This window comes from Leopardus geoffroyi, chromosome E1 (genome assembly GCF_018350155.1).
Source record: "Leopardus geoffroyi isolate Oge1 chromosome E1, O.geoffroyi_Oge1_pat1.0, whole genome shotgun sequence".
NCBI lineage: Eukaryota > Metazoa > Chordata > Mammalia > Carnivora > Felidae > Leopardus > Leopardus geoffroyi.
In genome coordinates this window covers 6,628,434-6,916,160 of record NC_059330.1, presented here as the reverse complement: position 1 = coordinate 6,916,160, position 287,727 = coordinate 6,628,434, and the positions used below count along the sequence as shown (strand labels likewise).

The 287,727-nt window shown below is 48.1% G+C and overlaps 2 protein-coding genes across 9 annotated transcripts; one reads left to right on the top strand and one right to left on the bottom strand.

Annotated features, from left to right (window-relative positions):
* Window positions 1-68,110: 68,110 nt before the first annotated feature.
* ELAC2 (elaC ribonuclease Z 2) lies at window positions 68,111-91,367 on the top strand. Of its 3 annotated transcripts, XM_045487413.1 has the most exons (24): window positions 68,111-68,411; window positions 68,991-69,041; window positions 69,168-69,238; window positions 69,914-69,978; window positions 71,059-71,116; window positions 72,294-72,362; window positions 73,725-73,829; window positions 74,727-74,785; window positions 78,262-78,320; window positions 78,409-78,481; window positions 79,035-79,147; window positions 80,739-80,834; window positions 81,620-81,758; window positions 81,840-81,925; window positions 83,572-83,690; window positions 85,036-85,132; window positions 86,682-86,820; window positions 87,198-87,236; window positions 87,358-87,467; window positions 88,630-88,729; window positions 88,799-88,919; window positions 89,027-89,105; window positions 89,642-89,786; window positions 90,285-91,367. In XM_045487413.1, exons 1-24 carry the CDS (start codon window positions 68,179-68,181, stop codon window positions 90,519-90,521), a joined length of 2,463 nt encoding a protein of 820 aa, XP_045343369.1. In that variant the 5' UTR covers window positions 68,111-68,178; the 3' UTR covers window positions 90,522-91,367. The 3 variants fall into 3 exon arrangements, with proteins under 3 accessions (XP_045343369.1, XP_045343368.1, XP_045343371.1); XM_045487412.1 differs by having other exon boundaries at window positions 68,113-68,411; window positions 81,620-81,925; XM_045487415.1 differs by lacking the exon at window positions 73,725-73,829 and having other exon boundaries at window positions 68,114-68,411.
* On the bottom strand, window positions 91,336-274,372 carry ARHGAP44 (Rho GTPase activating protein 44). 6 transcript variants are annotated; one of them, XR_006714690.1, is made up of 23 exons: window positions 273,956-274,372; window positions 173,673-173,712; window positions 172,931-173,035; window positions 159,472-159,548; window positions 152,246-152,357; window positions 148,442-148,518; window positions 140,305-140,422; window positions 132,178-132,246; window positions 129,509-129,590; window positions 128,730-128,857; window positions 123,805-123,916; window positions 123,307-123,388; window positions 120,689-120,769; window positions 117,148-117,261; window positions 116,472-116,563; window positions 114,273-114,453; window positions 103,872-103,889; window positions 102,897-103,139; window positions 99,242-99,399; window positions 96,600-96,980; window positions 94,676-94,726; window positions 93,136-93,198; window positions 92,648-92,802 (listed from the first exon to the last, which is right to left on the bottom strand). XR_006714690.1 is itself a non-coding variant. In XM_045487418.1 (22 exons), exons 1-21 carry the CDS (start codon window positions 274,006-274,008, stop codon window positions 94,719-94,721), a joined length of 2,331 nt encoding a protein of 776 aa, XP_045343374.1. In that variant the 5' UTR covers window positions 274,009-274,372; the 3' UTR covers window positions 92,648-92,802; window positions 94,676-94,718. The 6 variants fall into 6 exon arrangements, 5 of the variants coding, with proteins under 5 accessions (XP_045343372.1, XP_045343373.1, XP_045343375.1 ...); XM_045487418.1 differs by lacking the exon at window positions 93,136-93,198; XM_045487416.1 differs by lacking the exons at window positions 93,136-93,198; window positions 94,676-94,726 and having other exon boundaries at window positions 91,336-92,802; window positions 273,956-274,371.
* Window positions 274,373-287,727: the final 13,355 nt, after the last annotated feature.

Here is a 287,727-nt window from a genome sequence, read left to right as displayed (position 1 = left end):
CCCTAAATTCTACAGCTGAAACTAATATTACCCAGTATGTTAACCGTACTGGAATTTATATAAAATCTTGAAAAGGGGGACAGGTAAACAAAAGAACAGGAAGGGAAAACCACGAGTTTCAACGAATTTCCAGAAGATGTAGGAGAGGTTTAAGAGTGTTGACAGGTGGACGTGGCAGCGAGGGGCAGCAGTGAGGGATTAGAAAGAAGGGGGGCTCCCTAAGTGGAAGGGTCATATAAAATGTGAAACCAGGAACCGGGGAGGGGGGTGGCGAGAGGTTCATGCTTGGAGGGTCTGTTGGCACCAGCAGGCCCCAAACCCCACATGCAGAGGGTCTTTGGGCAGCTCATGTTTATCCCCTGGGCAAAACAAATCCTGAACATCTCTTTTTCTAAAGAAACCAAAAGTCCTTGTCAAAAATATTAAATGTAGTCGAAAGCGTCTTTAGAAACATCGGTGTTTAAAATTCCTTTCAGCACCCAAAATCTGCCTCCCTGCCCTGGCAGGGGATGCTAGAATTGCAAATCCCTCAAAAGGGGATTGGATTTTAAGCAAACCCACGTGCATTGTCGGAAATCAGCTCTGTGTGAGTTGGCCTGTTATCCCCAGTCTGGGTCTAAGCTGTTGCTACTTCAAATTCAGGCCAGTCCAGGTATCTGACACAATTTTATACATATATATATATGGATATAATTTGTTTATTTTGAGAGAGAGACAGCATGAGTGGGGGAGGGGCAGAGAGAAAGGGAGAGAGAGAATCCCCAGCAGGCTCCGCACTGTCCGCGTGGAACCCAGTGCGGGGCTCGAACCCACAAAACCGTGAGACTGTGACCTGAGCCGAAACCAAGAGCTGGACGCTGCACCGACTGAGCCACCCAGGCGCCCCGAGGCGTCTTGACACAATTGGGAGGCTGCCGGCCAGAAGTGGATTTTCATGAAGCCTCGGGAGGGTTCTAGGGAGAATTGAGGGGAATTGTGTCCAGGAGACCGTGTGACCCGGTGACAAGGACTTCCAGATGAGAGGACAGAAGTCACTGTGAGTACAGTTCAGTCACTGCTGTTTCCAGTCCAGACTCACGTCTTTAGAGAGAAACTGAAATGTTCAGGCTCTATTTTCACCGAAAACTCCCAACAACCCTGGTGTGGCAGTGGCTGTGGGATCCAGGGGAACCCACAGGGAGCACCCCGCCGAGGAAGCAGTGCTGGGAAGATGCAGAACAGCAGAAGGAAGCAAGCATCTGGGGGATGTCTCCCGGTGCCTGGAGGAGCCCTGTTGATGAGCGCACCCTACAGACCCCCAGGAATAGCTTCCAATGCTACAGATGGGGGCAAAACCCAGCACACAGAGGTTATGACTCAAACTATGTGACACGTGAAACAAAATGGAGTTGCTGACGTCAAGGAGTTTTAAAAGGGAGCCAGGAGGCCATTCAGGAGGTGGGTCTGATGCGTGTCTTCGCCAGGTGGAACCATGAACTTCTGAAACTGGGCCAAACCTAGAACATTCCAAGGACTCCACAGGACCGTCTGCAGCTTGGTGCAGTGGCAGACTTTGGCTTAGTGATCGTTTTAGCACCTGTTAACCAAGAAGGCCACTAGGCTGCAAAGTGACCGGAAGCATGCATTTGGGGTCCGAGGGAGTGCGGCCCAGGAGACCCAGGGAAACAGAACGCACGCTCCAGACGAGCAGGCTTACAGAGGCCAAAACCACAAGGTCGCAGAAGTTGTTTAGAAGGAATTATGACTGGTGCTGACAGAGTTAAGCGGAGTATCTAATACACGATTGGCCGTTTAGCTAACGGGTGTGGTGTTCTCTCTACTTAGACCCAAAGCAGAAGGATGTGTTCCAGGAGGTGGACCGGGTGCAACTGACAAGTTGCAGTTGACAAAAGGCCACGGCGTTCAAAAGCTGAAGCAGGAGACGTGCACGAGCCTCCTTCCTCAGGGTCCTCCCCCACCCTGTTCTGGATGGTTCTCCCGAGACGCTTAATGCACTTCGGAATCTTCCTTCACATAACCAATCGTGTTTAGCCAAGATTAGGCTTCTGCCACCAACCAATCAAAATTATCTGTGAACACGTAAACAGGCATTCCCTTTTATTTATAAAAACCCTTCACTTGGGTCGCTACCCAAATCTGTGCCCACCAAACACGTGCCTTCGCCTTGTTTCACTTCCGCCTCTTTTCTCCATCTGCCACTAATAGCAATCATCAATCGATATTGCATGTAAAGAACAAAGACGAAAAACCTGCCCAAGGCAATTTCCAGCAAAATTATCTATAATCAGGGCACCTGGCTGGCTCCGTAGGCGGAGCACGCAACTCTTGATCTCAGAGTTGTGAGTTCAAACCCCCTGTTGGGTGTAGAGGTTATTTTTTTTTTTTTTAATTTTTTGGGGGCACCTGGGTGGCTCAGTCAGTTAAGTGGCCGACTTCGGCTCAAGTCATGATCTCACAGTTTGTGAATTCAAGCCCCGCATTGGGCTTTTTGCTGTCAGCGGAGCCTACTTCAGATTCTGTGTCTCCCTCTCTCTCTCTGCCACTCCCTGCCCGCCCCCCACCAGCTCACTCTCTCAAAAATAAAACATTAAAATATTTTTTAAAGATTAAAAATTTCTTTTCAATCTTTAAAAAATTTATAATCATGCAAAAAGAATTTTAATAGCCCCAAGGAGTTTTCTTGTTATTGAAGAGGTTAGTTCTGTTAAGAAGATAACTTTGAAGGGGCACCTGGCGGGCTCCGTGTGAAGCATGTAATTGTTGATCTCAGGGGTGTGAATTCGAGCCTCACGCGGAGTGTAGACATTACTTAAAAATTTGTTGTTGTTTTTCTAAGCTTCTATTTATTTCTTTTTGAGGGCGAGCGCAAACACGGGAGGGGCAGGGAGAGGGGTACAGAGGATCCGAAGTGGGCTCTGGGCAGGCAGCAGAGAGCCTGACGTGGGGCTCGAACTCATGAACTTGCGAGATCACAACCTGAGCTAAAGGCAGATGCTTAACCGACTGAGCCACCCAGATGTCCCCTAAAAGAACTTTGCAGAATTCAAGTCTGTGAACCCTGTAAATCTATTCCAAATACAAGAAAATGTTACATGCCTTTGCAAAATAAATATTTGCTGCTTGTTTGTTAATGATAAATAATTTTCATGCCTTCATTGCCTTACTTATCATCTCTATAACCCCCTCCTAAAGTGGGCAGTCAGGTGTCCTGGTGAAGAATCAGGATAAGAAGCCCGTTTCTGCAGAGTGAACTTGGAGCTTCCGGGTTTTTTGTTTTTTGTTTTTTTTTTTGTCATCAGGGCCTCATTTGTAAAATGAAGGTAAAAATACTCCCTTCATCAAAGGGTTGCTAAGAGGAATAAATGAATTAGTACAAGGTAACACTTAGCTCTGGGTGCACCTAAATGGTCAATAAATGTTACCAACATTCTTAGCATCAGAGAAGTCACCACTGATAAGTAGTTTAGGGGCGATCCAGCCCCTTTATTTATTTTTTTAATGTTTATTTAATTTTGAGAGACAGAGCCAGAGCAGGAGTGTGGGCGGGGCAGAGAGAGAGATGGAGACACAGAATCCGAAGCAGTCTTCAGGCTCCGAACTGTCAGCACAGAGCCTGGATGTGGGGCTCGAACCTGCCCATCTCAAGATCATGACCCAAAGTGAAGTCAGAGGCTTAACTGACTGAGCCACTCAAGCGCCCCTCCAGCCCCTTTAACTACCAGCTGAGGAATCTAAATTTCAAAGAACTGTTCCCATCCAGAGCCTGGGCTTCCAATCAAGTTTGCTCTCCTACTTAACTGAGACTCTTATTGAGGCAAGGTATACAGGTAAACCAGAAAGCAAGAGTTGTTTATTTTACAAGTACTTTATTATTTTTTATTTAATCTCTACACCCAACATGGGGCTTGAACTCACGAGACCCCGAGGTCAAGAGTCGAGTATTTAAAGGCTATCTTGAAAGAATTCCATGGTGATGGTTTAAAATGTTATTCTCTTAGGAAACAGGAGACAGACAAACCTCTTCATCTGGTCTGTGGGGAGCTGACTTAGAAACTAGAAGGGCAGGGGGTTTTATGTGGCCTCTGAATGTTCTAAGCCCCCTGCAGGCCTGGGTTTCCCACAGCCTGAGAATCATCTCTTCTGACAGATAGTGCTGTTTCCTTTATGTTTATTTATTCTTTTAATGTTTATTTTTGAGAGAGACAGAGACAGACTATGAGCAGGGGAGGAGCAGAGAGAAAGGGAGACAGAATGCAGAGAGGGCTCCAGGCTCTGAGCTGTCAGCACAGAGCCCGATGTGGGGCTTAAACTCACAAATCACAAGATCGTGACCTGAGCTGAAGTCGGACGCTTAACCGAGTGAGCCACCCAGGTGCCCCTTTGTGTATATTTTTTTGAGAGAGAGGGAGACACAGAATCTGAAGCCAAATCCAGGCTCAGAGCTGTCAGAACAGAGCCCAACGCGGGGCTCAAACTCACCAACCTGGAGATCACATGTAACCTGAGCCAAAGTCGTACTGCTTAACCGACTGAGCCACCTGGGTGCCCCAATAGTGCCATTTCCTGGAGACCCTGATTAAAGTACTGAAGAGCCTACCCGACATCACATGCCTCACCCAGAAGCTAAGTAAACACCTGTAATTTGTTAACAAAATAATGAATGTAACTACCTAAGTTTATAATTTACTCTTTTCAAAAATTAGAGCAAACCCCAGATTATGCTGGTATAAATACTGGTGGTTTTCTGCTGTGCTTTTTCCAGCTGGAGAAAAGGGGAAGCATTACAGCTAACCCGACAAGTTTCTTCCGTCCTTCCTTCAGTCCATCTGCCTGTCCGTCCATCCTTCCTCTCTTTCTTCCTTTTCCCTTTGCATCCTCTCTCCACATAGGAACAAGAGTGATCTTAAAATGTAAATCAGATTGGAACACTCCCTCTGTTTAAAATTCTGCAGCGGCTTCCTATTCACTTGGAATAACAGTTCTTTTTCTTTTTTTTTTTTTTTTTAAGTTTATTTATTTATTTTGGGAGAGCAAGTGAACAGGGGTGGGGCAGAGAGAGAAAGGGAGAGAATCCCACCCAGGCTCCACACTGCCAGCACAAAGCCCCATGCGCGGTTCGAACCCGCAAAGCTGTGAGATCCTGACCTGAGCTGAAACCAAGCATCAGATGCTTAACCAACTGAGCCACCCGGTTCCGCCCTTCACCATGACCCTGCCTTTTGTGGCTCCCCTTTATCTACTCTCTCTCTCCAGTGGTATCCCTGCCCGCTGTCTACCCGCCCAGCAGGCTCAGCCCCATTGCTTGCTCACTTCCTGAACTCAACTCCCTTTCCCACCTGTGGAAATAAACGAAGAACAATCAAATAAGAAGCAAAGGCTATTTATTCAGTGCTCACACTTGCAGACGGCTACTTGCTTTACATGAAGCTCTCTTTCTCCATCATTCAAGACTTGTTCTTTTTCATCTTTCTCATCTCAGACTACACGTTACCTTCTCAGGCCTCCTCAGGCCACCCTATCCAAACTACACCCTTTATTTTACTCTCCACCTTGTCCCCATACTGTTACCATTTTCTCTGTAAGACATGCCAACATTTGTAGTTCTGTCCGTTGTTTATTTTCTTGATATTTTACCCTGATTAGAATTGAAAATGTGCCAGATGATGGGACACCTGGGTGGCTCAGTCAGTTAAGCGGCCCACTTTGGCTCAGGTCATGATCTCACAGTTCATGGGTTCGAGCCCCGCCATTGGGCTCTGTGCTGACAGCTCAGAGCCTGGAGCCTCCTTCAGATTCTATGTCTCCCTCTCACTCTCTGCCCCTCCTCCACTTGTGCTCTGTCTCTCTCTCAAAAATAAACAAGTATTAAAACAAATTAAAAAACAACAACAATAAATAAAGTATGCCAGATCAGAAAATATGCCACCCCAACATATACCAATTTGGTATATGGATCAGGTTGAGCTGAAGGCAGTCTGAATCAACAGCTGTAGGAAGGGTTCCTACCTTCTTAAACGTAGTCCCTGTGGGGCCTGAGAAACTTACAAAAGACAGACTAACAGAAAATGTTATTAAACATTTGTTATTAAACACATAATGATTATTAATATTTCCCTGCAGGAATTTACAGGAAACAAATTCAACGAAGTGGTTATGCTCAGGGACTCATACCCTTTTTTTCCCCAACATGTTTTTATTTATATTTATTATACTGGGTTATTGATTTTTGGGTTTTTTTTTTTTTTTAATGTTTATTTCTGAGAGAGAAGGGGTGCAGGTAGGGACAGAGAGAATGGGAGAAAGAGAATCCCAAGCCGGCTCCGTGGTGACAGTGCAGAGCCTGACTTGAGGCTCAAACTCATGAACGGTGAGATCATGCCCTGAGCCAAAATCAAGAGTTGGCTGCTTAACTGACTTAGCCACCTAGGGTGCCCCAGGTTGTTGGTTCTTGACGTGTCAACAGGAAATAAGATGCTTGATCATGTCCTGGTAAGATAGCCATGAGCTGAGCTGATAGTCCGAGCTGAAGGAGTTATATTGACATCGTTACCAAAACCCAAGTGGGGCTGTTCACCACTCAAAAGCCAATCCTGGAGAGATGAGCCAAGTGTTAGTGGGAAAGGAAAAGTTGCAGCAACCTGGGGAGATGGCAAACTGATATCCAAACACTCTCTCTGAGGTTCTGAGTTAGGAGGTTTTTTCTTTTCAGTGTTTATTTTTGAGAGAGACAGGATTCGAAACGGGCTCCGCACTGACAGCAACAAGCCCGACACAGGGCTCGAACTCATGAACAGTGAGATCATGACCTGGGTCAACGTCGGACACTTAACTGACTGAGCCACCCAGGCGCCCTAGGAGCAAGGTTTCTAAAGGGGAAATTCATGGTGGGAGGTCACATGCATATCGATGAAAGGGTCAGCAAAACTTAAAATTATTCAGGAGGAAAGTTGAGCTTATGTATTGAGCAAACACATGTGTAACTTATACCCCGTGTTCACTTTGGGATGGAGACTGAACACCTGAACGAGGCAAAATCCAGTCCCTGATGTCAGGAGGCTACCTTAGGAAAAGGAGGAAGGGGCCAAGTGCATTCTCCAAGAGCTGGTGTGATTTGGCTGGGGTCTTGAGCTCCTTATCTCTGCTAAGGAATGCAGAGCCCTGCTTTTTCATAGGCTGGAACCATATCATTTGACCTTGAGTCCAGGCTTATGCAGAAACAGCAGATTTGTTAGTGGGGTCTGAAAAGACCACAATAGCTGATTAGGGAGAAACAGTTCTCTGACAAATAAGCTTTAATTTTTGTTAACATTTATTTATTTCTGAGACAGAGACAGAGACAGAGTGTGAGTGGGGGAGGGGCAGAGAGCGAGGGAGACACAGAATCCGAAGCAGGCTCCAGGCCCTGAGCTGTTAGCACGGAGCCCAACGCAGGGTTCAAACTCATGATTTGTGAGATCATGACCTGAGCCGAAGTCAGACACTTAACTGAGCCAGCCAGGCACCCCTAACAAATAAGCTTTAAGTGTTTTGCTAGTTTCAACTTCATTAACCCTAGGGGGCCTGGTTTCAATTCCCCCTGAGTTATGATCATTCCTCAGTCTTGAGGAATGGGGATGATGACCAACCGCTCTGGCTATTTCCTTATCTCCTCGTGTAAATTTTGGGTAAAGAGCCCTTCTTACAAATCTTAGCTGTAAGCAAAATTCCTTTGATGATTAACATTCCTGTGTGCAGGGCTAAGCAGAAGTTTCTAACCTATAGGTCACAGTAGCAAGGGAAATAGAAGCAATACTGAGTTAAACACACTGAGTTTCTTCCCTACTACATTATCAGCTAGCTAGCATTCGGGAGGAATAAGGCTTCGGGGATCTTTCACCAGAGGCTAAGAAGATGCATAGAGAGGGAGTTGGGGTGGTAACTTCTTTTTTTTTTTTTTTTTTTTAATGTTTATTTAATTTTGAGAGAGAGAGAGGGAGACACTGAATCTGAAGCAGGGTCCAGGCTCTAAGCTGTCAGCACAGAGCCTGAAGCAGGGCTCGAACCCTTGAACCATGAGATCATGACCTGAGCCAAAGTTGGACGCTCAACCAACTGAGCCACCCAGGTGCCCCTAGGATGGTACCTCTTACCATGCTAGGAAACGGAGGAAAGGATGCCACTGACATCAGAATGACCATCTCAAGGTACAAAAGGGCACCTGAGGTAAAGAGGTCCCCCTCTACAGCTCACATGCTCAGACTGCTAACATCCGGGTTTCAAATTTATCACTACTGTTGCTCAAAAGCTCACTGACTGAAATAATAACTGGTCCAGGATTCCTCTTTATTCTTTTACTTGGGAAGCAAGGAATTGGCATGATTGGAGACGGAATATCTTCTGGGCAGTAAAGGGCTAGAAAATCTGATCCTGGACCTCCTCCACGAGACTTCCTACTGGACCGTCCTTACCTGCTTTGATGTGTCCTCTTGCTAGGATACTGGTAGGCGTTCCATGGTGCCTCCCAAAATTCATGTGTTGAAATCTCAACTCCCAGTGCCTTGGAATGTGACCTAGTTGGGAATAGGACCTTTATATAGGTACAGAAGTGAATATGAGACCGTCAGGTTGAGTCCTAATCCAAAACAGCTTGTGTCCTCATAAGGGGAAATTTGGAAGCAGATATGCTCACGGGAAGAAGACCAGGGGTGCCTGGAGACAGAGACTGGGGTGATGCTTCTAAAATCCAGAGAACACCGAAGATTGCCAACCAACCACCAGAAGCTGCGACAGAAGCAAGGAATAGATTCATCCTCATAGTGCTTGGAAGGAACTGGCCCCCCTGACACCTTGATCTTAAACTTCGAGCCTCCAGAACCGTGAGGCAACGAGACAGTCCATTTCTGTTCTTCAAGGCTCCTGCTATGTGGCACTTTCCGACAGCAGCCCTAGCCCACCTAATACAGATACCAAAGCGTGGCCATGGGGTCTCTGAGCCACCAGAGCACAGCCTGGCACCTGGCGAATATCCGCAGAGGTTTGAATGAATGAATGAATGAATGAATGAATGAATGAATCGCTTAGAGAATGGAGGTCCTTTTCTGACCACCACAGAATACCTATAAGTAATTTGTGGAGGATATATGATGTCGCCTCCTTTCCTTTGAGAGACCATCTCTTTCCTACCCACTGTGCTCCCAACAGGATGGCAGTCGTGGTACCCACTGCCCTCCCACAGGGACAACTGTGTGACCCAGGCGGGTCAGTCAGGGAACCACTGGCTCTAGGGATTCATTGAGAGCTGGACCTGTGTCTCAATCTGAGCCAGACTGGTACCCGCTAAGATTTAATTCTCTGCTGGAGCTCAGCAAGAGGGTCTGGTTCTTGTCTTGAGGATCTTAATGTGGGAAAGACGGGCAGTCGGTAGCCACCCAATCCGTAGCCATAGCCATATCCACCCTAAGACAAGGCAACTGGCCAGTGCACACTGGGAAGCATTGTCCAGGGAGAGAGGGCAGGGGAGAGATGGAGAGAAGGTGGATAGAACACTGGGGGCCTCTGGTCTTCATGGGGCCCAGACCAGATCAGCCACTGCTTCCTGCTGGTAAAAGTCAACAAATCCCCTCTTCCGATTAGACTAATTTACGTTCCTGTCACTTGCAGGCAAAAGTGAATCCTGGGAAATTCAATATCAGGGCTTTTAAGAGCAACTGTTCAGTAGGTTGTACCTATCTATGACTGTACCGCTCAGTACATGCCCTCAGAGAAACCCAGTTTACCTAAGCTGCTAACTTCTTTTCTTTCCTTCCAAGTATTTTCATTCCACCTGTGGTTCAAATGACACAGAAGCAACCCCTGGTCCGGTGCCTCGTACTTTTTTCCTACCTTTACTGTCATTTAGCTAACTGTCATTCATGGAGATTCATGCAGATTCGTGGCTGGTGCTAAATGGTTCCAGAAAATGGAAGAAAACCCACTGCCACCCTTCTGTGCCATTCTTTCCATGGAGTAACAGCACCTCTTCCAAATATACATGGAAGAATATTGATTTGAAGATGTCCCCATGTCTCAAAGTGGCACTGTTCAAGGAGGACCCACCCACCCCCACCCAGGGCCATCTCAAGAGGTAGGGTATGTTGGGGGCACCTGGGTGGCTCAGTTGTTAAGCGTCCGACTTCGGCCCAGGTCATGATCTTGCAGTTCATGGGTTTAAGCCCGGCGTTGGGCTCTGTGCTGACAGCTCAGAGTCTGGAACCTGCTTCAGATTCTGTGTCCCTCTCTCTCTGCCCCTCCCCTGCTCATGCACTCTCTCTCTCTCTCTCTCTCTCTCTCTCTCTCAAAAATAAACATTAATTAAAAAAAAAAACATTAAAAAAAGAGAGGGTATGTTGGTATTCTGTGCCCCTATCTCCTGGTCAACCAGGGAAGTTCTTCTCAGAATTACTTTATATATTGGAATATAGTTACTTAATATGAAATGTATTACATTAAAAGAGACTGCTGCAAAAAAAAAAATTGCTTAAGACCGTTTAGGACGGTAGATCCCAAGTAAATATTTATTGCATTAATAAACCAATGGTAGGCACTCAAGAACTGAGGTTAGCATCCCCAGCCCAACATCTGCCCATGCGCCAGCAGACCACTGTGGCAATAGGTGTGACACATGTAGGGATAGAGCAGAGGCTCTGCGCGGTGGTGGCCCAGAGCATGGCGTGCCCAGTGAATCCCAGCTCTGCTAGGGACTAGTTATATGACCTGGGACAACTTAACGCGAGTATCTTGGCTTCCTCAGCTCTCAAATGTGGGATAGAAGTCACGCCTCCTGGTGAGATGATTGTAAAAACACAACTCCTCTAAACATAGCAAGTGTTGGCAACAGTACCAGGCACACACAGAACCTGGGGGAAATCCAGAACGTCCAGGGAGGTGGTGGCCAGCCTCTCCTCCTCCACCAAAAGCCACCTTCCTCCCCCTCCACACACACAGAATGTGCTGGAAGGAGGACAGTAAGACCAGGGCGCTGGGAAAACCAGAGGGAATGTCCATCACATACACATCTGCGATTGTATAGTGTGGGACAGGGTGACTTATTCTTCTGCACACATTTTCCATTAAAAAAGGGGGAGGGGGGAAAGAAAAAAAAAGAAAGAAAAGCTCCGGCCCCATCCAGAGCATCTGTCCCCTGGGTTTTGTGCAGAGAATGGCTAGCAATGACTAATCTAATATCAGAGGTAGCTTGACAGCCAAGGACTTAATTTATGAAGTGTTTAGTACATTCCTGACAAAAATCGGCTCCAAAATATGGACGCGCGTTCATTCATACCTTATGGTTCCCAGCTGCAGGCCTGCAGCCCTAAACGCTGCTCCTTGAGAGGCTGGTGGAGGCTGTGAGTGGATTTCTAGGAACAGCTCTTTCTTCAGACGGGCCAGAGAGCAAGGCTCCCGCCATCGCCCAGGGCTCGGAAGAATGGGGGACACAGCAGCCCCCTGGCTGGGGCAGGAGGAAGCCTGAGGATTGGGTCTTGCCTCTGGGAAGGGGCTCTGAGGCTCACATTCTCTGGAATTCAGCAGCTGACAGTGGAGGGCAAGGGGTCCAGAGGTGATTTATTTCTTCCCCAGTTCGTAGATACAAATGCAAAGACTAGGAATTCACGGGGCGAATTTGTGTAACAAAAGGTGTCAACTCTTTCACCGGAAGGGGGGGAGGAGAAAAAGGTCTGGAAGGCAATTTGGGATGGAGCCTTCTACCGGCTGGGGAAGAGGCGGATTTAGTGGGGAAACGCTAGCTTGAGTTTTACCCAAGTGAAAATAACCATGGAATGTCTGGGGAACGAATGAGTAGATGAATGGATCGTACAAGTTGTTCTTTGCAGGGAGAATGAAGTGCGAAAAGCGTACTCGCCTGGGTTCGGATGAGAATGTATGGATTCTAGGCTTGTGGGTGATGTGCCCCTGTTTCGTGACTTGGGTCAAATTATTTGCTTCCCTAAAGCTCTATTCCCTTCACTATAGAATAGAGCAGTGTATCCTTATGACATCAAAGGGTGGCTGCTGCTGAGCTCAAACAAGGTAATGTGTGTGGAAGCACACGGTCAAGGAGAAAGCCAAGTCCAACCATGAAGGTGGGGGGGGGGGGGGGGGAATGGGATGCAGGAAAACGGCGCCATCCTGTGGCCGTGGGAAGTTCTGTGCCAGCTGATTGCAGAGACAGAAGGGCTCAGGGCACAGAAAACACTGCAAACGCTGATCACTCGGGCCAGGGGAACTCAGGACATTCCCAAAGGCGGTGCCAGGTTCAAATAACGGTGGGCCCTAGACCGAGTTTAAGGAGATGTAAATGAATAGTTTTAATAATGAAATGCAGTCTGGCACAGAGCAAGTGGGCATCTGAAGTATAAAAACTGCGGATAGATGGTGGAAAGTTTGTCGGGTTGTTATTAAATTCCCCCTTTGTTTTTTATCTAGGTGTTTTGAGGGTTTTGTTTTGTTTTGTTTTCCTGACTCCTGATGAAGTACTCTTGTGTCCTATTCCCGCCCCCCCCCCCGCCCCTGCAGAGGTCTTGGTGGTATTTGAGAATTTATGCAAGGATACAAGAAGCATTTAAAACAAGAAAGAAATGGGGCGCTTGGGTGGCTCAGTCGGTTAAGCGTCTGACTTTGGCTCAGGTCATGATCTCACGGTTTGTGGGTTTGAGCCCCGCATCGGGCTCTGTGCTGACAGCTTGGAGCCTGGAGCCTGCTTCAGATTCTGTGTCTCCCTCTCTCTGTGCCCCTCTCTCACTTGTTCTCTCTGTCTCTCAAAAATAAATAAAAATGTTTAAGGAAATTTTTTTTAAAAGAACAGAAAAGAAAAAAGAAAGAAAATGTCTTAGTTTGGATTCCACCTACATAGAGCCTGAGACAAGGATTTGGGTGTAAGTTATCTGAGAGGTGATTCCAAGAGGCTCCATGAGAATGTGGGGGGAGTGTGACTGGGAAGGAAGAAAAGTCAAATACTTGATTGAGTGTGTGGTCATGGTGAGTAACCAGGTCTCTATCCTCTTGGGGACCTTGGGGACCTTTTATAAGCTGTGCAAAAGGTCCCTCAGAATTGTCCCTTCAAGAGGCAAGAAGGTTGGGCTCCCTAGCTCCTAGAGCAATTTTTCCCTGCTTCAGTGACTGTCCTAAGAGTTCACTCCTTGGTGCTTCTGCTCAGCTCCAGCGCAGGCTAAGAACACTCCAGATAAAACCCAAAGGCAGACAGAGGTGTGGTTACTTGCAGAGTGTGTTTAGGTCTCTGGGCAGGGCGGCAACAGTCTATCACACAAAGAAAAGAATCTGGGGGGAATAGTCTTAGAGTATCAGTGGCCTGGAGAACCTTATACCAACAGCTGAGCCCATCTGCGATTTCAATGGTTCTTCTCTAGGACGTGGAATTTTGAACTAGGAGCTGTGGTTTGAAATACCCAATAGGTGAGGCTTTCCCCACTTTCAGCCAAGGATATCCTGTATCAGAATCACCTGGAAGGTACCTATAAAGAAGCAATATTCCTGGGCCCACCCCAGTCTTAACCCAAACAGGATGTGGGAGATGAGGCGTGTACATTCACAACAAACACTCCAAGTGATCCTGAAAGCCACGACTTTACCATCTTTAGTCAGCTCCCCCTAAACCTCCAGGGGCTCAGCCGTCACCTGGAGTGTCCTCACAGCCGTGGAAGATGGTGTTTGTCCAGAGGCACAACCTCTGTCTGGGACTTAACCCTCGCCAGGAAGCCGGCCAAGGAAGCCACATCCTCCGGGTGGCCCAGGGCACCTTCCACCAGACAGGTGATGATGCCCAGAAACTCTGTTCACACAGCGCCTTCTGACTTAGCACATCCCTCTCAGGGTCTGCCTTCCACTTTGCGGACCTTGGTCCCTACTCTGCCCCATCCATGATCTGCTTCCTTTATCCATCTACCCTGGCTTGGCAGGGAAGAGGCCATAGAGATACCCCCCCAGTGGGGAAGGACTTACACCATGTGAAGCAAACACCTGTGATTGGAGGCATTTCAGAGCCCAGAACTCTTTGGGGTTAAAGTCCACCCTCTGGGGCACCTGGGTGGCTCAGTCAGTTGAGCGGCCAACTTCGGCTCAGGTCACGATCTCGCGGTCCGTGAGTTCGAGCCCTGTGTCGGGCTCTGTGCTGACAGCTCGGAGCCTGGAGCCTGTTTCAAATTCTGTGTCTCCCTCTCTCTCTGCCCCTCCCCTGTTCATGCTCTGTCTCTCTCTCAAAAATAAATAAACATTAAAAAAATAATAATAAAGTCCACCCTCCTGTTCAACGGGTGCTAAATAAATGCTTGGAGAATAAATGCATGAGTCCCTCTGCATTTTCTGTCTTATTCTCTCTTCCTCCTCCTCTCCCCACACTCTCTACCTCGCCTCCCCCATTTCTATAGCATCCTGTTTGGGGACTCTCCCTTTCTCTCTCTTATTCTTTGTATGGCTCTACTATAGAATTCGATGATCAATTGGTGTGTTAGTCTCATTCAATGTAATTTTATCTTTCCTTAATTTACAAAGTATACAAGACATTTACAAAGACATTCACAAAGTACATAAGACATTTTATTTATCTGGAACAAGTCTACTTTGCGGTCTTAGTTCCGGAAGTGTTTTCTTTTTAATACATGAAATTCTCAATATATTTTCCCCCAGTCACTGGACATTAGTAGGAAAAAAACGTTTCTGATTCTGCTACTATGTGAACACACACACACACACACACATCAAAATGTGTCAAGGGTAGTACCGATCTGGGTTTCAGGTTAAGAAACATGAACTCTTGGTCTACCAACCTGTTTTTGTTTTCGTCGTTCACTCCGATTTCACGTTTAACTGAAGATGATTAAGTCAAGAGATCAGATCGAAGGGATTTTTGTCCCAACCCAGAAGAAACTGATGTTGGTTTTAAATTATGTGGGAAGGCAGTGCGGTGGGGGCATACATAAGGATGAAGCTTTATTCCACATTACAAGCTTAATCTCCTCTGATAGGGACCCCGCACCACGAGGGGAGAATTATCCTTTACTCACGAGGTACCGCTGGCCTGGAGTTTGATTTAAGAATGGAACATCATTTTAGAACCGTCTGTTTACAGCCCTTTTTACATAAAAGCCCATAAATTAAGAAGGAGGAAAAGAGGGATCTGGGTGGGGGCGCAAAGGGTGAGTCGCTATGTCTAAAAGGATCAAGGCCTGAGTCTTGGATGATTTACAGCTCGTAAAACAAGAAAAGAACAGAGCAGGGAGGGCTTCAGAAGCCTTGCGGCCCGAGGCCTGGGATGTGAGGCAGCTCGGAGTGAAACCAAGGGACTCTTCAGACTACACACGATTCTTCCAAGTCCATCCTCCTGTTCCAGGGCGAGATCAGCGGGTGCGCCTATTTTAGAGATGGGGAAAACTGAGGTTTGAGAAACTACCTGCCGGAGGTCTCCTTGGCATACATTTACGGGCTAAATCTACAACTTAAAACCACCATTGCTTCAGCAGCTAGGTTATAAGAAGCGGTAAAAGGAACTCCTAGAAGCCGGGAGAGGAAGATGGGGGGCCCTGGGAGGTGATGTGGCCACTTTGAAAGGGGAGGTGAATTTCCCTGGAACAGCTGGAACACCCCGCCCGCCTTTCCCCCCTCCCCCACCCAGGCTTCCTCCCCTCCATGCAGAGGTGGTGGGGAGATGGGGAAGAGGGGTTTTCCTGGACATTCAGGCTTTATCTATTTATTTTTATTATTTTTTTAATGCTTATTTATTTGAGAGAAGAGAGCCCAAGCAGGAAAGGGGCTGGGAGAGAGGAGGACAGAGGATCCGAAGCAGGCTACGTGCTGACAGCAGCCAGCCGGATGCGGGGCTGGAACTCACAACTGTGAGATCATGACCTGAGCCCAAGTCAGACGCTCAACCGACTGAGCCACCCGGGTTGCCCCTGGACAAGCAGGCTTTAAACGTCTATGACACGAGGCCAGAGAACAGGGGACAGATTCATGGCCTGAAGCTTGTCTCTTCTCAATGATCGGGGGGAAAAGGAAGGAGTGTTTTAGTGTCGGTGCAATTGCCCTCATTTTAATGCCAGCCCCTATCTGCTCATTTCAGCCCTCAAAGCCCCCCCCCCCCCCCAAGAACACACACCCGTGCAAGCTCACACTCAGCCATTCACACATCCCGGACACTTTTTTTTTTTTTTTTTAAGTTTATTTATTTTGAGAGAGAGACAGCGTGAGTAGGGGAGGGGCAGAGAGAGAATCCCAAGCAGGCTCCACACAGTCAGCACAGAGCCCAATGTGGGGCTCGAACTCACGGAACTGTGAAATCATGACCTGAGCCCGAACCGAGGGTCAGACGCTCAACCGACTAAGCCACCCAGGCGCCCCAACACTTCCAGGACATTTAAAAGAGGGAAGCGGGGAGACGTAAAATGGCAGTACGGAACTGAGTGTGAGGCCACACTGCCCTCCACGACACTTTGTACAAAGTAGGAAAAGTCACCCTGGGCAGGATCCTGGCTTTGTGGGCGGTACTTTCCAGAGGCCTCTTCCTCTAGGTGAACACAGTCCATGGCAGAGAGCATCAGGTGTCAAGAACAGTGTGGGATGGGGGGCGCCTGGGTGGCTCAGTCAGTTGAGCATCCAACTCTCGATTTTGGCCCAGGACACCGTCCCAGGGTTGGAGGTTTGAGTCCTGTGTCGGGCTCCATGCTGGGTATGGGCCTGCTTGGGATTCTCTCTCTCTCTCTCTCTCTCTCTCTCTCTCAAATAAAAACAAAAAAAAAGAATAGTGTGGGATGAATTTTAACTCACTTCCTCTGCCGGCACCTTATGCAATGTGACCTCACACCTTCATCTAAAGACTTGAGCATAATCCAGTTAACGTGGCCTTGTTCTGCTCAACTTCTTTCTGTCTCCGTTTCCCAAAGGGCCTGGCTGTAACTCGGTCTGAGTATATCCTTGCCTAATGGCAAGACCGCCCTTGAGCTGTCATTCTTAGCATGCCCTAGACCCTCACCGCATGCAGCCGTTGTGGGGGGCGGGGGGGGGGTGTACCACTAAGAAGGAGAGGGGGTTTCCTAACGTTGGAAAGGCATCCTATTTCTGTCTTGCTTCGCCGTGAAATCCTCCAGTGTTTCTCAGGGCTGGAAGTTAAGGTCCACACGTGTACATGTGTGTCCACACTAATGGAGAAGCGAATCATTTCCCTTCTTCGTTCAGCAAATCTGTACTGAATCCCTGATACATAAGCCATGGGTGGTGATAGGCACTGTGGAAGGAATCAAAGAGCACTTTATCTGTGACCCTAGAGCTGACCTCAGGCTTTGTGTGATCCTGGTATGGAGCAGGGAGAGTTCCCATATCCTAAACCCCAGGGCACCGCCTTTCCTGGCATGAACCCCAAACTTGAAATCCAAGGAGTCCCCAGAGCCCCAAGATCCAGGACAGTGGTTCCCTAGGGCAGCTCTGGACTTGATGAAGACTTCTTTGCCAGCCCCCATTTCCCATCCCGTTAATAACATCCCTGGCGTGAGGTCAAGGACGTGGGGGCAGGGTGGAGGAACCCCACAGCTGTGGGAGGATGTGGGAAGGTTTTCTATGAAGCATCAAAACCTTTCCCAAGCCAGAAATAACGCTGTTTTAGGGGCCTTTGCTCTGATGTGGTGACGTGGCTCTGCCTTAGGACAGGGAGAAGCTGTTATTTTCCCCCAAAATTAAATTTAGAGGCATCTCAGGAGCTTCATCCTTCCCCCTCCCCCTTGAGGAAAGCTGGGTTTTGTTCAGATCGAATACACGATGGGAGGGACACCCACGGAGACGCCAGGAATGCTCCTGGTCCCAGTTCAGAAGCCACTTGGCAGGTGCTCCAGCTTCTGAATCACCTTGGGTTTCCTTGGTCCCTGCTCAGCAACCTGAGCCACTCGCCGCCTCCTACCAAGAATCTTGCAAACATTCCAACCCCAATGCTTCAGGAGTCTGTGATTACCTAGTATTTGTGAAACCGACATAGGGTCTTTTGTGCACACAAAGAGAAACAGAGCCCTTGGATCTACAATTCCTAGGCATTTATCCTAAAGAGAGAATCTAACACGTGTGCAAAGCTGTAGGTATAAGAATGTCCACCGCGGTGTTATTTATGGCAGCAAAGAATTGGAAAACCTCAGGACCCAGCAATAAAAGGCTGGTTAACTCAGCATTTCCCAAAATGTGTTCTGTGATATGAATGGGTATGACTGGGGGCGGGGGAGAAGAAGAAGGTTTTGACATTCTCTGGTCACAAATTTTAAAGAAATATCACCTTAAATAAAAAAAGTCACAAAGATTTCTCTAATGTAGATTTTCACTGGCCTTTTAGGCAGCATATATTAAGGACTCAATAAAATCTGGTAAATGGTTGAGCAGAAAATATTTATAGTCAGGGGGAAAAAAGCTGTTTCCTTCTTTTTTTTTTTTTTTTTTTTTTTTTTTTAAGTCATGGAACATTGTGCCTCTCAGTATGGTTTTCATTTATAGAACCTAAAAAGTAGAGGGTATATGTTTATTTCTGTTTTTATTTATTTGCAGCATTTTTTCCAGGAAAAGATTTGACGTGGGTGAGCAGGATTACACCGTAGAAAGTTCCTAGAGGTCCAGGGACCCTGCCTCAGGCGCTCTTCAGATTCAGGACTCTAGGCCTGGAGAAGAGGTAAGCAGCAGAATATATTATCTGTATCCCTGTCCAAAAGCCCCTTCTGTTTCCTATAAAAATGATCTGTTCGGAATGGAAATAAATGTATTTGTTTGGAATCCCAGATCTCAGAATCTTCAACCAGCGCCTACTGACGCTGCAACTTTTCACAGGCGGTACATGCATCCTAACAAGACGAGGGATATTTATGTTATTTATGACTATAAGCCTTCCTTCCTAGGCTCTTCTCCAGAATCGTGTTCTTCTGGTGAGCCGGGCTGGACCACATGTGAGTTAGAAAGACCTCTTTGTGTTCCTGGCCCAAGACTTAAGTCTAAAAGTAAACATAATATATGGCAGAACCAAGAGTTTATAAACATCTTAACAGGCTGGAGCAAAAGACCCCAAGCAAAAAATGTTGTTGGCCACAGTAATGCCGGTTAACATTTATTGAGTGCTTTGGGTATACCAGCATCGTTCCAAGTGGCTTTGTGTGGATTGATTCATGATTCTCACACCAATGCCACCAGGTGAGCACCATAGTTCTTCCCTATTCGACACCTCGGGAACACTAAAACAAAGAGGTGAACACACAAGTGCACACAGCTAATGATAGAACTACGGGGCGCCTGTTGCCTCAGTGGGTTAAGCTTCCGACTTCAACTCAGGTCATAATCTCACCCTTTCTGAGTTCGAGCCCCACATCGGGCTCACTGCTGACAGCGCAGAGCCCGCTTCAGGTCCTTTGTCCTCCCTGTTTCTCTGCCCCTCCCCTGCTCACACACACATACTCACTCTCTCTCTCTCTCTCAATCTCTCTCTCTCTCTCAAAAATAAACATTTTTAAAAAATTAATGATAGAACTAAGATTTGCACCCGGCTCTCTCTCTCTGTCTGCAGAATCCACGCACTTCCCGGGCGCATGATGCCATCTCTTAACTGACTCTTGATTAATAATCTTAAAAAGCGTTTACTAGAAATGTTGTGAATTTATGGTACAAACTGATGAATCTTTATAAAGTGAACACACCTGAGTAGCTATCACCCAGTTCACAAAAGAGAACATTTAGCTAGATAGAGTCTAGAAACCTGCCTGAGTATTGCTTTCTGATAATCCCTATTTTGACCATTATTGCCACAAATTACTTTCGACTGTTTTTGAACTTTATGTATGTGGGATCATAAAGTATATGCTCTTTTTGGTCTGGCTGTCTTCCGCTCATGATCATATCTGTGAGGTTCACCCATGTTTCTCTTCATTTCTGTCTCAAGGAGACAAAATGTTCTTGTACAGCCCATGAGCCAAGAAGGATTTTTATATTTTTAGGGGCTGTAAAAGATTGTTTTATTTTATTTTATTTTATTTTGTTTTGTTTTATTTTATTTCATTTTATTTTATTTTATTTTATTTTATTTTATTTTTAATGTTTATTTATTTTTGAGAGAGAAAGACAGAACACAAGCAGGGGAGGGGCAGAAAGAGAGGGAGACACAGAATCCAAAACAGCCTCCAGGCTCCAAGCTGTCAGCACAGAGCCCGATGCGGGGCTCAAGCCCACAAACCGCGAGATCATGACCTGAACTGAAGTCAGACGCTTAACTGACTGAGCTACCCAGGCTCTCCTGGAAAAGATTTCTAGAGAATAGTATTTGGTGATATGCAAATTGTATGAAATTCATATTTCAGTGTTCGTAAGTAAAGTTCTAGAAACATAGCCAGGCTCATTCATTTATGGGTTGTCTGGACTTCCTTTTACGCTGTAACAGCAGAGATAAGTACTTACGACAGAAACAATAAAGCCTAATATGTTTACTATCTGACCCTGTACAGAAAAAGTTTATCGAACTTTGCTGCAGAATGTTTGTGTCCCCCGAATTCCTATGTTGAAATCCTAATGCCCAATGTGATGCTATTAGGAGGGGGTGCCTTTGGGAAGTGATGAGGTCATGAGGATTGAGCCTTGTGATGGGATTAGTGCCTTTATAAAAGAGGACCCCTTAGAGCTCCCTCATCCTTCCCACCCTGTGAGGTTAGAGTGAAAACATAGACAACTAGGAAGTGAGCCCTCACCAAAGACCAAATCTTCTAGCCCCATGTTCCTGGACTCCCCAGCCTCCAGAACCATAATAAATGGTTAAATGTTTATAAGCCACCTGTCTGTGGTATTTTGTTATAGCAGCCTGAGTATACCAAGACACCTGCTATATAGTGTTGCAAGGTATGAATGAACGATCATTTATTATCTCTTCAAGCATTGATAGGCATCTGGAGTGTTTCCAGTTGGGGGCTATAATAATCGGTGATGTCATGTACTACACTCTTGTACATGTCCTTTGATATATACATGTACACATTTCTATCGCTTTACCTAAATGTGGACATGCTAGGTAAGTGAATAGTTATATGTTCAATTTTATTAGGTACCATCAGTTTTCCAGAGTGAGTGCCCCAATCTACACTGTCATCAGTAACGTATGTGACGACTTTATTATAAATCAGGTGGTTTATAATCAATCATGTGAATCTGTCTCTGAACACTCCATTCCATTTCATTGATCAGTGTGCCTATCCTTACATTAGCAAACCACAGTCTTAATCACTATAACCTTTATAGTGTTGTAAAGTTTAAGGATCTCTATTCTTTTCCGACCTTGGCTGTTCTCAGGCCTTTGCATTTCCACGTAAACTTTAGAATCAGCTTGTCAATTTCCACACAAATAAGACCTGCTGGAATTTTGGTGGGAGTTGCATTAACTATATAGATCAGTTTGGGGGGCACCTGAGTGGCTCAGTCAGTTAAGTGTCCAACTTCAGCCCAGATCCTGATCTCACAGTTCATGAGTTTGAGCTCGGCATCAGGCTCTCTGCTGTCAGTGTGGGGCCTACTTCGGATCCTCTGTCCCCCTCTCTCTCTGCACCTCCCCCCACTTCTGAACCTACTCTTCCTCTGCACCTCCCCACTCATGCTGTCTGTCTCTCTCTCACCTCTCTCAAAAATAAATTAAATAAATAAATAAATAAATAAATAAATAAATAAATAAATGTATAGATAGATCAGTCGGTTTCAAGAAAACAAGATATGGTAACTGCATTGAATCTTCCAATCCATGAACATGGTATTTCCTTCCACTTACTGTCAGTAATTGTGTGTAGACTTCAATGTAGAAATCTTGAATATTTTTCTTTGGGCATTCCTTAGGTATCTGATGTTTTGACAGTCCTTTGAGCCACATTTCTTCTTGAATTCTCCAAATTCCAGACCTCTCTGATCATCCCTATCTAGACCTTTTGCACCATAAATTAGTTTTGCCTGTTTTTGAACTTTTAATAAGTAACAGTATGGATGACCCTCACAGATAACAGTGGTGAATGGAAGAAAGCCAGATCAAAAAGAACATATACTTTGTGTTTCCATTTATATAAAGTTCAAAGCAGCTCTCCTCACTGGCCCTTGACAACCTCTAGAACATCCTTCTCTACAACTTAGCAGTCCACCTCTTCTGAAATGTCCTCCTTGCTTTTCCCACCTTCTAGGATTCTTATTACATTTGGAATCCAGAAAAAAAAAAAATTCCATCTTCTAGTTGAAATTGTCACAGACCTCTCCAATGCTTCAGTACTGCCCCATGGCCCTCAACTAGTGGTACTTATTATTTGTGTTCCTTATTTACTAGTCAATGATTCTCTGCCATTTGGCCTCTTTTGGGAATAATTCACCACCCAACTTTTGATATTTTGTCTCCCCCAAAGTGCCCATTCACTGAAGATAAACATAAATTCTCTTTCCCTTTTAGTATTCTTTGAGTATCTCCAGAGTAATGCGTTCAGAAGGAACGTAACACTAGCTCCTTATTTAATTGAATCCTAAATTCATTTCCCTGTACATGGTTTCACTGGAGATTGATGCGAACCAGTTATTCATTTCCTATTCTTTCTGTAGTTGATTCATGCATGATACACATAATAATTCATGGGTTTAGAATCGTTTAATGCTTTAAAGCTAAACTTTTCAGTGAATTAAGAGAATCATATTTTTTGTTGTCTTCTTTCTTTCTTGTTGATGAAAGGCATAGGCAGCTAGTTTAAAAAGAGACTTTTAAAAAACTACTTTATCATTTAGCCTTTTTTTTTTTTTTAGCTTCTAAAGTCCTGCTGAATGATGCCATAAAGTTATACAAGATGCAAATCCGTTATCCATAATTTTCAGTTGTTGACATGCAGGGCCCCCCTGTGTGTATTAATAAATCAGTTTTCAAAATGCCAAGCAGCATTTTTTTTTTTTTTTTTTTTGGTTTACAAATGACAATAGTGGCCTGTATGACCCAAATAATTTGTTTCCTCAATTGGAAAATCCTTAGATGTAGCCAAGCTGAAGCAGAAATACAGACAGAAGGAAGAGGGAAATGGCCAGATTACGACTGGAACCCATTTTACTCCCACATTGGCTTCCATGAATTGGGATTAGGACAAATGATGAGGGGGGGAAAATTAGAAAGATTGAGCTTTTGACAAAGGGGATTTTGTGGAGAGTCTATCCACAGATCATTTGGGGCTTATGTTTTGTTTAAAAAAAAAAAAAAATCACACCACAACAACCAGCCTGATCCCTCAAAATGCTCCCAGCAGCTGGCTCCTAGAGATAAGGCAGAGGTATTTCACAGTCTAATACTAATCATATTTGAGCATTTCAAGTTAGATTGGACTATACTTTTTTTCTCTCTCTCATAATATTTACTTTTAAGTTCAAAGCAAAAACTTGTTATATATATGAAAGATCCTCTCAAGTCTAAAATACAAAACAGAGAAGCAAGGGTGCAGCACAAGGCAGGGGGTAGGAGTCAGAGAAGGCTCGCGTCTCTCTCCAGCAGAACCTGGTCGTTCATGTTGGGATTCTTATAAATACCCAGGCTCCCCTAGCTGATACCCGCGTGAGTGGCTTCACCCAGGGCTGCCAGACCTCTGGGGTGGGGAAATAAAATGCAAAGACTAGTAGTGTCCTAGGATGTTCTAGGATGTCACAAAGGGGAAGACCCAAGGGGGACGAGACACATTTTGAATCATGGTGATCAGCTTTATTTCTTTGCCCTCCAGCTCACATGCTCCCTTCAGTAAGTAATCCTGTAAGCGTACATACTCTGTACATCATTTCCTCCGACCATCACTGGGAAAGAAACTGTAGTCTATGCTGGAAAGGCTCATTACAATTAGTTTCCTTGTCTTGAAACTGTGTCTTCCCAGTCTTGTTCATGTTATGGGTATCATATGTTTTCCTTCCTGTGCATTAGACTGGGTATAAGTCAATGGCTTCAAGCTAAAAAGAAATTTCCCTCCTTAAATTACGGAAATCAGAGGATGAAAAAAACCCTCATCGGCTAATCCACTTTACTGCCACACAGATAAAACTTAATGCCTCTATACCTTCATCCATGGTTTTTCCTTTGGAGTTCTAAAGAGCTTTAACTCCTATTTCCGCTTATTGAGCTCCTGGTTGTTATTCAAGAACCATACCAATCACTATTTTAGTGAAAATTTCCCTCCTAAATTCCTGGGAACAGAACTGTCTTTCTCCATTGTTCTTTCAGCCTTCTTCATATACCACAATTGTGATACGTGGCAAATAATATAATAATTATAAATCAATTCAATGTCCACTCCTACCAGATGGTTAGCACACAGGAGGAGAACTTTTTTCAGGGACATCTATGCCCCCATAACTTCTAGCTATGGATGGCACACGGTGGCTACACATTACAACACTGGATAAGTGGATGGATAAGGTGGATGGATGGGTTGTTGCTTAGATGGAATTAGAGGAAGATTGGTTTTACTGGTTTTCCATTGTTGGCAGGAAATAGAGCGTGATTCCATTTTTTCAATGTTTGCTGATGGTGTTCAAGCAATACCCCCACACTGTTCCTTTTCTGCCCCACACATGGTCGCCCTGATAAAAATGCCTGGGTGTTCTATCCTTTGGGACTGATGAGAAGATCAAACCATGCACAGGAAACTTCACCTGTCTCTACCCCTAACCACCAGTGAATCTCCACACCAGTCCCCTTTCCCTGCTTCCTCAAGTCATTTTTGGACTTGCTTGGGAATTACTCTGAAAACTCCATTACCTGAGTAACAAACTCTCTGTGTCCTTTTGGTATATGAGACATCATTAGTCTTGACATCTGAACCAAATTTTGATGGGGGATCCACCTCGTCTCTTTGGCTATAACCCGCTGTCACAAATTACCACCAAGTGAATAACTTAAAACACAGATTTATTACTGTAGAGTTCTGTGGGTCAGAGGTCCAACATGGGTCTCACTGATTCAAAATCAAGGCATCAGCAGAGACACATCCCTTTCTGGAGGCTGTGGGAGAAAATCCATTTACTTGCCTTTCCCAGTTTCTAGAGTTGGCCCTGATTCCTTGGCTCTCAGTCCTTCCTCCACTTTCAAAGACATCAGTAGAGCATTTCTCTGACCCTGCCTCCATCACCACACCTCTCACCCTCTGACCACAGCTGGGGAAGGCTTTTCACTTTTGAAGACTCATCTGATTAGGGTGGACTCACCCCAATGATCCAGGATAATCTTCTAATTTCAAGGTCTGTACCCTTAATTAATCATATCTGCAAAGTTCATCTTGTCATGTAACAACTGGTTCTGGAGTTTATGGTATGGACATCTTGAGGGTGGGGGTATGCATTACTCTGCTTGCCCAGAGTAAGCTAAAAGATACACATCCAAATACTTGTCAGTCATTTGCTCCAGCTATGAGGTTGACCTTTACAAAAATAAAGCAAAATTGAGACTGGGAGAATCCGGGTCAACAACAACAAAAGCTCAAAGAAACATAACCAATGGTGTGGATATATAGAAAGAGATTTATTATGAGCAATTATCAGGCTTGTGAGATTATGGAGGCTGAGAAGTCCCGCAATCTGTTGTCTGCAAGCTGGAGACCCAGGAAAGCTGGCGGTGTAATTCAGTCCAAGTCCAAGGGGCTGGGGAACCAAGGGAGCTTGTGCTAGAAATCCCAGTCTGAGGGCAGGAGATGATTGATCTCCTAGCTTATCAGTCTGACAGAAAAAGAGAATTCAGCTTTTTCTCCGCCTCTTTTCAGGCCCTCAGTGGATCGTTCAGTGCCCACCCACATTGGGAAGGGCAATCTTCTTTACTCAGTCTGCCAACTCAAATGCTAATCTCTCCTGGAAATACCTTCACGGACACTTCCAGAAATAATGTTTAGCCAAATATTGGGGCCCACCATGAGCCAGTCAAGTTGACACTAAAATTTAAACCATCACAGGTAACATGATGGAGTTGGGTTTTTATGACTGTGTTACTTTTATGAGCCTCTGTTTCCTGTGACCGATATGTCGTGTGAGAGCATTGGAGGGGTTGCGGCCCAGTCTCGCTTGGAAAATTGTTGAGTAATGTTCACATCAAAGGTGCTGCTGGCTTTGGGGGCAACGCGGGCAGCCATGCACGTCTGGTCCATGGGATTCCTACTCGGTGGCAAGCATGGTGTTAGGCAGGTAAATAAGCATCGATTGGCTCTGTTCACCTCAGCGGATCCAAGAGATAAGACATTCTAACATGCCAACTTTACAAACGAAGACACAGATTAGAGAAGTTAATTAAGTAAATTGCCCAAGATTACTCATTTACTAAGTGACAGTTCTGGGATCCGAACCAAGCCCCCTGACTCCAAGGAGGATGCTTTTCCCCACATGGCCACGACATCAGAAGACGTTTTGCGCCCTCCACGGTGCTGGAGAGTGATGAGTGGGTCTGAGCTCCAAGTCTCAGACGGGGTGTGTTACCAAGTGGACCTCACAGGGAGACAGGACGTCAAGGTTCTGCCCCATGCTCTGTCATTTTTATTTGTAAGATCTTGGGTTTCATGCTGCATTAATTTTCTGCAGATGAGGCCCTGGGACCTTCACACACCATTGATTTCAAAGCAGAAGGCCATGGTAGCCAGAATGTTTTAGTTCGTTACCACTCCAGGATTCACCTTCCAGAATAAGATCTCTGCTGTGTACTGAAGGCCCTAAATAGTGTCCTATTTTTTTTATTATTATTTTGTTTAATGCTTATTTTATTTTTGAGAGAGAGAGACAGAGCACCAGCAGGGATGGGGGCAAAGAGAGAGGGAGACACAGAATCCGAAGAAACAGCCTCCAGGTTCTGAGATGTCAGTACAGAGCTTGACGTGGGGCTCGAATTCATGAACGATGAGATCATGACCTGAGCTGAAGTTGGTGCTTAACCAACCTGGGCCACCGAGGTGCCCCAATAGTGTCCTTTTAATTGTGCAATCTCTACTTGTAGAACCTACCAAAAATAAAAGAAAGAAAGAAAGAAAGAAAGAAAGAAAGAAAGAAAGAAAGAAAGAAAGAAAGGAAGGAAGGAAGGAGAGAAAATTGGTTCAGAACAAATCCTCACAGACTTGCAGGGACTCACTGTCTGGTTCAGTAACAGCCAGAAGGTCAACGTGCTGTGTAAGAAAGAGCACCGAGCGGTAAGCCGAAACACCTCCTCTCTATCACTCAGTAGCTGTGTGCCCTTTAGCAAATCTCTTAGACTCTCTGTGCCTTTGTTGCCTCATCTGTAATATGGGGATAATATTTGCTGTGCCTCTTTTTAATATAAAATATAGTACCCTCATCAGTGTGGTAAGAGGTCCACCCAGCCTAGAGACCTGCTGAGAGTCTGAGAAGAGAGAAGAACAAGAACAGAGTGAAAAGTGGGGATACCACACAAGTTCAAAGAAAGTTAATATTGCCTTTGTTTTTACCTAAAGACAGCAGTTTCTTTCAGTTCCTCATTCTTTTTTTTTTTTTTTTTTTTTAATGTTTATTTTTGAGACAGAGAGAGACAGAGTGTGAGCGGGGGAAGGACAGAGAGAGGGAGACACAGAATCTGAAGCAGGCTCCAGGCTCTGAGCTGTCAGCACAGAGCCTGACGCGGGGCTCGAACCCATGAACTGTGAGATCATGACCTGAGCCGAAGTTGGAGGCTTGCTTAACCAACTGAGCTACCAGGTGGCCCCTTTAGTTCCTCATTCTGTCCCCAGTCTTTTCCCAGTGAAAGCTATATTTATTTTTGTTTTGTTTCAGTAAATGTCATGACAATGAATATCACCAGGGCACAATTGTTACCATTCCCTACCCTGGTGGCCTCGTGAAACCCTCCAAAATGTTTAAACCGTAAGGAGCTATAAAAATGTAAGTCATAGGGGCGCCTGGGTGGCCCAGTCGGTTGAGCATCTGACTTCAGCTCAGGTCATGACCTCGGGGTTCGTGAGTTCGAGCCCCACGTCGGGCTCACTGCTCTCAGCCCAGAGCCCACTTCAGATCCTCTGTCCCCCTCTTTCTCTGCCCCTCCCCTGCTCATGCTCTCTCTTTCAAAAATGAATCAACATTTATAAAAAAAAAATATCTGAGTCATGGCCGTTATTATGATGGTGATTGCTATTGTTTTCAATAGCACCATTATTAGAAGCAGAACAACACTGATAGAGTAGAAAGAGGGCTGAGCCAGACACCAAGAAGCCAAGCCCAGCAATGATTGATTGGCAGATCGTGGGCACATCAGCTGACCTCTCTCTGCCAAGTGTTCTCCATCTCCAAGTGGGGAGTCGGACCACATGACGTCTCGTGGTCCCTTTGAGCTCCAGAATTTTAATCCTCAGCATTGAATCATTACTTTTGGCACATGAGGTGGCCCACCTCAAGCGCCGGTTCTCCATCTTGTGGCCTGAATGCCTTTTCCGCCCCGGTTATTTTTAGCTCTGGTGGTCTTTTTGATGGGTTTGCATCCGCAGAGGCACATCCTCGTGGCGGCTGCTGAGCCCGGGCCCCGATGCCTGATTCAAAGAACACGTCGAGCGTGTGCAGATCTCCATAACCACCTTGCTATTGCCCTGAATGCTTGCCTCCGGAAAGGCCAACAGGGTCCCTCCCAGAGAGTGTGTCCAGAGAACGTCAGCATAATAGGCAAACAGGGGAGGGGGGCGGGGGGTTCGAGTTCTGTGCTCTCTGGTACAGCTGAGATTTCCATCCTGCCCCTCCATGAAGCCCTGGGCCAAGGCTGAAGAATGAGTGGAATGATCCCACCTCACTGCCCCCCTCCTCCTCCGTCTCATGTAATCTCTCAAAAGCCCTGGGCAGGTTTATAAACGTGTAGGTGTCATAAAAGTGAATGAGAGACGGAAGGTGCTGGGGGAGAGAGAGAAAGAAGAAAACAGACAACCCGCCTCCACTGTTCCTGGCCACGGCCACCAGACCCAGGCTTTGAGCCCATTTGAAGGGCTCAGTTCCATTTTTCAGGGTTTTCACTGTTACCCACACACACAACGAGCCTAAAATCTGCCTTCAAACTCAGCATAAGTGAAAATGTCCTATAGGGTAGAGCCCTGTGGTTCGCCATTAGAGACGATCTCTCAGGTTGATGCTAATCTTTGCTTTTCATCTTTTGGAGCCAGGCGCTCAGGAAGGTACAATTAGTCTTAATTATATTGTTAATCTATAGCTTTCTGTCTACATGGAGAGACTTGGTACACATAGCTAAAATACCTCACTCAAATTCATTGAGTTAGTTAAAATGTCAGTTAAGAAACCCGAGGTGGGGCACCTGGGTGGCTCAGTTGGTTAAGCGTCCAACTCCTGATTTCGATTCAGGTCATGATCTCACGGTTCGTGGGTTCGAGCCCCTCATAGGGCTCTGTGCTGACAGTGCAGAGCCTGCTGGAGATTCTCTCCCTCTCTGCCATCTCTCTCTCTCTCTCTCACTCATAATAAATAAAATTAAAAAAAAAAAAAAGAAATACTAGGAATTGGGTGAAGGTGGTCAAGATGTATACACATCCAGTTATAAATAAATAAGTTCTGGGCATGTAATGTACGACACGATAGCCATAGTTACCGATACTGCATATTTGGAAGTTTCTAGGATAGCAGATCTTGAAAGGGCTCATCCTAAGGGCGATAAAATTGGTTAACTGTGAAGTGATGATGTTAAGTAAACTCACCATAGTGATCATTTCCCAATATACTCATATCAAATCATTATGTTGCATGCCTTAGACAATGTTAAGGGCACCTGCGTGGCTCAGTCATTGAAGCGTCCAACTTTGGCTCGGGTTTGATCTCATGGTTAATGTGTTCGAGCCCCACATCGGGCTCTCTGCTGTCAGCACAGAGCCTGCTTTGGAGCCTCTGCCCCCCCTCTCTGTGCCCCTCTCCTACTTGCACTCTCTCTCTCTTAAAAAACAATAAACATTTACCAAAGCAACAACAACAACAAAAAACAGCCAAAAAAACCTCACACAATGTTATATGTCAATTGTATCTGAATTAAATGGGAGGGAAGGACTGGAAATAAATAAATAAATAAATAAATAAATAAATAAATAAATGCAAATGTAAAAAACAAAACAAAACAAAAAAACTCCCAAAGATACACTAGAATTACAATACTTCCTTGATTGAACTAGTCTAGCTAATCCCATCCAAAAAAGGAATGTGTCCAGCCTGGGATCATACTCATAAATAAGGCGGTTTGGGGGTGCCTGGGTGGTTCAGTCGGTTAAGCGTCCGACTTCGACTCAGGTCATGATCTCACAGTTCATGGGTTCGAGCCCAGCGTTGGGCTCTGTGCTGACAGCCTGGAGCCTGGAGCCTGCTTCAGATTCTGTGTCTCCCTCTCTCTCTCTGCCCCTCCCCTGTTTACGTGCATCCACTCTCTCTCTCTCCCTCAAAAATAAATAAACATTAAAAAATTAAAAAAAAAAAAAGAATGCTGTTTTACATGTATTGGATTTATGTATATGTCATTTCCATTCGTAAGACTCACCACGCCATCAAAAGCACGGTTTGGCAAGCCTGATCCAAAGCTGAAGGGGCGGGGGACCCTCAGGGTAACAGCCCGGCCCTGCACATGTTGAGACCCTAATTGCTACCTGCTCCCGTGTCTGCTTACTGTTTGAAGCCGTCCCTTTTTGAAAGTCTGGGGCTCCCCCTGCCTCCTCTACTTGCCTACTTTTCACCCCGTGTCCCACAAGCCCTCAGCGTGCCCTGGTGGTAGTTCTGTTCCAAACACATCACTGGGACTTTCAGAAGAACAGGCTTAAGTTTCAGCAGAGGATTCATTTCCAGCTCTCACTAGGCTCCGAATCAAGAATCCGGTATATAAGAACTGAGGATTAGTGCCATTCGAGCTAGGGGATGGGGCGATAACCATGGAATTTTTCAAGAGGCTGATTCGGCATGAAACGCTTTGTGCAGATGTAAACGCTGATCGAATTCACATGGTAATGATCCGACTGGCCACTTCTGTTTGCTTGAATCTTCTCAGGGTGCCTCCGGTTCCAGGCAGGGAGACAGGACCGCCTGCCTGCCGCTTGGCACATGAGAAGCCTCGCTCCCTGGACGGCTCCGGGTACAGCCCGCTTCTCGGTGATGTTAACCAGAGTTGGCTGCTGGGATCTTAGAGGATCAAAAGGAATTTAAAGAAATTGTACATGAGCCCAGAAGAAAGCCCATCAAATCACTTCCTTGTGTCTGTGGGTTCCACCCACTAATAGCCTGCCAGACCCAAATACCTGAGAAGAAAACAGGGTACAGAGAGGAGAAAGAAGGGGAAACTGACCCCAGAGGACAAATGAATCAACCGCCAAATTCTGGATTCACCGGCAAGTAATAGAGGCCAAGGGGGTATCTCCTTCCTGTGTATATCATTCGTGTATGAGTGGAGGGACAAAGTTATATAATCTTCTCGTATTGCACTAACTAGTAATCCTCATCAGTGTTTTTAGAAGTCCACCAGCCTAGAAACCCGCTCCGGAGTGAAGTTCTGGGAGGGAGAGAAAGACAAGGTGGAAAGAGAAAAACAGAGAGACTGAGAAGAAAACAGGGTACCGAGAGGAGAAAGCAGGGGAAACTGACCCCAGAGGACAAATGAATCAACCGCCAAATTCATTTTGTCTCCAGTCTTCTCTTTACTTTTGTTTTGCTCCAGGAACTACCATGGCAATGACTGTTAATACCAAGACACGATGGTTTCCCTTCTTTACTCTGCGGACCTCATTAAGTCATCCAAGAAAAGCTCTCATTTCTGGACTTTGATCAAATCGACTCCGCTCACAAAGCCCACCTCTTGGCAATTCCGCTTCCCTGGAGAAGAACACACTACCAAGTGAGTTGAGCAATCATCTCCAGTGTGCCCCTGTGCCTTTGCGTGAGTTATTCCTACCGATCCCGTGTTTGTTCTCTCTTACCCACCCGGTCTCCAGACTCAGCCCCATGTCAGCTCCCGCCCTCTCCACAGCCCGCCTCCTTCCCATCCCACAAGGGGCTGGCAAGTCCCCTGCTTCCCTTTACAAGCCTGTCTCTATGGTCTCATAACATGTGTGTATTGTTTCGGTAGAATGATCCTTCACATCCGGTTTTCTCAGCTATGCACGACACAAGGGCAAGACCCCCAACTGGTTCACCTTTTGATTACTAGCAACCAGTAAATGATGGTTGAATGAATGATCTTTCACTGGAGGAAGGCCAGTCCCATTCTCTGTCCCATCACAAACCCTGCCCCTGATTCTTTGCTTTCAGTGAGGACAGGTAGTCCATACAGAATGGATGGGGAAAATCATGGTAAAAGCAACAGCACTATAATATATGCATGAGTTCGAGCCCTGCATCGGGCTCTGTGCTGATAGCTCGGAGCCTGGAGCCTGCTTTGGATTCTGTGTCTCCCTCTCTCTCTGACCCTCCCCCGTTCATGCTCTGTCTCTCTCTGTCCCAAAAATAAACATTAAAAAAAATTTTTTTTTTTAATTTTGAAGAAAGAGCTTCACTGCAGGCTCAACCAATGATTGGTAAAGGAGTCGATTGAATGACAGAATAAATGAATGAAAGCAATATGATTGGTTGAAAAAATAATAAAATAAAATACAGTACAACATGATTGAGAACAATTTACAAGATGTTGGGGCAATTTCCCATAACGTCATCGTGTCGTATGTGCTGAATGGGGTACAGATGCTTAATAAACGTTAGTTATCATCACCGTCATCATCATCATCATCATCAACATCGTCATGAAGAGTGCCTGGTATTTCGATTTAGCAACGAATCTATCGCCGTTACAGCCTGATGACCACTATTATGGTTAATATGTGAGGTTCTAGGAGTTCCAGGCAACGGCAATCAGACAACAATAGCCATTGTATGTGCCAGGTACTGGGCTATGTGCTCTACAGGCAAAGTTTTGCTTAATCCTCAGAAGATCCCTGTAAAGTAGGTATCATTATCCCTTTTTATAACCAAGGAATCTGAGCCTCAGAAATTGGGGTAGATTGCAGAAGATTTGAGCAACTAGGTGGTACAGTCGGGATTTACCCCAGGTCTGTCTGTTGCTCTGCAAGAAGAAAAAGAAGGAAACAGTCTAAATATTGACATACATTTCTTGCAAAGAAATGACTATCTCTTTGCAAAGCCCAAGATCTCCAACCCACATAAAATAACATAAGATAGCAAGTAAAGGCTAATTATAAAATAAATGCTCAAACATTTTGCCTTGTCTACAGACCCCCAATATTTGGTTCATAGTAAAGTGCTATCTAAAGATCTCCTTCACAACAATGATAAAAAGATTAAAATATCACATCGTGTGCCCCGGTCCAGAAGATGTGATTTCTCATGTGGCTCCCAGCCCAAATCATCCTGCTCTAGAAGCCACAGCCCCTTTGTTATCTTGAGGACAAAAATTTAACCATATTTTTGGCCAAGTGGGAATGAAACTTGTAAGTAATATTCAGGGTCTATATCAAGAAAACAACTGGGGCGCCTGGGCGGCTCAGTCGGTTGAGCGTCTGACTTCGGCTCAGGTCATGATCTCACAGTCCGTGAGTTCGTGCCCCGCGTCGGGCTCTGTGCTGACAGCCCAAATGGAAGCAGCAGTCATCCCTGAGATGATAGGTGTCTTCTTCGTTTAAATAAATTTGAATGAGTTTTAATATCAGAAGGGGAGTTCTTTGACAACTGAGTAGTGCAGAGTGCTGTGAACTGCTCTGAAAACACAGTTGGCGTGAGGGAGGAGTGGTGATGTGGGTCCCTGGTGGGTGTGCCTGGCCACCCAGACTGAGGCGTACTTAATTGGAGGTCCTGTGTTTTCCCCGAGGGCCCCTCCAGATGTCCCTGCCCCATATCCCTGCTCCCCGGGGACCACCTCCCCAGAGTCATGGCCCTGGGCTTTGGTCAGTGCTACTTGGCCAACAACAGTTTCCTTAACGGATGGGCGGAGAGTAAAGAAAACGTGTGTGAGTGATGGGGAAGGAGGGCTGGAGTTAATAGACGCCACGCCAGCATGGTGGGATCAGCCACCCTGCTCCCATTCGGCTTGGCTTATCTCATCTGCTGTCAGAGCTTTTCATCACATCGTGTGTGCCCCAATCCAGGCAGATTTGCTACTCATTATGGCTCCCAGCCCAGCTCTCCGTCCCAGGAGGCAGGCCCAGGCATGCCTCCAGGATGAAAAATTATTTGAGCTGCTGGGCGTTCGGTGTTCTTAAGAACCCCTCTGGAGTTGAGTGCGAGTGAAGGAGTCGGGGCCAGAACAGTTCTGCCAGATGCCCGTACCTGGGGCTCCCCCCACAACTCTTGAGGGCCGTCACATAACACCCCTTTTGTCTTCACGGAGCTCTGCTTCTCCCCGAGACCAGCGCGGAATAATCGGGCATGAATACAAGCCTCTCCTCTCTGCTGGCTGTTCATTTATCAGTCCCAGGACTCGACTCTGCTGAGTCCAGCCAGCCCACCGCACCCTTCCCACCGTATCAAGAATGGACACATCAAAAGAAAATCCGTCTGGCCCTCAGAAATTAAAGTTTGTTGTCTGATTGCCCAGGAAGCACAGAGCCCCTGTAGATGTCAGGGCCTGTATTTGTGGATATTTGAGAGCAAATAGCAGCGATCCCTTCTATCTGTGGACTGACTATAAAGCACTCTCACGTACCTCTGGATATCCCAATGACCCTGGGAAAGAGATAGAGGGGCCCCGATTTTAGCTCTTCCCGCCCCCCCCCCCCCCCCCCCGCCATGGCCCTGCTGCTCCATTCAGCTGACAGCAGAAACGTCCTAAGGGACCCAAGCCTGTCCACACCCAAGAACATACAAGGGGGATGCTGAAAAGTTGGTCACCCTCTAGCACTGGGCTCAAAATTTGGCCTCACTGCTTACTGATTATGTGACCTTAAGAATTTCCCAGCTTCTGTAAATATCAGTTGCCCCAGCTATAAAATATTGGGGCGCCTGGGTGGCGCAGTCGGTTAAGCGTCCGACTTCAGCCAGGTCACGATCTCGCGGTCCGTGAGTTTGAGCCCCGCGTCAGGCTCTGGGCTGATGGCTCAGAGCCTGGAGCCTGTTTCCGATTCTGTGTCTCCCTCTCTCTCTGCCCCTCCCCCGTTCATGCTCTCTCTCTGTCCCAAAAAAAAATAAATAAACGTTGAAAAAAATATATATATATTGATGCGGAATGGGGGGGGCAGGGAGGTGGGAGCACATGGGTGACTCAGTCAGTTAAGCATCCAACTCTTGATTCTGGCTCAAGTCACGATCTCACAGTCCGCGGGTTCGGGCCCCGCATCAGGCTCAGCGCTGGCAGTGCGGAACCTGCTTGGGATTCTCTCACTCCTGTCTCTCTCTCTCTCTCTCTGCCCCTCCCCCGCTTGCTCTCTCTTTCAAAATAAATAAATAAACTTAAATAAGTAAGTAGGTAAATAAATAAATAAAATGTGGATAAGAAAATCGTTGCCCTCGCGGAGCTGTGAAAATCAATCACGTTACACACTACCTGGTCTACGGTAGCACTCCACAAAGGGAAGCTCTGATCATCAGTCTGGCTTTTACAGATACCTAGGAGAAGAAGCCCCTGGAAAATGGCCTGTCTTCCAGAACAGGCACAGGATCTCTGTACCTTGAACCCCCAAGTCGCTTGCATAAAAGATGGATAAACCCCCCCATAAGAGAAGGACTGAAGTTTGGCCAACGATGAAGGAAATGGTGGGGAAGTTTTTTCTAAGGTCCCCGTCGAGATGGATGGACTGGCCTGAGATCAAGGCTGAGGCCCCGGGATGGGAATGGGACCCAGCGTGCTCAGCGGGGTGTGGGATGCGCAGCGACTGCCCCATCGTAGGGTGCCCTTGGACGGTACCAGCTCTCCTTGGGCTCTTACAGTGAGCCACTCCCTCATCTCTCGGCCTCTGCATGGTGCCCCAAGAACAAGCCTTCAAAACACTCAGTCCCCAAGCTCAGGATTCCTCTTCTTTAATGCAAGCCACTGTTTGCGAAGGCATCCGTCTAGCTGATCTACATCACCCCCCAATGAGACATCAGTGTTCCAGGGAACTGCCGGCAGCTTGGAGCTCCTGCAGCCTGCGGGGCCCTACCAAAGGCTTTTGTCTCTGACCCAGACCCATCCGTCTCCGACACGGGTCTTCTGCCAACATCCGGGAAATAGTGATAGGTTAGCCTAGTAGCTGACGAGTAGGATAAACTCCCAGCACCTTTGTAGTTCTTGGCACGGAAACATTGCCTCTGAAACAAAACTTAGCGTTCTGTCGTGTTCTGTCTTGAGTGGTTTGCTAATCGTGGGATACTGTACTAGGACAAGACCACCAGACTGCCACCAAGCCCATAGCCTCTCCCAAATGAAGCTGTCCCGTGAGATAGGCCAGGGGAACTATCCCCACACTTAGTGACAGCTAATTGGACCCAGAGCTGGCCCTTGGAACTGAATTCAGCCAATTCATGAGCTGGCCAGCAGTCCGGGAAGAAGATAGACACAAAAAGATGAGCTGGGTCCCGTTCACTGCAGCGGGAAACAGGCAGTTAGCAGGGATAGCTGAGCGGAGATATAATTGTAGCAATGACTGAAGCCATAGGAAAGCAGCCTCTAGGAGTGATCAAAACCTATAGGGTAGATAAAGGATATGAAGAATCAAGGGGAAGGAATAAACCAGTTAGCAACTAGACAGGAAGTAGTAGACATGTGCCCGCCAAATTTCAGTTCGTGGTAGAATACAGAGCAAAGACTCACGAGCTCCAGCTAAGGAAGTCTACTGAGGCATCTTAGACGCCAAACCACCATGACTTTCTGCTCTTCTGGAAGCCTCCTTGACTGGGGTTCCATGCTTGTGTCCACTTTTGATAAGCCCCCATTACTTGAGGTGACTGAATTCCCCAGTAGAACAGTCATGCTTGTACCCATCACCTTGCATGGTCATTGTTTGCCCAGTAGAGGCATAGTTTGAGGAAAGCTGGGCTGAAACATTTAGGGGCGCTCCCTTGGGATTAGTGCGTCTTCCAACTAACACTTGCCTGCATGTCTATCCTGAGGCTCCATTGACAGGGGTCCCCCAAGGAACTAGCACACCCTATAAGCCTTCTAGCCTTTTGTATTGGTGGTAAGCCCTGGACAACCCTTAGATGCAAAGTAATATGGCACCCATTTAAAGTGAAAGAAGCATAATATATCTTTGTGAAAACCGGTTTTCTAAAATTTTTTAAAGTTTATTTATTCATTTATTTATTTAGCGAGAGTGAGCAAGCAGGGGAAGTTCAGAGAGAGAGGGAGAGAGAATCCCAAGCAGGCTCTGCACCATCATCCCAGAGCAAGATGCGGGGCTCGAACTCACGAATCGTGAGACCGTGACCTGAGCCAAAACCAAGAGTTGGATGCTTGACCGACTGAGCCACCCAGGTGCCCCTTTGCAAAAATTGTTTTAAGCCAGTGTTAGAATAGAAATGTGGAAATCATTTCATTAAAATTCTAAGACCTTTCAATACTTGTTTTTCAAGTTAACGTAAATTTGTACGTGTGTGTGTACAATTCTATAAGTAAAGATTTGTGTAGACAACGCTACAGGAATGATATAGAATAATTGTGTCCTCTCACAAAACTCCTTCATGCTGCCCCTCTTAGCAAGTTAGACCCTCACTTCAACCCTACCCATTGGCAACAACTGGTCTTTCATCACGTACTTTTGGCTTTTTTGGAATATCATGTAAATAGAATTATATAGCATGTCATTTTTTGAGATTGGCTTCTTTCACTCACCGTGAGGCCTTTTAGTTTTATTTATTTATTTATTTTTAATATTTATTTATTTTGAGAAAGACAAAGAGCAAGCAGGAGAGGGGCAGAAAGAGAGGGAGAGAGGGGGAGAGAGAGAGAGGGTGAGAGAGAATCCCAAGCAGGCTCCATGTTATCAGCACAGAGCCCGATGTGGGGCTTGATCCCATGAACTGTGAGATCATGACCTGAGCAGAAATCAAGTCAGATGCTCACCTGACTGAGCCACCCAGGCACCCCATCATGAGGCCTTTTAAATCCACTCATGCCATTGGGCATAGCGACAGCCTGTTCCTTTTACTGCTGGGTAGAATTATTGATGAATGTTCCATGGTTTGTTAATCCATCTATCTTTCAAGGACAACCTTCCAGGTGCCCGCTGGGCACCTGTTTTCTGCCATCTACGCTGTCCGATCAACTCAAGGAAAAGATTGCCTCGGAGTGTCTGATTTTGGGGGCCACGCTGCCTCCTCCATGGAGCTTTCTCTGTGGTGTTCCTTTGCCCAGACACTGCTATTTCCATAGTGAGGGACCATATACTGTACGTACTATTGCACTTTATGACTGTTTCTTCTCGATTCTGTGTGCGTTCCTGTGTACGGGAACCCTATGATGGCTTCTTCTATTTTCATGTTACTTCTCACCTTGCAGATTTAAAAAAAAAAAAAAAAAGGACAGTATTGACCCCAAATATTAGCAGCATATGACACATGGGTTCAGAGCCACGACAATATTAACTGACTTTTTCTGTTCACGTTCTCTTTTCCCTCATTCCCAAGCTTCTGTCCTACATTTAGCCTTGTACATGACAAACCACATCAGCACGATCTGGTCCAAACCACACGTCACTCCAGGGGAAATTAATAACAGCCTGAAGAAAAATAATAGCATGGCTGAGCAAATAGCTGAGTTTAAAAATAAGTTTTAAGTCATTCCAATTGAGAAAGTCAGTAAACCCACAGGTGAAATCAGACCCAGGAGGAGTCGGTGAGGAATCAGAGCAAATGATTTTGAGATCATTTTCTAGAAATGGGAACAAATGTTCCGGGTCAATCATAGTCCAACTCCGTCCATAATGCAGGTAGCATCTGTTGAATATGAAATCTGCCTTTCAATCACCAAAGAGCACAGTAAACATTTCAGGGCTGATGCCATCCCAGGTTGAGATTTCCATTATTTTCTGGACAGCTCGACCCTTATGAGCTAAGCCATTTGCGAGACATGCAGTGTGCTCTTATCTCAATGTCTCCAAAGCCATAAATTTCTCCATGAAGCCCATTCACTCCCACAAATGAGTTGTCAGGAGGCTTGACAGAGTGTGGGGCAAAGTCAAACTTTAATGGACTGACGCATAATTACAAAACAAAACAAAAACAGTTATACGCATTAAACACACCCACAGATTGACAAGGACCGAGCAAAACTCTTCTCCCAAACCCAAACCAGCTCACCAGCATTTTAATTTAATTTAATTTAATTAGGGTTGAATACTTGGGATTAGTATCAGATTTCTCCTTGCAAGGGATCTAGCTTCTGGAGGAGTGAGTCTGTGGTTTACAGAGTGTCCTTCCCACCCTTCCCCCCAACCCCAGAAAACCCTCCTTATTTTCATTCACATTATGACAAGATGGATGGTAGAGTAATGTTCCATTCAAAAGTAGTGATTGAGACAATCATTGCGTCTGGAGACAAACTACCTGAGTTCAAATCCCAGCTCTGCTACTAACTAGCTAGGTAAACGTGGAGAAGTTACCTACTCTCTCTGGGCCTCAGTTTCCTCAGCCCTACAATAGGGATAATTCTATTTGCCTCATAGGATTGTGGTGAGGTAAGTGAGTTATTCATGTAAGTCACGTAGCTCGGTACCTTCGGTAACTGTTAGCTACGTATCGCCCAGAACTTTCTTTCCTGGTCTTACCATCTTGCATTCAGGTACACCTATGTCTCAAGAGACCACAAAGAACCATGTTCCACTTAAACAAAGTGTCTCATTGATTTCCCAGTCTGCCCCGTGAAGGCTCAAGGACCCGCACCCCCTAGTAAGAACCCCAATGTATAGCAAGAAAAGAACACCGTAGGCGAACGGCAGCCTACTGGGTTTGATGATGTTGGTTTTTTCCAAGATGGCTTCAGAAGTGCCATGGCTAGTTTCCGGTCCTGCCCCCCTCCGGAAACATTCTTCGTCCCGCTGGCCGGATACCAGTGTGCTACAACCCCATTTAACCTGACCTTATGCACACTCTATTTTTTAATTAACCTTGGATCAGCAAAGCAATATCTGTTCTCCAAATACAGTCATATTTTATGCAAGCGGTGACAAGCTAATTAAGTTAATTATTGTAACACCTCTCTGTATAATGAAACTAAGGTTGGATGATTCCAGCTGCTTCTCCTTAAAGTGCATCCCAGCGATGATTAAAAAATAATTAATATTTCACCAAAGACAGGAACAAGAAGTTAATTAAAAGACAGAGGCGCAGTCTTAATGAAACATATCCGATTGTGTTCACCACCGCACTCCACAGCCAAATCCCTCCTCAGAAAGCAGACGAACACCAGTGAACATCAGGCCTTTACTTGAGAGCATGTAGAGATCATTAACATCTCCCACTTGCCCCATCCGGCAAGCATTCTAGAAATTTCTCTTTGCCTTTTAACGAGATAAAGGCCAACTCTTGTATTTACTTGGGCAAAGTGGGTTGGCCGAAATGAAGTCCAAATTTGAACCAGTAATATGACATTTGGGGGGGGGAGGAGCTACTTTGTCAAAACTGTCACTTCTCTGATAGTATCACAGACGTCCCCAGTGGGTCTCACCTCCATGGGAAAGCTCTCACTAGCACCATTTACATCTAGCTGATTGTCCCAGCTTTAAAAGGGAGAGGTTGAATTAAATGTCGTGGTTGAACTCTGACTCCAGCTCCTGGAAATGCTGTCCTTCATGGATCTAAGCTGTCACATGAGAGAGTTTTTGTAAGGTTAAAATGAGGTAGGACGGGTATTATTAAACCTATTTTAGGGGCACCTGAGGGGCTCAGTCGATTAAGCGTCCGACTTCAGCTCAGGTCATGATCTCACAGTTCATGAGTTCGAGCCCCGCGTGGAGCTCTGTGCTGACAGCTCAGAGCCTGAAGCCTGCTTCGGATTCTGTGTCTCCCTCTCTCTCTGTCCCTCCCCCACTCACACTCTGTCTCTCTCTCTCTCTCAAAAAATAAATAAACACTAAAAAAAATTTTTTAAATCCCAACATATATTTTCAACTTAGGACAGCAATCAAAATACGACGAAAAACATTCTTATATATCACATTGCATATTCGAGAATTTGATTTTATGTCAAAATAAGTACTTTTCTGTCTTATAAGAAATTTTGGCTGTAGCAAAATTATATTAAAGTATCTTTGTTTCGGGGTGCCTGGTGGTTCAGTCGGTTAAGCGTCTGACTTTGGCTCAGGTCATGATCTCACAGCTCGTGGGTTCAAGCCCCATGTCAGGCTCTGAGCTGACAGCTCGGAGCCTGGAGCCTGCTTCAGATTCTGTGTCTCCCTCCCTTTCTGCCCCTATCCTGCTCTCTCTCTCTCTCTCTCTCTCTCTCAAAAATAAACATTAAAACAAAAAACACAACCTAATTTATAGACGTGAAATCTCCTACTCTTACAACTTTTCCAGGATTTTGTCGAAGTGACAGTTTCCTCTGAACCTCCAAGTTCACACTGAACTCCAGGTATCCTGATGCCTCATCCAGTGCCTAACCTGCGGTGCCGAGAGCGGTGTATCCAACGAAGTCCCCAGGTTCTTTTCCTAGAAGGAAATCCCTCTGTAGATCTGGTCACAAGATTTGCGAGCCACCCTTGCAGGTAAAGCATCACAGTTATGGGGGGCGGGGGCGGGGGGAGAGGGAGGAGTCTGTCTGCCTGCTTGGCTTAGTTTTGTTTTCCTCTTGCGGGAAGCTCTCCAGCCAAAGGGGAAGCCGCTCTAGGAAGGGCCACGTCCCTGAGAAGCAACTTAATGTAGTCAATCCAGATGGGACTTTGCTCCAGTAACACACCCTGTGGCGCTCATCATTAACACCTCATTTGCAGCAAAGTTTTCATGGTCTTCCTCTCAGGAAGCAATTACACACACATGCACCCCTCCTCGCCTCGAAATTGTATCCTGGCTTGGGTGGCCAGGTGTGGCCGGGGCACTGAGCAAAACCTGGCGGGAGGGGGTCCCTTTCTCATTTATTTGGAACGGGGGATTTCAGGGCTGGTGTCACGTGAAAGCGAAGACATTTTAGAAAGGCCTTCGGTGCCTGGAGAGGGATGGGTGAGAAGGGACGGGGTGGGAGGGGGTGGGGGGGAAGCTGTTAGGTGGGGGAAGCCCAGAGATCTGACTGGGAGTCTATAAATCCTGGGCTGAGCCCGGGAGGATTGGGATGCAAAATAGGATGCATCCTTAAGGGGCTTTCTGCTGCTGTCTCCTAGGGCCGCTTTCCTAGAGAGTCTATGCTATAAAAGGACCATGAACGCAGAGGAACAGGCCTGCAGGCTGCCCTAGGTGCTGAGAAATCACACGCACTTGTCCTGGGGAAGGAAGAGTGCATAGAAAAGAATCTCATGGAGTGCCTGGGTGGCTCCCTCAGTTAAGCCTCCGACTTCGGCTCAGGTCATGATGTCACGGTTCGTGGGCTCGAGCCCCTCGTGGGGCTCTGTGCTGACAGCTCGGAGCCCGGAGCCTGCTTCGGATTCTGTGTCTCCTCTCTCTGTCCCTCCCCGCTTGTGCCCTCTCTCAAAAATAAATAAATAAACATTAAACAAATAGACACACAAACAAACAAGAGAGAAAAAGAATCTCATGTTTGTTTAGAGTCAAGACCAGGCGGGCATCTCCTCGTTGCCTTCCCCACGTGGCGACTTTCCGGTGGTCACAGCCGAGAACCTGGAACGTCTCACTTCTCGTTTATGACACTTCCGGGTGGCTGCTGTCTCATCCGAGCTGCCTACAAATGACACAGACGGCTATTATCATCATCCCCATTTTGCAGATGAAGGAACCGAGGCCCCAAGAAGGGAAGTGGCTTATGGCTAATGTTGCATGGATCCTGAGTGGTTCAAGCATCTCGCTGGAGCCCTAACCTGCAGAGCCCCTCTCCCTTCAGTCACTAACCCCTTCCCCTCAAACCCCCAGAACGCTGCACCCTCAGAGGCAGAATTCAAGACGTTTAGATGCTTCTGGAACCGACACTGCTGCGTAGATTTATGCCATTTATTGGAGGTTAAGATAACTGGATCTATCAGGAGGGAAATTAAGGGGACTTGAGAATACACTTTGCCTTCCTTTCTAAAAGAAACCCAAGCCCTCTCTATTCCCCCTAAGCTGCCCCATATGTCAGCTCTCCCCTTTGTGACATTTTAGACTTCCCCTCCCTGCGGTACATGGGAGGGTCCCAATGGTAAGAGTCAATTCAATAAGCATGTGCCAAGTAGGAGAGACTTTAGGGAAGAGCTTGGGTTCTGGGGTCAAACCCCTGGGGTTCGGAACCCAGCTTCTCCATGCAGTACGTGGAATTTTGAGCAAGCTACCTCACCTCCCTGGTCCTCAGTGTCCTCATTTGTCAAAGGCAGGTGGTGATGGTACCTGCCTCCAAGGGTCATGGTGAGCAGGGGGCCCCGTGCGGATAGATGAGATTAGCACATCAATCTGGCACAGAGTGAGAGCTCAGTGTTGGCTCTTACTATTCAATCTCCACAACAGCATTTGAGTTTTGTAATGTTTACTTATTTATTATTTGAGGGAGAGAACAAGGGGTGGGAGGGGCAGAGAGAGAGGGAGACACGGAATCCGAAGCAGGCTCCAGGCTCCGAGCCATCAGCACAGAGCCCGACGCAGGGCTCGCTTTGAGAACCACGGGTGTGGAGAAAAGAACAGGGTCCGGGAACCCTGAACCCCGGGCTGCCCCTTCGTAGATACATGTGTAGTGATGCACGCGAGCTCACGTTTCTTCTTTGGGGAACGTGGTGGAGGCATGAACGGAAGGAGGGTGCGTGGCTGAGTGGTTCGCTTATAGGAAAGACGGACCTCGCTGTTGGGCCATGCTGGCCCACATACTTGGCCGACCGGGCACGATGTAGCAGAAGCTATGAGGAGACACTGGTCCCAGTTGAGAGGGAGGCTGCAAGGACAAGGTTAAATCTGAGCAGGGTCCTAAAGAGTTGAAAGTCATAGTGATGATAACATAAGTGCTTTGAGCCCTTGAGGAACAAACCCTGGGATATTGAATAAGGGCGTGATTATATCAGCTTTGACCCTTCTGGACCTTGAAACAAAGAGTCATGGCAGGGGCACCTGGGTGGCTCAGTCAGTTACGTGTCCAACTGTTGATGCCTGCTCAGGTCATGATACCACAATGAGATCGAGCCCCACATCGGGCTCCGTGCTGAGCCTGCTTAAAATTCTCTCTCTCTTTCTCCCTCCCTCCTTCTGCCCCTCCACCACTCTCTCTCTCTTTCTCTCAAAATACATTTAAAAAAATAAATTAAATTAAATCAAATGAAAGAGTGATGGCAGGTGGCCAAGAGGCACCCAATTCTCCCCACCCACCATCTACATTATAAAGGCTTCCACGTTCGGTGGCTCCAGGCGACATTGAGATGGGATTTATCGTCTCTGCAGCAAAACACCAGAAACGGTGTGTCAGCCGAAAGCATTTAAAACCACGAGTAACTTCTGTCACCCAAGCTGGTTTGCCGTTGGCACCGTGGTCCATTCGTCTCACTCACTCGTTGCTACAATTCAACACTTCACTCGCTTGCCGTTTGCAAATGTTGATGTAAAATGTGGCAGACGTTTCCTGAACAGACCAAAAATCTGACAACCGGCTCCCAGGAGAGTCATTTGACATTGCTCAACGTCCTTGCCCACAACAGAATCCAGGGTCCCACATTCACACCGACTTTCGGTGGTTACAATCCTCCCCTTCATGGACGTTTGCCTGGATCTCGAAGCCACAGAATATGAAGCGATTTGACATCTGGCAGCTCCTGTCAAAAAAATAAGTAAATAAATAAGTAAAAAGCAAAGTTGCAAGCCGGGAAACATGGGGTGGAAAAGGAGCGGGGGGTGGGGGGGGTTCAGACACACAAGAGAAGGAACCGGGGTGTTGGCTGCATAAATTCTCAGCTTCCAGAGGGAGCCAAGTGAACGCACAGCCTAGAGGTGGTGGTGGTTGGGGGGGGGGGGGGTCCTGACCCTGGGTTGGAGGAGCCATCCGTCTCACCCCTGGAAGGAGCCCAGACATGAAGGGAAGAAATAACCAGCCTCCGTTTTCCGGCAGGTCTTTTGTTTACAGGCATGGTCAGTTTCCCCAAGGATACTTCCCAAAGTGCAGATAAGCGAGAGGCTCTCGGAATGCCTGTCATTTCCAAAATCCTGGATCCCTGTCTGTTTCCTTCACAGCGACCGTAAACCAGATGTCTGCAGGCGGCTACCGGCAGGCTCCTCTGTGTTTCCAGACCCTTCTGGCGCCCTTCCTTCCGCCATCATGGCCCGTCTCCGGTATAACTTCTCCTTCGGTCCTCGGGAAAAGTGAGGCATCTAGGTAAGAACGTTCTGCCTGGTCTGTCCTTGTCTCCTCTCCTTGCCTGTGAACCGCACAACCCACTACATAAAGCAGGAGGCACCAAGCAAAAGCATGCCTGATAGATGCAGGGCTTCCCAAACCCTGACATGCACAGGCATCACTTGGGGCTGTTGTTAAAACACAGATTCTGAGTCGCTGCGTTTGGGGTGGGGCCTGAGCTTCTGCTTTGTGGACGAGCCCTCAGGTGATGCTGATGCTGCTGTTCTGGACACCGTACTTTGAATAACACAGTTATGGAAGACGGGAGGAAATATTGAAAGCAGAGCAGGAGTGCCCCATTATTCTGAGTCACTGGGACGTGGGGGATGGGAGGGGGTGCAGTTAAATTGTATGAATCTCATCTTAGGGATGGTTTAACGCAAATAGAGTCTACTTGTGCGCTGACTGTCCGTGAAATCACGTTCAACCTTCAACGTTCAACGTGGGGGTTCCGACGCTACTTTGTGGCATTCCTTGAATCTATGGGCAGGAGAAAGGCATAATAGGAAATGACTTCTTCACCTGGTGTGGTGGGGTAGAAAGCCCCCAGCTGGTCTTGGGATCAGAAGACTTGGCGTCAATGTCAGCTTGGACCCATTGCTAGTGGGCACTCTAGCAACGCCTTGTCCTGAATTGCATTTTAATACACCACCCCGTTTTATCATCCTTCTTACGCGGATAATAACGGTGCTTACAGCCAAAGAAGATGTTGTATTACCATTACAGCATTCCCATAAAACATGAAGTGATCAAACATCCTGGCTCATTTTCTTAAATATCATACCAGTGAGATTTACACACGTCTGCTTCCTTCAAGCTCGGCCAGCTTTCCAGATGCACTGTCTCCAGGGCTTGGCCCTTCGGAAAAATGGGCTCTTTGGCCCCACGTGAGTTCCTCTCTCATGGCAAGCCCTTAAGGAAATAATTTCGGAAAGCGTCCTGGCCCACACATCCGAGGGTCCCTCTTTGCTTGTGGGAGATGGTCGCATTCTTGGAAATGTTTCGGGAGGACACCACAAAGGGGAACTTGAGGGAGTTAATGTTGGGGACTGGCCCGTCTGAAAGAGAAGCCTGGGGGCGCCTGGGTGGCTCGGTCGGTTAAGCATCCAACTTCAGCTCAGGTCACGATCTCGCGGTCGGTGAGTTCGAGCCCCGCGTCGGGCTCTGTGCTGACCGCTCAGAGCCTGGAGCCTGTTTCAGATTCTGTGTCTCCCTCTCTCTCTGCCCCTCCCCTGTTCATGCTCTGTCTCTCTCTGTCTCAAAAATAAATAAACGTTAAAAAAAAAAAATTTGAAAGAGAAGCCTGTCTTCATGAGGCCGAATTCTGCGCCCAATTTGTATCGCATTGGGATGAGCCATGTTACAGTCCTAAGTCTGTATATTACACAATTACAGAGATGTGATTTTCATTACTAAAGTGCTAGTTGTTATTGTGTTGGCCACGGAGACTCACTCCCTGCAGAGGTTCCTCGAACAGCAGTGCTGCAGCGGCCACTGATGCTGTTACTGTGACCTGAGTTTCCAGATCTCAGGGCCACGTTGGTCCTGTGGGTATAGAATCCTGCTGGGGCTCACCGGAAGTCCTCGTCGGCCCCCTAGATTGTTTCTGATTGGGCTCAGCTTCCGGGGGAAACTGGACTCCTACAAAGCCCAGCCCAAGGAAACAGAATTCTCCCTCCCGGTCATCATTAACCCTTTTCTCGGCAGGCAGCAATTTGCAAATTTAAACCAGATGGGTGACAGTCTTTGCAAGAGGCAGGAAAATGCAATTTTATGGGCTCCACATGGAAAATGAATAAGGGTGTGTTTCATGCATCGGTCGTGTGTTTCAGGAAATGTGTATTGAGTATTAGGTGAAGTTGGAATTAAGCTGGAGGTTCAGACCCAGTGGGGGAAGAGGTCTTCACCCATCCTGGGTAAAGATGACCGACCCCACTGACCATCCTAACAGCCCTTGGGACCAGGATGTTGCCGGGTCAGACTGGGTCGGTCGCAAATCAAAACGTTGCTTGATAGTTAGCAACCACGTATTGTGTGCATTCAGTGCAGAAGGGTCAACGGGCTTCGGACAGGGTTAAGCCCCAGAATTTCAGGACAAGGTCAGAGAACGTCACCTTCTCAAACTGCAGGTAATGAGGAATAGCACCGCATTGGTGCAATCCGCCACCTGCAGGGCTAAGCCGCCTTTTAGCATCGCCCCTTGTAGATGAGACTGGGTGTGTTCCCGAAATCTCCACCGAGAATGGAGACCTGTGAGGTCTTCATAGCTGTTCAAAGAGTGAACTTTAAGGGCCATAAGGCAGTTCTTTTTGTGAAGCACTCAGAAATCAGGGGAGGAGCCTCCCTAGCCACGCCCCTGGCAGATAAGCATCTCAAAATCAAAAAGGGTAATTGATCGACCTTGAAGGAAATAACACCCAGAAACAACAAAGGCCCTTTGATGACGGTGCCCACAACGAACTAATAAATTAAAATTACAGTGGGTGAAACTCGCCTGAATCTGAAGAACAAACCCACACTAATTAAGTCTGAATGTCCCTGGGTAGTTATATAAAACTGAAACCTGAACCCGCGAGGGCCATATTAAAAATCATTCATTCATTCATTCGATGATACATTCCATGAACTTATATAACAGTGTGGCATTTCTGTCCTGGGTATTCTCTTAGGTATTGGAAATGTCCAGTAAATCTCAATGTTCCTACTTCCCCCCCCCCCCCTCCCTTTTGAAGTTTTGTTTATTTAAATAATCACTACACCCAATGCCGGGGCTCGAACTCACAACCCGGGGATTAAGAGTCACATGCTTTTCCAACTAAGTCAGCAAGGCACCCCAGCAATGTTCTTTCTCTGAAGAAGCCTCAAGTAGATTACAGTGTTTTATTTATTTATTTTTATTTTTATTATTTTTTTTAACGTTTACTTATTTTTGAGACAGAGAGAGACAGAGCTTTTTCTAAAATGACTCACAAGACCAAAAACAGCCTTGATAGAAGTTTATTATCAACGATGTAAATGAATAGCCAGAGGAAAGGCACGTACAGTGGAGGGGGGGTGGGGGGGTGGGGACGGGTCCCTATGGCATTGATAAGTGGACCACTCCCACTCTCCCAGTACCTGGATGTGGTTACCAACCTAGCAACTCCCCAAACTTCATTATTCTGAGGGGTTTTGTTTTGTTTTGTTTTGTTTGTTTGTTTGTTTGTTTGTTTTAACCAAGCATGATTGTTTAAATCATTTTCCATTGGTGGGGCGCCTGGCTGGCTCAGTCAGTTAAGCATCTGACTTCAGTTCAGGTCATGATCTCGCAGTTCATGAGTTCGAGCCCCGCGTGGAGCTCTGTGCTGACAGCTCAGAGCCTCTGCTTTGGAGTCTGTGCCTCCCTCTCTCTCTACCCCTCCCCCGCTCTTGCTCTGTCTCTCTCTCTCTCTCTCTCTCAGAAATAAATAAATATTTAAGAAAAAATGTAAATCAATTCCCATTGGCGATTAACTCAGCCTCCAGCCCATCCCCCCCTGCAGGGAGTTCAGAGGGTGGGGCTGCAAGCTGTAACCCTCCTCCCTGTGATTGGTTCCCCCGGCGACCAGCCCCCACCCTGAAGCTATCTGGGGTCCGCCTGAGAGTCACCTCATTAGCATAAACTCAGCAATGGTTGAAGAGGCTCCTTGTGAATAACAAAAGACACTCACTCAGGAAATTTCAAGGATTTTAGGAACTGCTGTGCCAGGAACCAGGGGCAAAGACCAGATCTATTTTACATTATATCACAGTTGCACGTAGTAGGGATTAGTGGTTTTTTTGTTTTTTTGTTTTTTTTGTTTTTTTTTTTTTGTTGTTGGAAGCTTTGTTCGTGGTTGCACATACGCGTGTTTGTATGTGTCCTTCTACAGGATCTTGATAGAAACGGGATTTCTTACCATGGACTGTGGTGAAAATTTGGAAAGTTCTAGCACTGAGACACACGTGACTCCCAGAGGGCCCTGTCAAACCTGAGTCATCCGCCGCCCTGCTCGAGCTTCAGGGGGGCTGCTCGTGAACATTTCTCTGGTTCTTAATCTCCCCTCTCTGGACGTGTGCTTGCCTGGCTCCTCCTACAACGCGTAGGGTTTGGTTCTTATAATGAATCCTGCATTCTATAATGTGTTAAAAAAAATTTTTTTTAATGTTTATTCATTTTTGAGAGAGAGAGAGAGAGAGATCGAGAGCACAAGCGGGGGAGGGGCAGAGAGAGAGGAAGACACAGAATCCGAAGCAGGTTCCAGGCTCCGAGCTGTCAGCACAGAGCCCGACATGGGACTCGAACACACGGACCACGAAATCATGACCAGAGCCAAAGTCAGATGCTTAACTGACTGAGCCACCCAGGCATCCCGCCCACCCCCCCACAACGTGTTTTTAAAGTTTGAAAACACTTTACTAGAAGAATCATATTACACGGTATTTACAATGATTTGTGGCCATGTCTAGAAGTTCCACTAAAACTTGTAAAACAAAGAGGTTCAGAGAAGGAGTGATGTGAACCGTCAGGAAAGGCTCCTTAGAAGCAGTTAACATTGGCAGTGGTCTTGAATAACGAGCAACCCACCACCAGTGTTAATGAGAACATTATTCATGACGCTTGTTAAAAACGATAAGGAAGACTTTATTTAAGGGAGACTATCTCGACACATGTAGGGACCACCTCAGTGGGGGAGAGAGGCTGGACTAACTTGGAACACAACAAGAAAAAGTGGGAATTTATAGCCAAGGAGCGCAGCGGGGGTCAGGGGATGAAAAATTACTAGGAGGAAACATCATCGTATTTGATGTTGATATTTTTCATGCACACAGAGGTCATCTTATACAAGAAATGGCGATCCAGGGCTCCTGGGTGGCTCAGTCGGTTAAGTGTCCGACTTCGGCTCAGGTCATGATCTCACAGTCTGTGGGTTCAAGCTCCGCGTCAGGCTCTGTGCTGACAGCTCAGAGCCTGGATTTGGCTTCAGATTCTGTGTCTCCCTCTCTCTCTGGCCCTCCCCTGCTTGTGTTCTCTCTCTCTCAAAAGTAAATAAACATTTTTTTAATTAAAAAAAAAGAAAAGTTCCTTCAATTTCTCAGACTTCACTCATTCTGCCTATTAAGCAGAAAGGCAGGAGTTCTGGGTCCTGATATTTTTAGGGAATCAGGTCCAATGTCCACACTCCACAGGTGTGGAAACAGAGGCCCAGAAAGATGAAGAGGTGTGCCCCAGGCCATACCTCGTTCTGCCCAGGCAGGGGCAAGAGCAGAGGGGACATTTTGCTTCCCGCACCCCCCCCTCCCCCCCACCCCCCCACCCAGGACTCCTTCCTTCCCCACTCACCTCTGCCTCTGCCATCTCAGGCTGGGACACCCAGGAAGGGCGGGGAGAGGAATCAGCTATGTCCCCCCAGTGTGCTGCCCAGTTTTCTGCAAACCCAGGACCTCCCTGGTGCATGTGTTCTATCCCAGGGTGCTGAGACATCCCTCTTGCCTATTTCCAAGGGGAACGAGGATCAAACCAGCCTTTTCCTTTCTCCCCCTCTGCCCAAACACCTAGCTCAGGGCAGAGAGGTGACAAAGACAAAACTGATTTCCTCTCCTGAAATTCCATTTTCCCAAGACAGGGAGGCACCTGCCCCCCTACCTTACTGCATAGCCCAAGTCTTGGGACAGTTTTCTGTCATCTAGAAAATTCCACCCAACATCTGCTTTGCAGGACCGGCCTTGCTCAGAACTCAAAGCCCTTTCACGTTTATTTTCCCGCTTTTTCCAACAACATCCTCCAAAGGCAGCGAATGGCAAAGATCGATCTTTTAATTTTGCAAGGTGGACAGGGAAAGGTCCAAACAGAAGAGGGGGAAACAGGGAGTCAGAAGAGAGAAGACAGAAGAAGACTGTAGGTCCAGCCTCTGAAAGCCAACCGCTGCTCCAGTCAGGTTCACAGGAAGCCCTAGTCACCCAAGAATGCCGGAAGCTTCCATGAGCAGCACGGATGGGGGTGGGGAGCTGGATCCCCATCACCCCCAGGAGAATTCACAGAGCACCGTGACTCCTGACGACACATGAAATGCTCTTAGCTTGGCATCCATCGCCCAAAGTGATGAGGGCACCATCACTTTGCACGATGGTGCTTTGCTGTGTCAAACAAGTGTCTCAGCAGAAGCTGGGGACCAGAAATGGCAGGTAGACACAGAATCTGAGGTTTCAGAGACTCTTACAATTGAAGGGGTCTTAGCTATTCCTTAGTCAAACTGTAAACGCCATCCCTGTTAAGGAGCACAAAGGACGATGGAGAAGATGTCCCTTAGCACCAATCCATGTGGGTCTTCTGAGCCTCCTCTAGGGCCGTGGCAGATGTGTGGAGAGAAGGGCGCCTGGGTGGCTCAGTCGGTTAAGCCACCTTGATTTCAGTTCAAGTCATGATCTCCCGGTTCGTGGGATCGAGCCCCGCGCGGGGCTCTGCGCTGACATTGTGGATGGATCCTGCTTGGGATTCTCTCTCTCTCTCCCTCTCTCTCTGCTGCTCCCCCACTCGTGCTCCCTCGCTCGCTCAAAGTAAATAAATAAACTTAAAGAAAAAAAAAGAACTGTGGTAGGGAAATGGAGAGAAAGGACACTTCGTTACCCTGGATACCATCTGCCATTGTTAAGACGCGATCACACTCCCTGCTCCCCTTCCTTCAAAGGCCAGCTCGTTGTCTTTTGGCTTCTAAGCAGAAAAGCAAAAAGCCAAGTGTCCAAAATGAACAGTTGCTGCCCAGAATCCTTCAACTGTTTTCAACATAGCAAAGAGTGGAGTTAGGAGACGTTGACATCATGGAGCCGTGTTTGCTTGTGTGTTTGTTTGGTCAGAGTTCTGTGTGTGAAAGCAGGACTCCCAAGAGTTTCTAAGACAGACGGACTGGGGAGGGGCCCGGCTGAGCGCCTTCTGCAAAGGATTCGGAGCCGCTGAGGTTTGAGAACCCCATGCCGCAGCCTCGTCTCCCCCTCCGCTGCCCAAGTTACAGGCTCCTTTGAGGCTCTGACTCAGGCCAGAAGCTCTCCCCGGGAAAAACAGGCCAGCACAGACTTTTGCCTACAATTTCGGGGAAGGGGGGAGAATTGTTCAGAGACCACCGTGAAGCTCATTCTAGAAAAGCCTTAAGGATCCGGATATGCGGCCCGGCCTGCCCGTTCTGCCTATAGGACCGTATATCCTTACTGTCCATTCCAGGACTTTGGATCTGGACCCCAGACAAGGTCACAGTGCTGGTCATATTTCATTTGGTTGGCTGGGACCGACAGCAGGTGCTGGAGCCTGGCTGTCATCACAGACCCCACCAGGGCCTCAAGGACAGAGCCGCCCCGCCCCCCACCCCCAGTTTAACGGCTTTCCAGAAGGGGAAGGAGATGAATGGCCATAGGGTTGGCACTCTAAACCTTGTCCGAATGATATCTTTTTGAGCATCAAAACCCAGATTTAAAAAAAAATTTTTTTTAATGTTTATTTATTTTTGACAGAGAGAGAGCGAGAGAGAGCATGAGTGGGGGAGGGGCAGAGAGAGAGAGGGAGACACAGAATCCCAAGCAGGCTCCGGGCTCTGAGCTGTCAGCACAGAGCCCGCCGCGGGGCTAGAAATCACAGACCGCGAGATCATGACCTGAGCCGAAGTCGGACGCTCAACCCCGACTGAGCCACCCAGGCACCCCAAAACCCAGATTTAAGAAGCGGCGGGGGGGGGGGGGGGGGGAGAAAAATTTGTCCCTTTGGCTCCAAGGAAAAATGAAGGCTGCACCAACCCACTGTCACCACTAGATGGCGGTCATAGAAACAAAGGCTCAAAAAGGCCAGGCGTGCCTAGGGGCCCAGATTTGGCTTCCGCGCATCTCTTGTTTTGGCCTCCGGAGTGTGCATAAATATCTCCTGGGAAACCTCACAGAAAAATCTAGCTTTCCAGACTCGCTTGAAAACCCATCCCAATGCCACGAGGCAGGCCTGCATCTCTCAAAGCATCAGTCCCCAGGAACGGGGACCGTCACTGGGTTTCCTGTTTGCCTTGTCTTCTCCTCGTCCTCCCTGGTCACTGATCCGCTGCACCTGCCTGGCCTCTGCAGGGCCACCCCCCATGGCCCGACACCACCTAAGAGGGTGTCGGGTGAGGTGCACAGGTAGTTTTCAGAAAATTGGCGTTTCAGAGCAGGAAAATGGAAGCTCAGAATTGCCTGTGTATGTTTTTCTGTTCTAATATTTTACCCTTTACTCTGGCTTTTCTGTCTGCACCCCCGTTTCCCCTCCCATACCCCAAGGTGGGTGAGGTGTCCCTGATACGTGCCCTCACAGCACACTGAAGGGCCCTATCATAGGGCTTACCTTATTATGGCCACCCAGAATGTCACTGCCCCTGCCATTCCTACATAAATTCCTGAGTGGGCGTCCACATCCCCGGGGAAGTATTGTTACAGCACCAGACAGCTGGGCCCCACCCCTAAGGGTCTGATTCAGTGGGTCTGGGATGGGGCCTGAGAATCTGCATTTGTACCAAGCGTTTAGGGGGTGCTGATGCTGATGGACTGGGATCCGACGGCGCGTTGAGAATCTCTGCTCTTGGTGAATCTTTTTCAGAATGCCAGCTTCTATAAATACAGATTTTTAACTTTTTAAAAATGTTGTATCTTAGTTTTTGAGAGACAAAGCCCGAGCCGGGGAGGGGCAGAGAGAGAGGGAGACACAGAATCCGAAACAGGCTCTGGGCTCCGAGCTGTCAGCACAGAGCCTGATGTGGTGCTTGAACCCACGAACCATGAGATCATGACTTGAGTCGAAGTCAGACGCTTAAGCGACAGAGCCACCCAGGCACCCCTTAGATTTTTTTATGTTTATTCATTTGAGAGAGAGAGAGAGAGAGAGAGTAGTGCAGAGCCTGCTTGAGCTTCTCTCTCTCCGGCTCTCTGCCCCTCCTCCACTCGTGCTCTCTTTCTCTCTCAAAATAAATAAACAAACCTTAAAAAAATAAGACAGATCAGATCAGGATGATGCCATTTGCCAGATACCTCCCACAGCCCTCCCCAAATCGCATGGTAAAGTAAAAGGGTAGCGAGTATTGGGCCAACATTGCCGATCGAGCAAAGCACTCCTGCCTTCTGAGCCCAGACGGTGGGGCCTCAGAGTCCTTCTTAACACAACACCCAGAGCCGCGACTCTGAACCAATCTGAGCTGGCGCACGAGGTGCAAACCGCTTTGCGCCTGATTCCCTGGAAAGACACGGCTTGAAAGGAGATGCCCTTAAAGGAATCGCCGCCCTTCTTAAATCCTGGACCCGAACGCATCAGGGAAGATGGGCAAATCTTCCACCGTGTTCTGGCAGGAAGCAACTGTTCAGCAAACGGAACATAGAGCATCACCCGAAGGTTCGGTTACCTTTGGGGTTTGGGTCACGGGAAGGCAGTCGGCAAAGGAATTCTGTGGGCAGCTAAGTTAAAGTGAAGCCCCCCTGAGAACAAAGCCCCAGACGGGTAGGAACACTTCCCCCTCCTGCACGGCTCAGCTGCAAAACAGATGGAGGGAAAAATGAGGGTACGCTGCCACCAAGTGGTCACGGCTGGTTACAGGCTGCGGCTAAGGAAGTCCCCCAAGCCGATACCCATCTAACGAGCGGATGCCACGGAGAACAAAAACTGTAATTCTTTTATTTCGGTGTCTTCCAGCAAACGGAAACGCGCGCTCCCGTTTCGGTATAGAAAGCGCTTGGAAAAGTAGCATCCCCACGAAAGAGAGTCGAAATCTTTTAATATCCCAGACCAGAAAGAATGGACGGATTGGGAATTCAACTCAGGCCCCTTGGATCCCATCCAGATGTTCGAGCAGCTGGTCGCACTGAGTCCCCTCCAGTCAATTACTTTTCTTGATGTTTCCAATCAACAGTGCTATATATGTGATGCTATAAAATTTTATATTTAATATTAGCTCATAACTCAGGATCCTAAACCAGATGTTTTGGGCGAGAGAGACATTGATGACTTATCAGTAGATTGAACCCAGGCCAGTGGCTGCTGTGCAGGCATTTTACCAGCTGAGCTGCAAAGCGCAGCCGTTGTCACCCATCTCCCTTCAGGTATGGGGGAGGGGTAGGGAGGGAGAAGGAACATGAATACGGACGGAAAGCCGCATTCGAGAAGATCTTTATGAGGTTTTTTCCCTCTCTTACAAAAACAGAAGCTTGTAGGCGTCTCAAGTAACAACAGTCCGGTATTAGCAGTCCTCTGAACATACGCCCCCAGTTGACTCTCACGAACCAGGTGTGATAATGTCTTTACGTTTCTTTTCTTTTCTTTATGCTAGAGAGAGACAGCGAGCAAGTATGAGCAGGGGAGGGGCAGAGAGAGAGGGAGAGAGAATCCCAAGCTGGCTCCACGCTGCCAGCACAGAGCCCCACACGGGGCTCAATCCCACGACCCTGGGATCGTGACCTGAGCCACAATCAGGAGCCGGATGCTTGACTGACTGAGCCCCCCAGGCGCCCCTGTCTTTACATTTTTAGTGGATTTTTCCTCCTCCAGAGATTCCGCCGTGGCTCTTACCCCCGTCCAAGCAGCAGGGGCCACTCATGGAAGGCAGAACGGGGAGCAGAGAACAAAGAAGCCTTCTGGGCTGTGGTTCCAGGATCCCAAAGGAGAGGAGGCATTCCTGTCCCACCATCCCTCTTGAGAAACGTCCTCCAGTCTGTGGCTACGGGCCCAGAATCACGGATGGGTCCCCAAGAAACAGGTTCCGTGGCTGGCTTCCTGGGTCACAGTCCTGGGGAGGCAACAGAGCCCAGAGAGGGGCCAGGGGGATCCCAAAGGAGATAATCCCTGAAAATCAAGCGCTTAGCAGGCTGTTGGGGATACAGCAGGTGGTTGATGAATTGTGGCCATGACTGTGTTTATCACGGTACTAAGTTACATTTCAGATGCCTCGATGATCACCAAAGCCAAGTGTCCTGTGGGATGCTTCCTCCGCGAGGGACAGTCAGACTGCACAGATGAGTCTCCCCATTTCTAGTTTTCCTCCTCACACCAGACAGGACTACTTTTAATTCAATTTCCTAAAATGAGCCAATCTAAGCCAATATGTGGTTAACTTCCTGTGTCAACTTGGTAAGGCCACAGTGCCCAGATATTTAGCCAGACGTTATTCTAGATATTTCTGTAAAGGTATTTTTTTTTTAATTTTTTTAACGTTTACTTTTGAGACAGAGGGAGACAGAGCATGAATGGGGGAGGGTCAGAGAGAGAAACCGAAATAGGCTCCAGGCTCCGAGCTGTCAGCACAGAGCCTGACGCGGGGCTCACACTCACGGACCGCGAGATCATGACCTGAGCTGAAGTCAGACGCCCAACCTAATGAGCCACCCAGGCGCCCCTCTGTAAACGCATTTTTAAGAAAAGATTAAGATTTAGATCAGTAGGCTTCGAGTAAAGCAGATGACTCTCCAGGATGTGGGTGGGCCGCATCCAATCAGTCGAAGGTCTGCATGGAAAAACACAAACAGACAAACACAAAAACTGAGCATTCCGGAGGAAGAGGGAATTCTGCCAGCAGGAGGCCTTCGGACTCAATTATAATTCTTCTATGTCTCTGGCCCACTGGTTCACCCTGCAGATTTCGAATTTGCCACTTTCCATGATCACGGAAGCCAATTCCTTAAAATAAATCATTCTCTTCCTACACACACACACACACACACACACACACACACACACACACACAGTATTGGTTCTTTGGAGAAGCCTAATACACAGGTGATTCCACAAAATCATCATGGAACCCATGTAAACAGTTTTCCCATAGCCGGGCCACCCTGCTGGACTGAAAGGCAGAATTCCCGCATGTCTTCTGGTGAAATACTAGGAGAGTAAATCTCTCTGAAAGTCAGTTTCTTCACCCACAAAACCAGGAGACTGGATTCTATCAGGAGAGGCCAACAGATCCAGTGTGCGTGCCATCTGTAATCTACGAGTGGTGGCATATCCTGAAACAGTGTTAAGAAGGATCCTGAGGTAGCAGCCGTGGCAAGGGGGGGCCACATGCTAGGATCTCCCGACGGTGTGTGCGGAGTGGGGACCGTGTAGCCACGTGGGGCCCCTCCCCTGTCCTGATGGAGCCTGACCTCTTGGCATTTGCCAGCTTGAATTTGCCCTCTTCACCACATTCTTTCCTTGGGAGGGTCCGTGTTTGACTGGTTTCGATCTGACTCACTGGCGGCTTGTTCCCGGGCCCCCTTTTCTGGCTGTCCCTTCTTCGTTTTGGTTTTTCGGCTCTGGGAGTGTTGCCGTGTCTCCCGGGTGGGCCGGCTCCGGCCACATTTTCTCTGCTGCCTGCTGGAGAGACTCTCCCCCCCCACCAGGAGATCTCAGCGAGCCCCAGGGTTTCAAGGAACATCGGAATGTGAACGGATCCCAATCTTCTGACAACCTTCAACTCTTCTCGAACCCTGGTCACGCATGCGGCGGTCTGCCCTCTGCCATTGGCAACCCACAGGCAGCACCATGCAAATGGAACTCTCCTCTCTCTGCCTTTCACTGTCCTACCAAAGGCAGTACCATCTACGCTTACCCAGGCCAAAGCCTTGGAGCTCCCCCTTGATTCCTGAATCTCCTGGATCCCCCGCTCCACCCCTGCGTCCCGTCAGGATCCAGGATGAGACTCCAGTGCAAAGAGGGAGGGAGGTGGGGAAGGAAGGAGGGAGGAAGAAGGAAAGAGAGAGGGGAGGGGGAGGGGGTAACAGAGAGAAGGATGCGGGGAGAGACGACTACGAATCACTACTTACTTGGTTTCAGTCCTTTACCTCTGCTGCTTCCTATAATCCTTATAGGATTATACAATCCTTCCTATAATCCTTCCTATAATCCTATAATCCCAGGGAGCTGGGTCCAGAGCAGCTACGAAGCTTGCCCCATGTTACCTGGCTGGTCTAGTTCATGCCCAAGACCCGAACTCCGTGGATCCCTGAGGGCACTATGCTGCCTCCATAGATGCCCAGCTTCGCCCTGGGCCACTCCTGACACCCGGGGCCATCAGCAGCCCCCACACCCGACACACCTGTGTTCCCAGCATCCAGGCTCTTGTGTCCACCCCTTCAGGATCCTGCTGTAATGTTTCTCAAACTCCAGCCATGTGAGGAACCCCACTGCCTGGAACAATTACGTCGAAGTCCCTCAGAATGTACCTGACAACCCCAGCGGGGGGCTAAGAATTGAATAGTAAACCCTGGGGGCGCCCGGGGGGCTCATTCGGTCAAGCGCCCGACTCTTGATTTCAGCTCCAGTCGTGCACGATCTCACGGTTCGTGAGTTCCAGCCCCGCGTCAGGCTCTGCGCTGGTCAGCACAGAGCCTGCTTGGAATTTGCTCTCTCCCTCTCTCTCTGCTCCCACTCCATTCATGCTCTGTCTCTCTCTGGCTCTCTCTCTCTCTTTCTCTCTCTCTCTCTCAAAATAGATAAATAAACTGAAATAGTAAATCCCGGCCCCTTTGGAGATGCAGGCTTGTAGGTGGGCAGCCGTTCCTGAGGCCGGTGGTGATTGTGTTATGCACTTCAGAAGAGCTTTGAAAGGAAAAGAGCCATCTGAAGGATTCGTCTGGAAGTCCCAGGTCCCCCAGAGTCAATCAACCACCTCTCAGGGGTCTGGGGACCCCAGCCTGAGTAACCCTGGCCTTCAGCATCATAACGTTAAACCGCCAGGGCTCCTGATCATCTGACTTTTGCTGGCTTCCAGGCACACCTCCTGGTCCTACTTTATCCTGAATTTAGGCTCCAGTGATGGCTGCTGTTTGGAACGCAAAATAGGGAAGTGGGGGGGGGGGGGGAGAGCGGTGATGGAGACGGGGAGTCGGGGACCTGGGTTTGCATTCTGGCTCCGTGCCTTTTGTAAACTCCGGCAGGCTAATCCCTTTCTGCCTCAGTTTTCGCCTCTGTGAAATGGGTATAATGATAATAGCACACGCCCAGCAGGCTCGCTTGTGAATGTGGCATGATTTATGCATTTAAATTCACAGAAGCCTGCCGATCACGGAGTTCGCACTCAGTGAACCGTTTCGGGTCGTTCTTCGGATACACTCCCGTCTTCCATGTCTCCAACCTGCTCCCTCAGCTGGAACAGCTTTCCTCATCCTGCCGTTCCGGAAATCTCCTGTTAACTTCTCACAATGCCACGCGTGGCACGTATTCTGTGAGAAGCCGCCCCGACACCACTGTTTTGTCCCCAGAGCGTCCCATCGTTAACACACCCCCTCAAATCAGTTGTTTAATTGTGTACCGGATAAGACTTCCATCAACAGCGACAAAAATCAGCTGTGCAAAAATAACCCTCTTTCTCTCACCTGCATTTGAGCCGCTATGTGGAGTTAGTGGAAAATTCAGGCCCCACAGTGGCAGGATCCCCCGGGGTTTCCCTGGGGCCAAGTCAGGTTCACGTTCCTCTGCTCAGGCTGCCATAACAAAATACCAAAGGCTGGGGGTGCTCAAACCACAGACACGTGTTTGTCACAGTCACCCTGGTGGCCTCATTACACTTAATTTACCCTCATTAACTTTTTAAGTTTATCCATTTATTTTGAGAGAGACAGAGACAGCACAAGCAGGGGAGGGTCAGGGAGAGAGAGAGAGGATCCCATGCAGGTTCTGAGCTGCCAGCACAGAGCCTGACTCCGGGCTGGAACTCACAAAACCATGAAATCATGACGTGAGCCGAAACCAAGAGTTGGACGCTTAAATGACTGAGTCACCCAGGCGCCCCTTCTCTTATTAACTTAAATACCTAACAAAAAGCCATATCTCCAAATACAGTCACATCCTGAGATTACTCAAGGTTAGGGCCTCAGTGTATGAATTTGGGGGGAACACAATTCAGTCCATAATATGGGGTATAGATTAAGCTGACACATTATTAAGGCAAATGGAGGGGGGGGATCTATGTGATTCCCAGTCATCAGGCCACAGGGATTTGGGATTCTCATCATCTAGGTCAAATGACTCATGTGCCCAGAAGCCCCAGGCAGCCATGTCCCCGCCCCTCCCCCCACCCCCAGGTCTTACAGCCTTCAGGGGACATTAAAGGTAGCTCAGGAGGTGTTTGAAGGGAGAGAGGGGAGACCCAAAAGAAGAGGAAAATATCACGGAACAATGTGCCTTGCTCTGTTGGAAGCATGTAAAATTTACATAGATTGTGGGATGGACAGAAGTATGGGCAGATGATAGATGGTGATAAAGCATGTGTGGCGAATGTCGGTGGCAAGTGTTAACGGTGGGATCAAAGTACTGGGTGGATGGATGGGTGTTCAACGTAGGTTTGAAATCTCAGTATAACTTGGCGGGGCCAAAATCTTATGGTTCACGTTTGCCACAAGCTCTTGGTGAATGAAATATGGTGCCTTCCTTCTTACTGGAAAACACAAAGGGCTTAGCTCTTGGTATAAACCCTAAGGACAGGTAGAGGCTGTGGCCCCAGAGCGCCCCCTCGTGGCCAGGGCGGGCGTCACACGCCTCGGGACAGCTCTGCTGTGACCCGACCCTGCCCTGGGACCAGGTTTCCCCACTCTGACCCTGACAGCTGGAGGCAGAGCCCACAGGGCCGGCAGATTGTAGGAGCCACGCAGACGATGTTTCATTGACCACGTGAGAAAGATCTAGAAGGTGTGCTGATCATCAGAAGTCTTAACTGTTCCGCCCAGTGCCAGCTGAGCTCACCTTCTAGGTAAGTGTTAGGGCTGGCCTCCCTACACCTGAGAATATTCCGATAAAGCCGAGAGAGAGGTGCTTTACAGCCTCTTGCCCCGCCTCTAGGCAAGAGTCTGAATTCCCTCGTTTCAGACTCTGGTTCGGATTTAGCAGCTGGGATCCTACTGAGAGGGGCCCCCAAAGTTCTCCCTTCTAATGTTCAGGGCAGCAGATAAAGGGAGAGCTGGGGTGGGGGTGGGGGTTCTAGGTACAAAGGGGCAGGGGGAGAAGAGGTCAGAGTGAGCTGTTAGGGGCCGAACTGTGCCCCTCAAAATTCATAGGTTGCAACGCCAATCCCCAGGATTTCAAAATGTTTTCAGAGTCTTTAAAGACGTGATTACGTTACAATGAGCCCATGATGGTAGGCTGGTGTCCTTATCAGAAGAAATTTGGAGACCCCCAAGAGAGACACCTCGGGAGAAACCAACCCTTACAACCTTGACCTCGGATGTCCAGCTTCCAGATCGGTGAGAAAATAAGTTTCTGTTCAAGCCCCCCAGTCTGTGGTATTCTGTTATGGTAGCTGGAGTCAATGGACACCAGGCAGGCCCTCTGTGCCCTCAGCTCTTACGGAGAACCCCACACCCCAAGTCTGGGCACTGTGCCTGATGCTGAGGATAGAAAATGAATAAAGCCTAGGAGGCATTAACTGTGGCCGAGCCTGACGCAGGCTAAGCCAGTTGTTTTTGTTTGAGACTCCTGCTGTGTTAAAATCTAGTGCAGAGCTTTTTTGGGGGGTATCTGGGTGGCTCAGTCAGTTAAGCATCCCACTTCGGCTCAGGTCATGATCTCAAGGCTCTTGGGTTCGAGCCCCGTGTGGGGCTCTGGGCTGACGGCTCGGAGATTGGAGCCTGTTTCGGATTCTGTGTGTGTCTCTCCCTCTCTCTCTGCCCCTCCTCTGCTTGCACTCTGTCTTTCAAAAATAAATACTAAAAAAAAAAATTAATCCACAGTATAGACGAGGGATCCGCAAACCACCTCTGTGAAGGGCCACGTCATCAAAGTTCGGGGTCCGTCACTGTCTGTGGTAGGGTCAAAGCAGCCATTGACAACACATAAATAAAGTGTGTGGATATGTTCCAATAAAGCTTTATTTACAAAAACAGATGGTGGGCTGATTTGGCCCCCGGCCTTTTGCTGTTGACCTGTGGTATAGACAGTATAATCTAGTTAGGGCCCACAAGTTTAAAGCTGTACGAAAAGCACCTTCATTCAATCCTGCTACGAATGAACCGAGTAACTTCAGGCAGAAATACTAGCAACATTTAAATCCGAGTCCCTCCCTGAATGAGCCTAGGCCAAACCATCTGAATGTTATTTCTGCCCGAAGGTAAGCTGACTTACTGGTTAAGCCTGCAGGCTTTGAAGTCGGTTGTGTAGACAATAAACAAGCTATCAAGCTTCTGAGCCTATTTCGCCTTCTGTGAAATGGGGGCACAACTGCATCCTAGCAGATTTGTGAGTGGTATTAAATGAAGTAATCCATGCAGAGGCTTAGATTAATAAGCAAAGCCTGGGGTGGGGGGAGGGGTTAGCCCCAGAGAATGTAGCTGGGAGGCTAAGCTACGAAATTCCTGCTTGAACCCTTTCCAAGTTCTTAGTAACAGAGAATAGGTAGGTTGAGAAACTGCTGAGGAATTTATGGGCAATATAAGTTGTCTTTGGAAGTCTCTATGGTTTGTTTCAAAATAACTTGTTTTTTGTTAAAGCTCATTTGTTTTCAGAGGGAGGGGGAGGAAGGGCAGAGAGAGGGAATCCCAAGCAGGCTCCACACTGTCCGTGCAGAGCCCAACTTGGGGCTCGAACTCACAAACGGTGAGGTCATGACTTGAGCCGAAATCAAGAGTTGGACCCGTCACCGACTGAGCCACCCAGGTGCCCCATAACTTAAAAAAAAAAAAAATCTTATGGTGTTGTTCCTAGGGGTCTACACCGGGAACACCTGTTAGACCCCAGAGCCGACAAGAACATCGTTGTCCACATTCCCTTCTGACATTTTCCTCTGCTCTGGGGCCACACCCCCATCCCAGCCCCGAAGACACCAGGTTTCTGAGGGTCTTGGTGGTTAGCCTATGTCTGCACACCAGCGTCTTGGCACAGTATCTAGAACCTAATATAAGCTCCATGCGTTGATTGAGTAAATACGTGAATGAATGTATTGTATGGGGAAGGCCCAGCGGGTGCCTGGGGTTCCCAGATTAGGTGTCCCTTGGTCAGATTACGAGAGCCGTGGGAGCTCAGGATTTGCCTCCGCTTTGCGGGTGCGGAAGTTAAGATTTGTGAGGTACACAAGAGAGATGGTTGGGGTGAGGGGACTCACTCATGGCAACCGTATCTACAAGTGTAGATTCCGGAGACCCAAGTTGTAAGTTACACGTTTATATCTGTCCAGCTACAGAAATACACCTACGCCAGCGTTCGCTGGCCATCTTATTCTGCCCGATGGCCACATCTTCGTGGGTAAGGAGTTCAGTCGCTTCTGGGGAAGCATGGGCTCTTCCGTTCCAAGTGTCTTTGATACTTCTGTCTCCCTTCCCCTCGAGTCTGGGTGGGTCGGATTGTGACTTGCTTTGACCTCTGAGCCTAATCCTTCGGAAGCCCTGACATTCCACTTTCCCCTTCTTGGGAACTGGCCACCACTGTAAAGAAGCTCACCTTGACTGTCCAAGGAGAATGATTTAGGTGTAGAGTCTCCCTGGAGGTGTACCAAGGCCCGAGACAGGTGAGCGAGGCCAATGGTGGACACTTCTCCGACCATTCAGCTACCATGGCAATCAACACAAGGGACAGAGATGAGCCATCCCCGGTGAGCAAAATGGTAAGCGTTACAATGACTGGAGATGGTTTTCAAGGCTCTTGAGTTTTGGGGTAGTTCGCACACCCAGAAGGGCACGCTTTAAAAGAAAAGAGGTTCAATGCGAGAGGAACTCGTTGGATTATATAAATTGCTGGGATTGCTGAATTTGGAAAGCCCTCTGTCCCTGTTGCCCTGATGTCAGGTTCCTTCTACCCTAGCAAATCTGGAGAGACTCTTCTGTCTGACTCTCTGCCTTACCCTTTTGAAAGTACCAGTCAGGGGGGACCTGAGTGCCTCGGTCTGTTAGGCATCCGACTCCGGCTCAGGTCATGATCTCGCGGTTCGTGGGTTCAAGCCCCACATTGGGCTCTGTGCTGACGGCTCGGAGCCTGGAGCCTGTTTCGGATTCTGCGTCTCCCTCTCTCTCTACTTCTTCCCACTGGCACTCTGTCTCTCTCTCTCTCTCTCTCTCTCAAAAATGAAGACATAAAAAAAATTTGGAACATCTTCTTGTTCTAAGATCTTTTTTCAAAGTACCAGTCAGACCATCTCATCTGATAACACCCTTGTGGTCTTGATTGAATTTCGAGCCCTGTTCAACTGCAAGGACATAAATTCATTTAAACGACCGGGTTCTTCCTAACTTCCTGCTATTACTTGCCTTCCATAACCCAGGCCCTATCCTAGGAGCCGATGATACAGCAGAGAATGAGACTGACCAAGCCCTGTTCTCGGGGATCATTCCAATATAACCTCTGATTGGGCAAGTTACCTCGGTCTTCATATATTAGGCATAAACCTACGACCCAGAGCATCATTGCAGAAAGGCATACCATGCCCTGGAAATGACCTGATAGCCAGCTTTCCCTAACTTTTTCACCCATCTCTTGGAATTTTATACAAATAGATGACCAGTAGGGATTCTTCCGATATTTTTAAAGGTATTGGGATTACCTGACAGATATGAGCCTAGGGAACCAGCAAAAGAGAACCAAAATTTACTTTAGTCTGTGGAATTTAACGCTTTCAAAAAAGGATCAAAGTAGTCATCAAAGGAAAAATCAGCATACATTGCACTTGTTAACTTAAAGTTTAATAGTTTATTTTGTCCCCCTTGCCAGGTTTCTTGAGATATAATTGACCTATAATAGTGTGTAACTTTAAGGTGCACAAGATGATGTAAGTATGTATTGCAAAATGATGATCACCATGTAACTAACACCCATCACCTCGCAGTTATCTGTGTGTCTGTGTGTGGTTCTCAGAATTTTTAAGATCTATTCTCTTAGTAACTTTCAAGTATACAGTACTATTTTCTTTAAAGTTTATTCATCTATTTTGAGAGACAGACCGCGCAAGGAGGGGGAGGGTCAGAGAGAGAGAGGGAGACAGAATCCCAAGCAGGCTCCGTGCTGCCCGTGCAGAGCCCGAGACGGGGCTTGAACTCATGAAACTGCGAGATTGTGACCTGAGCCGAAACCAAGAGTCGGACGCTTAACTGACTGAGCCACCTGGGTGCCCCACAGTATTGTTAATTATAGTCACCATGCTGTACATTAGATCCCCAGAACTTACTCATCTTATAACTGAGTCTGTACCCTTTGACTCCCTTCAACCATTTCCTTCACTCCCCCAGCTCCTGGTACCCACCAACCTACTGTTTCTCTGAGTTCAATTCTTTCTAGATTCCATCTATGACGGACATCATACAGTAGGCCTTTCTCTGACGTATTACACTTGGCATAATGCCCTCAAGGTTCACCCATGGTGTTGCAAATCTCTGTTATGACTGATAATGTTTTACATATTATTAATACATATACTACGTATTGTTACATACATATCTTATATGCAAACACATATCTAAATTATATGAAGATGTAAGATATATACGTATATATATCTCACATTTTCTTTATCCATTCATCCACCAACGGACACGCAAGTTGTCTTCACGTCTTGGCTGTTGTGAATAATGCTGCAGTGAACATAGGGGCAGGTATCTCTTCAACACGACGATTTCATTTTCTTTAGACGTGTGCCCCGAAGCGGGATGGCTGGATCCTATGGTTCCATTTTTAATTTTTTAAAGGAACCTCCGTACTGTTTTCCCCCGTAGCTGCACCAATTTAAACCCCCATCGACAGTGCACAAGGAAGGGCTCATTTTACTTCACGTCCTCACCAACACTTGTCTTTTTGATAAAAACCATTCGGACAGGTGTGAGGTGGTGTCTTGTGGATTTGATCTGCCTTTTCCTGACAATTAGTGATGTTTGGCACCTTTTCATGTACTTGTTGGCCATTTTAGGTTTTCCTCAGAAAGAAAAATGATTCCTCTGCCCATTTAAAAAAATTTTTTTATTTGAGAGACAGCACATGCTAGCAGGGAAAAGGGGCAGAGAGGGAGGGAGAGAATCCCAAGTGAATTCTGCTAAGGGGCTTGATCCCACCATCCCTGGGATCATGACCTGACCTGAGCCTAATTGAGCCACACCCAGGTGCCCCTTTGCCCATTTTTAAACTGGATTTTTTTTTTTTTTTTTTTTTTTTTTTTGCTATCGAATTGTAGGCGTTCTTTATGTAGTCTGGATATTAACCCTTTATCAGACACCTGGTTTGCAGATCTTTTCTCTCATTCTATCTGTTGCTTCTTTATTTTGTTGATCGAGTGTTGTTTCTATTTTGCATGAATTTTGGGGATGGTAGCACCATAGTCTTTTCAGAAGTCCAGCCTTCTACAGTAGCAGATCTGCAGTTTTCCTGACCCTCACCAGGAAGGGGACTTCAAGCACAAAATGTATTTTTACACAGTTGTGCCCTAACCTTCCATAGAACCAGCTTCATAATTGCGTGGAGCTCCTGGGTAAATCATCTTGTCCGTTTGAGGGCGCTCCTTGTATCTCTAGTGGCTTTAACTGAGCTCTCTCTCAGGGAGAAATCCTCATTAGCTATGCGAGGGGATAGGAAGTCCTTTTACTGCTTTGCAAAGGGCTGGTCCTGGGACACTTACTCCTGCGAAGTCCCCGCCCAGCATCTCTTTAGCCACCTGTCGTTGGTCCCAATATATTTTGCGTGGGTTGAAGTACTCTAGTTTTTATTTCTGCTGCCATTAACTGAGTGCCTCTTTTGTGCCGGCGCCACTTAAAGTGCTTTCAATATATTATCAGGTGCTTTAATTATAAAAATCTGCGTAGATTGTTATGCCCAGAATTCGTGATCCCCAAAGACCACTAGGGAGCCGAGTCCGATGCAAAAGCAAAAGAGCCTTTATTTGAGCTAGCTAGAGCTCAATCCCCTACCTGCACCGACGCAGCGGTGAGATACCAGGGAGAGAGAGCGAGTTTCAAAAGGACCAAGGTTTTATTGGGGCCTAGGGGCAGTTGGTGAGGTAATGGCTGTGGCCTCAGCCGATTGGCTGGGGAAGGGTCTGAGTCCTGTTAGGCAGGTGAGCTACTCAAGGGGAGGAGGCGTGGTCAAGGTGTAGGACACAGAACAAGATGGAATTGGCCGCGTAGGCCCGCCCTTTCATAGATAACCGTAACTACCCCCACCCCACTTTACAGATAAGCAAACTGAGGCTCAGGCAGGTCGAGATCACCCCATTAACAAACGAACCAAGACTCTCTTGCTCCAGGACTTGTTCTCTTAACCCCTAATGGATTATTCTTGCTTTTCTTCCCCAAAGATAGTAAAACAATCGTTAGGAGGCTGTATTCATTCATGCGAATCACTGGAAATAAAATTAGCGAAGGCGCCTACGCTAACGCTCTCTAGAACTTATCCCTTCACATTTCATCCTAACAACCACCACAACTAAGAACGAACCAAAGTTCCAAGGGCTGACTCGCCTAGCGGGGCACATCACGACCCGTGGAAAAAGGGATCAAGCGCCCCGTGCACCCAACGAAAACTCCTAAGAATCGACTCCTACGCCAGGTGGCTTTTTCCGGCTCTGCGCTACCGGAAGTACCGCCCCAAGCGAAACAGTTTCCGGAAAGAATCGACGCAGGGAAAGCCGGAAAGAGATAGGGGGCGGGGTCGTTCGGGGCGCTCTAGTATGCCCCCACTCTATGGCCGTCCCCAATTGACAAGCCGCGAGGGGCAAGGCTCTTCGCTATTGGACGCGTGGCCTCGCGTAGGTGGGCAGTTCGATGCGCGGCGCTCTGATTGGCTGGGCCCGCCACGCGGGGCGGAGGGGCGGGGCGTGGGGGGCACCAGGAGCCCAGTGACCCGCAGCCTTAGGAGCGCGGGCGGAGGCCGGCGCATGTGGGCTTTTCGCTCGGTGCTGCTGCTGCGGTCCGCGGCCGGGCGCGCCATGTCGCAGGGACCCGCCCGCCGCCAGCGGCCGCCCAAGGACCCGCTGCGGCACCTGCGCACGCGGGAGAAGCGTGGCGCGGCGTGGGAGCCCGGGGGCCCGAACACCGTGTACCTGCAGGTGGTGGCGGCCGGCGGCCGGGACGTGGGCGCGGCGCTCTACGTCTTCTCCGAGTACAACCGGTCAGTGCGCCGCCCCGGAGTCTGGCCGGGCCTAGGCGGCGTCCCCTCGTCGCGCCCCGCCCGCCCTCGGGGCTGCGGTGTCTCCGCGTCACCCGTGGGGAGTTCCGCTGCTGCAGCCGAGCTTGGCCCCTTGGGGGGTGCGGGGGGTCCCAGATGCCCTACACCCCCACGGCCGTGGGGTTCCCGGGGGCCCCTGAGAGCTGCACACTTGGGCAGGAGCGTCCTCTTCCCAACCCTTGGGCCCCGAGCCCCCTCGTGGCACACTTTGGCCTCACGACCTCTCGTGTGCCCCGACACCGGGACCTCATGGTTGGCGTGTGGGGTGGTATCAGGTCTGGTGAGGTGATGGGGGAGAGGACCCATCTCGCTCCAGCACCAGCCTGCTACACAGGCCCCCAGTCCCCTGCTCGCCGCTCCTCTAAGGAGGGTTCGTTCCCAAGCAGCATCTTCACGCCAGAAATGCAGCCCAGGAGCACAACGTGTGTTTTTCTCGAAGCGAACAGTAAAGCATGTAAAACGGTGGCAGAGCTTTTACAGAGTAGCATCTCCTGAATGTCTTGCGTAACGTGTGTCCTGTAGGTATCTCTTCAACTGTGGAGAAGGCGTCCAGCGACTCATGCAGGAGCACAAGTGAGTCCACCGTTTTCTCTTGGGGCGGAGGTGATTGTGGGCCCTGAACGCCGAGGTGACAGACAGGAGTGCTTCTGAAGCAGCACAGAGGGTCCCTGTGTTGCTCAAGTGTTCTGTCTTTCTTAGGTTGAAGGTGGCTCGTTTGGATAACATATTCCTGACCCGAATGCACTGGTGTAATGTGGGGGGGCTGTGTGGTAAGTATATTCTTTCTGAAGTTAGAGGCTGGAGGGAAGTCTGGGATTTTTAGCCTGCCCTGTTCGTTTTTTGTTTGTTTATTTTTGCCCATCTTCTGAGCCCACGGGAGCTGGAGTCTTTTTTCTTTTCTTTTTTTTTTTTAATGCTTATTTTTGAGAGAGACAGAACATGAGCAGGGGAAGGGCAGACACACACACACACACAGAATCAGAAGCAGGCTCCAGGCTCCAAGCTGTCAGCACAGAGCCCGATGCAGGGCTGGAACTCAGAAACCCTGAGATCATGACCTGAGCTGAAGTCGGGCCACCCAGGGGCCCCTGCGCGCTGGAATTCTTTTTATGCTCGCCCCGTCAGCTGCAGCATGAAAAGCTGTGAGTCAGGAGGACAGATTTTAACACGCATGCCGCTTCCCAAGCGTTACCATCCACTTCGTTTATCGAGTTGCTGGACTGGAGAAACGTGCCAGTAAACCGGAGGGTGTGGTGGTGATGGTTACAGTCACCTTACACCCCCGGCAGGCGTCACTGCTGCACGTGGCCCTTGACGACTGAAGCCTGAACGAGGACAAGTAGATAAATAGCTGGTTAAGCGAGGAGTGCGCCCCCTGGTGGCAGCTTCCGGGCACGGTGAGGAGACGGCTGACCTTCCTCCCTTCTTTCCTTCCTTCCTTCCAGGAATGATTCTCACCTTAAAGGAAACCGGGCTCCCAAAGTGTGTGCTTTCGGGACCTCCACAGCTGGTGAGTCTCTCCTGACTAGCTGTCAAGGCCAACCCCTCCTTTTTTAACGTGAGTCGCGAGCCGTTTCCGTTTCTGCAAATTCCCCTGTTGCCCTCCGGAGTTAACTGACGGTAGAGTGAACCCTCCGCCTTTCAAGCTAAAGAGGCTGTGTCACCTTGCACAAGTCGCTGTATCTCCTAGAGCCTCGGTTTCTGCCTCTGTCAGATGGCTGTGATGTTCCGTAAAGTTGCGAAGGGTTCCGCGACGTACGCACGTAAAGCGCTAAGCCAGCTCCTTACGTGTTCGGTAGCAAGTGCGCGCGCACATTTCAGACCCCTTCGTACCTTCCATCGCAGCCCCTTCACGCTGCCGAGAAGTGGTGTGCCCATCGTGATTTCCCAGTTCTTAACATGAAAGGCAGGCAGCCGCCAGGTGCTGTTAATTCTGTCTCCAAAATAGTGCCTCGAATCCATCCATTTGTCTGTCCTCGAGGCCTTCGTGCCGTCTGTCTCCTACCCGTGTTTTCCATGACAGCTTCATACCCATCACATGGTGGGGACGCACCCGTAGGCAAGTCACAGCCCGCACAGTGCCGCCCCGGCAGTATGGCCTGGGAGCCCTGTGGGTCCCGGCTGTGGCCCACCCTTGGCTTCCGTATCCGGGTCCCCACGCTGGGGCTCCGCGGGCCCCTCTTAGCTCTTCCCTGAAGCCCCTTCCCGTCCCAGGGCTTTCCTTCTGAGCCCCCAGAGCCCTGTCGCAAGGACATTTGCTCAGGAGCCTGCCTGACTCTCGGACGGGCCGTACCCCGGCCCCCGCGTCCCACGGGCTTCTTGCAGACCCTCAGCACGGCTGCCACTCCCCGGGGGTTTGTGCTCTGCCTCGGTTTAGTTTTGTCGCCGGATTTTATGTCTCACGAGGCTGGGGAGCGCGTCCCCTGCTCACCGCTGAACCCTTGGCTTCTAGCGTAGAGCGGCCACCGCGTGACTCTTTCTGCAAAGGTGGCTCAGAATACTTACTGGGCTTTTCCGTTGACTTCTCTGCATGCTGCCCGTTGCCGTTTGCGCCGCCGGAACTGCTGCTTTCCTTCTTTCTTTTTTGTAGGAAAAATACCTGGAAGCTATCAAAACATTTTCTGGTCCGCTGAAGGGAATAGATCTGGGTACGTTCCTGCCCCTGACTCGCGATCGGCCATTTCTGCCTTCTGTCTGCCCCAGTCTCTCAAAGGAGAAACCATAACAATTGGACCCAGTGAAACCTTAAAACCCTGTGCTTCATCAACAGGAGATGAATTTTTTAAATCTTGCCTGTTGCGCTTTTCTGCGCGCCCCCTCCTGCCCCCAGGTAGAGGCTAGAGATGCTACTCGGTCCAGCTGGGCTCTGCTGGGAGGCAGGTGGCCTCCTCCTGGGGCCAGTCGGAGCCCACGATGCCAGCAGGGCCCCCGCCCCTGAGGCGGTCCTCGTCCCTGGTTTGTTAACACTCCTCTTCAAACATCATTTGGTTTTTTGTTTTTTTTTTTTGAGGCTTATTTATTTTTGAAAGAGAGCCAGAAAGCACGAGCAGGGCAGGGGCAGAGAGACAGAGAGGGAGACACAGAATCCAAAGCAGGCTCCAGGCTCCAAGCTGTCAGCACAGAGCCTGACTTGGGGCTCTAACTTAACAAACCACGAGATCAGGACCTGAGCCGAAGTCGGACGCCCAGCCCAGCTTCCCCGGGCGCCCCTGATGCTCATCTTCAGTGGAAACACTAACGTCTTATTTCACATCGGATGGTGGTTCTTACAGCTGAGATGATGCATTCCTTTTGGTGTCACGAGGCTGTGTGTTAACATACGCCTTTTAAATTTGAGAATTGTTGGGGTGCCTGGGTGGCTCAGTCGGTTAAGCAGCCGACTTCGGCTCGGGTCATGATTTCACGGTCCGTGAGTTCAAGCCCCGCGTCGGGCTCTGTGCTGACTGCTCAGAGCCCGCAGCCTGTTTCAGATTCTGTGTCTCCCTCTCTCTCTGACCCTCCCCCGTTCATGCTCTGTCTCTCTCTGTCTCAAAAATAAATAAACGTTAAAAAAAAAATTAATTAAAAAAATAAATTTGAGAATTTTTTTTTTTTAAGCAGGTAGTGAGAATACATTTTTTTCATTGAGTGTAGTATTGGCCGATGAAAATACATTGGTGCTTCTTTCTTAAAATTTGTAATTTACTCAGAAATTCTGGTTGTAGTGTAGCTTCCCAGCAGAATCCCAAGGGAAACCATTTGCTCATGGTTGGTGATCTGGAAGGCTCTTTCTCCCCCACTGCCTCTGTCCAGTGCAGTCACTGCCCCGTGGTCTTTTTCATACAGCCGTGCGGCCCCACTCGGCACCCGAATACAAGGATGAGACCATGACAGTTTTCCAGATCCCCATATACAGTGAGTACAAAAGCCCCGTTTCCTGGGAGGAGGGAGGCGTGTAGGTCCCGGGCAAGGAAAGGGGCGTGCGAAAATAGAAAATGCTCGAGTACTGGCTTTGTGTGCCTGGTTTTGTGTTCTCAATACGATCAGGAAATTTAGTGGAAGAATTAAGATGGTTCCTGCCCTTCAGGAGTTTACAACCTTACCAGACACACTGGACTCCTAACGATCGTGATTGTACTTTGGGACATCGTAATCTACACTGTCAGTTTTGCCCGTTTATCGCTTGGGGTTTATTGGCCACAGATGTAAGCACTCCTTTCGTGGTGGGATGCTGGAGGGGTTTGCACTAGGAAGGCGTTGTTTATAAACACTAATACTAATAGAAGTGTTGTGAGTAGTTCAGAAGGTCCCGTGAACCTTCGCGAGTCCCAGGGTCGGACGACGAGGTCTTGACTTAGAGACCGTCCGCCTGTCAGGCCCCGCCACGTGTGTCTTATCTGTGTCTGGCCAGTCACACCCCGGGCCAGGTTTTGCTGATGGCGAGGAGGACGCAGGGCACTAGGGACGTTCCCTTGACAGCGAGGCCTGCCAGGTGCTCAAGGGACACAGAGGACAGACAGCCCCCCGCAGGGGGCCGGGAAGCCCGGCTCTGGCCTGGACACGCAGCTTGCACGGCCCCTGTGTGTGCGGGAGGGAGGTGGGTGTGTGTCTCGAGCAGAGGCAGACATGCTTGGGGCCCAGTGAGATGGCTGGTCGCATCAGAGCCCGCCTTGTCTGGCTCACTCCTGGTCAGATGTCCTCTCTTTCCTGACCCCTCCTGACCCCCCCGGGCCTGATGTGTGTCCCTCTCTATTCCTCCCTTCCTGGCACGTGACCGTTTGCTTTGACGTGAGCTTGTGTGGCCCGAGCTGGCCGGCTGTCCCAGCCCCTAGGGCCGATGAGGAACGTGCAGGGGGGGAGCGGGCGGGCTTCTGCGAGACAGCGGCCCAGCCGGCCTCTTAGCACGGCGAATTGTTTTACTGGCCTGGAGACTTAACTGGCTGCAAAGTCATGGCCCTCCCACGGCGCTGTCACCGCCGGCCTAGGTCTGTTCGCGGAGGGTAGTGCCGGTGCGTGAACCAGCCTGCTGCCTGGCTGCGTTTCAGTCCGCAGACACTGTTGAGTCCCTGCCGTGGTCAGGGCTCTCGGCTGAGCAGACATGGGAAGGGGATCAAAAGGTCCTGCGGCTCAGAGACCCGGGTGGGGAGGCACCCAGTCACTGTCATAGGAGGCAGGCTGTTTAGTGGGCACTCCGGTACCGACCCGTGTGCACAGCGGGCTCCTGGCCGTGAGCTCACCTCCGTGGCGTGGGGTCTGATTGTTTTCCATGCCAACCAGGCGAGCAGAAGCGTGGAGAACGCCAGCCATCTCAGAGTCCAGAAAGACTCAGTCCAGGGCAGTCTTCGGATTCTGGATCCACCGAAAACGAGCATCTTGCAGACGGTAATGCTATTTAAACCCAACAGCATGCGGTCTCGAGAACGCTGGCTTCTTTATCTGCTGCCCCGTCCTGCTGCAGGTTGGAATTGTTTTCGTAAGAAGCCTGTGTGTAAAACGGGAGCTTCTCTGTCAGTGTGGGACTTGGCCCGTGGGCAGAGGGTGAAGGTGGCCGTATGGAGCTCTAGGGCCAGTCCCCGACCCTGGCTGGGCCCCAAACTGTGTTCCGTGCACCCGGAGGAGAGCAGGCTCCGGCAGATGGGTTCGTACGCAGCCTCTCGCAGCCTTCGTTAATGCGAGGTGATCTTTCACGAGTGCACGAAGTGCTCAGCCCACGGGTCCTATCAGTGAGTGGCTCTGCCCCTTTTCCTCCAGAACGACAGGCTGCTGAGAAAGTGAGTCAGAATCCCAGGAGTAGAGGTGTTGGAGGCGTGCGACCACGGCGGGCGAGGCCGATCGTTCCTCTCTCTGCCCTGGTCGGGCCTGCTGCCCCAGAAGGGCCGGCCTGTGTGCCACCCTGGTGTGGATGGCACAGGTGCATCTTCCCTGCAGGCCTTTTACTTTCAAGTTGGTTCGCGTATTCTTACCCTTGTTTATAAAGCACGTTACAGTTTGCTTTTTCTTCTCCACGTCTGGGTACACTGTCATTTTTTGAAACGTTTCACCAGACATTTCTAGTTTTTCCGGTGGGCAGTTTGCATTTTCTGTTTGCTCCGATCTCGGCGCCAGTGCGACGACATCCAGGTCTGCCGCAGAAAGGATACCAGGGTTTTCTTTGACCCTTGTCTCGTACGGTTGTGTCCGTTCCATTTTGCACGAAGCCAGACTTCGGATGACCATCCACCTGGGAGGCCCGAGAAGGTTCACACTGGCCTTGTTCTGACCACATTCGGTTTTCCTCAGGTGTCGGCCAGAGAAAGCGTGGCAGGGACCCGTCCTTGGTCGTAGCCTTTGTCTGTAAGGTAAGCGCCTCCCCGGTGGGCTTTCAAAAGTGAGCGTGCGTGGTGACCTTCCGTCAGCGCTTGTCCTGTGATTCTGAGGTGGCAGCTCCCGAGTCCCCTGTGCCCAGAAGGAGCACAGACCCCTTGTGTCTCCATCTGCCACCTATAATTTTATGTACTTTCAAACGCCCTTCCGGCAATGGAGCCCTTCTGCCTACGTGCTGGTTTGTGTTTGGGAACAGTCAGCCGTCTTGCACTTGAGAAATGTGGCTTTGTGTTCCCGCAAAGGAATCGGGCCTCCTTTCAGACTCCTTTAGCTCTCTTTTAGTTCAGATGGTTTTACCGTAGCTGTTAAACCACTCAAACTAGACTCATTTTAATGCTGGCGAGCACTCACTGAGGCCTGTGTCTGCAAATCTGAAGTTGGTCCGATTCTGTGAAAATTTTATGACAATAGAGTATTTTAAAAACTTGACTAATGGCCTATTTTTAGTAGGGCTTTGCATTAAAGTTTTATTAAGTGTAGCGAACACTTTAATCTGTGGTAAAGCTACATGTGTTGACTTTTTGTGGGCTTTCATTGGTTTTTGAGAAGTAATGTTGATTTTAAAATAGGTTTGTAGGGGCGCCTGGGTGGCGCAGTCGGTTAAGCGTCCAACTTCAGCCAGGTCACGATCTCGCGGTCCCTGAGTTCGAGCCCCGCGTCAGGCTCTGGGCTGATGGCTCAGAGCCTGGAGCCTGTTTCCGATTCTGTGTCTCCCTCTCTCTCTGCCCCTCCCCTGTTCATGCTCTGTCTCTCTCTGTCCCAAAAATAAATAAACGTTGAAAAAAAAAATAAAATAGGTTTGTAATTTTCATCCCAAGTTATAACACCAATCAGGGAAAACACTTCTGGAAGGTCAGTAGTAATCGTTATCAGTTGCAGGATCATTGATTGTATCACTTCTGTCAACCTTATTGAAATAAATTTTTTTTAATGTTTATTTATTTTTGAGAGACAGAGTGCAAGCAGGGAAGGGGCAGAGGGAGAGGCAGACACAGAATCTGAAGCAGGCTCCAGGCTCCGAGCTGTCAGCATAGAGCCCGATGTTGGGGCTCGAACTCACTGAATGCGAGATCATGACCTGAGCTGAAGTCAACTGCTTAATGGACTGAGCCACCCAGGCGCCCTGGTCAATTTATTTAAGTAATAGTAGGTTTTATAAGTTAGGTACTATTGTCGATAGGCTTATTACTTGGGTATCTCTGAGTTTTTAGGCAGTAAAATAATTTTTTTTAATGTTTATTTTTGAGAGAGAGCACTAGCAGAGGAGGGGCAGAGAGAGTGGGAGACACAGAATCCAAAGCAGGCTCCAGGCTCTGAGCTGTCAGCACAGAGCCCGATGTGGGGCTCGAACTCCCAAACCGTGAGTTCATGACCTGAGCCGAAGTTGGATGCTGAGCCACCTATGTGCCCCCAATTTTTAAAGTAGGTTTATACGGTAATCTGTAAATTGTATGAGGTCCTTCCCTCCTTTCTCAGTAGAGACCATGGAGCGTGATGAAGTGTGCCCTGTGTGGTGGGGCCGCCCCCCCACTTGTAAACCTGGCCACTGCTGGGCCGCCGTTCCTGAGGCTGTGGGCTATGGCCCCCCCGGCCCTTGTGTCCCCTCCTTTGTTGTTTGCTGCCCCGTCTGGGCCCTGCTCTCACCGATCAGCCTGTGGGCCCTTATCCCTCCTGGAGCCAATTTGCTGCTTCCCGGCTGAGGCTTTGGACGGCAGCACAGCTGAGCTGGTGCAGGCCGTGGGAGGTCGAAGGCAAGAGGCCCTACGTGTGAGGGCCTGGGACTCGGGCTGTCCTCCGCTAGGAGAGCATGGGCTTCAGACCGCCGTGTGCCAGCGCGGGGCCTCATGGGATTGTGTACTGCTTCTCCGCTGCCTGCCACACACTCCGTGCCCTCAGGTGGGCACATGTCTCTTATGGGCTGAAGTCAGCTTGGAGTAGAGGGAGGGGTTTTGCCTGCCTTAGTCTGCAAGTCCCTGTTAAATGTTAGAGACGTAGTTTCCATCCTGAAGCCCATCAGGGTCTGTGGAGGGAAGGTCACGTTTTCACAGACGATGATGTCTGAAGCCGTCATCTGAGCTCATCATCTTTGTGTTACATGCACTAAAGCTGTAATCCTTCATCTAGGGTAGTGTTTGCCGAGCTAGAAAATTCTAGAATCCCAGTAAGACTCAAGGATCCAAATTGGAGGCTTTGCCCTCAGAGTTACTTCCCTTTTTTTTTTATTTTATTTTATTTTTTTTTTCAACCTTTATTTATTTTTGGGACAGAGAGAGACAGAGCATGAACGGGGGAGGGGCAGAGAGAGAGGGAGACACAGAATCGGAAACAGGCTCCAGGCTCTGAGCCATCAGCCCAGAGCCCGACGCGGGGCTCGAACTCACGGACCGCGAGATCGTGACCTGGCTGAAGTCGGACGCTTAACCGACTGCGCCACCCAGGCGCCCCAGAGTTACTTCCCTTTTAAAGATCTAAGGAAGAAAATGAAAACCAAGTGGAACTTCGTAGTCAAAGATTTATTAAGTTTTTATGCCGTTTCTGACTTTTTATTATTACATACGAAACACGTAGATCCATAGAAGGAACGTACATGTTTTTTAAGTACAGGAGGGTGGCCATCAGGTTTGGGGGCGGGATTTGTTGTTTGTCCTTCCGGCATGGTAAGAGCATGTCGGGCATTTTTCATTACAACTTTTCTCCAGGATGAAAGCAGCTCCCTGTTACGGGTTTGCGAAAACCACAGGGGGGAAGATCACTCCCGCGTTAGTGCCTGTCACTGCCCTCACGGCTCTGGGTCCTGTAGGGATTCGTGCGATCATTTCTGTTAGACAAGGTTCTGGTCACGTCCTGTTAGCTATTAAATGGTAAGTACGGGATGATCAGACAGAAAGGTGTATGTTTCTTCTCAAGGATGCTTGAAGGATACTTTTGATTTGGAAATGGATTGCATTTTATTGATCTGTAACAAGTTAACGTCAGGAAGTAATGTGCTGGGTTTTAAGTCGTTCAGCTTTTAGTCCTAAAGTATTTGAGAATCAGTGACTTCTTCAGGATGTAGCGTGGGATATGGTGTATTTCATTTCAAAGCAATAACCGGACCTGAGTGCTTCATCAAGCGGTAAGAAAGAAACCGAAATTAAAGAGCAAAGCCAGGGGTGCCTGGGCAGCTCAGTGAAGCGTCTGACTTCGGCTCAGGTCATGATCTCGTGGTTCGTGGGTTCGGGCCCCACGTCGGGCTCTGTGCCGACAGCGTGGAGCCTGCTTCGGATCTTCTGTCTCCCTCTGTCTCCACCCCTCCCCTTCTCACGCTCGCTCTCTCAAAAATAAATTAACATTAAAACACACACACACTAAAAGCATAAAACCAGAAAGGTGGTTAAAACCCAAGAGAAGTGGTTAAAGCCGAGCTTCCTCCTCCCTCACTGAGATGACGTCTGCGTTCTGTCTGTGGCAGCTGCACGTGAAGAAAGGAAACTTCCTGGTGCTCAAAGCCAAGGAGCTGGGCCTCCCGGTGTGAGTGTGGCCGGGTGGCCGGGGGGTGGGCGGGGGGCCCGTGTCCCCGCAGCGCCCGGCTCACCCGTGGCTGGCCTCCTCTTTTCAGCGGGACGGCTGCCATCGCCCCCATCATCGCTGCTGTCAAGGACGGGAGGAGCGTCACTTACGAGGGCAGGGAGGTGAGGCGCCCGTTTTCGTGATGTGTCCGCAGTCCCCGTGGGGGCCCGAACGTGGGACAGCCATGCTCTGGCCCGGGCCCCGCAGACAGAGCTCACTTTGAGGGAAGTGTGTCCACGCTGGCCACGTTTGGGTGTAAATGCAGAGCGTCTAGTTAGGGTTGGGGGTCCTCCTCTTCACGGGATGGGTGCTCTCCCTTGTCGGACATACGACAGGCCCCCTGAGGGTGGGCTTGGGGCACGCGGCCCAAAGGACCGCCACCGTGCTCTTAACCAGGGTGTTTTCTCTGGCGTCTGAGAATGTCAGAACCAACGGCCACAAACCCGAGGGAAGCTCGACTGTCCTGCCCGGCTTCATGGCCACTCTGGGTTTGAAGTGCCCTCTCCAAGTCTGCGTACGTGTAGAGGAGCAGCACGAGCGGGAAGGGGGCGGGCGGTGATCCTCCCGCTGGTCCGTGCGTGTTCCGTAGGGATTCTGTGCGGTTGGCAGGTCCCTGCATGTCTGCTGAGCTGGGGCTCTGCCCTCGGAGAGAGTCATCACCCCGCTGTTTTGCAGATTTTGCCTGAAGAGATCTGTACTCCTCCAGATCCCGGCCTTGCTTTTGTTGTGGTGGAGTGTCCGGACGAAGGATTCATTCGGCCCGTCTGCGAGAACGCCACCTTCAAGAGGTGACGAGGGCCGTCGGGGTGGAGGAGGGCGTCTGCCTGGCCCGTGCTTGCCCCTGGCACGGAGCCGCGTCTGGGAAGCCCATGCTCCCAGCTCCAAGTGCCGGGGCCAGGCCCCTGCTGGCAGGATTGACCAAGGGACTGCTAGTCGGCGGGCTTTACGGAGTATGCGAGCGTGTGAGTGAAATTAGGGAAGACTGAGACCCGGAGAGCCCTTGCAGACTAGAAGATCAGCGGTTGCTTAGGGTGCTAAGTCTAGGACACGTTCTAGAATTGTTTTCAGCCCTTTTTTTCTTTTTCTAAAGTTTATTTACGTTTGAGAGACGTAGTGAGCGTGCACATGAGTAGGGAGGGGCAGAGAGAGGGAGAGAGAATCCCAAGCAGGCTCTGTGCTGTCAGCACGGAGCCCTCTGCCGGGCTCGATGCCATGAGCCTGAGCCGAAATCAAGAGTCAGATGCTTAACTGAGCCACCCAGGCGCCCCTGGACTATTTTTAGCTCATAAATTGTTCACTTGCCTGCATTGAATCTGTTGAGGCAGGTCTGATGTGTGTGAGAGTCTTGGTCAGGGGTCTGTGTTAAGGGATGGAACCTTAGTCTGGGAACACCTTTGTTCTGATATTCTGGTGGCCCGGGCTCCGTTGTCTCCTGTCGTGCAAAGATGCGGGACCCGTTTTCAGGTCGGCTGTCATCCCGGGTAGCTTTGCCCCACACGCCCATGCTTTCCTCTTTCTCCCGTCCTTCGTGGTTTCTTCTGTGTGTATTTCTCCTGCTCCTAATTCTGATTTACGTGTTTCACTCAGTCGTTTTATGCTGCTTATCACAACAGACCTTCTGGGGCAGCTCTAACTCTTTCAGGTTAGTGTGAGCTCTTCCTCAGACCTGCTTTTTCTCCTTGGGCGACTCTGGGTACCCGGCTGGCACAGGCTTTGTGTTTCAGTCATGCCGTGGCGGCAAAGCTACTTGGAGTCCCTGTGAGCTGATTGGCGCGTGCGCTGAGGCAGTGCTGTGAGGTTTAAGCACGCGACCCCGTGCTCTGTGTGTGTGTGTGTGTGTTGTCCGTATGTCTGTCTGTGTGCGTGCGCGGAAGGGAAGGATAGGTTAAAAATACTGTGTGAATTTTTTTACGGGAACCGGAAGGAAATGCATCAGCATGTTAGTAAGTGACCCTCTCTCTCTGGACGGCGGAATCACAGACCATTGTAACGGCCCATGCCTGTGCCCTGGGTCTACTGGAAGGCGGGCAGTAAGGTAGAGCCGGAGGTGCTGAGATTTATGGGGGGAGCTGCTGTGCAAGATGGGGGGGCGGAGCAAGAAGAGGCCTGGAGAACCTCTGTCCTGCTCCATAGGTCCGAGCCCCTGTGGCCGGAGGGGATGGGGATTGTCTCCGGCGCCCGTGGGAAGGCCCGGTGGGCAGCCCCCGAGCCAACCAGAGGAGCCAGCTGGCGCCCTCCCTGTGCTCACCCACCGGGAGAGCAAGCCGAGCGCCCCCCGCCTCCCCCCCCCCCCCCCCCACAGCTGCACAGGCACCGTGTGCGAACGTCGTGAGCCTGTATCACTGTCCGAAGCAAAACGCCGCTCTCCCCTCCCCCCAGGTACCAGGGAAATGCCGAGGCCCCCGTGGCGCTGGTGGTTCACATGGCCCCGGAGCGTGTGCTTGCGGACTCCAGGTACCAGCAGTGGATGGAGAGGTAGGACCCTGTGCTGTCTGTCTGTCCTCCCCTCCTTCCCCCAGCAGACACCTGTGCCCCGCGTGGGGGAACATCTGCCACTAGGTGGCGCCGTGCGCACACATCCAGCAGCTAGTGGGGTCCCCGCACACTCCGTGTCCCAGTGAGCACTGCCCGCTCTTGAGGACCCCGTGGCCGAGTCCTAAAGAAGAGACTGGCCAGTGTAGCACAGCAGCCTCAGGTCACTGGACACCCAGCATGTGACAGGCAGTGTGCTGGTGCCTCGCTATTTCATCCCGTCCGGCGAGGTGGCCATCTGCCCACGCTCGGGACCGGGGGAAGAGGGCACTCCACGCCGGCCCAGCCCAGCACCAGGCGGGGCCAAATCAGGTGGTGTCGGAGCTAAGCTCTGAGCGCAGAGTGATGTGGTGGGGTTCCAGCCCCCCAGCCCCCTGTTCGTCCAGGCGCCCCCTCTGCTCCTTCCTGGATAGCCGGTTCGTAGTCACCCTCTGTTCCTGGAGGAGGGCCTGAGCCCTAACACACGTGGTCTGTTTTCCTTTTATGGTGCCTTTTCTTCTACCCTGAACTCCGTTTTGTTTCCCAGTCCCTATGTAGGCGCCCGACGTCTTAGCTTTCTGGTTTCTTCTGGACTCTTTCCAGTCTGCAGAGAGCACTGGACTCCGAGCAGAGCAGTGCGACTTCCTCTCTCTGAGCCCCTCCACCTACCTACGTGCACTGGTGTCGCTGCTGTCCCCGCAGCGGGGTCCCCCCTGCAGGGCACCATGAACACGCCGTCTCTGCCTTAGGTTCGGGCCCGCCGCCCAGCACCTGGTCCTGAACGAGAGCTGCTCGTCCGTCCACAATCTCCGCAGCCACAAGATCCAGACGCAGCTCAGCCTCATCCACCCCGACATCTTCCCCCCACTCGCCACCCCCTGCCGCCAGGTAGTGCCCCACACGGTCCCCCAGCCCGGCCCGGCCCCTCGGCTCGGTTTCTCTCCACGCAGTGGGGTTTGTCTCTTCCAGGAGGAAGTCCCGGCTTCCCGTGTGCCCACCGTCCGGGGCGAGTGCCTCCTCAAGTATCAGCTGCGTCCTCGGAGGGAGTGGCAGAGGTCAGGACGACTCTGAGCTGACGGAAGGGTCTAGAGCGGGAGCGGCAGGCTCTTCTCGTGAAGGGCCAGGTAGTGCATACTGCAGCCTGTGCAGGCCACGTGGCCTGGTCTCGGGCACTGAACTCTGTCCCTGCTGCAGATGAGCCCCGGACGAGCAGTAAATGAACGGGGGCGGCTGCGTCCCAGAGCCAAGTCACCAGGACACGCGGCTCTGGTTTGGGTCGGGGCGGGAGGGTGAGGCCAGCGACGAAGCTTTTGCAAAGTCTTCCCCATGACGACAGGGACACATACGTGTCCCTTGTTTTACCTCAGAGAAGTAACGTGTGTTTGATGGAGAAAATTAGTCACCCGTCGTCTCGTCCCCGAGATGAGAGAAATTGATGGTTAACATTTTGTTTTTAAATTGGAACAAGCGGGGAATGTATCTTTTGAAAAGCGTGTGTGTGGATCTGTGACCTGACATGTCTTTCTTTTCCTGAGTCATTGCATGGTCTTTGGCAACCGGATTTCTAATGGCATTGCAGATGGGGTGTTTGTTCATTTTAGACGTTTCTAGTTTTGTGTTGTTCCCCTGAAGCATCGAGTGTTTTATAGGCAAGCGTCTGAGGGGAACTCTGTTCCATCAGGGGGGTTCGCAGGTGTGGGGTTACTGGGTCGGAGGGCACTCGGTGAACGTTACGTTGCCGGCAGGAAAGCCTCTACCAGTCCAGCCAGTACCGTGGGAAGTGCCTCCCGCCCACACGTCTCTCACGTCCAAGTGAATCCCGAGCGAGTTGAAGCTTCCCGTCCACTGTGTTGTGACTGCACACTGTGTGCTCTTGTGACGAGTGCTCGGGCTTTTTACAGACCGTGCAGTCTTCAGATTTCGGAGCCTGCTGTCAGCGTCTGCACACAAGGCTCATAAAGCTGAGCCCAGCCCGTACCCAGATGCGCCTCATGCCCACGCACGGTGCAAGTCCCGGGCCTCCCGGGTCGGATTCTGGGGAGCCGGGCCCGGCCTCCCTGCATGAGTGCCCGGTCGGGGTGGGGAGCCGCTGACGGAGGCTTGCCCTTCAGCGTGGCGGGACCAGCCACGTCGCATCGCCGGGGCCTCGCGAGAAACGCATCAGTCAAGGCCTGCATTTCCACAGGGTTCTTGGGCTCTGAGGACTTGTTACCACGCGAGCCATTGCTCGTGGGCTGTGCGTGTCCACCAGGGCCGTCTGCTCCTCTCCCCTCCCTTCCTCTGGCTCCCAAGGGATGTCAGGCAACGTCTGGAGATGTTTTTTGTGGTTACAGCCCGGGAGGGCCTGGGGGCTGCCAGTGGCTTCGAGTGGGTGGAGGTCAGGGTGGCGCGCAGGACCCTGCCCCGAAGGTCAGTCGTGCCGGGTTCGTGAGGCTTTGAGCTGAGATGTAGTGAGGGGCTGAAGCTATTCAGAACTTGCTCTGAGACCCCCCCGACCCCCCCCCCCCCCCCCGACTAGGCTGAGAAGGAAGCGTCCACACGTGGAGGATAGGACCGCCCGGGGTCTCAGGCACTTGGCCTTCACTCTTGATGTGAAGGACTTTCTGCGGGTCGCGTCCATAAGTCGATTCCAGACATGCACTCGGGTGTCTGCTTGAGGCCACGCCCGGGCCGGTCGCTTGAGACGCTTTTCTCCCTGCAGGGACGCGGTTATTAACTGCAATCCTGAGGAGTTCATCGCCGAGGCCCTGGAGCTCCCCAACTTCCAGGAAAGCGTGCAGGAATACCGGAAGGCTGTGCGGGACGGCCCAACCCCCGCAGGTGAGCGGAAGACCCCAGAACGGCCTTCCTCTGCTGGCCGCTGGTGTTTTCGGAGCGCTAAGTAGGAGGTCGGCAGGCACCCTCTAACCTGGGCTAGTGACGTCACGTGTGTTCTCTGAGGACACCGGTGCCTGTGCCTGCCGCCTGCCCTCCCGCCAAGACCAGGTGCATCAGAGTGTTTGGTGATGGCACCCGGCCATTCTTTACAAGGCACGTGGCTGTGTGCGGCGGGCCTGGGAGCTCCCGCCGGCCTCTGGAAAGAACTCTGAACCCTGGCCGAGCCGACTCGGGATCCGGTCCTGGCTTTGCTGAGGATCCACAAGAGATTTGGCCACGACGCCCGCCTTGCTGGGTGACACTCGCCATTGTGCCGTCAGCAAGAGCAGTGGGGGGGAGCTTGGTGACCTTTGCTGCAGGAGCTGGTTTTTCTAGGGTGCTTTTCAGCTAATGATAGAAGCGGAGAACGCTGGTCCAGAAAGCAGGTGGGCGTTCATGGGGCCAGATGGCCTTCCACCCAACTGCAGTTTCTGAGGTTTTTGTTTTTGTTTATCTTGGAGAAAGAGCACGAGTGTGCTCTTGGGAGGGGCAGAGAGAAAGGGAGACAGAGGACCCGAAGCGGGCTCTGCGCTGACAGCAGAGGGCCTGATGTGGGGCTGGATCCCATGAACCACAACATCACGACCTGAGCCAGAGTCGGATGCTTGACCCACGGAGCCACACAGGCACCCCGCCCCCGGCTACAGTTTCTGCATGGAAGTTCGCCTGGGCGGGTATAGGGGCTCCTGTCCCCAGAAGTAGCCTTCCCGTCTGTCCGCTTTGGGTTTGTGATTGCATTTTTGGTTTGCGTGTGAAAGATGCATCCGGATCAGGCTCCTGGCCGGGCACGCGGAGCTGGTCAGGCTGGCTGACAAGGGGCCTCGGCTTCGGAACCATCAAGTCTCTCTAGACTCTTGTTCTGGCTCCGCCTCCTCTGGAGAGAGCCTGCGTGCGGTGCGTCCCCTCTGAGCCTGCTTGTGTCCCCTGTAAAGCTCTTGGTGGGAAGAGCTGGATGCCAGGCAGAACCCGCCCCTTGAGGTAAACGATTCACAGCGTAAAGGCCCCTTCCTTTCGTAAAGGACCAGGAGCACTTCTTTCCAAGGAATGGCCGTGGGATTTATTTGCCCTTCCTCCCAGACGGCTATTGACGCCCAAACAGCCAGTGGAGGGGGGCCTCGCCTCCTGAGGCCCTGCCAGGTGGGATCCGCAGCCCCTCCTGGAAAGCGAGACTTAACGCCCCTCGTGGCTGAGTGCCGGCTCACTTTGGACCCACAGAAATGGGCTCTTTCTCGTGTGTGTGTTTCCATAGAGAATGGAAGCCAGTATCCAGAAATCGTCTTCCTCGGGACGGGATCTGCCATCCCGATGAAGATTCGGAACGTCAGCGCCACGCTTGTCAACATAAGGTACTGCGTTCCTGGAGCCCCCTCCCCCCCGGGCGCCGGGCACCGCCCCGACTTCCCAAACAGAACCCCTGCCCTGCCGCCCGGCCCAGGGGCAGATGGGGCGTCCTCTCGGCCAGAGTGCCGGGGAGAGGAGTCGTGGGCACTGATGCGTCTCGTGATTAACCTCAGTAGCTGGCGCTTCCGCGACTCACCAGGCTTTGTCCCCTGCGCTGTTGATGAAAATAGCCGGCCCCGCCGTCTGCCGCGCGCTTTGCTGAGAAACCATCTCGCCGAGTTTTCACGTTAACCCTATGAAACAATGCCCACCCGTTGCCTTGATCGGTAAACCAACGCTCGGAGAGGCTACTAGTTCCCACCGCCGGTCGCGGCAGCTCCGGAGTGTGAGGCGGTGTCTTCATCGCTGCGCCGTGCTGTCCCCGAGCTGGTGACTGCTGGTGCGTGGAGCGGCCGCGGGGCTGGTGCGCCCGTCTCGTGCTCGGCCCCCGGACTCGGTTCTCTTGGGTCGGGCCGGCGTCCTCGCCTGCAGAGAGGTTAACCCGGGCGCCGGGCCGTGTTCGCCGTGCGTCTGCAGATGCGTCCGTGGAGGAAATCAGACTGAGGGGCCGGGCCCCCTTTGAGACCTTGCGTGCTCGTCTCGGATGCCAGCCGTGTCCAGTGCGCACGGCACGTACGAGGCGCGCCCTGACATCAAGCGTGCGCGCATCTGGGACGGATCCGTAGGACCCCGGAAGAGCAGTCAGGCGGCCAGGCCTCCCTCTGGGGGCTGAGAGGCTCCGTGGAAGGGGCTTCTCCCGGAACCCCCCCCCCAGTGGCACTGAGCCTGACGCGACTCGTCCGGAGGTGCTTCCGCAACGCGGTCCCTGCCCAGAAGGTCACGTGTCTGTGTGTCTGGGGCTTCTCCCCGGAGCCTGGCCACAGCGCCCCCTGCCAGACGGCCCCTCCCGGAGGAGGACGAAGGCCTGCGGGAGACTGGCCTCTCCCCGCAGGGCAGAGGCTGAGACGGGCCGTCGGGATGGAAGCACCCGGGGCCCGACTCCGCGAGCGGCTCCCCGGCAGTAGCAGGGCCTCCGCCGGTCACCCCCCTGCGCCGGCGGTCATTGCCTGTCCTGCCCCTGCCGGGCAGGGGGCGGCCCGGGCTGAGGAGGCCAGGACTGCTCGACTGGAAGCACAGCGGGCGGCTGCCCCGCGTGCGCACCCGTGCCCGGCGCTGGTGTGGCCGGGGGGGCCGTTGCCGGGTTCAGCTCCGATAACCCGAGGGGCCTCCTTGCGAGTAGATGCTTTTGTCCTCCCGTTTCACAAGCCGGGCGCCAGCATCCGCGTGGCCCTGGGTACTGTGTGTGTTCAGGGGTTTCCGTGGCCGGTGGTCGCCTCTGTGCGATGAGCTCTGGCGTCCGGAGCTGCCGTGGCGTTGGGCTCGGCCTCTCAGCGCACGAGAGGTGTGGGAAGGCGTGGGAGGGACGCAGCCGCTCGCCCCGCCTCTTCCGGACGTGGGAGCCCTGCGGACCCCAGGGGCCTTCCCCGACCACGTGACCGTCACCCTCGCCCACAGCCCCGACAGGTCCCTCCTCCTGGACTGTGGCGAAGGCACGTTCGGGCAGCTGTGCCGTCACTACGGGGACGAGGTGGACAGGGTCCTGGGCACCCTCGCCGCTGTGTTCGTGTCCCACCTGCACGCGGATCACCACACGGTGAGCGGCGGAGGGCCCCCGGCGGGGGGACCCCGGCGGGGGGCAGGCGCCGCTCTGGCCCGCGCTACCCCCCCTTCCTTTCCTGCTGTGCCCACATGTGCCCAGGGCCTTGGCTCTTCTCTCGCTGGTGCGGTCGCTCCGCTCGGTGCACTGCCTTGGACCAGGTCCCCCGGTCAGCCTTCACCCGGCTTGCCTGCCCCGCGAGCCTGCCCCGAGGGGACCCCAGACCCCTGCCCGGTCCCTGGTCACGCTGCCCACGGATTGTGGCTGATAGGGAGGTGGGAGCGGCTGCAAGAGCAGGACGCCAGAAGCCAGACGAGGCGTGGCGGAGGGGACTCCGGACGTGGCTGACGCGTGTCCCCTTCTCCCCCCGGCAGGGCTTGCTAAATATTCTGCTGCAGAGGGAGCGAGCCCTGGTAAGTGCCGCGCAAACTCTTGTTGTCCTTTGAGTTTGGGTGGCTCACCCCTCAGCCACCTCTCCTGTCACCCTGAGCTCCCGTCCCTGACTTGGCGCCCCCTCGGGTGTCCTTGCCTCAGGCATCCCTGGGAAAGCCGTGTCACCCTCTGCCCGTGGTCGCCCCGACCCAGCTCAGGGCTTGGCTGCAGCAGTACCACCACCAGTGCCAGCGGATCCTGCACCACGTCAGGTGAGCGTCGGCACCTGCCGCCCTCGGCCGCGGCCCTCGCGAGACGCCGGGACCCCGCAGCCTCCCCGGGACTGGGCCCCCGGCGGGGCGGCGGGCGACGGGGTGGGGATGCTTTGACTCCAGGACAGGAACCGTCGACGGTTCCCGCGCTGCATCTCAGCCCAGCCCTCTTTTCGGTTCCGCTCGAGTTCCTAGCTTTCCGCCCGCACTTCTCCATGAAAGCGGCCCAGGGCCCGGCGCCCGAGCAGGGGCGACCCGGGGAGCGAGTCCCTGTGCCCGGGGTCGGTCCCCTCACTGTAGCCTCCGGCGGCCCTCATCCGCGACGTCTCTTACCGCGGCCTCGGGGCTTGGTTTGGCTCTTTTTAAATGACAACTCTCTTCTCTCAGTTACTGATTTAAATACTTTCTTTACAATAACGCTTTTGGGGCTCTCTAGCCAGACACTTGTGCTTTGAATCCCGTTAACGTAACATAATGTAACACCCAGGGGCACCTGGGTGGCCCAGTCGGTTGAGTGACCGGCTCTTGGTTTCTGCTCAGGTCATGATCTCCCTGTTCGTGAGACTAAGCCATGAGTCGGGATCTGTGCTGACAGTGGTAGCCCGCTTGGGATTGTCTCTCTCTCTCTCTCTGCCCCTCCCCCACTTGCCCTCCCTTTCTCTCTCAAAATAAATTTTTTAAAAATGTTTTTATTGGGGCGCCTGGGTGGCGCAGTCGGTTAAGCGTCTGACTTCAGCCAGGTCACGATCTCGTGGTCCGTGAGTTCGAGCCCCGCGTCGGGCTCTGGGCTGATGGCTCAGAGCCTGGAGCCTGTTTCTGATTCTGTGTCTCCCTCTCTCTCTGCCCCTCCCCCGTTCATGCTCTGTCTCTCTCTGTCCCAAAAATAAATAAACGTTGAAAAAAAAAATGTTTTTATTTATTTTTGAGTCAGAGACGGAGCATGAGCAGGGGAGGGGCAGAGAGAGAGGGAGACACAGAATCGGAAGCAGGCTCAGCCCAACACATGGCTTGAACCCACAAACTGCGAGATCATGACCTGAGCCGAAGTCGGACGCTCAACCGACTGAGCCACCCAGGCGCCCCCTCTCTCAAAATAATTTTAAAAACGCATGACATTTTTTTTTTTTCACGCTTGCCGTTAAACTCTTCTGTCTTCTCCCAGCCTGATTCCTGCCAAATGCCTTCAGAAAGGGGCAGAGGTGCCCAGCCCCGAGGTTGAAAGGCTGATTGGTTCGCTGCTGGAAGCGTGTGATCTGGGAGAGGTAAGGGGGCGCCCGCAGGCGGGAGGGTGACGGGGGGCACAGCCGGAGGCCGCTCAGCCGCTCCTTCAGTTTCAGACCTGCCTGGTCCGGCACTGCAAGCATGCTTTCGGCTGCGCGCTGGTCCACACATCCGGCTGGAAGCTGGTCTATTCGGGTGACACCATGCCCTGCGAGGCTCTGGTCCAGATGGGTGAGTGGAGGCGAGTGTGGGCGGGGGAACGGATGGCGGTGTGGACCGGGGACCCAGCGTTTCTCAGGCAGAGGGCTCTGCTCCAGTGTCTGCTGCTTCCTGTCTAGGGAAGGACGCCACCCTCCTGATACACGAGGCCACGCTGGAGGACGGTTTGGAGGAGGAGGCCGTGGAAAAGACGCACAGGTAGGGGAGACTGATGAGCCGCTCCCTTCTCCCCGGGGGCGCTAGGAGCCACCTCGCGTCAGCCCCGAAGGGAACGACTGTGCTCTCCAGGGACCGTGACACGGGGCCAGGCCAGCTGGCTTCCCACTAGGCCGTGGGGGCTTCTGCCCTCATTTCTGCAGCGCCGTCCGGGCAGGGCGCTAGCCGGGGTGGGGATCGGGTATTGCGCGTATGGTGGCAGAAACGGAAGCCACAGCAGGGAGCTGCCCGGGGAAGTGGGGGCCCGCCTGGGTCGTGGGCTGTTGCTGTGACAAGAGTGTGTACCCCAAGCGAGAAGCCCCCTGCCCGTTTGCTGCCCTCAGGACGGGCGCCCTGACGCCAGCCCCGGCTTGGGCTCCGGGGGCGTGTGCGAAGAATCCAGCCGTCAGGAAGAGTTTGTAGGCAGTAGGGGCGCTGACGGAGGAGCCCCCCTCCCCCACCCGGCCTTCCCGGGGCCTGTGTGCGATGGGGGTCTCCCTCCGCTGGGTGCCGTCCTCACGTGCGCCCTCTGTCGGCAGCACCACGTCTCAGGCGATCGGCGTGGGTGTGCGGATGAACGCGGGCTTCACCATGCTCACCCACTTCAGCCAGCGCTACGCCAAGGTCCCCCTCTTCAGCCCCGGCTTCAACGAGAAAGTGGGGATCGCCTTTGACCACATGAAGGTCTGTGCATGTGGGTCTTGCACGGCGGGGCTCCGGGTAGGAGGGGGGTCTGTCCATCCTCCCGCCGTGGCCCGCCCCGGCAGGATGGCAAGGCCGACCTTCTCCGGGGCCTTCGGGCCGGACCGGGGTCTCTGGCCGCTGGAGTCGCTGAGGAGTCAGGCCCGGCCGTCCCCATGGCCGCGTCGTCTGCGCCTCGACACTTGCTGGGGAGTCGGTGTTCTCTCTGGTCAACTGGCCAGGAGGCCAGCCTGGGGCCTCCGGTCCCTCTGAGTGAGGACGGACAGCCTCGCCTTTCCTGACCCCCGTGCGGTTTTGCTCCTTTGGCCACGAGCGGGGCGTCCGTGCCCCTTTCCCTAGAGGGCTTCCTTCTCCCGCGGCCTTGTCCTCCTCCCGCTGGTAGGAAGGCGGGTGGGGGGCGAGCCGGCACCTGCCGCGGCAGAGGGCTCCCTCGGCGCAGCTGACCCTGACGCACGTCCTTGTTCTCCGCTCCCCTCCCAGGTCTGCTTCGGGGACTCCGCCACGGTCTCCAAGCTGATCGCCCCGCTCCAGGCCCTGTTTGCCGGCGACATCGAGGAGATGGAGGGGCGCAGGGAGAAGCGGGGGGTGCGGCTGGCGCGGGCGGCCCTCCTCTCCGGGGAGCAGGTGGGCGGCCCCGAGGACGGGGCGCCCCAGCAGAAACGGGCCCTCCCGGAGCAGCCGCAGAGCCCTCAGAGCAAGAAGGTCAGGGCCCAGTGAAGGCCCAGAGCGACCCCGGACTCGGGAGGCTGGCATTCTCTGCGCGGTGGCCCCGGGTCTGCTCCCCTGGGCGGTCCTCGGCGGGGCGCAGCCCGGCCTTGGGACGTGAGGCTGCTGGATGGAAAAACGGACAGCTGGAATTCGGTACAAGCCAATTTTTAAGGAAGTCACGAAAAATGGCGTGCCCACGCCTGCCCCAGCCGATGCGTTCTATCTGCACACTCCAGGCGAGCCGTGTCCCAGGAACGCTGCGTCGTGGACGTGAGTGTCCGAGTGCCCGAGACTCCAGAAATACCACTTCCAAAGACAGAACCCAGTAAAGATGCCGCGTGGAACCTAAGTGCTTTGCTTCGTCCTCTTAACACCGCTGAGCAGGAGTCTCCCCGCCCTGCACCCAGGGAGACCTGGAAGTCAGCTCCGATGACGGCGAGGACCTCCGGAGCCTGTCCCTAGGGAGTGGCCACCCCTCTGTGCCCTGGATTTTGACAGAAGTCAAGCCATGCCGGCTCAGGAAGACGCGGGTCCTCCCACTGAGGAGACCCCCTCACCACCCTGGAGTCATGAGAAATCCGACGCCAAGTTGGCTCTCTTGCCCTCCTTGTGGGATTTAACAACACTGAGGTTAGTGCTTGGAAACCGAGGGAATTTTCAAAGATGAGTCTGGTATTTATTTGTGTCTTCTCCCTCCCAGGAGAACACACAGATTTGAAAGTGAAACCAAGGATGTAGCCTTGCCCAGCCCTGGTCTCAGGTTTCCTCCCGAGGAGGAATGTTCCCGGCAAGTTGATCGTCAAAACAAGAAGATAGGCCACGCTCAGGGATAATAAATCTATTTTAATAACATTACTTTTGACAACTATTTGTACATGTATTTAAAGGTAACTTTCAACCCCTGGGCTCCGTTACAAATTGGGTACTGAACCGTCCTCGCCAGAAGTGAGCAAAGCTGTTTGTTAGCATCAAAAGTGGCAAAATCCCACCAGCGGGGAGGGTTACTTTACACCGTGTGTGTGTGTGTGGGGGGAAATAAGCATTTGAATTTCTCATTGTACACCTATACATGGGTTTAGTTTGGCTCAAATTCAACAAATATAGATTTCGTATATACAAACATTATATCATGTATAGGTAGATCGCATCGATTTTAAACGGATAAAATCGGAACTTTTGAGTTGCATGCAAGACCCGATGCCGTCTCACCCCCTTAATCCCCAAGTGTGACTGGGCTTCCTGTGTCCTCCGGCGCCGCCCCACTGCTGAGCGCAGCCCGCGGGGCCCAGGGCCCCTGCCTCCTGCCCCGCGTCGCCGAGGGCCACCTTCCCTTCCAGCGTGCTGCTCGGGTTCGCGCGATTATTGCTGTTCCCTGCGGCCTCCGGGAAGGAGAGGCGACCTGCCGGGGTGGGGGTGGGGGGTACGGGGGTAGTTACTGTCGGCGGAGGTTTCTGCGGGGCCGGGGCGCCATCCTCCGCCGTCCAGGCGCCCTCAAGATCAGATTAGAAATTCAGAAGTATAAAACGAGAAGGTAGTGACGGGAGCTTTCGGTCACACGGTAGGGAAAAGCAAAACCCTTAGGAAGGGAAGCAAATTTTGTGTTAAGCCATTGACTTTAAAGCCCACGCGTCAGGGCGGCCGCAGGTTGTACACCGACTGCCTCTCCCATCCCCCGACTTGCGCTGCGGCCGCACGTCGCTGCCACGACTTCTGGATCCCAGAGCCAGTCTGCTGGGGGGGGGGGGGGGGGTGTCCCCTTTAGTCACCGAGGTGACGGGAGGGCGCCCCCCGAGCTGTCAGAGCCTGGGAGGACAACCGCGGGTGGCACCAGGCACCCCAACCCTCCCCGCACCCCCAGCCTGCAGCTGCAAACGACCTTTCTGACGCGCAAGCCCTCGGGGGGGGGGGGGGGGGGGGGGGGGAGGCTGAAAGTGGATCAAAATAGGCACAAAGTCAAAAGGCAAAGATCAAACAAAAGGCCAAAGTCACCACCCCGGTGAACAAACGAACTCTGCACCTACTCCGGCCACGCAGGCCGGAGGGGACAGTTTGGCGCACGACTCCAGCCTCGCTGGCAGTGACCGCACAGCCGCTCGCTCGGCGAGCCCAGGGGGCGCTCCAGGGTGGGTGGTGGGCGGGGCCTGCGCGGGTCAGAGGGCGGTGCTCTCAGACTCCTCCTCCGAGTCCCTCTTCTCCGTCACCGAGTGTCGCCGCGCGTGCTCCAGGGGGCTCAGGCGGAGCGGCGGCCCGAGCTCTACGTGGATGGAGGGGATGTCAAAGTGGACGAGATCTGCAAGGTGGCAGAGAGAGGGGCGGCTGAGGGGCTGGCGGGGGCCTCCCGCCCACCGCAGGGTCGGGGTGGGCCTGGGTTGCTCTGCTCCTGCCCCCGGAGCCTGTGGGAGCAGAGCACCCCGACCCCTTCCGAAACCCATCCCGCGGGGGCGGGGGGGGGGGGCGGTTCACGGAGGAGCCCCCGCAGCTCCCGGGCCGCGCCCCGCTGACGCCCTCCAGCTCCGTTCTCCGAGGGGAGGTGGCTTTCGGGGCGGGGCTCAGGGACCTCAGGCTGTGGGGACAGACCACCCCCCACCCCCCCTCCCACGTCGGCCCCAGGACAGCTGCTCACCTCCCGGTACGTCCTTACTGCGGGCACTGAAAGATCATGCCTTCTGGGAGCCGATCAGGAAGACTGTGCCCGAGGAAACCGGGCTCAGCATGCGGAACTCAGGGCCTCTGCGGGCCCCAAGCCCAGGGGGGTTCCTCAGAGCCGGTAGCTAGGTGCACACGGGAGGTGGTGGACCCAGGGGGTGGCCGGGGGGCGGGGAAGAACCAAGGCCCTGGGGGGGCTCCGCCCCCCCTCACCCCCCTTAGCCAGCTTCCTTTCTGGCCCCACACAGCCTTGCCTTCAACCTGGGCCTGGAGGACAGGGACGTGTTCCTAGAAGGGGTGGCCCTGGGCCAGCCTCCGGGGTGGGGGAGGGAGGAGGGGGGGGCTCTTTAGGGTATTTTTTGAAACCAACATTCAGCCCAAGGACAGACAGACATTCGGACGTACAAACATAGAAGCTCTGGGACAAACGTCCTTCTGTTTGTCACCCCGCCCCCCAAACGGTCCTCAAAGCGTCCTTCCAACCCGTCTTCATCCTACTGAGAGGGGGCCCCAGGCTCAGCTCCCCCTGCCTCCGGGGATGCCTCGTGGCCCTGCCTGGGGACGTCTACCCTGCAGCCTTCTGTCCAGATTCGAAAGCCCGTCCTGTCACCTTGCGGGTGTGGCTGTGGAATCGCAGGCTGGCTGCTGACCCGACTGTTCCCTGAGAGCCCGGAGGGAAGGCAGCCCACTGGCCGGGGGCAGGATGGGGGGGGGGGGGACAGGAGCCCCCACCGACTGCCGGGGAGGGGAGACAGCCTCAGAAGCATCTGTTAGGAGACCCGGGGCGGGGGAGGAGGAGGGCCCAGGACCCTCCCGTGCTGTGCCTGTCCCCAGTCTCCACAGGACCAAGGGCCTGGCAGCTTCCACGGAGGGCTGGCCCCCGGGGGGGAGAGCCGCCCCTTCTTACTGAGACCAGAACAGCGGCTTTCCTCGCTTTTACTTTTGAGCATCTAGTCCCTGTGGGCAGATGAGACCGGGCAGAAACCGGGGGGAACGCTCCCCAAACCCTGAGTTAGGAAGGACCCGGCCGGCCGCAGACACTGGGGCGAACCAGCCCAGGCTGAACCCACCGCGGCGGATTCTTCGGGCCTCGCCGGCTGCGTCGGCCCAGAGGACAAGTTAGAGCCCCCGTGGGAAAGTGGGGGTCCGCCAGGGGGACCTCACGGCCACGGGGACCCCGTCCCCGCAGCACCGGGCGGGACCCTCACGGGACACCCGCCCGAGCCAAGGCCCACGCTGTCACGCCTGCACTCGTAAACCACAGGGAGAGGGCGCCCGGTGCCTGGGGTGGGGGTGGGGGCGGAGAAGGTGGGGGGAGGGGCTAAGCCTGCTTGCGGACTTCCTCCCCGGGACCCAGCGCGAAGCCAGCCAGACCCCACGAGGCCAGCGGTCCCCCGAAAGCCAGAGGGGCTCGCGGGCGTCCCCGAGGCCGGGGAGGGCGCGGAGTGGAGCTGCCATGCGGGCGGGTCGGAGCCACATGCAGAGCCGGGCGCGCCGTGGCCCCGGGGGCCGCTTACCCTGAAATCCCCCTCACGCGCATCCGCAACCGCGGCCCTCCCGTCACACGGCTGCAGGAACACAACGACAGGATTCGGAGAGAGGAATAAACACGATGAGACAAGAACGGGACAAAAAACTACGCCGAGCAGGACAGTCCGTCGGGCCGCGCCCCAAGTGTCACAGAGGAGGCCCGTGCGGACGGACAGGACGACAGCGTGCTGCAAAGAACACGGACACGCCACGGCATGGGGGCCGCCCCTCAGAGCCTTCCACTGCCCACGTTCGGCCCCCGAATTTGTCCTCTGATGGTGTCACCACCCGTCCGTCTCTGTCCAGGGGCAGCCCAAGCTCCTTCCGCTGCTTCCGGCATCAACGACGCCACCCGGCGTCCCTTCCCTGGGGTGGCTGGAGGAGCGGCCCCTCGGGCCGACTCGGGGTGACCTTGAGCTCCTGGGGTCACCCGGGGCCCCTCCCCTGTGGAGGCATCACCGCCGTCAACTACCAGCAGGAGGCGGCACTCCCCGTCGATTTTCAGGGAGGAATTTCCTGTATTTTTTACAAGCCTCGGGGCAGCCGTCAGCGGCTGTACCTCGGACCTTAATCACACCCCAAAATAAAGCCAAACCACCAAAGGCTGCTCCCTGCAACGTTCCAATCTCCCGACACACCCCAACCGCTCGGATCAGACAAGCCCAAGGGCGCTGGACCCCGCAGGCTCGCCCTCCCTCGTGACCCAGGTGGAAAAAAACCTCACTCCTGGGGGGGGGCGGAGAACGGGTAAAACTACCATCCCCGTCGGAAATCGCAGGGACCCTGAGACCTAGGACCCCTGACGCGTGCAGGGTACAGTGTGTGGACGCGGTAGGGGCACAGGTCACGTGTACTTGGGTGTGGTGTGTACGCATGTGTAGGAATCTGGTACGTAATGTGGACGCGGACGTGGGGCATGTGTTTGCGTCTGCGCAGGGTCTGCGTGCTGTGCGCATGAATCCGGGGGATGTGCACGCACGCCCCAAGCAGCCTCGGCTTCTTCTCCTTGGGACGGCACAGGAGAGACACGCCCGGGCCCCGCCGCCCGGCCAGACGCGGCCCGGTTCCAGGCCGAGACACGGCCCGGCGCCCTGCCTGCCTCCCTGACCGAGGAAAATGCTCGAAGGACTTGGGCGGCCGCCGCAGAGAGTCCCTAACGTCACGTGGTCGAGCGCGCCTGGGGAGACGTTTCAAAAATACCCTCTTTCTCCAACCCACAAACGGGTTCTGCTGAATGCGGCATTCGTGATGTCGCGCTTTTACGTTTTCTCTGTTGGGGCGGGGGGCGGGGATAGCTCCATCTTTAATTTTTAAACTTCAAGCAAAACTAAATGGAGCGGTTGTGGGCTCGTCCGACAAGCACCTCAAAGAGCCGGGATGGCGAGGCGGGAATACGCATCTTTCCTGAAACCGACCCTCCCCTGAGCGTGGCTGGAAACGCATTTTTCTAATGAGGCTGATTTCCTTAAGAGGGAAAAACCGCCTCTGGTCCTCGGCCTCTGTTCTCAAGATCGGGGTCTGCAACTGCGCCTGCACGTGGGCTCTGGCCGAGGCAAGCGGCCAGTACACTCACCTGCGCTTACGCGCCGGCTGGTCTGGATCCCAGTCCGGCCCCCACCCTCCCCTGAAGCCCCATCCCGAGGACTCGGTGCTCAGCCCCCAGGTTCCGAACGAACGGAATCCGGAATCGGAACCCTGTGCCGGCAGGGGTTCCACGGGGAGAAATGCCATCGGGCGCGCTTCCCGCGGGACAGTCTGGATCGGCTGACCTCGTGGTGGGGGAGGATGGGGGGGGGGAGGACTCCCCGGGCCCCAGCACAGCTTGTCGACGGACAGTGGCGCCAGTGACCCCGTCCACCGGGCACAGCCGGCTGAGCGCGGAAAAGCATGCGGGCGCCGCGGCTCGGTTACCTGTAGACATGCTCTCCCCGGGGGCCACGCCATCCAGCACGGGGTGCTCCGTGGACTGCGGACTCGGGGCCGGCAGGCTGACCGTAGGAGGCTGAGGGGGCGGCAGCGTGGGTCTCTGTCGGGGCTTGGGGGTCGGCCGAGACTTGGCCGCGGCGCTCGTGAAGCCGGCCGGGGAGGCCAGGGCAGGGGCCGCGGCGGCCGGGGAGAGCTGGCCGGAGGCCAGGGAGTACCCCTGAGGGTAACTCAGTCCGTAGGGCGAGGGGGTGCTCGGGGGCGTGGGGGACAGGCTGAGCGGGGACGGCTGGCCGGCAGACTGGTCAGCCACGGCCCCCGGCTGGCCGAAGGGGACCTTGGGCGGGATGGGTGCCAGCTTCTTGGAAACTGGAAGAGAAAACGCAAGAACACACACACGCGAGGTTGTGACGCGTGCCCGCTGTTGGCCCAGCCTCGCCACCCCCTGGCCCACGTTCCCCCCGCCCTCGCCACCCTGCGCGCAGCCGGTACAGCTTTTAGAGATCCACCCAGAACCGCAAGCTTTCGTGCCTTCCCGTCTGCGCTAGTCTCTCCTCCTCCGCCCTGGATCCCTGCTGTGACGCACACGTGGCCCCAGCCAAGCCCGAGAGCGCGCTGCCCACGCACGGCCAGTGGCCGGCTGCCCAGCGTCCTCTCGTGGCTTTCGAGAGGTGACAGGTGTCCAAAGTGCACTGGGAAGGGGGAGTCTGCGACACGGGGTCCGACAAGGACAATCAGAGCTCACTTGGAGACACAGGGGACCCTGGAGCTGGGCAGGGGGCGGGAGGCGAGCGTCTGGGGACTTTTGGCTGAACCTGCCCACTGGCTCCTGGCTCCTGGCTCCTGGCAGAGCGACCGATGCCCTGGGTCCTCCGGCCGCAGAAGCCCAGCGTCTCTTTCGCCTTCTCTGTCCTTTCCCGGTCCTTCCTCGGAACCCTGTCTACTCGCCTCCGACGTGGTTTTCTCTCGAGAATTGTACCCTCTGGGCAAAGACCACCCAGGCATACTGCCCCAACCCCTCTTTTTATTTACTTGACCGTGCTATGGGATGGCAGATACTTTACAAATTACAGATGAACCGGTAAGAAGGACACAATCCAGCACTTGGATGGCCCCGCTGATGTGCAGACGTTTTGAGAAAGCGATCACTAACTAACGTGGCAGAATCAGGTGAGGGCTGCTGGGGGCAGCGCTGATTCCAGAAGAAACTGCCTTTTAGATGCTCCAGGAGGCACCGAGGACTCTTCTCCCTACCCCCCGCTTCCCACCCCCCACCTTGGAACCAAATCTATTCTAATGTGCTCCCTGGGCTCTGCCGGGGTGTGGAGTGGACAGGGACGGTCTCACCAACCTGGGGTCAGGTCCCTACCTCGTCTTACCCACTGCAGTTTATTTCAACCTCCTCTACACAACGAGCAGGGCAGTCTATCCCGCACAGGGTTGTAGTGGTTACACAGCATCATTCATGGAGAGCAGCAACCAGGAACCGTAACAAAACCACTGCTCAGCTGGACAGCCCCCGCGAGGACAGCCAGTGCTCGCGACGGCGGAGTGGCTACTGCTGGAATGACTCAGGGTGGGTGGCGAGCGGAGACCCTAGGCACCGAGGCTCGAACACAAGCTGGGGGGAGGGGAGTGCCAGGTGACGGCACCATGTCTGTGATGACATTGACCACTCCTTGGTGGCGACGGGACTGGGCCATGACATAAAGCTGGAGGCACGGTGTGAAAAGACGAAGGGAGCTTAAAAACACACAAAAAAGCTTGGGGCGCTGGGGTGGCTCAGTGGCTTGAGTGTCTGACTCTCGGTTTCGGCTCAGGTCACAATCTCACGGTTCGTGGGTTCAAAGCCCCACATCGGGCTCTGTGCTGACAACACAGAGCCTGCTTGGGATTCTCTCTCGCCTTCTCTCTCTCTGTCCCTCCCCTGCTCACACTCCGTCTCTCTCTCAAAAATAAATAAACTTCGAAAACATTTTTTAAAAAATTAAAAAAAAAACAAAAAAGGTTAGGACAAGTCCACATTCCGTGCTGCTCCCCATTTATGAAATGTCCCCACAGAGCAGCTCGTTAGCTTCCGGAAAGTCATTCCAGAGAGAATAACTGGGCCTTTTACAGTACGCTCCACGGAAGATTCTGGGTTGGGCGGCTCATGGGTCCGCTTTCCCAAACAGAAACACGGAAGGTCAGGACTCCTGTGGAAACAGTCCCGATTCCCTCGGGAACCTTCCAGAAACAATCTGTGGAACCTTCCAGAAACGATCCCAGGGGTAGGCAGCTGTGCGCCAGTGTCTCTGGGCTCCTGCTGAAGACGCCACATAGCATCTTAAACGATGGTGGTAGGGCCCGGAAGGGTCCTTGAAGACCCGTGCCATCCTGGGCAATGATGTCTACACAGAGGTCTTAGTGTACGAGAACCGATGCCCTGGGTACACTGTTCAAATGAGTCGAAGAAGGAATAAATATGAAGTGGGCCCTCTCAGAGCTGGTTAACTTCCAAAAGCTCTCATGCCCGGCCCAGGGACTCTCGCTAAGTCCGCGGTTTCTCAATATCCACACCCTCCGAGGGACACGAGCGTCCAGGCAGTGTCCCAGGCCCAAGACCCACGCGAAGGGTGGCGGTGACGTACCTTTCCGAAGAGTGTGAGGGCTCTGGTCTGGGGGTGGCTGGCTGGGGCTGGCGCCTGGCGGGGCCCCTGGCTGGGTCCCCGTACAGGGCGTCCCCTGGCTGGAGCCTGGACTTCCTTTCTGCCCAGATCCAGGAGAAAGCTCCTTGCTTTTCGAAGCGCTGGAATAGAAGCACACAGGATAAGAAAGCCCCTGAACTTGGGCAGGTGCAGCGTCTGCCTGTGGGTCGCAGTCCCGCGTGCTCCTCTGGGCCAGCTCCGGTCTGCCCCACGCCCTTCATAATGCCTTCAGAGATACTCCCGGAGGCCACTGTCCCTTCCTGGGCTCTGGGGGCCCGGGTGCTGCTCCCATCTCCACATCCGTGGCCCCTACTGCCAGCCCCCTCTCCACACCTGTGCCCTCTGTCCACTAGGAGACCATGAGCATCCCCACTCCATCCTGTGATCGACACGGGGGTTCTTGGACACCCTGACATGGGAACACCTAGCTGCTCTTGGTGTTTCTGTGTCCACGGCATAGCAGGGCCAAGAGGGCTTCCCTGGGTCACTGTGTGACATGGGGGCTCCCTGCTGGGCCTTGTGGCCATGGCTCTCCGCTGATTTCCCTGACCTCCACCACAGCCCCAAGCCGAGTAGGGCTTCTGGAACCCATCCTGGGGACGAGTGAGTCCCAGCAGGTGGGAGGGTTAACACAGTCCTTGGCTGTGCTTCCAAATGTGGCCAACTCAAGTCCCAGGCCCCCCGGCTTAGGCGGCGTAAGGGCCAATGGCAGTGAGGGCCTCTGACGTCCCTTGAATTGACAAAGGGACACCTGGGTCACTGTGTCCCAAAGGGGATTCATCCTTCACTGCTGGCTTTCCGCCAGGCATGGTCCTAAGCATCAAGTGCATGTTAAGAGACACCCTGCTCCACGCCACAGAATAGGGACAGCAGATATACGGCCAGCTCATCACTCTGCCCCATCCCCCACTACGCCCTCCAAGGCAGACATTCCTAGTTGATCTCCAGATGTCCCCTCTGCTGGGGTTCCCCACGCAGTGCTCCAGGAGGCCCCTGGCAAACCAGGGTTTAAGCTACCTGCCAGCCGTACAGGTAACCGCCTGGACTCTGATGCCCTCGGGTAGGGTGTGGGGATGGGAACCTCAGTCCTTCACCCTGGCCACCTCTTCCCCACGACAAGAGACAGAGCCTAACTCTATCTAGAGGCCCCAACTATGAGAGCTACAGATATGGCACCCCTTCCCACCGGGGTTCGGTGAGAAGGGCTGGGAGGCAGGGGCCGGGGCTGGGAGAGCAAACGCCAAAGTACAACTGGTTTTCCCCACGTGAAGGAGTGAAGGGAGCACCACGTCCAAGGCCGTGGTAAACTCTCCCCCTTCTCCGGGGGGCATTTCAAACCACACGTGGGTAAGTCCCCTCTCCGCCCCCCAAAAAAGCCATTTCATCCAGAGGGTCTGGAAGGGCAACTCCTTTCTCTGTGCTGTTAACAAAAACAATGAAACCCTCGAGCGCCCTTGGCTCACTCGGGTGAGGCAAGAATCTGTCTTTTATTCTTCCTCAGACCCAACGTCACCAGACACCCAGGCATTCAGGCCAAGTATCTATCCATCCTTCCTTCCCTCTCTACCACCGTTAAAACAGTAGAAGAAAACACAAAAGCAGCAAAGAATCTGCTTCTTGTGGGATTCCAGACTCTTCTTCCTTAAGATTGGTAAGACACCTGCCCATGGAACGTAGGGACCAAGCAGCTCCCACGTCTTTGCCCCGCCCAGCTGATGCACCCCGCCCCCCCCAGAAACAAATCTTTACCTACTTACTAGCCTTGCTGGTTTCTCTCCAGCACAGGTGCAGCTGACCCAGTGGGGAGAGGTGGGGTGTAAGGTGGTTACTAGGAGCGCTACATGGAGAAGGCCCAGGGAAGGGCCTGCTCAAGGACACGTTAGTTCTGGGGACACAGGACTCAGCGAGCTGGGGCGCAAAGGGGGCGGGAAGCAGAGTCTGGGGTCAGAGTTAATGCCAAGCAGATGAGCGGGAGGCCGAGGCTGAGCCTGGCTGGAGAGAGCCGCCAGGCCTGGAGGTTTGGGGGAGGGGGCGTGCTGCGGAGGGGGGTGCACGGAGAGGCTGGAGCAAGCCAGAGGGAGGAGGGGAGGGCCTGACATCCTGGGGAGGCAGCTCCGGGGGGGGGGGGTGGCATGTAACAGGAATCTGGCAACTGGAGGCAACATCATCTGAGCTGCAAATGTCCACAATACAGAAAAAAACAAAAACAAAAACACCAATGGAACACCCGTCTGTACTGGAAAGAATCCATGTGGGGGAGAGAAGAAGAGAGGTAGGAGACAAACAGAAACGCTGGTGCCCAAAGGAAAGCGACAGCTGGTTACCCCGAGAGAAAGGGGCGGTACGATGTATGGCCGTAGAGAGATGAGAATGGCCTCTTGGTTACTCTGATTCAGCGGGTCATGTCCCCTGCCCGTGAGCGACTCTCAAGACCACCCAGCTGTGACATTTTAGGACATCTTCAGAGGCTGGGGGAATCCACCTTTGAGGTGCATTTCCTAGAAATGTTGTTTCTACGCCAAACAGCGTTTAGCACCAAGTGTTGGTTCAGGCTCAGTTGGTTAAGTGCCCGGCTCTCGGTTTCAGCTTGGATCATGATCTCGTGGTTCGTGGGTTTGAGCCCCACATCGGGCTCCATGCTGATAGTGCAGAGCCTGCTTAGGATTCTTTTTCCCTCTCTGCTCCTCCCCTGGTTGCTCTCTCTCTCTCCCTCTCTCAAAACAAATAAAATGAAATAAAATAGAGTAAAATAAAATAAAATAAAGTTTGGCTTCCCGAAGTCTCCAACACAATTTTTCCAGCAGCAGCAGCAGCCATAGGGGAACGCTGTGTCCCCTAACAGAACACAGAGGCATCTGATTTTTCCCAGAACACATGGAAACACCCAGCAAAGCAGTCTTGGGGCATTCCCACTTCTAGGATACCCCTTTCAAGGAAGGGCCAGACGAGGAAGGGCCAAAGTCTCTCTCCCCTGTGACCCCGGGGTGGCCGTTGCTGGGACGGGACTGCCTAAAGAGCACCGATCACACGTTTCCTCCTTGGATGGACACAGTCCTCCATAAATGCTCACTGCACTGGCGGCGCCCTGAGCTGGTCTGCTTTCTCCCCCCCCTGGAAAGAATGGAAGCTCCACGGCTGCACGGGCCACCAGGCCCAGGGAGGCCACCTGACTTCCTCTCCAACTTCCCCGATCTGCGCCCAGGAAACTAGGCAGTGAGAACCGCGCAGAGGAGAGAAAGGGAGAAATACTGAAACTCCCTATTTCGAAACCGGAAGTATTTACAGCCCAGGAAGCAAGCGGACAGGAGAGCGGGAAGCTTCGATCTCTCACGGATTTTAAGAGCTGCCACCTTAGCCGGCTGCTGACGGAGGGAGTGGGGGAGGGGGAGGGAATGCTATTCTTGGGAAGCCTGGGCTCGGTCTGAAAATCCGGGGAGCTGGGAATCAGCAGGTGCCGGCGTGACGCGCGAAGCCAAACACGAAGGCTCAGGCACGGGGAAAGTGACAGCAGCCGGAGGCCCCCCCAGAGCGGGTGCAGCGACCCCCCCGCCCCGCGCAGGCGCGCAGCCAGCCCGGCCCCCCCCCTCCCCCGGCTTACCTGGTGCGCTCCACCCCGGGCTGGAGCCCCAAGCCCGACGGCGAAAGCGAGGGGGCCGCCACCGCCGCCGCCACCGCGGGGCCGTCCGGGGGCTGCTCCGGGAGCGGCGAAGGCAGAGGCGCGGCAGCCAGCTCGGCGGGCGGCGCGGGGGGCTGCATGGTGGGCGGGGCGCAGGACGCCTTCCTGCCGGCCGAGGAGCCTCTTCGGGCCACCCAGGACGTGTCCATGACCCGCACGCCCATGCTGGCGAGGGACACAAAGACAGCCGCTTAGCCGCGCGTGACGGGGATGGGGCTCCCTCCCCCGCGCGGCGGACACATTCAAGCACGTCCGCTGGGAGAACAGCAGCGAAGCCTTAGCGACCCTCCTGGGCGCCCCGGGGAAGCGAGGCCGGGCCGCCGCCGCGCCCCCTGCCGGAGGCTCCGGGGTCCCCCAGCCGCGCGCACCAGCGGCCCCCGGCGCTTCCACCCTCTGCCAAAGCCAGCTGGCCTTAGATCTGCGTGTGGACTCCAAAGCTGTCCCCCAGAGCAGAATGCAGCCTCTCTGGGGGCACTCGCTCCACCCCCACCCCCCCCACAACGAGTGAGAGATGGAGATGAGAAGGGCAGGGAGCAGCATCGCACTAGAACATGGCACTGACCAGCAGGACACATCTAAACGTCCGTCCTTCCTTTTGTCACTTGGGGTCTAGAGCACAGGCCCGAGTCCGGACTCCCGCACTGGCCCCAGGACCCTGGCCCGGCTGCAACCCCTACAGGCCCCAGCCGCTCGTCTCTGCCGCAGGGAAGGGGCTGATCGTGCCTATTGGTCACTCCGGGTTCCGATTTGCTTTTAACCACCGAGCCACAGCTTCCATTAAAGCCGGCCAAGCACCCAAACACGGCACATTCACCCTCTCGCGGAGCTCACTAAGGCATGGCTTGCTTTGTTTTCAGAGATTGAACGTGACCTCGTGGCTACCCGAGAATACCGTACCTTTGGATTTTCCTAAGGCTGCAGGGACAGAAACATACAGATATTAGTGTCAAAAAAACTATGCCTTCCTTTGGACACACAGGTTGCCGGGGTCAGGGTTTGAGAGTGGGGCCTTTACGGTGCCGTGATATGCTTTCAATTGACTTGGCCTCTCTAGTTCGAGCGACTCTTCTGATTGGGCCAAGGTTGTATCCTACCAAGCTCACAGGTGAATAGAGAGAGAATCTGGAGGGCTGATATTGGTGTGGGTAGGAGTACGGGTTGGGGGGAGAGGGTGTCATAAGGGAGAAGAAAGAAATCGGTGGAAATTGCCATCTGCCGGCTTCCAAGTTACATAGTTTAGAAGCCTATTCATTCTGGGGTGCCTGGGTGGCTCAGTCGGTTAAGCGTCTGACTCTTGATTTTGGCTCAGGTCATGATCTCACTTTTTGGGAGTCGAGCCTCCATTGGGCTCTGCGCAGACGGCTCGGAGCCGGCTTGGGATTCTCTCTCTTCCTCTCTCACTCTGCCCCTCCCCCACTCACGCTTTCTGTCTCCCCAAATAAACATTAAAAGAAAAAAAGTTTTAGAAGGCTGTAAGTTCTTTCCGTCGCTCTAGGAGGTAACTGGTACCGTGGTGTGAAGTCAAGACTTTCGCCGTCTAAGCCAAGACCTGATTATTTCCAGTACTAGGGAGACGCAAACATTTGTGCGACGAGAAAACCTTCCAGCCTCCATGTCTGCCATGTATCTGCACAGGGGGGTGTGGGTATGGGGGTGATCTCGTGCTTACTCTGACCCACCCCGGTCAGAAGCACAGACCTATTACCGTGAATTCTGTCCACTCCGAAAGGGCTTTAACTTTAGACACGAGCACCAACATTAAACAAACAAACAAAAGGTTCAAGTTCCTAGACTGGTTGTTGCAGGTGGGATTTGGGTCCTCGAAGGAAACGTGCCTCAGGATGGAGAAGGGTCAGTAAAAGCAGATGATGGGGACACGAGGATGGGGACAGCTTCCTGACACTCGTCCCTCCAGAAGACCCCGGAGGTCTTTTCGCGTCCCGTGTCGTGGTTACTATTTCTCATCTCCCGTGGAGGGTACCTGGGGGACTAGGGGGCTGGATGCCTGGGTCTCTTTCCAGGACCTACTAGTTTTCAAGTCCTATTGGGTCTGAGGAACCCCCCCCCCCAATAAATAAGCACCTTCTCCAGGAGCTCCAGAATCACTCCTGGAGGCCACTCGAAACTCTAGACAAGGTCCAGCTGCATACCCTGGTGTTTAAAGGGGACTGCAGGGGAGAAGCATTAGGCTCCAGAAATTATCAGGATGAAAAGGGCAAAAGGCTTAGTCTCAGCAGAGGAAGGGAAATGACAGGGCTTAGCTGTGGTGGTAGGTGGTAGGTGAGGGTGACATACAGGCAGGATGGTTGCCACAGCGACCAACGGGGGGGGGGCTAAGGATGTCTGTCTGCCCATCACCCCATCTTCTTTACCCTGTGCTCTTTTACTTAGAAGGATCTTTCCAGGGGCCTGTGGGTGGCTCAGTCAGTTAAATGGATGACTTCAGCTCAAGTCACGATCTCAAGGTTTGTGGGTTCAAGTCCCGCGTCGAGCTGTCAGCAACAGAGCCTGGAGCCTGCTTCGGATTCTGTCTCCCTCTCTCTCTGCCCCTCCCCTGCTCATGCTCTGTCTCTCTCTCAAAAGCAAACATAAAAAAAAAAAAAAAAAGATCTTTCCAATTTAGGGGAGGGGGGTGCAGCAGGGCGGGGCATGGGCTTCAGGATCAGGGCTCCTGGGGGATGCCTTCTATTTCCAGGGACATCTTCCAGTATCGGCAACCTCCAATACCAGGCTCCCTGGTGATCTGGTTTGCCAAGGGCAATGGGCTTTAGGGTCTGAATCCCAGCTTTTCTCATTACCGTGTGATATGGGTGAGTTACTTAACGTGTCACGTCCTCTGCTCGTTCTCTGTAAAATGGGAGTGATAATGACCCTCCCCCCTCCTCCTCAGGGGCGTCGAGAACAAGCAGGACACTGTGTACAAACCACGGAGCAGCTACTAAGAAACCAACTAGCAGTGGCCTTGACAATGATGATGCTCTGTCCTTGCAGGTGCCAAGTACAGCCTTTTCTTTCTTAATCTTCATAGAGAACGAAGAAAAGACAGTGAATCCGGCCAGGAGGAGATGGAGATACCATGAAGACCCCATCTGGGTCACGTCACCCGAGTCCACAGGATCTGCCATGAGATCGTTTCCCCCTCCTAACAAAACCCCAAAGATCAGGGTGGGGGGTTCTCTGGTAGGCGTAAGAGGAACAAACAAGGAATACAGTCCCTTTTCCCCAGGCTCTGGAGTCTTCCGGGAACCTGGTGAGGTGGGCCCGTGTGGGCATCAGAGGGCGGGATGCTGAAAGCCTCCTTGGATGACTGTAGGCGTCAGGAATAGAAAAATAAAGAGGGGATCCTCACCTCCCTAAGTCTTACTGCCTAGCCCGGGTCGTCAGGGCAGGAAAGAAGGGAAGAAGAGGGGTCGTCTTGGCTGAAGGGTTCTCTGGGAAGCAAAACCTGTGACGGGCAGCAGGGGACTCGGGCAGAAATGGCCACAACACTCCGCCCCACAGAGGCCTTCCACGTCCCGGGCGGGGGGCTGGGGGGGGACGTCTGGCAACCTTCCTCGGTCCTCGGCCAGTCCATTTTGGCTTTAGTGCATTTTCTCTTGCGGAACCAACCCGAATGCCCACAGCGGGTGGAGCCAAAAAACCATCTCAGGTGTTCTCAGTGAGATGGAACACCATCCACCCAGTGAGTGGAAAGGAAGGGGTTGGTCAGAGTACCTCATGGACGGAGAAGCGTACCCAGGCATGTCACTATCTTAAAAACGGCACGACGTCACTCAAAATTCCAGCCTGTGTGTTAAAAGCAGCTAACGCTGGCCATGTACGGAGGATTGTTCTAAACACTTCATAAGCCAAATTTTATTTAATGCTCAAAGCAACTCTCAGGTGGGTGCCTACTATCATTTCCCCATTTTGCGTATCAAGAAACTGAGGCAGTCAGAGATTTGGTGACCTCCCAAGGTCACGGGGCCAGAATTTGAACTTGGAGAGAGCCTGATCCCAAAGCTCACATGCCGCATGTTCAGAGTATGTAAGGCTTCTTCTTCTCCCACAAGGTGGGTGGACGGAGAGAACGGAAAGGTCAGACCTATAAATGTCTCCTTGGTGCAGGAAAGGAAGTGATGTTCTTGTTTGAAAGCCTGTAACCTGGTAGGCCACACAGGGAAAGCCTAAAAGCCAGAATCTTAAAGATGAAGAGACAAAGGACTGCCTCCATGGGGGGAGGGAAGGAAAAAACCCAAGTCTGAAAGATGGAAAATCCAGCTGCAAGGACACGTCTACAGGGGTGCCTGGGGGGCTCAGTCAGTTGAGCGTCTGACTTCAGCTCGGGTCATGATCTCACGGTTCGTGGGTTGAAGCCCCATGTCGGGCTCTGTGTCGACAGCTCAGAGCCTGGAGCCTGCTTCCGATTCTGGGTCTCTCTCTCTCTCTCTCTCTCTCTCTCTCTCTCTCTCTCTCTGCCCTTCCCCTGCTCATGCTCTGTCTCTCAAAAATAAACATTAAAAAAAAGTAAAAAAAAAAAAAAAAAAAAAAGAATGGGTAGATCGTCACAGGTTAGCTGTTGCTTTTTGCTTTTTTCCCCTCTGCAGGACAGCTAGCTGCCACGCAGCTCCTGAATCCCCGGTCAGGGACAATCCTAGCTGGAGGTATTAACTAATATATGGCTTTGAAGTATTTTAAGTCTATAGAGATCTGGAAGGTTTCGATTTTTGTTCTAAAGATCAGTTGCATTGGGCAAAAGCCGGCCAAGGGAGAGGAGACAAGAGATGCGTCTGTCATCAGATGGGAGGCCCTGGGGAATCTGGGTGGCTCTCCAGGCATCCATGGAAGACTTTCAAGTTCAAGGAATGTTTAAGATACACTTGGGGGCCAGGAAGCAGTGGCAGGGGCCTTGGGGGTCACCACATGGTGAGTGACAGGAAACCTAAAAATCCGAAGACTTACCCTTGCCTATACGCACCTGGGAAGGCCAGACTCGGGTAATTTCCAGTCCCTCCAGGGATGATCCCTTTTTTAAATACCTAACAACAAAGTTTCGTAACCTCCCCCAGTACAAATAAAGGCTGGAGTCATCTGGCCACATTTCTCGGCCCGGGCCTGGGCCAAGGATTTACCTCTCCAAGGTCCATTTGGCCAGTACAAATCCAAAATAGGAGTCAACTTTCCCACTGATACCCAGGATGACTAGGTGAGCTCGTCTGCAGAAGGGTTCAGGTTCTATCGGAAATAAAATGAACACACCAGACAGACATCCATGACACGTCTTTTGGGGTCGCTGCCTTCGCTGTTCATCCTCCCCTTCAGGGTCTATAGAACACCTGATAGCCGCAATTACAGAAGCAAGGCCCTTGGACCACTAGCTGTGATTATCACGCGACCGCCGACTTCGATTTAATGAATTTGGGAAACAAAGCACGCCACAGCGCCCTCAGGAAGATCTGTGACACGTGACAGACTTTAAGAGGTCACACGCTAAACCAACTGGTCTCCGTGTGTTGAATCATGTGTGTTAGGAGTCCATTAGACCCAGACTCCCAAGCCAATACGACCAACAGCGGCACCAGTATTCCAGAAAGCACCATTCTCACATTGCTCTTGGACCTCCTCAATTAAAGACGCCTATCCCGAGCTGAACATCTAGATGAAGGTCCAGGCGGGTGGGACAAGACCCATCAGAGAGTGGCTGTCACACACAGGCTAAGGATGTGTCGCTCACCAAGCTGAGCTCTAAAGGAGATCATGAGCTCTGGTGGAAAGATCCTGGTAGATTTGTGGGCTGCTGATAGAACACCTCTGACGACCAGACCGCCGTGGGACAAGTGAAATGGCGACAGGCACGTCAGGTTTTAAGACTTGAAAGAGGAACCACATGTTGGTCTTCTGAGTCGGAAGAGCCAAGGCCACTGGGATTTCTGTGGACAGACTGCTGTCCCGCTGGGACCCAAGAGGCTAGAACTGAGCAGAGGCAGCGGGACAGATGTGCCACCGGCAGGGTTAAGTGAGGAGAGCGTGAGCCAGAGCCAGAAGGCAGTTAACAGACAGCAGGGAACCCGGTGTGTACGGAATGGGCCGTGTTGGTACCGGTGAGGTCTCTCAAGTATATAACAGGCAGTGGGCTGGGAGAGGAGGCAGAGGGGAGTACAAAGGGGGAGGACCATAGCCATCAGGTAGCGACGTGAGCGAGCAGGGAGGCTCCGCTGTTGACGTCACTTCTCTTCCTGCCTCTGGCCTGTCCACGGGCCTCTCGACCATCCCAGGTGAGTTTGTGCAGACCCTGCCGATGCATGCATCTGACAAATGCTCAGGGCCCCTGGGTCCCTCCTGACTAATGGGCAAGAGAGCGTAGACACCTTGGCCAACTCTTTAGGCAGGAGGGTTCACATAAACTATCTGATAGGACCAGGGTGCATGGGTGGCTCAGTCGGTTAAGCATCCGACTTTGGCTCTGGTCACGATCTCATGGTTCGTGAGTTCGAGCCACGCGTCAGGGCTCTGTGCTGACAGCATGGAGCCTGCTTGGGATTCTCTCGCTCTCCTTCTCTCTCTCTCTCTCTCTCTCTGTCCCTCCCCCTCTTGTGCTCTCTCTTAAAATAAATAAACTTAAAGAAAAATTTTTTTCAATTGTATCATTGCCAAGTTCTTTATTCAGAATGGCAAAATCTTTCTGTGATTCAGTGGTTCTCAGCCCTAGATGCATGTTAGAATCAGCCAGGACACCTTTAAAAAACCACCAATGCCTGAATCCCAGCCCAGGCCAATTAAATCATCCTAGAGGAATGGGGTTGGGGCCTTAGGACAGCGGTATTCTTTTTTTAAAGCACGTTTTAGCTTTTATTGCTAAGAAGCCGCCCTCGAAACAAACCAGCTTATTTATCTGGGTCTCAAATCCACACCTTTGGCAGAGTTTGGCAGGTATGGCTTGTATGTTCTACACGGCACTAGCTGAGATGGTCTGGCTTGGCGAGGACACCTCCCAAGACGATTCCCTTACTGGGTGCTGGCTGTCAGCTCGGTGCTCAGCTGGGGATGAAGGCGGGGTGGGGGTGGGGGTGTTTCACTTCTCTCCAGTGAGAAGAGTGGAGAGTGCTTGGGCTCCAAGAGTGGCTGCTTGGGCTCCCACACGGTGAGCTACTTGGGTTCCAAGAGCGAGTGCTTGGGAGCCCCAGGCACAATCAACAGGGCTCTTTCTGACCCTGTTGAAGTTCTGGTAGATCTCTTCCACCACATTCTGTTAGTTAAGTCATGGACGCCAAATCATCGCCAAAGGGAGCGTGGCTAGATTTCAACCCCCAGTGGAAGGAGAACCAAGCACCTGCCGCCATTTTCACCATGACGCGCCCGGCACGCATTTGCGGCGAAGGGAGGTGTTAGGGCCCTGTGGCTGCTGTAACAAGTACCACAAAGCTGGGAAATGACAGACATCCATTCTCTCGTAGTCCTGGAGGCCAGGAGGCCAGGATCTGTAGGAATGGGCCGAAGCCAAGGTGTCAGCAGGACTGTGCTCCCTCCAGAGGCTCCAGGACAGAGGCCACGTCTTGGCTCTTCCAGTATTTGGTGGCACATACTACTTAGCACGTGGCCACGTCTTTAGATCTCTCTCTGCTCCATTTCTGCATTTTGCCTTCTCTGTGTGCCTATGTCAAATCTTCCGCATTTTAGGACACATGTGATTGCATTGAGGGCCCGCCCTGATAATCCAGAGTGATCCCCTTAGTTCAAGGTCCTCGTTTTAATCACATCTGCAAAGACGCTTTTCCCAATTAAGGTAATGTTTACAGGTTCCGTGGTTCAGGACCTGCTGTCTTTGGGGGGGGGGGGCATTATTCTGCCAACCAGAAAAATGAAAAAGGCTGATGTGAGCTCGTAAATCTGCCTCCAGGTCTTACTAAAGACACTCTGTTTTCTAATGTTTTCTAAGTCATCCTCGATCAGAGGCATCAGGACCAAAGCCTGGAGCTGGGATGGGAGTGAACCACCTTGAATAATGTCTGGGACAAGAGAGCCATCAGCCAGAAACACACTGCTGGCACTGAACGGGAACTCACCATTTCTTCTAAGTATTGGCCAGTTTTTTTCTTTTCTTTTTTTTTTTTTCTTTCTTTCTCTCTCTCTTCTTTCTTCCTTCCTTCCTCTCTTTCTTTCTTGTCTTTCTTTCCTTCCTTTTTCTTTCCTTCTTTCCTTTCTTTCCTTCCTTTTTTTCTTTCTTCTTTCTTTCTTTCCTTCCTTCCTTCCTCCCTTCCTCCCTCCCTCCCTCCCTCTTTCTTTCTTTCTTTTCCTTCCTTCCTTCCTTCCTTCGTTCCTTTCAGTAATGGCGTTATTGACATACAATTGGTGGTTTTGTTTTTTAACTTGACCAAAACGCTTTGACAAAATGAGCTTTAATTTATCACTGTTTCAAGGGGTAGTTTGGAGACTTTAAAATGTGTCTCACACATTTGGGGTGCCTGGGTGGCTCGGTTAAGCGTCCGACTCGATTTTAGCTCAGGTCACGATCTCGCAGTTTGTGAGCTTAAGCCCCGTGTCAGGCTCTGCGCTGACAGCAAAGGGCCTGCTTGGGATTCTCTCTCTTTGTCCCTCCCCTGCTCGTGTACTTTCTCTCTCAAAATAAATGAACATTAAAATAAATAAAAGAAAATAAGTGTCTCATAGATTTTAGGAGCTCAGAAATGGGACGAACGTGGAGAATTCCCCTACTATTACTAAAACAACACAGGGACTCAGCTGATGTAAATTCCTTTCTTCTCCCCCAGAACATTTACTCACAACCTTGGGGTTCTAGTTCTGTTAAAGCCAGTTAAGATCTGATCATCTGTAAGCCCACTGAACCTTAAAACACCCGTGCCAGGACCCCATTACCCTAAGCTGGGAAGCCCTCTGCTTAATTTAATGTTTAATACAATTTTTTAAAATATTTATTTTGAGAGAAAGAGACAGAGCACAAGCAGGGGGAGGGGCAGAGAGCGGGGGAGACACAGAATGCGAAACAGGTTCCAGGCTCTGAGCTGTCAGCACAGAGCCCAACGTGAGGCTCGAACCCACGAACTGCGAGATGGTGACCTGAGCTGAAGTCGGATGCTTAACCGACTGAGCCACCCAGGCGCCCCAATACAAATTTTACGATTCATAAATGTATCCGTTTAGGGTGCCAAGAGTAATTCGCATAGCGCATCCCCTATATCCTAAAAGTAGACGGTGCCAGTCTCTGGCTTTCAGTCAGAATTGTATGCAGAAGGGGCATTTCATTTACAAAGTTCTCGAATGCCAGAATGTCATCAGAGATGAGGCAGTGGCTTAAAATATCATCATTCAAGGGGCACCTGGGTGGCTCAGTCGGTTAAGCACCAGACTTCGGCTCAGGTCGTGATCTCACTGTTCGTGAGTTCAAGCCCCACATCAGGCTCTGTGCTGGCAGCTCAGAGCCTGGAGCCTGCTTCAGATTCTGTGTCTCCCTCTCTCTGCCCCTCCCCCGCTTGCACTCTGTCTCTCTCTCAAAAAAAAAAAAAAAAAACCAACATGAAAAATAAATAAATAAAATATCATTCAAGCTTCTGCAACTTCCTGTGTATTTTGGGGGCCGGTGGACTTTGTCCCAAGATTCCATAGTGGTAACTCTCCCATGGATGGCATCTGGATTGCTTTTCATGGGTGCCTGGAACCAGACAGGGTCTGGCAGGGAGGACAGAGCTGCACAACTCTGATGGAGAAACACTAGGACCCAAGGAGTTCTCCAGAACCCAGACAGGTCCAGAATTCACCCTCCGGGGTATATCCCCTCTGCTCAACGAACTTCACAAAGGAACAGTGGCTTCGCCTGAGATTAAAAACAAAATCTGAGGCACCTGCTAATATGCACTTGTCTGTCTCTTCTCTGTCTCTCTGACTTTCTCTTACAATGCAAAGATCAGATTCTAAGTATGCTCTTTTTTTTTTTTTTTTTTTTTTTTTTATATAGATTTAAGGAATTTCTCCTACTCCCTGCAGCATCTAAGAATTCCCAGTCTTTGTTTCCCCTTTGCTGGAGAACAACCAACCACACAGAGCAGGTAATCAAGACACAAGACACAATGCACAGCAAGAGTCTGGTGGGTAAGGAGGTAAGCAGGGATCCTGGCCCCTTCTGAGCATGCCTCTGTCAATCCCACGACGCAGGTCTAGGTTCCCTCTCTGAAAACAAGAGGGGCGCGTGGTAAGACGTACGCACCCCTACAGTTCCTGGTTTCCAACCTTCCCTCTGCAGCCCTTCAGGCCAGATGCCTTTCAAGCAAGCGGGCCTTTCTGGCTGCCTTGTGATCTGTCGGGGAGACGGAAGTTGTGACTGCTACGCTTCTGTCATCTGAATTTCTGTCATTCCCATCCAACGCTTTACAGTCCTGGTCCGGCTCAAAGGAGCAGTTGCTGCCTTTGATTTCATGGCGGCAACTTTCCGTTCTTAACCGAAGTTTACTTGACTGACTCCCTGGACCAACGATGCAACCCAATCCTTCTCTGAGACATATTTTCGCAGAGGCCCCCGGCTTGCGGCCGTGCGCGGTCCTCGCGGTCGTGGCTGACGCTCACCGCAAATCAGCCGTGCTTGTTAGAAAACACGTTAATGCCCCTTTTATTTGCTTTGGGGATCCTATGAGGCAGCTGCACGTTATGGAAACTGATTTCACAGCAGCGTGGAGGGGGTCATTCCTATGCAAGTGAAGCGGAAGGCATTGATGAGTCTCCCCCGGGGACTGTGGCATCAGGAGGTATAGGCGCCCATCATAAGAGACGGGAAAAAGTCTTAGAAACTGACAGGTGACACACAGATTGCGTCGGGTTGTAGGTTTTACTCTCGGTCTTAGAGAGACTGAGGCTGGAAACGTAAAAGCGTGCGTTCAAGGTGCTGTTCGTGCAGGAACGTTGATGGACAATGCAGGTGAGCAGAGCCATCGTCGAGGAACCGTTTAGGATTTGAGAACTGACATACGCTGATAAATTTGGAGTCAAAACATAAAGCGTGTTCCCATCTTTTAATTTCCCTTGCTGGCCGACTTTTTTTCCTTCTTTTGATGATAACTAATGAGTATCGATCACAACCCTCATTTCAGAAGGTTGCACTTACCTTCGCCCCTAAAGCCAGGGAAGCGAGCCAAGGGACTCAATCTAAACAGCACAGAGGAAAACCTCAAGCAGGAGGCAAAAGCTTGATTGCTACAAATCCCCTAAATTGCTGCCAGAGAGGGCGCCCTGCCTGGCAATCCGGTTCTGTGTTACCTCTCGGCCCCTCCCGGCTCCAACCCCCAACGCTGAGAAAGGCACACTAAGTCATACCCATCCTTTTTGTAAAACTCCAGCATCATATTATCCGTGGCGACGCTGAGGGGCCGGCGGATCTGCTCGGGCTGGCGACGGTCAGTGGGGTCCATGTCTGGGGAGGGCATTGAGCTATAGTTGGCGTTGTGGTTCACGTGTACCGGACTCCCATAATTCCCTGTGATGTTGAACTCTATCTCTGTGGGGAAGAAAGAAATAGGTGTACGTGATCTATGGGTCCGTCACACCCTTCCTGGGCAGGAGAGATATGAGCAGAGATGGGCTCTCATTTACACTTCACCCCTAGAAAACTTTGTCCCGCGGTTCAATGTTAGGTCACCTGTTGATATGAATTCATCTTAACCTAATTCATCACATCAGCAGGTGCACACAACTGCTCACCTCTCACATTAATATGATGGGCACTTAATAAAGCAATTTCTATTTGTGATTTAAAAAGCAACATGGGGCGCCTGGGTAGCTCAGTCAGTTAAGCATCTGGCGTCGGCTCAGGTCATGATCTCACGGTTCATGAGTTCAAGCCCCACCTCGGGCTCTGTGCTGACAGCTCAGAGCCTGGAGCCTGCTTCGGATTCTGGGTCTTATTCTCACTCTGCCCCTCCCTTGTTTGTGTTCTCTCTGTCTCTCAAAAACACAAAAGTGTAAAAAAAGATTAAAAAAAAAAAAAAAACAAACCCAAACTTAAACAAGGAACAGTTGGGGTACTTTCTGAAAAAGACAAAATCATCCATTTCAAACCTCATGGTTAAAAGTGAAACACCAGAGCAGTCTTAATTAAATCAGGAAAAAGGACAATGCCTACAATCACCACTGTTACTTAACGTTGTTGGAGAAGCTGGCCAATGGAATAAGTCAAGAAAATGAAATAAGAGGAAAGATCGTTATTTTTAGTGATGATGATGTCTTTCTGGAAAACCAAAGAGAAAAAATTAGGAAGGACTGGAAGCAGAGATTTCACTAAGGTCACTAAGGTGGTGTTGGTGATCAAGTGACATCAGAAATATCCCAAACTTCCCTTGCCATTTCCTATCTGCAACAGAAATGAATCCACTCATCCACAAACTTATAGTGTTATGCCTTAGACTCCTATTCCCTTCTTTCTTTATGCCGATTTCCCACCCTCACTCAACTTGATGTCATTGACAGAACTCTTAGGACATTAGCAGTTAAGAATCTTCATGGTCAAAACACACAAAACCAAGTCAACACCATCAAACTTCTTCGATGTTGATCATCTGAGTGATTACTGCTGATGGACAGAGCACAGAATTATTAACATTCTATCCTCACAGGAGGTAAACAGTTTACTGTAGCATAGCCAAAAGCACATCCTTAATGTTTACTAAACACAAGGTACAGTGCTCTTTTTTTTTCTTTTGAAAACAAACAGCGAAATTAGTACAGCAACTGCTCCCTCCCGAAAGCCGTTACCTTCAGAGTTATCCCCTTCTGCTGTGCTGCTTTTTGAACATTTATGAAGCATCATCCGAGCGAGCCACATTTACAGCCTAATTTTGAACCGGATCCAAAAAAGAACCTGATTGCCTTTGAGCCTCACCTTTACATTTAGAGGGCAACTCAAAGGACACACAAAAGGAGTAACAAAAAGATGGCACCCAGGGGATCGCCGAGCCCTGGATAAAAATTCACGCGCATCTCAGATCTATGCGGCATCTATAAAAGCAGGCGATCTCGCTTTCCTTTATGCTCCAGCATTTCATAATTCACGGATGTGAAGACACCACGGTGTGGATGTGAGACCAGTAAAATCCACAGACACGGTTAGTGCAGGCAATGGACAGCAATTGTCACTTAGCCAAGGATTAGACAGTAAGACACTGATGTGACTGTCCACACCCTACCTGAGTGTGTGTGTGTGCGCGCGCGTTTGTGTAGGAGGATTAATAACAAACACCTTTGGTTTCAAAAGTTTCGAGGGGCGCCTAGGTGGCTCAGTCGGTTGAGCGTCTGACTTTTGATTTTGGCTCAAGTTGTGACCTCACGGTTGGTGAGTCTGAGGCCCACGTCGGGCTCTGTGCTGACGGTGTGGAGCCCGCTTGGGATTCCGTGTCTCTCTCCACCCCCTCCCCTGCTCACTACGTCTCTCACAAAATAATTAAAAATAAGAATAAAGTCTTGCACCCACAGTAACACTCTGGTTCTTCCCCACCCCCACACCTCAATGCCGCCACCTACCTCCAGGGAAGAACCAGTCTGCATGCTGGATGATGGGTTCGACAATCCCGACAATCTGCAGTGAAACTGTGGTCATCATCTCCGTGATGTTCCTGCCAGCACAGAGCAGAGGGGGGCAGGGCTGGGTCACCGGCCGGGGCGGGGAGCAACGTCTGGCCCCACAGCCCAGGGCCGGAAGCCTGCAGACCTAGGTCTAAGGGTAGGCTTTCTCTTTGCAAGGGCACTTGACCTTTCTGAGCCTCTCCTTCCCTTCCTCAGAACGGGGTAACCACAAAAGGCCTCCTTACAGGAGACGCATCAATGGATAATATACATAAAACTGCCTGCTTTCCAACTCTGCTCTCTTTTATGAGACGGCCCTCTATGCCCCGGGTCCAGATGCTGGGGATGCGCACTCTTCGGAGAGAGTCAGGAAGGCCTGGAACAGCTTGCCTGGCCTGGTGCTGACTCAGATTAGCTCAGAGAAGACCCTCACCGCAGACCCGTAGCTCTGAGACCATCATGGAGAAGGAGCTACAGAATTCTGGGTCTCCTCCTGAGTCTGAAACCTGAGCAGGCCAAGAGAGAAATAGAACTTGGCAAATAAATGAGGCCGATGATATGCTGGGGGCCCCGGTCGTGCCCTCTGCCACCCGCCCCATACCTTACCCGTTCGCGTGTTCTGCCCTATACTCACCCTTCTGCTTGCGGCCACAGCAGGTTGGGGCCTAACACAATTGCCATGTTGCTGGGAGTCATCTTGTTCACATCTTGATATTCTGATAGCTTGGATAAAAATTTGATCAAGTATCTGAAAGGGAGTCACAAGGGCCAGGGTGAACCAGGGCTCAGCCCCAGCCGTGTTCCCCCAGCACAGGGCAGACACTTCTCTCCCCCGCAGCCCATCTTACCGACAGCCAGATCATATACCCCGCCTTATAATGAAGACACATCATGGAAGAGGACACGAGAATACTTTACAGACAGACTCATGTACCAGGACGCGGCTACCTGTCAACATCTACATCACCTAACCCTGGCCAGAGAAATTCCCCATCTTTCCTTTTGACTCCGTTATCTAGTGACCTAAAGTCCCTCTTGTTCTTCAAACCTCAGTCGCCTGCCACCCTCCCCGTGTGCAGAGGTGAGAAGCAAAGTGTCCAGGTGTCACCGCAGGGACCTCCACATGCTAGGGGTGGGATTAACCTCTGGGGGGCTTTCAGAGCTAATGGAAAAAGAAATTAAACATAGGGGCGCCTGGGTGGCTCAGCCGGTTGAACGTCCGACTTCGGCTCAGGCCACGATCTCACGGTTCGTGGGTTCGAACCCTGACTCAGGCTCTGTGCTGATGGCTCAGAGCCTGGAGCCTGCTTCGGATTCTGTGTCTCCCTCTCTCTGCCCCTCCCCTGCTCACGCTCTGTCTGTCTCAAAATAAATAAAAAACACTAAAAAAAATTAAAAAAAAAGAAGTTAAACACAGAATTAGCACACGAGCCAGGCACTCACTCCTAGAGATGTACCCAAGAGAAATACACCCACACATATGCATTTGTGCACAGGTGTGCACAGTATTAAGTCAGCTAAGAAGTGGAGACCACCCAAATGTCCAGCAAGGGGGGACCGGATGAATGAAACGTGGTCTGTCCGTACAATGGAATACTATTCACCCACAAAAAGGAACAGAATACCAACACACGCTACCACATGGATGAACCTTGAGGACACGATGCTATGTGAAAAAAGCCAGACACGAAAGACCGCATGTTGTGCATGTTGCGTGAGCCCACCTAGAGGAAGTTCCCTGAGAGGTACCTCCGCAGAGACAGAGAAGGCAGATTAGCGTTTGCTGGGGGCTGGGTTGGGGGGAGATGGGGAGTGGCTGCTAATGGGAACAGCGGCTGCTAATGGCGGCGATTGAGATGGTCTAAAAACTAGGGGTGATAGCTGTGGGACTCTACAAACACACCAACAACCACGACACTGCACCCACCAAGAGGACACAACGGTATAGGACTTCTATCTCAAGGAACTATTGAAGGAGCCATACGTTAGATTGCTCTTGGGATTTTTTTGTTAACGTTTACTTACTTATTTTGAGAGACAGCGAGAGAGAGAAAGAGAGGGAGGGAGGGAGGGCAGGCACATGTGAGCAGGGGAGGGGCAGAGAGAGACAGGGAGAGAGAGAATCCCGAGCAGGCTCTGTGCTGTCAGTGTTGAGCCTAACATGGGGATCGATCCCACGAACCGTGAGATCATGAGCTGAGCCAAAATCAAGAGTCAGATGCTCAACCGAGCCACCCAGGCGCCCGTGCTTGTTGTAAAATATACATCAAAAATTACCACCTTGATCATTTTCAAGTGTTAAGTACTTTTGCACTGGAAAGCAACCATCACCACCATCCTCCAGACCTTTTGTGGCTTCCAGAAGAGAAACTCGGTCCCCATTGAACGCTAACGTCCCGGCTCCTGTCCCCCTCCCCCAGGCCCTGGCAAACACCCCTTTGCTTTCTGTCCCTGTGAACGTGATGGCTCCAGGTACCACATACATGTGGAATCACACAGTACTGGTCCTTTTGCGTCTGGCTTCTTTCATTTAGCACGAGGTTCTCAAGGTTTATCCATGTAGTAGCACGTGTCAGAATCCCCTTCCTAAAAAGGCTGAATATTGCATTACATGTATATTCTGTTTCTGTTACCCATCGATGGACATTTGGGCTGATTTCACCTCTTGGCTATTACGGATAACGCGGTCATGAACATTAGCGTGCGAGCAACGAGTCCCTGCTTTTGAATAATCCATCGGGCACATACAGATATACCCAGACGTGGAACTATTGGATCGTATGGTAACTCTATGTTTAATTTTTTTAAGGGTCCGCCACACCATTGGCTCTTGGGATTTTTAACAGGAAGGCGGAAATACTCAGGCAGATGGAGACAGGCACTGACGCTGAAAATCTGCATCTGGGGAAGCACTGAGGAGAGGTGACAGGGCCAGGAGAAGTTGCTGGCAAGCCAAAGGGATAAGGAAGCAGAGAGTGTGAAGGTGCAGAAAAGATCCGCAGAGCGGCGGGAAGTGAAATCGAGGCGTAGCAACAGTGAGAGACGTGTGGAAACTAGCTAAGTGCCAGATCACCAGAGGACGTTCTCCGGTCTCCATCTCCGTGCAGACCAGCTCAAGGACACGTCTGCCAACCGGCTTCACGTTTGGTCAGCTTCCCTCAGGTGTACCTGAACACCTACCTTTGCGACAAACCCACAAGATCTTTTTTTTTAATTAAAAAAATTATTTTTAATACAATTTATTGTCAAATTGGCTAACATACAGTGTATAAAGTGTGCTCTTGGCTTTTTTTTTTTTTTTTAATGTTTATTTATTTTTGAGAGAGAGAGAGAGAGAGAGCGGGAGGGGCAGAGAGAGAGGGAGACACAGAATCTGAAGCAGGCTCCAGGCTCTGAGCTGTCAGCACAGAGCCTGATGGGGGGCTCGAATCCACAAACTGTGAGATCGCAACCTGAGCCGAAGTTGGACGCTCAACCGAGCCACCCAGGCGCCCCTTTTTAAATTCTTTAAAGTGTTTATTTTTAACTTACACCAAAGTTAGTTAGCCTATAGTGCAATAATGATTTCAGGAGTAGAATCCAATGATTCATCCCCTACATATCACACCCAATGCTCATCACAAGCGCCCTCCTTAACGCCCCTCCCCTGCTTAGCCCATCCCCCCACCCGATGCCCCACCAGCAACCCTCAGTTTGTTCTCTGTATTTAAGAGTCTCTTATGGCTTGTCCCCTTCCCTGTTTTTTATATTATTTTTGCTCCCCTTCCCTTATGTTCATCTGTTTTGTGTCTTAAATTCCACATATGAGTGAAGTCCTATGATGTTTCTCTTTCTCTGACTGGCTAATTTCGCTTAGCATAATACCCTCTAGTTCCCTCCACGTTGTTGCAACCACAAGATCTTAAAATAGGTTCCGTTAAGCTTTGCTTCTCGCAAATCAAAGAACTGAACTGCCTGAGCCAATGGCCGCCAAAGTCTTAGAGTGCCCTTCATTCTGTGTCTTCATTTGCAAAATGGCAGGGTTGTTTGAGGGTGGAAAGAGAGCCTGTGCATTAACCGTGCCTGGCACCCCATACAAGGCTGTGCATGCTAGTTACCAGGACCATTAGCCGGGAAGCCAAGTGTCTGTGGCCTCAATAACTCTGATCCCGTGTCTCCAGGATCCATCCACTTACCGGATGTTGTTGTGATTGGCCTTGGGCAATTTTTCACAAGCATTCCACAGCGCCTGAAGCCTCTTGTCTTGCTCCTGAATACTGGGAAATAAATGGGAAAGCCACTGGTTGAGCTTGAAGCAATGAAATCTCACTGGCAATCGTATTAACCAGTCATCGTACTATGTGGGTATAAGAAACCAACTATCGGGGCACCTGGGTGGCTCAGTCGGTTAAGCATCCAACTTTGTCTCAGGACGTGATCTCGCGGTTCGTGAGTTCGAGCTCCGTGTCGGGCTCTGTGCTGACAGTGTGGAGCCCGCTTGAGATTCCCTCTCTCTCCCTTGATAGATAGGTATTCTTACTGTATTTTATTTTACTTTATCCTATTTTACTTTATATTTTATTTTATTTTATTTATAAGCCCTCTGAGAATTAAAAGAAATTGCTTCTAGGACTACAGTTTGTATATGCTTCTCCTGAAAATCTACATCAAGGTTTACATGGTGAGGAAGGTCTTTCTGCTCAGAGAATCTTTTCTCCAAAAAAATTAAAAGGGAAAATGTCAGCAGGGTGAGGGCCCAGCTTGACCCCTTGGCCTGGGGCCCAAGGCAGGGAGGTCCTCCCACAGATCGTGACCAAGGCAAGAAAAATGGTTTTCCCTCATTTCAGGCTGAGGAAGAGGTAAGCATTCTGCAAAACACACTTCTACCAGGAAACTGAAGACCAAATGTCCCATTTAGAAACGGAAAGGTTAACAGATCATATCTGGTCGCAAGCTGACCAAAGGCTGGACGAAGAGGGTCGTGTGCAGGGAGGCCGTTAAAGACCCAGCTCCACCCTGCCCGCAATCTGGCGCCCATTACTGAATCTCTATGCAGCCTCACTTTTCCTAATCTGTAAAATGGGCTCATGGGAGTACTTTCTGCCCGGAGTTGGCATGAGTGGTTTAAAGGAGCATCTGTACAAAGTGCTCAACAGAGCGTCTGGTGCGTCTCAAGCCCTCAGTTCAGCATCTGAGGGGAGAGGGCAGACGATGCCAAGACCTGGCTAGAACCTGAAGGCCTGGCTGCCTCCCTTCTCTAGCTCATATGTCATCAAGATCACATGTACAGTCAGGAAATAGAAGGGCCAGTTTCCATCGAAGGATACAGTCTCGCTTATCTTCATCCCTAAGACCACGGGGTGGCCCCAGAGAGGCGGCAAGTACCAGAGATGAGCACTTGGGTTCCTGAACCGGATCCCATTCCGCCATTTATTAGAGGCCAGGGAACCTGCCCTCATACGTCATACACCTGTTCTTCTACTCGACTTCCTCCTCCATCAGCTGGGGAAAACAACAGCACAACCCACTTTCGAAGGGTTACTGTGGCAAATGAGTTAAAAGCGTATCGTGAGCTTATAACAGCAGCGAGCCCCTCGTAAACACGGGACAGAGATATGGCTCGTGATTAATACTGTCACGGAACTCACGCCCACTCTCCACAGCGAGATGTTTACACATGCCAGATACTCGGCCAGGCTTTTCTGATACACAGTCTCTACTCCACCTTGAAAAAAAAAAAAAAAAAAAAAACCAACAAAAAACAAAACCATGGCGCTCTGAAACTTGATTGGAGCCAGCCTTCTAGAACACCACACAGATGAGCCTGGCTTCACCTCTCGGCCAGTGGGTTTTTTTTTCAGGGCCCAAAGAAGCATAAACATACTCCAGTGATCCTTCCGACAGGCTAAGCTGGCTGTGCTTTGAGACTTAACCCACAACTAGAGAGTTCTAGAAATCATGTCTCTTCTCAAGCACCCAGCAGAGGCCAGCCCGCTGACCGGAGATCATGTTTTTATATTAGCAATTTTTTTTTAAGTTTATTTGTTTATTATTGGGGACGGAACAGAGTGAGAGGAGAGAGAATCCCAAGCAGGCTCTGTGCTGTCAGGGTGGAGCCCCATGTGGGGCTCAATCCCACAAACTGTGAGATCATGACCTGAGCCCGAATCAAGAGTTGGACGCTGAATCAACTGATCCTCTGAGGCACCCATATATTAGCTATTAATGAGCTGTTATTAATATAGATGTAACAGTTATAAGAGTCAAGGCTCTGTGACCACTCCTTCGTACTCTTCTCTCCAGAAGGAAGCACTACAATCCAGAAGCTTCTATGCATTTACACTTACATGGAGCACTCCTAAAACTGTACTGCTTTGAGTATGTTGTGCTTTTTTTCCTTTTTAAAACCACAGAACATCATATGTGTCCTCGTTAACTTGTTTTATTTCACTGAAGGGTATGTCTTCCTATCTTTTCATGCTAGCAGTAGCTCGAACAGAGCTTTTAAGCACTGCGGAGTATGTTAACAGGGCAGATACACCATAATTTATTTGGCCATGCCCCACATTCCCCACCAATGAGGCTTTACTAACTTCTAGGCTTTCATTATCCCAAATAACACTGTCGTTGGCATCCTTGTTCATGCCTCTTTGGGCACATATTCGAGCATCTCTCCACGATATATACCAAGACGTGGAGTCGTAAGATCACGGGCTAATAAGCTTTCGTAAGGCATACGTAGGCTTTCATAATTTCAACAGATACTTAAATCAACTCCAACCAACAGCACACTCCAAAAATGTGGCGTACTCACTTGGAAGCCTGAATCCACTCGTCATAGAGTTCAAAGGTCATAAGAGGTTCTGGCAACTCTCGGAGGTAAGATTTCAAAGCTCCTGGACACAAAGACAACATTGGCTAGGAGCCACTTGCCATTGGCACGGACACGTTCTACCAGCCAGCGTCACCCATGTGGGTTACATGTGGGGATGGGTTCCCTGACCCTCATGTGGTTTCCCACGCGCACGGATCGGAGGCTCTGGCATGGCGGTGGGACCTGGGCTTCCAATCACGCTCGCTTCCCCCTTTTATTTCCCACCGACACCTTGTCTTCTCTTGGCACGCTGGGGAGAACTTTCTTCAAGGGGCCCGAGCAACCAGGCTTAAAACCGAGCCTGAGAGGACACATCGAAAGCACGTTGGGAGCCACTGGTTCAAGTGTCATGTGACCACATGCCCTCCACGCTGACCCCTTCCCCGTAAGTCTCTACAGCCCAAGGGAGCACCTTGCTACGGGGAGGTGGGTGCCCACCTGCAATTGCATGGGGGTCTGCTGAGTACTCCTGCACGTCGACCACACAGCAGTCCAGGGCGGCTTTTAGCTTCTTCAACTTGGAGGCAGACGGCGCCACCCGGAAAAGTCCCTGCCGACAGCACAGAGGGTCAGCGCACAGCGCCGTAACTCAAGGGAAGGGCACAAGAGCAAGGTGGACAAACAGGAAGTCTCCCCACTCCCTTCCTCCAAAATCTCCTTGCTGCCTTCTTCCCATCACCATTTTCCAATATGGCGGCTGCCTGCTCTCTGAACGTCTGCTCCTCCTTTAGACATAAGGAACTGTGGAGCAGGAACTGAGCCTCACCCACTATTGCGTCCCCAGTGCCTAGGATGGGGTGACCCGTCATTCTGGTTCGGTAAGTATTTGTCAGGTTAATGAACCCTGGGCACTCCCCAACTTCTTGTTCTTTTGTATTTAAGATACATTTTGGAGAAGGGATGCGTGATCAGACGTGGAGGGCTAGGAAGCTCAACACAAAAAGGTCTATGGAGTGAGTGAGTGTGTGTGTGTGTGTGTGCGTGTGTGTTTTGGGAGACACAGGGCTCTACTTGAGAGACAAAGTCTATGTCCTCAGGGGATGGGCAAACTAGGGATGGTCTGTGAGGGAGCAATGCCTCCTCTGGTCCCTCCGGGTTTCGTTCTTCAAGTTCTGAATCGCTGCCCTGTCTTCCAAGTGAACCGCTGTGCTCTGTTCAAAAGTGAGCCCTGAAGGGGCGCCTGGGTGGCGCAGTCGGTTAAGCGTCCGACTTCAGCCAGGTCACGATCTCGCGGTCCGTGAGTTCGAGCCCCGCGTCGGGCTCTGGGCTGATGGCTCAGAGCCTGGAGCCTGTTTCCGATTCTGTGTCTCCCTCTCTCTCTGCCCCTCCCCCGTTCATGCTCTGTCTCTCTCTGTCCCAAAAATAAATAAACGCTGAAAAAAAAAAAAAAAAGTGAGCCCTGAAGAGAAAGAGAAGAAGACGGGTGTGCGGAGGGGCGATTACAGGTCAGAGTTAGAAGCGAACCCCCAAGTCACGCGTGGGATGAAAAGTTTGGCTTCAGCTTCTCGGCTCCTTACATTCTGTGATGCCACCCCCAGGGGTGAGAAACGGGCTGGCAGAACCGGCCTTTCAACCTTTCGTGGCCATGGTTCAGATCTCCAAGTTTTCTTCGGAAGAAAACGTTCCTGGTCTGAAATACTGAGTTTCTGGCCTGCTGAGATCGCTAACTCCCTTCTAAGTAGATGTCCGAATCTCTTTGGCATGTAGGCAAGGACTCCATACACGTTTGGACTGGTGCATCAATAAGGCTGCTGTGACCAAGAGCAAGCCATAGCATGTGTTAAAGAAATGGGTTGGATCGTCATAAAACCACGCCCCTACTGTGGAGGAAAACCAATAGCATTTGGTGATGGACAACATCAAAGAGAAGGGAGTAGGGTAGTCAAATAGAAGCCTATAGATTTTTTTTTTTTTGGTTCCTTAAAAAAAATTTTTCTTAATGTTTATTTTTGAGAGAAAGAGAGAGAGCATGAGTGGGGGAGGGGCAGAGAGAGAGGGAGACACAGAATCGGAAACAGGCTCCAGGCTCTGAGCCATCAGCCCAGAGCCCGACGCGGGGCTCGAACTCACGGACCGTGAGATCGTGACCTGGCTGAAGTCGGACGCTTAACTGACTGAGCCACCCAGGCGCCCCAAGCCTCTTTTCTTTTAAAGGGTGAGTGGTGGCCATTTATATCACAACAAATGATGTTTTTGTAGTTCCATAATACATTTTATGTTAAGTCCTGTGTTTTTCTTGATCTCTGGTGTGTGTGTTTTTTAAAATCTGTGTCTATCATTGAATTTTCTTGGCATCTGGAGTGTGTTTTGATAATTTGGAAATGTTATACTTCAAGATATGAACAAATTATTTTTACGTTTTGCACATGATATTTTTAAGTTACGGGTTATACAGAACTATTACACATTCCCCATCTTTTAGAGAAACGTCCTGAAACATTACAGATGAAATCACAGAACGGTCTGGGATTGGCTTCAAATTATCCAAGGCAGGCGTTGGGGGGCAGGATCGGAGGGAGAGACAAAACAGGACCGTCCATAAGCTGGGTGATGAGGCTCATTATCTTGTCTTTACGTGTTTCAGGTTTTCCATAATTCCAAGAAGTGATGGGGAGGAAAACAATACAACAACAACCCAGTTTACCTTCCACCGTGAAGCTATGGCTCAGGGACCACACAGACCCCTTCATCTGGTAACCGATAACAGACATGAAAACGGCCAGCACTTAAAACGTGGTTCGTCTGGAATGGCCGGCGTGATAACATGCCTGGCACAGAAGAGGGGACCAACGCGCGTCTGAGCATTCACTGGCTTCCTTGTCTTGTGCAGCCCTCAGTTTGCCGCACGGGACCCAGTGCTCGCTTACAGACTTGCAACTGTTCCGCATTAATCAGGTTTTGAACCAGTAAGTTCGAAAGCCACCACGTCCCCTTTTATACCCTGCTCGGAGATAAATGCCTGGCACGCCCTGAATATCGACTGGCTGGTCAGATCAAAGGAAGATGTTGTTGAGACCTCAAAATAAGCCTACAGAAGAAACCAAACGTGAGGGCTGCCTCCCAGGAAATGGTTTACGCAGCAATAAAACAACAGTCGCCGCTTTCCCATAGACGTCTTCACATGTGGCTCTTAAGAAGCGCTTCCTAACGTCTCTACCAATCATGTTTTCAGGCTCTCTATGAGAGAGTTGTGATCAAAAAGGTTAAAAGGTCTATTTTTGAAATGGGGGAGCTTATAAAGCAGTGAAAATAGGAGGAGGAAGGGAGGAGGGGGAAGAGGAAGGGGGAGAAGGGGGAGGAGGAAGGGGGGAGGAGGGGGAGGAGAAGGAGGAGGAGGAAGATGAGAAGGAGGAGGAGGAAGAGGAGGGGGAGGAGGGGGGAGGAAGATGGAGGAGGGGGAGGAGGGGAGGGAGGAGGAGGAGGAGGGGGAAGAGGAAGGGGGAGGGGGAAGAGGCAGGGGGAGGGGGAAGGGGAGAGTGGGGAGGAGGAAGGATGAGAAGGGGGAGGAGGAGGAAGAGGAGGGAGGAGGAAGAGGAGGGGGGAGGAGGAGGGGGGAGGAGGGGGGGGAGGAGGAAGAGGAGGTGAGAGGAGGCAGAGGAGGAGGGGGGAGGAGAAAGAAGGGGCAGGAGGGGGGAGAAGGAGGAGGAGGGTGGAGGAGGAAGGAGGGGGGAGGAGGGGGGAGGAGGGAGGAGGGGGAGGAGGAAGAAGGAGCAGGAGAGGAGAGGAGGAGGAGCAGAAGGGTGGGAGGAGGGGGGAGGAGGGGGGAGGAGGAAGAAGGAGGAGGAGGGGGAGGAGAAGGAGGAGGAGGGTGGGAGGAGGATGGAGGACAGGGGGAGGAGAAGGAGGGAGAGGAGGGGGGAGGAGGAGGAGGAGGGTGGAGGAGGAAAGAGAGGGGGGAGGAGGGAGGAGGAGGGAGGAGGGGGAGGAGGAAGAAGGAGCAGGAGGGGAGAGGAGGAGCAGAAGGGTGGGAGGAGGGGGGAGGAGGAAGAAGGAGGAGGAGGGGGAGGAGAAGGAGGAGGGTGGGAGGAGGATGGAGGACAGGGGGAGGAGAAGGAGGGAGAGGAGGGGGGAGGAGGAGGAGGGTGGAGGAGGAAGGAGGGGGAGGAGGGGGGAGGAGGGAGGAGGGGGAGGAGAAGGGGGAGGAGGGGAGGGAGAAGGGGGAGGGGGAAGAGGCAGGGGGAGGGGGAAGGGGAGAGTGGGGAGGAGGAAGGATGAGAAGGGGAGGAGGAGGAAGAGGAGGGAGGAGGAAGAAGAAGGAGGAGGAGGGGGGAGGAGGAAGAAGGAGGAGGAGGGGGAGGAGAAGGAGGAGGAGGGTGGAGGAGGAAGGAGAGGGGAGGAGGGGGGAGGAGGGAGGAGGGGGAGGAGGAAGAAGGAGCAGGAGGGGAGAGGAGAAGGAGGAGCAGGAGGGTGGGAGGAGGGGGGAGGAGGAAGAAGGAGGAGGAGGGGGAGGAGGAGGAGGAGGGTGGGAGGAGGATGGAGGACAGGGGGAGGAGAAGGAGGGAGAGGAGGGGGGAGGAGGAGGAGGGGAAGGGGGGAGGAAGAGGAGGAGGGGGAGGAGGAAGAGGAGGTGAGAGGAGGCAGAGGAGGAGGGGGGAGGAGGAAGAAGGGGCAGGAGGGGGGAGAAGGAGGAGGAGGGTGGAGGAGGAAGGCGGGGGGAGGAGGGAGGAGGGGGAGGAGGAAGAAGGAGCAGGAGGGGAGAGGAGAAGGAGGAGCAGGAGGGTGGGAGGAGGGGGAGGAGGGGGGAGGAGGAAGAAGGAGGAGGAGGGGGAGGAGGAAGAAGGGGCAGGAGGGGGGAGGAGGGGGAGGAGGGTGGAGGAGGAAGGAGGGGGGAGGAGGGAGGAGGGGGAGGAAGAAGAAGGAGCAGGAGGGGAGACGAGAAGGAGGAGCAGGAGGGTGGGAGGAGGGGGGAGGAGGGGGAGGAGGGGGGTGGGAGGAGGATGGAGGACAGGGGGAGGAGAAGGAGGAAGAGGAGGGGGGAGGAGGAGGAGGAGGGGAAGGGGGGGAGGAAGAGGAGGAGGGGGAGGAGGAAGGAGGAGGAGGAGGAGGGACCACCAGAGGCAGCACCAGCAGCAGCCGCAGCATGGCCACGTCCTGCTCAATAGGAAGACGGGATCCTGGAGTGTGGCCGGAAGTTCCTCAGGCCAGTGCTATCCACCTCCCACAAGCCTCCCTCCCTCCCTGAAAAGTAAAAGCTTATGGGAGGACGCAGGACCAGTGTGCGTGCTGGGGAGGGAGGGGGCTGCCCCGTATCGTCACACGTCTGTGTGGTTGGGGGCCAGAGAGGAGATCCTGGAGGCTGGGTCACAGGGAGGAAGACCCCTGCTGGGGGGGGGGGGGGGGGGTCGAGCCGCGCCCAGACCCACCTCTTCCTGCATTCCACATTCCAGCAGCATCGTCACACAGGCCTCAATGGGGAAGGCGATCTCCCGGCCGCTGATCATGAGGTGCTCCTCCAAGGGCTTCCCGAAGGAAGGCTTCTCTACCCAGGCCTCTGAGCGGGGCAAGCGAGAGAGGCCAGTGGGCAGTTAGTGAAGGTCACTTGTGCTCGAATACGTCTGCCCTCCGGTCAGATCTTCCTGACCATCAAACACGTGGAGGACCAGTTAGGTCCCCGTTTTTGTGGTTTGGGGATGAGGGAGACAGGACTGGGTGGGGCAGACGGCTGGCTAGCTGTGTCCAGACTGCCCGGCCTGCCTCCATGGGGCACAGCCCCCAACTCGTCGCCTCGTTGTGGGGGCCGTGCGTGTGAGTGCGCCATTAGATCAAGGCACCAGCCTTCGAAGTTCCAGAAGCTCAACCTAATGTGGTTCTGTCGGGGTGCTTGGGTGGCTCAGTCGGTTAAACATCCGACTCTTGATTTCAGCTCAGGTCGTGATCTCAGGTTTGTGGGTTCAAGTCCCACATTAGGCTCTGTGCTGACAGCATGGAGCCTGCCTGGGATTCTCTCTCTCTCTCTCTCTCTCTCTCTCTCTCTCTCTCTCTCTGCCCCTTCCCCCTCTCCCTCGACATAAATACACTTAAAAATTAAAAAAATAAATAAATAGATGTGGCTCTGTTGAGAGAGCGTAAGGGGGCCTGGAAGACAGGGAACAGTCTCGGCTCACAAGGCACTCGGGCTCCCCCACCCCCCCAGCTCACTCACCCTGCTGTGCCTTTATCTGGGGCAGCACAGCCTGCAGGAGCGTCAGGGACTTCCTGTGGTATTCCGCCTGCACTTCTATTAGCTGAGAAGACACAACGACAAGGTTATCGCTCGCGGGAGGGAGGGGCGCACGGGAGGCTGGCCGCGGCGGGGTGCCCTGCGAGGAGGCGCGAGTCCCCTGCTCTCTCATCCACCTAATGTGACGGCTGCAGCATGCTTCCCCCCCGAGCCTCGGCAGCAGAGAACTCGCCAGAAGTGGAAATCTTGGGGAGCCGGAGAACCACGAAGGAACAGGGGGACCACCCCAGGCCGGAAGCCTGACACGGAGAGCTGGCCTCCACGGCGACGGGACCTCGCCTGGCACCCCATCCTCCAAGCAAAAGCAGCAAAGGGAGGAAAGCGATAGGAAAACACAAGTGGGAAACGCACTTAGAGATTTGCCTGGAAATTCCGTTTCCCTGGAAGACCGAGCTGTATGCTAGTCTGTATGGATCTTGGTTTCTGTAAGGTGAGTTTATACAGCTCTTTTTTTTTTTAATTTTTTTAATTTATTTTGAGAGAGAGAGCATGCGAGCGAGCTGGGGAGGGGCACAGAGAGAGAGAGGGAGAGAGAGAATATCCCAAGGAGGCTCTGTGTGGTCAGTGCAGAGCCCAACATGGGGCTCGATCCCATGAACTGTGAGATCATGACCTGAGCCGAAACCAAGAGTCAGTCGCTTACCCGACTGAGCCACCCAGGCACCCCTCTGCAAAATGGGTTTGATATGTAAGTGATCAGAAAACGTGTGGCTTGAGACGCCCGGGTGGTTCAGTCGGGTAAGCGACCGACTCTTGGTTTTGGCTCAGGTCGTGGTCTCATGGTTCGTGAGCTCGAGCGCCGTATGAGGCTCCATGTTGACAGCAGGGAGCCTGCTTCGGATATTCTCTCTCTCTCTCCCCCTCTCCATCTGCCCCTCCCCCACTCACTCTCTCTCTCTCAAAAAACTTAAAAAAAGAAAAAAAAAGAAAACATGTGTGGCTTGAGGTAGCATCCTCTGTGAGTACCTTGGCGGTGAAACGGCTTTGGCTCTCGTGATACAACCCTAAAAATCAAATTCTTTCTATTTGCCCACTTTTGACCATCCCACTGCTAAACCAGCGGCTGAAGTGTCCACAAGGGCAGACAAACCCCAGGGAACAACACCATTTCCGAACCCTCACCCCCCCCACCCCGCCATCGGGTGTGCGTGCGCCAGGGGAAGGGGAGGGAACCGCTCTGTTTAAACGCTTGACGCAGACGGTAGATAACCTTGACCTCTGAGTGAAACCTAAAAAGTAACATGAGTTTAAAAAAAAAAAAAAAACCCGAGCACCAGAATAAATGGTCCATAAGTAGGAAGGAGGCAGTCCAAGGTGGCTTTGGAATGTCAAAAAGGTCATTCATTTAAGAAATTTTAAAATATGACCTCCGTACATACACCCGATGGAATAAACTTGTGAACGTGCTGCTATTTTTAAATAAACCATCCAGGTTGGAAGGAATATGCTTATCAGTGCTTTTTCAGGATGGAAGGGATTCATCTGAATGTCTGGACCACTCGCCGATCACAGCTGCAACCGGCCCTTGCCTCTGCTACTTCGCTTCCATCGTAAACGTTCCAGTCCTCTTCCTTCTCCTCTTTCCCTTCCTTCCTTATCATCCCATCACTTCCTGGATCATTTAAAGTTTGCATCTTATCCCCCAGAGTTAAAGGCAGGCGAGCTTAAACCTGGATTTTTTTTTTTTTAATTTTTTTTTTTTTCAACGTTTATTTATTTTTGGGACAGAGAGAGACAGAGCATGAACGGGGGAGGGGCAGAGAGAGAGGGAGACACAGAATCGGAAACAGGCTCCAGGCTCTGAGCCATCAGCCCAGAGCCCGACGCGGGGCTCGAACTCACGGACCGCGAGATCATGACCTGAGCCGAAGTTGGACGCTTAACCGACTGAGCCACCCAGGCGCCCCTGTTCTGTTTTTGACTTGCCTTGCACTTACCCTGGTAAAGAGCCAGGGTCTTAATTATTTGGACCAGATTATTCAAGTATGGGTGACTCAGACCTGTTTCTTAATCTGCTTTCATCGACGAGAGGCCACCTTAATCATCGTTTACCTACTCGTCATGGTCTTTGGCCAAGATCGAAATGAAAAACAAATATTTGCTGGGGGGTTATCATCTCCTTCCCAAGCTCCCTGTTTATGATAGACCAGGGCGTCTTAACCTTGGCCCGACGGACATTTGGGATGGAGTCACTCTTTGCTGTGGGAGGCTGTCCTGTGCACTGTAAGATGTTCAGCAGCACTCCTGACCCTTAGGTGCACCTCCCCCAATGGTGACAGCCCCAAACGTCTGCAGACATGGCCAGACATCCACTGGAAGAGGGGACAAAATCACCCCTGAGAACCGCTGCTACAGACGACAGAATTGCAATCATCTGCATGGACGGATGGGTTGAGTTTTACTCTTAGGTTTTTAGTGAAATCCATGCAAAGGGAAATCGAAGACAGGATTTATTCACAGACAGAACCATTAAATACCATATTCTTTCCCACAGTGTGTTCCACCATTTGGTTCCACACCCCTTTCCTTCCTGTCTGCACCCTGCCTCTTGGGACCAAATTTTAAGGGCTCTTACCTTTCTGGACCCTTACCGTTTGAAAGTAGTTTGCATAGTCGATTTCTTTGGCCACAAAACTGTACATGTCCGCCGAGAGCTGGTCCTGCGGGAGGGGAAACGCAGCACTGAGGCCAAACATAAAACAATCGAGCAGCTAACGCGTGAGTCTAGACATCACAGGAAGCCTTCACTGCTGAAGGAAGCAGGAGCCTTCACCACTGTGAAATCCCGTTTTTAATAATTCCTGACACATGGCCAAGTTTTCTCATGGGCGTCCCTGTGTCTCCCAACCAGGACTCCAGAGGATGAGTAAATGTGAAAAGAACACCTAGGCCGGTGGTCTCCCCGGGGATTGTAACACGTGAGCCAGAGTCCAGAGTCAGGAAGGCTGGTGTGGGGGAGTGATGTGCAAATCACTTCCACACATCCCCGTGACTGGCACCCCCTCCGAGGACAAGGGGCGCTCCTGCCCTCCCTGAAATGGCCTGCCACTTCCTTTCCCTGATCCCTGAACCGCTCTGCTCTCCTTCATCCTCAACACTGACTGGTTGGTCACCTGCGTCTGGGCGAGAAGTGGAAACACAACAGTTGGGGGGAAGGTGGCTAAGACAGCTGGGCCGGTTCAAAGCAGGGCAGCTGATTCAACATTGGGAAGGGCGCAGGCTCCGCCCACGTCATGCACAAGTCTCGGGGTGTTGACCGTCCTGCACCATCCAGCTCTCCGCGGGATGAGGGGGCAGTGGCCTCTTGCTGGATCGGAGTCTGGGGTGCGTTCTCTTTCGAGAGTGGGTCACTTCCATGGAAACGCCCACAGCAAGGGGGCAGTTAATGGTATGTTTTGGGTAGGACTGCAGACTCCGTCACTGAGCATGTCTGTTAGCCTGTCGTGTCTCTGAACTTGTCTGCCCAAGTCAGGTGGTCTCTAGAGTTCCTCCCGGATCTCTGCAAGAGACAGATCTTTACAAGAGACGCTCAGCTGAGCAGAGAAGAACCTATCACGCGTGAGTTGCGGAAACTATGAGAACAGCTCTAGAAAGCGGATCCAGGCGCTGAATGAAGGAAGGCAAGCCACCACATGCTTCAGGAAGAGGCTGTTTCATGGACTGCCTCCCCCCCTTTCCACCAAGCATTCTGCACCAACCTCACAACCCTCAGCCCCCCTGCCCCCCAGCTGCCAATTAAGCCAGGCTCAGTGAGAGCACTGGAACATGAGCAGGGATCTGTTTCCTTTTCCAGGACCCTGGACAGGCAGACACTGTTGAACTGTTCTTGTACCTACAAGGCACAGAGTTAAAAGGGAAATCTGTTCTTTGGAGAGCTTTAAGCACAGATCAGTCAATGCTACACTTGGTCCAGTTTCAAAGGATGAAGAAAGAGGAAAGAAATGAATTAACATTCTGGGCACCTGGGTGGCTCAGTGGGCTAAGTGTCCCTCTTGGGCTCAGGTCATGATCTCACGATCTGTGAGTTCGAGCCCTCATCGGGCTCTGTGCTGACAGCTCAGAGCCTGGAGCCTGCTTCGGATTCTGTGTCTCCCTCTCTCTCTGCCCCTCCCCCACTCATTCTGTCTCTCTCTCTCTCTCTCTCTCTCTCTCTCAAAAATAAATAAACATTAAAAAGATTTTTTTTTTTAACATTTATTTATTTTTGAGACAGAGAGAGACAGAGCATGAACGGGGGAGGGGCAGAGAGAGAGGGAGACACTGAATCCGAAACAGGCTCCAGGCTCCGAGCAGTCAGCACAGAGCCCGACGCGGGGCTCGAACTCACATACCACGAGATTGTGACCTGAGCCGAAGTCGGACGCTTAACCAACTGAGCCACCCAGGCGCCCCTAAAAAGATTTTTAAAAAGAAATGAATTAACATTCGTGGGGAAGAATCTAGGTGCCAGGCACGACGTCACATGGAGTTCTCACCTAACCATCTTAGGTAAGTGCTGAATTTGGGGGGAGTGGCTACCAAGAAAGAGTTCAAGGATCTCACCTGCCCATCCTCCATGGTCTTAAATGTGCTTTGCAGAGCAGAGGCTTTGTAACTATTTGCTGAATGAGAAATGAAGGTGTGGTAATTTTCCCCAAGGGTAAAATGGGTTCTTTTTTTTTTTAATTTTTTTTTTTTTATTCTTACGTTTCTTTATTTTTGAGAGGCAGAGAGAGACAGAGCACAAGTGGGGAGGGGCAGAGAGAGAAGGAGACAGAATCCAAAGCAGGCTCCAGCCTCTGAGCCCGACGTGGGGCTCGAACACACGAGCTGTGAGATCATGACCTGAGCCGAAGTCGGACGCTTGACCGACTGAGCCACCCAGGCGCCCCCAGGTAAAATGGGTTCTAAGCCTCAGCTCCCCCTCACCAGAGCTCCCCTACAATGAAAGCCTTTGTAGGACTGCTGAAGCCAGCAGTTTCTACAGGAGCCAACTTCATCTGCCATGCCTACGACAGTTTTGATCAGGAGGCATCCATCACCAGCAGCCGTGAGGGAGGTAGGTCAAGGCAGGGAAAAAACAAAGGGTCGAATGATAAAAATGGCTCAGCACACAGAGGAAAGGCAGGGACCCCTTGAAAGACTAAATGGTACACCTTCGATGACTCAGCATTTGAGCTATGCCAAAAGATGATGTTGGAAAAGTCAGGCAGACCATCTGTGGGCGCCCTCAGGAACACGAAAGGATTTCTTAAAGGTATAATCGGATTACCGTCTTACTGAGTTAACAACAGTCCCAAATAAGCCGAGTTGTAAGAAATGAAAGTGAAAACTAAATCCGATTTCCATTTATGTGAATCATGAGCAAATTTCCTTTATAAAGAAAAGAAAAATCAATCATCACCAGAGTTTAACGTATTTTAAAAATCATTTGTTTTCTGCTTTCGCGATGAATCCACACTCGGAAAAAATACAGAGTAAATACCCAAGTTCACCTGCAATCCCACCACACGAGAGAGAGCGCTACAAACACACGTGATGTCTGCTCACATTATACCTATTTTCATCAGTCCCACACTTTCTATGGTTGGTTTACAAAAATGGGACCAGACCATGTTGCAGTTTATTCCCCCCACCCCCTCCAGAGAAACAATCTTTCTAACGGTCCATGACATTTAATGTATGAATGGACCATATATTGAACAGACCAACCAGTCTGTTGCTGGATACTGTGTTTCTAATTTTTCATTACAACACTTGGAAAGCATGTGTTCGTATAGATTTGCACCCGTCTCTTGATTATTTCCTTAGGATAAATTCTGCAGTTTAAAATTAATTCTGGTTTTGTATTTCCTTATAGTTAAATTTATTTAAAAGAATTTCTTTTTAAGTTTTTATTTACATGGGGGGGGGGGGAAGGGAGGGAGGGTGAGAGAGAATTCCAAGCAGGTACCACACTGTCATCACAGAGCCGAATGTGGGGCTTGATCTCATGAACCGTGAGATCATGACCTGAGCCAAAATTAAGAGTTGGACGCTCAACCAACTGAGTCACCCAGGCACCCCGTTCTTATAGTTAAATTAAAAAATATTAGCAAGATTGAGTTGGGATATTAGGGATTTTAGTTAAAAAAAAAAAAAAAAAAAGACACCTAGGCATAGCATAGCATATTCAAACTTCAGAAAATCAAAAACAAAGAAAAAATACTGAAAGAAGCCAGAGGTTAAAAATATTTTAGCAGAACACAAGATAAGAATTACATCTGACCTCTCCTCGGAAAACATGCAAAGCCAGAAGAGGGTAGAGTAAAATATTTAAAGTATGGAGAAGAGGGGGAAAAAAAAAAGCCCACCAACCTAGAAATCCATACACTGCAAAATTACTTTCTTTTTTTTTTTTTTTTTTCAACCTTTATTTATTTTTGGGACAGAGAGAGACAGAGCATGAACGGGGGAGGGGCAGAGAGAGAGGGAGACACAGAATCGGAAACAGGCTCCAGGCTCTGAGCCATCAGCCCAGAGCCCGACGCGGGGCTCGAACTCACGGACGGCGAGATCGTGACCTGGCTGAAGTCGGACGCTTAACCGACTGTGCCACCCAGGCGCCCCGCAAAATTACTTTCAAAAGGGACTTAAAGAGGAGTGCCTGAGTGGCTCAGTTGGTTAAGCGCTCAACTTCAGCTCAGGTCATGATCTCACGGCTCATGAGTTCGAGCCCCACATCGGGCTCTGTGCTGACAGCTCAGAGCCTGGAACCTGCTTCAGATTCTGTCTGTCTGTCTTCCTGTCTCTCTCTTTCTCTGCCCCTCCCCTACTCATGCTCTGTCTCTCTCTCTCTCAAAAATAAGTAAAACATTAAAAAAAAATTTTTTTTAAAGGGATTTGAAGAAATTTAGGGGATTTGTTGCCAGCAGACCTGTCTTATAAGAAATGTGTGAAAAAAAATGTTCTTTAAGACAGAATGAAAAAGATAAAGGTCAGAGACTCAGACGCTCACAAAGAAAGGACGAGCATTAGAGAAGGACTGAGTGAAGATACCATAAAACTTTTATTTTTCTCATGCTTAATCTATGGGATAAATTTGCAAGCAACAATGTACTTACACATATGTGAACGTATCCATGCATTCAGATAAACACACATGATTACACGGTGTATGATTACATGTATACAGTCATATAAACACACTTGTGCTTACGAATGCTTCTGTACAAGTCAGTGGAAGGAACTAGGGGTATTTTCTCACTGAGACATACTTGCACTATATGGGAAATGCTAAGCAGCTGTTCCAAAGTGGACTTGGATGTGTTATAAATATATATTGCAAACTCTTGGGCTCCCACTAAAAACATAAACCCTGAGAAAAGTATAATTAATAGACTGAGAAAGGAGAAAAAGCAAAACCACTTGAAAGGCTAAAGTGAAGCCTCAAAAGGCAGAAACCCTGAGAGCAAAAATAGTAACAGAGAACAAGAGAAACAAATAGAAAACAGGAAGAATTATGGTAGGTATTACCATATTCAACAATCACTTAAACATCAATGGTCTAAACACACCAATTCGAAGATTGTTGGGGCTCAGTCGGTTCAGCCTCTGACTCTTGGATCTTGGCTCAGGTCATGCTCTCACAGTTTGTGGGTTCAAGCCCCGTGTCGGGCTCTTTGCTGACGGCTCGGAGCCTGGAGCCTGCTTCGGATTCTGTGTCTCCCTCTCTCTCTCTGCCCCTCCCCCGTTCACGCTCTAACTCTAGCTCTCAAAAATAAATAAACATTAAAAAAAAAATTTTAACAACATGCTATTAAATAACCCAACTGAAAAATGGACAAAAGACCTGCACAAACACGTCACCAAAGAACATAGACGGATAGCAAGTAAGTGCACGAGAAAATGTTCATCATCTTGTGTCGTTAGGGAAGTACAATTTAGAACAACAAGGAGACACCACTGTACCTCTGCTGAAATGCCCAACATTCAAAACATAGACCGGGCCAAATGCTTTAACCTTGAGGTGGAAGATGCCTGGAATCTTATCCCCGTGCAAGGGAAACATATACATATAAACTATGGCAGACATCAACAAAAGACTAACCGCAGACTGGAAAATGACTTGGGACACAACAGGCAGAAGAAAGTTGAATACCCCGAATATGCGGGGAACATCTATAAACTGGCATTTAAGGAAAGGAGAAATGTTAGTTCAAATGCCAACAACAATAGGCAATTAGAGGGGCACTTAGGTGGCTCAGTCAGTTAAGCGTCTGACTTTGGCCCAGGTCATGATCTCACGGTTCGTGAGTTCGAGCCCCGCGTCAGGCTCTGTGCTGACGGCTCAGGGCCCGGAGCCTGCTTCCGATTCTGTGTCTCCCTATCTCTCTGCCCCTCCGCTGCTCCTGCTGTGTGTGTGTCTCTCTCTCTCTCTCAAAAATAAAGACACATTAAACAAATTTAAAAATAAATAAATATCGGTGAGCAGGGAGACTTGGTCATCCTCTCTGGAAGCAAAAGGGTTGCTGGGCAGGAATGGGGCTTGGGGGGGGGGCAATTACTGGTGCTTTTCTTGATATGTTTTTGTACTTTTTCACTGGTTATGGTAAATTGTATCACTTTTTTAACCTTTGAAGAGGAAACTAACATAGTTTTTGGTAAAAATAGCAATTGTAACAAGGCATGGACCAATGAAGGTACTAAAGTTCTATTCTGATGTAGTTGGACAGTCCTATCCAGCACCCCCTCGACACCACCGTCTCTTGTGTGTTAAGGTATAATTTTGTAAGAAACAAGATTCTTGGGGCGCCTGGGTGGCGCAGTCGGTTAAGCGTCCGACTTCAGCCAGGTCACGATCTCCCGGTCCGTGAGTTCGAGCCCCGCGTCAGGCTCTGGGCTGATGGCTCAGAGCCTGGAGCCTGTTTCCGATTCTGTGTCTCCCTCTCTCTCTGCCCCTCCCCTGTTCATGCTCTATCTCTGTGCCAAAAATAAATAAATAAACGTTGAAAAAAAAATTAAAAAAAAAAAAAAAAGAAACAAGATTCTTTAAAAAAAAGTGTTTTTCTAATGTTTTTATTTATTTTTGAGAGAGAGACAGAGCACAAGCAGGGGAGGGACAGAGAGAGAGAGAGGAGGACAGAGAATCCGAAGCAGGCTCCAGGCTCTGAGCTGTCAGCACAGAGCCTGACGCGTGGCTCCAACTCGTGAACCGTGAGATCGTGACCTGAGCCAAAGTCAGACACTTAACTGACTGAGCCACCCAGGTGCCCCAAGAAACAAGATTCTTACCTAAGGAACACGTTGCCACGTTACGATGGCAAATGAGCTGTACTTAGTCACGAGGAGTCCTGGATCTGATGAAGGGTTTCAAAGTTTTACTTTGCTGGATTCCATAGCACTGCAGCTGGAGAGATCATGAGTCCTTGACAGATTGGCCAGTGCTGCTAACTTCCAGAGAGAAATGCTATCTGACCCTGAACGTCATCTGAATGCAAGGTCAAAGCCACCTGCGCTGTACAAGGAATGCATCCACGGGCCAGCGGACGAGACTAGAAAAGGCCACAAAGATCAGAGATGTCTGCATGCAAAGTGGCTATTCTCCGCTAAAAGGGCAGGAGATAAAGACACCTGGTTCCCAGCATACTTCCAGGAACATGACACGCTTGTTCCCTGGATCTGAACCCAAACGGACCTGAGCGCACGTATACAGACGTGCATAGACTGTTCCCCGGGTCTGAACCCAAACGGACCTGAGCGCACGTATACAGACGTGCATAGACTGTTCCCCGCGTCCGAACCCAAACGGACCTGAGCGCACGTATACAGACGTGCATAGACTGTTCCCCGCGTCCGAACCCAAACGGACCTGAGCGCACGTATACAGACGTGCATAGACTGTTCCCCGCGTCCGAACCCAAACGGACCTGAGCGCACGTATACAGACGTGCATAGACTGTTCCCCGGGTCCGAACCCAAACGGACCTGAGCGCACGTATACAGACGTGCATAGACTGTTCCCCGGTTCTGAACCCAAACGGACCTGAGCGCACGTATACATAAGTGCATAGCCTGTGCCTCGGCTCTGAACCCAAACGGACCGGAACCCAAACGGACCTGAGCGCACGCATACAGATGTGCATAGACACAGAGCTCCATAAACGGCACATTGCCAATTAACGCCTATCAGCTCCAAGGCAACTACTCCTCAGAAGGAGACATTCCTCTCTCTTAAACCAGAGGGAACGTCTCTCGTCCGTGACTATCTCCTCGGTCAGCATTCCAGCGTCATCATTAACTGTGTCCCGGGAGGCGAGAGATGGATAAAAGGGCTCAGGGAGTATTAAAGGGTGAACCAGAAGGTAAACAATTTAATACCAGCAGTGAGTCAAGGTTCGCCTACGGTCTAGATTCTCAACTGTTCTTTCCAGCCCGGAATCCATCCTGTGGGACTCAGGGCGCCCTACAAACGCTTCGCACGGAGGCCAAGGCCATTTCCTCTTTGCCTGCCACGCAGGAACCCTGTTGATAACCCACCACTGCCACCAACCCCACCCCAGTCTAGGTCGCCTCAAAGCCCCAGCTCTTAGGGCTCATTCTGGCTCTGGGGATGCCCGTGGGCAAGCCTGGGGACCAGTTCAGTCCAACCAGACCTCACTCTTAGGGTTTTCCTACAACTCCGGTGAAGAATCAGGGACTCCCTGAGGGCTCCCCCATCTGTCCCGGTGAGGAGGAGCAAAGGTGGGGGGGGCGGGTACCCTGCAAATCTCCACTCGGTTGGCGGCCTCGTCCATCTCTTCCCTGAGGGCGTCAGCTTTGGCACCTGCGGGCTGCAAGCTGCCGGACAAACCTAAAGACTTCGACGTCTGCTGCCACCTGGTGGAAAACAGGACAAAAAGAGGAGAGGTGTGAGACAGGCCGAGCCCTGGGGTATCACGGGGACACCGAGAGAAGAGCTGGTTAGGGACGTTCCCCCGGAGGACCCGGGCGGTAGCTGCTGCCCACAGAGGATCAGCCGCCCCGTTCGGACAAGGGCGGGCATTCCCCAGATTGTCCCCCACGTCCCCTGAACACCAAGGATCACACAGGACCACCACCGGTGCTTCCTCTGAAGCACAGGGCTGGCTGTCCCTTTCTGGCCCCTGACTGTCCTGCGGACTCCGAGTCTGGAGACGCTCACTGACTTGGCTGCAGCCGAAACCGTGGCGAGCTGAGAGCACGGGCAGTTAAGACCAAAGACGAATCTGAAAGCGAAAGCCTCTGCCAGCCAGCACGGAAAGCTTGCTGTCAACATTGAGATGCGGCGCTCACATTTCCTTAAACGTTTCTCTTTTCGCGGACAAGACCTGCCGTCGGAGGCAGGCGCTTGGGGCAGGTTGGGTGGCGAAACTGTTGCTCTGGCGTTATCAGGGAGATACCCACAAAGCAGCCGCCCGGAAGGAAGGCTCCGATGACCCTAGATGGTAGCAGGTGTCGTGGGGTCAGCAGAGGGTTCCTCGTGTGATCAGGACGTCAGAACAGCCAACACCTGTCTGCAACACCTGCCTGAAAATCGGGGTGGGGGGGGGCAGCGAGGGGAAGGGGGCCCTGGTGGGGGTCACTGCCCAGACTGCAGTGCAGCTGTGTTTCAGCGGGGGCTCATGGGGCCCAAGCTGCCAGATGTCTCAATTGCCAAGAGAAGCTGGCAACTGTCACAGGAACCCTCCTGATGAAATATGGCAACAGGTTAAATAGTTTCTCTCTTTTTTTTTTTTAAGTTTATCTATTTATTTTGAGAGAGACAGGGAGAGAGACTCCCAAGCAGGCTCCGCACTGTCAGCACAGAGCCTGATGCGGGTCTCGATCTCACAAACCATGAGATAACGACCTGAGCTGAAAGCAAGACTCAGACGCTTAATCAAATGAGCCAACTCGGCACCCCTAAATACTTTTTATAAAATTTATTTATTTATTTTGAGGGGTGGGGCAAGTGGGGGAGGGACAGAGAGAGAGGGAGAGAGAGAGAAAATCCCAAGCAGGCTCCATACTGTTAGCATGTAGTCTGACGTGGGGCTCGATCTCGCAGACCGTGAGATCACAACCTGAGTGGAAACCAAGAGTTGGATGCTTGACCGGCTGAGCCATCCAGGCGCCCCTAAATAATTTCTCTCAAACACCATATAGGCCAATAGCATACAGACCAAACTGGACGGCCCTGCAGGTACCATTTGGCTCTTACGCCATCCAACATAAAGGCAAAAGATAACGTGACCCTCACTTTGAGAGTCACAATCTCTTCTTACCCTCAGGACATACAGAGGGGTCCAAGGCTGTGACACAAGAAGAGGAAATAATAGTCATCTTTGCTATTAGCAAAATAACAACAACAACAACAACAACAACAACGGATTCTTTATTCCTTAGAGAAATGCATTCACGGGAAAATTACTTAAAAAGGCTTTGGGACGTCAAGCTGGCTTGAAGGTCCAGAGACGGACACACAGGTCTTGGGAACCATTCCTCGCTCAAGGAAAGAATTCAAGGCAAAATTGAAAGGAAATACTCTACTCAAAGATGTTTCAAAATCTAAACTAACAGATAAGGATTAATACAAATTCCTGGGGAATTCTTTCTCATAAAATGGTTTGTCCTACAGAAAGGATACATTTAATAGACATCCGGAGGTTTGTTTAAGCATTTGAAACAAAGTATTAAAGTGTTGTGGATGGGGTGCTTGGGTGGCTCAGTTAAGCGTCTGACTTCAGCTCAGGTCAGGATCTCACGGTTCGTGAGTTCCAGCCCCGCGTTGGGCTCTGTGCTGACAGCTCAGAGCCCGGAGCCTGCTTCAGATTCTGTGTCTCCCTCTCTCTCTGTTCCTCCCCCGATCTCATTCTCTTTCTCAAAAATAAATACAGTGTTTAAAAAATTTAACAAAAAATAACATTTTAAAAATAAAGCGTCGCAGGGCTTTCAAATAAAATAGGAGACTCCATGGATGTAATTTAGATCACTGATAATGAATAGGGTAGATTATGAGATCAAGCTCTGGGGCACCTGGCTCGCTCAGTCAGTGGAGCATGTGGCTCTCGTTCTCAGGGTTGTGAGTTCAAGCCCCACCTTGGGCGTGAGCCTACTTTAAAATATATGTGTGTGTGTGTGTGTGTGTGTGTGTGTGTGTGTGTATAGCTATAACCACCATTTGGCTCATGCTACCTAACGAAAAAATAACTAACCAACATAGGTGTGAAAAAAATAAGTAAACGAAGTGACTGCAGACATGGATTTTTATGGCTTCAAAGATCTGGATTAGATTAAAAAATAAAACAATTGTACTTAAATGGGTGTATTAAAATGAGGACATTTTCCTAGGTTACCTTTCTTTTCTTCCTTATTTCCTTCTATTTTCCCCGTAAATTCTACCCCTTGGCCCACATCCTTGGTAATTTATTTATTTGTTCCTCTGAGTGTGTAATTTTTTTAAATTATTATTATTTTTTTTTTTAGAGAGAGAACTTGTGTGAGCAGGGAAGGGGGGGAGAAAGAGGGGGGGGGAGAGAGAGAGAGATTGAGAGAGAGAGAGAGAGAGAGAGGGAGGGAGGGAGGGAGGAAGGGAAGGAGGGAATCTTAAGCAGGCTCTACACTCAGTGCAGAGATCCTGATGCACGGCTCGAACTCACGAACCGTGAGATCATAACCTGACCCAAGATCAAGAATCAGATGCTCAACCAACTGAGCCAACCAGGCACCCCCCACATCTTGGTAGTTTAAAATCCTACATCTTTCCCCTCCTTTTATAGGGAATTTTATTCGTAATAGATAAATCACCTATTTTGAGATCACAAAGTAGTGATAAGATGTGGAATGAGACTGGAAATGAAGAATAAAACGACAAGGAAAACACAGAAACATGTGTATGGATGGTAATCTGCCGGGAAAAGAGACCTTAACCGTGAATTTCAAGGTACGGTGGTCTTGCCAGCCACCTGCTCTATAAATAAACTCAAGAACTGTCCTGCTTTGTCAACAGAAGAAAACAGGGATTCTTGACCAAGAAGCATGAGCTTTAAAATTTGCAGAGCAGAAAGGTCTGCTGTGACACCATCGTTCGCTGGGAAAGATGTCATCACTATACAATCTGGGAGGGGGGGTGGACACAGAATATCGGCTGGCTTTCATGAAGGCGAGAGGAGAGAAACGGGCCAGAAATAAGGGTATGAGATTTTAGGGATCAGGAGGAGGGTCAAGAGGGCAAATGCAAGAGAAGTTCAAGGCAACCGGAAGTCAAGAGGAAGACTTTTCAGAACGGGAATGTTCCTGTAATGGGACATTTATTATTTCCTCCGGCCAGTCTCCTCCTTTCCTGCGTCACTGTCATCCTCTTGCTTTGTGAGGCCCTGCCCCACTCCTGCTCCGATGTGTGGGCCCCAGGGAGCAGCCAGTTTGGCATGGCCCTCACCGTGAGCGGTCCAGATGAGGGTCCCTGATGCAAACCAACCTCGTGCCCCCACCCGTCATCACTGTGACCAACTGACAGGCCAAGAAAGTGGCATGTAAGCAAAGTCCGGACAAACGAGCCTCTCCTTTGTACTTCTAGAACTAGAACGAAAGGGTCAAGGGTCATGCTGAAGAGACATGAGCCTAGAGGACCATGAAGACAATGGACGGAAGAGGCCCGTATGTGGAGAGAAGCAGAGGTGACAGATGAAGAACAGCTATTGCCCTCCCTTCCAGAGGTACTTAAATCGGCCACAGCTCCAGAATGCACTTCTAATTAGCCACTTCCTTACTTCCATGAGCTACTCAGGATCCTTCCCCAAACTCTCCTGCTTTATTTATATTAGTTTATCTGCTTCTGAAGAAGGCAGGTGTCTTAATCTGCTCAGGATGCCATGATAATATGCCACACACCTGGGAGCTTGAACAACAGGAATTGGTTTTCTCATAGTTCTGAAGACTGCAAGTCCCAGGTCAAGGCTCTGGCAAGGTTTGGGTTTGGGGAGGGCTCTGTTGCTGGTTGGCAGAGAGCTGCCTCCTCACTCCTCAGCACACGGCCCTTCCTCTGAGTGTGGAGAGAGAAAGAAATCTCTCTTCCTCTTCTTATAAGGCCACCAACCCTACTGGATTAAGGCCCTCCCCTTACGACCTGACTTCACCTTAATTACTTCAGAAAGGCCCTATCTCCAAAGACGGTAGGGATTAGTGCTTCGACATATGGATTTGGGGAGGGAAAACACAATTTAGTCCACAGTGGGACCCAGAGGCATCAATTCAGCAGAAATATGACGTGTTCTGGACTCAGAAGGGTTGATATTGAGATACATGCCCAGAAAAAAAATGAGGCAGACTTTGGAAAGGAATGGGGCTCCTTCTGTAACCATTGTCCAACCAAACCTATCACAGAAAAGACATTTGTATAAGATTCAGTTCAATTCAATTCAGTTCAGTTCAATTCAATTCAGTTCAGTTCAATTCAATTCAGTTCCATTCAGTTCAATTCAGTTCAGTTCAGCTCAATTCAGTTCAGTTCAATTCAATTCAGTTCAATTCAGTTCAATTCAATTCAGTTCAATTCAATTCAGTTCAATTCAGTTCAATTCAGTTCAATTCAATTCAGTTCAATTCAATTCGCATCTTTATCCAGCGTAAAGCTTCCTTGAGTTTTTCCTCCATCCTCCTTATCTACAATCTTTTACTCAGCTTTGGTCTTCTCTGAGGATATGAAGGCTTATCGAATTGGCTTTTGAAACAGATAAACCAGATATACTCGGATAGAGGTAAAGACATACCTCGAATTCGAATTAAACACTGGAAAAATGAGGTGGATTTGACACTACTCACCCTAGTTGTAGTAGAATTCAAAGATCTAGTCACAATGATCAAGAGTGTGTGTCCACCTGGGACATGCTGCACAGTGGAGAGCGTAACTCATGAAGGACCAAACAAACAAGACTAAAGAAAGGTCTAATAATCAGAAGAAGGACATCACAAAGAACAGAAGTGCAAACTGACCACACGGGGAGGCTGGGAGGGGTGGAGATCAGGGCAGGGAGAACCCAACCGTTCCAGAAGAGCGGCTGGTGATCTTGCTATTGAACATTTGGTCTTACTCTCACTGCCGCCTCTCGGGATGCAGTCCTCATGTGGGCTGACGAGCCAGGGGTCAGGGAAAAGGCAGAAGTTGGGGGTGGGTTGGCTTCCGAAACAACGAGGGTTGTCAAGGGTCTCAGCTGAAGTTCAGAGGCATAAAGACTTGGATAGGGGAGGTAGAGATTTCCTCCCTGAATCCCAGCATATAAGAGATGATGGGCTGGAAATGTGCAAGAGTTCATTATATGGCAGAGTTCATTAAATCATGGAAGGCAGGTTCCTAATGACGCTTCTCTATGGTTTCAGAATCTCTACGCCACTTGGTGTCACCATCAAAAACACACCATGTGATCAGATGGACCATGACTGCCCACTCAGTCCCCATCTCATAAGGAGAGTGAACAAAAATACGAATGTAGAGACAGCAACTGCGAGCCCCTGATGCTACTAGCATCTGGCCCCCCAACCAGAAGCTCCGTGTTGGAAATTCAGGTTTCCCTTACAGAAGCAGAGAGAAGCCCTCTGAGCTAAGAACCAGGTCCCCACAGAAGGAAATCACTCTACAAACCCAGGAGCAAGGCATCTACCAGTGGGACCAACAGCATGTGTTTCCTCCTCCTGTGTGACTCCCACATGTGGGTCTTGAATGCTGACGTCATGGGAGCATCTGTATGTGACCCAAGCATGTAGTCGTGAGCGATGCCAAATGAATACTCCCCATACAACCTGCTCTGTCTTCCTCCACATAAGCTAAGGAGAGAGCCTCAGGGGGCGCCTGGGTGGCTCTGTTGGTGAAGCGTCCAACTCTTGATTTCGGCTCAGGCCATGATCTCACGGCGCGTGAGATCCAGCCCTGCGTCAGGCTCCGCGCTAACAGTATGGGGCCTTCTTGGGATTCTCTCTCCCTCCCTCTCTCTGCTCCTGCCCTGCTCATGCTCTCTCTCTCTCTCAAAATATATACGTAAACTTTGTGAGGGGCGGGGGGAAGGAGAGAGCCTCAGATCCGGGTCAGAATAGCTCTGACAACCTTTCTGTTGCTCTTCCTTCTTAACAGAAGAAGAGTGTCAGCATCACCACCTTCCGTAGGCAATGGGATTTAACAGCACTGGCTTTGCTTTTGTCCCGGTCACTTTCAGGTGTAGCCAGTACATATACAGCAGGGGCTACCGCGTTTCAGTTTCTGGGAGCGCTCCACAATGTTTCTAACAGATTCATTGGGAAGAAGTGAATCAACTTTTTACCAGATGTGTGGCTCCAGATGCCCCCAAAACCGTTCAGGTGGACTGGGAGTCTGGGAAACACAAAATTAACTAAAGAAATCTTTGTGTCTCTGTTGATATGACCCGTTCTATTTCTGGTCTTGGGGGACTGGCCTACATTTCCTATTGGTCCAGATGCAGAATTCCAGGGTCTGAACCAGTTACGGTAGCTGCCTCCTTTTGTAAAGCAGTTGCAAAGTGTTAAAAAAAAAAAGGGGGGGATAAACGTGATCTCATTGGACACTGAAAACAATCCTCAAGTCAACCCACAAGTGGCGTTATTACCCGTGGGCCGGTGAGGGCACTGGAGTTCGGGGGGCAGGTGGACTGAGTAACCTAACCGGGTGGCCTGGATCTGGGAACCTCACCAGAGATTCCTGGTTCAGGATTCTATATTGCATCTCTCAGCCCAAGCAGATCCGTCTATTTGGGGTTTGTTTTTGTTTCTTTTTCTCAGGAAAATCAAAAAAGAGCTGTGCAGATGATTAAAACTGACCGCCCAAAGGGCCTAGAGTCGAACCAAAATGTGCCTTCCACATTCGTATTCGTGAACCTACATTCCTTCGAGGTGTGAGCTTGGGCGCACACACCAGTGCAAGGATTAGAAAGGTGGATACGCGCCATTGGGACAAAAGGAGGCCAGAGTCAATGGTGGCGTCTCGGAGCCTCTGGAGGTTCCCCTGCTGTAACAGGCGCTTTCTGGGGGCTTCTGAGAGTGCCGGAGGAGAACAGCACAGTGGGAATGGTGCTTCCCTCGTAATAGTCTTGGGTTCAGAACACGGCTACAGAGGGGACAGCTGCACCACTGGCCCCTTCTACCCCAGCCACGCTGCCTTCGTGCTGTACCCTGGATATGGCAGCCTGACTCCCCACCTCAGGACCTCTGCATGTGCTGTTCCTGCTGTCATGAATCCTTCTGCACCCAATCTCTGCATGGCTACCTCCTCGTCATTTGTGTCCCAGATCAAGTGTCACCTCCTCCCAAAAAGCCTCCTCTGTTTTAACGAACCTAATGTTGTTGCCTTCCTTTCTCCATCATTCTCTCTCAAAATTGCACCGTGCTATCTTTTTTTTTTTTTAATTAATTATTTTGAGAGACTGAGACAGAGAGAGTGTGTGCGTGAGCAGGGAGAGGGACAGAGAGAGAATCCCAAGCAGGCTCTGCACCGTCAACACAGAGCCCAACATGGGGCTCGATCTCACGAACTGTGAGATCACGACCCGAGCTGAAACCCAGAGTCGGATGTTTCACCGACCGAGCCCCCCAGGCATCCCAAGTGCTGTCTTCTTTATATGACTCACGGCTGCCCGAAATCACCACGTGTTCACTCCTCATCTAGGGTTTCTGTCTCCCACACTAGACTTCAACCCCCAAGAGAGCAGGGACCCCATGTCTCTGACTCATGACTCTTACCGCCAGTGCCTGGCACGTTGTGAGTGTTCGGAAAAACTTAGTCAATGAAAACATACTCAATATGCAAACCCCTACACGCAAAGCCCTACACGCCACCCCCCCAAATATGATCACTATTCCTTTCAAGAAGCAAAAATGAAAGCGGAGAAACTCTACCTTGTTCGTGACGAATCCATATCCAACACCAACTTTGCTAAATGTTTCCTCTGCTTCTGAATATTTGGGATTTCCACCTGTGGTTACAGAAGATAAGAGACATAGTCAAACTGAAGTTCCAGACAAATTCTTTTCGTTTTTAAAATGTATATATATATTTTTAAATTTTTTAATGTTATTTTGAGAGAGAGAGAGAGAGAGAGAGAGAGAGAGAGAGAGAGAATGAGAATGAACCAGGAGGTGTGGGGCAGAGAGAGAGGGAGACACGGAATCTGAAGCAGGTGCTTCAGGCTCCGAGCTGTCAGCACAGAGCCCGACACGGGGCTCGAACTCACGGACTGCAAGATCATGACCTGAGCTGGAGTTGGATGCTTAACCGACTGAGCCACCCGGGCACCCCAAGTTCCAGATAAATTCTTAAAGAACCACGGACAGCCAGCCATCCAACAAGTGTGGTGGAGGGCTCCCAAGCCTTATTTCCGGATGAAACCTTTGATTCTTGATCCTGAGCTGACCTTTGCTCTTTTTTTCACCGGACACCTGCCAGGCCCCCCATCACCCAGACCCTGTAGGGGTTCTGCTCTGCTCTGCTCACTGATGCCTGGCCTCATTCTTGTTCCTACCTCAGCCAGCAAAAAAAAAAAAAAAGGCTCAATGTCAGCTCTGTCCTCCACACCAGGGTCACAAGTGGAGAGCAAAGCAGAAAGAGTAGACACACAGACCTAATTCAAAACAGACAGCAGGCGGATGACGGAGACGAGTCTCAGGAGACCTGAGATCCGATGAGGAATGCAATCAGGACATATTTTTATAGAAATTCAGCAAGACGTTTTTCCAAAATAAAGACCAAATAAACACAGCCATGGCTTTGCTCGGCTACAGCAAGTTCTTCCATAGTGGGTGTATGTGGATGCTCTTTTTTCTATTTTTATTTCTAAAAAAAATGACTTCTCTCAACATCCCGGGGTGTGGGATTTGGGGTCCAGGCTTAGCCAAAGTGGGGCAGGAAGTGAGAATTTCGAAGGGAAAATTGGCTGTACATTGAAACCAGCATCATCTCAGGCTATGGTTTTTATAGAGAAGGAAGAAATGGGAAGAAGATCTTCTGAGCAGGGATGACTGACGTATGGGGGCTAACAACTGCTGGCAGGTAAGAGAAGATGTGGCCCTGGGCTCCCAGAGTCATCACTGCCCCCAGAAGCAAAGTTGGAGGGTCACAGGGACATCTGGGTGGTGTTAAGTGAGCCTCAGCATCCAGGTCAAACACATCTCTTGGGTTTCAGTCAGGCTTTGCCTGGGACCCCAAACCACCTCTATGAAGAGAGAAGGGCCTCTCACGCACGCTGTTGGTTGAGCAATGGCCTCTAACCGGATGGTATCTGAGAAGTCTAGAGCTGATCTCTGTCAAACCACCATATATAGGATTTTCTCCTTGAATACTTTTAGGCAGCCAAGTATTTATTTGCCCATACATTCTGTCACAGAAATTGCATCGGGAGATGTGGAGGTGCTGGGGGCAGTCCGGGAAGGAAACCAGACGTGATCTGGAGCAATGCTAATCCAATATGGTAGCCTCTAGCTCCTGGTGGCTACATCATTTTAAATTCTCAGGAACACAACAATAGCCAAACTGTGGAAAGAGCCTAAATGTCCATCAACTGATGAATGGATAAAGAAATTGTGGTTTATATACACAATGGAATACTACGTGGCAATGAGAAAAAATGAAATCTGGCCTTTTGTAGCAACGTGGATGGAACTGGAGAGTGTTATGCTAAGTGAAGTAAGTCATACAGAGAAAGACAGATACCATAGGTTTTCACTCTTACGTGGATCCTGAGAAACTTAACAGAAGACCATGGGGGAGGGGAAGGAAAAAAAAAAAAAAAGGTTAGAGAGGGAGGGAGCCAAAACATAAGAGACTCTTAAAAACTGAGAACAAACTGAGGGTTGATGGGGGCTGGGGGGGGGAGGTGAGGGTGGGTGATGGGCATTGAGGAGGGCACCTGTTGGGATGAGCACTGGGTGTTGTAAGGAAACCAATGTGACAATAAATTTCATCTTTAAAAAAAAATTAAAAGAAATTCTCAGGAGCAAAAATTAAACAAAATTAAAAATTGAATTCCTCAGTCACACTAACCACATTTCAAGAGCTCAATGGCCATGGGTGGCTACTGGAGAACAAACTGTGCAGATGTAAAGCATTTACATCACTGTAAGCAGCCGGACAGGATGGTACCCAGGGAGGTTTTATAGGACCAACTAGAGGCAATCGGGGGGAGGTCCGGGGTTCAAGGCAAATAAAACCCCCAAGCGTTTCCTTTCTTACTTGACACACAATTTTACTTGGTGGAAGCCAGCAAAATCGTCACAGAGACCTCAAGGTGTCTTTGTAATAAAATCGTTTTTATTTAGTACTCTTTAAAATCCAGGGATGAAGGAGATTAAGAGCACACTATTAATGTTTGTTTATTTTTGAGAGAGACAAAGTATGAATGGAGGAGGGGCCGAGAGAGAGGGGGAGACACAGAATCTGAAGTGGGATCCAGGCCCTGAGCTGTCAGCACAGAGCCCGACACGGGGTTTGAACCCACGAACTGCGAGTTCACGACCTAAGGTAAAGTCAGACGCTCAACCGACTGAGCCACCCAGGCATCCCAAAGGCACACCTATTGTGAGGCGCGCTGAGTAACGTACAGAATTGTTGACTCAGTATGTTGTACAGCTGAGGCTAATATAACACTGTGTTGTTAAGCACACTGGAATTCATGCAAATAAACTAAACTAAAATGAATAAAATAAAATAAAAAAATAAATAAAAATAAAAAAATAACATAAATGAATAAAATAAATAAAATAAAAATAAGATAAATAAAATAAACTAATAATAAAAAGAAAAAAATTAAATGAATAAAATAAAAATAATAAAATAAAATAAATGAATAAAATAAAATGAATAAAGTAAAATAAAATGAATAAAATAAAATAAAAAGTAAATGAATAAAACAAAATAAAAAATAAGATAATAAAACAAAAAATAAATAAAACAAAATAATAAATAAAATAAAATGAGTAAAATAAAATAAAATAAAATAAATTAAAATAACAATAAATGAACAAAATAAATAAAAGTAAAATAAAAATAAAATAATAAGATAAATAAACTAATAATATAAAAGAAAAAATAAAATGAGTGAAATAAAAATAAAATAAAATGAATAAAATAAAATGAATAAAATAAGTAAAATAAAATAAAATAAAAATAAAAGTAAATGAATAAAACAAAATAAAAAATAGAATAAAATAAAACGAAAATAAAATAAAATTAAAATAAATTAAAATAAAATAAATGAATAAAATAATAAAATAAAATAAATAAAATAAAAATAAGGTAAATAAAGTAATAAAAGAAAAAATAAAATGAATAAAATAAGTACAATAAAATAAAATAAATGAATAAAATGAATAAAGTACAATAAAAATAATCAAATCAAATCAAATAAATCCATGTACACATAACCTGTGAGCCCCTACAGAGTCTCCGTCTGAGGAAGGGCTGCCTTCATTTCAGTGAAGACTAGAGATGGGTGGAGGGCAGGGACAGTATAGCAGTGTAGACCCTGGTGGGGAAGGAGGTGCAGTGCCAGCTTTACTCCCTTCCCCAGCGGAACGCCAACAGAGACAGAGCTGACAAACAGTGGACGGGGCTGTCATACCAGGGAATCCTGACCACGCGGACAGGCAGCAATCATCCGTGGTGAAAAACAGTCTCACAGCGAGGGTGGCCTCATCCCCGCTGCTTACCTCGGCCAGCAAAAACAGGGGCTCAATCACATCTCTCTCCACCTGCAACTCAAAGTGGATCAGCTCCTGAGCCAGCTTGTCCTCGGTCTCTCCACAGAGTTTCAGCATCTTCCTGCAACAGGAGGGGGAAGCCAGGCTGAAAACCCCAGAAGGCAAGAGGTCACCTGCAACCACCATCCTTGGCTCAAGGCTGGGTAAGCTTTCAGGGGATGGTGTTCCTACACTGGCTGGTTCCCCTGCTACAACACTGACCAACGTGCTCCGTTCATTTGCATTTCTGAAATTTTCAGGTTTTTTTTTTTTTTTTTAACATTTATTTTTTGGGAAGGGGCAAGCGGGAGAGGGGCAGAGAGAGAGGGACAGGGGATCCAAAGAGGGGTCTGCGCTGACGGGCTGACAGCAGTGAGCCCGATATGAGGCTTGAACTCACGAATCATGAGCTCATGAAATCATGACCTGAGCCGAAGTCGGACGCTCAACCGACTGAGCCACCTAGGCGCCCCTGAAATTTTCAGTTTTTTTAAATGATGCTAAGTACCTACTGTGTGTCTGGAGTAAAGGGAACATGTAGGGAAATATAAGAGAGGTGTGGGGAGCACAGACTCATGCATGCTGAATGCACACTCCTCTAAGACCCAGATGCTTCTATCTGCCCGGAGCACTGGAAAACTAGCTATAACTGATACACGAACAAACCAACATCTTTAAACACATTCCAAAAGCTTCAATTGCAAGAGGCTCTTAGAGACAGAAAACCCCTTCTCTTAAGCCGTGACAACTTACCTTTGTAGAGAATGAACAATTATCCAGTGGAAAGTTGGAATGGAAAAACCGTTACAAAAGTGTGTTCGTAATGAGCAAATAACAGAAGACCTGAATGAGTAGAAAGCTATATACCATATTCCTAGATGAGACGATACGTTATTTCAAGGATGTTAATGCCCCCTGAATGGGTATACAGACAGTCCTCCTTTTGCGTGGTACCGTGCTAACTGAAACTCACGCAGTTTTTACAAATCAATAAAAGTATAAGAAGAGACCACTGTTATTTTTCAGTTAGTATGTATCTATGTTTCCTGTTATGTTTACACTTTGATGACACTTAAGCGGTCACATACATGATACCAACGCCTCACCTGAACGACAAGTTCACATCAGGGGGCGCCTGGGTGGCTCTGTTGATTAAGCATCTGACTTAGGCTCAGGTCATGATCTCAAGGTTCATGGGTTTGAGCCCCATGTGGGGCTCTGTCCTGATGGCTCAGAGCCTGGAGCCTGCTTCGGATTCTGTCTCCCTCTCTCTCTCTGCCCCTCCCCCACTCACACTGTCTCTGTCTCTCTGTGTCTCTCTCAAAAATAAACATTAAGAAAAAGAAACAAGTTCACAGCAATGGTTTTAGGCTGAACCTATCTGCTGCTTGCTTTTTTCATGCATCATCATCTTTGGGGCTTATGTGTCTCGATATCCACAGAATTAAGTCATTCTGGTGTATGCACTTTCACTCCACCATTTATTAACCCTTCCCATAATCAACACGGCCATTCCGTCCAGAGCTGCAGGACATATGTGCACGGTCTCTGTTTGCATGTGAGAATTTTTCTGTGCAAAGGAGAGGAGATACACATCCCCGTAACCTTACTAGATACCTGCTCTTTAAAGTGAGAATGCTAACTTCTCGGGGCGCCTGGGTGGCGCAGTCGGTTAAGCGTCCAACTTCAGTCAGGTCACGATCTCGCGGTCCGTGAGTTCGAGCCCCGCGTCGGGCTCTGGGCTGATGGCTCAGAGCCTGGAGCCTGTTTCCGATTCTGTGTCTCCCTCTCTCTCTGCCCCTCCCCCGTTCATGCTGTCTCTCTCTGTCCCAAAAATAAATAAACGTTGAAAAAAAAAAAAAAAAGAGAATGAGAACTTCTCAACAGTGCAAATAGGAGTTCCCAACGCTCCACGCTCTCTCCAACCCTTGGTACCAGTAAGGCATTTAATTTCTGCCAAACTGGTGGGTGCAAAACATTACCCCATCCTGGCTTTAATTCGCATTCCTTGGCTCCTGGAGAGACTGAAGATCTTTCCGTGTTTGGGGCCATTCAGGATTTCCTGTTCCACGATGTTCTTGTTCATGTTGATTATTTGTGTACCCGGATCTGTTTATTTCACTTTATTTGTAGGAGTTCCTTATATATACTTAAAAATACGTGTGTGGAGGCAGTGTGGATTCACATTCTATTTCCTATCTGCTGCAAATGGCAACTTCCAGGTCGTGGGCTTAGGATCATTGTTTTCTTCTTCTAATGGTGTCTTTGACGTAATTTGTCTGTTACTTACCTCCATGCTCCTGATGCTACTTTGTTGTTGTTGTTGTTGAATTGTAACCACTGGCTATTGACTGCCAACTGCGGAAAGTGAAAATTTAGCTACCTTTACACCTGACCTCCCTGCACGTATTTAGAGACCTTTAGTATTTGCACTATATTTTTGACCCCACGTGTTTGATTCAGAGTCGTATATTGCGATCACTGGTCTTTGCTGTGTATGCGTCCTCTCTGTGGAGTTAATAATCGCCTTGTTTCGGTTTGCGTGTTTATTTCTCTATAGACCTGATCGAACCCCAAACCCTCCACCATGAACTACTTTCTCTCTTAAGAAACTGAATCACGGGGCGCCTGGGTGGCGCAGTTGGTTAAGCGTCCGACTTCAGCCAGGTCACGATCTCGCGGTCCGTGAGTTCGAGCCCCGCGTCGGGCTCTGGGCTGATGGCTCAGAGCCTGGAGCCTGTTTCCGATTCTGTGTCTCCCTCTCTCTCTGCCCCTCCCCCGTTCATGCTCTGTCTCTCTCTGTCCCAAAAATAAATAAACGTTGAAAAAAAAAAATTAAAAAAAAAAAAAAAAAAAAAGAAACTGAATCACGCTGGATGTGAATGAATTTCAACTTCTCGAATTCTTCTCTCCCGGACCCGCGTCAACCTGGATTGAGTTTTCCTTCAATCCTTGGGCATGGCCATCTTCCCGCATACTTTCTTCCCCATTTCCTGGGATTCTCCCTCCCTCTGTCCTGTGCTGGACAGACCTTATTTCCCACGTCCTCTGTCTATACCTCATTCTCGGTCACTCCCTCACTGTCGAGCACGTCTTGCTGAAGCAGCTTGAGAGAGTGTGTGGGAAGTCAATTTTTTAAAAAAAATTTTAATGTTTATTCATTTTTAAGAGAGAGAGAGAGAGAGACAGAGACAGAGCATGAGCAGGGGAGGAGCAGAGACAGAGGGAGACACAGAATCTGAAGTGGGATCCAGGCTCTGAGCTGTCAGCACAGAGCCTGATGTGGGGCTCGAACCCATGAACCGTGAGATCATGACCTGAGTCGAAGTCGGACGCTCAACCGACTGAGCCACCCAGGCGCCCCGCTCCCCCCTTTTTTTTTTAAGTTGACACCCTGGGCTGTTGTGTGGTTTTTTTTTAAGTACTTTTTTTTTCATTGAGATATAACTGACAAACATCCTTTTATTTCACGGACGCATTATTTTCTCTGATCACATGACAACGTTACGTGAAGCATTTTCCTGAAAGTATCTCCTCCTGACATGGTATCTATTTCTCCCCAGTTACATTCCCTGCCCCCATCCCCAATTGTTTTGGTATATAGGTTTCAGGTCAGACTTCCCTCCAATGTCTGGAGATCTGGGACGCCTGTCTATATTTAAGAGTGGAGACTCGGGGGCGCCTGGGTGGCTCAGTTGGTTAAGCGTCCAACTTCAGCTCAGGTCATGATCTCGTGGTTTGTGAGTTCAAGCCCCACATCAGGCTCCGTGCTGACAGCTTGGAGCCTGCTTCAGATTCTTTGTCTCCCTTGCTCTCTGCCCCTCCCCTGCTCACGCTCTGTCTCTCTCTCTCAAAAATAAACACACACACACACAAAAAAAAAGAGTGGAGACTCAAAGCTGGGAGTACGTGAAGAAAGCCTATTGGCTTCGAGATTGTCTGTAGGATGGTCGAGCCGGGTCATATTAATTGGGGCAGTGACCCCTCCAATATCTTTGATCTTTAGTCCATTCCTGTTGGGCCGGTCACATTTGCCAGGCTCTTGTTACTTTCCTGCCTAGAGAGCACGGGCCTGGGGAGGCTTGCAGAGGTCAGGGGGAAGAGACATGAAGAGTCTCAGCATCCAGATGTGTCAGTCACTTTAACGCCTGAGACCCTTACATGGTGCCCACGGTCTGGGGACACTCTACTTTACCCCCTCCAGAGAACAAAGCTGCAGACTCTTCTGCTGGGGTTGGGCACAAGGGGATGAGAGTCTCCCAGGGCTGTGGATAAGGGCTGCATGTGAACCATCCAAGTGGTACCCGACTAGCTCTTCATGCGCATGCCTAACTGCAATCCCTCGCCATTCTGGAGGTCCCGAGGGCCAGCAGCCCTGAACCAGTGAGTATTTCGGGACGTAAGGGATGTGGCTCTCTGCAGAGCCTACTTCTGGCTCTGGAGTCCCCTTTCTGACACCCGCTAATACCGGGTCAGTTACCGGTACCATCCAGAACCTTCTAAACCTAGAAGGTTAGTTGGCTTTCGCCAGCTCTTGTTTTCTTTCCTGGTTTTCAGGCCTTTCCGGGTTTATTAGATGGTTGTGCTCAGTCTGTCATGTTTACCTGGGTGTCCCTCATCACCTGACCTTCAATCTACCCGTGTCACTGTTTTGGGCAAGTCTCTGAAACGGCGTGGGTGTCTTATCCACCTGCGACTCTCCAGATTATGAGCAGTCGAGGTTATTTCGTCCTTTACAACTAGAGATACAGACCCAGTAAATGCTCTCAATTTCACCTGCTGTTTGCCCTTTATTACGCTTTTCTCTTGGCCCATGCTGCTTGTGTAGCCCCTCCTAGGGGGTGTTTTCTATTTTATCGGTTTCCCTTTACATCCTTTCACTAGTTTACAGGTTTTCCATTCTATTCCCTGTGTGGTGGCTCATTTTTCCAACATGCACACTATACACGGAAATGTGATACCTTTAAGAAAACACTTCTTAACGTTTATTTTTGAGAGAGAGCAGAGCGCAAGCAGGGAAGGGGCAGAGAGAGAGAGGGAGGCACAGGATCCGAAGCAGGCTCCAGGCTCCGAGATGTCAGCACAGAGCCCGATGACGGGCTCAAACTCACGAGCCGTGAGATCATGACCGGAGCCGAAGCTGGATGCCTAACCGACTGAGCCCCCCAGGCCCTCCTCCCCCTGCTTTTTAAAATTCCCGGGGCGCCTGGGTGGCGCAGTTGGTTAAGCGTCCGACTTCAGCCAGGTCACGATCTCGCGGTCCGTGAGTTCGAGCCCCGCGTCGGGCTCTGGGCTGATGGCTCAGAGCCTGGAGCCTGTTTCCGATTCTGTGTCTCCCTCTCTCTCTGCCCCTCCCCCGTTCATGCTCTGTCTCTCTCTGTCCCAAAAATAAACAAACGTTGAAAAAAAAAAATTAAAATTCCCTATGTTGTACCTTTCATCTCTGTGACTGGTTTCCTAACTGGAAGCCTGGCCCTCGCACCCCTCCCCTCTGGGCAACCATGAGTGTGTTCTCTATATTTATAGGTCTGTTTCTGCTTCGTTTGTTTGTTTTTGAGTCCACACGTAAATGAAATCATATAGTATTTGTCTTTCTCGGTCTGATTTATTTCACTTAGCATAAAACCCTCTAGGTCCATCCATGATCACAAGCGGCAACATTTTACTCTTTTTTACGGCTTAGTAATATTCCATCATATATAAATACACACACACACACACACACACACACACACACACACACACACACACCACTTGGGCTGCTTCCGAATCCTTGCTATAGTACATAATGCTACAACACACACAGGAGTGCATATACGCTTGTGAATTCGGGTTTTTGTTTTCTTTGGGTAAATACCCAATAGCACGACTACTGGGCCGTAGAGTAGCTCTATTTCTAATTTTTGGAGGGACCTCCATCCTGTTTTCCAAAGTGGCTCCACTTGTCTGCATTCCCACCCACAGCGCACAAGGCTTCTTTCCCCGCCCCCTCCCATGCATCCTCGCCAATAGCTCGCCTCACGTTTTTTTTTTTTTTTTTAATTTTTTTTTTCAACGTTTATTTTTGGGACAGAGAGAGACAGAGCATGAACGGGGGAGGGTCAGAGAGAGAGGGAGACACAGAATCGGAAACAGGCTCCAGGCTCTGAGCCATCATGAGCCATCAGCCCAGAGCCTGACGCGGGGCTCGAACTCACGGACCGTGAGATCGTGACCTGGCTGAAGTCGGACGCTTAACCGACTTCGCCACCCAGGCGCCCCTCGCCTCACGTTTTTAAATTATATTAAGTACGATTTGAATTTTTAAAAGTCTTATTTGGTTTTTCTTTGATTCTATTCTCTCTCTCCCCTTTTTTTTTTTCCATATCACTTGATTCTTTTGTTAAGGACTATTTTGTCTTTACATGTTAATTGACATACATAATATAATCGACGTATAACGGTATATTAGCTCTAGGTGCACGACACAATGATTCCATATTTGTATATATTGTGAAAAGAGCATAAGAAGTCTAGTTAACATTTGTCACCACACATAGTTCCAAAAACACTTTTCCTTAAAAATATGGAATGTTTCACCCGCCTGTGTGTGTGTTACCCATTTCTGGGGGCCATGCTAACGTCTACTGGTCTGATTTGGGGGTACGTGCTGCTAAAGCCTGCACTGTCCCTAATTTTTCAGCTTCATGTTAAGAACAGTTGCTTCATATCGACATTATGATTTCCTATTTTCCCTCCTATTATCCTACCATTTTTTAGTTCGTAGGGACCCGATTCTCCTGCTGACGGTGCCTGCTGATTCTCCCTCACGACGATTCTATTTTTAGTTTGTTTTCGTTGTGAGCTCCAAATCAGCCAGGGCTGTTCTCGGAATCCTATAATTTTTGACATCTGACATGGAGAGCTTTCCCATTTGCTTCCGCTGGAGCCCTGGGGGTTTCAACTGTCCTTCCACAGTGTCGTGTGCTTAGTATGCTAATTTCCTCCCCCAGGGAAGTTGCCTCACTGCACAGACAAGATGACTTCGATCCCTGGGCTTTTTGCATTTTTCTCACTGGCAAACCCTTTCTTCTTCGCACCCAAGCCCCAGCCAGACTTTCAGGTGTCCTCAGTGCATCCCTGAGAAGTTCTGGTGCCCTTTTCAGGGATGGGGACTTACGCAGATTTGGTACAAACCCACACATGGTGTCACTTACCCGAGAAGCGTGTCATCTCCCAGGATAGCTGACCCCTCCATCAAACACTGAGCCAGTGTTGTCAAAGGCAACTTTTTCTGAAAAGGAGAACAACAACAACGACGACGATGTTGTAATGAAAACCACTCCAACAGTCATCTGCCTACTCTAAAACAGCAGAAAGTCAAATTCCTGCCTCAATACTGTGTTAGTTAAGATACAAACCGACCTTAAAATATGTTTAAAACCTAAACACTCATAGCGTTCAAGGACAGATTAGACACAGACAGGTCAAAACTCAGAAAATCAAAACTGAAATAAAGGTGCCAACTTAGGGGGCGCCTGGATAGCTCGGTCGGTTGAGCGTCTGACTCTGGCTCAGGTCACGATCTCACAGTTGGTGAGTTCAAGCCCCGCGTCGGGCTCTGTGCTGACGGCTCAGAGCCTGGAGCCTGCTTTGGATTCTGTGTTTCCCTCTCTCTCTGACCCTCCCCTGCTCATGATCTGTCTCTTTCTCTCTCTCTCTCAAAAATGAATAAGCATTAAAAAAATTTTTTTAAAAGAGATTTAAAAAAAAATGTGCCAATTTGGAAAATAAGCTTACAGTTTACAGACTGCATTTTATTTCTTATTTATTTATTTTTAATTTTTTTTAACGTTTATTTATTTTTGAGACAGAGAGAGACAGAGCATGAACGGGGGAGGGTCAGAGAAAGAGGGAGACACAGAATCCGAAACAGGCTCCAGGCTCTGAGCGTTCAGCACAGAGCCCGACGCGGGGCTCAAACTCACGGACTGAGTGATCGTGACCTGAGCTGATGTCGGACGCTTAGCTGACTGAGCCACCCAGATGCCCCCAGACTGCATTTTAAAATACAATGAGATAGGGGCGCCTGGGTGGCTCAGTAGGTTAGTCATCCAAGTCTTGATTTCGGCTCACATCACGTCATGGTTGTGAGTTAGAGCCCTGAGTTGGGCTGAGCATTGAGCCAGGAGCCTGCTTGGGATTCTCTCTCTCTGCCCCTCCCTTGCTCGCTTTCTCTAAAAAATGAAAATAAAGTGGAATAACAGCAAGAAAAAAAAAAAAAAGACAAGATTTGAAACTTATGTTAACAATGACTTGAACAATGCTTTAAGTTCCAAAGGTCAGTCTCTCCCGGGAGAAGTACCACAGCTCCATTTTATAAACGAGGCAGCTTATGGTCGAGAGAGAGAGAGAGAGAGAGAGAGAGAGAGAGAAAGGGAGGGAGGGGGAGGGAGAGAGAAAGGTGTTCACATACAGTGACAATGAGAAGAAAGTAACCATAAAAACAAAGGCACCCTGCAAAGAAGACAGAAAATGCCTCTGAACATATGAAAGACGCTTGACGTCATCAGTTATGAAGGAAATCCGCATCAGAGCCGCAAAGAGAGACTACTTATACCCACTAGCATGGCAAGGGCAATAATAACAACCAGAAACAAAGTATCGGTGAGCATGCCGAGCCTTGGTGAACAGGTAGAGAAATGCTGAGCTTCATCAAGCAGGGCTGGTGGAAATGCAAAACGGGGCGGCGCTTCTGGAGCGTGGCAACATTTCAACAAACGACACAAAATTACCATATGGCCTGGTGATTCTACTCAATTCCACTCAGAGTAATTGAAAGCAGATGGTCAAAAGAAACACACCACATGTGCACGCGTGAGAACGGCAGCACGATTCGCAACAGCCGAAAGGCGCAAACAGCTTGATCGTCCACCACCTGATGCAGGGATTGGTAAAAAGCGGTCTAATCAGACAAGGGAATATTATTCAGCCATAAAAAGGAACGAAGCGGTGACATAAGCTGCGGGGGAACCTCGAAAACATTATGCTAAGTAGGGAGAGCAGAAATCAGGACAATGGGGAGTGGTGACGTGTGTGCAGCCATGATACGGGAAGACCTCTCAGAAGGGTGGCATTTAAGATGCAACCCACGTGGGAAAGAGAGTCAGCCATGCCTCAAAGAGACTTAAGAATAGTCCAAGTAGAGGGAACTGCATGCACAAAGGCCCTGAGGTGGGACCAATATGGCTGCCCTAAGGTCCCCACGGAGGCCAGTGCAGCTGGGGCACAGTGAGTGAGTGACAAGGAGTGGGTAGAGCATAAGGCAGAGGCCAGATCGTAGAGGGCCTTCTCCCCCAGAGGCAGGCACCGAGGTCTCATTCTGAGGGCGTCTGATGACCCTCGGAGGATTTAAGAGCGTGATCGGATTAAAATGACTCAATCCACGGGGCTCCTGGGTGGCTCAGTCAGCTGAGCACCTCTTTTTTGTTTTTTTTTAATTTTTTTTTAATGTTATTTTTGAGACAGAGGGAGACAGAACATGAGTTGGGGAGGGGCATAGAGAGAGGGAGACACAGAATCTGAAACAGGCTCCGGGCTCTGAGCTGTCAGCACAGAGCCCGATGTGGGGCTCGAACCCACGAACCATGAGATCATGACCCAAGCCGAAGTCGGACGCTTAACTGACTGAGCCACCCAGGCGCCCTGTGCACCTAACTCTTGATTTTGGCTCAGGTCATGATTCCGGGGTTGTGGGGTCGAGCCCTGAGTTGGGCTCTGCCCTGAACACAGAGCCTCCTTAACATTCTCTCTCTTTCTCTCCCCTGCTTTCTCTCTAAAAACATAAGTTAAAAAATAATTAAACTGAACTACACTAACTCAATCCTGAGACAGACAAATCCAAATGGCTTGTAAGTGGGATCAAGCAGGAAAACAAGTTTTTAGGGCTCCATCCACTTGAATTTACAGATCTGAACACCCCCAGGAAATCTGCAAACTCTAATGTGTCCCCAGGGAAGACACGGGCAGGCAGGTCAACCCCCAAGAGTGATCTGGAAGTTCATGTGGGTCCTGAGGTAAATCCAGGGAGAGAGAGCCCGCGACACCTGTGTGGATAAGGCCTTCCTTGGGTCTAACATGTATCCCTCTCCCTGCGCTTAGACACGTCCATTCCAGTGGGGTCAGACGCCTTCCACGCAGGGGACAAAATCACTACTCGTCACTTCAAATAAAATGGGACATTCTTCTTGGTAAAAACTAGACTGGGCAACTCAGTATTAACACATCCAAACTTAAACATCACCTTCTAGTTGTCCTACAAGGCTGTGGTGTAGAAATTTCAGGAGACTTAAGAAAAGGTGCAGCAAACAATACGTTATGAGGAAATGTATTTCCACATCACCTTTTTTTTTTTTTTAAATTGTGTTTAACATCCATTTATTTTTTGAGAGACAGAGACAGAGCGTGAGTGGGGGAGGGGCAGAGAGAGAGAAAGTCACAGATTCTAAAGCAGGCTCCAAGCTCTGAGCTGTCAGCACAGAGCCCGACGCGGGCTCGAACTCACAGACTGTGAGATCCTGACCTGAGCCGAAGTCGGATGCTTAACCAACAGAGCCACCGGGTGCCCCCCCGCCCCCCCCAATATCACCTTTTATAAAAGTTATTTAAAGCACATTTTTAAAAAGTGTCTAAGGTAGTTAGAGAAGAAAAGAGTGAAGCAGGTCTAATATATGCTCACAGAGGCACCATGAATCATGGTCTTGTTTGTTTGTTTTTTTTTAATTTTTTTTTTCAATGTTTATTTATTTTTGGGACAGAGAGAGAGCATGAACGGGGGAGGGGCAGAGAGAGAGGGAGACACAGAATCGGAAACAGGCTCCAGGCTCTGAGCCATCAGCCCAGAGCCTGACGCGGGGCTCGAACTCACGGACCGCGAGATCGTGACCTGGCTGAAGTCGGACGCTCAACCGACTGCGCCACCCAGGCGCCCCTGGTTCTTTTTTTTTTTTTTAACATTCATTTATTTTTGAGAGATTGAGAGAGACAGAGCGTGAGTGAGGAAGGGGCAGAGAGAGAGAGAGAGAGAGAGAGACATGAATCTGAAGCAGGCTCCAGGCTCTGAGCCATCAGCACAGAGCCTGATGCAGGGCTCGAACCCACGACCCTGAGATCATGACCTGAGCCAAAGTTGGACGCTCAACCAACTGAGCCACCCAGGAGCCCCTGGTTTTGTTTTTAATCAGGAGTGATTCTGCCCTCTGTTCTCATGGGAGGTTTGGCAATGCACAAAGATACTCTCACTTATCACACATGGCGGACACTTCTGGCGTCTAATGGATAGAGGCCAGGGATTCTGCTCAATATCCTACCACGCACAGGACAGCACCCCCGCCCCTCCGTCGAAATAAAGAATTACTCGGCCCAAAACATCAAGAGTGCTGAGGCTGAGAAACCTGGTTTAAAGAGAAAGGTCTTCAATACATAAAGTCCTAAAATATCCCAATAATCAACCAGCAGAGATGCTCTGTCTTGAATGCAGACAGAACAATCATAGTATCGATCTCTTCTGGTTTGTGTTGAGCACCTCAAGTCCCATGACCCCCGGCTTTAGGGCAGGACCTCAGCTGTTCAGAATCCTTCTTTGAAATGTGACAAGGAAGAAAGCTAAGAGAGACGGTGCCTGTATCAGACTATAGACGACTTTCAATAGCCAGGAGGTTGACATCTGCTGGAGAAACATACCTACTGGCTGATGACTCAAGTTTTTCTAACTATGGACAAAGATTAGTTCAATTAGTCCCATCAGAGGGTCTAAGTGAGCAAGAAACTGTGCCTGTGGGTGGCCAGAGGCACAAGGGTCAAGACCAACATAATAAAAACAGCCACTGATGATCATGAAGCTAACCAGTCTCAGGGAAGGATGGTGGGGACAGCCAAACATCTCTTCTGCAAAATGCAGACTAGAAAAACCAGCCTGAAGCGTAGGACTTTGGGTCCTGCTCTTGTGCGAGGGAAGCAACATAAGTTTCCAGCCATTCCTAGTCACTTAACACCCTCACTAATGCCTCTGAGATGCTTTCAGGTGGCAGAGAGGGTAGTAGTCAGTGACAAAGTATCACACAGTGACAGGGACTCCTGTTTCAATGGCCCTTTCATTCTTAAGATTTTTAACGGGGAGAATGACCTTCCTCTCTCTCTCTCTCTTGTCCTTGGTCATATCTAGCTAGCTAGCTAGCTATTGGAGGAGGTCACAGAGAGGATGTGACTGCTGACTGACCCGTGCACTGGACCCAGGCAATCGGAGGTTCCTCGCCCACTCCCCTGTCCTTGGAACATTCTATCCACCTGCCTCGCTCAACCAGCAAGCTGCCTTAAGGACACAACCCTGGGAGAGTAAAGTAAGGTGCTATTGAGACCATCCGGACAGTCTACGCGACCAAACCCTAGTTGAGGTCTCTATGAACTTTTAAGATTTGGAAAGGGGGAGGGGGGACCTATTGGTCTTATGACCACCCAAGACAAACCACATAAATAAGCTTCCTTATTAAAGCTGCCACCTACTTAACCTGGAGCGGTCTGTCTGCCTCTTCCTTTGGTCTCTGCTCGCCCTCTGTGTACAAGGGCCAGTTTACTGGACTTACAGTAAACTGAACAGGAACAGGAAATACATGGGCATGGCGCATGAAGTCACCAGAAGGGTTACACCAACCAGTGTCCCTTGCATCTGTGACTCTTGCCACCAGAGAGCCAGTGACAGGGACCAGCCTTTTGCGTACCCTTCCACAAAGATTCTAAGTGGATCCGTTATACTCACGTGTGTCTGTTCTTAGTGGCTCTATTTCCCCCCACAAATGTTGGCATACAACATACACCACCCTGAGCCTTGCTCTCTGCTTGGTGTGGAGATACCGTGTGACCCATTTCCCATGGTGACACATACAGCTGGCCCATTCTTTCTTTCTGTTTCTAACGGATACATAGATCACTGAACGAAGACGACAACATTTATTTAAATAAGTTCTCTACTGGGGCACCTGGCTGGCTTAGTCGGTTGAGTGTCCGACTTCAGCTCAGGTCATGATGTCATGGTTCGTGGGTTTGAGCCCCTTGTCGGGCTCTGCGCAGACAGCTCAGAGCCTGGAGCCTGCTTCGGATTCTGTGTCTCCCTCTCTCTCGGCATCTCCCCTACTCTTGTTCCATCTCTCTCTTTCAAAAAATAAATAAACATTACAAAAAACTAAAATAAACGTCCCCCCAATTCTAGAGGACTGGTAGAACCTTAAGAATTAAGGTTAGGGAAGCCACAATGTTCCAGGGTCTGGAAGTCATCAAATCAACTTTCCTGAGATGACTGTTCCCTCTAAAATTATCTCAGGAACAATCAACACACTTTGTAGAATGACTAAGAGACAAAAAGTCTCATCCTAATATCCACTCTGTTTCCCCAACATACACACCCGTACCCTCTAGTCCTGAAAACTGCTGATTCCAAGCCCAGGCAACTCCCGAGTTCACTCCCCAAAAGACACAGCCCAGACGGGCTGCTCAGGGCTCAGTAGTTGTCAATGGTCATTTCAGCTGAACGGTGGGGCCCCAATAATGGCAGTGGGTTACACCTCTTGAATATTTACTTACGTTAAGCACTGTGCTAGGCATTCCTGTGTATTACCTCACTGAGCTCTCAAACAACGCTATTGGGTAGAAATTCGTTACTGTTCTTACCAAATGAAGAAGGCAAGAGATATACAAAGCTAACTGACTTGTCCAAGGTCAGGTATAATCAGGAAACAGCGGACCTGGGCTTCAAGCTCAGGCGGTCAGCTTCCAGAGCTTAAGATCATGATGCTAACTTGCTTCTGGAGAGAAAAGGAAAGATTCAAACTGGCTTGCTGACACATCAGGCAGGTCCTGTGCCTAAAATACTCCTGGGCCATCCATTCATGACACAGATGTATTTTTAGCATTGCCTACCCTGTGGCGGGCCCTGTTCTAGGCATTAAAAATGCGGTCATGATGGATGGGCAAGATCCCTGCTCCCGTGGAACTCATGTATCCGTGGAGGGGAACGATCTTAAGGACTTCAGATAATCATATTACACACGATGAAGGAAATAAAATGAGGTGATGTGATTGGGGGAGGAAGGGAACGAACACATTAGGTGTTGAGAACCCCTGAGCTGAGAATCGAAAAATAAAAAAGTTGCGGGCACGCCCGTGTTCTGCGACAGGTCAGTGCCGTTGGGACAATGATGACAGCGGGCGGGAACAAGAGCTGAGCTCAGAGATGCAGGGGAAGGCGTATCATTAGGGCCCAAGGGTCAGGGTGAGGAGCTCAAATGTTATTCTACAATGGGAATCTTTGGGTGGGACTGAAGCAGGACAGTGGCATTGTCTGATCTCCGTTGTAGACAGTGGATTATAACGGGGATGGGTTTGGAGTGGAGAGTGGGGGACCCGTCGGGAACAGCTATGTTCAGGCCAGAGATGATGCCTGCCTGCATGGACGAGGGTGGCAAATGCTGAAGCACGTGGAAATTGTCTGAAGGAAGACAGTGGGCCCTCCCGAAAGTCTGGGTGTGGAAAGAGAAAAATAAAGGGTAATGTTTAGGAGTCAAGGAGGTGGTTTTCCTGTACCATTCTTGACTGTTCCACCTTCTTTGCTAGATTCTCCTCCAGTGAGGGCTTAAAATGTTGCAGGTCCTGGGGCTCTTGACTCAAGGCCATTTATCTCCTTAAGTGACTCATTATGGAGTCTAGAGTCGCTCGAGCCAGAGAGACCCTGAAAGCCCTCTTTTTTTTTTTTTTTTTTTTAATTTTTTTTTCAACGTTTATTCATTTTTGGGACAGAGAGAGACAGAGCATGAACGGCGGAGGGGCAGAGAGAGAGGGAGACACAGAATCCGAAGCAGGCTCCAGGCTCTGAGCCATCAGCCCAGAGCCCGACGCGGGGCTCGAACCCACGGACCGCGAGATCGTGACCTGGCTGAAGTCGGACGCTTAACCGACTGCGCCACCCAGGCGCCCCAACCCTCTTGACTCTTCAAACCCCCATGTCCATTCAAGACCCGGATGCTCTACATGGTGTATCTACCACATCTGCCAATTTCTCTCCATCTTCCCTGATCCTGGTGTATCTCCCAAAGATCGCCACCATATTTGTCTCTCTTACTTCCACCATAGCCCCTGCCCCACACAACTGGGGCCCCTGACCCATATGCCCCACCATAGCCACCGCCCCATTTTTCACACAACTGCCAATAAATCAGACCATGCTGCTCCTGATTAAAGCACTGGCTCCCCACTGCTCTTAGAGATCAAGTCCAAATCCTTACCATGCCTACACAGTGAGATGGGGTCCCCGCTGTCCCATTTCCTGCCTCTCCCCTTGTCATCATCCACACTCTACGACCCCCTCGTGTTTCTCGAAAATGCCCCTGACTCCTTGCTGTCTCTGAAAACTCTGCACATGTCATTCCCTGTCCTACAGGCACCTTGACCTCTTTTGGTGCCACTACCTTCTGCTGTCTTTAAAGGCCACTTCCTCACAGAAACCCTCTACTATTTAATTCCTAGTGATGCCTAATTACTGACTCCATGGAATGGCTGCTTCCCTGCAAGACCGTGAGCCTCCAGAGAACAGGGATCTTGCTGGGTTTGCTCAGCACGCGGCATTAAGTGTGGCTTCACGTGGCAGACGTGGCCCTTTCCAAGTATTTAGTGATTAAGGTGGAGAAGGACTCCTCCTAACAGTGTGCTTGTTGAATGGGAATGCCCTACAGAAGAAGCACAAGGACGGTGAAAAACCAATCATGTTCATTATACTGACGGTCTCAGAAACCAATGAATTAACCAGCTATTGGCCTGGACTAAAGGAAGCAAAATGGCAGCCTGATTCGTATCTTCTCTAGTCTCCATCCCACATAAGGAATCTGGTTTAGCTCAGTACCCACTGAATAATGCTGCTCGGGTCACTGAGACAGTGCCAACCAAACTCCACTTCTCTGTCTGCTCCCGTGTGACAGCCAGCCCCGGCTTTCAGGTATACAGTAAGGCTGGAGTGTTGGAAACTACGAAACTGCTAAGAACTAATGAGCTTGGGGGCACCTGGGTGGCTCAGTTGGTTGAGCGTCCGACTTCGGCTCAGGTCATGATCTCACGGTCTGTGGGTTCGAGCCCCACGTCGGGCTCTGTGCTGACAGCTCGGAGCCTGGAGCCTGCTTAGGATTCTGTGTCTCCCTTTCTCTCTCTGCCCCTCCCCTACTTGCTCTCGTTCTCTCTCAAAAAACAAAACAAACAAAAAACAAAAAAACCCACAACTAGTGAGCTTGTTTAAAAACAAGCACCAAATAAGGGGGTGCCTGGGTGGCCCAGTCAGTTAAGCGTCCGACTCTTTGTTTCAGCTCAGATCATGATCTCGCAGTCGTGGGATCAAGCCCTGCGTCAGGCTCTGTGCTGACAGCATGGAGCCTTCTTGGGATTTCCTCTCTCTTTGCCCCTCCCCCGCTCTCCCAAAATAAATGAGCATTAAAAAAAAAAAAAAAGTGACCAGTAGCAACAAACTGCCATGGGCTCCAATAAAAACCTGTGCACCTTCTGGGATAAAGTCCCTTCCCATCCTGAGACTCTAGGACTCCACCTCTCATTTCCGCTGGCCTTATTCCCCGAGGACCATCTCTTGACCCTCTCTCTCCCTCTCCCTCTCTTTTTACAGAAGTATAGATGACAGACGACGTTACATTAGTTTCAGATGCATAATGTAGTGATTCGACAACCCTATACCCATGCACGTTATCTATGCACACTGTCACTGTTGTATGATATTACCACACCACTGACTATTCCCCAGGCTGTCATCCCTGTGACTTATTCATCCCATAACTGGAAGCCTGGACCTCCCTCTCCCCTCCACCCCTTTCACCCATCCCCCTACCGCCTACCCTCTGGCTTCCATCAGTCTGTTCTCTGTATTTACATCTCCCTCTCTGAACACCTACCTTCCTCATTTGGTGTTAGCTCATTACTTACTTCACTCCCAATCTTCCCCATTCTCTTCTATTTTTTTTTTTTTTAAGTGTCTCACTTAAAATTTTTTTTAATGTTTTATTTTTTGAGAGACAGAGAGAGACAGAGCGTGAGCAGGGGAGGGGCAGACAGAAAGGGAAACATAGAATCCAAAGTGGGCTCCAGGCTCTGAGCTGTCAGCACAGAGCCTGACATGGGGCTCGAACCCATGAACACAAGATCATGACCTGAGCTAAAGTCAGACGCTCAACTGACTGAACTACCCAGACACCCCACTCTTTAAAAAAAAAATTTTTTTTTAATGTTTTATTTAATTTTTTGAGAGACACAGAGCATGAGCAGGGGAGGGGCAGAGAGAAAGGGAGACACGGTTAAGGTTCTCACTTTTTTTTTTTTTTTAATTTTTTTTTCAATGTTTATTTATTTTTGGGACAGAGAGAGACAGAGCATGAACTGGGGAGGGGCAGAGAGAGAGGGAGACACAGAATCGGAAACAGGCTCCAGGCCCTGAGCCATCAGCCCAGAGCCCGACGTGGGGCTCGAACTCACGGACCGCGAGATCGTGACCTGGCTGAAGTCGGACGCTTAACCGACTGCGCCACCCAGGCGCCCCAAGGTTCTCACTTTTAATCCCTTTTTCTTTTTGCCTGTTCCTTGGATCTTGACATATCTCCTTACCTAATAATCTCAGAGAAATGAGCACATATTTCAGTATGAGGCAATTAATAAGTGCCATGGCTCCTATGAAACCCCTGGATGTGTCACTTCAGAAAAAAACTGGAAAAATGGATTTGAGTCACGGCCTTGGACATTTTTTTCTGGCCGGTCTGAGGCTGTTCAATATTTAAAATAGCTCTTTGACTTTCTTTCCTGCCAGATCATATATTCGGTCCCAGGAGGATGCGAGAAGACTGATCAGCTCAAGAAATCAATGCCCAAATCAGATGCTTGAAATTTATGCTGTGGAATCACTGACCTACACGTATTTGAGCAACACCCCCGTATTGAGCACAGACTTCCTCCAGGTCGACCAGAGGGGTGTCCAATTTGCATAGTGATCACTGTAATCCTCAGGGCCTGACAACAGCCACTGTGTGCCCCCCCCGCCCCCCGCCAACAGCAGCCCCATCACCTGTGTCCCAGCTAGCGAATCATGGCCAGCCATGGCAACACCATTTCTCCCCAACACGTATTCCCCTCCTTAGCCTCCCTTGCAGCTAGGGCAACATAAAATAAATTATTTTGGGAAAGGCTTTTCTCTTCCCCGATAAAAACAAAACAGAAACAAGCATGCAAAGATAGTTCATCTTCTATACCACCCTCACGTGTTCTGCCTCTGATGGGGTTAACATGAAGATGTGATGCCAGGAGCCACAGCAGCCACATTACAACTACTAGGAGGGACAAGAACATCACAGACATGCTGGCCCAAAGCTGATGAATATACCTCGGGACCCACTACCTCAGACATCTCATTAAGTGATAAGTAAGATCCTTTATGCAAAAGTCACAATTAATCAGGGTGTTAACTATGTCTTGTATCTGTTGTAATCTGAGGCTTTGACATCTGGTGCCTTGATGACCCTGGGGGGACCACCTCTGCCAGGGTTAGCCGATTTTTTTTTAAATGTTTATTTTTTGAGAGAGAGAGACAGAGAGAGACAGAGCACAAGTGAGGGAGGGGCAGAGAGAAAGGGAGACACGGAATCTGAAGCAAGCTCCAGGCTCTGGGCTGTCAGCACAGAACCCGACAGGGGCTTGGACTCATGAACAGCAAGATCATGACCTGAGTTTCAGGTCAGACGCTTAATCGACTGAGCCACCCAGGTGCCCCCATTATCATTTTTTTTAATGTTTATTTTTGAGAGAAAGAGAGAGAGAAAGAGAGACAGAGAGAGAGACAGACAGACAGACAGGCAGAGTACAAGCAGGGAAGAGGCAGAGAGAGAGGGAGACACAGATTCCAAAGCAGGCTCCAGGCTCTGAGCCGTCAGCACAGAGCCTGATGCGGGGCTCGAACTCACGAACCTTGAGATCATGACCTCAGCTGAAGTCGGACACTTAACTGACTGAGCCTCCTAGGCGCCCCTGCAGACTCTCCCTTCAGACGGTTCGGGTGCCCCTTGCTAAAACACTGGATACACACAGAATTACTTCCATAGATATTTCCCAAACCCTGTGAACATTGTCTTTCTACCACACATAAGTGATTCCTTCTGGGAATGTTAAGAAAGAAGCCACGAGCACTGGGAAGAAGATGGAATGATTGACAGGGAAGGTTCTAGAATGGCAGCATGAGACAGGATGAAGCATCCGGACACATCGCGTGACAGTCACTCAACATGAGCCCGCTTAAGCTGGGGGTGGGAGGCTCAGGAAGACCCCTGGGAAACAGAGGTCAACAGCAACTGCATGCCAGAGACAGAAACACACCAAGCATGTTGACCATAAACTCAAGGAGGATCAAAACCTCCTAGATGGCAGAGTCCTTGAAATAAAGCCAGTGGAACCTCTAAGAATTTGTTTTAATCTCTGGTGGAGTTGGGGGCGGGGAGGAGGTCAGGAGGGAAGCCAGAGACGACTGGTTCCAGCAAGGACTGTTCAACAGAATCGCAATAGGCAATGCCTCTTGTTACTAACGTAGCTTACCCACAAAGACATTAGGATACCTTCATTCGTCAGGCTCTCTTTCAAGGTTTCATTAACCTTTATTAACCTTTCAGTAGCCTTCCCTTACAGGGAAGGGGTGCCCGGGTGGCTCAGTCGGTTAAGCCTCCAACTCTTGGTTTCGGTTCAGGTTAAGATCTCACGGTTTCAGGAGTTCGAAACCCGCGCCGGGCTCTGTGCTGGCAGCACGGGGCCTGCTTGGGATTCCCTCTTTCTCCCTCTTTCTGCCTCTTCCCCACTCGCACTGTCTCTGTCTCTCTCAAAATAAATACACTTTAAAAATAAACAAATAAGGGGCGCCTGGGTGGCGCAGTCGGTTAAGCGCCCGACTTCAGCCAGGTCACGATCTCGCGGTCCGTGAGTTCGAGCCCCGCATTGGGCTCTGGGCTGATGGCTCGGAGCCTGGAGCCTGTTTCCGATTCTGTGTCTCCCTCTCTCTCTGCCCCTCCCCCGTTCATGCTCTGTCTCTCTCTGTCCCAAAAATAAAAATAAACGTTGAAAAAAAAAATTAAAAAAAAAAAATAAACAAATAAAATGAAGTTTTCATTATAGGGAAAATAATTTTCACAACGGTCTTTGCAGGTGCCCTAGGGGGGATTTTTTTCCATGGGATCCTAAATACTCTGGAGGCACAGGGAGTCTGTAAGTGAGACAAAGCAGAGAGAAGACAGCTTAGAGCTTCCCTAACCGTGGAATCCCAAGCACACCCTGGTTGCTCCCGTCTGGGGAGAACAAAGAGAGGGACAGAGGGACAGGGTCTTGCCTGCTGAGGGTGGGGAAGGATGCCTCGGGCAGGGTTCAAGGGCAGGAAGGGGGTGGGAAGGGGCTGCCACACGGCAGAAACACAGGACACGTCAACCCTCAGACACAGAAATGGCCGTAGAAACACAGCGTAACCAAACACGGCCCCAGGAGCGGGACCCCTGTCCTCCGATGGCCAGGTTTAAGCTGCCGGGGTGGTGCGGTCAGGGCGTGGGGGGTACTTACAGAGCGCTTGTCAGCCTCGGCACCTTGCTGGCCCTGGAGACATGCGGTGAGCTTCTTGTGCGTGCTGTGGGAGACTTGCTTCACCAGCTCCAGGCGTTTCTCCACCTGCACACAGAGCAGTGGGCGGGGTTACCAGGTGAGGGCAAGGTCAGGAGAAGCAGGGCCATCCATCTGGGCAACCGCGGGAGAAGAGCCTACCCCGTGTCTGTGCAGAGACAAGCACTGCTGGGGATTCAACACCCAACGCTGGAGAACCAGAGCTGGGGGGAGGGAGGGACAATCACAGACGAGGAGATTCTGTGACCCCGCAGTGAAATGACAGCCAGGTCTCCTGAAAAGTCTTACCTAAACCGGTATTTAAAGTAATATACAGGGGTGCCTGGGTGGCTCAGTCGGTTGAGCCTCCGACTTTAGCTCAGGTCATGAGTTCGAGCCCTGCATCGGGCTCTGTGCTGATGGCTCAGAGCCTGGAGCCTGCTTTGGATTCTGTGTCTCCCTCTCTTTCTGTCCCTCCCCCGCTCACGCTCTGGCTCTGGCTCTCTCTCTCTCAAAAACCTAAAAAAAAACCCACCTAAATAAACATTAAAAAAAATAAAGTAATATCATAAAGGGAAAGAAGCTGTGTCTAAACAGACTGCATGAGGAGCAGTGTAAGCGGTTTAAACAGGCACTGGGAACGACTCAGTTTTAACGGGAAGATATATTTCATGTCTATATGCTAAGGGGCCTGTGACAACCTTACCTGAAGAAGGTCTTCACTCAGAACTTCAGTCTTTTCTGCCCTAAAGAGAAAATTGAGAAATATATCAGTGAAGGAAAAAAAAAGAAAAAATTAAGAACTCAGTCTCGTACTTATTCCCCACTTCCTCTGCTCATGGTGAGACTAGAAGAACACACATTATTAGTGGACATTTCTAGCAAGAGAAAATACAGACCATACTGGCATTTACTGGGAACCTTAAATACTCTGGCAAGTAAGATCCTCTGAAGACTCCATTACCGTCTCGACCCAGGATGAAGGACAGCAAAACCATTTCTGCTGTTCCAGACATTTTTTTTTTTAAGTAACAGAATTAAACATGTTCCCCAACTTGTACCCCATGGCCTCCCCCAAACAAGCAAGTAAAAGTAACAGAAATCTGACCAGGGATCGATAAACAGCAAACAAGGAGAAAATATGGATTCCTAGTGATAAACTCAAATGCCACCATTCAGATCTGGCAACCAAGCATTAGGCGCCCCTGCCAGAAAGTGGGGGTGGGGGAGCTTGAACCCGAGATGAACACATCTGGAGAAAGAACCTGGACATGGGCCGAAGTGCCCCCAACCTCTTAGCAGCCCCTGCACCACATCAGGGGAGAATGCGAATCTTATATGGCGCAAAGCATTCCTAATTTATTGTCTAGAGAATCTCAGAGATAAGGTTCGGTCAATGATTTCTCTCCCGTGGGCGTGTTCTCTGTCTGTCACCTTGTGTCTCTGGGGGTCACTCTCTCCCTCTCACACGCACACATACAAACTGCAAATTCCCATGAAAACAGATGATCAACACTCAAGGTACAGAGAAAGAAAACACAATATATGGAGAGCCTGAAGAACTTCAACGACCAGAATTGTCAAAGATGGCAACATATGTATGAAATACCGAAGAACTAATGATACACTGAAATATTAGTGCCAGGACTTCCACTCCTGGGGAGACGGAGGGAACACGTTTCACCTATTTCCCGTCGCTAACTAAAAGCAAAACCTTGGGGCTTTCCGTATAAAACAGAAGACTTTGCAAGGCGGACAGAAGGTAGACTGGCTAGTGACCGCCAGACCCAACGAACAGCATGGTGTGAAATATGGGACTTCTGCCTCACATATTCCACACTTGAAGCTGTGAACGGAAATACCAGTGAGGGCAGACATAAAAAGTCCAACAAAAGCCAGGTCCCTGTAGCCCAGGGATCAGGAAGGCGGCAGCCTAGCAAGATAGAAAATGTTCATAGATAATGACTGCTCACTCCAGCCAAATGCTACAGAAGAAAAAACCGTTGTCCTACCCCATCCACACCAGCCAACACTGGGAAGGGCACCTAGCCTTTCACCCTTGCCTGGCGGTAACAAAGCACCCAATCCTCCCCTTCCTCTTGGCCAGTGTAGCACCAGACACGTTTGAGTATGGAGCTGGGACATTTGTCACTGCTCAGCTATAACAATGGAAACCATATGAGCGGTCCACACATCCACCCTCATCTTGTGTTGACAAAGCCTCTGTCTCCTCCTCTGGGAACGTGGTGTAACAGGAGGCCCAGGGGAGTGGAGACTTTCACCATCATCCGGCAGTAACAAAACCACCCTCTGGATGGCAACAATGGAAGCCTAGTGGGGAGCAATAATGAGCCACTCCCAGCCAGGGCGGTATCAGTGAAGGCCTAATGGGGAGCCAGAATTCCCACTCTCACCCAGCAGTAAAGAGAGGCATCACCCTCTTGGGGGTGTGGGAACCAGTGATGGCCAAGGGGGGAACAAGGACTGCTATTTCCACCTGGCAGTAACAAAGCAGAATTCTCCCTTCCCTTGCTAGAATGAGATCAGAGGAAGTCAGCTAAAAGAGAAAGTTTAAATAAAACCCAGAATCTCATCATATAAGACAATAGTCAAGTATCAATAAAAAATTGCTTATCCTATCAAGAACCAGAAAGATCCCAACTTGAATGAAGGCAATCAATGAATGCCAAGAGCAGGATGATGGAGACGTTTGAATTATCTGACAAAGACTTTAAAGCATTCGCCAAGAAAATGCTTTGATAAGCATTTATGAACGTGCTTGAAATGAATAAAAAAAATATAGAAAGTCTCAGAACAGAAGATATAAAAAAGAAGAAAATGAAAATTTTAAAGTTGAAAACTGTAATAATCTAAGTTAAAAATCCTGGTAGATGGGTAGGGGGTGCCTTGATGGCTCACTCGTTTGGGGGTCTGACTTTGGCTCAGGTCAGGATCTCATGTTTTGTGGGTTCGAGCCCCGTGTCGGGCTCTGTGCTGACAGCTCGGAGCCTGGAGCCTGTTTCCAATTCTGTGTCTCCCTCTCTCTCTGTACTCTGTCTCTCTCAAAAATAACCGCCCCCCCCCCCCAAAAAAAAAATCCTGGTGGATGGGTTCAACTGTTGAATGGAGAAAGCAGAGGAAAAATCTGTGAACTGCAAAAAAGCACAAGAGAAATTTCCCAGTCTAAACAACAGAACAAAGATAGAACAAACAACCCAAACCAAAGCATTAGGGACCTGTGGAACTATAGTGGAAGATTAAATGTTTATGTCATCAGAGTCCCAGAAGAGGGAAAAGAAGGGGGCTGAAAAAATACCCAAAGGTATAATGGCTGAAAACTGCCCCAATTTGGCAAAAAATGTAATATTCAAGAAGCTGAGCACATACAAACAGGATAAACACAAGGAAGTCCTCACCAAGACTCATAGTCAAATTTCTGAAAACTAAAGACAAAGAAAGACTCGATAACAGTGAGACAAAAATGATACCTTACTAATGGAGGGGAAACAACTCAAATTACAGAAGATTTCTGATGAGAGACTACAGAGGACAGAGGGATGTGGTACACCATTTTCCAAGTACTGAAAGAAAATAACTGCTAACCTACAATCCTATATCCAATTAAAATATCCTTTAGAAATGGAAAAACATGGGGCGTCTGGGTGGCACAGTCGGTTAAGCGTCCGACTTCAGCCAGGTCACGATCTCGCGGTCTGGGAGTTCGAGCCCCGCGTCGGGCTCTGGGCTGATGGCTCAGAGCCTGGAGCCTGCTTCCAATTCTGTGTCTCCCTCTCTCTCTGCCCCTCCCCCGTTCATGCTCTGTCTCTCTCTGTCTCAAAAATGAATAAAACATTAAAAAAAAAAAATTAAAAAAAAAAAAAGAAATGGAAAAACATCAGGATGTTCTCAGATAAAAGAAAACTAACAAAACGTGTCATCAGCAGGCTCGTCTTAAAGAACTGCTAAGGGAAGTTCTAAACAAAGAAAAAGAAATGGTAAAAGAAATAACCTTCAAGTATCAGGAACGAGAAAAGAACCTGGTGGTCAAAAATAGTAAATAAAATAGTCTTCTTTCTCCCCTTGAGTTTCCTATATTAATGGTTGAAGCGAAAAATTTATAACATTGTGTATATGGCTCTATATGTATGTAAAGGAAATATTTAATACAATTATACTTTATTTGGAAGAGGGTAAAGGGACATAAAGGGAAGTAAAGGTTCTAGATTTCACTGAAACTGGTAAAATAAAGATACTAGTATGCTGTGATAAGCTATGTATATGTAATAACCAGAGCCATGGCTAAAAAAGCTACATAAGAAGATACACTCAAACATGTTATAGAGAAATCAAAATGTAACCTAACCCAGAAGGAAGGACAAAACAAAACAATGAAAAACAGAAAAACCAAACATAAAATAAAAAATAGTGGACGTAAGCCCTAAACCAGCCATACTTATGTTAAATGTAAATGGTGCAAATATACCAGTTAATAGAGATTGGCAGAGTAGGTTAAAAATGTTGTCTAAGAGAATCTCACTTCAAAGGACTATTTTCTTTTTTAACGTTTATTCATTTTTGAAAGACAGAGTGCAAGTAGGGGAGGGGTAGAGAGAAAGACACAGAATCTGAAGCAGGCTCCAGGCTCTGAGCTGTCAGCAGAGTCCCACATGGAGCTCGAACTTGGGAAGGTGAGATCATGACCTGAGTCGAATGAGAATCTCACTTCGAATATAATTATATAAGTAGGTTGAAAGTAAAATTGTAGAAAAATATACTACATAAACATTAGTCAAAAGCAAGCAGGAGTACCCATATTAACATATGAAGTAGGCTTCTAAGACAGAGAAAATGACTAGAGACAGAAAGGAGAATCATATATTCATAAAAGATCAATCGAATAGGAAGACACAGCAATCCCAAGTGCGTATGAACTAAACAACAATACTGCAAAATACGTAAAGCAGAAACTTATAGAACTAAAAGGACCCATAGACAAGTCCACATTCGTAACTGAAGACATCAATACTTCCTCTCTCAATTATTGATAGACCAACTAGATATACAAAATTAGGAAGAGTAAGGACACAATAACTCCATTAACCAATAGATTTTAACTGACATTTATAGAACACTGCATTCAACATCAGCAGACACATACTTTTTCCAGGGCTCATGGGACATATACAACATACAACATCTGGGGTCATAAAACAAACCTCAATTAACTTGAAGTAAATGAAATCATAGACAATGCATTATCCAACCACAGAAGATGTCAAAATAGAAATCAGTAACAGAAAGATAAGAAGAAAATATTGGAAAGTTCAAATACTTGGACACTCAATGAAACACCTCTAAATAATCCATGGGCCAAAGAGAAAGCCTCAAAAGAAATAAATAAAAAATACTGACCTGAATAAAAATGAAAATACCATGTATCAAAATGTTGGATGCAGCCAAAGCAGTGCCAAAGAGGGAAACTGGTAGCACTAAAACCCATACATTAGAAAAAGAAACATTCTCAAATTAAAATATAAGTTCCTACTGCAACACCTATAAAAAGTAAGTTAAAATAAATCCAAAGGAAGGACATCATAAAGATAAGGGCAGAAATGAGTGAATTTAAAACAACAACATAATAATAGAGAAAAATCAATGAAAGAAAGATCTGGTCCTTTAAAAAACTAAGGACAATTGAAATACACTGTAGCATGACTGAAAAGAAAGAAAAAGACAAATCACCAATAGTAGGAGTGAAACAGGAAATATCACTACAGAACACTGTAAATTTCAAAATGTCTTTGAACAATCTTACACATGTAAATTTGACAACTTGTATATGATGGACTAATTATTATTTTTTTTTTTTAATTTTTTTTTTTTCAACGTTTATTCATTTTTGGGACAGAGAGAGACAGAGCATGAACGGGGGAGGGGCAGAGAGAGAGGGAGACACAGAATCGGAAACAGGCTCCAGGCTCTGAGCCATCAGCCCAGAGCCCGACGCGGGGCTCGAACTCACGGACCGCGAGATCGTGACCTGGCTGAAGTCGGACGCTTAACCAACTGCGCCACCCAGGCGCCCCTATGATGGACTAATTATTAAAAAAAAAAAAGTTACTATAATATACCCAATAGGAATAGACAATCTTAATAGTCTGTAACTAGTAGGAATTTGAACTTCTACGATTAACTACCTCCCACCCCGCGAAGTCTTCACAAAATAATTCTACCAAATGTTTAAAGAAGAATTGACACCAATTCTATACAATGTCTTACAGAATATAGAAAAGGAGGGAATACTTCCCAATTCATTTTATGAAGTGAATATTCTTTTGATACCAAAGCTAGACAAAAAACAGTAAAAATAAATAAATAAAATTAAAAGTAAGAGAACTATAGACTAATATTCCCCATGAATATAGATGTCCAAATCCTTAACAAAAGATTACCAAAAGAATTCAATAATATATAAAAATAATTATTTACCATGACCAAGGTGGGTTTGTTCCAGGGATTTGAAAATCAATCAGTGTAATCCATCATCTCAAATACAGACTGAAGAAGAAAAACCAGATCATATCAATAGATGTAGAAAAAGCATATGCAATTCAATTCAAAACCCATTCTTGGTGAAAACTCTCAGAAAGCTAACAATAGAAGGGAATGTCCTCAACTTAAATAACATGTGTAAAACAAAACAAAACAAAACAAAAACAATATCCTACAGTTAATATTATAGTTAGTGGTGAAAGATGAGATGCTTGACTTCCGAAGACCAAGAACAAGGCCAGTATGTCTGTACTTGACATTCATTCAACATAGTGCTACGCGTCTGAGTCAGTGCAGTAAGGCCAGAAAAGTAAACATAAACCAAAGAGATCTGAAAGGAACAAATTAAAATATCCCTATTTACAGATGACATTATTGTCTATGTAGAAAATGCCAAAAAACCTACAGCGTGCGAGCAGGGGAGGGAGGGAGAGAGAACCTTCCGCTCAGCATGGAGCCTGATGCAGAACTTGATCCCACAACCCTGGGATCATGCCCTGAGCTGAAATCAAGAGTCAGATGCTCAATCGACAGAGCCACGCAGGTGCCCCTCCAATGGGAATTTTTTAAGGTGATGGGTTGCCCCGTATACCGTTTGTGCTGGTGGTCACACAAATCCATGTGTGTTAAAACTCAAAGAACCGTAACAAAAATGTGAGGTTTACTTTGTGCAAGTTTTTAAAGTAAAAAAATAATTTCTTAAAAGAAAATCGAGATAATAGACAATAGCAGAAGTCAATGAGGGAGGATGAGGTGAATGAGGGAGGGGAGTTAAGTATTCTCAGCTCCTGGGGGTGCCTAGGTGGCTCAGTTGGTTGAGTGTCTGACTTTGGCTCAGGTCATGATCTCGGGGTTCCTGAGAGTCCACATCCAGCTTTTTGCTGTCTTTGTGGAGCCCCTTTGGATCTTCTGTCCTCTCTCTCTGCCCCTCCCTCACTTGTGCCTGCATGCACCCTCTCTCCCCACCCTCCTCTCTGACCCTCCCAGGTTGGCACTCTCTTTGTCTCTCTCTCAAAAATAAACATTTTTTAAAAAGGCCTAAACACGCCAGTTAAAAACTAAAGATGTTCAGCATAAAAATAAATAATAATAAATAGAATTCACATAGAGCTAGATTTTTAAAAACTAAGAACTGTATCTAAAACATAAACAATCAGGAAGATTAAAGAGAAAAACAGGGGAAAAAATACCAGGCTATTTCTAATTAATATTATAATAATGTTGGCCAAAATAGACTTTGAGGCAAAAAATAAATAAAATACAAAAAAAATAAACCACACAAAAAAACGACATTAAAAGGGAGAGAGGATCGCAATATAATGATAAAAATCTACCTTATCTAGGGGCTATGAGAATTTGAAACTTGGATGTACCTGTTTAGAATCACAAAGTATATAAATCAAAACTGAAAGAACTTCAGGGAAGCCCTAAAAAAATGTACCATAATTGAAATGTCAGCATTTCCCTTTTAATTAATGAGAGGTAAGGCAGAAAAAAAGTTAATCAAGATACAGAGGATTTGAAAAACCTAAGTCAACACGATTTATCTGACAGACATACATGGAACCCTGAATATCATCACTATAGAATATAAATTCTTCTCATGCACACAAGAATTCATTTCCAAAAATTAACCACTTATTAGCCTATAAAGCTCTTCTCGATCAACCCCAAAGAACAGATGCCTTGCAGATGATGTTTTCTGACCCCGGTGCAATTTAGTTTGAAATCATTCACTAAAAAGTTAAAATTAAAAAACAACAACAACAAAACAAGATTTGGAAACTTCAAAACAATTCTAAATAGCTCATAGGTCAAAATGAAGGTATTAGAATTTTTTAAATATTTAGAATTGAAAAACAATTAAAATACTGCATATCAACTTGTCAGCAAAGTGATACTTTAAAAAAAATACAGAAACTTGGGATGCTGGGATGGCTCAGTCAGTCAAGCGTACTACTCTCGATTTCGGCTGAGATCATGATCTCGAGGTCTGTGATACCGTAGAGATGAAAACAATAAATGAAAGTGATGAACAGTTTTATTTGAAAACAGACAAAATGGCCAAATAGAAAAATAAAGCAAGCACAAACTGACTCAAGGATAAATAGGATGCCAGGGGCGCCTGGGTGGCTCAGTCGGTTAAGAGTGCAAATTTGGCTCAGGTCATGATCTCGCTATTCCTGAGTTCAAGCCTCGAGTTGGGCTCTGTGCTGACAGCTCAGAGCCTGGAGCCTGCTTCGGATTCTGTGTCTCCCTCTCTCTCTCTGCCCCTTCTCTACTCACACTCTGTCTCTCTCTCTCTCAAAAATAATAAACATTAAAAAAAAGAATTGGATGCCTGAATAGTCCTATAAACATTTAAAAGACATTAAAGCAGCAATTAAATATCTTTCCACGAGGGAAAAAGAGGACCAAGGTGTTTAGCAAGAAAATTTCCAAGAAATGCTTCTTTCCAAACTTGCACAAACTTCAAAAGAATAAAAAAAGAAGCTACACCCACAGTTCATTCTAAGAGACAAGTATAACGTGTTATAAAAACTACACAAGGATGTGCAAAGAAAATCAATCATAGACTGGTTCTGTATATTAACAATGATACAAATACCCTAAACAAAATTAATTAGCACATTATGAGCAAATCAGATAAATTGCTAGACTGCATGAGTGGCTTTTGTGGGTTTTTAAGACTTTACTTTTGTGGTTTTTTAATGTTTGTTTACTTTTGAGAAAAAGAGAGAAAGAGAGCAAGAGAGTGCACTTGTGAACGGGGGAGGGGCAGAGAGAGGGACACAAAGGATCTGAAGCGGGCTCCAGGCTCTGAGCTATCAGCACAGAACCCAACATGGGGCTCAAACTCACAAACCATGAGATCATGACCTGAGCTGAAGTCGGTCACTTAACTGACTGAGCCACCCAGGCTCTTCTAAGATTTTAAGTAATCTCTATACCCATCGTGGGGCTCGAACTCACAACCCCAAGATCAAGATTTACATGCTCCATTGACTGAGTCAGCTAGTTGTCCCAGGAGTGCTTTAACACTAGAAATCTGCAAGTGTAATTCTTCACGCTGACAGGTTAAATGATAAACCATGACTATCTCCGGCAATGCAGACAAAATATTTAATAAAATTCAATGCCTATTCATGAAAAAATTTTAAAAATGTTAAGGAAAATCCTTATGTTTGTATTTTCAAACATAACTATAAAACATTATTCTTAATGGGAACATGTTAAAAATATTCCCTTTGAAGTCAAGAATAAGACAAAAATGCCCACTATCGCTTTCTACCCAGCTTATAAGTAAGCAACTAAAATAGAAGATTTAAAAACTAAAGAGAAAGAACCTAAACTAATATAACCTACAGAAGTTATAGAAAATAACTGGGGTGCCTGGATGGCTCAGTCAGTTATGCGTCTGACTTCAGCTCAAGTCATGATCTCACAATTCGTGGGTTTGAGCCCCCCAGCAGGCTCTGTGCTGACAGCTTAGATAGAGCCTGGAGCCTGCTTCAGATTCTGTGTCTCCCTCTCTCTTTGCTCCTCCCTGGCTCGTGCTCTGTCTCTCAAAAATAAAAATGTTAAAAAAAAAAATAAGTTATTTAAAATAATCTAAGTTTCCAATGATAGCTGGCTATAAAACCAATATAACAAAATCAATATAGTCAGCAAATACTAAGAAAAACTAATTTTAAAAATCATTTAACATGGAACAAATATAGAATACATTTAATAAGAGACTGGCAATAGCTTATAGAGAAAGAATTAGTAAAAGACATTAAAAAGACAAATGGAGAGACATACTATATTTATGGAAAGGATTAACTTTGTAAAGATATCAGTTCTCTTTATGCCGATGCAACCCTAATAAACAAGTTTCAATATTAACTTAAAACTGTGTTGATGAGCTAAATCTTAAACTTATAAGGAATGCAAGATGTAAGAAAAAACCACGAATATCTGTAGGAAGAATAAGTTGGAGGAACTTCACTACCAGACGCTGAAACTTACTCAAGTCAGAGTAATTAAGATAGTATTGATTCTATCAGTGTTCACACTGAACATGAGAACACAAGACAATGTTGGGGAACAGACTCACACACACAAAATGATAGATAGAGGTGTTATCCCAGACTGTGGAAAAGGGGTGTTATTCAATATGTAGTGCTGGGTCAACTGCATATCCCCCCGCTCCCCGCAAAAAAAGAAAGAAAAGAAAAGAGAGTTCTACCCAACACTATGCATAAACGCTAAGTCCCAACGAATTAAAGACTTAAAAGGCAAGACGTTAAAACTTCTGGGAAAATACATATGGCATATCTTGTATTTCTGACCATGGAATGACACTTTGAGAAAAAAAAGATCAGCCATAAAAGAAAAGAATAATAAATATATTTACATGAAAACTAACTTGTTACAGTAGATGAGAAAAATATCTAAAAAGAAAGTCAGAAAATGGAGAAAGATATATGTAAAAAAGTATGTAACTGCTGAAGTATTAAAATTCAGGTTGTATCAGGAACTCCCAAAAGTCAATTAAAAAAAATAAATAAATCAACTCTACAGTATAACAGGCTGAAGACTGGCACTGCTTAAATGAGAAAATTCTAATGATTAACAAATATATAAAAACACGGCCAACCTCATTAGGAACCAGGACTATGCAAATGAAACCTACAAAGAGATATCATTCTATGTCTACCAGTTTGATGAAAACGCATGTCTGCCAACTCCAAATAGTGATGATACGGAGGAATGAGAATCTCTACAAAGCACTACGGTAAGTATAAATTGTTAACAACATTGTAGAAAACCATGTGTCGTTATCTTGTACATTTAAGACTGAAACTCAGTACCCAAACAAAACATCTTTTAACAAAACAGTACAGAATATTTACTCTCTTTATGTCTGATGCGCTCTAATATTTTCTAGTATGCTCACTAAATCGATTCCATTATCACTAATGAGTTGGAACCTGCGTTCCAAAACAAACACTATCCTACAGAAACCCCTGCACATTTACCAGGAGACATTTATAAAACATTCCTGGCAGGTTTTTGTTTTTGTGAGATTTTTTTTTTTTTTTTGCAAAATAAAAATTAAAAAATGAGGGAAAAAAACTCCATCAAAAAGAGAATAAAGATATACCCAAAATAATACATTACCTAGGAATAAACATAACCAAAGAGGCGAAAGATCTGTACTCTGAAAACTATAAAAAAAGAAAGTGATGAAAGAAATTGCAGGTGACATAAAGAAATGGAAAAACATTCCATGCTCATGGATTGGGAGAACAAATACTGTTTAAATGTCTATACCACCCAAAGCAATCTACACATTTCATGCAATCCCTATCAAAACACCAACAGCAGGGTGTCTGGGTGGCTCAATTGGTTAAGCGTCTAACTCTTGATTTTGGCTCTGGTCATGATCTCATGGTTTGTGGGTTTGAGCCCTGCGTTGGGTTCTGTGCTGACAGCACGACACTGCTTGGGATTCTCTCTCTTTACCCTCCTTCTCACTCTGTCCCTCCCGCGCTCACATGCATGCTCTCTCTCTCAAAATAAACTTAAAATACCAACAGCAAATTGTGCAGGACCACAAAAGTCCTTGAGTAGCTAAAGAAATCTTGAAAAAGAAAAGCTGAAAGCATCACAATTCCAAACTTCAAGTTATATTTCAAAGCTGTAGTAATCAAAACAGTATGGTCCTGGCACAAAAACAGACACATAGGTCAATGGAAGAGAATAGAAAATAACCAGAAAAAACCCACAATTATATGGTCAACTAATCATCGGCAAAGTAGGAAAGAATACTGAACGGAAAAACACACAGTCTCTTCAACAAATGGTGCTGGGAAAACTGGACAGCAACACGCAGAAGAATGGAACAAGTCCACTTTCTTACACCATGCACAAAAACAAATTCGAAATGGAATAAAGACCTAAATGTGAGTCATGAACCATAAAAATCCTAAAGGAGAACACAGGCAATAACTTGTTTGACGTTGGTTGTAGAGACTTCTTTCAAGATATGTCTCCCGAGGCAAAGGACACCAAAGCAAAAATAAACTGTCAGGACTTAATAAAAATAAAAATCTTCTACACAGCGAAGGAAAACAATCAACAAAACTAAAAGGCAACCTGTGGAATGGGAGAAGATATTTGCAAATGACATATCTGTTAGAGTTAGTATCCAAAATATATAAGGAACTTATAAAACTCAACTCCCCAAAAGCAAATAATCCAATTAAAAAATGGGCAGAAGACATGAACAGACATTTCTCCAAAAGCATACAGATGGGCCAAGAGACACAAGAAAAGATGCTCATCATCCCACATCCTCAGGGAAAATACAAATCAAAACCACCATGAGATACCACCTCACACCGGCCAAATGGCTGAAGTCAACACCACAAGAAACAACAGGTGTCGGCAGGATGTGGAGAAAAAGGAACCCTCGCGCACTGTCGGTGGGAAGGCAAAATGGTGCAGCCACTGCAGAAAACAGTAAGGAGCGCCCTCAAAAAGTTAAAGATAGAATGACGTTATCCAGCAATCTAACTACTGGGTGTCAAAGAATACACGAATACTAACTCAAAGGGGAACAATGCCCTCCTATGTTTCTAGCGGCATGATTTGTAACAGCCATGATACGGAAGCAGCCCAGGTGTCTATCGACTGATGAATGGATAAAGAAGTCATATGGAAGATTAGTCAGCCTTAAAAAAGGAATGAAATCATGCCATTTGCCACGAAATGGATGGAGCTAGTATAACACTAAGCGAAATAAGCCGGTCAGTGAAAGACATGTGACTTTGCGCATATGGGGCATTTAAGAAACAAAACAAATGAGCAAAGGGGGAAATAAGAGAGAGAGAAATCAAGAAGCAGACTCTTCATTAAAGAGAAGAAACCGATGGGTCCCAGAGGGGAGGTGGGGAGGGGTTAAATAGGTGATGGGGCGATTAAGGAGTATGCTTATCGAAATGAGTACCAGGTGATGTGCACAAGTGTTGAATCAATATTCTGTGCACCTGAAATTAATATAACACTGTGTGTTAACTAACTGGAATTAAAATTAAAACTTGAGAGAATAAAGAAATTGGGATATAGCCACATAATGACATATCATACAGTAGTAATTAGTGAAATAAAATTTACCCCAAACAAGGGATGATTCTTGGAGGTACAATGTTGAATGGGGGAAATAACTAACAGCAAGATTACTTAAATGATACCATTCACATAGAGCTCAAAACCAAACATCACTCAACAACATATTGTTAAGGGATAAATACAGATGTAGTAAAATGGGAAGAACCCAAGATTGTAATCACAAAATTTCAAGTGGTGGTTCTCTCCAGGAAAACAAGGGACATTGGATTTGGAGGGACACACAGGTGACTTCAGCATAATTGATAGTGATTTGGTTCTAAATTTTTTTGATGTTTATTTTTATTTTTGAGAGAGAGAGAGAGAGAGAGAGCGCACAAGCATAAGCAGGGGATGGGCAGAGAGAGAGGGAGACACAGAATCCGAAGCAGGCTCCAGGCTCCGAGCCATCAGCACAGAGCCCGACGCGGGGCTCGAACTCACGAACCATGAGATCATGACCTGAGCCGAGACCGCACGCTTAACTGAGCCACCCACGCGTCCTGGTCATGATTTGGTTCTAAATTTGTGCAGTAGGTTCATGGCTCTCTTAATGTTTCAGAACATATAAGAATATAGGTAATCTATGTATTAAATAGTAGATAATGAAACAAAATAACAAAAACCAAGCATTAAGTATTAAGCATGTTCTTCTATAAATGATTACCACAATCCCACAAGACTAAAAACAAACAAAAATAATTATGCCCATTGATTCTCTATATTCTGGTTAAAAAATAATAATGCATACACACACACCATATATATCATATACCATATATATAAACCATATATATAACATAGCATATGCCACATATAAACAATATATATAATACACACATAAAATATACATGTTATTATACAGATATACAAATATAAGTTTTATGTATATGAACATTTTCTTTAAACTTTTTACTACTTTTTGCTTGAAAGAAAGAGCTGAGTTTCAGGGCATCTGGACAGCTAGCTATCGCAATTACCCACGTATCAACTACATTAAAACTAAAATAACCAATAAGAAACATTGTACCTACTTGGCTGATAAGAAAGCAACAAACCCTGGTCCTCTGAAGGAAAGTATCTTGTGCTGGAGGCAAATTCTGCTCAAGTCTGCTCTTAAAAATTTGGGGCCAGGCGCACCTGGGTGGCTCAGTCGGTTGAGAGTGACTCTGGCTCAGGTCATGATTTTGTAGTTCATGAGTTTGAGCCCCCCGTCGGGCTCTGTGCTGACCACTCAGAGCCCGGAGCCTGCTTCGGATTCTGTGTCTCCCTCTGTCTCTGCCCCTCCCCTGCTCGTGCTCTGTCTCTATTCTGTCTCTCAAAAATAAATAAACGTTAAATTTTTTTTTTAATTTGGGGCCATAAAAGTTATTTATGACAATCAAAAGCATTTAAGAACATTCTAGAATATGTTTTATTGAAAGACTCATCGATATTGAGTTGGAAGGAGCAAGGAAGGTCACTTAGCCCAATTTTCCACTCCTCTGAGACTTCCATCCATCACTCCAGAAGCATTTCAAGAGAGCATTAAAGACTGACCAATGGAAGGTAATCTTCCAGGAAGGGAGGTGGGCTAACGGGTGATGCTATTTTTAGGAAGCCTGGTATTCTGGGCCTCATCTTTGTAAATGAAAGACAGAACATCATCCATTATCAAGACAATGAACACTACCATTTTCAGGGGATGAGTCACTCCACAGGATGACAAGCACTCTGTAGGTGACATCTGGGTACAAGTTACCTCTTATTTTTTTTACATCAACAGACTACAGCAAAACAGAACCCTGGCAAACTGGTCTAAAAATTGTGCATTGTTCTACTTATGAGCTTCAGGAGAACACCACCACCCACAAAAAATCTTGATTGTCATTGTACGTGAGCTTGCTCGGTCATGGTGGCATTTCTCAAAATGTGTTCCCATGCAAAAAACAGACTCATAAGACACTGAAGAAAAAGGTCCTGTGGACAATTAAGGAAAACATTGAACACTATATTCTCCATTAATGGAGCCTTATTAAAATATTAAAGGTTCTGAGAAGGCCTGCAGTAAATGAAATACTTTAATGTGAGCTAGCCCATCATTTCCCAACTGCATAAAAAATATGAAAATATGCTCACATCATACCAAGTAACCAGTACCTCCTGGTGCCAAATATACTTTAGGAAATGTGGAACAGCCTCTGTCACTCCCTTTCTATTTGCACAGTCCCAGGCTTAGCCCCGTAGGGCTCCGCCCTGAACTACCACCAGATGCTCAGAACTGACGTCTACACCTCCACCACCCTAACCTCTCATTCATCATCCACGCTGTCCTTACACATCCTTCCCCAAATGCCTCCCTGGCTCCCTTTTGCCTGATGCCTACGAGGTGTTCTGAGAAGTGCTCCAGCCATAAGCAATGTGTTACTGTTTCAAAATGTACCCAGGAGAGGGGCACCTGGGAGGCTCAGCTGATTAAGCCTCCCACTCTTATCTTTTTTTTACTGTTTTATTTTTGAGAGAGTGCAAGTGGGGGAGGGACATAGGGAGGGGGACAGAGGATCCGAAGCGGGCTCTGTGCTGACAGCAGGAAGCCTGATGCAGGGGCTTGAACTCATGAACCCAGGAGATCATGACCTGAGCCAACCTCAGACACTCAAGCGACTGAACTACCCAGGCAGGTTCCCCCGAACGTCCGACTCTTGATCTCAGCTCAGGTCTTGATCCCAGGGTCAAAAGAATAAATAAATAAATATAGGGCTGCCTGGGTGGCTCAGTCAGTTTAAGCATCTAACTCTTGATTTAGACTCAGGTCATGATCTCACAGTTCACGGGATGGAGCCCTGCGTCGGGATCTGGGCTGACAGTGCAGAGCCTGCTTGGGATTCCCTCTCTCCCTCTCTCTCTGCCCCTCCCCTGCTTCCTCTCTCTCTCTCAAAAATAAATAAACTTAAAGAAAATAAATTAATTAAAGCAAATAAAATAAAAATAAGATAGATAAAATGAAAATAAAATTAATAAAAATAAAATTAAATTAATAAAGTTAATAGGCAAAATAAATAAAAATAAAATAAATAAAATAAAATACAATAAAATACAATAAAATAAAATAAAATTAATAAAAATAAAATTAAATTAATAAAGTTAATAGGCAAAATAAATAAAAATAAAATAAAATAAAATAAAATAAAATAAAATAAAATCAGGAGGCACAGCAAACCATGCCGGGCCACCCGGGGAAGCATCGAGGCCAGGCAGGGGGCAAAGAGAGTAAAGAGAAAATGTGGGCCATGGCCTTTATTGTGGTTTTCACAGGGGGCAAGGGGAGCCAACTGAGCCAGTGTAGGACTGGAGAGTTGGAATAATTCTGGTGGTGGGCTCAGGGCTATCAGGGTGGTCCCCAGGTAGCCAGTACGTGGCCCTGGGTGATTTCAGGCAGAGCACTGTATATCCTGACTGCAGGAGTCTGCCACGCGAGGTGGGTAGGGTTACAGACTGAGGAGTGGCAGGTCTGTGTATCCAAAATGTGCCTGCAGGCCAGCTGCTTGCTACCTCTAGAAATGAGGGGGGCCTCGGTGGGTCAGCGAGGCTGCAGGTGCCACAGCATCTAGATACAGAAAATAAATCAGGGTGCCCGAGTGGCTCAGGTCATGATCTCAGGGTTCATGGATTTGACCCCCGCTTCGGGCTCTGTGCTGACAGCTCAGAGCCTGGAGCCTGCTTCGGATTCTGTGTCTCCCTCTCTCTCTGTCCCTCCTCTGCTCATGCTTGTCTCTCTCTCTCAAAAATACACATTACAAAAAATTAAAAAAAAAAAAGATTCTGTGTCTCCCTCTGTCTCTGCCCCTCCCCCACTCACGCTCTGTCTCTGTCTCTCAAAAAATTAATAAATGTTAAACAGAGTTTAAGTAAGATAACATTAAAAAAAATACAGAAAATAGAATTAATCCAGGCACTCATTCCTTAAAACAACCTAGAAAGTCTTATTATACCCATTTTTTTAAATGAGAAAATGAGGTTACTGTAAATTGTCACCGCCTTAGTATAACATGCCACAGGGTGGGCCCCAGACCTACAGCAGCGGCATCTCTTTGAAACTTCTTAGAAATATGCATTCTCCAGCACCTGCACAGAAATTCTGGGAGCGAGGTCAGCCAATCTGTGCTTTAAGTAGCCCCCCCCCCCCCCCAGATGATTCTGAAACACGTTGAGAAATACTGGTGTATGAAGAAAATCGAAAATCCCTGCTTGGGAAAACCTCACTCTGACTCCACAGACTGATCTCTTCAAGGCTCTCTAAGCTGCCCCCATCTTCTACCCACCCTGCCCCGCCTTCGGTCGCTCCCCTCCCCTCCCCTGCCAGATGAGATCCAGACTCCAGGCACACCTAAGTTTCCCTTGTTCAAGGACAAGCCCCACGGGGACTCAGCGCCCCCTGCACCAGCACAGTACCCAGACCGTGCAGGTACGGGTGTATCCTATAGCACGGTATTCCTGTGAAGGCTTTCGGCAGCTGAAACGGGGTAAAGGGAAGCAGCACGAATTTACGTGGGAAAAATGTTCCAGCCATTCCCAGACCCAAGAAATAACCTCTCTAGAACTTGTCTCAAACCGTAGGACACATCTTGCCAACAGAGGCACAAAATAAATCGAGAGAGGGGCACCTGGGTGGCTCAGTGCTCAGAGCGTCCGACTTCGACTCAGGTCTCACCGAGAGTTTGAGCCCCGCATCGGGCTTGCTGCCCTCGGCACGGAGCCCCCACTTCGGATCCTCTGGCCCCCCGCCACTCTGCCCCTCGCCAACTTGCGCTCTCTCAAAAATAAATAAAACATGGGGCGCGCCTGGGTGGCTTGGTAGGTTAAGCGTCCGACTTCAGCCAGGTCACGATCTCGCGGTCCGTGAGTTCGAGCCCCGCGTCAGGCTCTGGGCTGATGGCTCAGAGCCTGGAGCCAGTTTCCGATTCTGGGTCTCCCTCTCTCTCTGCCCCTCCCCTGTTCATGCTCTGTCTCTCTCTGTCTCAAAAATAAATAAACGTTTAAAAATAAATAAATAAATAAATAAATAAATAAATAAATAAACATTAAAATAAATAAAAACACATAAATCGACACAAAGCACAGAGGGCCACAGACGGGAGTTCAAAGGTATGGCAGCTTGATGATGAGAAGCTGAGTTCCTGGAAGGGAGCCTGGCGGGGTCACTTTCGCTGCCTGGGGTGCGTGTTGCCTCTGTTAATGGTTTGCTGCAAAACAAAAGCTGGGTGCTACTTTCTTTTTTCACCTTTTTTTTCATAAATGCAAAAGTGATGTTTGGATTTCTTTCAGTTAGCTAAGACAGGTATTCATGGAGGTCTTTTGTAAGAGCAGAGTGGCACAATGAGAATTTTCAAAGAGCAGGGGACGCCTGCACTCTCTAAATGCCTATTAAAAAGAGTGCCTGGGGCGCCCGGTGGGGGGGGGGGGAGGGCTCAGTTGGTTGAGCATCTGACTTCAGCTCAGGTCATGATCTCTTGGTTCGTGGGTTTGAGCCTCAACACTGGGCTCACTGCTGGCAGAGCAGAGCCTGCTTTGGATCCTCTGTCCCCTTCTCTCTCTTTCCCTCCCCGGCTCGTGCTCTCTTTCTCCCTTTCAAAAATAAACAAACATTAAAAAAAAATAATAAAATAAAGTGCAACCTTGATACAATTGGGCACAAATGCTTTTTCTCACTGTCTTGCCCCGTTTTCCTCATTACGGTAGAGGGACCATTCTGTTACATGGTTCTCCTAAAGCCACTATCCACCACTGCCTTCTTTGCTGCCTCCCACCATAGAAGGAAGAAAGTCAATACTGTCCCCAATGTCCCCTGAAATTAGAAGTACCCATCAGACTTGGTCCCAGGTTGCGAGACAAAAGCAGAAGTGTGCTACAGGGTCATCCAGAAAAGCTCTGCTTTCCTGCTAAAAACCAACAGGACACAGCTGTCGAGCTCGTCGCTTCTTCCTGTTTTGAACGCAGACACGATGGCCAGTGCGGTGGCAGCCATTCTGTAACCAAGAAGGAATGGCAAAGAGAAATGACAAGACATCGGTCCTGACATCACTGACTCACTGATCCAGCTACCGTTCCAACTAACCACCACTTACGCACGGACTTATTTCTGACAGAAATAAACTCTGTCCAAAGCCATCCTACATGGATTCTCTGTTACGATAGCTCAATATAATCCTAGCTTACTACGCTGGCAGTGGAGGATCTCATCCTACGAGTAATTTTACCCTGAGTAAAAGTATAATTATTTGTTATTCCTGAAATTGCCCATGGTTCTCTAGTCTAAAAATCTTTAGGGCCATTGTTAACTTTTCCCCAAAGGTCTTCACAGAATACCTAGCTGTACCAGGATACATACCAAAGGAAAAGGGGCTGATGTTGGTGAGAAAGAATTTGACGGGTGGCACTAATAAGCATTGAGGGCTGGGTGGGATCTGTCAGGCAGAAACACGGGAGAAGGTCCAAAACGGCTGAGCAACCCCCAAAGATATTCTCCTAGCAGCAATAAAAGGCTATAATATAGAGGATTTGGGGTGGGGGGCGCCTGGGTGGCTCGAACATCCCACTTTGGCTCAGGTCATGGTCTCACGGTTCGTGGGTTTGAGCCCCGCATTGGGCTCTGTGCTGACAGCTCAGAGCCTGGAGCCTGCTTCAGATTCTGTGTTTCCCTCGTTCTCTGCCCCTCCCCCACTTGTGCGCGCGCGCGCGCGCGCGCACGCGCGCTCTCTCTCTCTCTCTCTCTCTCTCTCAAGAAAAAAACATTAAAAAAAAATAATTTAAAATAGAGGATTAGATTAAGGAGAGGAAAGATCCCCCTTAGGAATTAAGGACCGAGAGAAATGGGGAGAAAACAAGTGACAAAGTTATTCCAAAATTGGGACAAATCTATGTTTTCAAACCAACACGACAGCTGCATTCTGGTGAGGCACAGAGAATGCTTACAGGAAGAACCAAAAAAGCATGATTAACTGGCTTCTTAGGAGACCGTCAGGAAGAAAAAGATACCTATAAACGAAAAATAGAGTAGTGTGCAAAAGAACGGTCAGAACACAGGAAAAACTGCTGACAATAAATTATAATACAAGTTGCCCGGGGAAGAGAGGGGAAGATAGGGGGAAAATAAAAAGGAAAATGGGAAATTTTTATTTTAAGATTTTTTTTCAACGTTTATTTTTTTTGGGACAGAGAGAGACAGAGCATGAACTGGGGAGGGGCAGAGAGAGAGGGAGACACAGAATCGGAAACAGGCTCCAGGCTCTGAGCCATCAGCCCAGAGCCCGACGCGGGGCTCGAACTCACGGACCGCGAGATTGTGACCTGGCTGAAGTCGGACGCTTAACCGACTGCGCCACCCAGGCGCCCCTATTTTAAGATTTTAAGTCAACTCTACACCCAACCTGGGGCTCGAACCCACAACCTTGAGATCAAGAGTTGTATGCTCCACCAACTGAGCCAGCCAGGAGCCCTGAATGAGAAATTATTTTAAAAGAGAGACAGATTTTCCTAGAACTGAAAAGGCACTCAAATCCTTAAACTACAAGGGTCTGAGCTGTGAGGCACAAACTGGAAATGAAGAAGAAATCGTAAAGAGCTGGCAGAGGGGCGCCTGGGTGGCTCAGTCAGTTAAGCGTCCAACTTCGGAGGACCCACTTCAGAAAAATCAGGATTAAGACAGGAGCCCGGTAAGACACGAGAGAGTTAAAGCGGACAGCAGCAGGTGCCAAGTCCAGGATGCCAGCCCTGCAAGAGGCTAAGAAAGCAGTAAATCCACGTCAGAATTCGGTAGCCTCCAACGTGAAGAGAACACTCAAAATAACAGAGGGGACGAGTGAGTTGGAATGTGTGAAAGCGTAGGATTCTCCCATTAGGAAAAAGGAACAAAAGGTAATTCATACAATTCCGGGGGGGGGGGGGGGGAATGCCCAAGAAAGATAGGATTCAAATATGAATCAAAGTACAATGAGGCACGGATTGAAGAACCGATAGAATGTAAGAAAAGAGATGGCTCTATCCCCCCTCTACGTGAACAGGTGTCTCCACAGGGGACCCGAAGAGCAGGAAATGTAACTGATGTAGTATCTGGTTCTGCAATCAACAGCATTTCAGTAAGTAGCCATAATAGAAGCACTTAATTGACTTTTGAACTTGTAGAATCGACCTATGGACAATGCATCCAAGACCTAATGACGAGGAGCCCAGGAGAGAAAGAAACATAGAAAAGGGGGGGAGGGGAGGGGAGGGGAGGGGAGGGAAGGGAAGGGAAGGACAGGACAGTACCAGAAAGAAGCAAACAGTAGATAGAAGCTAGGATTGGAGAGGGAGGGGTGAATTAATGCTCCCTAAAGCCTGTCAAGGGAAACGGGACCATCCGTGGCCGAGAGGCTTGAATAGAGCAAGAAAAATGGTGTTACATGGACTTAAAAATTGGGTACAGAGAGGAACGTGGGTGACAGAATCCAGCAGGCCTGCTCTCCCCGACGGGAAGTAATGGTGTGTAACATGTGTGTATGTGGGTATGAGCCAGAACTATCAATATAAGCCTTTGTTTAGGGATGTAGGAGGCAAACCACCGGAGGAACTAAAAACAGAAGCCATTAAAGGCAATTGCCTCCAGAGAACAGGGCTGAGAGTGGCACCATGGTGGGAGGGCTGGTACCTTTCCATTGTAAGTCCTTCTCTACAACTTGATTTTTTAAAACCGCATTCATCTACTATTATTTGTGTTTTAAGGACCGGGACCCTAGAAAATAGGCATGCCCGTCCACAGAATCATTAAAGGGTATAATTTGGCAATATGCATTAAAAGCCTAAAAATGTAGAAAACCTTCCTCAAAGTTAACTGAAATGGAGGAACTCATCCTAAAGAAACAACGGAAGGTGTGGACAGAGGTTTAACTCTAAGAAAGGTCATCAGGGCAATGTTTATGGAGGTCTACATTTCAACTTCACCCTTTGCTTTTATGGACATAGTGGGGGGGGGGCGGGAAATCTAGATTCCCACCCCCCTCCAAATCCAAAGGGGATTGTTTAAATACATGGACTTCCATGTGAGTATTAAAAATGAGAACAGGGGCTCCTGGGTGGCTCAGTTAGTTAAGCATCCGACCCTTGATTTTGGCTCAGGTCATGATCTCAGGGTTGTAGGATCGAGCCCCACATCGGGGGCAGAGACTGCTTGAGAGTATCTCACTCTCTGCCCCTCCCTGGCTCGCACTCGCTCTATCTCAAATAAAAAAAAAAAAAAAAATCTTTAAATGAGGACATACACCATGGGAATCTACCCCCAAAACCAAGAACACACTGTGCTCAGTGTATATTAGCTAATTTGACAATATATTTTTTAAAAATGACGTATGTTGACATGTAAAGTTCCTGAAGATACACTAAGGGAAAAAGGCTACAAGCCAATGTGTGCAGTAAAAAGTTACAGGTATGGATATGCAGAGGGAAAAAACATCTATGTCAAAATGTTAGTAGTCAGTTCCTCAGCTTTGCCCCTGGTGTTTTCAATCTTCTAACTCCTCTACAATGCACAGAGTAAGTATTATGAAACGGATCACAAAGGTAGTTGCCAGGGGGAAGGGAGTGAAAGGGTGGGCTAGTGTTTCATGGGGGTAGAGGCTCAGTGTTTGCAAGATAAAGGGTGAATGGATGGGGTGAGGATACCACACCAGCGTGAATGGACTTAACGCTGCTGGATTCCGTATTTGAAAATGGCTAAGACGGTAAATTTCACCTTGTGTGTAATTTACCGCAATTAAAAAAATAAAAACTGTTTTAAGGCAGTGAAAGTACATATTACAAAGCTGCATGATATTATAAGGAAGGATACGTATCATTAGACATGTGTCCAAGCCCATGGAATATACAACATCAAGTTGTTTCTAAGGTAAACTATGGACTTTGGGCGATAAGAATGTGTCAATGTAGGTTCATCCTCCATTAAAAAAAAAAAAAAAAAAAAAAGGTACCATTTTGCTGAGTGATGCTGAGAATGGGGGAGGCTATGCCCGTGTGGGGGCAGGGGTTTTGCAGGAAATTCTATGCCTCTCTCTCAGCTTTGTTACAAATCTAAAACTGCTCTAAAAAGAAAAGCCTTTAAAAATTAACATAAATGTATTATAAGAGAGTGAAAACTGGCTTATATGCCACATATGATACATTTATGAACAAATCAAGTTATGAAAAGCATACCTTAATTTTGCAAAGGTTAACCAAACAAATACATTTGTCACAGGAGTTTTAAAAGCACTGCATATATTTCAGATTTTCTCCAAATGATACTTTTTCCCTAGTGCCAAAAAGGGAATTTTCCTGGGGCGCCTGGGTGGCTCAGTCGGTTAAGCGTCCAACTTGAGCTCAGGTCGTGATCTCATGGTTTGTGAGTTCCAGCGCCGCATTACCCTCTGTGCTGACAGCTCAGAGCCTGGAGCCTGCTTTTGTATTCTGTATCTCCCTTTCTCTCTGCCCCTCCCCACTCATGCTCTGTCTCTCTCTCAAAAATAAACAAACATTAAAAAAAAAATTTAAAAAGGGGGAATTTTCCTGCTGCTCCCAAGATATCCAGACGTTATTTTTTTTTTTAGGTTTATTTATGTTGACAGAGAGAGAATGCATGTGCATTGAAGCACAAGCAGGGGAGGGGCAGAGAGAGGGAGAGAATCCCAAGCAGGTGCCATGCTGACAGTTCAGAGCCCCACGCGGGGTTCAATCCCAGAACGGTGCCGCGGAATCACAACCTGAGCCGATATCAAGAGTCGGATGCTCAACCGACTGAGCCACCCTGGCATCCCTCCAGGCATTATTTTTAAATTTTTAATCCAAGCCCTACCAATTCTACGTTACTTCCTTTCAGTCCTTCCAAGAATATCAGCCTTTCCCAAGGGCACTTTTGAGCCCCAAGATTACTACTCCCTTCTCAACAAACAAGACATTTCAACCTCGAATGTCTTAAGCCTTTAAACATGACTGTCTTGTATCCCGTCAATAACTGCATGCTCCATTAGGGTAACAGCATGTATACGATATATAAAGTTACGTACAATTATATATTCTAATATTCTTTAATACTAGTTAACTTTAATAATATATGATATTTATACTTGTATTTTTATGCATCTCAATGAGTTATTTGAAATGTGTTTTTTGATTGCTCAATCTCTCACAATTCATCGTACGTGGACCAGGGTTGCAAAGAATAGGTTTCCCCATGATTTCAGAAGTGGCTTTGGGGTGTGAATACAGCGGCCTTGGTGTTACCTGACCTCTGCATGTGTTACGGACTACAGTGTGTTCCCCCTCCCACGTTCACGTGTTGAAGGTCCTAATCGCCTGTCCCTAAGAGTGTGGGAGTATTGGGGGACAAGGTCTCTACGGAGGTGATAACCTTAAGATCAAGTCACTAGTGGCCCTTATCCAACACGACCCGTGTCCTCATGACAAGAGTTTAGGACGCAGGCACACACAGCAGAAGACCTTGTGAAGACACAGGGAGAAGGTGGCGGCCGTCTGCAAGCCAAGGAGGGAGGCCTCCAAGGAGAACCAGACCTGCAGGCTCTTGGAGCTTAGACGTCCAGGCTCCAGAGTCACGGGGAAAGGACCGTCTGCTGTTTAAGCTCCCAGTCGGTGGCACTTTGTCCCGGCAGCCCCCACTCATCACACATCTTCCACCTGAACCTTCTCTTTGTCACTGTGAATTCCGAGGGTTTGGGGACTTTTGTGGGTTCAAGGGTGGGTTAGAACATGACCTAGGGGCGGCAGAATCGAGTAAACAGCGTGATGGACGCAAATCACTTTACCCTCTGTCAGAGACCACAGCAGTATTCTGCTCTGGTGGCTGACGGAGCGGGGAGTGATGTGGAAACAGGAGAAAGGCTTCCTGAGGGCAAATGGATTCCAAGCCCTCCTTTAGAGCGTTTTTCTTGATACCTGTCATTGCAGAAAGGTTCACTGGGGTGGCATTTAAAGTGTGATTCTCTCTGAAGTTAAGGACAAGACTCAATGTCTTGCCAAGGTCTTTTTCTGGTCTGTGGTTCTGGGCACGGTTTTAAAAATAAACCCATGATCCAGTCCAACGGAAAGTGGCTCACAAGTATAGGTCTCCAAGGTCCAAGCCTGTGACACTGAGGATGGCCAAATATCCCGGGCACAGTTCCTGTGTGATATGCAAGCTTTACCCAGGTTCGGAGACAATTCACTATGGCCAAAACATGGACTTACTCTTCCCTGGCCTCCTGCCCTTGGCATTTTTTGGCAGGCAGGGCTATGGGAGAGCAATGAACCATTATTTTGCTAAGAAGGGGGCTCTTCCCTGACTACCTGCATGGGAAGGGAGAAGAGCCCCCCTTTAGGCAACACGTTGGTGTCCCTGCTTGCCGGGTCCTTCCTCACCCCCTACGACCCCTTCGGGCAACTGCTCTGTTCAATCCTTCTTATAACTATTACCTGTCCTGTTTCCTAGTGGGTGGGAGGTGCCCCTTTTACATCACTCCCCCCACTTCCTATAATCCTACATTCTTTCTCAAGTGTGACCCCATCCCCAAGCCACATGGGAAGGCTTCGAGGTAAAGGTGCAGCCATAAATGACCTTAGGCAGACCAGGGTCCAGGCTGACGTTGTGGGGTGCAGAGCAAGGGTAAGGATGAGGCTCCTGGGTTAGAGTTCACGGAGAAAACTTTTCCAGGCAAAGTGGTCCAAACCTATGTTTGTCCAGGGTCAAGCATATCAAGGTAGATAATGAGATACAGATCTTATCTGCAAGCCGCCTCCCTGATGGAGGGCAACTACCCGGGGGAGGAGAGGAGAACCCCAATTCAATTCATAAAGGAACTTCTGTGTCTGTAAAATGATAATTGAACCCATTTTCCTCAATTAACACATCAGAAGATAATTATGTCCCCTCCACCAACCTGTTTTACTTCCTCACTCTCCTCCCGTGATCTGTGAAAGGAAACATTTAGAACACGTTTTCTTTTCCAATCACCCTCTCCTCTTGTCAGATCCCACCCCTGTTCCCGAGTTCGGTGGAGATTTGACTTTAGGCTACCGTTAGATTCTCCCCTTACCATCTGTCTATTCTGTTGCAAGAATGATGAGTTGACGCGCACTATAGATTCCTGGTAAAAATGATCTCGACGGTTTAGGCTAAGCTGTACACTCATCACAAGATCACTGCTCACCACTCTTTCCTACCCTCTTGTCCTCCAGTGTCTAGAGATCTCTATTGGATTTGCCATTTTGCCAGCCATCTTCCACAGCTAAGTTACATGGATAGTAAACTCTGAGGCCGCCATGCCCTTAACAGGCAAAAAGTTACAACGGGGAGCCTGGATGGCTCAGTCAGCTGAGCGTCCACCTCTTGATTTTGGCTCAGGTCATGATCTCATGGCCATGGGACTGAGCCCCATGTCGGGCTCCATGCCAAGCATGGAACCTACTTGAGATTTTCTCTCTCTCTTGCCTTCTCCCGCTTATGCAAGCACAATCTCTCTCAAATAAATAAATTACATACATACATATAAACTCCAAGGCCTTCGTGTTAATCTTGAAAACGAGTGGTAATTGGACTTGATAAAAGATTTCTGATCACAGCCTTTTTGTCCCAAAGAGTCTACTGACACTGCCCTGTGGTCTTTCTTCTACCTTCTAGAGCTGCTAAGTAGTCGGGTATCAGTTTAATTCTTTTGGTTCTGCCTGTTCAGAGAAGTAAAACTTTCTCTTCATCCACAACATTCCAAAACTCCACCAGAAATGCCTAGACACGTAGCTTGAAATATTCATTGATCCTGTCTGACTTCTCAACTCAGAGAACTGTTCTCCTACTGTTCTTTAACTACTGGTCCTCTTCTTTGTGGTCCCCTTTTCTCCTTTAAGTGTTTATGTTAAGTCTGGGATCTAATCTCCAAGTTTCTTATCTTTTCCCTCAGAGGTTTTTTAGCCTCGAAATGTCTTCATTCTGTGGGATGAGGTATCTGTTACTCTTGACCTTCCAGAACAGTAATTAATGTTCTTGGCAGTGACTATATTTTTAGTACATCGGGGGGGGGGGGGGGGGAGTTTATAATGTGGAAACAATGCTTTAGTTCCATAAAGTCTTTTATTTTTTTGTGGGTTTTGTGTTTGTTTGTTTGTTTGTTTTGTGGGACTTTTGTTTTTTGTTTTTTACACTGTACTCATGTTTCCTCGAGAGGCCATTGCATTAAAGTCCTCTTCTGTGTCTTTATTCAGTTCTATTTCAACAGGAGCTGTTGAAAATTTTTTTTCTTTTTAATTTTTTTTTTTTAATTTTTTTTTCAACGTTTATTTTTTTTTTGGGACAGAGAGAGACAGAGCATGAACGGGGGAGGGGCAGAGAGAGAGGGAGACACAGAATCGGAAACAGGCTCCAGGCTCTGAGCCATCAGCCCAGAGCCCGACGCGGGGCTCGAACTCACTGACCGCGAGATCGTGACCTGGCTGAAGTCGGATGCTTAGCCGACTGCGCCACCCAGGCGCCCCTTCTTTTTAATTTTTAAAAAAAAATTTTTTTTAATTTTTTAAAAAATTAAAAAAAATTTTTTCTTTTTCTTTTTAATTTTTTTAAATGTTTTATTTATTTTTTTTTTTTTTTTTTTTTTTTTTTTAATTTTTTTTTTTTCAACGTTTATTTATTTTTGGGACAGAGAGAGACAGAGCATGAACGGGGGAGGGGCAGAGAGAGAGGGAGACACAGAATCGGAAACAGGCTCCAGGCTCCGAGCCATCAGCCCAGAGCCCGACGCGGGGCTCGAACTCACGGACTGCGAGATCGTGACCTGGCTGAAGTCGGACGCTTAACCGACTGCGCCACCCAGGCGCCCCATGTTTTATTTATTTTTGAGACAGAGAGAGACAGAGCATGAGCAGGGGAGGGGCAGAGAGAGAGGGAGACACAGAATCTGAAACAGGCTGTCAGCCCAGAGCCCACTGCGGGGCTCAAACTCATGAACTACGAGATCATGACCTGAGCCGAAGTCGGACGCTCAACTGACTGAGCCACCCAGGCTCCCCAGGAGCTGTATTTTCTAGTTTAGAGTTTGCGCTCATGACTCCATGTTACCATGACCTCTGAAGTGAGCTTACTGAAGTTTCTCTATGTACTCACAGCTACGTGTTCCCTCGGTACCATTACAGGTTAGGCTACTGGTATTGACTTAGTGGAAAATAGCAAAGGGTGAGAGACACAGCTTCCTGCAAGCTGGGGTGGAAGGGGTGGGGTGAGGTACTATAAGGGAGGATGCAAACATTTCCTAATCACAAGGTCAAGGAATTTAGTCAACCTTCAGTCCTTTCTAAATCTCTTATGGTCAAAAGTATCAAATAGCTCCTGCCAGACAAAGAGCGTTTCCCCTGAAGTTTGAGGAAGGATCAGCGTAAACCATTCTGGCCTCTCAACTCACACCAGTTACAGAAACAAAAACCAAAAACCAAAACAAAACAAAACACCCAAGCCACAAACAGGAAACCGAGGGCAGCACTGCCTCCCATCCCTGGATATCCTAAGTAAGCTCTTGGCTTCAGACACAACCTCTGAAGTTCTGCCACTAACAGCAGATGTAGTTTTCAAAATGGAGGTATTTCCAATCTTGTATGCCCTGCCAGTGCCTTTCCACTGCTCTGTCAGGAGGTGAAATTTATTTCTGCCCTCTAGAATGAAATTGGGGGAGCCTTTATGACCTTCTCCGTAAATAAAACGTGACAGAAATGACATCCCAGGCCAGGGCATAGGGATGCTCAGTCCTATAGCCCCGCCACCATACCGTGAGGAAACCAAAGTCACACAGAGCGGCCTCGTGTGGGTATGTGGCCAACAGCTCCAGCAAAGGTCCCAGTTGATGGCCAGCACATACCTACAGGCAGGAGAGTAAGTGAGCCTTCAGAGGATACCGGCCTCAGCATTTAAACCATTGTGGCCAATGTCAAGTGCAACAGAAATGCGCTATCCCCCTCTGAGCCCTGACCAAATAGCAAATCCAAGTGAAAATAAATGCCATTGTGACTTTAAGCAACTAGTCTGGGGGCGGTTTGTTATACCGCATTAGATAATCAGACTAGCCCTCATTTTATTTGTTCACCACACAATTCCAGAGAAGAAAGGAGGGGGACATGCCTTCAGACCAACTCCTCCCCAGAATCCTCCAGAATTTATACTTTGATGCGGATTTTTCACAGTTTTCGAGGATCTGGGTGTTGTCTCCGGATCTCTGCTTGGTCTCAGGGATGGCTCTGAGAAGATTCTAGATTCTTTGGCACTGCAATGACTGTCAGTGAGACATAAAATGGAAGGAAACTAGCAAAATACAATAGTTTTCTTTGCTAAAAATACACTTAGCAAAAGAAGACATGCTAAATGTTATGTCAGTTCTCAGGCTGAGACTCAAATATCCAGAGTTATCTCAGCGAGGGACACTAGATTTTACAAACTTGGGGGAATTCATTTAACTAGGTCAAGGAATTCTAGAAATGTGGTATAATGGGATTAGCGATCAGAAGTCCTGGTTTTCTCCAGGCTGTTTCAGAGCTGTTCATTCCCCGGCGAAGCTCCTTAGCTTCTCTGGGTCTCATTCCCTCAGTTCCTAAGTGAGGAAACGGGGCTGAAAGGCCTTTCAAAGGATTCTGCCAGCTGGGCCATTCTGCAGACGTTTAATGAATATTCATAATGTAGACACCAAGAACATACTGTCCACCCAACCCCATCATTTCAGAGATGGAAGAACTAATGAGAACCTGAGATGTTAAGAGGCAAGTGAGAGATAAGGATCCAGGGGAGAGGAAGAGACGGAATTCTCACCCCTGGAACAAGGGAAACTCTGCTTGTGGGAGACCAGTCCAGATGTTCCCAACAGAAAGCTGTACCCTGTGATCAGAAGAGCAATGAAAGGGGTGCCTGGGTGGCTCAGTCGGTTGAGCGTCCGACTTCGGCTCAGGTCTTGATCTCGCAGTGGGCGAGTTCGACTCCCGCATCGGGCTCTGTGCTGATGGCTCGGAGCCTGGAGCCTGCTTCGGATTCTGTCTCTCTCTCTCTCTCTCTGCCCCTCCCCCCTGCTCATGTTCTCTCTCTCTGTCAAAAATAAGTAAACATTAAAAAAAAATCTAAAGAAGAGCAATGAAAGAGGGACCTACTCGTGGCCCATTTGTGTGGAGAGACTACCAGAGAGGAGTCGAGGGGCGATGTTTGGGCCCTGGGTGCTAACTCAAAATGTGCACAGGAAAGCAATCTGGAAGCTGTTAAGTGATGATGGCAAGGTCAACTTGTGGGTCTGACCCGATGTGATGAGGCAGTAGGTTCATGCCAGGAAGAGATGGGGGGCGGGGGGGCATCAATCCTCTTACTGGGACTTGGGATGAGCTCTTACATTATTTTCCTGGGACTTTCCTAACAAAGTATCACAGCAGACAAGGGCATCTTCAACAACAGCAAGTTATGGCTTCCCAGTTCTGGAGGCCAGAAAGCTGAAATTACGGGGTCGGCAGGGTGGGCTCCTTCTCGGGGCTGTGAGGAAGGCTCTCTCCTAGCTTCTGGTCACCTCAGACATTCCGGGGCTGCTAGATGGCATTCTCCCTGTGTCTGCACATCGTTTTCCCTCTACGCAGGCATGTCTGACTGCGTCCCAAATCTCCCCCCTGTACAAGGATGCACACACAAGGCACAGAGGATCAAGGCATGCCTGAATGGCATCATCTCAACTGGACCGCATGCAAAGGCTCTGTTTCTAAGTAAGGTCACATCTGGGGTGCCTGGGTGGCTCGGTGGGTTAAGCATCCGACTTTGGCTAAAATCATGATCTCATAGCTCATGAGTTCGAGCCCCACGTCGGGGTCTGTGCTGACAGCTCAGAGCCTGGAGCCTGCTTCGGATTCTGTGTCTCCCTCTCTCTCTCTCTGCCCCTCCCCTGCTTGGTCCCTGTCTCTCTCTGTCTCTCAAAAATAAATAAACATTTGAGGCACCTGGGTGGCTCAGTTGGTTGGGCATCTGACTCCGGCTCAGGTCATGATCTCGCAGTCCGTGAGTTCAAGCCCCATGTCGGGCTCTGTGCTGACAGCTCAGAGCCTGGAGCCTGCCTCACACATTCTGCCTCCTCTCTGTCTGCCCCTCCCCTGCTTGCACTCTGTCTCTCTCTCAAAAATAAAATAAAAACATTAAAAAAAAAAAGAAAAAGAAAGAAACATTAAAAAAAATTTAAATCGGGGTGCCTGGGTGGCGCAGTCGGTTAAGCGTCCGACTTCAGCCAGGTCACGATCTCGCGGTCCGGGAGTTCGAGCCCCGCGTCGGGCTCTGGGCTGATGGCTCAGAGCCTGGAGCCTGTTTCCGATTCTGTGTCTCCCTCTCTCTCTGCCCCTCCCCCGTTCATGCTCTGTCTCTCTCTGTCCCAAAAAAATAAAATAAAACGTTAAAAAAAAAAAATTTTAATCTAAGTAAGGTCATATTCCCAGGTACAGGGTTGGGGCAGGGAGGCGGTCAGGATTTCAACACCTTCTGGGTGGGGCCATGACTCAATCCATAGGACCTCCCTGTCTTTGGTGTTTTGTATTGTTTTATTTTTTTAAGTTTATTTATTTTGGGAGAGACAGACAGAGCAAGCGCTAGAGGGAAAGAGAGAAGCAGAGAGAAAGAATCCCAAGCAGGCTCCACACTGTCAGCACAGAGCCCGACGCGGGGCTCGAACTCATGAAACCGTGAGATCATGACTTGAGCTGAAATCAAGACTCAGATGCTCACCGGCTGACCCACCCAGGCACCCCTTTGATGTTCTTTTTTTTAGTTCCTCCCGGTGTGCCCCTCTCTGCTTCTTCCAAAGTAAAACCCAGAAGGCCAGGAACAGGGGCCTGGTGGGACTATTTTATTTATTTTTTAATTTTTTTAACGTTTATTTATTTTTGAGGAGAGACAGACAGACAGACAGAATCTGAAGTGGGCTCCAGGCTCTGAGCTGTCAGCACAGGGGCCGACGCCGGGCTCGAACTCGTGAACCGCAAGATCATGACATGAGCCGGAATTGGACGCTCACCCGACTGAGCCACCCAGGCACCCCTGGAAGGATTATTTCAGTCTGATCCAAAAGGCCCTACACATACTGGCGGGGTCCCAGCCGATGACTCACCCACCTCGCCAGCAACCGGCTGGCTCTCCCAGTCTACCCTCTCGGGCACCTGTAGAGATGGTGAGTAGGGGGCTCTGCTCGGGGGATCTGGGAGTCCCATCACCACGAACGGAGGGCAGGGCAGGTAAAGGACAAGGAATGAGATACGGCAGCCGTGCACACATTTCCTCTCTTCGGCTGACCCGGGTGTTTTTAGAATCGCAGACTTGGCTGGAAGTTTCCATTCATAAGATCCCTATGCCCACACACTGTGGGCTAATACATAGCCAAAGGCTTACTACAGACTTGGCATCAGACTTACTCCTGTTCCTCCTTCCAGGCTGGAGTAAGCATGGTGTCTCAAAATACAGAGAAGCAAGAATCCACAGGGTCCCAAGCACATGTGGCAACAGGGGTGACAAGGGCAATCAGAGTACACAGTGGCAACCCCCAACCCGCTAATGGCGGCTGAGTGCATTGTGCTTATCAGGGACCCTGGTGCCCCCAAACCGGATCTGCCCAGAAGTGGACACAATCTTTTAGCAACATCTGATGACACGTGCTGAATAAATTTACAAGTTGCCTTTGGTGCAGGGCAGGATATAAACAAATAAATAACAACCACTACAAGTAAAGTTTAGCAGAGAAGGCATCCTGTTATAGGGAAAAAAAAAAAAAAAAAAGGAAAAAAAAGGGTATGAGTCATTTCCTAGAAAAGGCAACTAGGGGTGCCGGTGTGTCTCAGTCGGGTAAGCGTCTGACTTCGGCTCAGGTCATGATCTCACGGTTCGTGGGTTCGAGCCCCGCATCCGGCTCTGTGCTGACAGCTCGGAGCCTGGAGCCTGCTTCTGTGTTTCCCTCTGTCTCTCCCCCTCCCCTGCTTGTACTCTCTCTCTTTCAAAAATAAACATGAAAAGAAAGAAAGAAGGAAAGAAAGAAAGGAAGAAAGAGAAAGAAAGACAAAAGGAAGGAAGGAAGGAAGGAAGGAAGGAAGGAAGGAAGGAAGACAGACAAAAGAAAGGAAGGAAGGAAGAAAGAAAGAAAAGAAAGAAAGAAAGAGCAGCTAGCTCCAAGTTATTCTACCATTATAGAATATCTTTGCCAGGACAGCTGCATCGAAAGGTTGTTTTGTTTTTTCCATCAGCAAGAACATAAGTCCACAGGGACACCTGGGTGGCTCAGTCGGTTAAGTGTCTGACTTCAGCTCAGGTCATGATCTTGTGGTTTGTGAGTTCGAGCCTGGCATCGGGCTCTGTGCGGATAGCTCAGAGCCTGGAGTCTGCTTTGGATTCTGTGTCTCCCTTTCTCTCTGTCGCTTCCCTGCTTATACTCTCTCTCTGTCTCCAAAAATAAATATTAAAAAAAAAAAAAAAAGAATATAAGTCCACTCTTACTAAGGGAAAAAACACTCAAAGAGCAGACACATAACGGCAAGTATCTGTCAGCCACCTGTCTCAGTCCATTTGGGCTGCTCTAACAAAACAGCACACATTTGGGTGGCTTATAAACAACAGAAATTCATTCCTCATGGTTCTGGAGACTGGCAAGTCAAAGACCAAGGCGCCAGCCAATTCGGTGTCTGGGGCGGACCTGCTTCCTGGTTCACAGAGAGCCATCTTCTGGCTGTGTCCCCACCTGGTGGGAGGGGCTAGGGAGCTCCTCTGGGATCTCTTTTATAAGGGCACTGATCCCATTCATGAGGGCTTTGCCCTTATGCCCTAATCACCTCCCAAAGCCCCCTTTCCCCCACCGCGCCCCCCGCCACCTCCAAAGACCATCATGCTGAGGTTAGGATTTAACATGTACATTTGGGAGAGGACACAAATATTTAGTCTATGGCACCATCAACGTACGGGGAGAGGGGCCAACCTACTGTATCTTATCTGGCCTTTCGTCAACTCCAATACCTCCTGGTCCCCAGTGTCCATGCATCTGGCTTTTTGACAAACTATTACTTCCTAACGCTGGAGTCTGAACATTAATAATAAATATTTAATCTGTCCTGAATTGTAGGTTCTCCAAGTCAGCAGTTAATGAACCCAAGTGCTCTATTTAGGGTCTGGCCAACGCAGGCACCAGCAAATGGATGAAACTTCCTTTTCGGATGGGGGCTGGGTTCACATTTAATTAAGCGCCTGAGTCCCATCTAAGGTGACTTTTGGTATTTCAAGATAGTTCATTCCTTGCCCCTTCAAAACGCTAGGGAGCAATACCGAAAATACCACGTAAAACATTCGATCCTTCGGAGGCTTAAGAGGTTATCCTTTTAGACGTCATCAGCCACTCAGGACTTCGCAGGAAGGATTTAATCCGGTCTTTGTAAGAACAAGCTTCCAGGGGAAGGGGCAGGAAGTGGATTATGAGGGGCTGGGAAAAGAGGACACCCCTCTCAGGTTCAGAAATGGTGCTGTCGTTAATTAACAGCATGACACTGAGGTTCAGAAAAGGCAACTTTATATATATATTTATATACATTTATAAATAAATATATATGTGTGTATATATATATATGTATATATATATACATATATATGTGTGTGTGTGTGTGTGTATATATATATATATATGTATATATATAATCTGGCAAGAGATGGGCAAAGGAGATTTTTCTTAAAAAAGGTGTATTCATTATTATACTTCTAATGATAGGTTATATTCAGAATACACATTATAGAAAGTCAATCTCCAAATCTGGGGAAGGCACAGATATCCACAGAAAATGCAGAGAAGGGATCATCTCAGGCAGTGTCCTTACTCATAAAAACCACCAAAAAAGGGGCGCCTGGGTGGCTCAGTCGGTTAAGTGACTGACTTTGGCTCAGGTCACATGGTCTCACGGCTTGTGAGTTCGAGCCCCACGTCAGGCTCTGTGAGGGCAGCTCAGAGCCTGGAGCCTGCTTTGGATTCTGTGTCTCCTTCTCTCTCTGCCCCTCCCCCACTCATTAATTCATTCTCTCTCTCTCTCTCCCCCCTTCCTCCCTCCCTCAAAACTAAATAAACATTAAAAAATAAAATAAAACAAAATAAAACCACCAAAAGAAACATCCATCAAGCCCTCACAAGTACCCTGCGGTGTGTTAAAACGTGACCTTCATGTAACCTTCACAACAACCCCTGAGGTCAGGACTATTAATAACATCATTCTATTGATGGGGAAATTGAGGTTTTGCGAGTTTTACATAACTCGTCCAAGGTCACCAAGCTTAGAGAGGCAGATGATGAACCCACTCTGGGCTCAAAGCTCACTGGCAGAACGTCCACATTATCATAGCTTTTTAAGAACTTCAGAAATGCTGGCAATCCCCAGTGTCTTCCACAGAAACTTCTACTGTGGAAGACAGTGAGAACAGAATGCAAAAATAAACCTCACCTACTTCACAGTTGCTTAAAGCTAGCTTTTGGTATATTGCTATATATAGTCTGACTGCTGTTTAAAAAACAGCAGAAAATCATAGCTCTCAGGGGACCTATGAGGAAACAGAGAGGAAGGAACTTTAGTTGCCATGCCCAAAGTCTTCTGGCCTCATTTACCCTAAAATCTCTGGAAGCAGCCACCCCACAGACAATGCGACAACTCCCATCGCTGTAGCCAGAACTGAGCGGGGGCAGTGGTGGTGATGAAGCTATCAGGACTAAGTAGGTTTTCTTGGGATTTTAAGACAGGAGAGGACAGCTAGCTGCAGCTGGACCTGTCAGGCTTCAATGGTCTTTATGTAGAGAAACTCCCAGAAACAGAAGTGGTGAGGGCAGAGGGCAGGATAACATGGCCAATGTGGCCTCTTGGCTCCCAGTGGCAGCTCATCTCTTGCTGCCATGACACCTAGCTAATCCCCGAACGTGCCTGATGCTGGGGACTTACAATGAACGAACTCCCCTTTCCTGAATGCAGCTTCTGGGTTGTCTTGTTGTGTTTTGCCTTTTGCAATACAGAGCTTTGCCCAGACGTTAACACAAGTAGGTGCTTTTTAACCCACACACCCTACCTCATGCATTTCAAAGCCTTATAGCCACGCTCCATTATTTCTTTTTACTGTTTTAATGTTTATTTTTGAGAGAGAGAGAGAGAGAGAGAGCGAGAGCGCGAGCACGAGGAGGGAGGGGCAGAGGAGGGGGGGGGGGAGACACAGAATCCAAACCAGGCTCCAGGCTCCGAGCTGTCAGCACAGAGCCCAACGTGGGGCTCGAACCCATGAACTGGGGGATGATGACCTGGGCCGAAGTCGGATGCCTAACTGACTGAGCCACCCAGGCGCCCCCATTATTTTTATTCGTGGTTCTGGGTTGTAGCTGTGGCTTTCATTTAGTGCCCAGGCTCTGCTAGATAATTCATCTCACAAGTATCTCTCCAGTCTTCAGCATCAATGGGCCACTTAATTGAGCTTCTGTAGACACACAGACCCCTAATTATAGACAAATTTGAATAAGCAGTCCAAATATGTATGGGAATTTAGAAAATATAAAATCGGATCAGTCAATTGTTTAATCAATGGTGTTGGAACAATTTTATCCATTTGGATGCATTCCATTACTTAGACTACACAGAAAAATAAATATCAACTGGAATAAATAATTCGTTGCAAAAAAAAAAAATGACAAAACCAAGGGCAAAAAAGAAATGAAGGCAATGTTCAATCAGAGTGAGAAAGGTCTTCCTCGGCACGATTCCAAATTCAGAAAGCATGATATAAGAAGGTTTCGTGACACAAATTTCTTAAACTGCTACAGGAGAAGAGACATGACAATAAATGACAAATGACAGACTCGAAGAAAATATTTGCGATATACGAAATAAATGACCGATTCCTCTTTGCAAAGGTTTCCGTGGCATTTATAAAGCACAAGGTGAAATGTGAAAGACCCTTCTCCCTGTCTACCCCTAGCCCGAACCTCTCCTTGGGAGGAATCTGTGAAATCTACCCTTCCTGTCCCTTACCTATATACTATGCACACATACACACATGTGAGCTCAAGGATATACGTTTTCTTTTCTATGTAACTGGGTTCTTACTGTCTGCACTGTTGTGTGACTTGCTGTTTCCCACATAACACGTCCTAGAGACCTTTCTGTGTGTCTACACACATGGTCGACCCAACTTTCATCGGCCGTGTTAAAATTATTTCATCACGTGGTAGAAATAAATCATCAGTATCTCTTTGACCCTTCTCCAATGCACAGACATTTCCAATGCTTCCGGGTTTTCATAGTATCAATGATACTCACCATCACTTGTCTCTTCACCTCTGTGCATAGGTCTCATAATACTGTCAAATGGAGAAAAGGTTACAAATCTATATATGACATTACCCTGATTTAGTTTTAAAGACAACTACACATATACGGACGGAGAAAACCAATGAGAATAAACACACCAAAACTATTGTTAGCGGATACAGCTTGGTAATTGCACGGAGTGACATGTTTCCCTCATACCCTTGGGTTTTTTTTTTTTAATTTTTTCAATGTTTATTTATTATTTTTGAGAGACAGAGAGAGAGCACACGCAGGGAAGGGGCAGAGAGAGGGGGGAGGGAGATACAGAATCTGAAGCAGGAGCCAGGCTCTGAGCTGTCAACGCAGAGCCCAACACGGGGCTCGAACCCGTGAACTGAGAGATCATGACCTGAGCCGAAGTCAGACACTTAACTGACCAAGCCACCCAGGCGTTCCACTTGGGGCTTATAATTTTGTACAATGAACACTATACTTTAATCATCAGGAAAAAAAAAAGTTTTGGTAGGAGTTAATAAATTCTGAATGGTGACATAAAGACATCACTCTCGGTTTGTAACAATGATCTCAATCATTCAGATGCCTCTCCCACTTAACTTCTGGGTTCGCATGCACACTTACACATCTTGTAAGAACCAAGAACCGAAGAGCTCTGATGGAATGTCTGGTATTTGGTGCACCTGTCACCGTAGGAAGTCAAACGTAGGAAGCAAGGCTCCTCCCTCAAGTGGGGATTGAGGAGGCTGTGGTCTTGGGGCAAAGTCAGTGATCAAAGCTGGGGTCCCAGAAAGACCACAAGGGAGGTCCAAGAGTTAGCTGTGGTACCTGAAAAAGGCTCTATAAGCATTCTCGAGACTGGTCCCCTAGGAACCACTGTCCCTCACCCCAAAGGATAATGATTTACCAGGAAGAAGTCCTACTGGGTAAGCTGGTGGAGGCCTTAAAGCTACTATGTCAATCATACAGACATAACTAAATGGACAACATTTAGGGGTTGGTATACTTGTTCCATCAGACTGCCTTCCAACACCGCTCCACCTCTAACCTCGGAACTTCCCTGCCCTCCCTCCCGCTCCTCTAGAAATATCTAGTAGCTTGCCTCCTTGGTCTATCCCAGGCTTTGTAGATAATAGAGCATGCTCACAGCCTGGGACAGTAGCAATGACAACAGGTAATGATGATGCCCTTGCATCCTTGGTCAATGAAGCAAGATGGCGGTCAAGGCATGTAAAACATTGAGCCTGGCAACTGAATGACAGCTTCAGGAGGTGTGGCCTGTCGATGACAGTTTTTACAAAGGTCATCCTGCTGGAGTGTGATGTGGCCAGAGAACAAAAGGCAGGGAAGCCCAGTTGGGGCTTCTCCAAGCAGGCAGGGCCTCATTTGGACAAGGAAATGAGGACTTAGGAGTCCTGAGATTCCAGGCTTACCGAACACCCCTCTGTGCACCGTCCTGGGGTGTCCCATTACCTTCAAATCCCTCCACCGATGCCTGCCTCCCCAACTTCCAGCTCGTTAGCTGCCCCCTACCAGTCCCCCTGCCATTAGCTCCCTAAATTCCCATTCAGGGATGCTGCACGCTTTGGGGAAAGAGAACACTGCGGGTCAGACCGCTACAAACACACGCTGATTCCCGGCTCACAAGGAGCCAGCAGGGCCCAGTCTCCTTGCTTGCTGACGCTGCAAAAGCTGTTTAAAACCTCTGCCTCCGTCCTCCCTTGCCACTCTCCATCTGGACAGGGGCCATCTGGTAAAGGCTCCCGCCTGCCTGCCCACGAGCACCAGGGTACACTGCATTTACTTCTAAATCTAGCCTCTTGCCCTTGCTGCACCCAGAGGAAAAGACACCTTGCCTCCTCCCCACCCTGCCCCTTGACTGACGCCAGGCCATGGGCAGCCCAAGGAGCAGCAGAGGGCAGCATGGCCTGGGGGAGACTGAGACACGATTAGGACAGAGCAGAGGCAATCAGTGGTAAAAGGAGTGAGAAGTCAGGGTTGGGGGGGGGGGTGGCATGAGGGGAGTGGGAATGCATAGGGAATTGGGGTAAGAGGTGGGTGAGAAGCCAGCGGGCAAACCCACAGGGAGAGGAGGGAGGAAGGCAGAGGGTAGCATGTGCTGGCAGTTGATGTCAGGAACCAGGAAATCTGCAGCTACGTAGGAGAACAGGTTTGCAACAAAGTGGCCTCGGTGACAGAGGACACGGAGGAAACGCTTGGCTCACCACCTCTACAGGGAGGATTCTGCAGACAGTGGATTCGGGTAATTAACACCCGACTGCCGCTAGGGGTTCAGGTCAAGCAAAACAATTCCTGACAAGACATCCTTCTCTTGCCCTGCTGTCTTCCCTGCTCCTCCCAGCCCTCCTCACGTGTGTATTTCCGTCTTGCTTCGGCCAAGCTCTTCTCGTGGATGGCTCACCTCTACTTCCTGGGCATTCATTCGGATCCCTTTCCTCCAGTCTATGCTTTGTCCCCTCCCATCCCCTGGTAGATCTGACAGGAGCCCAGCCCTGGGCAATCAATCCACGGCTCATTTTAGATAGACTCTCTGGTGCGTAATACACTGCAACACTCTTTTTTGTTTAAAAACAACAACAACAAAAAAAAACAAAAACAAAACCAAAAACCTACCTGACCAGGGCATCTGGGTGGCTCAGTAGGTTAAGCATCCAACTCTTGATTTCGGTTCAGGTCATGATCTCATGGTTCGTGATGTGGAGCCCCACATCGGGCTCCGTGCTGACAGCACAGAGCCTGCTTAGGATTCTCTCTCTCCCTCCCTCTCTCTCTCTACCCCTCCCCTGCTCACGCTCTCTCTCTCCCTCAAAATAAATAAACATGACAAAAAATTTTTTTAATCTACCTGCCCATGAATCAGTGCCCATTTCTCTCAAAAATGAAAAACATTAGAAGGAAATCAAACAGAATTAAAAAAAAAATAGAGACACATATTACTTATAAATGTATATATAAGTGCATATAAGTGCATTACTTATACATACTTATACTTATAGAAATATAAAAGCAAACGAGACTATAGGCAATAACAGAATCCACCAAAGCTAATACGGATTCTTTGAAACAACATAAAACAGACAAATCGCTCAGAAAAACTAAGAAAAACTGAGTAAAGGCAGAAATGACCAACATTATGAATGAAAAAGAGTTGTTTAAAAGAAATTTCTGGGGGCGCCTGAGTGGCTCAGTGGGTTAAGCGTCTGACTTCAGCTCAGGTCATGATCTCACAGTTCTGGGTTCGAGCCCTGCATCGGGCTCTGTGCTGATGGCTCAGAGCCTGGAGCCTGCTTTGGATTCTGTGTCTCCCTCTCTCTCTGCCCCTCCCCTGCTCATGCTCTCTCTCTTTCTCTCTCTCCCTCAAAAATAAACATTAGAAAAGAAATTAAAAAAAAAAAAAGAAATTTCTGGAAACACATAAATTACTCAACCTGCCAAAAGAAAATCTTCAAAAGCAAAGACTTAGTGGTGAGGTAAATTTAATCACTACCCCCTGCATCATCCCTGCTCCTGAAAACAAAGCGACACAATTCACCCACTTCAGATGGTGTTGCTGGCGAGCTGAACACCCAGTGAAGGCGTGAAGGCGTAGGTAATTGCAATCTTATCTACTCCAACTACTCCCAAGAATGGGGATGGGGGGTGGGGGGGACAGAGGGGCTCCCAACTCATTTCTATGCCCTTGAAACCAGAATCACATAAAGAAAGCGCAGGAAATGGAGAGAAGCTCACCGTGAGGACCACAGATTTCCAGCAAGAGATGCTGCCACTGCACTAAAAGATTTTAGTCCCCTGGGGGCACCTGGGCGACTCAGTCAGTTGAGCGTTGAGCATCCCATTTCAGCTCAGGTCATGAAGACCTCACGGTTCCTGGGTTGGAGTCCTGTGTCGGGCTTTGTGCCGATGGCACAGAGCCTGCTTAGGATTCATTCTCTCTCTCTCTCTCTCTCTCTCTCTCTCTCTCCCCCCTCCCTCCCTCCCTTCCTCTCCCTCTCTCTTCCCCTCTCTCTTCCCCCCTTCCCCGTTTTTTTTCTCTCTCTCTCTCTCTCAAAAATAAATACATAAAAAAGTTATAGTCCCCAACCTCCAACTGACTTAGATGTGGCCATGTCCCCTACTTTGGGTGGACAAGACGTAGTCAAATGCACACACAACTTGATTTCTGGGAAGTTTTCTCCAATAGATGGCATCTATTTACAAAGTCGTTCCCTGCTTCTATTTCGAACATAACGATGACAGCCTAGGTGGGGGAACAGTGAGGAGGAGAGGTCTGTGATGAAACTTGTAGGTCCCTCATGACCAGGGGTAGCCTTCCTACCTGCCAGACTTCTCTGTACATGAAAAACAAGCTTCTACCTTTGTCAAGGCTCCATTTAAAAAAAATTTTTTTAATGTTTATTTATTTTTGAGAGAGAAAGAGCGTGAGTGGGAGAGGAGCAAAGAGAGAGGGAGACACAGAATCCAAAGCAGGCTCCAGGCTCTGAGCTGTCAGCACAGAGCCCGACATGGGGCTCGAACTCACAAACTGTGAGATCATGACCTGAGCTGAAGTTGGATGCTTAACCAACTGAGCCACCCAGATGCCCCAATGTTCCCATTCGTTCACAGTTGTACCATCAAGGACTTTTCTGTTATAAGCAACCCAAGCTAATTCCAATGGCTGGAACTTGGGCCAAGTGAGTGGGAGAGACCCAGAGAGAGGCAACAGCAAAGCTACCAGCCTTGACCATGAGCAAGGAAGAGCCCTGAAGAGGCAGGACCTGAGGAATCCAGGCTTTCTGGTCGCGGTGCTGATAAAGCTGTTCAGTCACATTATGTGGATGTTTGAGCACAGAAACAAGACAGCTGAGAGGGACCCCGTGGGTCATCTCACCCACCCCTCACATGTTACTGCCGGAGCAATTTCCCCCCAAGTTGATACATCAATACAATTCTGATTCCAATTCCTGTGTGTGTGTGTGTGTGTGTGTGTGTGTGCGCGCGCGCGCGCACATGTGTGTCTGGTTTTTCCTGACATCACCAAGCAATTCTCCCCAACACCAGTTGGGGGTCTTACATTTCAACTCAATTCTGATGCTACCTGGAGAGAGCATCAGGTCCCACAGATTAAGTCCCATAAGATGGCACGCCCCCAACTTCAGAGGCCAATTCAAGTCCAAGCTGTCACTTGCGATTCTGACCGACCTGCCGCCTATCTAAGGTTCCCATGAGCCTCTCCTCAGGTTCCATTAATTTGCTAGAGGGACTCACGGAACTTAGAGACATTTTACTTACTGGATTACTGGTTTAAAGGTTGTAACTCAGGGACAACGAGGTAGAAGAGATTCTTAGGACAAAGTCAGGGGAAAAAAAAGCTCAGAGCTCGAATAGTCTGAGTGTATCACCTTCTCAGTGCCTCCAGAAGCTCTGTGAACCCAATCATTTTGGGTTTTTGAGGAGGCTTCACTATACAGGCATGGCTGATTAATCACTGGTCATGGGCAATTGACTCGACCTCCAGCCCTCTCCTCTTCCCAGAGGTCACGGTCAGGGAGGTGGGGGGAGACTGGAAGTTCTGACACTCCAATCACATGATTGGTCGCCCTGGCAACCAGCCCCCATCCTTTGGGGCTTTCAATAAGTCACCTCATTGGGGCACCTGGGTGTTCAGTCAATTGAGCATCTGACTCTTGATTTCGGCTCAGGTCATGATCTCAAGGTTCATGAGTTCAAACCTTGCATCGGGCTCTACACTGGCAGTGCAGAGCCTACTTGGGATTCTCTCTCTCCCTCTCTGTCTGCCCCCCCCAATAAATAAACATTTAAAATAAAATAAAAAGGGGTGCCTGGCTGGCTTAGTTGATTAAGCATCCGACTTCAGCCCAGGTCATGATCCTGTGCTTCGTGGGTTGGACCCCAGCATCAGGCTCTGTGCTAACAGCTCGGACCCTGCAGCCTGCTTCAGATTCTGTGTCTCGTTCTCTCTCTGCCCCTCCCCTGCTTGCACTCTGTCCCCCAGAAATAAGTAAACATTTTAAAAAGTTTAAAAAAAATTTTTTTTTTTCAACGTTTATTTATTTTTGGGACAGAGAGAGACAGAGCATGAACGGGGGAGGGGCAGAGAGAGAGGGAGACACAGAATCAGAAACAGGCTCCAGGCTCTGAGCCATCAGCCCAGAGCCCGACGCGGGGCTCGAACTCACGGACCGCGAGATCGTGACCTGGCTGAAGTCGGACGCTTAACCGACTGCGCCACCCAGGCGCCCCTTTAAAAAGTTTTTAAATAATAAAATAGAAAGATGATCATAAGGTGTTTATCAAAAAAGTCATCTCCTCAACATAAAGTCAGATGTGGTGGAAAAGGGTTTGTGATGAATACCAAAACCTTTGTTGCTCTTGTCACTTGCTAAAATCCAAGGGTTTTAGGAGTTCTATGCCAAACATGGGGACGAAAACCAAATACAGATTTCTCATCACAAATCAAAATATCACAACTGTTCAAGGACAGGGTGGGGAACAAAATCTAGGTCTTCTGGCTTTCATCTAGGTTCCAGACCATCAGTTACATGCACGATTCTCAGTGGTTACAAGATGCTTCTGTATTTAGCCAAACTGTCATTCATTCACTATAAACCTAGGGAGCACCTCCTCTGGATCAGGAAGTGACCCAGGTCTTAGGGACACAGCAGAGCCAACTCTTTGGAGTCTTGGCACTTTGTGGTGACCCAGGTAGATGAGGATCAGTGCTGATGTCTCCAGGCAGACAACAAGGTGGTGGTGAGGCTGGGTATGCTGGGGTGGGGCAGGTGAAGGAAGGTGATACAGTATGGAGCCCATGGGCTCTCTCGCTCTCTCTCTCTCTCTCTCCTTCTCCCCAGGGTGATGTGTAAACCAGCAGATGGTGATCTTTAGAGCCGAGAAAGCCCCTCATGTTCTCCTGACTCTGTCCATGGACACAGGGGCTCAGAGAAAGACAGTTTCACCCACTACATACAACAGGGCAAAGGATCCCTTATGGGCCAATGACACGGAATAAGGCTATTATAATTTCTAAAACATTTTGCTCTGCTCCGTGCCCCTTACTTATTTTAAAGTTAGAGCTCCTTCATCTGTAACACATGCAGTGAAAAGCCACTGGCTACACATAATTTTGTCACTGTGAGAGCCTGACTTCGTCCAGGCTCCTTATCAGCCAGCTCTGGGTTGGGTCTTGGGCCATTTACTCCATTCACCTAGGACTTTATGTCCTCATCCGTAAAATGGAGCTGGCTGGAACACGTTCTTCTGAGTTTTCTCGACTCTAAAATTTGGTCCTTTTACATTTATATTTGATTTATCCCTTGACGAGGCATTACATGTCGGTGACATTCAACCTTGGCAATGCTTCCCAATGTCTACCCTAGCAGGAAAAGGGCATCTGGTGCCTTGAACCGCAGCGTAAGGAAAATCTGAATGCTCTTTTACGGGCAATTCTTTCTCGGTCTTGGAGAAAATGAACATTTCAGTGATAGACAAACTGAATCATCGCAAGATCAGTCACGCAAACGAACGCTTCCTGGACAGCCGTGTCATACTCTGTCATGCACCATCAAATACTGCCTGAGAAAAGGCAAGCAAAGCTATAAATGAAAAAAAAGGTTACATCTCTTTTATAACAAACACCACCCTACTTTTGGATCTGGCGGGGATAAATATTCAAGAAAGCCAACAATTAGCAAATACTGTTTGACTTTATCCTCAGAACCTTTTGGAGTCTGGGTTTGGGCACATGGAGGGCTAAGTGGGGTCAGACACAGCCAAGGTGAAAACACTAGAGACTAATGATAGAAAAAGAACACAAAGCAGAGGGAAAGACTGGGTTACGTGTCTTACGTCAGAAGAGATCAGGTTCCAGGTAGCAACCAGGACTCAAACCAGCATCAGACCGTCAGAATGAGGTTAACAAGCCAAGGTTACAAACAGCACAGAAAGCATCAAGCACCGTCCCACAGACAGACTCACAGATAGGTACAGGGTCAGGCTGGAAAGGCAGGGGACAGAACAGAGAGGAAGGGCACACAGGCAGATTCAATGCTGGGTTATACAGCTCGGTTCACCCCGATGCTTTCAAATAGACTCTGAAAAGTGCATTACACAGAATATGAAAAGCCCACACCCACACATACCCACACACACCCTTCAGGAAAAGATCTCAGACATGAAGACCCTTGAAAGTATTCATTCTAACATAAAAGATGCATTAAGGGGCGCCTGGGTGGCTCAGTCGGTTAAGCATCCGACTTCGGCTCAGGTCATGATCTCACGGTCCGTGAGTTCGAGCCCCGCGTCAGGCTCTGTGCTGACCGCTCAGAGCCTGGAGCCTGTTTCAGATTCTGTGTCTCCCTCTCTCTCTGACCCTCCCCATTCATGCTCTGTCTCTCTCTGTCTCAAAAATAAATAAACATTAAAAAAAATTAAAAAAAAAAGATGCATTAAAAAAGTTTTTAAGTCTGTTCATTTAGGTTGAGAGAGAGAGAGAGAGAAAGAGAGAGAGAAAGCATGAGTTGGGGAGGGGCAGAAAGAAAGAGAAAGAGAGAGAATCCCAAGCAGGCTCTGTGAGGTCAGTACAGAGCCCGACGCAGGGCTCGAACTCATGAACCGTGAGATGATGACCTCAACCCAAACCAAGATTCAGACGCTTAACTGACTGAGCCACCCAGGTGCCCCAAAAGATGCATTGTTAATAATCTCTGCACCTAGATTCTGAATACTCATTTCTGGGCTAGAATCTGCATGCTGAACTCTAGTCATCATTTAATCTGATAAATACACATGTATGTTCTAAGAACATATAACACTGTCCAAAAGAGATGGTCTCTGCCCTCAAGGACCTTAACATCTGGTAGAGATGACGAAGCAAATCAGGAACTGCAGAGGCATGTTAAGTATAGGTTTCATGAACATTTACAGAGAGCTTGGTAACCAATTTCCAGAAGGATCTTCTGATGGGGGTTGGGGGGAAACCTCTAGCTTTGGCATCAATTACAGGAAAACTGTATTAGCAGGAATGCTTGAAGGATACTCATATTTCCTACCCAATCAACCAATTTAATAAAAAGTGCAAAATGACTGGGTTGATGCTGACGTGCTCTAAGCACCACACTGTGTTTCCAGGGAGGAGTAACAAATCCTTTCCAAAGCTTGAAATCTACACCACATATGGCAGTAAAGGAAGTCGCGGAGAGACGGCAACTTGAAAAGTGGCTCTTCTGCCCTTTGATTCAAAGTTATTATTACTATCCTATTCGACAGAAGGATATCCAGGCTCTCCTTCGCAAAAAGCATGAAAGGAGTTACCACATTTTCCACTCTTAGAGTTCGTATCTTCGTATCTTCCATGGCATCCTAGTCTCGTAAGTAGCAGATAATAAGAAACAGACTGCTACTTGTCTTTAGTCAAGATCACATTCTAAGTGATACCCTATACGGCTTGTTTGATCACCTCAATGTCACTCATAGCTATATAATGCACACACATCTGCTATAATGCAGCATGTGTTGCGAAAAACCAGGCAGCATGAAACACAGCACAGTAAAAGTACGGTTCTAGGAAAAATGGGGTTGGGGGGGGGGGCTAGTCTATGCTGTCACCAGAGCATTAGCATAACCAGCAGCAACCCTAAAAAAGACACTAGCAGAGGGGAGCCCGGGTGGCTCAGTTAAGCGTCCGACTTCGGCTCAGGTCATGATCTCATGGTTTGTGAATTCGAGTCCCACCTCGGGCTCTATGCTGACAGCTCAGAGCCTGGACCCTGCTTTGGATTCTGTCTCCCTCTCTCTCTGCCCCTCCCCTGCTCACAAGCGGGGTCTCTTTCTCTCTCTCTCTCAAAAATAAACACTCATTAAAAAAAAATAAAAAAAAAGATACTAGTAGAGTTGCAAAGCATTACCAACCCCAAATTATCATTTAAAAAAAAAATACAGCTCAATTAGGTCTTTACCTTAAACACACACACACACACACACACACACACACACACACACACACACAGTGACGTAGCTTGAAGAAGGGGTAGGGGAGGACTTAGCCCACTAAGTTATGGAGAAAAGAGCTAAATGCACAAAGATCAAGGAGGTCACCCTCTGCCCCACAGTGCTCCCACCCAAGCCCTTCCAAGACAAATCACTTGGCCCAGGCCAGCCAAGGAAAAAGAATGGGTATCATGACTGGCTGCTTACTCCTCTTTGCCTAGGTATGGTCCTGCCGTGTTAGTTTCTCTTGTGTTCAGCTCCAATTACTTGGTATAAGATAATGTTAACATCCTGGGGAAACTGTCTTTGAAACAAAGTGTCTTTTGAAACATTTTGGACGGACAGCTTTCTTCCCTTTACCACTTGTGATCTGTTAGCATTTTTTTTTTTTTTTCAACGTTTATTTATTTCTGGGACAGAGAGAGACAGAGCATGAACGGGGGAGGGGCAGAGAGAGAGGGAGACACAGAATCAGAAACAGGCTCCAGGCTCTGAGCCATCAGCCCAGAGCCCGACGCGGGGCTCGAACTCACGGACCGCGAGATCGTGACCTGGCTGAAGTCGGACGCTTAACCGACTGCGCCACCCAGGCGCCCCAATCTGTTAGCATTTTTATAGTTATGGCCACACATACTTTGTAGCAAATCAGTTTGTACTGTTATCCCTAATTGTTTTACATATAGAGATGCAGATACATAAAGATATAGCTACATATATATAAAGATATACACACACACACACATATATACATATACACACATATAAAGATATAGAGATATGTGCACATCAAGAACTTTATGTATCAAATTAGATCAATCAAACTGGGGTGCATTATACCAAGCTAAAGACAGATTTTAAAAGATGTAGTTTGGGGCAACTGGGTGGCTCAGTCCGTTGAGTGTCTGACTTCGCCTCAGGTCATGATCTCACAGTTCGTGGGTTCGAGCCCTGCGTTGGGCTCTGTGCTGACAGCTTGGAGCCTGGAACCTGCTTCGGATTCTGTGTCTCCCTTTCTCTTTGCCCCTCCCCTGCTCACACTCTGTCTCTACCTCAAAAATAAATAAACATTAAAAAAAAAAAAAGATGTCGTTCGGAAAGAGCTCAGGTACAGTTAACAGCGTATCACTTCAATGATTGTCATCAGCACCGTGTCGCTTAGTGGGTTAACCTGAAACAACCCAAAAGTGCCACAAGAAAGATTTCTCAGCTCCACCGTGGCACCATCAAGGTTTTCCCCTGAATGACGGATCATTTTAAACTGCTTTGCAGCAGGAGTCAACATTGTGAGTGACAGGCAGTCAAAATGAATTTCAACCGCCTCGTGAAAGCAGCTAAGGAAACAAGTAATAAAAGTCTTCCCCAGTTGAAATCACTTTAAGTACGCTGTGGTCTAGTCTTTTCATTAATTCCAATTCTGTCTCTTTCACTCATATATTCAGCTCCAAGAACGGCATTATGAGAGATGCTCTGGCATTTGAAGATGTCTCAGGTTGTCAGGGTAACTAGAGCCACTGCAAAAATAATTTTCATTACTCCTCTTTGAGAGCTGTTGGTCCAGCCTCAGATAATTTTGTTTCAAAAGTGTTCTTCTGTAGGGGACTGGATTGATGCATTGTTACATAGCAATGTAAGGAATGTAAGTGTGAGGAAATACCCCATAGTCATAAAGAAGTTCAATGTATTCACGTGGGCTAGCATATGCAAATATGTATAATACATAGGCACAAATGCAGACAGCATGTATCTATGTTTTTCAAAAGGGGGGAGAGTACACACACACACACACACACACACACACACACACACACACACACAGATGTATCAAACTCAGTGTCCTAAGTACAGTTAAAAGTAGTTAACTGTTGCCTCCAGGAAGGGGGATCTGAGAGTTACAGAGTTGGGGAAATGTTACACTTTTAATTTGCACTATTAAAAAAAAAAAAAAGTTACCACGTATTTGTTTCACAATTTAAAGATAAAAGCAAAGATTTTAATTTCAAGCTAAGTGGATCTAAGTCTGCATTCTTCAGTGTCCTCTTTAAAAAAAAATTTTTTTTTAATGTTTGTTTATTTTTTTTGAGAGAGAGCATAAGAGAGGGAGGGGCAGAGACTGAGACACAGAATCCGAAGCAGGCTCCAGGCTCCGAGCTGTCAGCACAGGAGCCCAAAGTGGGCATTAAACCCACGAACCTCGAGATCATGACCTGAGCTGAAGTCGGACACTTAACTGACTGAGTCACCCAGGCACCCCTCCAGTGTCCTTAAATTGATCTATTTGCTAGCTAAATATGTTCCCTAGAAAACACTCTTCTTCCTGTATCATATCCCTAAAAACAGGGTGGAAAAAAAATGAGTTTGGAAAGAAGGGCAAACGTTTTCACTAATCTATTTTTATTTATTATTTATTTGTATTTTTATTTTTTGAGAGAGAGTATGCACAAGCAAGGGAGGGGAGGAGGGAGGGAGAGGGGAGGGGGGAGAGAGGGGAGAGGGGGAGAGAGAGAGAGAGACAGACAGACAGAATGAGAATCTTAAGCAGGTTCCACGTTCAATAGGGAGCCCCACATGGGGCTTGACCCCAGGACCCCAGGATCATGACCTGAGCTGAATTCAAGAGTTGGACACTCAACTGACTGAGCCTGCCAGGTGCCCCACTAAATCTATGTTGAAATATGTTTTTGCAAATAGGTTTTTTAAAATCCAGGAACCCTGTCTTCCACTTGTTTCTTATGACCCTCTGAAACTTAGATTTTCCCTAACATAGAGGGACGAGCTCATTACTCTACAGAGTAAGCACTCCAGTGACACTTGGTGCATTGAAAGGAGAGCATCTACGAATTACTGAGTTAAGTTGTTTGTGTGCTGGTGGGAGCAGAGAGCCGAAATATCTGTAAGGGCAGCTGTTATTACAGTTACGTTAGGAATAAAAATGTCACAGGGCGCTTGGGTGGCTCCGTTCATTATGTGTCCAACTTTGACTCAGGTCATGATCTCATGGCTTGTGAGTTTGAGCCCCAGGTCAGGCTCGGTGCTGACAGCTCAGAGCCTGGAGCCTGCTTCGGATTCTGTGTCTCCCTCTCTCTCTGCTCCTTCCCCACCCCCCCCACCCCCCCCACTTAAAACTAAACATTAAAAAAAATTGGGGCACCTGAGTGGCTCAGTCAGTTAAGCGTCTGACTTCAGTTCAGGTCATGATCTCACAGTCCGTGAGTTTGAGCCCCGCATCGGGCTCGGTGCTGACGGCTCAGAGCCTAGAGCCTGCTTCAGATTCTGTGTCTCTCTCTCTGCCCCTCCCCCACTCACACTCTGTCTCTCTCTCCTTCAAAAATAAATAAAGATTAAAAAAAATTTTTTCTAAAGGAATAAAAAAATCACAAATGGGGGGATACTTAACCACTTCCGGCCTCTCCAGAGAAGGATAAATATCCTGTGACTCAGCAGGACAGTTCCATGAAGCATTAACCCACCTAATAAACACTTGAGTCAATTATTTCTCAATAGACTGGGGAAAAAGTACTCAGTGAGAGCTTACTATGTGCAAAGGTTTAGAGGCACGGAACATAAAGTGAAGAATAAGACAATGTCCTTGTCCTTATGGGTTTACATTCTAGCAAAGACCCAGGTGATTAAAAAACAAAACAAAACAAATACCCAAGAATGTCATGACCTGACAAATGCCATAAAGAACACGATACTGGTGAATAGGATAAGCCTCAGGACAAAGGGGTGGCAGGGAGGATATTTTTTCAGGTGGCCATCTTCTGGAGACCCTACAGGATTCAGAATTAAAGAGAAGCTCTGAATTCTGAGGACAGAGAGAACTCAGAATGAAGAAGCAAGTCTGAGCCCAGCTCTGTGAAAAGGTGGCCGTCACCTTAGTTTTATTGGATTCTTGGCAAATCTTATAAAAGCATGTATCAATTCTGCTTCTGGGAATGGTGTGGTTATTTCCTATCAGACCAACCTGCCCATCTATAGTTACAGATAACTATAAACCCTTGGCAAAACAGTCTCTTGAAAGATGACCCACAGGCACTGGAGAAGGGGTAAGAGCAAGCAAAATTCGAAAGTTCAACGCTTGAAAGAAGGAAATGGAACCAGGGAAGTTTCTCATTTTATAGTTTTTGCCTAAAGACAGGCCACAACCTACATCACGAAGGGGCAGCTAACACTTGACAGAAATTGTCAGTGCTATTGCCCTGAAGAACCACAGAAAAGTTCAAGGCACCCCAGTAGCTGAAAGGTGCGGGGTGGGGGGGGGTGACAGAATCACAGCGGGGTATCCCCAAATCTGCATTCAAACCTTCCACATTTCTGGCTGACTCCTGAACTATGCATTCATAGAGCAGACTCCAAAGGGCCCAGCTACGACTAAATACACTAAATAGAAATTTCAACTACTGCCCACAGAGGGAAGACAGAATTTTGAGTTTGAATTCAGTCAAGAATGCCTACAAAAAAGTAACCGACGCTCAATGGGAGAATGTAACAGCATCCACAGTTCCTAGACTATGTCGTTCGCAACATCCAGGATAATAATCAAAATTACTGGACCTAAGAAACAGGAAACCACAGCTCCAGAGAAACGTTAAACAATTGAGATTGACCAAGAAGGTAATTGGATGCTGGAATAAGCAGGTAAGAATTTTAAGGAACTATTACAGCCACGTTCAAAGACATAAAAGAAAAAGTCCTTCAAACGAATGAACAGATAGCAAATACCAACAGAACACAAGAGCTGTGGCAGATGGCCATGAGTCTGAAAAGTGCTGGCAGACTGTGATACTGTGGTTTATGATAAGAAATACATATCTTGCCTTCCTCCTAAAACCCATCCTAATCTCCTAAAGGAGGAGAGCAAAGAAGGTGTCTTTTGTCATGTTAATTCGGTGACTTCAGGACCCCATCTCAAAAGGAGGTTGGTTGTCATGGGAACCAACCACGTGATTAGGGGATTGGAACTTTCAGACCTATGCCCCAAAGTCCGGAGAGGGCCAATGGCCAATGATTTAATCAACCTTGCCTATGTAATAAAGCCTCCATAAAAACCCAAAGGGATGGGGTTTTCTTCATTGGCGAATGCATGGAAATTTGAGCAAAGTGTCATACTCAGAGCACAGAAGCTCTGAGCCCTTTCCCACATCCCTTATCTTGTGCATCTCTCCCACCTGGCTGTTCCTGAGTCATTTCCTTTTAGAATAAACCGGTAATCTAGTAAGGAGAATGCTTCTCTGAGTTCTGTGGGCTGCTCTAGCAAATTAATGGAGCCTGAGGAGGGAGGTCATGGGAACCTCCACTCTGTAGCTGGTCTGTCAGAGGTACAGGAGACCATCTGGATGTGTGGCTGTCATCTTAAGTATGGGGCCAGGAGGCAGTCTTGTGGAACTGAGCCCTCCACCTGTGGGATCTGACCCCATCTCCAGGTAGCCGGAGTCAATTAGAATTGAGTTGTAGGACACCCTGCTGCTGTCATTCAAGTTGTGTGTGTGACAGCAGTGTGGGAGGAATGGAGAAACACACCGGAGAAACCAGAGGAGCTCCACAAAGGCAGCAAGGAGCAGGTGGCAAGGCACAGGAAGGCAGGAAGAGACATCAGCGTTAGGAAAAGGTCAGAAGACTTCAAGACCGACCAAGTCCCAGCAGAACCTCCCATCTGCCACACCGGGCAGAAGAGACATTCGGGCAGAAGACACACAGAGTTGCGAGTGCAGAGTCTCAGAGTTGCGAGTGCCCTCTGACCTTCTGCATCTAGGGGTGATGCAGTAATCAGATACCTGGGTGGCCCGTGGGACGGTGTGTGCTCCCTGAAGTGCTAAATGGGCTGTATCTACACAGCACATCACCCTGCGCTGTCACACTCCGAGGGTTTGCTGTACGTCAATTCCCACCTGCTGTTACGTTTGGGACACCTATTTTCCAAAACGTGCTCTGAGGCCTTGGTGTGTTTCTGTTCTCAGGGATGGACATTCAGGGTTTGGTCAGCATCACGTGACACCCACATCGGCTAAGCCAGTGGATCTCGACGTGTGGTGCATGAGCAGACCTGGAAACACGTTACGAATACAATTTTGGGGGTCCGCCTTTAGACCTACTGAATCAAACTGTGGACATAGAAACTGGAGAACGAATGAACACAGAACCAGTGTTCTCAACCCCGGCAGCATATCTGAATCACCTGGGGAATTTTTAAAAACCCCAGTAAGCAGGCTGCAGCTCCTATCAAGAACGTCAAGGGGCGCCTGGGTGGCTCAGTCGGTTGAGCATCCGATTTGGGCTCAGATCATGATCTCAAGGTTCATGAGTTCGAGCCTGGCATCGAGCTCGCTGCTGTCAGCCTATCAGCGCAGAACCCGCTTCCGATTCTCTGTCCCCCTCTCTCTGCCCCTCCCCCGCTTGCGCTCTCCCCAAAATAAATAAATATCAAAAAAAAAAAAAGAGCATCAAAACTTTGGGGATAAGATCTGGGCATCAGTAGCAGCAGCTCCCCGTAGGCTTCTCACCTTCAGCCAACGCTGAACGCCATGGATGCACCACCATCTATAGTCTCTTAACCCCAGAGACCATGCAGAATTATTCTATTTCCCCAGAGTGGTTATGCTGTTTCAAACTTCCTTGGGTTGTTCACTCTAGTCCCTTTACCTTGGATGCTCTTTCTCCAACACGTTCATATAATCGCACCTGTCTGGAAGTTTTGCAAAAGAACAAGTTTTTGAACCTTGTATTTTTTAAGAAGCTTCCCCCCCCATCCCCCAAAATCACATAAACTTCACACCTTTGAAACAAAAAGTGAACGTGCCTCAATGGGCTTCGTTTTACAAATGAAAAAGATGCAGCTCAGATAGACTAAGCGGCATATGCCCAGGATCCCAGGAGCTAAGACAGAGAAATGAAAAGGGCTCAAAGGGTGTCCCTGCAAAGACCCCATTTTGAAGAAGAGCCTAAAAGTCACTGGCGATCCCACTTTCCTAGTGCTGCGTCCTCCCTCTCGAGGTACATTCCCTCTGTCGTGTGCTGGCACCGAGCTCTGCTTTCCTACGGAGGAGCCAGACAGCAGGGGCCCAGAACCCGTCTGTGTGCGGACTGGAAAGGGCACCCCTTCCTCAAGTACACTATTTTAAGGTTACTGGGTATTGCACGGTCTGAAGACTTCCTCCTGGAGGGGGCTCCCGGAGCTCCGGTGGGCAGCGGCCACGGACGAACACATAGACGTGCCCACACTGCTCCACCTACTCACGGGTCCCTCAGCTGCCGGAGGGAGCACACGCCAGCCACCGTGCACACACACGCACGTTGAGGGGACTATGCCAGGTCACAGTCCGTGACAATGAGAAGTGACCAGGGGTCCAGTCAGGTCAGGGTATACTGCGGGCATCAGTGGGTTGACACGGATGGGGCTTCACCTGCAGTTCTATGACTCCGCTAAGAAACCCAGGATTCACCACCTGTGTCCTCTGGAGTCCATTTATGTCCCTGCCGTGAACAGGTATGCCCGCAAGGGCAGCACCTGGGGTTGGCAGAACCCGGAGTCCCCTTCACAGTGGCCCTGAATAGAATCCCTCATCTACCCCAGTCACAACCCACATGCGCCATCCCAGAACCACTTCTTGTTCACCCTACTTTGCTCTCACAGGCTACCCACACTTCGTTCCCAACAGATGGAAGGAGGAGAGGTGCCTGGGATGCAAGGTGGTGCCCCAAGAAACTGGGGGTCAAAGGAAACAACTAAATAACTGCTGGGATGAGTCCCCAACTGGTGACAAACCTAAGTCCCTTCCTTGACCTTGGTTCCCTAGATCAGCAGAGGCCCATCAACGGGCCCGTGGGTCATTGGATGTGCAACGAATTTGCCGTTCTTTTTACGTTGAGGATGTAAAAAGACTCACCCTGTGCACACTTCCGGGCTGAAGAAGTAAGGGGCACTGGCATCAGGCTACACAAAGAGGTTATTAAAACACATCAGATCACACTGGGATACAGAATAAAATGTGTTTATGATTAAACTTTGTGATGACAAAAAAAAAAAAATCACGATACTGAAAATCTGAATCACGGAAGGGATTAAAAGACCACGGTGTAATGACTGCCCCCACAGCAAATGACAAGAAGGCCAAATTTATGCTGCGTTTCCATAAAGAACAATGAAGGTGTGTTTTTGCTAATGCAAACCCAAGAACTGGAATGAGATGTATCTTGAATTTTTGCAATTATTTAGGAAGAAAAAAAATAAAAACAGAAATTTTTTGCCACTGAGAAAATAAATATTTGAGAGTGAACGGTGGTTATGTCTTGTGCTTTTTAGGTGAGTTCTGATCTGGGCCATGGGACGAATAAAAATAAGCATGTTATTTACCCCTACGAGTGAGGGCTTCACCGGTTTTATTTCTGGGTTAACATCTTAACCGTATTTGAAAATAAACATGACCTGTGTGAAGATGAGGTCTAATCTGGAAACAGAAAGAGGAGTCGGGAAGAAAGCAAAACGTAATATCCTTCCAGTGGGAAGTATGGAATTCTCCATTCTTTAACAACCACCAAAAAAACAAAACAAAAAAAAAAAAAAACCAAAAAAACATTTTAAGCCCAGGGAGATTGGTGAAATAAATACCTCTAGTCAATCTTTATAGCCTTCTGCTCATCTGGTTTTAAAGACTCAGAAGTGGACTGTAGTCCAGCCAAGAATCTACAAATAATCCCCGGCAAGTTCAAGCATAGAAATAAAAGGTGTGTGGGACCAAGTCTCAGCGGATTAAACCACTGCACTTAATTTTGTTGAGCAAATTGGATTTCACTGCTACTAGTAAAGCTCATAGGATGTGGTAAAGAAGGACCCAGAAGGTGACTGAGGAGAAAACCCACCCGCTTTTGAGGACTAGGAGGCACTCAAGGAGCACAGGATACACAGAAGCAGGACAGCAGTCCTTAATTTTGAGACAGGAAGATCACCACCTTCATAAAGGTGAGCCCCTGGGAAGAAGTAAGAGGCTCTGGGCCAGACCATGACAAATGGCCAATCTTTAACTGATGACTCAGCTTGTCAACTGCTAAATAAATAGCCTAGCTGCAGATCTTTTCTTTGCTGTGGTCATCCCACTAGTAAAATTTTCATAGAATATAATCAAAGAAGGCTTGGTGGCGAGGGCATAAGGTAAGGAACCTGGTACAGGTAAAACTAGTTTTAAAAGTTGGGGCTGGACTGGCTGTTGGTGGGAACGAAAATTGGTGCAGCCACTCTGGAAAACAGTGTGGAGGTTCCTCAAAAAATTAAAAATAGACCTACCCTATGACCCAGCAATCGCATCCCTAGGTATTTATCCAAAGGATACAAAAATGCTGATTTGAGGGGGCACACACACCCCAATGTTTATAGCAGCACTATCGACAACAGCCAAAGTATGGAAAGAGCCCAAATGTCCATTGACTGATGAATGGATTAAGAAGATATGGTATATATCTACCATGAAATACTACCCGGAGATGAAAAAGAATGAAATCTTGCCATTTGCAACAACGTGGATGGAACCAGAGGGTATTATGCTAAGCGAAATGAGTCAGTCAGAGAAAGATCTCATATGATTTCACTCATATGTGGAATCTGAGAAACTTAACAGATGATCATAGGGGAGGGGAAAGGAAGGAAAAATAAGATACAAACAGAGAGGGAGGCAACCCATAAGAGACTCAAAGTCAACAAAGTCGGGCACTAAGGAGGGCATTCTTCTGGATAGGCACTGGATGTCATATGTACGAGATGAATCACTGGGTTCTATTCCTGAAGCCAAGACTACACCGTAAGTTAACTAACTTGAGAATAAAAAAATAAAAATAAATGAATAAATAATAAAGTAAAAATTAATACCAAAAAAAAAAAAAAAAAACCCCCAAAGACTTGGAGCTGGAACAGAAAGGGAGGGCTTGGGGGGAGGGGTTTCCCAAATCCCCCCTGCACCGAAACCTCCGATTTGGAAGGAGTTCTCCTAGTGAGGCTACCTCACTTCCAATGTCTCCACCCCTCCCCACAAACACAGGACTAATTCACTTTAAAATTTTTTTTTTTTTCAACGTTTATTTATTTTGGGACAGAGAGAGACAGAGCATGAATGGGGGAGGGGCAGAGAGAGAGGGAGACACAGAATCGGAAACAGGCTCCAGGCTCTGAGCCATCAGCCCAGAGCCTGACGCGGGGCTCGAACTCACGGACGGCGAGATCGTGACCTGGCTGAAGTCGGACGCTTAACCGACTGAGCCACCCAGGCGCCCCATAATTCACTTTAAAATACAGAGCGCTAGGGTACTTTCTGAATGCAGAGGCCACTGATTTCAGGTGCAGGAAGGACATAATAGCCAAAGATGAATCTATGCAAAACTCAAGTGGACCCCTTGGAAAACACAAGAAATTGCCAAAGAAAAAAGCGGCAACTGAAATAGTCACACCTTTTCTTAACTTTTGGAGGTATGTTCTTTCAGACTTTCAATACTTAACAGGGATTTTCAACACGACTGTGAACATACATTCCGACACAAACATACTTCTTCCCTCACTTAATAATATTTTCTGGGGAAACACATCTCACCAAGTCTTGAGGTAATTCCAGGCGTTATTCTTAAATACGACATGCAAAAGAATTGTTTTTTTAATAAATTTTTTTCAAATAAAATGTTTATATTTTTTATAAAATGTTACTCAAATGTTTACTATGATGAGCAAATGAACAACAACAAAACACCTCACTGATGTATCAAAGCGAGACAGAAGGGGAGGAACAGAGTAACCTGTTCAAAAGTGTCAAAAGCGGGTATCCAGGGACACCCGGGTGGCTCAATCGGTTAAGCATCCGACTTCAGCTTAGGTCACGATCTTGCAGTTCATGGGTTCGAGCCCTGCATCGGGCTCTGTGCTGATGGCTCAGAGCCTGGAGCCTGCTTCGGATTCTGTGTCTCCCTCTCTCTCTGCCCCTCCTCAGCTTGGACTCTGTCTCTCTCTCTCAAAAATGAGGTATGGACCTTATTTTTAAGGTACCCATAAGGTGATGGACAAGTGGGAAAGTCTGTGAGCAAGAGGAAGATTCGGGAAAAGTGAAAAGGTGAGTTCTGAATGGAGCATGTTAATCATCTTCAACTATGCGATTGTGAACCGGATTTACTCAAACCATCCACAAATAGGGGCACGGCCGTCATAGCACAGTACCATAAACCATTCCCCCCCCCCCGCTCCCACCTTCCAGACACGCCCTCTATATAAAATAAGGTCTTTTTCCAGTTATCACCCATGCTAGTGAGACCATCATCCCATGCACCTCCTCGTACTGTCGACAGACTCAACATCTGCTCTTGCCAAAACCATCTACATTCATCACCTCTACCATATGCCCACATCTATAGGCCTAGTGACCTGATTTTTTTTTTTTTTTAATGCAATTAGCCTCCCATAACTTATGCTTCCTCTTCCCAGGCTCCCTCCTAAAGACCATTGCTTCCTTTTCTAAATTCCTACAAGTCCACTCATTCATTTGTCCCAGCATCTTGCTTGGGATTAGAGTAAGGCCCACCCCCCCCCCCCCCGCAACTATACATTTTTTTAAAGAACTACCCTCTTCTCTTTGGAAGGAAACAAAGGGGTGCCTGGGTGACTCAGTCAGCTGAGCATCTGACTTGGGCTCAGGTCGTGATCTTAGGGTTAGTGGGTTTGAGTCCTGCATCAGGTTCACTGCTGTGAGCCTGTCAGCACAAAGCCTACTTTGGATGCTCTGTCCCCCTCGCCCCCCAAAATAAAACATTTTTTAAAATGTCTAGAAGAAGAAAAAAAAAGGACTAACTAGCATGACTTTGTTCCAACTCTGTGTCTTCAAGCATTTTCTGCCCTTATCAACAAGTTCTTAAAAGTCACCAGTCACTCCCACGTCTGGGTATCTATCCGAAAGAATTTGAAAAAAGGATCTTGAAGGGACTTTTGCACACCCAAGTTCATGGCAGCACCGTGCACGACAGCCAAGAAGTGGGAGCAGCCCAAGTGTCCCTCAACGGATGAACAGATCAACAGAATATGGCGTTTACAGAAACAGAATTTTTATTCAACCTTGAAAAAAAGAAACTCCTGTCACCTGCTCCAACACGGATGGGCTCTGAGGGCATCGCGCGGAGTGAGACGCTAGGCCCAACACAGTGCGACAAATGCTGCTAGTTAGATCCATGCAGACAGAGAGGAGAACGGCGGTTACCCAGAGTGGGCGGGAGAGGGAAATGAAAAGCTGTTCAATGGGACGAGTTCCAGTTCTGCAGGATGAAAATATTCTGCAGATCTCTTGCAGAATAATGTTGGAATGCTTAATTCTCTTGAGCTATAGGCTTAACAACAGTTAAGATGGCGGGGGGCGGCGCCTGGCTGGCTCAGTCGGGAGAGCACAGGACTCCGGGTCGTGAGTTCAAGCCCCATGTTGGGTGTGGAGCCTACGTGTAACAATAAATAAATAAATAAAAATTAAAAAAGGGCTAAGATGTTGAATTACAGGTTTTACAATTAAAAAAAATTTTTTTCTTAATTATTTAAAGAAAATTTACCAGGGTGTCTGGGTGGTTCAGACAGTTAAGCATCCGATTTCGGCTCAAGTCATGATCTCATGGTTTGTGGGTTCGAGCCCTGGGTCGGACTCCATGCTGACAGCTCAGAGCCTGGAGCCTGCTTCAGATTCTGTGTCTCCCACTCTCTCTCTGCCCCTCCCCCGCTCATGCTCGATCGCTCTCTCTCTCTCTTTCAAAAAAAAGTAAACATTAAAAAAAAATTTTTTTAATAAAAGTAAAGAAAAACTTACCAGCCAATGTTTGGCAACCGGACCAGGCCAGGTAACAATGATAGAAATGAGGTAAGTTTCTCTTACAAAATCTGAGGCTTTCCCTTCAAATCACTAAAGGTCATTGTACCCTTTTAAGTCAGAAGATCACTCTTTTCAGGAGATCAGAGCAAAGAGTAATAGAGAAGTCTCATTTTCTCCTTTTTTACTCACCAACACATATCATCCATTCCAAGGAGTCAGCTTAGTCTTTCTCCTCTTCCTCATGAAACTCAGAAACTGACACTTCCTCCTATCTGTCATCCTGTCTGAACATGACCAAAAGGATCCTACACATACACATGTGCCTTTTATTTTTTTCTTGGTCTTAAGGGCTTGAGTAATCCTATACTCGACTGGGCTTTGGGTTGTCAACTAAAATTCATACTGACTAACACCATTGGGCCATTTACACGCTAGTTGAAAATGTTTTCCCCCGGCTTGAGATGTCCTTTCTAAATTAGACTCGTCAAAAGACTGGACCCTGAAGCCACCACAGTTTGTTTGGAATGTTCTCTTTCCTCCGGGTGACACTGAATCTCTTGTCTTATACAAGATTATCTGGGATGAGGAAAAATACATTTGGTTTTTGAAACCAGTCAGGGTGTGGCTAAAATGAACAAATCAGGAGACTATAGATGCTGGCGAGGATGTGGAGAAACGGGAACCCTCTTGCACTATTGGTGGGAATGCAAACACTGGTGCAGCCACTCTGGAAAACAGTATGGAGGTTCCTCAAAAAATTAAAAATAGATCTACCCTATGATCCAGCAATAGCACTGCTAGGAACTTACCCAAGGGATACAGGAGTGCTGATGATAGGGAGGGGCACTTGTACCCCAATGTTTATAGCAGCACTCTCAACAATAGCCAAATTATGGAAATAGCCTAAATGTCCATCAACTGATGAATGGATAAAGAAATTGTGGTTTATATACACAATGGAATACTACATGGCAATGAGAAAGAATGAAATATGGCCTTTGGCAGCAATGTGGATGGAACTGGAGAGTGTTATGCTAAGTGAAGTAAGTCATACAGAGAAAGACAGATACGATAGGTTTTCACTCTTATGTGGATCCTGAGAAACTTAACAGAAGACCATGGGGGAGGGGAAGAAAAAAAAAGGTTAGAGAGGGAGGAAGCCAAAACATAAGAGACTTTTAAAAACTGAGAACAATCTGAGGGTTGATGGGGGGTGGGAGGGAGCGGAGGGTGGGTGAGGGGTATTGAGCAGGGCACCTACTGGGATGAGCACGGGGTGTTGTATGAAAACCAATTTGACAATAAATTTCATATTAAAAATAAATACATAAAGGGACACAAGTAAACAAACAAAAAAAGAAACCGGTGATTAAGATCTGTCCATATCACTTTCCTTGGGTAACAGCAAAGAATGTGGAAATTTAAATAAATGTATAACAATAATTTGGAAATAAAGGAAGAAGGAATAATAGCAGGAGGCAAGCAGGCAGCCGGGCTCTGGCTGCTGAGCTGGGTCACTGGGCGACTTCGAAGATGTTACCCCGAATCTGTAGAAGAAGATGCCACCCTCCACCTCACGAGAGGTGCTGAGCAATGAAAGAAGGGAAGGGATGACGCGAATTCAGGATCACGTCTGGAATACAGTAAGCGCTCGATAAATAATTCCCAAGACAGCCAACAGGAATAAACCTCCAAGAGGGCTCTATGAGATCTGGCAGGTGAATGAAAAACCAAAGACGGCAATGCAACACGTTTCAAGAAAATTAAGTGCAAAGTTAGAAGATGTGTCCCCGGACGAAATCCAGGTTATCCTCACCTCTCTGCTCTCATATATGGGATGATGTCCCTTTAAACCACCTAACCCAACCCCTTTCTGAGAGCGGGCAGTTGCTAAGTGTTGCCGAGGGATACGGGCTAAGCTGGTGCAGAAATTAATCACTGTGTGTAAATGAAGCAAAACACCAGATGAGAGCTGTCTGGAATAGCTCCCTATCAAAACAAAACACAACCCCTCCTCCCCAAATGAACATATCTCACAGATTTTTGTTTGTTTAGCCGTTGAAGGAAAAAAACTTACTGGGCACCTAACCTGACTCCCCCATTTTACAGAAGGGAAGTCTAGAACCCCCAGCAGCACAATGACTTGCCCAAGGTGCCAAAGCAATTAGTGACTAGCTGGACCTAGAAGCCAATCTGACCACACCTTCCTGATGCCTCACGGTCACAGCAGAAAAGGAAGATAACACAGACTGGGGGCGGGGGTGGGGGGAATCCCAGATGGTGACAAGAAGCATGAGGCATTAGATTTCGAACAATCTGAAAGTGTAGATTTAACAATCTGAGAAATCTGTCTTCCCCTGCTTCTCCCCTGAATCTAAAAGGGACACACACAGCTGAGAGGCTGAGCCCAGACTATCAGAGAACCAGGGATGAACACAGGAAGCAGGCGTCTTGTCACCAGCACCGGAGAGCATATGGGATGATCTTCTCAGCAAAACATCGAAAGACAAGAAATAAGTTCCTTGGCCTACGAGAATTTAGCAATCAGCAAAAAGACTCGTGGTTCAGCTCGGCAAGCCTGGGTGGCTCAGGAGGTTACATGTCCAACTTCGGTTCAGGTCATGATCTCAGTTTGTGAGTGTGAGCCCCGCTTTGGGCCCTGTGCTGACAGCTCAGAGCCTGGAGCCTGCTTCGGATTCTGTGTCTCCCTCTCTTTCTGCCCCTCCCCCACTCGTGTTCTGTCTCTCTTAAAAAATAAACACGTATGTAAAAGACTCCTAGCCATTTTTGACAAAGAAGGAAAGCATTTGATTAAATATTTGAGAGAAGATTTCACTCTCCTGGCAACCCAAATGCCCCAGGGCTTCTACAAGCAGTACTTCTTTGCTGCCACACAGTGGTAGAAATGCTAAATTGCAGGGCAAGTTCTTAATTAAAAGCTGTTGTATTTGATTTTATTCACTTATTCTAATATTTACTGAGTGCCAACTATGTTACTCTTTTAGATACCATGATACATCAGTGAACAAAAGACCAAGATTTCTACCTCGGAGGGCCTTACATTACAGTGGGGGATAGAAAAAATTAAACTTAATGTATATGCACAGTACAGAGGTGATGGGTGCCATGGGGAAAAAATAAAGCAGGATACGTAGGGAAGACTGTGAATGCTGAAGCCCTGTGACTGCAGTTTTAAATAGGGCAGGAAAGTAACATTTGAACAAAGATTTACTATAGGTAACAAAAATGCTTGTGGGTATGATGCAGAAAAATATTCAGAGGAGACAAAACACGTAGTGCAAAAGCCTAAGGTGAGAATGTTTGGTGTGATCATAACAAGGAAAAGGTTGGGGCGCCTGGGTGGCGCAGTCGGTTAAGCGTCCGACTTCAGCCAGGTCACGATCTCGCGGTCCGTGAGTTCAAGCCCCGCATCAGGCTCTGGGCTGATGGCTCAGAGCCTGGAGCCTGTTTCCGATTCTGTGTCTCCCTCTCTCTCTGCCCCTCCCCCGTTCATGATCTGTCTCTCTCTGTCCCAAAAATAAATAAACATTGAAAGAAAAAAAACAAAAACAAGGAAAAGGTTATTCTGACCATAGGTGAGTATGATATAACCAAACGATCACCATCAACAATTATAATAAAATTTATTATTTATTATTATAATACATTTATTATAATAAACTCAAAGCACTATGCTTGAGGCTTAAAATGCAGGTTTGGGGGAGAGGCCCAAGGAAGGCTCCTTAGACACTTATGTACATGGGGGTAAATAATTACGCAACACAGCCAGTGCTAAGGGTCAAAGAGTGAAACAGACTATAAATGCTACAGGAAGCCAAAAACAGGGCTGCTGAAAGGCTGGGAGCATCAGAAAGGGTGATGGAAGTACTCTGGTCCTTGGAGGATGAGGGGGAGATAAAAAGAGAAAAAGGAAGTCACTAGATAAAGGACAGCAACAGGAAACATACAGAGAAATAGGCACAACACACCAGCTTTATTAGATAGAAAAACAGTCAAGGTTAGGTTAGACAGGTAGTTTGCACCTGTGAAAATGAATAAAGGAAACCTCATTTAAAATGGGAGTCAGGAAGCCCTGAATTGGGAGCTCTCTTACATCACCACCTGCTACTGTTTGCAGACTTCAGCAGGAAGAAGCCTTTCCCAAAAAGGAGGAAGCTTAAGACCCTGAAAGCAGAAGGAAGAGTTCCTCCTTGCCCAGCAACTCCCAGCCAATGAGAACCATTGCCACCCAGCCAATGAGAACCACCGTGACCCAGCCAGTCATACGTCTCCTACCAGCAATTCTCCCTCTCTTCCAAAGGCCTTTTATCCCAAGCCTGCTTGGAATTTTCTCTCTTCACCCCTCCCCTGCTCCCTCTCTCCCTCTCTCTCAAAAATAAGTAAATGTTTAAAAAAAATATTCAAATCAATATCTGAAAAGTGGTGATGTATATAAAACCAAATAAGACCTAGAGTACAATTCATGTAAATTAAAATACCCAAAAACGACATCACACAGCTTATAAGAACATATAGAGACGAAAGACAATACATTCAAACTCTTTCTACAGAGAAAGAGCAGAGGGGGATTCAATAAATAATAGAAAACAGGCTTCGGCAGACCAAAGATGATATATGCCATGATCAGAAAGGTTAGAGTAACTTAATCCTCTGTATTGAAAGTCCAATAAAGCCAGGAAATAGTTTGGATTATCTGGTATATAGGGAGGACCACCAAATGAGTTCCAAAGTAGTGACTGAGTGTCAGGTGTTGGGGAGAAGAAAGTGTACTCAAGCTAATGCTTAGGAAGATTCGTGTAGCATTGATGGCTACAGCAGGTGAAGTTGGGAGAGTATCGTGGTAGAAACAACCAATAATAAATCTATTTTTATGCACGAGCCCATGAGGGCTTGCTGGAAGAAATGGAAAAATAAAAGCATCCATTTTGAGGGATCCTATTTTCCAGAAAGAATCAAGAGAATCTTGTAATTGAATGGGAACACTGGGGGTGGAAAAGTCAAGGATGACTCCAAGCATGCTTGTCTCGGTGTCTGGCACCAACGACAGAAATAGAAAACTCTGGAGATGGGGCCAGAATAACTTTGGGTTTAGAAACAGAAAATTCAGCACAATGTGCTCCTGTAGCCAAAATGGCCAATAAAACTGAAGAGCACTGGGAAATAAAAATGCAATTATCTCCTCAAATAAAAGTCATGGTCCAGTTACACTGGGGCAAAGTTGGCTCTGGTTACTATACCCAAGAAAATAGGGAAAAGATGCAAAGGGGAAGACCGGAGAAGAGCAAACCAGATAATTAAGTCAAGTGGCTGGTAAGGTTTCCTTACGAGACTCCTTAAGAGCTTGTAAAGAAACAAGCTAAGAGGGACTAAATGAATTATAAAGGAGCAAATTTGTCAAAAATTACAGATATTTCTTGTATCAAAAGTTAGCAACACGATATTTTAGAATGAACGCAGAGAATGACTCCAAAGAATAGTGTGCATGTGGCCATGAAGTGCGTTAAACACATTGGTGTTGGCTGCAGGCAGAAAATCTAGAAATCCAACACTCCTGAATCCATCTAATCAATATTTATTGAGAGCCTTCTACAGATCATACAATGTTGGGCTAAGACAGACATGGTCCCTTTGATGGCTAATTTTATGTCAACTCGGCTAGGCTATGGTACCCAGTTTTGGGTCAAACATCAGTCGAGATGCTGCTGGGAAGGTATTTTTTAGACGTGAATAAAATCTGCATCAGTAGACTTTAAGTAAAGCAGACTACCCTCTGTCTTGGTCCACGTGGGCTGCTTGAACAAAATACCATACACTGGGTGGCCTATAAACAAGAGAAGTTTATTTCTCACAGTTCTGGAGGCTAGAAGTCCAAGAGCAAGGTATCAGCAGATGCCACGTCTGGGGAAGGCCCACTTCCTGGTTCCCAGATGCTGTGTTTTTGCTGTGTCCTCATGTGCCAGGAGAGGAGAGGCATCTCTCTGGGGTCTCTCTTATAAGAGCAATAACCCTGTTCATGATGGCCCCACCATCATCTCCAGTCACTTCCCAGTGATTCCACCTCCAAATGCCATCACATCGGGGAATAGGTTTCAACACATGAATTTTGGGAGAACACAAACATTCAGCTTACAGCACTCTCCATAATGTGGGTAGGCCTCTTCCAATCAGTTAAAGGTCTTTAGAGAAAAGACTGAGGTCCCCTGAGGAAGAATGAAATGTTCTGCCTCCAGACTGCCTTCAGATGTGAGACTGCAACATCAACTATCCCCTGGGTCTCCAGCCTGCTGGCCTGCCCTACAGATTTCGGACTTGTCAGATCCCACAACCACGTGAGCCAGTTTCTTAAAATAAATCTCTCTCTTGTCTACATACATATATATCATTGATTCTGTTTCTCTGCAGAGCTCTGATGGAAACAATCCTTCGTGTCATAAAAAGACACTAATCCAATTACTCTATAGATAAGTATATCTTTGGAAACTAGGGTAAGTCTACAAAAAAGAAATCTGGTTCTACAAGAACATATAATAAGAGAATTTGACCTAAACTGGAGTTGAGTGCTATGGGAAATCTTCACCAAAAATGACACTTCAGCCAAGATTCTGGAACAATAGGAGATGCGTGGGCAACAGTAGTCAGGGTAGCAGAGAGCAGCGCAAGCAGGAGTTAGAGCAGTGCAGAAGCAAAAAGAGGGAGGTAGGGGGCACCTGGGTGGCTCAGTCAGTTGAGCATCCGACTCTAAATTTCAATTTTGACTTAGATCATCATGAGCCCAGGTCATGGGATCAAGCCCTGTGTCAGGCTCTGTGTGGAGCTCTGCCCCTATCCCCTGCTTGGTCTAAAATAAAAAAAAAAAAAAAAAAGGAGGGAGGTAGGAAAGGAGGTTTCAGAGGTACATCAAGTCCAGACTGTGGAGAACCTTATATGGACCTTATAGAAGGTTCCATATGTTCCAAACATATTGAAATTTTTAGTCATTACCTTCAGAGTGATGTCAAAGCACTTAAAAAAAAAATTAGCCTGCATTTTGAAAACTACTAAAGCTACTGTAGAAGAAACAGTGGAAGGAGACCAGAATGCATAATGGTGAATTGGAAAGAAAATGTCGTGCTTAACGTATGAATGTCTGTGTCCCCACAAAATTCTTATGTGGAAATCCTAACTCTCAAAGATGGTAGTATTAGCAGGTGGAGCCTCTGGGAAGTGATCTCGTCCTGAGGGCAGAGCCTTCATGAATGAGATTAATGTTCTTCTAAGAGAGGCTTCAGAGAGGTCCTCAGCCCCTTCTACCATGTGTGGACCAGCAAGATGGTGCCACCTATGAACCAGGAAGAGGGTTCTCACAGGAACCTGACCATACTGGTACCTCCATCTTGGGACTTCCAGCCTCCAGAACTGTAAGAAATAAATTTCTGTTGTTTATACACCACCCAGTCTATGGCATTTTATTATAGTACCCCCAACTACTAAGACAAGTGGAGTCAAGGTATCTGACCAGTCCAACTGGACAGATGGTGATGGAAGACAGTACAACAGGGAAGCTTGTGTAGAAGGTCATGAATTAGGCCTTGGAAGTATTGATTATGAGGTACCTTTGAATATTTCACTGAAGACTTCAAGACCCCAGGACTTCTTTTCTGGATATTAGCCTCATAAGAGGTTTCCACTCTTGCCTCTCTATTGTTTATTCTGCGCACAGCAGGAAGAGTCATCTTGGAAAAATGTCAGTAAAATCTTATTATTCCTTTGCTCACAATTCAAATTCTTTTCCATGGCCTAGAAAGTCTTGTGGATCCACTATTTGCAGTTCGAAGAAGACTTATGAGAAGTAAGTGTGAGTCATCTGCACAGAATGATCACCGAAGCCAAGGGCATGAAGGAAATTGCATAGGGAGAGATTATAGAACGATCTATGAGGAAATCCATTATTTCCTGCAATGGAGACAGATAAGGAGTGGCCAGAAAAACAGGAAGAGCCCCAGCAGAATATGGTATCATTGAAGTCAAGGGGGAGAAAACAGCCTTTCAAGACAAAGTGATCAACAATACCAAATGCTCCTAAAGAAATGAATAATAAAGACTCAAAGATGCCCAATGAATTTAGCAATGTGGAACCTGCTGTCCTTTTGGTACCTTAAAGAGTTCAGGCAGAATGGTTTGGGGAAGGAATAAGGACAGAAGCCAGATAAGGTGGGATATAGAATGCATGTGAGGTGAAGAAGTGGAGGCAATGAACACAAACAAGTCTTTCCAAAAAGTTTGGAGAGGAGAGGGAAGTGGGGGTTGGGGAGTGTCAAGGGAGGTTTGTTGTTGAGATGGAAGGAACCAAACATGTTCAATTGTTGATGGAACCAATTACGTGAAAGAGTGGTTGAATATACAGGAGAGACAAGGGATCCCTGCTGGCATGAGAAGGCTCAGGAGGAGATATGACCCAGAGCACAGATGGAAGCATAGGAAGAAAAGAGAAATAAGGATACTTCCTCCATTAGAACAGGGAGGAAGAGAGAAATGGTTACAGATGTGGGTGGTCTTTGACCTCACAGTGGAAAATAAGGTTCTCCCGTCCATTTAACAGAGCTTCAACTTTCTCTAGGAAGTAGGTGAGCGTGGCCATGAGAGAAAGTGCCAGGAGGCAGACGTTTAAGGCAGTAGAAAAATACTACTGTTTTGTAGAATGAAAACACAAAATTATCTGACAAACGGAAGGAGTCAAAAGCAGTGACGGGGCCCATTTGAGTTGGGTGGTAAAGAACTCACAGTGGTACCAACCTGCTTTGTTGAGTCACTTCCTCCAACAGGAAGAGGAGGGTTCACCTCCTCAGGTGCAAGTACAAAGATCACAGGAAGTACTTCAAGAGGATTTGATGGTCAAGTTGATGAAAACTACTAAGGGAACGTGGGACTCTGAAGATTCATTTTATGATAAAGACTATGATGCCCTCCCAAGAAACAACCTGTGGGTGATGGTCATTGTCAAGAGAGACTGCCAGACAGAACAGTTCTCTAGATTATAGAAGAGATTACAGTGTGTAGATTATACACTAAGTTCTATAGTGTAAGTTCATAGATTTTAGGAAGGCAGATTTCTACTTAAAAGACTGTGTGAATCAAAGGAGATAGAGAGCCAAATCTATCTGTGCAGGGCAGCAGATACTGTTATGAATCAACAGTGGTCCATTCGTTGCAGCTGATGAACCTATATTGACACACCATTAGCATCCAAAGTCCATAGTTTACATTAAGATTCATTCTTGGTGCTGTATATTCTATGAGTTTGGACAAGGGTCCAACTCAATGATGACATATATCCATCATTATAGTAACATACAGCATTCTTTCACTGCCCTAAAAATCCTCTGTGCCCTGCCTATTCATCCCTCCTCCTCCTCCAAATCCCTACCAACCAATGACCTTTTTACTGTCTCCATAGTTTTGCCTTTTCCAGAGCATCCTATAGTTGGAATCGTACACTATGCAGACTTTTCAGATTGGTTTCTTTCACTTTTTGGCTATTCTAATGGTTGTGTAGTGGTATCTTACTGTTCTTTAATTTACATTTCCCTAATGACCTATGGAGTGAAGCATCTTGTCATATGCTCATTTGCCATCTATATATCTACTTTGGTGAGGTGTAAGATCTTTGGTCCCATTCTTTAGCTGGGTTGTTTTCTTATTGTTGAGTTTTAAGAGTTCTTTATATATTTTGGATAACAGTCCTTTATCAAGTGTGTCTTTTGCAAATATTTTCTCCCAGTCTGTGGCTTGTTTTCTCTTTCTCTTGACATCATCAAGACAATAAAAATGGGAACTTGCATTTTTGTCAAAATTAAAAACTTCTGTTCATCGAAGGACATTAAGAGGCTGGAAAAAGCAAACAACTAGTGGAATGCGTTGTTAATAATGTAAACAAAGGACTTCTATCCAAGATATATAAAGGACCCCTACAAATCAATAATGAAGAGACACAGAATCTAAGTATGGGCAAAAGATTATATAGACATTACACATTGTCAGGAGAATTTCTGTAGCACAGAAAATTTTACTTTTCATGAAGCCCAGCTTATCAATTATTTCCTTCATGAATCATGTCTTTAGTTTTATATCTAGGCTTGCCACACTCAAGGTCATCCAGGTTTTCTCTGTTATCTTCTAGTAGTTTTATAGCTTCACCACCTTATTCTTGTGTTCTCATGATAATGGCAGGCACAATAGTTTAATAATCCATTTCCCAGATCATAACGTAAGTCTTAATGAAATAGTCTCCACCTCCCATAATCAGTAACTTTTTTCTTTTATTTTTAGTGGACGTTTTTAAAATGTGTTACAAAATTTTGAGTAGTTACAAAAGAATTATTTAAAACCTGTAAAAGATGGGTAAAAAGCAACAGAATCACAGTCCAGAAACAGACCCACATTTACTGTCAACTGACTGTGACAGACAGATTAGTGTAATACAGTGGGGGGAAGGATGGGCTGTTCAATAAAACGGTGCTAGAGAAACTGGGTACTCATTTGGAAAAGAAGCTAAAATTGATCCCTATGTTAAAATACACTCAAATATTTATTTAAGGTGGATTACAGACCTAAACGTGAAAGGTAAATAATTAGTCTCCAGAAGAAAATACTGAAGAATATTTTATCTCTGGGATAGTCAATGATTTCTTCAATAGGATACAAAACTACTAACTATAAAAGAAAACATGATAACGTGCACTTTGCCAAAATTAAGAACTTCTATTCATCAAAAGACATCAAGAACGTAGAAAAAGAACAGCAACTGGCAGAATGTTAATAATACAATTAACGGGGGCGCCTGGGTGGCGCAGTCGGTTAAGCGTCCGACTTCAGCCAGGTCACGATCTCGCGGTCCGTGAGTTCGAGCCCCGCGTCGGGCTCTGGGCCGATGGCTCAGAGCCTGGAGCCTGTTTCCGATTCTGTGTCTCCCTCTCTCTCTGCCCCTCCCCCGTTCGTGCTGTCTCTCTCTGTCCCAAAAATAAATAAACGTTGAAAAAAAAAATTAAAAAAAAAAAATAATAATAATACAATTAACAAAAGATTTCTATCCAAAATATATAAAGAGACCCCACAAATCAATAAAGAAGAGACACAGAATTCAATTTAAGTATGGGCAAAAGATTATGCTGGCATTTCACAAAAGAAGATATGTGAATGCTCCAATAAGCTCATGAAAAGGTTTTGGCATCTTTTGTTGGCAGGAAAATGCAAATTAAACCCAGAATGGTATTCCTCTACACACCCACTGAGTGACAAAAATCAAAAGGAGCGGCAATACCAAGTGTTGATGCAGGTAACAGCGCAACTGGAATCATATATAACTGGTGGGTATAAAATGATACAAACACTTTGGAAAAATGTTTGACAGTTTTTTTTAATACAATTGACCACCAATTATACTTGTGGGTATGTATCCCAAGAAACAAAGGCATATGTTCCCAAAAAGACTTCTCTAAGAATTTTCAGGGCATATATTTTCAGAAAAGCCAAAAACTGGAAACAATCCAAATGTCTACCAGTAGGTGAATAAATAGACAAATTAGGGGTATATTTGAGCAATGGAATACTAAAAAGGAAGATACATACAACATGGATGAATCTCAAAAACAGTATATTGAAAGAAGCCAGACACAAAAGAAGACCTGTTACAAGATTTACGTGAAGTCCAATTTTTCCAACACCATCTGTTGAAAAGACAATTATTTCTCTATCAAACGGCCTCTGTGTCTTTGCCCAAAATCAATTGACCACGCGTGTGAGTCTTTTTCTGGATTTTTTCTTCTGTTCAACTGATCTAAGTGTATATGTCTTCATCAATACCATAGATGATGATTACAGTAGCTTGATTACAGTAGCTTTACACTAATTATTAAAATTGGGTAGTGTGATCCCTCCAATGATATTCTTTTTCTACACTGTTTTCAATAGACTTATTCGTTTACCTTTCCATTAAAATTTTACAGTTAGACTGTCTCTGTCTACAAAAATATCTTGCTGAAATTTTTATTGGAGTTGCATTAAACCTATAGGTCAATACAGGGAGAACTGACACGACTAGATTGAGTCTGGCAAACTGGAATACAATCATTGTTCTGTAGTTTTCAGCATATAGAGCCTGCATGTTTTGTGGGATTTATCTAAAGTATGTTTTCTAAATTTCATTTCCAATTATTCACTGCAAGTATATAAAAATACAACTGACTTTTGTATGTTCATTTTGCAGCTTGAGACTTTGATAAGTGCACTTATGAGTTGTAAGAGCTTTCTCATAGATTCCTCAGTATTTTACCCATAGGTAATCATGTCATCTACAAATGGGGCAATTTTATTTATTCCTTTCCCATCTGTTTATCCTTTATTTATTTTTCTTGCCTTATTGCACTGACTAGGCTCACTAGTATGAGAATGAATAGAAGTGAAAGAGAACATCTCTGCAATAGTTCAAATCTTAAAAGAAAAGCAAGTGATTTAATATGATATTAGCTGTAGGTTTTCCTTATATACCATTTATCAGATTCAAGTTCCTAATATTTCTAGTTTGAGAATACACTTAACCATGAATAGATTTTAAATTTTGTCATGTACTTTTGCTGTACCAGTTGATATGAGCATTTGTTTTTTTCTTCTGTATTTTAATGGGGGAGATCACCTTGATTTGTGAAAGTTGGACCAATCATATATTCCTGAGATAAAGCCACTTGGTCATAGTGTACTATTCTTTTGATATATATTACTGTATTTCATTTATTGATTTGAGGATTTTTGTATCTACATTGAAGAGGGCTGTGGTCTGTAGTTTTCTTGTAATGTCTCTGGTTTGGTTATCAGTGTAATGCTGAATCTCTCACTAGCTAGGTGGGAAGCATTCTATTTTCTGAAAGAAATTGTGTAGAACTGATGTTATTTCTTTAAATGTTTTGCAGAATTCACCAGTGAAACCATCTGGACCTGCAGTTTTGTTTTTGGAAAGAATTCAATTTCTTTATAGATGTAAGACTATTCCAGTTTATGTGTCTCTTTGGTGAATTTTGGTAATTTGTAGCTTTCAAAGAACTAGTACAGTTTAAGTTGTCCAAAGTATGTGCAGAGTTGTTTTTAATCCTTTTAATAACTTGTCAAGTCTGTAGTTATAGCCTCTCTTTTATTCCTGATAGTGGCCAACTGTGTCTTATTCTTTTTCCTTAGTTTGGTTAGATCAACTTTATTGATCTTTTCTGAGCATCAGCTTTTGGTTTCAGTTATCCTCTCTACTGATATGCTGGTATCTCATTGATTACCATTCACGTCTTTACTACTTCTTTCTGTTTGATTCAGTTTTTATTTTGTTCTTTTTTTTATCTTAAGGTAAGAGCTTAGATTACTGATTAGAGACTGATTAGAGACTCTTCTTTTCTAATGTAAGCATTTAATGCTATTAATGTCCCTCTAAGCTTTAGCTGCATCCCACAGATTTTGATATGTTGTATTTTCATATTCATTCAAAATATTTTTAAATTTCCCACAAAATTTCCTCTTTAGCTTATGGATTGTCTTTAAGGGTATTGTTTAACATTGGAACTTTCTAGTTACCTTTCTGTTACTGTTTCTAGTTGAAATCAATTATGATCAGAGAACATACTTTGTAAGATTTCAAATTTTTTAATATAATATTTATTTTATGACCCAGGTTTGGTTGACCATGGTGTTTCAGGGACACTTGAAAAGAATATGCATCCTCTCGTTAATGGGTGGAGTGCAACAAATATTTATCAGTTAGTTTATAGTGTTACATGGTTCTTCTATAGTCTTGTTAATTTGCTATCTACTAATTCTATCAACTGAGAGTGGAATGTTGAAGTTCCCATGGAACTATGAATTTGTCTCTTTTCAACTCTATCTTTTCAACTCTCTTTTCAACTCTATCACTTCTTGCTGCACATTTTTTTTAATGTTTATTTATTTTTGAGAGAGAGGCAGAGCACAAGCGGGGGAGAGAGCAGAGAGAGAAGCAGAGAGAGAAGGAGACACAGAATATGAAGCAGGCTTCAGGCTCTGAGCTGTCAGCACACAGCCCAACGCGGGGCTCAAACCCACAGACCGTGAGATCATGACCTGAGCCAAAATCAGATGCTTAACCGACTGAGCCACCCAGGCGCCCCATTTTGCTGCACATTTTGAACCTCTATTCTCAGGTGCATACACATTTAGGTTTATTATGTCTTCTTTGAGAAACTGAACCTTTTATCATTAGGTACACTCTTCCTGTATTCCTGTAATTTTCCCTGATCTGAAGTCTACTGCACCTGATATTAATATATTCACTTCTTTCTTTTGAATGGAATGGCCTTGATAAACTCTTATTATTATTTTCAGGGTTTTGGGTTTTCTACATAGACAATCATATCTGAAAATAATTATACTTTAGAGCTTCTTTCCAATTTTCCTGGCTTATTATCATATTCAGAGACTTGTTATGACTTCTTTATTCTTAGAATGGCAGGGACAGACATGTGTCATTGCTACTCTAATATAATCTCTCATCACATTCTACTCAGATTAACTTAAAACTTCCTCCTCTTTTAGACTAAACGCTTATGCAGCAGTTTCAGCAAAGGGCTGTAGGGTTACTTTTATACCTTTTCAATTGGAAAAGGTTGTGCTCCTTGCTCGAATGCACAGCTTTAAGATGAATAAAATAGCAACAATGACAAAGAAAACCTAGCCAACCAAATCTGCCTAAAAATCCTGAGGCTCGGGGCGCCTGGGTGGTGCAGTCGGTTAGGCGTCCGACTTCAGCCAGGTCACGATCTCGCGGTCCGTGAGTTCGAGCCCTGCATCAGGCTCTGGGCTGATGGCTCAGGGCCTGGAGCCTGTTTCCGATTCTGTGTCTCCCTCTCTCTGCCCCTCCCCCGTTCATGCTCTGTCTCTCTCTGTCCCAAAAATGAATAAACGTTGAAAAAAAATTAAAAAAAAAAAAATCCTGAGGCTCAACCAGGTTTGCTTCTATTCTCTTGGCTGGCCTCCTTCATTCTAGGCTGCCCCTTTTCAATCTACCCATACACAGCAGCTAAAGTGCTATTCCAAAACAACCACACTATTAACCTCACTCCTTTTCAACCACCTGCCATCGCTCCTCTTTGTCTAACAGACCACCTCTCACCCAATGGACTCTGCTTCCCCAGCTCCCCAACACGGGTCTCCCCCAGCACCTGACCTTTCATCAAGCTTCACGACACACACTCCCTTCTAAGAAGCCCTCCATTCCCACTTGCTGTGCAAATACAACATCTATTCCCACGTGTGTATGCTGGGTGCCCTTCCTACAGACTGTCTGCTCTTCTCTTTATTTAACTCTGAACTACTCTCGAAGTCTCCCTTTCAAGTTCCACCTCCTCCACGAAGCTTCTCAAGCAACAAGAGGAGAGGAAAGAGAATTTCAGAACGTTGGTGGTGTTATTTGTATCTGGCCTGTGGCCAGTTCGCGACTTGGCAGTGCCTGGATTCAACTGGGTTCTGGTTGCCAAACTCGGGCAAATCTCTTACCTTCTCTTGACTAGTTCACACTCCTATAAAATGGAGTCATGGGGGTGGGGGTGCCTGGGTGGCTCAGTTAAGCGTCCGTTCTTTATTTTTTAATGTTTATTCATTTTTTTGAGGGGGTGGCGGCAGAGAGAGAGGGAGACACAGAATCTGAAGCAGGTTCCAGGCTCCGAGCTGTCAGCACAGAGCCCGACGCGGGGCTCGAACCCTTGAGCTGTGAGATCATGACCTGAGCTGAAGTCCGACACTTAACTGACTGAGCCACCCAGGCGCCCCTAGCTTCAGACTCTTGATTTTGGCTCAGGGTGTGACCCTAGGTCATGGGGGGTCATGATTTCACAATTGTGGGACCGAGCCCCACATCGGGCTCTGTACTGACAGTGTGGAGCCTGCTTGGGATTCTCTCTCTGCTCCCCCCCTCTCTCTCTGCCCTTCCCCTGTTTGTGTGCTGTCTCTTTCTCTCAAAATAAATTTTTAAAAGATTAAAAAAGATTTAAAAAATGGAGTCATAGGGGCTCTAACTGCATGAGTTTACACATTTATTATCGTCTTCGTGATCATTCTATCCTCCCACCCAAAATCTTTCTGACCCTTTAGTCAGCACCTCTTGGCTGCACGCTACATTCTCTTGTTCACTATTCTCGCTGTTTCTACCCCCACCAGGACTATTTCTGCATTTTTCTCAATACTGAACACAATAAACATTTACTGAATATGAGAGGAAATTGCTTATTTCTCTCACAGGATAGGTATAAGGGGGTTTGTTTGCAAGGAAATACAACAGGCACATTCTAAATGCCTCAAGGATAACCACTAAGGGGGCAATGTTTCTCTCTCTTCTATTATATTCCACAGCATCCAAGGAGACAGAGGACAATCAAGAAAGGCAGGATGACAATCTTCTTTAAAAACATCAAAGAACAGACCACAGCAGAGTCCTTTATCCTCATTTCCCATTAAACCAGGAGATGCATAGTAAGGGCAGGTGGGAGGGGTCTTGTGAGAAATGGAACCAGGTTTCCAATGCAGTGGGGGTGGGTGGGGTAGGCAAGGAAGTTGAATGGCTTTCTCACAATGATCTGACCCTGACAAACAGTTAACCATGATTCAGAATATCTACCACTTTAAGATCTGTAGAAAGTAAAGAAGGTTAAAAAAAAAAAAAAGATAAAGAAGAAATCAGAAGTGAAAATATGGAAAGAGCAGGACATAAAGGAACAGAGAAAACAAGAAGGGTACCTGGCTGGAAGAGGGGACCAGACAGAAATGAAGAACCAATTAATACATGCATGTATGCGCACATACTCGTATTTATATTTTGAGCTCCTCTGTCTTTCAGCCCAGCCTCTATATCTGCTCAAGGCACAGAAAAGTTCCAAAACAATCTTGGTGGGTTTATGTACAATGACGGGATTGGCTGTGTGGCTTGGCGTGACCCCCACCACCAAGAGGGGTTGTACCAGAAATCTGAAAGACCCCAATGAGGTTGTGTCCTGTACAAATATTAGGCTTATGAAAAAGAGCATTAAAAGCCAGACCAATACTACCTAGATAATTACTCTTTCAGCCAGCAATAAAAAGACCCAATGCAATCAGGAACCCTGATAGGGAAAACAGCAACCGTTCTTGTGAATATTGCAAAGAAGTTCCCAAACCCTGACCCCAAAGAGCTGAGGTCTTGGGGCTAGGGAGCCATGGACAGGAGTGATGGGAATGAGTGAGTCCCATCCCACAAGGACACCCGTATTCAGCGGGGCCAGGAGAAATGGCAGCTTCTCTGCGGCTTTCTGGGGCACACTTGCCCACGGGCGGGTCTCGGTGGAGGGGAAACCACCTTCCCGCGACTATGCTTTTGTGCCCCCTGAACTGTGACTGATGGTTCCTGGGAGAAATGCGATCTCCCTCTGTCCCCTGTTCCCAAGTTACCAAGGGGCACTGTTGGCAAGTTTTTAACATTCTCCCAAGATGCTGTGTGCATTTACCAGCATGGTGACTATGAGTGTTTGGGAGCCTATCATTTACCATACACTAAAACCTGACGTCGAATACCGCACGCAGGGTTCCTTCCGCATCCTGTTCCTTGCCCTTGTCAGTGTATCATAGAGATGGGTGCATATCGGTGCAATTCGATTTTTTTAAAATATTTATTTGTGAGTGAGAGAGAGAGAGAGAGCATGAGCAGAGGAGGGGCAGGAAGGGAGGGAGAGAGAGAATGAGAGAGAGCAAATCTCAAGCAGGCCCCACACTCAGCATGGCGCCTAATGTGGGGCTCGATCCCACAACCATGAAATCATGACCACAATCAAAGTCAAGAGTCGGATGCTTAACAACTGAGCCACCCAGGCACCCCAAGGCATTTCTATTCAATTCACCTACTGTTCCATCTGTGCCTGTCTCTTACTCTAATGTGAAGAATAAATTCTATATGCATCCAGATTAATATCTTGGATTTGCACGTCCCCTTGGCTGTAGTGCACTTCACTGTCTTAAATGTTCGTTTATATCTTTCCCTCCTTTCCATCCATCAGAATTCCATGCTTCCTTCCAGGGTCCAACTTACATCACCTTTTGCTCCTTGACACCTGATATGCAACTAAAGCCCTAAGTGACTGTCCTATCATTCTGACATTTCATACCATCTTAGGGTATTAGTAAAAAAACAGCCTCTGGGGCACCTGGATGGCTCAGTCAGTTAAGTGTCCAGCTTCAGCTCAGGTCATGATCTCGTGGTTCATGAGTTTGAGCCCCGCATCAGGCTCTGTGCTGACAGCTCAGAGCCTGGAGCCTGCTTCGGATTCTGTGTCTCCTTCTCTCTCTGCCCCTCCCTCCCTCCCTCTCTTTCGCTCTCAAAAATAAACAAACATTTAAAAAAATACAAAAAAAATTAAAAATACAAAAACAACCTCCAACATCTACAGCGTGCTCCTGTCTTAATTTTCCCTACTGGAATACAAGCCCCTTGAGGGCAAGGTTATCGGACGGACTTACCTCTGTCTGCCTCATGACCCCCACACCACTGCACTTGGCACAAAGCAAACAGAAAAAAAAATACTGTTTGTGAGATGGGAAATGTGTGCCTTGTAGGTGGTGTGGGTTGAACTGCCCACACCCTGTCCAGAAGATATGATGAAGTCTTTTTTTAATTTTTTTTAACGTTTTTTTTTTTTTTTTTTTGAGACAGAGAGAGACAGAGCATGAATGGGGGAGGGGCAGAGAGAGAGGGAGACACAGAATCTGAAGCAGGCTCCAGGCTCTGAGCCATCAGCCCAGAGCCCGATGCGGGGCTCGCACTCACGGACCGCGAGATTGTGACCTGAGCTGAAGTCGGATGCTTAACCGACTGAGCCACCCAGGCGCCCCTGATGAAGTCTTAACCACAGGAACCTCAGAACGTGCCCTCATCTAGAAATCAGGTTGTTGCGGGTATAGTTACAATGAAGTTGTACTGGAGTAGGTGGACCTTAGAGCAATATGACTGGTGTCCTTATAAGTAGGAAGAGACACAAAGGGAGAAGGACATGTGGTTACAGAGGCAGAGAATAGAAGGATGGGTCTACCAGCCAAGGATCACCAAGGACTACTGGTACCAGCAGAAGCTAAAAGAAAGCCCTGACACCATTCTCTGATGCCAACCAGATGTCCTACAATTCAATTCCACTCTGATACTAACTACCCAGGGTTGGCACACACTCCACAAGTTAAGGACACAGCACTTCCCAAGACGGCCCCTACCTCACATGCCAGCCACATGTTTTGAGTGTCCCCAAACCATCCATAATCCTGCCCAGCTGTCTACAAATTCAGGGCTTCCCATGACCCTGTCAGGTGTCAAGAAAGCACTATACTTAGGAGTAGAACTTTATGTGTGTGGATTAAGATTCAGCTCAGAACAACCACACAAAAGACACGCACAGGGCAAGGTCTGGGGTGGGCTGGGGAGAAACGTCCAGCTTCCACGAGCTCTCCTCATGGAATCCGGATGCCCTTCCAACACATTGGATGCCCTTCCAATATATTGCCCTTCCCCAACTAGGAAGCTCTATTGGGTTTCAACGCCCAGAGTTTTTACATGGGATTTCATTCTGTAGGCATGAAGCAGTAAGCCATGAGCAGCAGCACTGAACCCTGGCTCCCCTCGCCTCCCTGGAGGTTGGGCTGGCCTCAAGGGCCAACCCTTTAATCATGTGGTTGGTCTTTCTGGTGACTAGCTCCCATCCCAAAGCTGTGTAGGGAGTCACCTCATTAGGATAAGAAAGCATAACTATCACTCAAGAAATTCCAAGGATTTTTGGATCTTTGTGCCAAGAACTAAGGAACCAAGAGGAGATCTTCTTATTACACCACAGCAAGGAACAGATTCTCCCACAGAGCCTTCAGAGAGAGCGTGGCCCTGCCCACACCTTGGTTTTGTCCTCCTGGCCTCTGGAACAGTGAGAGAATCCTGTGGGGTTGTTTTAAGCCACTCGCTTCGTGCTAATGTGTTACAGAAGCTGCAGGAAACTAACACAGTGGGTGGAGAAAGGCTTTCCCCTCCGGGTAACACTCCACCTTAAAACAGGCTCTTCTTACCCCATTTCCAAGCTTCAGTTCTACCCGCCTGCTGCTGATCCCCAGCTCCATCACCCCCCAGACCTCTCTCCCAAGCTCCAGCCCCTCATCCCCGCTGCCTACTGACTCCCACGTGCCTTTCTCCCAGGCTCCTTCTCAGTGACTGGCATCCACATCCACTTTGCCCAAACCCAAACCTCAGCAGCTTTCTCTCCTGCTGCCCCCCCAAGTCCTACCAAGGTCCCCTGACTCAACGCCTTAAATATCTCTGGAAGCTCTGTAGCTCTTGCCTCGTCACGCCCACAGATCTGATCCAGACCCTCAATGTCTCAACTGGATTACCAGCTAGTCTCCTAATCAGCAGTATCATCTCCTAGCTGGTCTCTCGGCACCAGGCTTGCTCCCCTCCATTCAGTTCTCCACTCTGCACCCAGACCGGTCATTCTAAAACCCAAATCTGGGGCGCCTGGGTGGCGCAGTCGGTTAAGCGTCCGACTTCAGCCAGGTCACGATCTCGCGGTCCGTGAGTTCGAGCCCCGCGTCAGGCTCTGGGCTGATGGTTCAGAGCCTGGAGCCTGTTTCCGATTCTGTGTCTCCCTCTCTCTCTGCCCCTCCCCCGTTCATGCTCCGTCTCTCTCTGTCCCAAAAATAAATAAACGTTGAAAAAATAAAAAATAAATAAATAAATAAAACCCAAATCTGACCTTGCGACTCCTCTGTTCAAAGGAGTAACAGCAGTATCTTATACTTACTGAGGGTTCGCTCTGTCCCAGACACGATTTTAAGTACTAGATTGTATTAACTCATTTAAAACAATATCATAGGGGCACCTGCGTGGCTCAGTCGGTTAAGCACCCAACTTTGGCTCAGGTCATGATCTCGTAGTTTGTGGGTTCAAGCCCTGCGTTGGGCTCTGTGCTGACAGCTCAGAGCCTGGAGCCTGCTTTGGATTCTGTGTGTCCCTCTTTCTCTGTCCCTCCCCTGCTCACACACTTTCTCTCTCTCTCAAAACTAAATGAACATTAAAAAAAATAAAAATAAAAATAATCCAAATCTACTGAATCATGTCTTACAAGTAGGGTCACTAGAAAGTTTGCCCAGGTTTATACCTGCCGCTCTGACCCTATGAATTCTGTAATCACTCTCAGGATGTCCTTGTTTGGGCAAGACAGTCATCCTATTTATAAGCCTCATCCCTACTCCCAGGGACATTCCTAACACAGAGAGCTTACTTTTACTTCCTTCAAGGAGCCGCACTCTATATCCCTTGGTGTTGATCCACATCATTTCCACTTTCCTTATCCTAAAAGTGTCTCTCCGTTCAGGTGGCAGCTTGCGGGACTTCCTCCCAAACCCCACTCCAGCCAAATCCAGTTATGTTCTCATTGTTACCATCAACAACTCACTTATCATCCAAGCGAATTGTGATGGCTTATTTGCTCTCCTAGTCCCGCTCATGCTTCTAGCAGAAGATATGGCATATGTCAGGTACAGTGGGCACCAGACTCCCCTTTAGGAAGGAAGAACTTGTTCCCTAACACATCCAGATGACTACCCTCAGCTGTCTACCCCTTGGCATCGCTTTGGTTAAAGGTCTGTCTTCCAGGGAAGGCCCAATTCCAAGGTCTGATCAACACAGAGATGAGCTCAGTTTCTTCTCCCCAACTCAGGACGACTCTGAAGATACACCCAAGCTCCAGCAGGAAACATGGAACCAGCTGAGGCCTTTGCTGGGACATCACAGCTTAACTTCTCTCTCTGCCTAGTCCTCCTCCTTTTTTAAAATTTTCTTTATGTTTATTTTTGAGAGAGAGCACAAGGGGGGAGGAGCAGAGAGAGAGGGAGGCACAGAATCCGAAGCAGGCTCCAGGCTCTGAGCTGTCAACTCAGAGCCCGACATGGGGCTGGAACCCACAAACCACGAGATCATGACCTGAGCCACCCAGGAGCCCCATAGTTCTACTTCCTTTTAGTCCTTTCCATAGGTCCTGATGCTAAGAGCACTTCCTAATAAACATCTGCATGTTATTTTCGGGATCTGGTTCCCAAGGACCCAATCAGTGACAGGTGCTCAATAGACATCTGTTGGATGAATGGTTTCTTCACTAAGTTGTCACATCTTACACCTTCCTCCTGGCATGAATGACTATGCAGTGGCATAGGTATGGGGTCACAGGTAATTACGGGTCATAGGTCTGAGCCATATCTACTCTCTAGTCATAATGAGAGAATCATACTTTCGGATTGAAGGCAATATGCTAGGAACTAATCCTAAAGCCGTGTCATATTTTTGCCAGTGTAATAAAATCTTGGGAGATTGTCAAGGCAAGATTACAAGCCCACAGCTACCCACTGAGCATGGGAAACCTTGATTGTGTGGCAATTAAAAGAAAAAAAAATCCGTCATGACTTCCTGTTTGAGCCATGCCTATAGCCTCATTACCACCACCTTGATGAGGACTGGCCCCCTCTGTTTGTGAAGCACCGTGGACAACAACACAGGGCACAGAGGAGTCAGCCCCGCTCCCTGTAAATAAAAAACCAACAGCAGAAGCAACCAGAGATCAAAGCAGGGTAACAAGAGGGATAAAGGAGGACAAGCACGGCACCGTGGACCCACAAAGGAAGGAGGTCAACACCAGCAGGAGGCGGATCTCAACTGGGCTACAAGAGTGTGAACGAGACAGGGTTGCCTGGGTGGTTCAGTTGGTTGAGCATCTGACTTCGGCTCAGGTCATGATCTCATGGCTCATGGGTTCGAGCCCCACATTGGGCTCTGTGCTGACAGCTTAGAGACTGCAGCCTGTTCGGATTTTGTGTCTCCTTCTCTCTCTGCCCCTCCCCTTGTGCGCTGTCTTGTGCGCTGTCTCCCTCTCAAAAATAAATAGACATTAAAATAAATGAATGAGGGGCGCCTGGGTGGCTCAGTCGGTTGAGCGTCCGGCTTCAGCTCAGGTCATGATCTCACAGTTTGTGAGTTCGAGCCCTGCGTCGGGCTCTGTGCTGACAGCTCAGAGCCTGGAGCCTGCTTCGAATTCTGTGTCTCCCTCTCTCTCTGCTCCTCCCCTGCTCATGCTCTGTCTCTCTCTCTCCTTCCAAAATAAATAAAAGCACTAAAAAAAAAAAAATTTTTTTAAATAAATGAATGAAGGAGCGTCAAAGTGACAAACGGTTCTAGAGTCCATTCCATATTCCAGATACTGTGCTGGGGCATCTCCAGGCCACCAGACTAAAAGATTACAATAGACCTACGCAAAACAATACACCACGTTTTCTACATTGATATGAACCAGGGTTCTGGAATCCAAGAAAAACAGTTCTGATAAACAGAAAGGGGAGGAAAAGGCTGGATCAAAGGTGAAGATGTGGCCAAAGTAGGATTCAAACTTTACAGGCAAATGTTCCCCGTGACAGCATTCGACAGACTCTAATTTAAGGCACAGACGTTCCACGGGAGATGGTTTCCATAGTCAAAATGGTGGGTTGAGCGAGCGCCAGTGGGCACTTCTGTCTACCCAGAATGCTTTGCTCCTTCTCCCTTCTGAACAGAAGTCTGATTTTGTCCAGGTATTAGTCCCTCCCCGTGAAGGTCTCCAGACTTAGAACAAGCTTCCCCACCCCAACTCCAGAAAGGTTCTTAATGGCCCTAAGCCAGTCACCATAATCCTGCCTCCCCTGCCTGTGACTAGTTCAAAGACTCAGGCTGGAGAGGCGCCTGGGTGGCTCGGTTGGTTGGGTGTCAGACTTCAGCTCAGGTCATCATCTTACAGTTCGTGGGTTCGAGTCCTGCATCAGGCTCTGTGCTGACAGCTCAGAGCCTGGAGCCTGCCTTAGATACTGTGGCTCTCTCTCTCTCCCCCTCCCCGGCTCATGCTCTATCTCAAAAATAAACAAATATTAAAAAAATAAAAATAAAAAACAAACAACAAAGACTTGGGCTAGAGCCCAGTCATAATCCCTTCCCTCCGACATGGGTTAACGGTCAACAACAAAGCATGTTGTTTTAATGGTCAATGGCAAACATGTGAATGAATGGGCTCAGACTGGAGGAAAAGACTCTGATTCTATCACCGGAACCATGTGGGCTGTTCCTCTTAGCCCATGTGAGCTGCTCTAACAGAACACCATATAGACTGAGTGGCTTATAAACACCAGGAATGTATTTCTCGGTTCTGGAGGCTCAAGTCCAAGATCAAGGGGCCAGCTGATCCCATAAGGGTCCACTTTCTGGATCATCATGGTGCCTTTGTATTCTAACTCAGGGTGGAAGGGACAAAGGAGATTTCTGGGGCCCCTTTTATAGGGGCGCTAATCCCATTCATAAGGCTCCACCCTCATGACCTAATCACTTCCCAAAGGCCCCACCTCCCAATACCATCACCTCGAGGATCAGGAGTTCAAGGCAGGAGCTGTGGGGATTGTGGGAGAGGGGCAGGCGCGGACATTCAGACCATAGCACCTCCCCTGCCTCCTGTTTGGTTTATGAGCAAGGAAGCAAAGACCTTCAGTTGTATTCTGACCAGGAAAAAGGCCAATCCGAGGAAGACGCCGATGCAAAGCTGAAGGCACAGCAAAGGAAAATGGAAGGTAAGGCAGAAGGTCCCCTAACCACAAGGCATCTGGACTCTCCCGACCTCTGGACACCCTGTCACTTGAAATAAAGTTACCTTATTGTTTAAGCCACGCCGAGTGGACATCTGCTGCTAAAATTCAAAGCATTCTAAGTGATACAAACGGCCAATGGTTGTCCTTACTGCAGGACTTCTCAAAGCCTCAAGTACAAATGTGGACCGTACATTTGTGAGATGAATCTGCGGTGGTCTGTCACTTTTCCTACAGTCCTAGCATCCGCCCCCCCCCCAACCCCAGAACAAAACCTGATAAAGAAGGAAAAGGACATTCTTCTGTCCATGAATTTAAAAATATAGTCTGGCCAGTGCTGCAGGAAGTCGGAGAGAGGAGATCGAAGGCAAGAATACAAACAGGAGGCCACCGCAAGAGTCAAGGGCGGAGACACAGACTATAATTAAGACTTGGAAATGAAAAAGAAGACATGGGTAAATTTAATTCAGTGACAGATTCAGAGTAACTGACTGGAGATGCAGGGGCGGAAGACAGTTTCTCTGAACACCAGGGGTCGTGTTCTCTAGATCACGGTAACTTGGCAGATCTCTGGCACTCATGAAGACTACAGGACATTCACCATCTTGCCATGCTAAATGGCCATCACCCCTTCCTGGTCTTTTGAGAAAAAGCCTTTGATGTTCCCTTGGGGAACAGCCTCTGCCCACACTGCGGTCTTTGGATGTGAACTCCAGACAGCTTCCTACCCTCCCTCCCACTGCCTGGAAGGGATGGTCAGGTCACGTGATGCACACCAAACCAAGTGAACTCTGTTCTGTGATAGCATCACTGGAGGGATTCAATGACCAACCACAATTGGGAAGCAACCTTTTTGAAGGTGGCCTCTGAAGAGGCTGTCCTGTTGCCCTGCTCCAGGGACACTACCAGGTCACTCCGATTCTGTGAACCACGCCCATCCTTCCCAATCTCCTCTTCTGCTTAGATTGGCCGGACTCCACTTCTGGGGCTGCAGCCAGAGAACCCCAACCTGTCATGGGGAACCACCAGCTCCTCGGCCTCCCCGGTCATGCAGACCGAGTATCAAAATGTTCTGTGTCTTCAGAGTGAGCAACCCTGCAAGGCTACCGGCATATCGCTCCTAAGGGCAGACTATTTTATTCTATAAAATGAGATCTGACCTCATGTCCTTTCCAGAGCATAAAGATAAGAAGTTTCCCATGTTTGAAACCAAGGCTTGAGAGAATGTCAAACATATTTATTTAGACCTTCCAGGACCCTGAACTTAAAACATCGTTATGAGAAACTCCAGCTACATTTTACCTTTGCTCCCTTTTGAGTCCTGAGAGGGTTTTATATACATATACGTCTATATATACATCTATATCTATTTATTTTAAATACATTAATATATTTTATTATATAAATATAAACACATAAGTATATATTGAGTATATGAAGAGAATATTGAATAATATTTAACATTTATTATTTAACAGTAACATTTAAATATATTTAAAGGGGCCCCCGGGTGGCTCAGTCAGTTGAGCATCCGACTTCGGCTCAGGTCATGATCTCACAGTTCGTGAGTTCAAGCCCCACATTGGGCTCTCTGCCATCAGCACAGAGCCCGCTTCAGATCCTCTGTACCCCCTCTCTCTGCCCCTCCCATGCTTGCACTCTCTCTCTCTCAAAAAATAAACAAACATTAGAACACATGTTTAAAGAACTTGGAACTCTTAAACAGTACAAGCAGCAAGAACCCAAATCACTCATAATCCTGCCCAGAGATAAATACCACACGCTAAACCTTCCAGTCTTTCCCGATTTGCTTCCAGTCTTTTCTACGCAATTCTTTTCTAACCCTGTACAATCTCCTCTGTACGGACTTCTGTATCCTGTTTTCTTAAACATTTCTCTTGAGCCCTTCGATTCTTTTGAATGTTATGAAAACAGAGATTGTTAGAGTCATAGAGAGATGCCACAATGAATCAATCATTCCACTAACATTAGATGTGTTTTCCACCTTCTCCCCTACTGCACAGTCACTGGAGTACAGTTGTAAAGAACATCCGTGTCCCAGCCAGCGGGTCTGGGAGCAAATCTCGGCCGCCACCCTTCGCAACAGCGCACCTGCTCTGAGGCTCGGGTAGAAAATGAGGAAACTCTACAACATACGCCAGGGGTCGTGAGGATTCAGCCGGGCTGTCTGCAAAGCACCCTACGAGTGCGTGTCACGGGACACGCTCAGTAAAGAGCAGTCACGACAGTGACTCACGAGTGAGTATACACGTTAGGTCTGCAATCACAACAACATGCACCAGGAGTCGGAGCTAAAAGTTCTGTCTGCTTCTCCTATTCCTGTTTCTTAAGGTCTCTTTGCTTAATGTGTGATGCAGGAGTCTGTAAGGGCTTCTGCAGATATCCAAGATGCTTTCTTTCAACATCGTGCACAGAGCTAAAAAAATAAAATAAACTGGGGCGCCTGAGTGGCGCAGTCGGTTAAGCGTCCAACTTCAGCCAGGTCACGATCTCGCGGTCCGTGAGTTCGAGCCCCGCGTCGGGCTCTGGGCTGACGGCTCGGAGCCTGGAGCCTGTTTCCGATTCTGTGTCTCCCTCTCTCTCTGCCCCTCCCCCGTTCATGCTCTGTCTCTCTCTGTCCCAAAAATAAATAAACGTTGAAAAAAAAAAAATTTATAAAAAAAATAAAAAATAAAAAAAATAATAAAATAAACAAAATAAAACAAAATAATAAAATAAAATAAAAATGAAACAAAATAAAAAAATAAAACAAAACAAGATAAAATAAAATAATAAAATAAAGTAAAAATGAAATAAAATAAAAATAAAATAAAATAAAAATAAATAAAACATAAAATACAACAAAACAAGATAAAATAATAAAATAAAATGAAATAAAATAAAAAATAAAATAAAATAAAAATAAATATAATAAAAAAATAAATAAATAAAATGAAACACTCTCAAATGGCGCTCTCTTACCCTTTCTCTGAAACTGCAGTGAGGACGCACAGAGAAGAATTTTCTATTGGCAGACATTTCACTGTATGCTCTTTGTGGTTAAGGCTGCATGCACGATACCCATTACCTTAAATGAATGTGACATTTTTTAGTTTCATTGCACTCAAGAGCAGTTAATGAGCACTTGCAAACCCACCTAATCTGAAGTATCCACCGATGGGGAGAGCCGACCAGAGGAAGCATTTGCCTGTGCTTGACCTACTTAGGAACCCAGCTCCAGTCTGGCTCTGCCCTTTGTTTGGTCGGCCACTTCTAGCCTCCGTTCCCCACCTGTAAAACAGGGCTACAAAGAACACCCTCTTCATACAGACGTCGCAATGAGTCCATAAAAATAATGCCTATGAAGTACATAGCCTGGCTCTTGGCTACAGGGGACATAGCTGTGGCTTTTGTGGTTCTGCCCTTTCTGGGTCCATGAAGGATTAGCCTTTGCCTGCCCCACTTCAAGTGAGGTGCGGCCAGGTGATTTACTTCGGCCAATGAAGTGTGAGTAGAAGTGACGCATGTCACTTCCAGAAGAAACACGAGGAGCCATGTCATTTCCTGCCTCCGCCATCAGACAGGCAGGTGTGGAACAGAGCTATGGCAGCCTGGGTGCTTGGGAGGACTACACCCAGTGCCTACCAGCCACCGAGACTTGGAGGGCTTCTGTCACAGCAGCATAACCTAGAACACTCTAAGTCATATGGTAACTGTAAGTCCTGATGGTTTTACATGAATGAGGCCATGAGTATTACTGGTGTTTCAAGATCATTTCACCTGTGTGACTAAACAGAAAAACTGGGTTTGATTTGGGACCGTAAGACAAATGGTTATGAAGTTCAGGCTATAATTTTCAGGCACTCAGGACTATAAATAAGATCAAAACAAGGGCCTCCCATCAAAAAGACTTGCAGCACAGCAAGGGTTAGTGGTAATACCCACAATTTATTGAGTGCTTTTTATTCCTCAGGGGTTATGCTAAGGGTATTATATTTGTTATCTTATTTAACCCTGGCAACAATCCCATAAAGTCGGTGACATTCCAGTGTGGCAAGATGAGAGGGAATTTCCGTTCTCCTCATTAATCTTTTCCCCATTGTAGGAAGGACTTAAAAAATACACACACACACACACACACACACAGTCACACACACACACACACACACACACACACACACACACACACACACAAAACAAATCTTGGCATGAGAAATAGTAAGGGAAACATCATTACTGGGCATCAGTAAGGGAAAACTTTGTTACCCTAAAGATGCCCCCCTCTGATGGATCTGTTTCCTATAAAGGACTCTGACAATCTACAGCCACCCCCTCATGGTGGAGAGAAAGAATGACCTTCTCATGGGGGCACAATTGTGCAGGGGGGCAGGGCAGGCAGAGGGGACCGTGTGGAGCAGGGGAACAGGCAGGACTTCAAAGACGGGCAGTGGGAGAGAAGAGAGATTATACTTCTGGTTATGCAGCAGCGGTAGACGTCCCATCTCCTGTCATACCCCTGGGGGGACTTTGTGACAAGCTCTGCCCAATGAAATATGAGCATAGGTGCCATTTGTAAATGCCAGGCCCAGGCATTTAAGAGCAAGGATGGCATTTCTGTGCTCTCTCTTCACCTTCAGCAGTGACTGAAAGCCACATGTTGAGATGAAGGAGGGAGGGTAGCGGGGGAGGGGAGATGGGGGTCGGGGGAAGGGGGAAGGAATCAGACCGCATCCCTGAATCACACATGATGGAAAGCTGTCCTTGGAAGTCCCCAGACCCCCTTCACGTTTCACGTGAGCTTAAAATAACCTTTCGCTATATTTAGCCACTGAGGTGCCAGAAGTCACACGTGACCATAGCAGAGCCTGACCTACTGGAATATAACACGGAGGACTAGAGACTAGTCAAAGAACACAATCAGCCCAAGGAAATCAAGAAGGAAAAAAATACTTAAAAAAGCAAAATTTATTACAAGCAGAAAAAAGAAAACACCAATCAAGAGCTAAAGAGAAAGAAATTTTTTTATTTAAAAAAAATTTTTTTTTAATTTTTAATGTTTTTATTTTTGAGACAGAGAGCGACAGAGCATGAGCAGGAGAGGGGCAGAGAGAGAGGGAGGCACAGAATCCGAAGCAGGCTCCAGGCTCTGAGCTGTCAGCAAGAGTCTGATGTGGGGCTCGAACTCACGGATGGTGAGATCGTGACCTGCGCCGAGGTTGGACGCTTAAGCGACTGAGCCACCCAGGCACCCCCAAAAACATTTTTTTGTACATTTATTTATTTTTGAGAGACAGAGAGAGACAAAGCACAAGTGGGGCAGGGGCAGAGAGAGAGAAGACACAGAATCCAAAGCAGGCTCCAGGCTCTGAGCTGTCAGCACAGAGCCCGACACAGGGCTTGAACTCACAAACCGTGAGATCAGGACATGAGCCTAGGTTGGACACTTAACCGACTGAGCCACCCAGGCGCCCCGAGGAAGAAATTTTTTTAAGAAAAGAATAGATTAAACCTAAGAGGTGATTCTACAGGATGTGGAGGAAAGCAAACCCTCTGGCAAAGCTAGTTAGGTGAAAAAAAGAGAAAGAAATGCAAATTAGGATGATAAAGGAGACACAATTCTATACTCAGAAAAGATCCTATTAAATTTTAAAATCACAGTGAAATGAATGCCTTCCTATAAACTACGTTACTAAAAATGACCCAGGAAAAGACAGAAAACATCAATAGTCCAACGAAGAAATTGGGAAAACTGTCAAAGAACTATCTCCAAAAAATGTCCTGGAAAAGTTGTTTCCAACCTTCAAAGAACATGTAATTCCTTAACCTCACCACTGCACAGAAAAAGAATGCAGTGGGCAATTCATTGTACAATGTTATCAAAATTTGGCAGGGTTAGCCAAAGAAAAAAAACTCGATGCTCTCATTTATGAATAGTGAATGCCAAAATCCTAAAACGACAAATTAAATAAATTAAATCTACCAGTAAATTAAATGTAGTATTTGTAAAAAAAAAAAAAACAAATTAAAGTCAAATAAGAGTGACTGCAGGGAGGCACAGAAAGGTCAATATTAGAAAACAGTAGGGGGTCAAATTCATAAAACACAAGGTCCTCACGGGTAGGTACCCTGTCACTGGTGTATTCCCAGTGAAAAGACTGAAAACAATGTCTGGGACATAGTAAGTGCTCAATAAATATTTATAGCATAAATTATCAAGTGAATACATTAGTTAAAAGGGAAAAGATATGATGATCTTTAAAGACCCTGAGAATATAATCAAATTTAACTTTGGCACCAAAGAAAAACCCAAAGTAACATCATAAAATTATGTAATAGGTAATGTGATTGAAAAACAAGATCTCTTGAACCAGCTGTCATGCCTTTCCAAGGAAGACAGTAAGGAGATGTGGAAGCCCACTTACTGCTCCAGTATCTTAACACTGTTCTAGAAGTCCTAGGCAATGCAATTACACAAAAAAAATAAAATAAATATGAATACTGGAGAAGAAGAGGCAAAATTATTATTTGCAGAAAATATGCATGTCTACCTAGAAAGTTCAATAGCCTCAATTTTTGTAAAAAGTGTTTACAAGTGGGGTGCCTGGGGGCACCTGGGTGGCTCAGTCGGTTAAGTGTCTGACTTGGGCTCAGGTCATGATCTCACGGTTTGTGGGTTCGAGCCCTGTATCAGGCTCTGTGCTGAGAAATCGGAGGCTGGAGCCTGCTTGGATTCTGTGTCTCCCTCTCTCTCTGACCCTCCCCCACTCACACGTGTGTGTGTGTGTGTGTGTGTGTGTGTGTGTGTGTGTGCGCGCGCGCGCGCGCGTAAATAAATAAATAAAATTTAAAAAGTGGGGCACCTGGGTGGCTCAGTTGGTTAAGCATCCGACTCTTGATTTGGGCTCATGTCATGATCTCATGGTTGGTGAGACCAAGCCCCACATCGGGCTCCGTGCTGTCAGCTTGCTCTCTCTCTCTCTCCCTCCCCCCCACTTGCTCACACCTTCTCTCAAGATACATAAACTTAAAAGTATTTAAAAATAATGAGATATGTTTATGACGGTGGTGGTTACAATAATTACAAAAAAAAAAAAATCAGTAACTTTTTTACACTCCACCAAAAAAAAAGGAAAAAAATAGACCTTAACAAAAGATTCCCGGCATTAAGTCAAGAGTAATGACAATGACAAATTACCTAAAAACAAAAGCAAAATTCTGCAGGACTTAAACGGACAAAACTATTTCATAGGATCATAAAGAGACTTGAACAGGTGTATCCTATTGCCAGACAGGAAGAATTCTCATCATACTCACTGGTGTAAAACTGTCAGTCTCCCCCATCTTAATAAAAAACGCTGAGAAAAAAAAAATAGACAAATTCAGGGAAATATAAGCAATTCTATTTTATAAGGAAGTAATTGGTAGATTAGCACAAGACAGGCAAAGCTGTTGAGGTGTTTTTCTTTTTTTTTTTAATGTTTATATATTTTTGAGAGACAGAGACAGAGCACAAGCGGGGGAGGGGCAGAGAGAGAGGGAGACACCGAATCTGAAGCCGGCTCCAGGCTCTGAGCTGTCAGCACAGACCTGACACGGGGCTTGAACTCACGGAACCATGGGATCGTGACCTAAGTCGGATGCTTAAGCGACTGAGCCACCCAGGTGCCCCAAAGCTGTTGATTTCTAAATGCCAAGCCGAGGAGTTGCCCTGGATGAAGCTGAGATTTGGGAACCAGACCAACTCCATAGCTCCTCCCACCCAAAGCATGGGACAGCCAACCCACAGCTGCTTCCCTGGGCAGGTGAGGCTATCTGTCATTCCTGCCAACTGACAGGTAAAGAGAAAAAATTAGAAAGCCTAGAAATAGATCCAAGTAGATGAAATTTTTTAGTACATGATGACATTTCAATACAGTGGGATTGAATTACATTATTCATTTTGATAGTAGGGTAACTACTTACTTAAAAAAAAAAAAAACTAAATGTGACACCTAAGTCATGTCATGCACCAAAATTAATGACTGATGAATTTAAAATCTGATGGTAGGGGCCCCTGGGTGACTCAGTAGGTTAAGCGTCCGACTTCGGCTCGGGTCATGATCTCGCAGTCTGTGAGTTCAAACCCTGCGTCGGGCTCTGTGCTGACATCTCGGAGCCCGGAGACTGCTTCAGATTCGGTGTCTCCCTCTTTCTCTGCCCCTCCCCTGCTTGCACTCTGTCTCTCTCTCAAAAATAAATAAACATTGAAAAAAATTTTTTAAATAATAAAATAAAATCTGATGGTAAAATTAAATTATGTAAATGGTAATGAAAATGTAGAAATATTTGTCATCTCAGGCTGGGAAAAACATCCCTCAGCATAATATTTAAGCACAAACCGTAAATTGATAGACTTAAGATCACAAAATACTACAAAAGACATCAAACAAAATACAAAAGGCCAAAAAAACTATAGGGGTATACGTGTGGCATATGACAAAGCACATACATGCTTAATATGTTAAAAATTACCTAAAAAATTAAAAAAAAAACAGTTATGACGTGACTTAAGAAAAATGGGGCAAAGACCTATGCAGGCAATTCAGAAAAGGTGAGAAATATCGAGTCAACTTAAACAAATGCTCTATCTCACTGAAGTTAAAAGAGAAGCAAAGAGAGGTTTTTCACTCACACATCAACAAAGTTGTGATATTACTTGCTGATAGGGCTAGGGAGAAGAAATTGGCAATTCTACCGAGAATGTACATATAATACGCATGTATGTTTTTACATATAAAATATATACTTATGTGGTCTTAAAAACTCACATACTCTTTCACCCAGAAATTTCCCTTCGAAGACTTCATCCTAGGAAAGTGAACCAGTGAAAAGTATTTGCTATGTGATTAGCAAAAGGAAATTGGTTGACCATAATGGAATATTACATACCCTTGAAAAATTATACTGTACTTTGTTGACACAAGATGATATTCAAGATGTAATACACGGGGGGGCGGGGAGAAGCAGGTTGCAAAACAGTGTATACACCATATGATCTCTATCTCTTTTTTCTTTTTTTTTTTTTTTCAACGTTTATTTATTTTTGGGACAGAGAGAGACAGAGCATGAACAGGGGAGGGGCAGAGAGAGAGGGAGACACAGAATCGGAAACAGGCTCCAGGCTCTGAGCCATCAGCCCAGAGCCTGACATGGGGCTCGAACTCACGGACTGCGAGATCGTGACCTGGCTGAAGTCGGACGCTTAACCGACTGCGCCACCCAGGCGCCCCTCTATCTCTTTTTTAAGAACATATATTTGCCTGTTAAAAACTTAGAAAATTATATCCAAAATATTAAATGTAGTCCCCAGGTAGTGAGATTACTGACCACTGTTTTGTTTTACGTTTTGCCCATCTATAAGTTTATAACTTTCCTACCATAAACAAATAGCATTTATATAACCAAAAAGAAAGCTAAAAAAAGTAAATTGAATTCTGTGGGAAAATAAACATTTACTCTAAAAATAAACTCTAAAGTTGGAAACCGAAAGCAAAAACATCTGCTTTCCGGACAGAAAGGATAGTTTTAAATTGCTAGATGGCCACACGCTTCCCAGAGCCAGTGGGGTTCCGGGTACCAGCTTACTCCGATGCCCAGCGCCCCACAGGAGAGCTCCTTTCTCTCCTGGCTACACCTGACACTGGGCGCAAGCACGATTTCATTACTGGCTGTCGTTATCAATATAGCCTTTGAAATGAACTGTTCTGGGTTATCAATGAGAGGGATTGCCTACTAATCCCCTCCAAAAAGAACAACCATAAATTACTGCTTTATTCACAGGGCTACTGACCCACTTTTTCTAGAGGGGAAAAAAAAAAAGTGGTCCCTATCACCCATCATGAAAACCACTAATGAATATTGATATATTTCTTCGGCGGAGGTAAAGCGGGAAGGAAAGTCATTAATTGCCGGTGAACAGTCCCTCACAATGACTTGCAGGTCTGGGATAACAGCATCCTCCAGGAAACCCAGGCAGCCTCACACAGACTGCCGAGAACAGCCCGGCAGAAGGCTGAGAGGCAGCTGATCTGCACAGTAAGGAGCTCAGAAGACACGGGCAGAGAATATTCCTTCCAGATTTGCTAGCGTGCTCTGCAAGCGGGGAGTACGTTCTGTTATCTCGCATATGCACACCAGAGCAGGTGGCAAGGCATGGGCTTCCACGGAACTCCGACGGACAACTTCGCTCTGAGACCGAATCAATGCACACGGTGCTCCTTGCAGGGACAGGTTTGGGTCTGCCCGACCCTGCTGGGTTAGCAGGAAGACGCCGCAGGGCCTGCGTCCATCTACCGGGTCCAACTCACAGGAAATCATAGGTGGGGAACGGAGCGGTCTGATGACTAATTTAGAATGGCTTCTGACTTTCTCCCTGATGTCCTATTGATCGGGTCACGGCTCTCAGGAGGCCTGCTGATGGGCAAGGCCGAGTCTCAAAGAGAAACCTTCAAGGAAAAGATCCCACAGCTTGGCTGTTTTTGACCTAGAGGCTCTCTCTGCATCCTCAGCATCTATCTGGGTACCAGTGGCTGCTGCAGTCATATTCTGAGAGCTGCACAGCGGCAAAGGGACTCAGCCAAGCCGTGCACCACAAACCAAGTCCACTCGGGGCTGCGTGCCGAGCAGTCTAGAAACGGAAAAGCGGGGCTCTGTAGACAAAGCTGTGTCTTCCCCTCCCAGCTCGTAGCCTCCCAAACCGAATAATCCAACCCGACAGCCCTGAACTTCCAAGCCTCCCTCCCAACACTTCCTAGCCCCTAGCCTACTCCCAGTCACCGTGAACGTCACCCGTCAACGCACCATGCACAGGAGCACAGCGCCCATTCGTTGCCACCACTGGACAATGGCTGTCAAAATCTAAGAAGCCCTTCATGCTTCTTAGGACAATGAACCTCATCAACCATTTGCTCAGCGCTGGATGTGAGCCAGCCTCCCTTCGCCCTTCTCACAGTTCTGAGCTGGGTGCCACTGGGACGGACCCTCACGGTGCAGACCGGAGGCGGAAGAGGTGGGGGGAAATTTCCTCCTCCCCAGATCAAGGTGCTGGTTTTACTCCCATCGTCTCTCGCTGCGGGTACGTCTCTAAATTCCCGCTCACGGCTTTATTCCTCCTGACACACCAAACCAGCACCACCTCCTGGAGGTGGTGGACACATTCCTCCAAACCAGCACCACCTCCAAGAAAAACGCTCGATGCCGTTCAGGGTGCCTCTCATCCCAGCAGCCAACAGATGATCTCGAAGGTACAAACTGGCGTATAAATCAGGCAAGAACGAATTCCCCCCTTAAACCTCGTTCTGTCTTTCCAAAGCCCAGCAGCGATGCTGTACCCAGTCTTCAAGGCACCCACTCCATCACAACATGAAAGAGGCACCGTGCCAGGAGTCACTCGGGCCTTGGAACTACTTTGCGTGACTTCCCCAGCCACGACACCTGGACCTTTTGCTCGCTCATTGATCCGGTTCTCAAAGAATTTTGGAGAACCTACTACCTGCTAGGCATTAGGGTCCCTGCCCACAACGAACTTGAAGTCTAGAGGGAAAAATAAACGAGCAAAGATAAAAACTGCAAAACGATGTCACCGCAGCATGCCTTTAGAATACAGATTCCAAGGGGTGCCTGGGTGGCTCTGTCGGTTAAGCAACCAACTTGGGCTCATGTCGTGATCTGACAGTTCTTGAGTTTGAGCCCCGCGTTGGGCTCTGTGCTGACGGCTCGGAGCCTGGAGCCTGCTTCCGATTCTCTCTCTCTGCCCCTCCCTTCTTGTGTGCTCTCTCTCTCTCGAAAATAAAACATTTAAAAAAAAAAATACAGATTCCAAGAGGACAAAGATTTTGTTTACTCCACACTCTAAGGTTTCCTGAACCACAGCAGGGCCCGGCACTTAGCAGACACTTAATACATATTTACTGAGGGAAGAAAGAAATGAGTGAATGTATGAGCGCATGCCGTAGTGCAGGTAACCCAGTAATGGCCGCAGCATTTGCCCAAAGATGCTTATAGCTACACTTCACCTGGCATGTCCTAGTGCTGAGCGCAGTGTCAGGAACACAGGGGTCCAGGCTTGCGGGGCCAGGGAAGGCTTCCCAAAGGACAGAGGAGGGAAAGGAAGGCACCGAAAGGAGAAAATTCAAAGCAGAAAGAACCCACGCAGAAACGAAACAAGCAGCTGCGGGAAGAGACGACTCTCTTCCCGGTTAAATGCGATCGGTGAATTTTATAAATTCTTCACAGTTGCTGATGCCCTCTGCACTCAGGCGTGAGCACTTCGAGAGAAAATACTAGTAACTCCACAGAGGACGTTTAAGTACGGCAACTCCTAAGTCGCGAAGGAGACTCATCCAGTCCCTAACTCTTCTGTGTTCAGAAGATCTCCAGAACCCGTAATTTTACGGAAGGCGAGGGGGTAAAGAGCTGCGAGGAGGAATAACCCTCAAACTTGTTGCTGGTCTTCCCACAGACACAGGAAAGCCGTCTCCTCCCACACACGCAAGGACGAGAAGCCAGCGTCTCACCTGAGCAACTGCATAAATCGGTCCACCAGTTCCAAACATTCAATCCTGTGGCTTCTACAGACTCCAGAAATTAAGAAGCGGTGTTAGGATCCCGCACCTCACTGCTTTCTCAATAAGACAAAGTAAATGCTGCCTCTTCGATTTATCGGGGTGGACCCTACGGTACACGGTTTTCATCTTGTCAATACAGTGAACGAAGATCGGGTTCAACAGAACAAGCATGGGAAGACAGAGAGGAATCAAGTCGGTAAGGGCCGATAGGCCCCTGGAAAGATCTGCGATGCTAATGCAATGAGATGCCACTGGAAACTCTTTTAATTTTTTTTTTTTTTGACGTTTATTTTATTTTTGAGACAGAGAGAGACAGAGCATGAGCGGGGGAGGGGCAGAGAGAGAGGGAGACACAGAATCGGAAACAGGCTCCAGGCTCTGAGCCATCAGCCCAGAGCCTGACGCGGGGCGCGAACTCACGGACCGTGAGATCATGACCTGAGCTGAAGTCGGACGCTCAACCGACTGAGCCACCCAGGCGCCCCTGCCACTGGAAACTCTTAAACAGTCAAGCGTCACGAACTGACTTTGGCTTTCAAAAGTTCACTCTAAATGTCACCAAAAGGGGGGCGCCTGGGTGGCTCAGTCGGTTAAGCATCCCACTCTTGAGCTCCGCTCAGGTCATGATCTCAACATCTGAGGGAGAGCCTTTCGGGGCAGAGCCTGCCTGGTATTCTCTCTCCCCCTCTCTCACTGCTCCTTCCTCACTCTGCTCGCTCTCTCAAAATGAACTTAAAAATAAATAAAAATGAATGTCACCAAAAGGGATACCTATCAGTGAGACACAGTGGTGGACCGGCCTTCACTTTCCCTGGTGCGTAACATAGCGGGTGCCATCTGACAGACAGACAGCATTCATTCGCACACCGGGATCCACCAAAGTCCCAACAGACGGGTGGAAAGTACCTCTTGGTGACCAGCTGCTTGGACTTCCGAGAATGCGCTTTCTTTAAGTAAGATCACTCACCGGTTCTGAAACCCAACTCCCCGTGTTCCTTTGTCATTCCCTCTGTGGATGAGGGTTAAAAAAAAAAAAAAAAAAAAAGGTTTTATGCCTAAGGTTCACAAATCTTACCACTCTGAGACAAGTCCTGCAAAGAGTCAGAAGAGATGGTTGGTTTCCAGGGCGCCAGGGAGGAAGCCTAAGCACCTTGCTTACATTCCCATTCGAGCCCTGAGCTGAAACCCCAACACCAAGCGAGTCGAGCAATCCAAGTCTACGGCCAGGAGCCTCCTGATCGCTTAGGTGGTCTGTCGGGATGCCTGATGCCAGCCCCAGAGGGAGGCAGAAATCAAGATATCAAAGACAGGTCAGCTGGACTATCATTTGCTCAACGACCTATACGGGAAAACACGGTCTCAGTGTCCAACATATCAAAAGGCAGCCCACGTGAGGCTATATCTGTGGCGATACCATGCCAGAAATCTGGGCTAATCTGACTCTGCTATTCATAAATTCCCCCTCATGTTAAAGCACATGTGTTTGGGAAAGGGAAATGAATCCAAGGCAATTTTAGACATTGTTACTTGGAAACCATCTGGAGTCCCTGAAAGCGTAAGAAGCCACCGCATCCCCTGCCCTCAGATGCCCACCGTAATTGGGGCAGTATGCTCACCTGGGAGTTTAGGGTCCCCTCTTGCCCAGGGATACCCCCACCCCCATCCTACCAGATGCCAGTTCAGGCTCCACTTCCCACCCAAGAAAGGTATTTGGTTTCCCGGTAAACCTAGTGGAGAGCCCTCGATGTGTTTGCACTTGAACTGCACCCAAGGCTGGGTTCTCTGCTTTCCACTTGGCTTTACGGCTGCACACCTGAATTCCTGTGCCACGGCGGCCAGGACGAGGTCCACGAAAACCCCCCTCAGCCTCACAACCCCCGTGTTCACAGCACGTCTAGCTTTGGAAGAGACCCACCAGAATCCTTATGTAACGGTTAGTAGATGTTGGCACCCTGCAGAGCGGCTCCTGGAGACACTAGCCCAGATGTAGCCCATTTCACCGCGATGACAGCAGGCTGGGTCCTGCAGCTTTCTCCGGCCTGGCTCTCCCCGACTGTAGGGCCTCTCGGTTCCCCTCCCCTACCTGGCTGTGATCCTCGGCTTATCTCATTTTCCAGAGGAGTTGGACCTCCCTTTCTGCAGCCTCCCTCCCTCCACTGAAATCGGTCTTAGGACCCAGCCCACAGCAGCGCCATTCCAGCAGCACCTTCCCTGCCCCCCTCTCCCCTCACCCCTCCGGAGCCCCGTCTCCAACACCTATCGCCTTAAGAAACCCGGCCAATAAAGAGATCCAGAATCTCGTACAGTCATAGTCCCAGAAAACAAACGCGGCAGGAGGGGCGGGCTCAAGCTCTGCCAAGCCGAAGACCAGGCCCCACACTTGCCCTGGACCCCCGAGAAGCCTGAACTCGGCGCAGGCGAGGGAATCTTCGGAGAAGCCACTGCGGGTCGGCTGCCTCCAGCACAATCAGAGCAAACACCTGTTTCCAGGAAGCCAGGCGGCCAGGGGCGAAGGAGGGAGTCCCGGGGAAAGGCAGGGAGGACGGGGTGAAGGGGCAGCTGGGGACGCAGGTAAAGGATGCGTCACACCTCGCGCTTGGCAACCGGAGCCGGGGCGCAGCGGGCAGAGCCCCCGAAGGGCTCCGGGGGCGGGGAAGTTCCGAGAGGAGGGGTCGCGCCCGCGAGCGGTCCCGCAGGGGCCGGAGCAGGGGGAAGGCGCGGCGGGGAGCGGAGGGAGCGAGGTCGCGAGGCCGGGCGGGCTCCATCACCTGCGCGCCCCGGCGGCTGCAGCCTCGCGGGCGCGCACCGGGGGAACCTACCTGCCCACCGTCTGGTTGGCCAGCTGGCGCATGCGATTGAACTGCTTCTTCATCGTGGCCCCGCTGCCGCGCTGGCCGGGGAGCTGGGGCGAGGACGGAGCAGCCCGGAGCCCGCCGCAGGTTACATGGCTCCCGCGCGGAGCCTCCCGGGCGACGGCGGCGGCACTGCGGAGCCTCCGGGAGCCGTCTGGCCCGCGCGCGGCTGACTCCCCAGGGCACCGCCGCCTACTCCTCCGCCCGCCGCGGCGCCCGCTGCCGCATCCTCCTCACGCGCGCCGCCGCGCCTGCATGCTGACGCCCGCGGCCGCCCTCGGCGCCCGCCAGGTCCGCCCGGCCGCCTGCCCCCCAGCCCCTCTCCGGCGCGGGGACCCGGGAGGCTCCGCAGGCTCCTGGCCGGCTGGCCGGGTGGTCCCCGCTGCGCCTGTGCGGCGGGCGCCGTGCATTCTGGGACTTGTAGTCCTGCCCCCGCTGCCCACCTTGCCGCGTGCAAAGTTTTGCAAGGACGGAGGCGCGGAGGTGGAGGCCGGTCACGTCGCCGGGCGGGGTCCGGGAGGGGCGGGGGGAGGGGATGGGGTTGAGCTGTGGCACTCCAGGAAGGGAAAGGTTTCGCGGCTTTAAAAATAGCAAAAGTGGAACCAGGACTCCAACAGCAGATAAGGAAAGCGAGCATCTGCCTTTCATTGTATTCTAAGTGAATGTGAGGCATTGCTGTTTTGAATTCACGGGAAGATTTAGGCCGTGGCTCATAATATTGCGTCAGGCCACCTGGTAGTTGTTGAGGTGCACAATTAAGCTTGGGACCCGGGGCTTGGCCCTGCAGGGCAGGCGTCACAGAAGTTTCATCCTTGATTTTCACCATACCCAGTAAGTAACCAGAAGCCCAGATAGAGGAAGGGTACAATCATCGCAGCATCGTGTCTACGCAAGCGGCTTGACTGGGACGACTTCCTTGCGTGGCTTACATCCCAGCCTCCTAGCTGTTCCCATTTCCCTTCCACCTCCAGGGGACCAAGGGGCAACAGCTGTGGCAGGCCTGGAGGGTGCTCCACAACAGTTCTCCATTAGGATCAGTTGACTCTTTGAAAAGGGATTGTGACTTTCTGCAGGCTCCTTGCTTCAGAACAGATAGGTGATTCCAAATAGGTTTTTCTCATCACCCGTCAAGTAAGAATAGTATTGTTGGCTGGTAGGGGCTTTGGATCAGACACGAGTTCGTATGTTAGAATTCCAAAACCCAATTATATAACCTTTGGAAAAAATTACATAACCTCTCTAAGCCGCCGTGTTCTCCTCTCTAATAGACCTAATTAATATTGCCCAGCAGATAAGCAAAGATAACTATCTGCTAAATTACCAATAAATAACATATAAATTTCTATGTCATACATTCGTTGCCTACAACTATGATTATACTTTGCACAATAGAGCAAAATGCTCTTCCGAAATAGAATGACGAATCTGATCAATGAGAGAACTTCTTTGAGATGGTATATTTTGCATATGTTGATTATAGATGCAAGATGGCCTAAATATGGTTCTAAGTGTCTTGCTGGGCAGCTGAACAAAAGATGGTTTGAGGCAAGTCTTGGCTGAATGAACATGAAATCTTTAATTAATTGTGAATTTAGCCTCCGCTTATTAGGTCAGGCAACTCCAGCCAATTAATAAGGGAAGGCATGATTTGCTCTTAACCAACTGTGCTCTGCTTATAAAGTCAATATAGTTTTTATAGAAACTGCAATTATTTCCACTTTTTGATATTTTTAAAAGCCAGGGGGTAGCCTGGTTTTTATATGTATACATAACAGAGAGGCATTAAGGTCACTGTATGACTTTTTTTTTTTTTTAAGTATTTTATTTATTTTGAGAGAGACAGAGACAGTGCATGTGGGGGAGGGGCAGAGAGAATCCCAAGCAGCCTCCACACTGCCATCCTAGAGCCCGATGCAGGGCTCAAACCCATGAAGACGTGAGATCGTGACCTGAGCCAAAACCAAGCGTCCAGCGCTTAGCCGACTGAGCCACCCACGTGTCCCCACTGTATGACTTTTAGCAACGCTGTCTCTGCTCTAACATCTAGAACTGCAATGTCCGATAAGTGCAGTCGCCATCAACTGCATTTGGGTATTGAAATTTAACTTAATTAAAATTAAATGAAATTAAAAATTCAGCTCCTCAGGGGCACCTGGGTGGCTCAGTCGGTTAAGCGTCTGACTTCGGCCCAGGTCATGATCTCGCGGTTCGTGAGTTCCAGCCCCGCGTGGGGCTCTGTGCTGTCAGCACGGAGCCTACTTGGGATCCTCTGTCCTCCCCCTCTCTCTGGCCCTCCCCCATTTGCTCTCTCTGTCTCTCTCTCAAAACTAAATAAACATTAAAAATTGAGCTCCTCAGGGGCGCCTGGGTGGCTCCGTCGGTTAAGCGTCCGACTTGGCTCAGGTCACCATCTCGTGGTCCATGAGTTCGAGCCCTGCGTCGGGCTCTGTGCTGATGGCTCAGAGCCTGGAGCCTGTTTCAGATTCTGTGTCTCCCTCTCTCTCTGACCCTCCCCCGTTCATGCTCTCTCTCTGTCTCAAAAATAAATAAATGTTGGGGCGCCTGGGTGGCTTGGTCGGTTAAGCGTCCGACTTCAGCTCAGGTCATGATCTCACGGTCCGTGAGTTCAAGCCCCGCGTCGGGCTCTGTGCTGACAGCTCAGAGCCTTGAGCCTGTTTCAGATTCTGTGTCTCCCTCTCTCTGCCCCTCCCCTGTTCATGCTCTGTCTCTCTCTGTCTCAAAAATAAATAAACGTTAAAAAAATTAAAAAAAATAAAAAAATAAAAAAAAATAAATAAATGTTAAAAAAAAAAATTGAGCTCCTCAGTCCTCCTAGCCACATTGTGAGTGCCTAATAACTACATGGGCTATACTGGACAGTGCAGATACAGAACATTCCTATCATCTCAGAAAGTTCTATTGGACATCCCTAGTATCAGAGAACTCTGGTAGACAATTCCAATATCTCGGGCTTCAATCTGGAGATACTTCCATTCGAAAAGGGAACTTTCTACTTCTCCACAGACACAGCCTACCCTGCTAGCGTGCATTTTATTAACTGATGGCTTCTTCACATATTTCCTGTTCTCCCATGTGGTTCTCCTCCATTTGGGAAGCAGCTCGTGTTTTTCTGCTTCCTACCCAGGGAAGGGATGGCAGTGCGGAATAAAAAAAGAGAAAGGGGGGGTATCAGGTCTCCTCATCTGATCTTTCAAAGCACGCTTCAGAAACACACGTGAGAATAGACTTTCTAAAGAAAAGCGTTTTGAGTTTGAAGAATACAGGTGTTGGAACTTTAGTGGTCTGTACCAAATATGGTACAGTTTGAAGAACACACTATCCTGCTTCTTCTAGATAAAGTACGTGCTGGCTCTGAGGTGTTGAAGATGACGATAGGGCCGTAGAAGGGGACGGAGGGAGGGGAAAAGTAGGTGATGCTCGGACAGATTTGATTGTTGTTCAAATTTTCATTGCCTGTACCTATGAAGGGGGATTATATTTGACCTTCCCAGTGAGGTCAAGATTGAAAGTAAACATTTTTTTAAAGGCAGGGGGCACCTGGGTGGCTCAGTCAGTTAAGTGTCGGACTTCAGCTCAGGTCATGATCTCATGGTTCACGAGTTTGAGCCCTGTGTCGGGCTCTGTGCTGACAGCTCAGAGCCTGGAGCCTGCTTCAGATTCTGTGTCTCCCTCTCTCTCTGCCCCTCCCCCGCTTGCACACACACTCTCTGTCTCCCTCTCTCAAAAATAAATAAACATTAAAAAAATATCGATCATGAAATTCTCTTTGGACATAAAATATGCATGGAGTGATTTACGCCACTTCTGAGCAGATTTGTAAGAGTCATTTTGTAATCCCCGCCTCCTCCTTTTTTCACTCTGCTGGAAGACCAGCTATGACCCAGTTAAGGGCTGCTGTGGATCAGAGTCCTAGCCAGCTGGCTGGAGTGAAAAATAATACCTGTTTTGTAAGTTACAGGGTCTGGGGATCATTTGTTACTGCAGCACAATCAAGTCTAAGCTGACTGCTACAGATGGTATCTCTAAGGAAGATTACTTGCTCCTGGCTCCTTCCTGTGGTCACAAAAAACTTCAGAGGGGTACTGGCAGGTTGGAGGCAGCTATATCACAGAGGGGGAGTGCACCTTCTACGCACCACTTCTTAGGTGATGGCTAGCAGTGGCTAAGTTCACGGAGACCCTGTGCCTTTTAAGGCAGAGGAGCAGTAAAGATGTCTACATAGAGTGCCTGGGTACCCAAACCACAGTCCTGTGGTGGCAGCAGAGTTCTCTGCACCAAGCCACGTGCAACGATTTGTTGAATGTGTGCTGCGAGGGTATACAAAAGTACCCGAAGGTGCTGGGTGTTTCTGCCGTTGGGATTGAAGATGACAAGAAGGCTGCGATGGCCAAGATGTGAAGGACAGAAGCCCTGAATGATCTGACATTAAATTCAAAAAATAGACTAAAAGATCTAAACTAAGAATAGACTTAAAATTAAGTTCATTTGCAGGAGGAGGGGGGAAGGGGGGGAGGAAGAAGAAAAGTAGAGGAGGAGAAAGAAGAAATGAGATTCTGTTACTTACATGCTCAACTTTGATCTATGGAAGGATTCCACTTCCTGCTTCATATTGACTTTAAGTTCGGTCACATGACTTGCTTTGCCCAACCACATACAGGCTTATCACTTGCTTCAACAATGTTGTAGTACTATTTAACTGAGATATGTTTTCTTTGAAATCTGACATGCCACTTAGGAAGCTCTGAATTAGAGGGGTTTTAGCATCTACAATCTGAATCCAAACATTTGCTGGAGTCTGCCCTGCCCAACGTGGGCATCAGCAGAGATACAGGGTTATTTAAACATAATTTAATTTTTTTCAACATTTATTTATTTTTGAGAAAGAGATACAGAGCATGAGTGGGGGAGGGGCAGAGAGAGAGGGAGACACAGAACCCGAAGCAGGCTCCAGGCTCCGAGCTGTAAGCACAGAGCCCGACGTGGGGCTTGAACCCACGAACCGTGAGACCATGACCTGAGCCAAAGTCGGACACTTAACCAACTGAGCCACCCAGGCGCCCCTAAACATAATTTTAAATAAAGTTAAATAAAATTAGAAATTCAGTTCCTCAATTACACTAGCCACATTTTTTTTTATTTTTATTTTTTCAACGTTTATTCATTTTTGGGACAGAGAGAGACAGAGCATGAACGGAGGAGGGGCAGAGAGAGAGGGAGACACAGAATCGGAAACAAGCTCCAGGCTCTGAGCCATCAGCCCAGAGCCTGACGCGGGGCTCGAACTCACGGACCGCGAGATCGTGACCTGGCTGAAGTCGGACGCCTAACCGACTGCACCACCCAGGCGCCCCGCCGCCACATTTTGTTTTAAGTTTATTTATTTATTTTGAGAGAGACAGAGAGAAAGAGAAAGAGCACAAGTTGGGGAGGGGCAGAGAGAGAGAGAGAGAGAGAGAGAGAGAGAGAGAATCCCAAGCAGGCTCCACATTGTCAGCACAGAGCCCAATGCAGGGCTCGAGCTCACAAACTGTGAGAGCATGACCTGAGCCAAAGTCTGATGCTCAATGGACTGAACCACCCAGGTGCCCCCGGCCATATTTCTAATAACCAAAGACCCCAAGCGTCTAGTGCCTACCGTATTCGTGTAAAATAGAACATCTCCATCGCCACAATACATCTTTTGGAGAGCGCTAATCTGTAGAATGGAATTCAAAATACAGAATCCAGCAGAACAGAGAAAACCGAGCAAGATGTGACATGCTCAGCATAAGTATGGCCAGTCATTTTACGTGGTCTCTCCAAGCCACTCTCATCACCTACTATATGGGGGGAGGTGGTTATAGAATAGAATCTCTGAGCCATAAATTTGGGGAGCCAGTGAACTGACCGAACTATTTGCTCAATGCATTGCTTTTGACCTGGGTGTGCCTAACATTCAAAATAACACTCAGTGCTACACTATAAATGAAAGATATTGTTTATCTTTTTCAGATTCCGATCACCTTTGTCTCTGCAGGTATAAAATTTACACCACTGAAACATACCTAGTCTAAAGACTCTTTTAAACAAGGTGATAGATGTTCCTATCTTTGTGCAGGAACCACATCCAATTTTTCAGCTCCCCTTGGATCTATACCTTTGCCAAAGCCTAATTTCGGGCGGGGGTGTATGTCTCTACCTAGTAACTTTGGACTTGACAGTGTGACCGCTTTGGCCAATGGCATGTGGGTTAAAGGGACATGCACCATACCACCAGCCTTTGCATTGAGGAGCTTTATACATTTCCCTCTCGTCCTCTTCACCTCTTCCGCCTAAGAAGAATTTCACCCAAGTGCCCATTGTCCCTCTCACCTTGGGCTCTACAACAAACAGGTGTGGAGCAAGCTTGATGCAGACCACAGCTGAAATTAAAGACGTAATTGATAAATCCACTTTAGGGCGGGTTATTTTAAAAGATGGTTGAAGTGAATAGATCTAAAGAAAGGGGAAAAGAAGAAAAACAGATGGCCTTGAGAGTGAGAAAAAGGATTTAATCACACTTGCAAAACTAAATACATAAAAATTAGGGGAGACTACCTCTGAAATTTTATGTTTACTTATTTTAAAATACACTCTGTTTTCACTAGGGAAACATAACTTGCTTGAGATGGTTCAAAAGTGGGTGGCAAGAATGAAGGTCGCCTGGGTGGCTTAGTCTGTTAAGCCTCCAACTCTTGATTTCAGCTCATGTCACGATCTCAAGGTTTGTGAGTTCAAATTCATAGTGTCAGACTCTGAGCTGATAGTGTGGAACCTACTTGGGATTTTGTCTCCCTCTCTCTCTTCCTGTCCCCTCCCCCACTTGCTCTCTCTCTCTCTCTCTCTTTCAAAATAAATAAAAATAAACTTAAAAGTGTGGGGGAGGGGAGGGTTGGCAAGATTGAGTAGACCAAGAACCCTGAAAAAATTGGAAACATTGTCACAGAGAAACACTCCCCAAAGTAATCAGGTCCAGATAGTTTTATGGGGAGCTCTTTAAAAGATTCGAGGAACAGATTAATTCCTCTGCTATTTAAAGTGTTCCAGAACACAGAAATAGAATGAAGGCAACCCAATTCATTTTATGAAATTGGCTTAACCCTGTTACCAAACCTGATGAAGATAGCACAAACACAAAAACAACACATCAACTTCACTTATAAAAATGGATATAAAAATTATGAATAAAATTAATTCACTAATAAAATGTTAATGAACAAGATCTAACAGTATATGTGTGTATGTATAAAGGCACATACATTTTAATGGTATTCGTTGAAGAATAAATAATTCAGATAAATTAAAAAGTGAACACCATGCATATTCTTGCCAACCAAGATAACATTATAAATTTATAAATATATTTCAAAAATGGAATCACGCTTGTTAGGACATATGTCCTGTCCTCTCTTCTGTTATTCCAAATAGCTCTGCAATTAACACATTGGTGCCTAAAACTATACACATACCTATTTCTTTAAGATCAAAATGAAAGAATTTCTGCACTATGTCTTTAAGCTTCTTACTGTATTGCCAAATTATTCCTCTAGATAAAAAAAAAAAATGAAAACATTTTGCAGACCTACCTCTTGTGCATAAATTTTCCATTTTCCCCACACTCTGACCTACACTATTACCATTGTTAATAATCTTGCCAGATGAGTAGATGAGAAATAGCATTCTAGTTCCGTTTGGATTTGCATGTTTAAAAATCACATTGAAACAGTTTGCCCGCGTGTTTCTTGGCTGTTTCGTTTTTCTTCTTCAGTTGACTGCTGACCTCTTCATGTCCCCAGCCCACTTTTCTGCAATGGGGTTCCATATTTTCTTACTGATTTTTAAAAGCTTGTTAGTTATATTAATTATATTAATTATATTAATACTGCTGTGTCTATGGCAAAGGTTTTCTCCAGTTTGGCCTTTCCCTCCTAAGATCTCTAATGCTGACTTTTATCTTCCAGGAATTTTATATTTTTAATGTGATCAAATCCATCAATCTCTTCCTTTATGTTTTAATGCCTTTGATTTAATGCTTAGGAAATCTCCCCTAGCCCCAAACAATAGAAATACTCAACTGTATTTTCACCAAAAACTTTCATGTGTTAATTCCCTTTATTTATACTAAATTTTGAATTCAACATTCGGGACCACAATGTTACCTAAAGCCAGGAGATTTCGACTGATTTCTTTGTCCAGTGTCATTTTGAAATAGCTCATCAAAGGTAATGGAGAAATTCTATGTTACTCATGGAAATAAAGTTTCCACGGACAGTTTTGGCAGAGAACAGCATGGGTGATTTTTGAGTGAGGGGAGCACTGGCCAGGCAGAATTTACTATTCTTTGGGGGCGGGGGTGGAAATAAATGAAGATGCACACCATCTCTTCTGGACCACCTCCCCCACCATCTCAGCCACCAAATCTTGACTAACCAGACCTCTCTACATGAGAATAAACAAACAGAACAAAGACTCAATAGTTGAATATAATAGTAAAGATGATAATAACGATGACAATGACTTAATAAACCACACCCCCTAAGTACTACTCTAAGTACACTAACCCTTGAGCAACGTAGGGCACCATGCAGTCAAAAATCCAGGTGTAACTTCTGACTTTCCCAAATGTAACTACTAATCGCCTACTACTGTTGATCAGAAACCTTATCAATAACATAGTCAATCAGCACATATTTTGCTTTTTTTGTTTTTTATGAATATAATTTATTGTCAAACACCCAGTGCTCATCCCAACAAGTGCCCTCCTCAATGCCCATCACCCATTTTCTCTCTCCCCCACCCCCCATCCACCTTCAGTTTGTTCTCTGTATTTAAGAGTCTCTTATGGTTTGCCTCCCTCCCTCTATTTTCCCCTTCCTCTCCCCCATGGTCTTCTGTTAAGTTTCTCAAGTTCCACATATGCGTGAAAACATACAATATCTGTCCCTCTCTGACTGACTGATTTCACTCAGCATAATACCTTCCAGTTCCATCCATGTTGCTGCAAATGGCATGATTTCATTCATTCTCATTGCCATGTAGTATTCTATTGTGTATATAAACCACAATTTCTTTATCCATTCATCAGTTGATGGACATTTAGGCTCTTTCCATAATTTGGCTATTGTTGAAAGCGCTGCTATAAACATTGGGGTACGAGTGCCCCTATGCATCAGCACTCCTGTATCCCTTGGGTAAATTCTTACCAGTGCTATTGCTTGATCATAAGGTAGATCTATTTTTAACTTTTTGAGGGACCTCCACTCTGTTTTCCAGAGCGGCTACACCACTTTGCATTCCCACCAACAGGATCAGCAGACATTTTGTATGTGATATGTATTATATACCATATTCTCACAATAATACCTAACTTTTTCTTTTCCTCTTGGTATTTCCAGGCTATACTGTTGGCGAGGTTTTTTTCAGCCTGTTGTAAATCTCCAAAATACATTTCCAATATATTTCCTGAAAAATATTCACGTATAAGTGGATCTGCACAGTTCAAACCCGCGGTGTTCAAGGGTCAACTGTCACTCAGCATATATTATCTTATTTAATCCTTAAAGGAACTCTGGGATGAGGGTTTATTTTTTTGTTTTCCCAAATAGGCTCTACCACCGATATGGAGCTCGAACTCACAACCATGAGATGAAGAGTAGCAGACCCTGCCAGCCAGGCACCCCTGAGATGAGGGTTTTAGGATGTCCATCAAGTAAGTCCAAGCTCAGAGGGTTTAGGCGAATAGCCGTTAAGTGTCACAATTGGGATTCAAACCCAGGTTTGTCTAGTTCAAACACCTGTGCTCTAATTGCAGGCTATTTAACCTCTATGAAACAGGGAAGCTAATCTGAGAATTCCGAGAAATGCTCCCCATCGAATAAGTAGGAAGTAAGGCAATATAGGATTTTGGGGGTTGTTTTTGTTTGTTTGTTTGTTGTTTCTGGGGTTTTTTTGGGGGGGGGTTGGGGTTTTGTTTTTGTTTTTGTTTTGGAGAGTGAGCGAGGAAAGGGCAGAGAGAGGGAGAGACAGGATCTCAAGCATGGTCCTTACTGTCAGCACAGAGCCCAATGGAGGGCTCGAACCCACAAACTGTGAGATCATGACCTAAGCCGATATCAAGAGTCGGACACGGGGGCGCCTGGGTGGCTCAGTCGGTTAAGGGGCCGACTTCGGCTCAGGTCATGATCTTGCGGTCCGTGAGTTCGAGCCCCGCGTCGGGCTCTGTGCTGACAGCTCAGAGCCTGGAGCCTGTTTCAGATTCTGTGTCTCCCTCTCTCTGACCCTCCCCCGTTCATGATCTGTCTCTCTCTGTCTCAAAAATAAATAAACGTTAAAAAAAAATTAAAAAAAAAAAAAAGAGTCAGACACTTAACTGACTGAGCCACCCAGGCGCCCCAAGGGCAATATAGTTTTAAAGTCCAATTTGTATGCCTGGTAAAAACTGAGAGAACATCGCTTTGATATGACAGGAGTGGGTTGCCATGAAAAAGAGCCTCATTAAACAAGAAAGAGTTCTTGGATAAAGAAATCCATGACTCTCAAGTTAATTAACTGCAACAGAGGCAGGAAATAGCAGACTGGATACTGCCCCCAAATTGAATGGGTGCATTAAAAGACAGACTAGAAGCAGGCTCTCAAAATTCCGGGGAAAAAGTAGGTAACTCAATGAAATGAAGGGGAAAAGGAAAAAAAAAACCCACAAAAACATGGAATCTTTTTTCAGGACATTCAAAAAATATGTCATAGAATTTCCACAGCAGATGATGAAGGAATAACCTTAAAAATGCTAGAAAAACATTTTGCAGGGCTGAAGGAAGGCCCTGGTCAAAATTAAAATAATTCACTAAGTGCCAGAAAATATTACTGTTGGGGAGTGGGTGTGTGGGGGGGGAACCCTACACATATCCTGGTAAAAACTTCTGAATTTCAAAATTAAGTACTGTGTTGTATATTTGAAAGTTGCTAACATAAATCTTAAAAGTTTGCATCACAAGAAAAAAAATTATAACTATGTATGGAGTGAGTGTAATTAGACTTTCTTGGTGACCATATTGCAATATTTAAATATAGCATTATGTATATCATTATATATACATATATCAATATATACATAATCATTATGTTGCAAGTCTGAAACCAGTATCATGTTTTATGTCAATTACATGTCAATTAAAAAAACAAAACAGTGGGGTGCCTGGGTCTCTCTGTCGGTGAAGCGTCTGACTTCGGCTCAGGTCATAATCTCATGGTTTGAGAGTTCGAGCCCCGCGTCGGGGCCTGGAGCCTGCTTCCGTCTGATTCTGTGTCTCCCTCTCTCTCTGCCCCTCCCCGCTTGTGCTCACTCTTTCTCAAAAATAAATAAACATTAAAAAAATTAAAAAAATAAAAACAACGAAAAACCCAAACCAAGAACAGCAACAAAAGAAAGATACAAATGTATATAAGTACTCTTCAGAGAGAAAAGAGGGTTGTCCCCAAAGAGAAGAGAATCTGATTCTCTTGGTACATGCAACACTCAATGCTAATAAGATTTTCAGCCACATTTCCAGAGCTCCGATGGAAATAGGTTGTGACTCAGGTGCAACTCAAAAAGTCTATGTCTGGTCCAAAATTCACAAACAAGGGCGAAAGAAAGTTATTTCTAAACATGTCATGACTGGAAAAGGTTTATCAGACACTTTATTACTAAAAAATCGTTCTTTCCAAAAGAGACGAAAAAAATTGAAATAAAGAGCAAGACGGAACAATGTCTATGTGACCTTGGCGTCGACGATGTTTCTTAAACATGACCCTAAAAGCTCTCACCTTCAAGACAATACTGGTGAATGGGGGTACCTCACGATTAGGGACTTTGGTCTATCAGAAGACACCATGAAGAGAAAGAAAAAGCCATCCCCAGGGTGCGAGAAGTTATCTCCAATGTACAAAACAGTCAAAGGACTCAACTCTGAATCATATAAAGGATCCTACAGTCCAACAGAGAAAAGGCAGAAAACCCAAAAGAGAAATGGATGACAGACCAGAATGGCTAAAGTCGAAAAAGACTGGTAGAACCAAGATGCCGAACAACTGGAACTCATGTATTTCGGGCAGAGGGGGATCAGCACGAGCACTTCGGAAACTGTTTTCGCATTACTGGGTAAACCTCAGCAGAATGCACACCCCATCACCTGTCGACAGTACTACGTGTTCTACAGAAATGCGTACCTGTTTGCAACAAAAGGCATGAGCCAGAATGTCCATATCAGAGAGCAACATTTTTAATGGCCCCCAATTGGAAACTATCGAAATGTCCATCAACAGGAGAGCAGATAGGGGGTCCTGGCTGGCTAAGTCGGTTGAGCGTCCAACTCTTGATTTCAGCTCAGGTCATGATCCTGTGGTCGTGGGATCAAGCCCCACATCAGGCTCCACGCTGAGCATGGAGACTGCTTAAGATTCTTTCTCTGTCTCTAAAATGAAAAAAAAAAAAAGGGGGTGCCTGGGTGGCTCAGTCAGTTAAGCGTCTGACTTCAGCTCAGGTCTGATCTCACCGTTCCTGAGTTTGAGCCCCACATTGGGCTCTGTGCTGACAGCTCGGAGCCTGGAGCCTGCTTCGGATTCTGTGAGCAGATAAATAAAAGGTGATAAATCATACAGTGGAATACTATGTGGCAAGGAAAATGCGTGCATTGTTGCTGCACCTGATAGTGGGTGAAGACACGGATGAATCTCACAAAAAAACCTGAGCAGAAAAACATGGCATCATGAAGAGTATATTCTATTTGATTCCATTTACATAAAGTTAGAAACAGGCAAACACAAACTGATGGTAATAGAAGTTGGAGGGTAGGTACCTATGCAGGGCAGGAAGTGCCCATGCTAAAAAGTGATTAGAATGGTGGCCTGGCCCCTGCATCATGTCAACTGAACATTTGGGGGTAAATGAAAGTGGATGGACGTTCTAGGTCCTTCAGGTGGCTTATAGTTAAGGTGACCATAGTCCTGGTTTGCCTGGGACAGTCTTAGATGCTGGTTGTCTTGGGCTTCCGTTGACTATAGCATTTGTCCTGAGCAAAAGTGTTCTGATCTAGATGATAAATGATATCACCTAGTGGTCACCACCACTGGACGTTGTCCTTGCCAGACCTGTTCCCTTGGGAAGTGTCAGTGTGGACCCTTATCAGTTTGCTGTGCAGCAGAAACACAGAGGGCTTGAGTCCGGCTTGAGGCTTGGAAGGAGAACAAGAACACAGGATCCAGCATGCCCATCTAGAGGGCCACGTTACTCAGAGAACAGCAGCTCTCCACGCTGGAGAAGTCTGAGCTGACTTTGGCCTGGAGGTCCCTTGCCTGAGCATGAGACCAAGGAAGCAAGACCACACTTCCCGAGGGGCCCCTCGGGCTGATAGCGGTAATAAATGGAAAGTTCCTGGACTTCCCACTCAGCAGTTGGCCTGGAGGGTGGGAAGCACAAAGACGCAACTCAAAACAACCCGTCTTCGTGGATATAGGATTCTCTAGTCCCAAAGAATATGCACTTGTGTTCCATTTTTACAACAAAAGTCAGGAACAGTGGGTCCTTCTTTCCATTACTGGATGCAAGGGCATTTCTTGACTTTTGGAGGTGATGTGGGCTTTGGGATGATACAGGGGACTTCATATAATCTAGGCATGTGTGGAATCAAAGTTTCCACTTTGAGCCAGAACGGGAGACTGTTACC

Coding starts and splice junctions, on each gene's coding strand:
- ELAC2 (XM_045487412.1), top strand. CDS start 68,179: ATGTGGGCTTTTCGCTCGGTGCTGCTGCTGCGGTCCGCGGCCGGGCGC. Junction 68,412..68,990: donor GTCTTCTCCGAGTACAACCG/GTCAGTGCGCCG, acceptor TGTGTCCTGTAG/GTATCTCTTCAACTGTGGAG. Junction 71,117..72,293: donor GCTGAAGGGAATAGATCTGG/GTACGTTCCTGC, acceptor TTTTTCATACAG/CCGTGCGGCCCCACTCGGCA.
- ARHGAP44 (XM_045487416.1), bottom strand. CDS start 274,008: ATGAAGAAGCAGTTCAATCGCATGCGCCAGCTGGCCAACCAGACGGTG. Junction 123,917..128,729: donor AATGTGGAATGCAGGAAGAG/GTGGGTCTGGGC, acceptor TGCTGTCGGCAG/GGACTTTTCCGGGTGGCGCC. Junction 92,803..96,599: donor CGGGGAGAGCATGTCTACAG/GTAACCGAGCCG, acceptor GCCACCTTGCAG/ATCTCGTCCACTTTGACATC.